At 35.8% G+C, this 274,413-nt stretch overlaps 3 protein-coding genes across 4 annotated transcripts; all 3 read left to right on the top strand.

Moving 5' to 3' along the window:
- The first annotated feature begins 33,482 nt into the window (after window positions 1-33,482).
- Window positions 33,483-77,501, top strand: LOC138696595 (uncharacterized). The gene is made up of 4 exons (XM_069821747.1): window positions 33,483-33,655; window positions 65,293-65,394; window positions 71,612-71,725; window positions 76,394-77,501. Coding segments are annotated over exons 1-4 (318 nt in total). The 5' UTR covers window positions 33,483-33,555; the 3' UTR covers window positions 76,396-77,501.
- Window positions 77,502-135,002: 57,501 nt separating this feature from the next.
- On the top strand, window positions 135,003-203,937 carry LOC138696594 (cytochrome P450 4c3-like). 2 transcript variants are annotated; one of them, XM_069821745.1, is made up of 12 exons: window positions 135,003-135,209; window positions 158,969-159,075; window positions 162,957-163,047; window positions 176,866-177,051; window positions 177,558-177,627; window positions 182,461-182,587; window positions 185,869-185,944; window positions 191,637-191,743; window positions 191,838-191,906; window positions 196,168-196,339; window positions 201,240-201,419; window positions 203,580-203,937. In XM_069821745.1, the coding sequence occupies exons 1-12, from the start codon at window positions 135,038-135,040 to the stop codon at window positions 203,738-203,740; spliced, it is 1,518 nt and encodes a 505-aa protein (XP_069677846.1). In that variant the 5' UTR covers window positions 135,003-135,037; the 3' UTR covers window positions 203,741-203,937. The 2 variants fall into 2 exon arrangements, with proteins under 2 accessions (XP_069677846.1, XP_069677847.1); XM_069821746.1 differs by lacking the exon at window positions 201,240-201,419.
- Window positions 203,938-214,821: 10,884 nt separating this feature from the next.
- LOC138697056 (cytochrome P450 4c3-like) lies at window positions 214,822-273,650 on the top strand. The gene is made up of 12 exons (XM_069822651.1): window positions 214,822-214,996; window positions 229,351-229,457; window positions 235,243-235,333; window positions 242,453-242,638; window positions 245,832-245,901; window positions 251,537-251,663; window positions 254,720-254,792; window positions 256,846-256,952; window positions 257,056-257,124; window positions 268,574-268,745; window positions 269,896-270,075; window positions 272,506-273,650. Exons 1-12 carry the CDS (start codon window positions 214,822-214,824, stop codon window positions 272,664-272,666), a joined length of 1,518 nt encoding a protein of 505 aa, XP_069678752.1. The 3' UTR covers window positions 272,667-273,650.
- Window positions 273,651-274,413: the final 763 nt, after the last annotated feature.

The raw sequence follows: 274,413 nt of genomic DNA, 5'->3' as shown, positions 1-274,413 counted from the left end.
AAAGACATTCTGCATTCAAAGAGGCAGAATCATATTGAAACATACTGAAATGTTGAATGTGATCAAATACAACACTTTCCTTATGTTGTGAAGCGATATATAAATGCTTGTGTGTGCTATGTTTATCCATGAATATGCTTAAGTATGTTTTAAATTAAAATAGCACCCTTTCGAGGAAGTAATATAGTCCTTTTCGAAGTCCTTTTTTGACTATATCAAATACAACACTTTCCTCATACTGTGAAGAGATAAATGTAAGATTGTGTGTGCTATGTGTATCCATGAATGTGCTGAAGTGTTTTTTTGGGGGGGGGAAGTAATATAGTCCTTTTTGAAGTCCTTTTTTCGGTTATAACTTTCCCTTTTTTTGTCGTTTTTTGATGAAAAATTTTCCCTTTAAAATCAGATCTCTGGTCATCACGTAACAGGCCTATCGAACTCGCGGTTGGACAGCGAGATCCGAAAGTGTGTTTCAGATACTTCATTACGTATAATTACGTCGAGTTGTGCGTAAGTGTGGAGTCTCCTGCTATTACAGGATTCTGCGATGCTGCAATCAGGTTGTATGGTCAACGTCAGACGAAGTATGATCGTATGAACTTACTGTATTATTGATATGAGTTTGGGAATTATCACTTCACGCCAGTTTTATCAGTGCGAGACGCAATATTGCATCAGCCGTCGGAACCTTCTAGTGATTTCGTGTCACCTGTTCATTTACCTCCGGAGACTGTTTTGTCAGTGTTTAACCTTGCATTCTTCCTTCTAACTCAAGTTACGTCATCCGGTTATCACACAAGTGGGTCAAGATTCAAGTGTATTTATCAAGTTGCCCCTAGCTGAAATCTTTCCCTCTGTGATACTTCTTAGATTTTCTAGTCATCTTCTTAATTTGCATTTTTGCTGTTTTGGGGCAGACCTTTGTGGATTTCACCCTTAATAGCTAGTTTTTCCACTATATCTCTATATTCTTAAATTTTTATTCCGCTCCTCTGTTATTATGTATTCATATATTTATCTTTATTAAAATTGTTAAGTGAATGGTAACTTTGTTATTTACCTGATGTTACGGGGCAACCATAAGCTCTACTACTTTAAGAACCTATATTGTTCATCCTTTCGGGAGTTCCCCAGGCACGCATCTGACAATTTGATGACGTGATCTAAGATTAATTACTGTTTATATAACTGGCCCAAAACCTACAACGAAGCGGAGATCAAAGAAGAGGTGGAAGAGTGATGTGGATTAGCCTAGATTCTGGAAATGGTTGTAGAGAAAAACTACAGAAAATTATCTATGTAAAGATTAATTTTTGGTCCCACAGAATTATCTGTTATGTTGTTAATGGGAAAAATTCCCTCGGGCACCTAGGATCGAACCCGGGATCCCCAGTTCTACGCATAGAGTAAAGCCACTAATGGAAAGAACCAAAATGAGGAACATTCGATCCGGCCCCGTGGATTGAGCCTAGGTGTAGCTCAGTGGTTAGAGCACCCAGTGCGTAGAAGTGGGAGTCCCGAGTTTGATCCTCCGGCGCGCCGGAGCGAATTTTTCTCCATTAACAACATACAGAGCATTAGCTACTACTGTAATAGGAAAAGAATAAAGATTCCTTTATAAAAGACCAGTTCAATATAGGGATTGTTAAGTCAATATACTTATAGGTGAATTTACACAAGTAAGGTCAAATTCAACAGTGTTCATAAATGAGATATTAAGCATACAAGGAAATAATTTATTACAGTTGTATGAACACTTTTCGTAAAATTAAATTGAAATTAATATAATCATTTAAAAACCAGACATGTTTCGGAGGAATGCTCCTCCATCTTCAGTGGCAATACCACGACGCTGGTACAGATGTTCGACCGCGTATCGTGGCTCGCGGTCGAACATCTGTACCAGCGTCGTGGTATTGCCACTGAAGATGGAGGAGCATTCCTCCGAAACATGTCTGGTTTTTAAATGATTATATTAATTTCAATTTAATTTTACGAAAAGTGTTCATACAACTGTAATAAATTATTTCCTTGTATGCTTAATACTTATAGGTATTGATTTAATTTTTTTGTTTTCTTGTTTCCTTTTTTTTTCTTTTTTCTTTTTCTTTCTTTTCTGCTTCGTTTTGTTTTTAATTTTTGTTGTTTTGCTGGTTATTTATTTTTTGTTCATTATGTAATATTTACTCTTTTGTATCCTGTACATTGAGGCATAAATTTCCATTGCATTTGAGTTTAGGAATAAGCTGTATGCAATCCCAAGAAAAAAAATACTTAGTGTTACTTTTAAGGCACACATTTCCGTAATTAATGTTAGCGGACATGTTTACATTGAACTTCCACTCGTTCTCATGAAGATCAACTCGCTCTATTGCCTTCTTTCGTGATATTACGTGAACTATTACAAAAAAATCCACTTTTTCTTCACCAGCTTGATGCCTTTCTGGTGCCATCCAATCCAAACTGGCGTTATTACCTAACTGTGTTCGTAATACTTCTCGATGAGAAACAACTGTATTCAGAGTTTCACACAGTAGGTCCAACTTAAGGCCTTCGTTCTGGTTCAAAACATATTAAGATAAAAACGTGAGATAAACATATTGTAGCCGTTGTAGGCCTTCTGAATAGACTGTCCTCACCACCTAATGATGGGAGCAGCTTGAATTTCTAATTCGCTCGATCAAATTTATGGACTACACCAGGGGTCGTCAGCACAGAGCACGCTGGGGCTAGTCTTTCTTACCCGCGGAAAACGCAGTGCACCAGTGTGCACTCCTTAGCTGTTAGCGGGTATGCTCTCTATCTCTCCCTGTTGCACGATAGTGCACACGGGACAGCACCGCGTACCCTTTGCACATTTCAGCGAGTGCTGACGACCACTGGACTACACGTTTCAATTTTGCATATCGTATAATAAAGAAATTGTATTCAGGTAACGTAAACGTACACAACTGTAAATAATATCATAAAAGGGTATGTACACATTTCTATAGCTTAAATTTAGTAAAAATTCAAAATTTTATTTTATATAACCTGAATTAATTTTGTTTTGGAATTTTGTATAGTAATTAGATAACACTTTAATATTAATACAAATTTTTATAATAAAAAAAAACTTTCATTATTGTTTAATCAACAAAGACAGGTTTGAACCTCACAAGTGACATCAATAAGGTCCCAGTCATTAGGCAACTAAGCCAGGCTAGGGTGGCTAGTTTCTTTTCTCCTCCATCGCATATATCGCTGATTAGTAACACTTTATTGTTAAGAGTGATTATATTTGTAATTGTTTGGTTCAATTGAGGGGTGCTCTGCAATGTGTAAGAAGTGGGTTTTTGGCAGTAAGTAAAAGTAACATTTGAAAGACATGTTGGTTCAGAAAAGTGTGAATACAATTAATAATTATATATAATAAATATTCAGTCAAATACAGTTTTCAATTTGTGAGGTCAGATAATCTGTTACATCACAATATTTAATACGAAGTCACTAATATTTTCGACTTTAAAAAGTCATCTTCAGGTGCATGGGATGCAAACAATATTTAAAAATTAGGTGATAAGTTGATCTAACAATTAATAATATAGTAAGTAATGCACGTGCTGGCATTTACAATTATATAAGTTTCGTGCCTCTTGAGGTAAACTGTACATGGTAAAGCTGAACACTGATGCTAGATTCTCGTGTGTATATAAGACAAGGAGAAGGCACAGCATGATATTAATCTTATACAATTAAAGGCTAAATATTAGATCATGTCATTAAAATTAAATTTGTACAGTTTGATATTAACTATGTTAAAATGTTAAATATAATGTATGAATTTAAAAGAGATGGAGAAAGCTGTGATGCAAATGCTGATCGTAGATTATCTGACCTCGCAAATTGAAAAGTGTATTTGACTGAAAATTTATTATATATAATTATTAAAAAGTAACATTGTTTTCATTAACAAAGAAAGGCCTTTGCAAATCTGCGTTTTTGAAATAGTATTATTGAGAGCTTACATGTTTAAGTTTCATATATTATTCGTCAAATATTATCTCATATTTAATGAATTTAAAAAAAATTATAATTAAAATGTTCTTGTAAAAGTAAAGACTTTTTTTCCGAGCGAGCTATGTCAGTGGTAAAACAATAGATTCGCATTTGGGAACCCTCGAATTCTAATCTTTGGATCGGCTATTCTGATCGTGGTTTTTGGTGGTTTATTCTATCATGAATAACTAGAAACCAATTATTCCAAAGACAAATGCCGGATTGCTTCCCATGTTCAATACAAAACAATAATAGAGACGCTGATTTGTGGAGCCTCAACCTTCAGTAAGTTGTATATGGTGGGACATATCTGCAAACTACTCAGATATGGCCGATAGATGGCAACATTACTCTAGGAAGAGATTCGTGAGTTATAAGGCCGGTTACTTGCTGCTAAATGATGTGTTGGAAATACATAGCTTACTTATTTCTGCGAACTTGCCGATAAATTACAGCCAGAATGGAAATTCAATGTATACGATGTAGACTACTATTCTAACAGACATTCGCAATATGGCTTCGTAGTTAAAACTACTGTACAAAACACCATTTCATTCTCAAAAAATATGTATTATAATATTATACAGGGTGTTTAAAAAATACGGGGCATAATTTCAGATATGTATTTCCCACATGTAGACAATCAAAATAGTTCATTACAACATGTGTCCGGAAATGCTTCATTTCCGAGTTATGGCCTTCACAACATTGAAATTCACCGGAACGTTTTTCTTTCCGCAGGTCGTTGTCATTACAGAAGATGTTCAAAATGTCCACCTCCTGCTTGAATACAGACCTCACATCGATGTCTCATTGACCTGCGAACACGATCCCAAACTCCAGGAGTATTGCGTATGTCCTCAGAACATGCCAGAATTTGATTCCGAAGGGATTCCAAATCAGGCACCGGAGACGAATAAACCAATGATTTTAAATGGCCCCACAAGTAGAAATCGAGAGGGTTCAGATCAGGTGAGCGTGGAGGCCAAGCAATTGGGCCACCTCTACCTATCCATCGATCAGGAAACCTTCGATCCAAGTACCGGCGAGCCGTACGACTGAAGTGTGCAGGAGCGCCATCATGCAAGAAGTGAATGTGTTGACGATTGATCAGTGGAGTGTCTTCTAAAACATCAGGTATGGTTCCGGTGAATTTCAATGTTGTCAAGGCCATAACTCGGAAATAAAGCATTTCCGGACACATGTTGTAATGAACTATTTTGATTGTCTACATGTGGGAAATACATACCTTAAATTATGCCCCGTATTTTTTAAACACCCTGTATAAATCTCTTAATGCAAAATTTAGGTATCATCATTTTGTTCGTCATGACAGCTCCGTACTAAAGACAAGATTACATAGTTCACACCTGAAACGATTTAGAGATCTAAATGTATGTTTCCCTTGGGAATACATTTTATTAAGAAATTTAACACAGAAGGAACCTAATATTGTCAGAGAATATGACAAATCTGTGCGTGAAGTAAAACCACAGTCTGTATATATTAGTCACGAAGCTCAATACGTAGTAAATATGCATCCATAGATAGTTCCTATCCACTAAGATCGCTAATATCGTCTTATTACAGACAATTCGAAATAGTACCGGCACAGTCTATTGTTCCTAGTACCCTCACAACTCAAGCTTCGTGACTGTATATACTAGACTGTGGTAAAATTTCATGTTATAAACAATTCTCGAACATTAATCGTATAATGATCCCCTTGCTGATTACGTTAAATAATGCTTTAAATTTAGTTGCAATTTTGTTAAAAAGTAAGTTTACAGAAATAATTACATAGTTTTGTTCATAAACGAGTGGAGTTTATATTCACAGAAAGTTCTGTTTAAATTATATATTATGCCTTTGCGAGTAACTTTTTTTTTTTACCTTTCTCAAAACCATATTTCTAACAAAGTTTCAGTGATTTCAAAAGCATTTAGACATTTCAATAATACTTCATGTCTTCTTCGTAATACTTACAATATTTCTAATGAAAATCTCAAAGTTTAGTTCCTGCGTAGTACTGGGTCAATATATAGTAGAAAAACCGCAGCCCGAAAACCCCGACTCTACGCCGAGTCGGTAGCAGATTCCGCTTACGCATACAGCATGCCAACAGGTGATACACAACCCAGCATCAGTTAATTCGACGCTACGAACTATTATGTAAAACATATCTACATATAAGCAGCTAAAACATAATTTACTCACCCAAATTAAAGAGATGCTGAAACTGTCTGCCATCTTCTTCCAAACATTTGTTGAACTGATCGGGAAGTGACGCATCCCGTTTACAAATGCAGACAATGTTTTTGCAAATGCTTTTTTTTTTTTTTTTTAGTTGTTCAAGGGAAAGTTGATTTTTTTCACTTTTATGAGTTTCGCAGAGATAAAATTACAAGGAGTTAAAACGGGCGATCAAAGAGACCACGACATTCCCGAAATCCTCTATTAAGTTTGTCCATAGAATAATTGGCTGAATGTGATGTCGCGGAATCCTGTTGGAAAAAGACAAAAGCAATAATTAATGTCTCTGAAAATGTTTGTCAGACTATACTAACCTGTCTGTGTTCCTTAAGGGGTTAGGTACAGCTTACAGCAGTAAATTTTTTAAAATATTCAATTTCCTCCATTACTGTATCTTGTACAATAATGAAAATTGGTATGTGTAAAATACTGTCATTCTGCTATATGAAAAAAATATTTTTTCGATTTAAAAAAATTATTTATATTTCTTCTAAATTCAAAATGGCGGCAGTTTACTGTGCAGTGATGAAGAGTTTTCCTCATAACTCATGAACTTGTTAATTTTTCATGTTCTCTCTCTCTTATTTTACTGCTGAAACTCATGTTTACAGTAACATGCTCTTTCAACTGCATTCCTTAATAAATAATATTTTTTTTATTTTGTGTTAGAAGAAAATACTGATTTGACCATTTTTTAAATCAATTTATTTTTTATCAGACAATCTATCAAAGGTAGAGAAGCGATCTTACGTCATATTGTAGATATGACATGCATAAATACACATAAAAAACTTCATCACAGAATGTTAAATAGTTTTTTAGTCATGTGGGAAACGCTTCACCACTTCACAGTGAACTGAATTTTGAAAAAATAAAAAAATGTAAATAATTTTTTTAATCGTAAAAATATTTTTTTCACACATACTAATTTTCATTATTGTACAAGATACAGTAATGGAGGGAAAAAATGTTGAATATTTCCACAATTTTACTGCTGTAAGCTGTACCTAACCCCTTAAAAGCCATAAGTAAGTAAATTATTTGTACACAATGTAACATTTTGACGTTAATGCCTATATTAATATAATTGAGTAGGCTAATATTTAAGATAAAGATAAACGAATGAAAACTGTATTTATTTTCTTTAATTTACCCCATTTTTCTATGTTCCCTTTTACAAGACTGCCTTTGTTGTTGTTAGGTAAGATTTTAATTATAGTTTCTTTTGCTGTCGGTCGCATCTCCCCCTCCACGGTTGGTATAAATTCCCTCCGAGGGGGGAAAAGTTGAATTCAACCATATTATTTTATCCATGCTTCATAAAATGAGAAAAAAAACTAGCAAAATAATGTAATTCAGAACCTGGGAGCAAACTACGAAAGACACGCGCCACTATACCGTATCTACGTAACCTAAGTCTAGAAGCACAAATGTCAATATCTACGACAGCAGATTATTCTGCCGATTCTTGAGAATATTTTTTACACGTCTGCAACAACCAACATTAGAATTTTAAGTGCCTCGTACACCTTAGATAAAGAGCACACAGTCATATGCATATTTCCGTTGTGACTCAGCGTCCTCGTCTTGACAACGAGCAAGTGTGTATCAAGCTTAGGTTTGCGTGCCGGAAGTTGCTATAGAAACATCCTTATTGTTGTCTGCATAATATAGTAGAGGGGAAGAATTCCACATTAAACTAGAGTGACTCAGATGCTCTATATATACTATTCTTATAAACAAGATTATACACTGTACATAAATAATTTATCCACATTAAATCGTATTCTTGTAATATATTTCACTAAAGTTCCATTATAAATATATAAAAATTGGAATAAAACCAAGTTGAGAACACCAATCTAACAAACCAGAACCTGTGTTCATCAATCCATCCATTCATTCATCCTTTCATCCCTGGTGAAGAATCAAGAGAAGGCCGGGAATGAAGATAAATGGAAAATAAGAGATAAGTCAAATAGTAAGGGAAGCACTGACAATGACAAGCAAATAGAGAATGTGAAACAAAGACGTAGTCTAATAGTGAAGAAAGACCAACCTACAATTTAACAAAATGTTGTGTAAGTGGGGGAAAAAGTGGCGAAGGATATTGAAAAGAAAAAATGAAAAAGAGTGAGAAAATCATAATGTTACAAAGGTTGTGAAATATAGTGTAAAGGTAAAAATTGAAATAATGAAGTGATGTAAGAAGTAAAGTGAGCTAGGAGTAGAAAGTAACCATGATACATACATGCCAGCAGGGCCTAAGAAGTAGGAAAGAAAGATTGAAACTGCTGGAATAATTGGTGTAGTGAAAATTGAGTCTGGAATAAATAGTAAACGTAAACGATAGGAAATTCGATTTAGATTTAAATAGGTTCTGAAAGTTGAATGGTGTTAGACGAGTAAAGTACGAAATAGACGAAGTGATAAGAGAAAAGAAAGGACGTGGAAGGACACAGTGTATAACAATGGAAGGTAAATGCGTAAGTGTTTAAATTATGTGAATTGTAAGAACATAGTGTAAAGGTAGTAAATTAATTAGTGAAATGTTGTAAGTAGCAAAGTGAGCGAGTGAATTAACTATGTTGCATCTCAGTAAGGACTAAGAATTAGGAAAGTAAGGAATGTAACATCATGTGGGATATAGAATACGAAAAAAAGATTTTTATGCCATGAGTAGGCCTACAGCAGGTAAGGGATAAAACGGTAATTAAAAGTATGTAGGTCAAATACAGTCAGAAATAAATAGTAAACGTAATGGAAGGGATAGGGAAGGAAATTAGTTTCAGATAAGTTTTAGAACGATATATAGGTTTTAGAACGATATGTAGTGTCACATGAATAAAGTACGAAATATATGAAGTGATAAGTAAAAGAATGGACACGGAAGGACACAGCATTGAATAAAGAAAGATAAGTGAATGAGTCGTCCACTAAGTTTAAAATTGGCGTAAGTACTGCAGCCGTGGCGAAAATGTGACTCGCGAGCACATTGTGGCTCGCAATGCATTTCTCTTGCTTCCCACTTCCCCCAACCCCCACCCTCTCACTCACTAGAGTCAAACTCCGTTCCATTTGTATTTGTCTCTGACCTGCGAGTGGCGTATCGTTGCAATGTCTCTCTCGAAACCATGTACCTCTACAAAAACGAAAGTTTCAAGTAGGATGGGTGGACGCATTTTTATGATGCCAATATGATGAGAATATTAAATGTATGATTTGTTCACAAGTATTACGAGGAAAACTGTTGAATAACATAAAACGGCATTATACTACATGTTACTCATGAAACATTAAAAGGTTAAGTGTTATTATTATTATTATTATTATTATTATTATTATTATTATTATTATTATTATTATATCTGTACATAGATCTTTTTCAGCAGATGTACGAATAATGCGATTAGCTCACAGATTTACAATGTGATGTTAAATGAAAGCTATATACTTGACTTGATAAATGTTGAACTTTTGCCAAAAAATACAATCCGAACCTTCGTTCTTTCGCTTGCTCTGTTGAAGCCATGTTCGCTACAACTTACGTTTGTGAAAAATTATTTTCAACAATGAAAATAGTAAAAACCAAATTTAGATCATGACTGACAGACAAATACCTTCATGATCAACTACGACTGGCAGTAAGTGACATAATTCCTGATTTTGAAACTCTGTCGCAGAGACATTCTGAAGACAGTTAATTTTAGGTTGTGATAATGTGTCCTACATTTTCTTGTTCATTTCTTTCTTCGTTACACGTACTAGACATTAGTTTGTAACCTTATACTGCATAAAATTATATTTGAGTGCTTGTCGTAAGAAAAATGAAAATCCGTTAATAAGTCAGACAGTTGCTTCACTTCCCCTTCGGGTGTCCGCCTCCCTCCATAGGTGCTATGCATATTGAAGGTTACACAGTGGCTCGGCGCACGATCATATTTTCGCTACGGCTGAAGTACCGTACTGTAAGAATAAGAGTGCTGGCTCGAATACAGAAATGTGAAGGGCCAGCAGGACCAAACGGTTAAGTGACAATAAATCATAACATATCACCCTACCATCCATCCATTCCCTTTCTTTTCCCATACCAACCATACCAACAATAGTGAAACAATTTAAACAGAACTTTCTGTGAATATAAACTCCATTCGTTTATGAATAAAACTATGTAATTATTTCTATAAACTTACTTTTTAACAAAATTGCAACTAAATTTAAAGCATTATTTAACGTAATCAGCAAGGGGATCATTATACGATTAATGTTCGAGAATTGTTTATAACATGAAGTTTTACCACAGTCTAGTATATACAGTCACGAAGTTTGAGTTGTGAGGGTACTAGGAACAATAGACTGTGCCGGTACTATTTCGCATTGTCTGTAATAAGACGATATTAGCGATCCTAGTGGATAGGAACTATCTATGGATGCATATTTACTACGTATTGAGCTTCGTGACTAGTATATACAGACTGTGGTTTTACTTCACGCACAGATTTGTCATATTCTCTGACAATATTAGGTTCCTTCTGTGTTAAATTTCTTAATAAAATGTATTCCCAAGGGAAACATACATTTCTTCCAGAAATATTAGATATTATAAAAATTATCTATAATTTTTCACATGGGTGTCACTAATATTGGTCGTTTTATATTGCTTAAGTAAAAATAATTCAGGAATTAACCATTGTACGAAGTACTGTTGCTCTTCCATCTGGAACTAACATTTGAGTTTCAAGTGCTGACCTCTATCGGAAAACTCTAGAAGTACGTCAGAGTTTCTTATAGTACATGTTATTGACAACAGATAGCGCAAAGCACCCTCACTACAATTTCGTATTCTATGCAGGATATACTTCGTGACCAAACATTCGGCCTTCTTTACTGGAAGGAAATATTAGGCATATTTTTTTATTTAAGCGTTTTCATCTCCTTCTTATAGCACTCATACACTGTACATCAAAGTAAACCGCAAGTAAAATCAACGATAAGAGAGTAATGAAATGGTATGAGGGAAGACAGTCATGTTCTGTCAACGACTATACACTGTTTTTCAATGGAATTAAGCGCGTTTCTTTATAATTAGTATTTTACGGTGATATGTTTCAACGTCTAGAGGAGCTAGGCAGCATCATTGTCAGTACAGTACACAGATCACACACAGTATTTTTACTACTAGTGACGAAAGAAGGATATAGAGAGATTTATCGCTGATTAGTAGATTCCTTATTAGGCCTATGTCCCATTTAGGTGGCATAACCAACTGAAGACTTACTTAATCGTTACACGAAATACGAAGTCCTGTGTTCTGCGAAAGGTTTTTTTTATACACGCTTTAACATCTGTGGTTATATCGCGTGTTTAGAATCTGTGGGTATACCAGTAGATTGGTTTTACTATTGTTGAGTTCCCGTTTCTATTGTGTGTTGTAGATGGCTTGTGTTCATTTAACTGATTATTAAAGCTCGGAACTTGGGGACTTGTGTGTCATGTGCGTGAGTAAGGTTACAGGTGCATCGAACAAAAAGCTCACACTTGCAAGTGCTCAGGGACAGTCGTGTGTACTAAGAAAGTGGTCACATCGAATGGCAAGAAGACGGACTAGGAAACTGTGTCATGTCGAAACCAATGACATTCAGAGACTTACAGGTAAACGACCTGTTTGAGAAATTAGAAAATATGTGTTATTCGAATTGGTATTATAGAAGTTTAAGAATACAGTACATTTTTTAAATTTTAGGTAAACAATTTCGTTAAGAAATTCGGAGGCGATACATTACTTTCTTCGAATGATGAGTTTATATTTTGTAAGTTGTGCCACACGCAAACTAGAGACTGGAAACGGTGAAAAACATTGCAGTCCCTTAAATCGGTGGAAAATTTGTCCACAGCCATGAATCAAGTCGTAGAGGGACCTGCCCTAGTAGTGACACACAAATTGAAAACTATTTTCGAGAAAAATTTACGATATACTTATCTTTCTCGCATACAAGATTAGCTAGCAACTGCTGAAAATCTAACAGAAAACAATGACAGTGAAAACATTCAGTATTTTAAAGTTTACTCCCGTCAATTCATGTGAAGTGGAAATAAGTTTTTCTCTTTTGAAATTATGTTTAACTAACAGACGAAGAAGTTATGGGTTCAAAAATCTTCGAATGTACGTAGTCAATCACTGTAATAAGATGTATAGAGCAGAACAGTAAATTTTATACAGTATATTTACTATTTTTTTCATTATGCATATGCTATAAAATTACGTGTTTCAACCTACCTTAATATTATCAATATGTTGCTCCAGTCAGAAACCACTTTTATAGCAGACTTGACAGTACCTCCGTGCTGGAAGCATGAGTTTGTTGACATTGAAGTCCGGTCGCTTAGCCGCGTGCAAAGACACAAGTCCCCAAGTTCCGAGCTTTGCTGATTATACAGAGTGTAAGGAGTATAAGTGCCGTCCTTTTCACAGTCGTCGGGGACGGTCTACAGGATCAAAAATGTCTATACAACATAGGGGCATAACTTGATACTTTTCCCAGAAAAAATATTTATTTTCTTATTTTATTTGCGTTATAGTGCTTATATCGTTAGTAAAATTACGACAATAATTCTGTAGTGCTCGGGAGAAGTGGCACAAGTCAAAAATGTTAATTTTACAGGAGAAGGAAAAAAATTGTCTTCACACTGGTTTATGTCGATTTGATTTTCTTCTGTATGAATTATTGTAATGGGAGAAATAGTAGCCCAGTTGCAAAACCAGCTAACTGTCAAAAAAAATGAAAAATGAGATAATGGTAACCATGGTTTCAGTTCGTCATTAGCTACGTAATAAGCCATACATTCGTTTGCAAATCCAACTCTAAGGCCCAATTGTATAAAACTCCCTGACTAAAGATCAACTTTGATCGAAGATCGAAAAGTGAACCGAGTTCAGACACTTCTTCTATTGTATAAAACTTTTCTGCGATCAAATTACCTTGGTTCAAATGCAATCTAAGTTCACGTGAAAAAGATTTGGCAACATCGCATAAACAGGTGAAATACGTGATGCGCGGACCATGTTACACAGGTTTGTTCAGTGTTGCCAATCTAGTGACTTTAACTCTTTTTCAACAACAATTTCTTTTAACTTTTATATTGCTTAAATAGGGATTGAGTGACCTTTTTAGCACCCCATAGTAACAAAATTTAATCTTTCTTTGTTGATAATGAGAAATCTAGCGACTTTACAACTACTTTTTGGCGACTTTCCGTATTACACTCTGTTGGAGACACTGGTTTTTTGTGCTATGTAAATAATGGCGAACAATAAGAAGAAGGTTGACTGTTATCCAAGTTGTTATCATGTTATGGTGTTTGATACTGCTAAACATAATAAAGCTTTATAAAACGACAATTTTCTTTTAGTAATACAGTTAAGTGAACATTTATGAATGTACCTATCATATCCATTAATAATTAATGGTTGTTATAAACATAATATAATTATAGGTTATGTTATTTGATGCTGCTGAACACGATAGAGCCTTATAAAATATAAGAATGTTTGTGTATTAAGGCAAGAAATTGAATGAAATATATATAAATGTACCTAACATATCTATTAAAATTAATAATAATGGATATTTTATTTGCACAATCTGTCACTCGTATATTTCAAACAGAAACGAAATAACTGAACTTGGATCATCTAACTTAATCGGAGAAATTTCTTCAGTCAAAGTTGACTTTAGTTTGAGACAAATTAATCTCAGATTAGACTTTATACAACACAAAATTCCAAGTTCAGCTGAAACAAGGATCAATTTAACCGCTGATCTAAGATTAAATGGTTTATACAATCGGGCCTAAACCCTTTAAATCTAGTAAATAAAATTGCATACGGTTGCAAAACCTGCTAAGTGTGGAGAGAGTAACGATGCAATACCTGCTAACTGCACAATGCAATGTTTATTTTTGCAATACCTGCTAAATGTCACTGAGACATCATGGCCATATTGAGAGTTACGGATGCAAAAGTTGCTATTTCGATCTCCATAAGGATTACATTGAGCATAATAAAATGACGAATAAGATATTATTAGACGCTGATAATAAAGCTACTCTTTGCTCGTATAGTTAAATTGACTATACTGCTGCATCTAAGACATCAGCTGAGAATTTGTGCCCGTGCTTTATCGGAGACTTCTAACCTTTTATGTTAAGTGTGTTGAAGTCTTGAAGTGGTTACTGTGATTATCTTGCAGTTTTTTTTTTACTTTTGCCGAAATGAGTGTGGATGGATATGGTGTATCCTATTTCAATAACTCTGTTAGTGTTGAGGGAGAAGATATAGATGATGAAGAGAATGGTACCAGTGAAAAGGTGAATCCAAAAGTTTAAACAAAAAAGGTAAACATTTCCAAAAGGACTACATTCCAATGGGTGTCATCCTTAAAGAAGCAAACATCAGGGACATCGAAAGACTTCTGGAATTGCATTTCGGAGAGGACTGATTTCGAAATGCAAACCTGACCTTCTACACCGAAATGTTCAACCAACAGCAAGACCTTGCTGTTGCAGACCTGAATGAAGATGAGCATGAACATACGGATGTAGTGGACTTCGAACTCATGGATGAGGAAGAACCAAACTTTTTGTAAAGTTGTTATATTACACTGATGTTTGTAGAAATTGCAACACCAAGAAGGATACATGTGACTGAAATGAAATTGATATCACAGATTAGGTACATGACAATACACAAAGGATTAGAATTACAGAACTGTACCTGATCTGTGACCATAAGATTTCGGTATGGAGTGAAGTCTCAATGCGCTGCAATCAGAGCCTCTAAGCGTCGTGGCATGGAATCAAAGAGGGCCTGGATATGTTCCTAGGGAATCTCCCTCCACGCAATTTGTATGCGAGTCCACAAAGCGTCAAGAATGGGTGCTGGAAGACTATGACGAACAAGTTGCCGACCAACCATATCCCAGATATGTTCGATGGGCGAAATGTCTGGCGAACGTGCACACGCATCACTGTCGTAGCAGCAAGCCCTGTACGAGCTGAAATGTCACGGTATGACAAACCTGCTTCCCGGAGACCAACCATTCTGCCCGTTCGAACTCACTCACGTGCTGATATTGAGAACTTCCACCTGCACTAGCTTTCACGTTTCCACTTCGTTTGGAAGCTCTGCACTGACTGAGCAAGGTATAACACTAAGGCCCAATTGTATAAAACTCCCTGACTAAAGATCAACTTTGATCGAAGATCGAAAAGTGAACCGAGTTCAGACACTTCTTCTATTGTATAAAACTTTTCTGCGATCAAATTACCTTGGTTCAAATGCAATCTAAGTTCACGTGAAAAGGATTTGGCAACATCGCATAAACAGGTGAAATACGTGATGCGCGGACCATGTTATACAGGTTTGTTCAGTGTTGCCAATCTAGCGACTTTAACTCTTTTTCAACAACAATTTCTTTTAACTTTTATATTGCTTAAATAGGGATTTAGTGACCTTTTTAGTACCCCATAGTGACAAAATTTAATCTTTCTTTGTTGATAATGAGAAATCTAGCGACTTTACAACTACTTTTTGGCGACTTTCCGTACACACTGTTGGAAACACTGGTTTTTTTTGTGCAATGTAAATAATGGCGGACAATGAGAAGAAGGTTGACTGTTCTCCAAGTTGTTATCATGTTATGGTGTTTGATACTGCTTAACATAATAAAGCTTTATAAAACGACAATTTTCGTTTAGTAATACAGTTAATTGAACATTTATGAATGTACCTATCATATCCATTAATAATTAATGATTGTTATAAACATAATATAATTATAGGTTATGTTATTTGATACTGCTGAACACGATAGAGCCTTATAAAATATAAGAATGTGTATTAAGGCAAGAAATCGAAAGAAATAAATGTACCTAACATATCTATTAATATTAATAATAATAATAATAATAATAATAATAATAATAATAATAATATAATAATAATAATAATAATAATAATAATAATGGTTATTTTATTTACACAATCTGTCACTCGTATATTTCAAAGAGAAAAGAAATAACTGACCTTGGATCTAACTTAATGGGAGAAATTTCTTCAGTCAAAGTTGACTTTAGTTTGAGACAAATTAATCTCAGATTAGACTTTATACAACACAAAATACCAAGTTCAGCTGAAACAAGGATCAATTTAACCTCTGATCTAAGATTAAACGGTTTATGCAATCGGGCCTAACCTTGCTGGTGACATAAGAGACGTCACTGTTGGTCCTATGTGTACGCCACCTCTTTGGAAACATAATCAATTATTGGTGGTACCCTGTTGTACACATCTCCCGAGTTTGGGGTCGTTCGGGCCATTCTTTTTGGGTGTTGCACTTTTCACAAACAGTAGTACATAAGGAGACCTTCAAACTATAACATTAGTATCCTATTCTCCTTTTATACTTTTTTAATAGTACAATATTTGTATGTGTGTTTAATAATATTTAGGTATATAACGAAAATAAGAAAGTTCTCTTCTACCATCAGTTTGTTTCCAAGTTAGTCTTGTTAGATGAACTGCTAACATTGATGAAATACCAGGTTTTGCAAACTAATGTATCATTAATATGGCTACCTATAGAGTTCCAAATCCTGCTAACTGCTCTATTCGGCTGCAAAAACCAGCTATTTGCAAATTAATATACAAAATAACTAATTACTTATTCATTATATATTTCTGAGCTGTAGGAAGACAGACTAAATATTTTTTCCCCATTATTTAAACTAGAAATCATGCCTCTAGCATCTCTGTATAAGTTTTTACACAATTTTCATTTGCCAAAATTCGTCTCACTTGCAAATAGCTGGTTTTGCAAATTGGCTACTCTATGTCTCTTTTCCCAAGCGAGCAGATGTTCCGTAATTTGTCAATAAATTATTAAAAAATATTTATGGAAACTGATTTATGCCACTTTTCTCAAGCATTGCAGAATTATATCAGTAAATATATCTAGCAAAGAGTTAATATTAATTTAAATATGTGTGTGTTCTATTACATTTTCGTGAAATTAAATAAAAATGCATGATTACATTTGTTAATATTCTGGCGTGAGAAACATGGCAACGTGTTCAGCAGGCATTACTCTGCACAGACGTAAGTACGAGTCAGCTGAGCTCAAGCTCCCTGCCCATAGCTCTGCTGCCAAGCGGATGGCAGTTCAGTACAGGGTATTCGACAATGTCATTCACAGTTTAGGAAAATCATATGTTATTAATTTATGGAGAAAGTCGTCGTAATTCAAGTGAGGTATGAAGAATGTACCATCAAAGTTTTCCTCAAAGAAGGTTATCTAATCGACGAATTTTTGTAGCAGTTTCTCAACGATTATATTAATTTCACTCTATATAGTTTTAAGTACTCAACTCCTATTGTATAAGTGAACTTCACTAACTTACACTTACAAGGCCGACTGTTATTTTGTCAGCGTACGATGTCGTACTTCCCAAGGTATGTATAATACGTACCAAGGTACTTCCTTTCATTTGAAAACTGCCATCCCATTGGATGATGCAATAACGAAAGCGATGGTGCTGCCCCTATAATGAACTTTAAGAACTACATTTTACATAATATTGGACAAAAGTATTACACATTTTCCCAGTTTTTAGGTCCAGTACACACGTTTCACATTTAAAAAATTGAATAAATCAATGACTCATTTAAATGTAGAAAAACTTATAGTGTTTTATAGTAATAATGGACCAATGGTAAAATTATAACGAATTTTATACCCATTTTTGTTTCGATAAGTTTTGTTAATTTAACAATATTTTCTTTAAGTCCGTCATAAACTTATCTTATATAATAGTGTGATATTTTTATTTCATTCTACTTGATTAACGTTTTCGATTTTGTAAACCATCTTCAGATCACTGTTACCTCTATTGAACTGTTATACTGATGTGCAATGGGTTACATTAACCATATTGTATTAAAATATGAAATGTGAGATAAAACGTTAATGAATGTACATATTTAAAAATAGTAACATATTAAATTAGTCTAAAATGAAGGTTTTGCAGCGTATAGAGTCCTTTCAGATATGAAACAATTATTTTCTTACGACCTTTTACATAATAACTATCATGAAACTGCATTTACAAATAGTTATTGCGTAATTATGAATCGTTGAAATCCGGTGGAATAGATTGCAGCATCATGCTTTGATTTACGCAGCGCCCAGGAGCGGTCTTGTGGTCTGAAACTACGCGAAAATTGCATTGTATTAACGTTATAAAAACAATTTTACAAAACAATTTTGATTGCGTTATCTAATTATGTCAAAAAATATCACATTATTATATAAGATAAGTTTATGACGGACTTAAAGAAAATATTGTTAAAATTATAACGGCTGAGAAAAACCGAAGGATACTTGCCCCAAAACCGGTTACACACGACTTGCCCAATGTCACACTTCTATCTTCTCTATTCATAAATCTAAATTCTGACAAACTTCAATGGGACTAAAAGTAAAAAAAAAAAAAAAAAAAAAGCTTATCCATATACTCGTCTATTACCTTGTTGCTTTATTTCCATTCATTTTCTTTTTCTTTTCAGAATTTTACTTAGACTATTACACTCTTACTACGTCATACTACTTTTGACCAATAAAACGGTGCGAAAGGACGTATTTCAACCAATCATGGCTGCTTATCACACAATTTTATCGCGTCCCTAGCATTTGTTTAATTTTATCGCGTCCCTAGCATTTGTTTCTTTGTTTGCCAACATTTGAAACTGCGCTGGTCTGGACGTCAAAAATATATATATAAAATTACAAATCACTACAGTTGATGCAAAGCAGTTTCAAATATGACTCGCATTGGCATTCAAGAACAAGAATTAATAAAAATCACTGATCATACCTATGCACCTTCTGAAATCCGATTTACAAATAAATGAAGAGCACCATTCGGAAATCCTGAATAAGTTGAATACACCATATAGGCCTAAATCAACGAGTTCCACTTCTATTACGCACACGTCCAATATAACATAAATTGAACCACCAACCACATTCAAATTCGAAAATTGTACATTCAATAATTATTCCTTTTAAAATTATTCATGTTTATTTTTTATGTCATCGTCGTTAATTAAAATTTTTCTAACATTTGTGTATATTAGTTAGGTTATGTTATAGCTTCTGCTATATGATATTATGGATAGTCACGTATCAGAGATTGTTTAATATTAAGATTTATTGAAAATCATCTGTCAAGTGACGTTGATTACTGGGATTCGGATAATTGAAGTGGAATGCAACTGTTTTAATAAAAATAAAACTGTATCAACAAAGCCTTCTTCACTAGTAACATTGCCATCGTGTATAGATCGAGAACTTCTCGACGAGAAGACATTGCTAGTACTCACTACTGCCATCTAGCATGCATCTAGCGTAATATTTGTAATGTTGAGATGGTACAATAATACATTTGAAGACAGTTGTATTTTCGTAAGTCAATTAATATTTTATTGTATTGGAGTACTTCGTTACCTCTAATCTTTACATACTCTCTTCTAATCGTGTAATAGTCAATTAAATCCCACTCGAGTTTTGATTTTCTCTAGATAAATCTGCTCGTGTTCCACTCGCAGATTTATCGATAAAATCAAAACGTCTAGTGAGATTACTGTTGATAATATGAGTGTTAATATTAAATTAATAAAAAACGATTCGCTACATTTGTAAATTAAAATAGGTTTTCAAATGCGTGGTTTTGAGTTTCAATGTCGTGTCTTACAGAATGTTATGCAATTCATGTTTTGGAATATACGTATTACGTACTTCCGCAGTGTGTCGAATGTTGCATACTGCCGGATGGACACGTTCGTTTAACAAGGAACGCTACAAGACCACGACATGCATGATATTGTCTGTGCGATAGGTCATGAGACCTTGCGGACCGTTATATTGCATTGTAACTTCTCATTGGGATGAGCGACCTGCAGTCCACGTACCAGAGATCGTGATTACGCAACGTGGCGCGAGACCTTCTTTGCTTAAAGAGTTGCATTTATTTCTTTCCCCTTTTGTTGTTTTCTTTCTTCATATCCTTCTCTGCTCTCTCTTCCTTAATTTATTCTTTCGCTCTTTCTTCTCTTTTTATTTATTGCTTTCTTCCATCTTCGATTTCTTTCGCTAATTTCTTACCATCTACTTTTCTTTCCGTCTTTTTTCCTATTCAATTCATACCTTCCCAACCCTTTTCATAATTTCCTTCCTACACATCTTTCTTTCATATTTCAGTTCCCGCTCTCTTTTCTTTTCCTTTTCTTTACTTTCTTATTATTTCTCTTTTTCTCTTTCACTTACTCTTTCCTCCAATAATCATTCTCTGGTTTTCCTTTCTTTCAAAACGTTTCCCATATTTCATATTTCTTCATCTTTATATTATATATTTTTATTTTTTCTTCTTTTCAGTATTTCTTTCGTCCCTGCCTTTTCCCTTTTTGTATGGGAAGTACACCTCCAACACTATAACATTGCCGGAAGTCTTCTAAAAATAAATGACGAACATCTCCATTTCTGCAGCAATCTTGAAACTGAAAAACAAGAAGCTCTTTCATAATTAAACATTCCCAACAACATAGAAGCACATTCGATGACAGGACGAAATTTAAGATCTGAGTCACGGCGGAGGTCGTTTAATAATTGGTGTCGTCTTCCACAAAAAGATAAAGGAGTGATAACTTATAGTGAAGATCCAAAAAAAAACAGCTCTTGGATTAGTAATAGAAGAGGGATATCATCCTCAGAGTGGACCAATGCCATAAAGATGTCCACAGACATCGCAGCAGTACGATCTGTGCCAGGTCGTTCCTTCCAAGATCGAAACTGTCGTCATCCAGGATGCAGCGAAGTACGAGTAGAAACCCTTGAGCATGTTTTGGGTTATTTCCGTAGAGCAGAACTACTGAGGAACAATCGCCGCCATAAAGTGAGAAGCTTCATCGCAACCACTCTTCGGAAGGCAAAGTGGGAGGTTTACGAAGAAGTGGACTGCTTGGCTGAGAATGGGTCAACGAGAAGAGCAGACATTATAGCCATCGATCGCCGGAATCAAAGAAGCCTTATTCTTAACCCCACTGTCCGTTTTGAGAAGGATGATCAACAAGCCAATAACGTTAACGATGAAAAGAAGTCTATTTACAACCCTTGCATTCCTCATTTTAGTGAGAGATACAAAATGAATATTAATACATGGGAAGTGAAAGGACTTCTTTTTGGCGCTAAGGGAACTTCATTTAAGTTAACCAAAACCATTCTCCTTTCTCTTAAATTTTCTAATGAGAACATTAACAAAATTTGTCTAATGGTATTGAGAGACTCATTATCCATTTTACACAATCATTTGTATAATACTACGTAATATTTTATTTTACTTCTTTCATTACTCTTCAATGTACTTTCATCTCATGTTTCTCCGAAATCAAATCATACTTTATTTTTAAATTTATCATTGTTCCATATTCTCTCCGCAATCATATTTTTAATTTAACCTCTGCTTTGTATTCTGGATTCTAGTGGTCAGCCGTAGATGTCCCAAAATGTGGAATTTGTGCGTAGAACTATGTCTTTCTCCTCACGAGGTATGAGGGGGAAACTATACAAATGACAGTCACATAAAATACAGGTCTGCACAATGTATACCTTTCATTCCCCTCCTGCACCTTTCATTCTCCTCCTGTTCCCTGCATTCCCCTCTTGCTCTCTGCATTCTCCTCCTGCTCTCTGCATTCTCCTCCTGCTCCTTGCATACTTTTTATACTTCTTCCATTCCCATCCTACGCTCTGCATTCCCCTCCTATTCCTTGCATTCCTCTCTGCTTTCCCGTCCTGCTCCTTGCATTCCTTAGTGAAGAACTTGGTGAGGAGGACTTAGTGAAGAACTATTTTCAGAACATGGGAGAGGTGATAGCAGGAAGAAGAAAAAGTGCGCAAGATTTGCTGATGATACGGCGTTGTTAGCAGAAGAGGAGATAATACTAAAGAAACTGAAACTAGGTGATAGCCATGAGCAATATGGGTTGAAGATACAAATAAGACGAAGACTATGGTTATCGAAAGAAAATAGAGAAAATAAACATTCAGGTTCGAAATGAAGCAGTAGATAGAGTGTAATATAATTAGTAACATAACCTGCTGCGTGAGTCAAAAGGAGAATAACAATGGCAAACGAATCTTTTAATATAAAAATAGATTTTTCTGCAAGCCTTTGCAGAAAAATATTAAGGAAGATACTAGTGAAGTGTTTTGTGTGGAGGGTGAAATTGTATGCAGCAGAAACATGGACATTATGACGAAGTGAAAAAAAAAACAAGAGAAACGACTAGAATCATTTGAAAAGTGGATATGGAGAAAAATGTAGAGTGCGAAATGGACATACAAAATAAAAAAGGCGCTATGAAGAAAGAATAGTGCTGAAAATGATCAGGAAGATAAAAATAAATTGGCTTGCTAAATTGAAGCTGTTTATTGAAGAATGCACTAAAAGAAATGGTGAACGGAAAAAAAGTTCGGGGCAGAAGAAGATAACTTGTCAAATGATAGAGAACATTAAGATATATGGATCGTATGTGGAGACGAAGAACGACCCCTGCCTTTGGGCACAAAACTATGAATGAATTAAACTCATGAAGACATGGCTTACGAGCTGGAAATTATGAAAAAAAAGACTGGATTTGTATTTAAACTTTCCTCAGTCCCAGCTCGCCTCGCAAAACTTGGCACTCGTAACTGTTTCGTACGCCAACAATGTTACCATAGAAAGGAGTGTTGCAGCTGTAGGTGCAGTACGCATATCAGAACGGCATTGGAAGCCTTGCTGGTTAGACAACTTCTCCAACTCTTGTGTATTGCTGAGAAACCCTCTGGTTGTCAATAAACACTATACTAAAGTATAAACTATAACAGAGAAGACCATAGTGTTAGTTTTGTCTATGATAATCATACTGATTAATTGCCTTTTTTTTCAAGTTGACAAAGATGTATTCAAATAATTACAATTTATTTTCAAATTAATTTCAAATATTATAAATAGTGGACATCTCCTACGAACGTAAAGATGATGAGATATAGTTATATTAAGGATTGAAATTAGGAACATCTTATATACGTATGCTCAATGTACAGAATTGCGTTTAGAGATGGAGAAAATAATTTAAATAATATATATTACAATATATTTCAAACCTAATTTCGACAAATTAGTGATGGAGGAAATAAATTAAATACCGGTATATTGATATTGCAATATATTGCAAGCCTAATTCAGATCAATATATATTGCAGAAAATATACCGATATTTCGAACGATTATGGATATATCGCTATTCCGAAAGCAAATTGCAACAGTCAAAAGCATAAATGTAAAATTGTAACAATAAACAATACATTTTCATTACCATATGGTGTAGGTCCAAACCTAAATCAAAATTATGGTGGAGGTAAGGTGAGGTGAGCTTAAATGATATAGTGCGAAAGAGTTAAGTGAACTCTACATGGTTAAGTATTTGACATTGGAACACGATTCAATTATTCTAAGTTTATATAGGATTCAATCCAGCACACAGATATCTTTCCTATCTAACAACGTAATTATTTTTAAATGTAAGTAATGTTACAAGTTTTAACAAACTTCACAATAATTGATTTGATACAATCCTTCTATAGTAAGTTCCCATCGCAAGTTATTGTTACACTCCAACATTCCCAACAACAATGGTGGTGATGATAGGGATAGAATTTTTATGCACTAAAAAGATATAATAAGGAAACAGAATGTCAGCACTAGGTTGTGCATAGAAATCATAGCCGTAAACAAAAGTTACATCGGTATTAAATCCTTTTTTCTCTTTCCATTTCAGAATACAGGAATAAAAATTTTGATACCTGTTTAAAGGTCAGACGATTCCCTTCCAGGTTGAGAGTTGCTTGGAGAACATTAATAACAATAGAGTAGATAAACCTCCCGTCTGTCTCACAATCACATAAGCTGCATTTTGAATTTACACAATTATGTAACTGTCCACCTTCATTAACGCCATCTCTCGAGAGTTATAGGAGTTGTCTATTGTGGATTTTATGGATGTTGATAATGATAATTCCACAAAAAAAAAAAAAGAACTATACATTTATGAGAAAACCGATATATTATACGACATACAGAATTAAAATTTCGATACCGATATATCGCTATATCGGAACGAATATACAGCATTTCGTAAAAACCGATAAGCCTATATCGTTCCCATTTCTATATGTTACTGATATTGCAAACATAATTTTGATAATCGACATATATTGCAAAAATGTATCGATATATCGAAACTATTATGTGTAAATTTATCGTATTTTGTAAGCAAATTTATAGATACTATTGCAATTACATTTTCAAGTTACATTATTCCAAAAACGTACTTAAACTTCAATATTCCTTATTAGCATTGAAATTAATATCAGAACAGTCAAAAGCGTGAATGTAAAATTGTAACGATAAACAATACATTTTCAATATAACTTAATATTATGTAGTTCCTAACCTAAATCAAAATTATGGCGGAGGTTAGGTGAGCTTAAATTATACACTGGGAAAGTGTTAAGTAAACTCTACATGGGTCAGTATTTGATACTGGAACAGGATTCAATTTTTCTAATTTTATATAGGATTCAATTCTGGACACAAATATGTTTTTTTCTACCTCACAACATAATCATTTTTAAATGAAAGTAAACAGTACCTGCATTCATTTTAAATTTACAATGTTACAAGTTTTAACAAACTTCACAATTAATTTGATACACTCCTTCTATAATAAGTTACAGTCCAACATTCCAAACATCAATGATCACAATGACAGAGATATAATTTTTATGCCCTGAAAAATATAATAAGAAAACAATGTAAGTACTGGGTTGTGCATAGAAATCCCAGCCGTAAACAAATCTCATACCGGTATTAAATCCTTGTTTTTCTTTCCATTTTAGAACATGGAAATAAAAGGTCTCATAGCCGTTTTGAGGTCAGACTGTTCCTTTTCAGAGTGGCAGTTGGTCCTGCCTTGGAGAACATCTATATCTATACTAACAATAAATCTGTAGCCGAAATTTTTCTGGTAATTTTCGATTTTCCAAAAATAATTGGTCCTAACATATATAATTAACCACCCTGAAACCGAAAATCGCTTTTTTGAAATTTTTGTTTGTCTGTCTGTCTGTCTGTCTGCCTGTCTGTCTGTCTGTCTGGATGTTTGTTACCTTTTCACGCGATAATGGCTGAACGGATTTCGATGAAAATTGGAAAATAAATTCAGTTTGTTGTAACTTAGATTTTAGGCTATATGTTATTGAAAATATTGTATTTAAAAGGGGGGTTATAAGGGGGCCTGAATTAAATAAACCGAAATATCTCGCTTATTATTGATTTTTGTGAAAACTGTTACATAACAAATGTTTCTTTAAAATTGATTTCCGATAAGGTTTGTTCCAGGCAAAATTTTGATAGGACTGATATTTAAGTCTGTCTGTCTGTCTGGATGTTTGTTACCTTTTCACGCGATAATGGCTGAACGGATTTCGATGAAAACTGGAATACAAATTAAGTTCGTTGTAACTTAGATTTAGGCTATATAGCATTCAAATTACTTTATTTAAAAGGGGGTTATAAGGGGGCCTGAATTAAATAAACCGAAATATCTCGCTTATTATTGATTTCTGTGAAAACTGTTACATGGCAAAAGTTTCTTTAAAAATGATTTCCGATTTATCCCAGGCACAATTTTGATAGGACTGACATTTAAGGATATACAAGACTTTTAAAATAACAATACAATACATTTCCACCGCCGCCTCAGATTATAGTGTCGTTGTTCCGTAAGTTCTATGTGCAAAATATTAATTTTTTTAGTAGGAAGAAAAACAAATTCATTAATTCTATGGCAGTAGTGAATTCTTATATTTTCGAAAGAAAGACATATAATTAAGTTATATATAGTAGATTGTATTATTTGCTGCATCACTATTTAAGTTATTTAATAGAGCAATAATCTGAAAATCGATATGTGACATAGGAGTTATTGCAGGAACGACGACGATGGCTACAATGAAATCAAAACAAATGACTTCGTCTATTTAAGGCGGCCTTGACTTTTATCAATATTAATATACAGAGAATATTTTGTGTGTTTGTATGAAGTAATCTCAGATGCTAATTAACCTTCATTATTCGAAATTTGTAGTTTCTCTAGATGGGTGTAATGCTACAAATGAGGACTGAGGTAAGATGAAAAGAAATCTGTACGCACAGAAAACTTGATATTCTGTCGAAATATTGTATAACTTGATTATTGCAACTTTATTTGGTCCACATAAAATACTCTAATTTTGTACACTCATTTTACCATAGAGATCACTGGAGCTAAGCTATTTTAAAAGGTGTCATGAAATGGCGTTCCTACGCTCATAATTTATCCATATTCGTTTCCTGTGTTTCTTAAAATAATATTTATGTAGGGTACCTAATTTTTTTATTTGCATAAACAATGATATACAACCGAGCGAGTTGGCTCAGGCGGTAGCATTTGAGACACGCATTTTTGGGGTCCCGGGTTCAAACTCCGTGGCCGACCAATCTGACTGGGGTTTTTCATGATTTCCCTTAGTCATAAAGGCAAATGCCGGATTGGAAAGATACATGGCATTATTCATCACCGCCTCAATTACCAATACCAAAAACCTTGATCAAAGTCTATAATCAGTTACATGAACACAAGCCATCTACAACACACAATAGAAACAGGAACTCAACAAGAGTAAAAACGGCAAGCTGATATACCCACACATTCTAAACACGCAACATGACCACAGATGTTAAGGCGTGAATAAAATAAACTTAACAGAAAAAAAAAAGATGCACAGTAAGGTTAACATAAAAATGATCTTCGTACACAATCAACTCTTAATTTGGAGTGATTTATTAAAGGATGCATTCAAGACTAATTTAGAAAAATGTTAAACGAATTATATTTGCACCAAATGGGTGTCTCTGGACCAAAATGATAGCATTTTAATTATTTAAATACAATTTAAATCAAGTAGCATATTAAACGATTTATTCTTCTATCAAACACGAATGTTCCCTGGACCCAATGTTCTATTTTAATTATGTAATTACTTTATATTTATTTCTAATAAGTGTAGCGGAGCGCACGGGTACAGCTAGTAATAATAATAATAATAGTAGATAAATCTCTTGTCTCAGTATCAAGTTCGCTCACGTTGCATTTTGAATTTGGTACTGCATATTAAACAGTTTGAATTCGAATTTCAGTCCAGCCAATCAGAGCAAGGTATTGATTGGATTGGTTATTTCAAGATTGCACAATTATGCAACTGTCCACCTTCATTAGAGAATTATTGAAATTACTTAGCGTGGATTTTGTTGTTCATAATGATAATAATTCCACAAAAAACGATAAATTTATTAGAAAGACCGATATATTATACGATAGGCTATATTAAATCAAAATTTCGATACAGATTTATCGATACATCGAAACGAAAATATCGGTATTTCATAAAAACCGATATATCGTTACCATCTCTAGTGTTACATGAGCGACATTATTAGACTCCACTCGCACTGCGAAAGAACAAACTGGACAAAGTACCTCTCAATGTGCAGACTTACACCTTCCAGCGTTTCTTCTTCTGTTCCTGCAGTCAGCTCGTGCTATACATCCTCCTCCCCCTTTATTTGGTAGCTGTTATATAGGTTACGATTTTCGACTTTTTCCCCTTAAAAACTTATGGAGTTCGTTCAGTGGAGCAGCGAAACCCGGAGTGAGATAAGTGGCCAACAGGCTTGGAGCTCACAAATTCAGTATATGGCAATGCTATGTAGAGGAGTTCCGAAATAGGTTCTCTAGCCAATAATGGAGCACATTTTGAACATTTCATTCAGTAAATAGAACTAAAATTAGAGGATTACTCAAAATAAAATGTTTTCATCATACAACTCACAAGAACAATAATCCAAGTTGCCAGACGATAGAAAACAAAATGTGTGAGAAAAAAATGAACGATATGTACAAACAACTGAATTCTCTATCAAATTTAAGTAAGTGGGAGTGCCATTTGAATTTTCAAAGAAGTAGGAGTGATGGGATGAAACCTAAAATGCAATTAATATTGGTATTAAACTTACCCCTCAATATATGAATTGAGTTTCTTTAATTAAACAGAAGCTTTCTATTAATTATGGATTAAGAAAATGAAGTATCAAGCAGAACAAAACGAATTTCCGAATTCAATCAAGAACTAATACAATCGGAGGCCACTACAAACAATTACGTCATTTACGGGGAGAACACCTCTGGAAAAGTATGGCATGAAAATGGTTTCCTCGTTTCAAAGGGCCCAGTTTGACATTAATGATTTTCCACATGCTGGAAGACTGTCTCAATTTGATAAATACCGTTTAAAAGTTATTATGATGTACCTAAGTACATATGATATTTCCGTGCAGAAATTCTGCGTTACCTTACGATGAAGGATGGATGCAACAGAGAAAAATTCTCTCCGGCATCGGGACTCGATCCCTAGTTTTCAGCTCTACCTGCTGACGCTTTATCCACTAAGCCACATCGGATTCCAATTCCAATGCCGGATCGAATCCCCTCAGTTTAAGCTCTATCTCTCAGTTTTCCCTTTGGTGGCGTACTCTTATGTACAGTACTGTGTCACAGGATAATTAGTGCACCTCTGTAGGCCTACATAGAGCGTTGGACATTGTTCCTTACTTCTCGGTGAACCACGTCAGTCATTCGGAAACTGGCTAATATGATGAATTGTCATCAATAAATCTTCGTATTTATAACATTCGCATTCCATGGACAAAGTTAAAAAATCGAGTGTATGAGTGCCGCACGTACTGAGTGGAAACAACAGAAATCAGATTGTTACCATTTGAGCTGCTTTGTTTGCTCGTCATAGATTATCTCGTCAACAACATTGATTGTTTTTATACGAGATTGTTACTGATGACGATAAATTTATTATGTCTTATGTCTTTACACCAACCTCATGAACAGAAAGGAATTGCTGAGCCCTAACAAAAAAAAAGAAACTCTCCGTCAAAAATTGAGTATCTATACAAGTAAGCTAATTTTCTGCATCTAGTATGACATAGAAGGCGTCAACTGCTTTGAATTGCTTCCGATAAATATAACTGTTGAGATTTACTGTCAGCAATTCGATTGCCTTGAGGTCGCAATTCAATAAAAACGACGGGGAAGAATGCTTCAAGTGATTTTTCAGCATGATAACAGTACACATACTGCTAACATTACAAAAACGGTTATCCAAGAGTTCAGCACATCCACTCTATTCTTCTGATCTTGCTCTACCTTATCAGATTTTCATTTTTTCAGTTCTCTATTCAAAAATTTCCGGGGAACCTCCTGCTCCGGGGAAACGAAACTGCTCTTCGACAATGCCTTAAAGGTACTGAACTCCAAATCACCGGATATCTACAGGTGTGAAATAGAAAAACTGCCAGAATTTTGGAGTCATAAACAATACAGGAGAACACATTATTGATTAGTTTATATATTTTGTATAAAATAAATAATTTTGAATTTAATAAAAAACGCTATGAATTTAAGCATTCAACTTAATAGCACACTAGACTCGCTAATCCGGTTCTCAATAATCCGGCTTCCTTCGAGTGTACTGCCTATCACTTTTACTATAGGTAATAATTTTCTGGGAAATTTGCACTGGTGCCATGTGTTGCACTGTATTATTTATATACATATACAGGGTGTTTCAAAAATACGGGACATAATTTCAGGTATGTATTTCCCACATGTAGACAATCAAAATAGTTCATTACAACATGTGTCCGGAAATGCTTTATTTCCGAGTTATGGTCTTCACAACATTGAAATTCACCGGAACGTTTTTCTTTCCGCAGGTCCTTGCCGTCAAAGGAGACATTAAGAGGGCACACTCTGACAGTTCATTCCGAGGCGAAGGTTACATTCAGTGTTGTGTAGGCGTTAGACTGTGCGACATGTATTCAAATCAAGAGCTGGCAGAAATACACTTCATGTACGGTAAGGCGGACGGCAATGCTGCGCTGGCTCGTTGTTTGTACCCACAGCGACAATGTCCAGATCGGAAGACATTTGTACGTCTCCATTACCGTCTGTGCGAGTATGGAAAATTTAACTCTCCTGGTTTGGGAAGGGGACGACCAAGATCTACAACTCCAGAAGTACAGGAGGAGATTCTGGAGGTTGTGAACATGACTCCTTCTATCAGCACACGAAGGGTAGCGTTGCAAGTCAGTGTTCTTCATACGACTGTCTGGAGACTGTTGAAAGAATATCAATTGTATCCTTATCATTTGCAACGTGTACAGGCCCTGTCACCAGCAGATTACCCTGCACGAGTTAGGTTCTGTTAGTGGTTCTTGCAGCAGTGTGGTGTAAATCCGAACTTTCCTGCCTTAGTATTATTTACAGATGAAGCACAGTTCACACGAGATGGCATAACAAATTTCCACAATCAGCATGTTTGGGCGTATGAAAACCCACGTGCAACTGTTCCATCTCATCACCAGGTGCGGTTCTCCCTCAACATGTGGGCCGGTATCATTGGTGATCGATTAGTTGGACCCCATGTGCTTGTAAACAGACTTACGGGGCAGGCATAAACAAACTTCCTGGAAAACACCATACCTTATGTTTTAGAAGACACTCCACTGATCAATCGTCAACACATTCACTTCTTGCATGATGGCGCTCCTGCACACTTCAGTCGTACGGCTCGCCGGTACTTGGATCGAAGGTTTCCTGATCGATGGATAGGTAGAGGTGGCCCAATTGCTTGGCCTCCACGCTCACCTGATCTGAACCCTCTCGATTTCTACTTTTGGGGCCATTTAAAATCATTGGTTTATTCGTCTCCGGTGCCTGATTTGGAATCCCTTCGGAATCGAATTCTGGCATGTTCTGAGGACATACGCAATACTCCTGGAGTTTGGGATCGTGTTCGCAGGTCAATGAGACATCGATGTGAGGTCTGTATTCAAGCAGGAGGTGGGCATTTTGAACATCTTCTGTAAGGACGACCTGCGGAAAGAAAAACGTTCCGGTGAATTTCAATGTTGTGAAGGCCATAACTCGGAACTGAAGTATTTCCGGACACATGTTGTAATGAACTATTTTGATTGTCTACATGTGGGAAATACATACCTGAAATTATGCCCCGTATTTTTTAAACATTCTGTATATAGACACATTTGTATAAGTAGGTGTACGTACAGTATACAAGCGTCGACTACGTGTGGAACGATCTAGTTTCGATTTAGAAATGCAAATGGTTTTGTTAACGCAGCTTATAACATTAAACTTAGTGACATTTTAAGCATTCTCGGTAATCCGACACCACTCTGCGCAAAGAATGCCGGATTATCAAGAGTCTACTGTATCTCTCATTCAAGATTTATATTATTTCAACTGCTTAATGACAGATGTGTTAAACTTTGATCAATCCTAATCTGATAGGCCTACTGTTTCTTCAATTCTGTGGTTCAGTGAACCCTGTAACCTTTATATAGCTTCTTATAAAATCAAAGAAAATTGTAAGCACTGTACGTAATGGTAATACAATATGTTGTCATTTTTTTCTATCTCTAATACTTAGGCCTATAAAATAATCACGATAGGAGGGGTGATAAATGAAAGGTTCAGATCAGCGGTGACCAAAGCGGGTGTTGTGATTACATCGTGTACGAGGAGTTTCCTGTACATTGCTGTGTGTTTCATTCACGTACTGAAGGCAAGCAGTGGCGGTATCATGTCGCTCTACAGACTGTCTTTACAAGCAGTAAGAGGTGGTTTCGTAAAAAATGAGAACTTTTTTGTTGTTCCGTCGGACAAAATACTATATGTTTACTTTGCTCAACAGTTCAATTAGGAGTATATAGAAACATTAATTGCCACGCTGAATAATGTATTATTATCACATTATTATTATTATTATTATTATTATTATTATTATTATTATTATTATTATTATTACTGACCACTAAGTATGTGTTTCTATAATTATTCTCTATGTACATGAATATTGATATTTTTTGATCTTCTTCCTAGAAGGATGAAATTATTAGGTTTTATCTTAATTTTAATCTTCTTAATTTTTATGCGAGGGTAACTATTTATTAGTTATTCATTTAATAATATTGTAAAAAAATGATTCAATATTATGTGCCAATGAATTGTTAAACGCCAGGAATTGACATGTCTTAAATCATAGCCAGGAAGACAAAGATGACATAAATGTAAGGAAGTCAGCTACCTAATGGGGTTTGAAATGTCTCGTGCTCTAAAGCCTTTTAATAGAACAGAATTTCTCAAAAGAGTAATGATTAAAATAGCTCCAATAACTTGTCCATAAAAAGTTTTTAATTTTGAAAAACTACGAATTTCTCGACCAAGTATCGAGATAAGAATTTAGAAAATTCCTGATTATATTCAAGAGGAAGGTTAAAAAAATAAGCAAGAAAATTCGTATATTATTCACTGGCTCTTGATGGCAGCAGCGACATTACTGATATCCTACAGCAAAGCTTGAGATTTTTATCCACGGAATTGATCAAGATGTTAGTACCACCACTGGTAGTAGTTTTCATGCCAACCAGCTTTCCTCCGTCTCCTTACTTCATAGGCTGTCTGTATGTAATCACTGCAGCTCCAGTTTTGGTCACTGCTGGTTTAGATCCATATTCATAATATTACCTATTTTTTTGGGGTTACGAGGTTCTTACACTGTACCACAGAACTGTTTCAATAGCTTTGGATGCAAGAACCCAAAAATCTAGCAGCACAGCAATTAGAATTATTCACACATATTCACTGCTTATTGTCAATTATTCATTTTTCCTGCACAAATAGATTTGAAAATGGCAAATTAATTTCCGATGTCTTGAAGTTGAGCATCGGACGACACAATGAAGCGGAACGCACACGTCACTGCACAAAACATGCAACACGAACCTGTCCTAGGGCCAAAACAGGATCCTCCGTGCAGCAGCGTAGGATGGACTCTTGTAAGACAGGGTTCAGCAGTGTTAACAGATTCGCGGTGCCTTGCGGTTCTCAGACATTCACCTCTTCCTCCACTCGCCATGGGTCGTCAACGGGATGTCATTGCTTTCTTCATCGGAGGATCTGTGTTCGTTATCTGCGTTTACCTGACGATGGCTCAAGTTCCTTTCTCTCTGTCAAGTGAGTATTTCGTCTCATACTTCATAGCATTACAGTAGAGCAAAAGTGTGACACAAGCTTAACTTTATGTTATTTAACACTCTAAACCAGTGGTCGTCAGCACTCGCTGAAATGTGCAAAGGGTACGTGGTGCCGTCCCGTGTGCACCGTCGTGCAGCAGGGAGAGATAGAGAGCATACCCGCTAGCAGCTACAGAGTGCACCATGGTGCACTGCGTTTTCTGCGGGTAAGAGACGCTAGCCCCAGCGTGATCTGTGCTGAGGACCCCTACTCTAAACAATGTAGCTGATCTGAGTATTGAGAGAGAGTTGCAGAATAGGGCTTACAACCGGTTTAGACTCGACCGGTCAGAGAACAACCGTCAAGGTCGAGCATCCGATCGAATGTTAGAATTTTAATCGGTTACCCCTAATGTTTTGTAGGCTAGACACAACACCAGGCGCCTTCATCATACATGAAACTGACATTTTCTGAGTACACAAACGGAGTAATAATTGAAATAAATTTATTTTGTCTTATTAAAAAATGTGTTTGCTTGATATAAGCCTACAATTGAACACTTTAATACACATATCTTCATAACTAATACATAAATGAACAAATGGACACCAGTAACAACACAGAAAATAAGTGTAATGCATAATATGAAATCGGGTGTGTAAAGAAATGAAAGAATAGAATAAATTACAATTATTTAATGAACAGTGGAACAAAGAAGTACATAAATTATAGTGTAACATTTATGCTTTAAATTCAAAATGGATACCTATAAAATAGTAGCTGTTAATATATAATGCCTTTTAATTACTCATTAATCATTTTAAGACCATAGAGTGTTATTAACAAAAAAAAAGTACTTTCAAGCTCCAATGCTTGTACTTTCACGATGCATGTGTTGCTCTTGACGATACCCAACTGTAATACGTGGATGAGTAAAGGTAAAGGTAAAGGTATCCCCGTAACATGCCATGAAGGCACTTGGGGGGCATGGAGGTAGAGCCCCATGCTTTCCATGACCTCGGCACTAGAATGAGGTGGTGTGGTCGGCACCACGCTCTGACCGTCTTTTACCCCCGGGAAAGACCTGGTACTCAATTTTATAGAAGGCTGAGTGAACCTCGGGGCCGTTCTGAAAGTTTGGCAACGAGAAAAAATCCTGTCCCCACCTGGGATCGAACCCCGGACCTTTCAGTCCGTAGCCATGGATGAGTGGATGAATCAATTAATTAATTAACCAATGAATTAATGAATGAATGTACTGAGAGAGGAAGAATCATCAATTAAATAGTAGACCTACACGATGATAATCGCTTCCTTGCAAGGGCTCTTGGAACTCCTGCATGGCTTAATGTGATCTACCTTTGCCATCCACCCACAGAGAGTGAGAAACAACTCGAATATTCGATAAACCGAACATTGAAATACTTCGCGAGACGGAAAACGTTTGCATACTATCTACAGCATCAGGCGCTCAATAGAAATATATAATTTTTATTTCTCGTAACCGGTTGTGCACGACTCTATTGAGAGTAGATGCCTCCGTCGTTTCGGAACTACTTATAGGTTCTGTCTTCAAGGTTGCCTAATTTGTTTCGTCCGTTATTTTTGTTTAGGCCAAAAATTAGACTGAGTAAACAATGCTGCCTGAATCTTTTCTTTTTTTATTAAAGGCAGGTACTTGACTCTTCACCCATATGAAGCCTTTTGTGTATCCCAATTTACCGACAGAGTCGTAGCCCGGGGTGCGCCATAGAAGTAGTGGCGAGGTGCGATTTGAAGACCTGTAATTTTGTCCCTAGTTCCGACTGTGACTGAAGTTCCAAAATCACAGTTCCGAGAAATCGCCATCTCGATCAATGTATCACTCATAGTAATGGCGACTGTTGTACGTATATGTGACAGCTCCAGAAACCAGACAACTGCTAGTCGGAAGGTAATTAACTTGGACAACATCTGGGATCTAATCAATTATCGTCCCATATTGTGCACGGACGGATGCATATTCGAACAGTTAAGCCAGTGATGTCAAAACAAGTGCATTTTTCTAACCTTGACGTTGTGCGCGGGCATCAAGCGCTAGGAAGGAGGAAGGATTATGTACTGTATATAGTGCTGCTTATGATTAGGTTTTTCTCCGGAGCGGTTGTTTGCACGCTTTCAATCGGAGACCTCCGGTTACCTCCGATTGATGCCGCGCAGGTTGTATATGTGCTGCGGCGCAGACATACACTTTCCGCTGAGCATTTCTTTAATCGGATCAGGTAGTGATTGGAGTCCGCTGACGTCCGCGCATCTTTTAGAATAAGTGTGTAATGTTTTGTTGTTTATTTTCTCTTTTTATTTACCTCTCTCTCTCTTTCTTCGGCTCTTCTTTTTTTCTTGGTTTGCTTGAAGTACCTATGTACTATGTTAGCTGACAGATTTTTTTTCTAGTTTTGAAATTCATAGTGTATGTGGAAAGGCATATTAGTTTTATGTCATTGATCAAATTAATAACATTAAAATTAACTGAAAACTAACGCAGAAGTAAAGCTTTTCAGTAGCTAATGTAAACATATATAATTTTCCTGGGAATACTCGTTTATTCACAAACAGTGTTTATCAATTATTATTCTAATCGGTTTAGATTAACGTAAAATATATTAACGGAGCTTCAGAATGGAACAAAAGAAACGTGTGGTATCAATGGGTTAAAGTTTACTGTCCAAAATAATTTATTAAGTTTCTTCACCAGACAGGATTGTGATCATTGTGTTAAAGAGTGTCAGTATTTGAACTGCCTCGTCTAAAACGCGTCACTCTTCCTCTGTAATAAAAATATAAGCGGATATCAACTTAAGGATAATTGTAATTATGTTATTACGACACGTTTCTTTAGTTTAAGAATGAAACTCAATATTTTAATCCAATAACTCAAGTTGCCTTTTAAATATTCCATATAAGTTATGTATGATTTTTATTGCCTCGAAAGTTACGTTTTATAGAAATTTCAAGACTTTTTTTCTAGACTGTGGACTTTTGGAACAATAACACTAAAGCAGTTTAAAAAATCGTATCAAATGTTTTGCGTAATTGCAAAACTACGAAAACGATTATATCACTAATTAACCGTCAATGTGTATCTGAATGGTAATAATTTATTTTTGACAGCAAGTACGAGTAGCACAACCGCGGCTCTTACTGTTAGCCTAAACACTTACATACCTAATTTTAAAATTTAGACCTACTCAGAGAATCTATCTAACCTGGTCCACGCCATAGAGATTTCCAAATACGGACCTGTTAGCGTCCTAGGAGCGTTTGGCATTTCTGGCAACACAATCACCAACTCATATTTCATTTCAAGTAAGCGGCTCATCACTGAAGTTTGGAGTTTCATCTCGTAACAATATGCTGTATCTATCTTAGAGGGTCCTTTTTTGCTGAAATTCTTTTGCTTTTCAATTTTTCATTCGGAATGTTACTCTGTCTGCACACAAAACCACGAAATTATATATTAGAACATATATATATAATATATATAAGCGTGTTTACTTAGATTTATATATATATATATATATATATATATATATATATATAAATCTAAGTAAACACGCTTTTTAAAAGAGTTCAAAAATGTTTTGAACAGTTAAATTTACTTACTTTCTTCAAGTTCGCGATTGTGCGATCGCTTCAAATGGTCTAACAAATTCGAAGTACCTCCATCCTTAGAGTAAATTCGCCGACAAAGTTCACAGCGTGCGACTTTATTATTATCTTCACTAAATTGCAGAGTTTCCATGCGACGGATATACGATTTGGTGCCATTTAATTCCACTCACAACTACCCTCAGTCCGTACGCGCCGGTCGTCCTTGCGCTCTACGTACTCCAACTTCGCTTCGCTCCGAACCACCGCATCCCTCCTTTGTCCCCTGTTCCACCTACGATAGTATCGGAGATCACCGGTGGAGAGCTTTATTCGTAATCTCCGATTTCTCCGCGGTAGTAGTCACTCCGATGAGCAGCACTAACTGCATATGAATAAGCAGCCTGTTGGTTTAAGAAAATAGTGGTGCACAAACTTCAAACGGAACGTGAAATTTTATGTCATTTTTATATGGCTTCTTTCTGTTTGATGTTATCTATATTGTCTGTAAAACAAAAGTACTAACACCAATTTCTTAATATTGAAGTTGTGTTTTAAACGTTAATAACATAATAAAGAGTTTTAAGAAAGAAGGAATATTCACATAAATTCCATAGTAGTACAACTACACTATGCTAAGTGAATGAAACACATCATTCATAAAGAAAGTAACATTCCAAAGGAAGAGATTGAGTATGACATAAGTTGGAATTGATATTGATGGTATCTTTAGCCTTATAAAAGAAATCAATAAACTAATCAAAATAATATTATAGTACAAAGCAAAGTTACCTATAACTTATAACTTACGTAACAAAACTCTTATCGCATTATGCGCAACTTCCTATCATCAGAATATTAAATTATTTTCTCGAAATTTTCTGAAGCTATAGAGCTGACGTTTTTACAACAGATGGGCACATATCTTTTGTTTATGATGTAACATTGGTTCATAATCTAATTACTAATAACATTAAAAATGGCTACAGCTTGTAGTCTTGTTACAATAAGCAATGTAAATCCTGTCATTGTTTGTTTCGCCAAGGACTCCAGAACGGGTGCCAATATTCGGCGCGGGCAAACACGCATACCATATAAAAAAATCCTACTGTCATCTGTTGTTCCCTAACCGAATGCTTTGCGGTTTTGGAGATTCACGTCCATATTACGTTCCAAAAAGACACTGAAAAACCGTAAGAGACTTTTAACCTTGACATGAGGTGTCGAAATAGTTTACCGAGCTCGGCCAAGGTCAGCAGTTGGTACATGCACTTGAGCGGAATGTGGGTTTAACTTTTTAAGTTATCTCCTTTGCAATGGTGCAAACCGAAAGTGTGTATAAAATAATTTCCAAGATATTCTTTTTTTACGATTACCTTTCTTTCAGAAAATTATTTATTTCTTTATTTCTTCATTTATTTATTTATTGCTTTCTTTCGTTCTTTATTTATTTATTTATTTATTTATTCATTTTCTTTCTTTCTTTCTCTCTTTATTTATTTACTTATTGATTTATTTATTTACTTATTTATTTACTTATTTACTTATTTATTTACTTATTGATTTATTTATTTACTTATTCATTTACTTATTTCTTTATTTACTTATTTCTTTACTTCTTTATTTACTTATTTTCTTATTTATTTACTTATTTATTTACTTATTTACTTATTTATTCATTATTTATTTATTTACTCGTCTATTTATTTATTTATTTATTCACTCATTATTTGTTTATTTATTTATTTACTTACTCATCTATTTATTTATTTACTCATCTCTTTATCAATTAGTTAATTAGTTTATTTATTTATTTATTTATTTATTTTCTTTCTTTCTTTCTTTCGCTCTTTATTTATTTACTTATTATTTACTTATTTATTTACTTACTGATTTATTTATTTACTTATTTATTTACTTATTGATTTATTTATTTACTTATTTATTTACTTATTGATTTATTTATTTACTTATTCATTTACTTATTTCTTTACTTACTTATTTCTTTACTTCTTTATTTACTTATTTTCTTATTTATTTATTTTCTTATTTATTTACTTATTTATTTATTCATTTTTTATTTATTTACTCGTCTATTTATTTATTTATTCACTAATTTTTTGTTTATTTATTTATGTATTTATTTACTTACTTACTCATCTATCTATTTATTTACTCATCTCTTTATCAATTAGTTAATTAGTTTATTTATTTATGAAATTCTAAAATACCACCCTCAAGGACGACGACGACCTGGACGTCCACAGAAACATCTATTGGATCCTGTATAGCTGGAACCGAAACAGGCCAACAGGCAACAATGACCTAATTTCGTGCCTGGAATATGATTATTTATTTATTTATTTATTTATTTATTTATTTATTTATTTATTTATTTACTTATTTATTTATTTATTACTAAATTTTGTATTTAATATTTATTTTAACTTTTTTTCACTTATTCATGTCACTTGTTTACTTAATTTATTAAAAATGTAAATGTTTATTCTGCATCTTTGTGTAGATACCATGAACATGTTTCACAATAATGGCTTCGACAATTTTTTACTACAAGACCGCTCTAAAGCATACTCGACTGAGCGCCGCTAGTTATAAATATTAAGCATCTGCCTTTGTCAGGTTCTACGACACTCTGCGATAAAACTTTAACTCCTCTGTGAAGACTATGAACGTGATTCACTAGCCGGATCGTAAAGGCAACTGAATTCAGCAACTTCCTATGCGCTTCCATCAAAAGAATTCCAGTCATTCATGAAGTCAGAAATAGTCTTGACATTCCATCTTACTACAAAGGTTTCAATTGAACACTTGACGTCATTTCGTAATATTTCTGGTGCAAGGCTACTCTTAACATCTCAGGTTAGTCGCAACAGTATAATCGTTCCTCCGCTGCTAACAGAGTAGGCGTAAACTCATCAGGAATTTTGAACAGTCCAACCTCGAATATTTATAGTTTCTTTAGAAACGTTATACAAATAGACTTTCTTTGTGAACTAGTGGTTGCCATGGTAGCCGGTGAATTCGACTTGCTCGAGTTGAAGGCTGATGGCCGAGTGAATCAATCTCGGCCAAAAAAACGTAATGATTAGGTTTTAACGAAGAAAACTGCGATTACGGTGCACCAACACTGAAGAAACCCGATCTTTTGACTGTTCTCTTAACGCAGGTGAACTTAGAGATTGCATGTATCAAATACCTTACTATAATAATACCTGACAGCTAGCAGTTCTGCGCGCGAACGACGCTGGTGCTGCTACTTAGGCGGCCGGTGTAGAGATACTCGCGAAACAAGCTGTAATCAACTGCAACGTATATTGTTGTTAATGTTAATGTTATGTCTTATTTAACGACGCTCGCAACTGCAGAGGTTATATCAGCGTCGCCGGATGTGCCGGAATTTTGTCCCGCAGGAGTTCTTTTACATGCCAGTAAATCTACTGACATAAGCCTGTCGCATTTAAGCACACTTAAATGCCATCGACCTGGCCCGGGATCGAACCCGCAACCAATATATATTGTTGCTGGGCTAGTTAATAGGTTTATTAATTAGTGCTGTGTTAAAATGTCAGGGTGTATATGTGCTGTTTACAATTGCTAAAATTACACCATCACAAATTGCTCCAAATCGTACTTTTCATTTCCGAGGGATCATAAAACGTGAGTCAACAACATTCTTTAGTAGGCCTAATTCCTTCGTCTTTGTGTTGATAGAACAATAAAAATTAACTTTTTTATTCAGGCCTAATAAAGGAATAGAAGTTAAATTATATTGGAAATTTTAAGATTTTAGCAAATTAAGTTTTATTGTTGTCCACATGCCTTTACTAATTATTACAAGCACCAGATTACTACCATTTTTATCTTTGCAATTGTCAGCAATGCGTATATAAAGCGTTATTGTAAATTCATTCTTAATTTCAGAATTAATTTTGTCTCACTAAAGCAAAGAAAAAATATGCAACAATTAATTACGGAAAATAATATGAAGCATGCAATATTTCTCATAATCTGCAGCTTTGTTATAAAATAATGTTACATTAAATACGGTACTATTCAACATTTCTTAAGTGTCTCGTATATTATTCCACATTAGTACCTCATGTTTTAAACAATAGTCCGATTTCCGCTATGTTAATATTTGTATTTGTGGACGTAATTCCACGCCGCTCCGCTAGATGTCAGGTCCGCGATATTTCGCACTCACGTCAATGCTGCTAGTATACAGCTGTCCGGTATTGCATGTATGTCATTTCTACAAAGGAAAGCATCCATAGAAAAGCAAAGATGAAATCAGAACGAATCCAATTGTTACGCGCTTCGATTTTGTTAGACCGTTCTGCTAGATTCGTTTGTTTATAACGCATAACGCTACAGAAAGATGAAGTGGTTAAAGAGTTTTCGCACCCTCGACGCCAACTAAATGTCTAACGCTATGTTGACGTCATTGATGAAAGAGCCAATCAGAGCCATTCACCTCACGCTATTTCAATAGCGGAACTCGCTATATCTAGAAAGATAACGTGAAGTTTATTGTAGGCCTAATTCGGTGTTAACATAATATTTCGTTTGAGATTTACCGCTGTGGATGATCTTCATCTACTTACTCGTAGAACAGCTCAAGATGGATAAATTATTCAGGGCGAAGTACAGGGACATCATTTTATTTTTACTAACATTTCTGATATTAACCTTTGGATTAACGGTTGAGAACCGGAAACACCGTTTGCTACCCCTTTCCACGACTGGAGTTTGATGACACTGGCGTAAAATACAAACAAATCACTTTACTAGGTATAGGAGTAAAGTAGGAATTAGGTTTTTCTTTAATCAAAATACAGTACAGTATTAACAATAAGTGTTTTTACTCGCGAACTAAGCTATCCATTCGGACGAATTCATAATCCAGTGTATATTATACTGCCTACAGCTGATTAGCGTACAATATAGAGATTGAAGTTAAATTGAAAAATAATCATAACATGGATATTTAAACACAATTTTGAAAATGGTGGCCGTTCATTTCGATACAGGCTTCAGTTCTTTTTTGCATATTATCGCACTATAGACTGTTGTATCTAATTCCAGTTACCAGTTTCGTCCTTCGTACTAGTAACTCATGTTGAAATAATTCTGTACCTACTCAATAAAAGAGTACCTTATGTACTGTAAATTCAATCTTCACTTCTGCCCGATCCGAAAAGATAAAATTACTCAGACATACTGTCTACCGTCCGTGCAAGTGGTTTTGTCACAGGGCCGTAGAAAGGAGGAAAGTCACATGATAGTTAATTAACGAGACCCTTTTATTTAAGTTATTTTAAACAGTTGTATAATATTACGTAGACGTCCAATTCCTAACAGAAATCAATGTTTTCAGAAAAGAGGTAAGACAGTCTAGTCACTAGCCTTTACAGAGGGGAGAGCAGAAGCGGGTGGGGGAAACCGGGATGCGACATATGGAAACGAACGACAGTACCTGTGCGAGAATATGATTCAATATTGAAAGCTCTTTCGTCACTGGACAACGCGAACATATTTCTGGAACGTACTATACTCACTAACTCAGTAGGCCTACTGTTTGTGTTTAGTATGACCATAAGGCGACTGACTGTATACGCATCGTTCTGTGTGAAGAAAGGTTCTTTATTTTATTTTTTGGGGTTATTTTACGACGCTGTATCAACATCTAAGTTATTTAGCGTCTGAATGATAAGAAGGTGATAATGTCGGTGAAATGAGTCCGGGGTCCAACACCGAAAGTTACCCAGCATTTGCTCGTATTGGGTTGAGGAAAAACCTTGGAAAAAACCTCAACCAGATAACTTGCCCCGACCGGGATTCGAACCCGGACCACTTGGTTTTGCGGCCAGGCTCGCTGACGTTACTCCACAGGTGTGGACCGGAGAAATGTTGGAAGTTTACTAGTAGAGGGGGTGGGAGTGAAGTACATTCAAGAACTCAGGTACAATAAAAATTGAAATAAAAATAAAATTATGTCCCTGTACAAGAACTGTTTCGCCAATCAGAGAAAGAACATAATCATCACCGTCTTCTCATTATATCTCAATTTGCATGAACATTGGATTCAGAACCTAATTTCGTTTTGTTTATGGTTGTAACTGAGGACATAACCTTTGTTCAAAGAAAAAAAAATTGGTAACCGAAAGCTCTGTTTTAAATTGTCGTCCAGTTCAATGAACGGATTTCCTCGCTCGTGGAACATTATACTACCACAATCGTAGCATAAAAATTAATCAAAGTCTGTCTAAATACAATGAAAATAAACTTCCCTCACCATTTTACTTAGCATATAAGAATAATCTTTTTAATTCTCTTCTTTTCTTTTCTTTTAGAAATATTATCTGTAAACTACAGTTAATTTGATGAACTCGAGAATATTCGTCAGTTACATTTAACTTAAAATTAAAGTTAAGATGAAAGTAACTGGAATTAGTATTCATGGAATCAAAAATTCGCTGTAAAATTTAACTGAAGATTAATTTAACGCCAAAATCTGAGGTTAATTATAATTAATTAAATAATTATTTATACAACTGCCCTTAAGTAGATTTAATACAAATTTATTAAAACATCCTTAATAAACTAACGTTTGCTCAAATGCATATTTTGTAAAAACTTTGCCATTACGTATCTATATTTAATTAAATAAGTGAATATTAAATAAAAAAGCCATTGAATAAACAGAATGGTTAACCCTGAAAGAGGTGCTAGGGTTTCCGATGCTGTCATAAGAAGACTCTTAGCCCCTGGAGCTTATCAGGCTACTCGTAAGCGGATGGGATCTGGCTCTGTAAGGGGATGAGGCAGAATGGGCCACCTATCAGTATCGGATTCACAAATACCATCCAGCCCACTATCGGACTTGGACAATCATCGCATGTATGATGCAGAAGTACGTAGCGTTTTTTTTTTTTCGCTGTGATAAAAATTATTTGAGATTAATAGAAGACAGAAAAAGACAAATTAATCAGTAATATATTCCCCTATAACTAACTCTCACATGTAAGGTCAATTAAAACAGTGTTCATGGGTTAGATAATAAACATACAACTGTGTTATATATATATATATATATATATATATATATATATATATATATATATAGTATGTTTATTATTCCCCTATAATATTTATGATTCTCTACCAACGCTGAAGAAATCTGCTGATTTGGAGTTTAAGAATTTGTCAAGGCAAGTTTGTAAAGCGTCTTCCATTACGAAAGAAATTCCCGTGAAGATTGTTGGATAGAGAACGGAAAAGAAAATCTAAGGGCGCAAGATCGGAAGAATATGAGGGATGTGCAATCATCTCCAACCAAGCTCCTGGGTAGCTTTTTCGTCATGTCAAAACTGGTTCACAATAAACCGGGAACGGAAACGAGAACGAAAATGTTTTTTGGCAGGTTATTTTACGACGCTTAGGTTATTTAGCGTCTGATTGAGATGAAGGTGATAATGCCGGTGAAATGAGTCCGGGGTCCATCACTGATAGTTACCCAGTATTTCCTCATATTGGGTTGAGGAAAAACCCCGGAAGAAATCTCAATCAGGTAACTTGTCCCAACCGAGAATCGAACCCGGCCACATGGTTTCGCGGCCAGACGCGTCAGCCGTTATTCCACACGTGTGGACGGTAATATTGTTAAAATTCATTTATTTTATCATTACTTCCATTCTCGTTCTCGTTTTCGTTCCCGGTTTATTCTGAACCAGGCTTTAGTGGAGTGCGGGCGTATATTATCGTAACGCAGTCTTCCCGGTCCTTATTCTTCAATTGCAGCCGCAAGGCGTCTGAGTTGTTGGCAATAAATATGAACAGTTATAATTACATTCCTGCGATGTAATTCGTAGTACACGACGCCTTCTTCATCTCATCAGACGCATATCATCATCTTATGTGGATTTAAATTTAAATTGTAGTTTATTTAAGATGTTCGCAACTCCAGAGGTTATATGAGCGTCGCCGATGTGCCGGAATTTTGTCCCGCAGGAGTTCTTTTACATGCCAGTAAATCTACTGTCGTATTTAAACACACTTAAATGCCATCGATCTGGGCCGGGATCGAACCCGCAACCTCGAGCATTGAAGGCCAGCGCTATACCAAGTACGCTACAGAGGCCGACGTCTTATGTGGATGGACAGTAACTTTTGTACGGAGTGTAGTGTGTTCAAACGAGAGAAACATGTTATTGCAGTGCTTTCTCCGATGGCATTCTCCCCGTACACGGCATAAATGTTTCGAGCCGCCTCCGCTGCCACTGCTCTATTACACTCAAACAGAAGAATAGCATGTCGGAAGTGTATATTCTTTTCCACTTGACACTATTTCTTTTAGTCCACAAATAGCACAAACTTTCGTCAAAACCGCAGAATTCAGGGCGTATTTACAAGCAAAACACTGCAAATGACAAATGACAAACGATTAACAATCTCCTAACAACGTAATGTTGTGATGAACAAAAACGCTACGAACTTAGATATCATCATTATACTGTATATAAGGCACAAAGTGGGCCAGAATGCATTAAGTTTATAAATCCGTCCCGAGTCCAGCCTTCGTAGAGCCGAGTCAAGTCAAGATACGATAATAGTAACGTAGGCTGATGTGAAGCGAGTATCGCAGTATTGTAAAACAGCAGGAGAGTAATTCGTTGGAGAGGCGGGGCAGGACGCTGAACTCTGCGCGGTCACTCTCTGCACAACCTGTTTCCTGTGTGTACCACTCACACGCAGTGCCTTCCTTTTAAAGCGAAACAGCCTCGGAGGATCTTTCTTGTTTATTCTTCCCTTTCCTTATGACTTTTGGATCTGTATTTCTATGAGGAACCGTGCTGATTGGCACATCTATTAATAGCTCAGGGATATCCAAGGGCTGTAATGATCGCAGAGTATCGTTATTTCCTGCCATTAGGAAGTCTGGCAAAACTAATGGAGGGAATGCTGCTATACAGATCGAATGCGTGTTTTTTTTTTTTTTTTTTTTTTCGTGAGCCAGCTATGCGGTGTTGCCATACTACTCAGAATTTCAGCCTATTTTTCTAATTAACCGTGTACTTAATTTCAAAACTCACAGGGGCGTACCCAAGGGGGGGGGGAGGTTACAGGGTTAGAACTCCCCTTGAACATTAAAAAAATGATATATTTAGATTTGAGCTTTTTTTATCCATAATCGTTTTCCCTCTAATTGTTCACGTCAGAGTAACAAATCTACATCGACATAAAGCATAGTCCTCCTACCCCTTCTTCATTATATTCATCATGCCACTTTCATTCTTCTTCCTTGGTGAGTTCCAGGTTCCATTATTGTGTTTAATTAAGTTATATTTCAATATACACTATCTACCAAAAAGTAATTGGTCACTGTGGTACCACCTTTTGTTGCTATAACAGCAGCCACCCTGTCAGGCGTGCTCTCCACTGGTTTGTGTAGGATATCCACTGGAATGCGTCGCCATTCCTCTTGCAACATGGCACTCAGTTGGACAATGGAAGTTGGCCGCATCTCCCGAGACCTCAATCGCGGGTGCAATTCGGCCCAAAGGTGCTCAATGGGATTGAGATCAAAACTCTGTGCAGGTCAGTCAACCGGTGAACATTATTGTCTGCATACCACTGCATAATAGCCGCCGAAACATGGGGCCAACTTTCATTGTCCAACTGAGTGCCATGTTGCAAGAGGAATAGCGACGCATTCCAGTGGATATCCTACACAAACTAGTGGAGAGCAAGCCTGACAGGGTGGCTGCTGTTATAGCAACAAGAAGTTCTAAAGGGCCAAAACAGTGCCTAATTACTTTTTGGTAGATAGTGTATTTGATTGTTTCCATGAATTTTCCTGTAAAGTAAAATGTCTTACCTATCATAATACAAATAACTGTTGACTTATATAAATAATTATTGGTAAGTGTAATGACACAAGCATTTTTATTATACAATACACAGTGTACTTAATAGTAATATAAGTTACAAGAGCGGTATGTTGACGTTTTCGTGTTCGAGGAAAAGATTGAAAAAGCGAAACGTAGTTGAGCTCTTTTAATTTCCGAGAACATGAGAACAAACATACCGCTCGTGTATCGTACATTATTTTGTGCGAAGATCGTTTATTACATACCTGAAAGACGAATTTCTAATTTGTTGCAATGAAATCTCCATCTTGGTTTCTGTTTAATGACGGAAACTTCGGAAAACCAAAATATCTTTCTTCAACATTGTTGCTATAAAATGTTTTCTGTGTTTACTATACTCCAGCAGGCCGTGATATACGTCTGTCTTTTTTTTTCCCCAGTCTATAAATGCGAACTTAAAACAAACGGTAAGGTTATGTAATGATTTTTTTTTTCATTTTAATATTTTAACAATATTATTTATATAACATATTGCAGTAATAACATCGGCATCTGGAATCTTGTTGATTTTTTCACGGCTTCCTTAATGTTACTTGTATCAGGAATGCAATAATTTTCGTAGAGTAGTAGACTTTACTTAATTCTTGCAAATATTTAAAAACAATAATTAACATTGCAATTTAGGTGAAATTGAAGTGGTACTTTCCAATTTATAATTATTACTATGTTAAACGTCTCTAAAAATAATACGTTAAAAGCCTAAAGCAGTAAAATGAATGTCGCGCTTAAGCGGTAAGAAGGGGGAAATTGTTGTGCGTTACGTTTGGAATACTGAATGTGGTATTTCACACTTACCGCGTATTGAGCGTATTCCGATTCTCACCGGTGAGCAATCCGATGGCATCACGGTGTTCCGAATTCCACCGATGATGTCATTGATGCTCCACCGGTGTCACACCGTTGCCATCAGCATGCAGAGGTGGTGGCAATCTCCATCAGCCGCCATCAGTGAATCTGATTGGTTCTTGTATAGGGCGGGAATTAGCAGACGAATGACATCGTGCACTGTTGTGTCATGCCGGTGTGTTCTGCTTTAGTTCTGCTGTATTGTTTGTAATGAGCACAACGTAAAAACAAAATATTAATGGCTTATGAGCGAACATGTCAACGGACCAGTTACTACTATCGGTTCAAGAAATAAGTTGTTTATGATCTCTTTTCTTTGAACGAGATGGCAGTACGGAAATTTCGCAAAATTTTGCTAGCGTAGCACAGACAACAACTTATACAGTCGCCATGACAGCCATCGATCCTTCCACCAGTTTTGTTCCTTATTTCGCTGCAACGTGACGTCATTGATGCCACCGGACCGGTGAGATTTGGAATACGCTGATTGGTTATGTGCGGAAAACAAGCAAATACACTCGATCTCGCACAAAAGAATATAGCAGTTTATAGTGGTTATATTATCACTCAGATAAGGCGTAGAAAGTTGTTTGTGGGCTCAAATGAAAGAGGAAGGAAGACAGTTTTAGTTGTATGCATGCGCAGATAGCTTTCCTTTGTTTTGTTTCCTTGGTAGCGATAATAACAAAAATGGTATTTTGTGTTTTGAAGTTTGAGAATTGTAAATCGGTTATAACAGTTCAACGTTCGTTTCGTTGGCAGTTTAATCGTGATCTCCCAAATGCCAGCAACATGCTGCTCTATTAGGATTCTGCGAAGTGTGTCCCCAATATCAATGTCAATGGGGAAATGGGAGGAAAATATTTAGAAGATACGCTAAAACGCGTCCTTAGCAAGGAGAATGGGGGCTGTCAGAACTTGTCTATGTGATCTCCAAGCCTGAGGAGGAAATATATGTACAGTAGGACTCCAATTTAGAGGAGGGAGCATTTAACTTGCAAGCAGGGTTGGTTCAGTTCATGCGACGCTGCTGTCGTGTACACAACGGGTACTCGATAGACGATAAAGATGTCAGGGAAGAGAGTAAGGCCCGTAATACACTTGCAGAGTTTTCGCCAGCGAGAAATGTGTTGCGAGAAAATTAAAAAATTGATAACATGGATTCAAATGGACGTCCACACACTGGAAGAGATTCTTGCTCGAGGCAAAAACCTCGCGCGAGTTTCTCGCTGGAATCGGTAGCTCAGCGAATTTTCTTGACACATTTATCAAAGATGTTTGACATTTATACTCTTTATGACGATTGAATGTAGAAAAAGGTATCACAGGTGGCGATGAATTGTATTGTTTTTATTTGAAAATGAGGAAAGATGGCTGATAATTGCAGTCAGAAACTTATCGAACTTGTACGATGTCACCCGTAGGCCTATTTATATGATACCTATACGGGATGAAAACTATAAAAACACGAAACTTAAAGAAGAAATGTGGATACATATATCAGATTATCTGAAATTAAATAGGGCCATATTTTATTTTGATGAGATTTAATTGTATTGATTAAACATTTGTAATGATGTATCTAAATGTCTTAACCCTTTGATGCACGCATTTGGGAAGGAAATAAAAAATTATGTTTGCAATGAAATTAAACTTTTATTTGTCTAAGAGAAGCGCCTCAAATTTTAAAAATCCTAAAAACTTCCATTTTTTACACAGAAAATGGGTGGTTTCATGATAAAACCACTATGCAATATTGCAGAACACAATGTCTTCAGACTTATTGCGAATGATACAAAAGGAAACAGTTTCTGATTTCATTAAGGCAAAATGCCACTTCACATGTGTTGCGTAGTAATTAGAAAGGAAAAGAATGGACCTTCTATCCTTCCACTTGAGCCAGGACACTCCAGCATATGACGTACGGCTATCACTCTCACCATGTTTCATGTCGCGGTCTCTTCTTTCGTCGTGTGGTAAACCAATACGCCCATGTCTATGTACCACATGCATATATATTTTGCTGCCTTAGAGATCATCAGATTCAAACTTATGAAAAAGTTGTCAAAAACACTGTGATTGTCACCAACCATCTCTTCCTTGTAGCCATGATGAATAAACTGACACAAAAATGGAACATTTTGTTGGATATGGTGAGCATAACTACCCTGTTTGCGTAGTGGTTACGTTTTGAAACCACCACATTATTTCTATATTGACGCCACATATGTCGAAGAAATTACAATCTTGTTACTGAAATATGTTCTAAAAGACCGAAAGACAAATAATACTAAATAGAAACTTACGTAACTGTGATATTTTAGCATACAACTGACATAAAAACACGTAGCGAGTCTTCCACACCCCAACTATACACAACAACATCGGCCATCTTAGTAGAGCAACTCAAATATAGGGAAAATAAAATTCTTCTACAGTTACTAGGGATCAGTGAACGCAGCGCAGTAGTTTTGAAATAAAAATCACATTGCAAATAGCCAGGAAACTCAAATTTAAAAGGTGGTTATGTACTGTAACCACTGCGCTTCAAAGGGTTAACAGTTTACGTAAATTTAATCAGAATAGAGCAACGAATTTTCTATCATATCATGAATGGCAAAAAAAAAAAAAAAAAAAAAAAAAAAACTGTGATCCATTCAACATGAAATAACGCCTAAAACGTATCATCATTCAAATCGAAACCAGTGTCCAAAACTCGTCCTTATTTTCGTAAGATACAATGTGATTTTCAGATATTTCTGGCTTTAATTTTAGGCCTACTTTTTCTTTTCATTAACAAAATATGTTCATATAACTCCATTTCCTCATCATCTGAATACTCAGATTCAACATAGCGTTCGTACGTAATTTGTAAAGTACGACAATAAGTTATACTTACAGGTTATATATATATAAGTACGACAATATACCTAAATACATAACCTATAATATTCCCCCCCCCAACAAGTCATTACTATAATCAGAAAAATGCTTTCTGCATGAAGGCAGTGCATACAGTAGATGATCATAGCGAGGTGTGATCTGTGATAGCGAGAACTCGCCGAGTGTGCGGAGGAAGGCTCTTCGCCTCTTTCTCGCAACACATTTCTCGCCAGCGAAAACTCTGCAAGTGTGTTACGGGCCTTAGACTGAGCCTAGAAGAAAAACTGCAGGTTATTCATGTAATAGAAAATGATGCACAAGTAAGTAAACTTGTTAAGCGGTGTAATCTAACCTTATGTGTTGTATACAGGATAAAAAGTTACAGTGAAAAAATTGCAGAAGAACTGAAAAACAAAGAGGGTAATGTAAAGCAAAAAAAAAATGTATGAAACTTCCTGATAACAAGAAATTAGGGAATGAAACATTTGAATGCTTCGAGCAAAAGAGAAGAGAGGGAATTCCTGTGTCAGGTGAAATACTGCGTGTGAAAGTCTGTGAAATTAACAATAAACAATAAAGCTAGCAACGGATGGTTAAGGAATTTTAAAGCACGTTATGGCACTCGTCAGATCTCAATACAAGGCGAACAACGAAATTAAATATTATGTCGCCAATTAAGTGACGCTGGCTTAATTGGAAAGCGCTTCCCGACAAAACTCTAGCCTCGGCTTCAGAACGTTCGGCGTCAGGATTCAAAAAAAGAGAAAGAACGAGTCACTTTACTGATGTGCTCTAATGCCAGTAGTACTCACAAGCTTCCCCAGGAAATAAAAAATCCAAGGGCATTTAAGAATGTGAATATTAATAATTTACCTGCAAGTTAAGTATGTTATTATTCACAAAAGAACACTTAGATGTGTGTAAAGATATTTACAAATTAGTTACATGATGTGTTTATTCCTGAGATGTACTCACTTTTACATCAGAATAATTTGTCAGAAGAGACAATATCATGTCATATTTTAAAGTCTGCCTGAAGAATGATAATAGTTAACATTGAATAATTTCAAGGGAAAAATTGTTCCGGGGCCGGGTATCGATCCCGGGACCTCTGGTTGAACGTACCAGCGCTCTACCACTGAGCTACCCGGGAACTCCACCCGACACAGTCTCAACTTTTCCCTTTATATCCACACAACTCGCGTGGGCTGACGAAACGCCAGAGACCCACAACGAGTGCACACAGTCTCTGTGTGACTTGGAATTGTGGTTTTCTGTTAACGTACACAGTGACGTATATATTATGCAAATCTAATCTTTCAGGTAAGGCTCCCTGTAAAGCAGATTTGAATAAAATCAAGGGAAAAATTGTTCCGGGGCCGGGTATCTATCCCGGGACCTCTGGTTGAACGTACCAGCGCTCTACCACTGAGCTACCCGGGAACTCCACCCGACACCGTCTCAACTTTTCCCTTTATAGAGGTCCCGGTATCGATACCCGGCCCCGGAACAATTTTTCCCTTGAAATTATTCAAATCTGCTTTACAGGGAGCCTTACCTGAAAGATTAGACTTGCATAATAATTAACATTGTTTGAAGATTCATATCCAACCTAACACTATTTCCTTAATACAGTCATTGGACCAGTGCATGATAAGAGAGGATTCAAATGGAAATGTCCGTGAGTTCTTAAAGAAATACTCTGTAAAAGATGCAATTGATAACATTGCAAATGATTGGAATGTAAAGAGAAGCTGGAATAAATTAACATCCAATTAATAGATAAGCTGGCTGTAAGATGTCTGATTAATTTTCAGATATTATTATGTAATTAATTTCATAATTATTTCGTCACGAAGTAAGTGAATTAACAAATGTTTATGGAAATATATTTGTTATTTATTCATTTGTTTGTTGAAATTACGAAAATAGCCTATTATGTTTATATTTTATTCCGTTTAAAGAGATGTATATTTTATTCATAGAAGGAATTTAATTTTTCTTATGACACCTATAAAGGAATAGATTGTTTTGGTATTGTATATTTAACTACATGCTAATTATTACAATGATGATGATGATGATGATAATAATAATAATAATGATAATGATAATAATAATAATAATAATAATAATAATAATAATAATAATAATAATAATAATAATAAAACAAGTTCATATTAATGAGAAACATAATTTTTATGAAAATTCACGCACTAAAAAGAATTCGAATTTTCCTTCCGTTGCTTCTTAAGAAGAATTTAGTGCAGTCGCTCTTGATGCCTCATTTTGATTACTGTGACACACTCTACAATGACCTTAACATGAGACTGACAGACAGACTACAGCGTGTTCATAATGCATGTGTTCGATTTATTTGCAACGTCCGTAGATCTGATCGTATCACACCTTCACTAAATATGCTGTCCTGGGCCCGTCTCAAAGAGCGAAGAACTATTCACTCTCTCACTTTACTCTTCAATATTCTTCAAACCTCTAACCCTAGCTACTTAGCTTCTCATTTTCAAACTTTGTCCTCATATCACGAAATAGATACTCGGTCACAACACCATATCACACTCTCCATTCCTAAACACAGAACATCCTTCTACTCTTCATCTTTCACGGTCTCTGCAGCTCATCTCTGGAACTCTCTACCACAACATGTCAGAGATAGTCGGATATTGTCCAGTTTCAAAAATAAATTAAAATTGCACTTTTTCAATTCAGATGCCTTTCAGTTATAAGCCCTTTTCTCAGAGATAGTTTTGTAAAAATATAGGCTATATATTTCTTTCCTTCCTTTCCCCTTTTTGTTCTCTTTATCAGCCGATGAATTTATTATCATAGCCTTTTTATTTTATTTAATTTTCGTACTTCTTTTCTTTTTTATTATTTTATTACATTCCATTTTGTTATAATCTTCCTTACATTTTCCATATTAACCATTTGTACTATCGCCGCGCTCTCATGGTTAACATTTGGCAGGTCTTTGAGCGGCCTCGTGCATAACATTCGGCAGGTCTTTGAAATTTAATTGTATTATTGTTTTAAATTTCTTGTGTCGCCGCTCCAATCACTCGCCTCAATTTCAATATTGCAACCAATAAATGCCACCTAATCCACGTGGACTAAAGCCGAGGTTGCAATGTCTTGTGCTGAGGACGAACATTAAGGTATGTGATTAAAAATTATTATTAAGAGTTAAGAATGTCAACGTACTCGTATAAGAAATAATAATAATAATAATAATAATAATAATAACATAGACATTTAACAATAAAACAAACTAATGCTCATTCTTATCGAGGAAGTAGACGTGACAACGTGACGCTTAGAGTGAAACCTACAGAGCAACAATCGGTCGGCAAAATTATATTTTAAAAGCACACTGCACGTTATTGTACGATGCCGACATGTTAAGCATGAGGCCGCGGTGATAATATATACTAAATGAGTTGCTTTCACTATATTCCAATGTATTTTACTTTCTTTTTTTCTATTATGGTATTATTTTCATGTTGTTTAGTGTCGATGTTATTATGCTATTATTATTATTATTATTATTATTATTATTATTATTATTATTATTATTATTATTATTATTATTATTATTTTGTAATATGTTAGTATTCTGTTCTTTAACTTTGTGTTAAATTTTAACTGCTTGTATACTTTGTGACCTGGTAGAGTGTAAGAGAAGACCCTATGGCATTAACTCTGCCGGTACAAATAAAGGATTATTATTAAACAGGTTCGTTTTAATAGTTTTCCTATGTCCCTCTTTACTGTAATTACAATAACATCTGAACGAGCGCGAGGGTCTTGCTGCGCAAAGTGCATCGTCTCAGGCGAACTGTTTGCAAGGTATTCCTCTAAATTGGAGTTCTACTGTATCCATTTCAGCAAAATCAGAGACAGTATTTCAACGGTTTCTCACGTTGGAACTAAATGAACTCTCTTGGTTCACTCAAAGTCATTGTAACTGCTTGTTACCAAGATTGCCGCAGGGACTAGCATCATAAACATAGACTGCAAACTACTCCTTACTATAATTACTGGTGAACTCTGCAAAAGAAGACTTCGAAGAAAATATTTGCTTTTATTACATCAGACGCAAATTGTATTGGTACTGTACCAACAAAGAATTGGCTTGGCATAATGCAGAAAAACTGTGCATCGAGGTGCAAACTGTAAATGCTACGAACAGCTGACTGACCGCGTCTGCACTCCAGTCACGTAGTACCTTGCGAGTCACAACTGGTAGAATCCCTATAATTGCGTACAACGTATAAGTGGTTGATGGTTGTGTAATCTAATGGGTTTGGATGTTGTAGGACATGAACTTACGATGTGTATAAAATAAATCGAAGATCATTATGCATGTCGCATTGTTAAATGCAACACTGTGAAAATCGTTCTCCCCTCCTTCTCCAAACTTTTTCACGTCCATCAGGTGAGCACAGATTGAAACGGGACAAAAAGAACCGGACACTTTAATATTTGCTGGTATTTTGCAAAACATTATCTTCTCATACAATATTATGGTAGCCATCTGTTGTTATGGAGACGTGTTTACATTGTTGGTTGTTTTTTGTTTTATAAACAAGCCATTACAACCAAATATTCCAATTTAGCTTTCGGAGTCTCAGCTATAACAATTTTATCTCAACCATTTTGTGCTTCATTATCGTTATTTCTTTATTTTTACATTTTCTGAGTTTAAGTGGGGTTGTAACATTTGTCTTAAAACAAGATGCGACCTGAAGATGTGGCTCGAGCTGTAGCCCTTTACGATGATGGACGCAGTATACGTTACATTGCAAATGTTATGAATATGGCTAGAAGCACAACCCATGATGCCATAAAACGGTATAGAGAGACCCTACAATATACCAGAAGACCAGGTTCGGGTCGTCCAAGAGCTACAAATCCAAATGAAGACAGGCATATGGTGTTGAGAGTTCTTAGGGAGCGCAACCTGCCAGCTACTAGTGTAGCCCAGCAATTTGTTAACATGCATGGACGCCCAATTTCGGCCAAAACAGTTAGGAGGTTGAAAGCAAGTGGACTGGTATCAAATAAACCTGCAACTGGTCCCAGACTTCTCCGGATGCATCGAGTTGAACGACTGCGTTTTGCAAATGATCACAGGGATTGGAGAAATGGACAGTGGAGCTGTGTTCTGTTCTCCGATGAGTCCCGTTTCAATCTGTGCTCACCTGATGGACGTGAAAGAGTTTGGAGAAGGAGGGGAGAACGATTTTCACAGTGTTGCATTTCCGAAAATGTGCCGTATGGAGGTGGTGGAGTGATGGTTTGGGCAGGAGTGTGTACGGATGCTCGTACAGAGTTGGTTTTTGTTGAAAATGGAAGACTAACAGCTGATAAGTATATAAATGAATGTTTGGCTGATCATGTTGTGCCATTTGGCCAATTTGTAGGCGATAATTTTGTTTTAATGCATGATAATGCACGGCCGCATATTGCCCATGCTGTCGGAGATTATCTCCAAGAAGTGGGAATCCATGTTCTTCCATGGCCAGCAAGGAGTCCAGACATGAACCCAATTGAACACGTGTGGGCCATGCTGGGACGGCGTGTTAAGAATAGACGACCGAGACCAGAATCGTTACAAGAGTTGAGGCGAGCACTTGGCGAATAATGGGAACTTATTCCTCAAGAAGAATTGCTAACCAAATTGAGAGCATGCCAAGGCGTATGGATGCAGTTATTCAAGCCAGAGGGGGTAACACCCGTTACTAAAAAGAGTTTTTAATGTTTAAGGCACCATAAAATGAAAAAAACAGTTAGACCAAACGATGCCATAGTTATACGCCCTTTGTAATTTTTTGTAAATTTTCTCATCAGAGATTTTTTTTTTTCAAATGTTGTCGTATAAGGTGCTAAATGAAACATTATTTTGTTTAAATGGGTTTTGTTTCATTTTGAAATAATTGGCAACAAAATACAAGCAAATATAGAAGTGTCCGGTTTTTTTGTCCCTGAGTGTATTATGTAGATCTATCTTTTATACTATGTTGCGGATTGCATCGGCTTGCTGCCGCTAAGAAGCTTCATATTATCCCAACTTATCCCCAAGAGTACTTCAGTGTCACTGTAGGCTAAACAAATTCAATAAATCACAGAGACCAACTCTAGAGGTAAAACGGTAGCCAGTCATGACAGCCTGTTTTTGTTTTTGTTCATTTAAAAATGGCCACATTTCATGGTTTCTCAGAAACGAAAATTACTGAAAAATGGCGGAAAACACATTTTACATTTTTAAAACCACATGAAATATTACAAACTCCAAATTTTAAAAAAATTGCTAACATGTATAATATCTACAAAAAAAAACTTAGTTTTCACAAACATAACACAAACTTTTATTTGTGTATCTAATTTTCACTGATTCTCGACCCTACGAAATTCGATTATTACAAAGTTCTACAATTTGAACAAACACATTTAATGGATAATACCATAGCCACGCCATGCCTTAACAAAAAAAGATCGCAGTTTTTCAATATTCAACAATGGCCCCTTTGAAAATCCCAAGAACATTCCATTGACAACAGTCGCACAAACCACGTACTTTGGGTCCTACCTCCTCCATGATCGTTAACCGTGAACAATAATATGATCCTATTTCATCGAATATCGAATGTCAACTAGCGGGAAAGCCAAGTACTATCACACATTACGAGGAAAAACATGGCCACAGTAACTTCACGATCTTAGAAGCATACGGACCTCTGGTCATTGGATAGTCATATTCTATCATAAAATTGACAAAATTAAACACAAACCAAACGTTGGTGAAAGTAGCGCTGAGTTTGTTCCAATTATTTCGGAAGGGGAATTCCGCCAGTCACAGACACGTATAATATGTAATGCATAGCGTGAGTGTGCACTAGCGTGAAACTTTCGTTATGTCACCACAGTTATGTTGGTATTACTGAGGAAGCAGCTTTAAACTTTTGAAGGTGTTTAGGAGGAACAAACTCAGCGCTAGTTTAACCCAAACTTTTTATTGCTTGACGGCCATTTCTGAGCTATCAATAAATACACTCAAATCGAAATGAACTTAGAAGTATGATTGTTATATCTTATCGGCGTTGTCATGACGAGAACATAATTATCGGAACAACTGGATAATACGCACGATAGAGCAACGACGACTACGCTGTCGCCGGACCGTACCGAGCCGTGTGAAACAAAACACAATCGAAATGGTGATAGTAAAATTCGCAACTATATTTTTAAGTAATTGACTTCACTAGTCAAGTCTAAGGTTTACGAAGTATAACAGCGGTGTTTGAATACACTGAAAGAAAATGCAAATGTACTAAGATCTTATCCTAGTAGGTTATCACAACGAAATAAAAGAAAAAAGGTGTGGTTCAGGAAATATCATTGAAATGAACGAAAGTAAATTTGGCGTTAATGTTCGCCAAAGCGTTAACTCGTTATTATGATCGCGTTGCCATTTTATTTGAAGATATTGATAAGGAAGAACATAATTCTAATGAGAATATATTTCAAAATACTTTTAAAGAACAACATAATCCTAACGAGGCTACATTTCAAATTATTAATAAGTGTTATCACTGTCCGTATGTTTAATTTAGACTAATATACCTGGTCATTAAACCGTACATAACCTTATCGCTAACAGTGGTGCTATCTTTCAGTAATGTTCATAACGAAGGAGGTAGAGAGAGGAAAAAAAAAAACAAATTTCTCCTTCTAACGACGCCACAGGCCAACGGCATTCCCCTTATGTTGGTTAAATTGTGTATTTAGTTCTATTTGGTCGTAACCGTAATGGCACGGTTGAGAGCTACCGAGCTAATTCTCCAGTTTAGCGTCCAAGTTTTGTTAAGATTGAAACAGATTATTTACAGGCAAGTTAACTGAATTTATTTTGGCTTATAGTAATGAAAAAATGACACAAACTTCCAACTTACATTTTTCTAAGTTCTGCAGTGCGGAATTCAGCGAAAGGTTAGTTAGGTTAATTTAGGATTTCCGTATGTCTTGCATATACGAATCTGTAACAGGTTAGGTTAGGTTAGGTTAGGTTAGGTTAGGTTAGGTTAGGTTAGGTTAGGTTAGGTTAGGTTAGGTTAGGTTAGGTTAGGTTAGTTTACGTTTTTAGTATGCCTAGCATATGCGAATCTGTGACAGGTTAGGTTAAGTTAGTTTAGGTTTTTATTATGCCTTGCATATATGAATCTGTGATCCGTTATGGTAATTATCTATAAGTACTGGTTTTGTTTCTTTTATAAAATTAATATTTTAAAACCTTCTGATTATTACTCCTAATCTGGAAACAGAAAAAGGAAGCGTAAAGCAATCGTAGTTCAGATTTATTACATATACGTCCTTACGAATATCGTCCGATTGGAAATGGAGGTCAGCCATCCATTTTGTGTTTGACGTTTATAACTGGGCAGGAACCGCTTGAATGTAGCGCATGCGCTTACCTTTCATGCAGTGCCGGCGTGATTCTTAAGTGAATTTATTTTCGCGTGTACATTCCAGATCAAATCAAGCAGTTCCCTTCGTGCTCTGGTTACACATCTTGCATATACGAAGGTTAGGTTTGGTTAGTTTAGGTTGCTATTAACCAAGTCCGCGCAAGATCCTATCGCGAGCCGCACGTGTAAGTCGATATTTGATGACGACACAATAATTCGACATTCTATTGTTTTCATTTTGTCTGTCACTCTGACATTAGTTCTGGTGATGGAGGGAGCGTGTAGTTCTACGTCTCGTAATGGTGGTTTGTGTGGAGGTTGCGTTTACGGATGTTGGATATTTAGCAGAGTTCATGTTCAAGAGGGCGTATACAGATCATCATGAATACATGCATTATTTTTTTCTTGGAAGTGGGAGAAATGTGCCCACGTCTTAATTAATGTGAGGTAAGTGATCGTAGTTCGCTATTTACTGAACTGTTTCGTCGTTGACATTGATTAGGTTAGGCTATATTAGCTTAGGAATATTAAGGTGATCGTTATTATAAAGTGAAATATAACTTTGAAGTTGTCTATATTTAAAGTGTTCTATTTTTGCAATTTTTTTGTTTTTTGTGTTTACTTGCGAAGTTGGGAGTTCTTAGATTTTTTTTTAACTTATTTCAAATTTTAATCTTTTCCGCTCATTTTTTTCTGAGCGTTTAATTTTTTGGGGCAAAAATCGGGGGTTTTTGGAATGTTTTTTCTCGAAAAGACAGAACCAGTATTTATAGATATTTACCAAATAAACTTATATGTTCAATAAGAATAACACAATCTGAATATGTGATGTACAATCTGTCAAGCTTTTATGTTTTTCTCAAAATGACAACGCTATGACATATCCACTTTTTTATCTAAGCGCTTCATTTTGAAGACAATATCATTGTAGTAGCAGAGGTTTAAAGATAAATTGCAGTTAGGGTGGCTGCTGAATCAAAGTTCTTAATAATAGCTAAGTAATAATATATCTGGTTCCCCGGGTCTGGACTTTTCCAAATCACCTACGTATACATTCTTCAGCATATTTTCATCGTTTCATCGCATTTGCCGTCCTTATGTGAATAAAACTTAAGAGTATATGCAAACTAAATATTAAGGCATATGAAATTGCACAATAAAATACCAGCATTTGAGTAGGTCATTTTACGACGCTTTATCAACATTTCAGGTTATTTAGCGTCTGAAAGAAATGAAGGTGATAATGCCGGTGAAATGAGTCCGGGGTCCAGCACCGAAAGTTACCCAGCATTTGCTCATATTGGGTTGAGGGAAAACCCCGGAAAAAACCTCAACCAGGTAACTTGCCCCGATCGGGGCCCACCTGGTTTCGCGGCCAGACGCGCTCACCGTTACTCCACAGGTGTGGACCCAGCATTTGAAACAAGCACCATAAAAGTTAATGTTTAAAATTTGACTTACTTGAGTTCATAAAGCAGTAACATCTCGGCAAAATGTCAATTTACCCGCAGACAAAGGTATGCATAAAAATTGTTAATCAGTTTGAACACGCGAACTAATAAGAACACACGAAATTCATAGTATAAACCTTAAACACTGTAATGGCCGGAAAATCTTGATTCACAGTACCTTCAAACACATAAAATGGCCAATCTCTCTAAACACACTAATCAAAAAGGACACAAAGTCAGTAGTACGAGTAGATTTTAACACTAAAGTCACAAAGTTCTGATTCAAAGTCTCCTCATACACATGCATTTAAGTTGTCTATGGTTTTAAACACTAAAACAACCACAAAATTCTAGTTCGAGGTTTTTCCTACTGTAGTCCCATTATAACTTAAAACTCCTGATCTACACACAGCGTCAGGGACAGACAGAGGGGGTTCAAGAACTGGCCGGTAGTACGTCCTGTTAGGTCATAAAAAATTGACAGCAGAAAAACTGGGGGTGTGTTTAAAATACTACTTCCTTCCTTGGGAAATCCAGGAGTCTTACATTCCCTCCTTGTTCAGCTATTAGTAGAGATGCCAACCATCACGGCCTAATAGAAATTTCCCACATTATTCATATTCAATATTTTCTCTGTTGCCACTGTCATCTTTGTGATCTTGAATATTTATGTCTCACGATAGGATAGAAACATTTGAAATTGCGTTCAAGTAAATTGTATCATATTATTCTGTATGAATTTGCATAGCTATTTTAATCCACGCATATTATTCTATTCTATTGAAACACAATTAATTCAAACACATTACCGTAATTAATAAAACATAAGACATTGATTAAATATTTAATTTCAAAATAAAAATAAGTACACTATGTAGGAAGAACTGAGAAATTCGTGTTCTATATAACTAAGATATATATATATATATATATATATATATATATATATATATATATATAAACTAACTGAAATAAAGACACTGGCAAGACAAGCCGTCTTCGTGGCTCACGACTAGAACGTAAGACTGTCCTGCAAAGGAGCAGGGTTCAATCTCCGGGTTTGGCAAACATGACATTTTTAATGGACGAAACTACGTTATTCGTCTCCGGTGCCTGATTTGGAATCTCTTCGGAATCGAATTGTGGCATGTTCTGAGGACATACGCAATACTCCTGGAGTTTGGGATCGTGTTCGCAGGTCAATGAGACATCGATGTGAGGTCTGTATTCAAGCAGGAGGTAGACATTTTGAACATCTTCTGTAATGACAACGACCTGCGGAAAGAAAAACGTTCCGGTGAATTTCAATGTTGTGAAGGGCATAACTCGGAAATGAAGCATTTCCGGACACATGATGTAATGAACTATTTTGATTGTCTACATGTGGGAAATACATACCTGAAATTATGCCCCGTATTTTTGAAACACCTGTATATTCCTATCATACAATTATATCCCTATAAAATAGTATTAAATGATTGGCTTCTGTTTGTTGTTGTGCAACGCCCCTTATAGCTGAAGTCATTTGTTTGCATTTCATTACAGCCTATTAGTCTGAGGTGGAGATAATAAAACGCATTGTTATTTAAAACTCTTATATCTCGTTAAATATCAGTTCTATCAAAATTTTGTATAGAATAAAATTTATCGGAAATCATCTTAAAGAAACTTTTGTTATGTAATATTTTTCATAAAAATCAATAATAAGCGAGATATTTCGATTTATTTATTTGAGGCCTCCTTATAACCCCCCTTTTAAATAAAGTATTTTGAATGACATAGGCTGTAGCCTAAAATTTAAGTTAGAACAAACTTAATTTAAATTCCATTTTTCATATAAATCGGTTCAGCCATTGCCGCGTGAAAAAGTAATAAACATCCTGACAGAAAGAAAGACATACAAACAACAATGTCAAAAAATCGAATTTTGATCTCAGGATGGTTAGTTATACATGTTGACATCAATTATTTTTGAAAAAGCGAAAATTACCAGAAAAATTTTGGTTACAGATTTATTAACTTATTAGTATAAATAGAGGACTAATTTTTGACAATGTTCATTTGTGCTTATACTCTGTCTTTTTTTAAAGGAACAAATAGATGTATAATAGTCTATTTTGCTATTCATTTGAATTCTGAAACCTCCTCTACGTGCAATGATAGGCCTGATATTGGCCCTTTCATAACAAATTTTATATAAACTTTATTTCACAGGCAGATATACTGATACACAGTAGTAGAGCACTGGTACATATTACTTTTCAGCATAGTCATCATGTTTGTCGAAACACTTATTACAACCAAGAAGAATAGAAGAATTGTGCATCAAGACCCTGAAGCTATGTCATGAGAGCTTGGTGAAAGACCGTATCGGTGTTGAATCGCTTACCACCCAGGTACTTCTTCAACGGTCCGAAGAGATGGAAAGCACTGGGTACAAGGTCGGGGCTGTAGGGATGATGGTCCAGTACCTCCCACCGAAAGCACGCCGCTTCATACCGTACACATCAACATGTTTAGGACGAATTTCTGCTGGTGAGGTGCTCTTCAGACGCAAAAACAGGATCACACTAGGCAACATGTTTCCGTGCGCGCAGCCATCTTACAACTGATATTGCGAGGGTATAACCAAGGTTCGTCGATAAGTCAGGTCTTCGAACGTTGCCTTATTTGCGCCAACTCTTAGGTTTGTTTACATTGCGCTATGGTTGGGTTGTGGAAGGAATTTGTGTTTAAGTTTATATATTTCATAAAATAAGTTTCTAAAACAGATATTTCGATAACTTTCGGAGAACGTTCTGCTTGACAACAGCAACCGATGGCGCAAAGATGGCGGACATTAGTGAAATGGGATGAGAGGAACTGACTAAGAGCTGTTCGACAGCGACATCTAAAGACCTTGGGTATAACGTAACATATGCGCCATCTAATGGGTGTGTGATAAAGCTGTGGTCTGCTGCTGCGGCCCTGTTGAAAAATTCGAACAAGAAAGGGAATATTTCACCCGTGAGAGCTCTTGTTACCTTACTTTTTTAATCACCCTTGTATTTTGCCATCCTTCTTCGCGTAAGCAAAACATAGAAACCCAGTTCATGAGTTACACTCAGCAGTCATGTCAATTGATGCCCTTAGGAGCAAGCGCGCGCTTTAGAGCTCTGGAGAGTCTGAGCGCTTTACAGCGAAAAGGAAAGAGGCAGACGAAAGAAGTAGTATATACCGCTTGGTCGAGCTATAGACCTATTCAGGGATGGCCAGCACTGATTCAGTGGATAAAGGGAAGAGAACTTATTAAAACTCTATCCATGTTAACTTTTTTAGATTTGTCTGAGAAATATAAATGCATTATAAGAATGTAAGTTTTAATTTTAATGCTCATTTTTCACAAGTTTGATTTTTTTCATTCAAAAGAAATATTTTCTCAACTTTTTTTTATAGAAAAGTGAAATTTTCAAATATAGGCCTATTTATTCAGTAGCCTTACAGAATGTTTTCGTAAATCTAATAAACCGTAAATACGTATTACTGAAGATAGTGTATTGAAATTTTTTAAAATATTCGCATGGAAATTGTTTGTAAGGAAATGAATTAACAAAGCAACTGCTGTTACATCATAAGCAAAAGATACGTGCCCATGTGTTGTAAAAATATCAGCTCTATATTTTCAGCACATTTCGAGAGAATAATTTAATATTCTGATGATAGGAAGTTGCTCACCAATATCACCTTAAAAGCATAATGGGATAAGAGTTTTATTATGGAATATTAGTTACACTTAAATCATATACAGCGCTTAGGTAACTTTGCTTTGTACTGTAATATTGTTTTGATTGGTTTATTGATTACTTTTATAAGGCTAAAGATACCATCAATATCAATATATTCCAACTTACCATGTCATACTCAATCTCTTTTTTCTGGGATATCACTTTCTTTATGAATGATGTGTTTCATCCATTTAGTACAGTATAGTTGTACTACTATGGAATTTACGTGAATATTCCTTCTTAACTCTTTATTATGTTATTAACATTTAAAACACAACTGCAATATTAAGAAATTGGTGTTAGTACTTTTGTTTTACAGACAATATAGATAATATCAAACAGAAAGAAGCCATATAAAAATAACGACATAAAATTTCACGTTCCATCTGAAGTTTGTGCACCACTGTTTTCTTAATCCAACAGGCTGCTTATTCATATACACAACCCTTCCTCTTTCCATACTTAGCGCTTGATGCCCACGCACGACGTCAAGGTCAGAAAAATGCGCTTGCTTTGACATCACTGAGTTACAGTGATATTAGTTGTGCTTCAACTATTGCGTTATGCGTTGCTGGAGTGTTCGTCCTGTGTGTTTGGCAGTTTGCTAATTGAAATGTGTTTTCTTCGCAGCCGGGTACAAGCGGTACGACTGCCCCAAGTGCGACTACTCTGTGTTCAGCTACTGCAGCGACAAGCTGCTTCATGACGCGTGCTGCTGTCTGACCTCTCACGGTAAGTTCGATGCGAGACTTCAGTGCCGATCACATTGGTAACGATGTATCTATAGCCTGAAGTTTCTGCGAACAAAAATAAAATAAGGATTTAAATTAATGGTGCACTTGTTGATAGTAAATGGAAAATTTGTTACATGATATGAAAAATATAAATAATATTCCCAAAAGAAAAACGACACATATTTTCTTATTAGGTCATTACACCTTTTATGGAGCTCTACAACAATACTGTTTTATTTGTAATCTTAAGTATATTGAATAAATTAAACAGTCTGTGCTTATCGAGTACACATTTGAAAATGGTACACACGTACTGAAAACGTTAAAAAAATACTAGATAAGCACAGACTGTTTAATTTATTCAATATACTTAAGATTATAACTTGCTTATCGGAAACTCTATACATAATGTTTTATTTATGTTTTGAATTATACAGGTTGTCCCATTTATCTCGTGCACATATAACTTTTTTGTTTGGACAGGTATAGGAATTTTTGTTTCTGAGAGTTATGTTAGAACGAGGGGCTAACATGAGTGTGGAGATTTGGTGCATGTAACTACATTATGGTACTTACAAGATGCACGTGACGTCATCAATCTTTCAAATAGCACTACATACTTTAATCATGTTACATTGACTACACACATTAAGGCGAATTCAAAAATGTATCACAATGTCACCTTCCCAATCAATAACAACAACAAAATGCAAAATGAATGCAATCAGAATCTAGCGTTTGTTTTGGTACCCATTCATCTTGTGCATCAACTTACACAAAACGAAAGACGACTGACGTCCGTACACGTCGTGTGTTATGTGTTTGCTAACACGTAAACAAACCACAACAACTGTCGACGCCACAATCCAAGTACAGTGGCCTGCACGTTCTCCGGACCTGTCGTCACTCGACTTCTTCCTGTGAGGAACTGTAAAGGACAGGGTGTACCAGAACATTCTGACAACACCAGACGTCATGCAGCAACGCATTCGACAGGCTTGTGTGTTCATTCAGCCAGCAACATGCCGGGCAGTCATACGGTATTTCGGGGAACGCCTTCGAATGTGCATTAATGTGAACGGTCACCATTTGAAACATCTTCTGTGACTCTCAAGGCATAATATTATCACATTGGAAGTACGTTTTTGTTTCGTTTTGTTGTTATTGATTAGGAAGGTGACATTGTGATACATTTTTGAACTCGTCTTAATCAATGTAACATGATTAAAGTATGTAGTGCTCTTTGAAAAATTGATGACATCACGTGTATCTTGTACCATAATGTAGTTACATGCACCCAACCTCCACACTCATGTTAGCCCCTCGTTCTAACATAACGCTCAAAAACAAAAATTCCAATACCTATCCAAACAAAAAAGTTATAATAGGTGCACAAGATAAATGGGACAGCCTGTAAATATTCCAATAAATAAACACACATTTCGTGAATTATAATTATTTAAAAAAAATCGTACATAAATTAAATTGCTAACTGTGCACCAAAATAACAAAACTTCCCTTTTCTAGGCTGCATACAAAAGGCTTATACATATGATGTACACTGGCGTTAAAAGATATCTGACCTACAATTTTCTGATCCCTACTAATCGATCATGATCGATAACTTGTTCGTGTAAGTGTGATTTCTTTACTTATTATCTCTATGAATAGACATCGAAGGTAACAGTCAGTGTCGCCAAACTAAAATAATTTACCCATACGTACAGGGACATAATTTTATTTTTACTAACATTTTTAATATTAACCTGTCTATACCTTTAGAGAACCGGAAACACCGCTTGCTCCCCCCTTCAAGACTGGAGTTCGATGATACTGGCGTAAAACACAAATCACTCTACTAGGTATAGGATGGAAGAAAAGTAGTTCATCCATTTACGTAAACTAGGAAATATCGCGATTTTGAGTTTGATAATTTTCATTAGGTTTTTCTTTAACCCATTAATGCCCGTAATTCCCTGTGTGAGATTTTGGCGTCATATTTCTGTTATGTGATCCTGGAAGAACCCTAATCACTATAATTTTATGTAATTTTAGGCTGGCAACTTTAGTTGCCACTGGGCACTTGCGTGTCTAATATTTTGTTATTGTGAAATAAATTCATCTTACTTCAATAAAAAACTTTTGCTTTATTTAGCACTTAGAAATTTACACACACTACATAACTTTAGACTATTACTTTACACTCTGTCCATAATTTTTGTGTCAGATATAAGGGAAATGTCGATTCAAAGTACAGTACTGTATTAAGAATAAGTGTTTTTACTCACGAAGTGAGTTATCCATGCGAACGTATTCATTGTGCAGTGTATATTATACTGTCTACAGCACATTAGCATACAATATAGAGAAAGAATTTAAATTGAAAAATAATCATAATATGAATATTTAAACACAATTTTGAAAATGGTGGCCGTTCATTTCGATACAGGCTTCAGTTCTTTTGTGCATATTATCGCACTATAGACTATTGCATCTAATTCCAATTGCCAGTTTCGTCCTTCGTACTAGTAACTCATGTTGAAATAATTCTGTACCTACTCTACGTACTGTGAATTCAATCTTCACTTCTGCCCGATCCGAAAATATAAAATTACTCAGACATACTATCTACTGTCCGTCCAAGTGGTTATGCCGCAGGATTGTAGAAAGGGAGGAAATCACGTGACAGTTAATTACTTAACGAGGCCCTTTTATTTAAGTTAAATTAAACAGCTGTATAATATTACGTAAACGTCCAATTCCTAAGAGAAATTAATGTTTTCAGAAAAGAGCTAAGACAGCCCAGTTTTTACAGAGGGGCGAGCAGAAGCAGGTGGGGGAAATCGGGATGTGACGTAGGCAAACGGACAGTACCTGTGCGAAAATATAATTCAATATTGAAAGCTCTTTCGTCACTGGAAAACGCGAACATATTTCTGGAACGTACTATACCCAGTAACTCAGTACTGCTTACTATCTGCGGTCTTGGTTCTGTGTGGAGTTGGAACTTCCTTAGTAGAAGGGGTGGGAGTGAAGTACATTCAAAAACTCATGTACAATAAAAATTGAAGTAAAAATAAAATGATGTCCCTGTATAAAAATAACATACAAGGTATACACTTATGATTCTAGCCTCATTATAACAAATAACAATGAACATTTTAATTCTGTCAAAAGAAATACTCCTTTTATGTTCAGAAAGAACATTCGTTCTACGTCACAAGACGTTACTAGAGAAAATCTGAAATATGATACAGTATATGAGCCGTTGAGAGCAGAAGTGGTGTAAGTCAAAAATGGGTAATGAGGGTCAAAGTAAACATTCTGCAAAATATAGCACAAAGTAGCAATTAATATTCAATTTATTTAAACTATTAGTAGTCAGTGGATAGCACGAATTAATTACTACTTTCCACTGTATTTTACAGAATTTTTTACTTTAAACCGTCCACACCTGTGGAGTAACGGTCAGCGCGTCTGGCCGCGAAACCAGGTGGCCCGGGTTCGAATCCCGGTCGGGGCAAGTTACCTGGTTGAGGTTTTTTTCGGGGTTTTCCCTCAACCCAATACGAGCAAATGCTGGGTAACTTTCGGTGCTGGACCCCGGACTCATTTCACCGGCATTATCACCTTCATATTATTCAGACGCTAAATAACCTAGATGTTGATACAGCGTCGTAAAATAACCCAATAAAATAAAATAAATACTTTAAACCTCATTACCCAATTTTGACTTACATCACTTCTGCTCTGAACGGCTCGTATCTTACTATAAACAAGTGAACAACTACTTTGTGAATCCAATAGTGTATCTCGTATGTGACACATAATATTAAATCCATTATTGTTTTCAAGAAAATGTTTCGTTTCTATTGTAATGACAGCTAGGAAGTTCGTATCGTAATTCCGGTCTTGAACTTGGACTGTAACGCAACCGAATGCACAGCAGTAACGAAGAATAAGCCGGGAAAAAATTAACGTGTTACACACTCCTGTTTGCAAAATAACAGATGAGTTTACTTTTTTGGAATCATGCATAATATTAACATTACGTAAATAATACAATAATAACAGAATAGCTCATTTTGTTCAGAACCTAAAATATTAATATAAATTGATAATATTCTTCAAACTATTCCCGACTCTGCACGGCTCCGTAGAATGCCACTATGCGTTGTTTATGTGAACATACTGGGTATCGTCTGTAGCAGGGCGAGGCGCGGGTGACATCTATACTCCTCACTGTAAACTGACTTCTACTTGTTTTGTTACGAACTTCCTACCTATGGTTATATGTTTTAGATTTTATTTAATAATAACATGTACATACAAACGTTACATTAAAATACCCCGAAAGAGCAAAGCTCGTGTTCGGGGACAGTTCCGTTACTTAGATATACATACTTTGTAGACAAAATACTTAATAAAAAAGCTCACATAAAGATGATAATAAAATTAGTAAATAATAATACTAGTAAAAACTGAGTGAAAAAAAGAGACGATGTTGAGATTGATGGATTAATATTAAATTATTATTATTAGTAGTATAATTAGTGCAGGTCATGTTGATATAGTAACCAAGATAAAATAGAAAAATACACTTAGGATAGAAATAATTTTGTTTTACAATACATGGTACATTATATATATATATATATATATATATATATATATATATATATATATATATATATACAGGAAAGTCTGTCATATAAATTTTTTTAATTCTGGATCTGAAAATTTCATTGCTTAAAGTAGTCAATTCTGGATGAAATTTTATTATCGAATTATATAGACGTGGATCATAATTTGTATTTTGTAGTAAAGCAGCAGATGTGAAATATTTAGGTTCAACTAATTTAAGAATTTCATTTCGTCTTGTATTATGTGCATGTGGCTGAGCTACAAATTTCATTCTATTTTTATGATAGAATTTCATTAAAGAGTATTTATAAATTTGGTCAATTCTAAAAACATTCAATTCGGAATGGATCAAATTTGGTGGATAATCCAGTCGCCTTTTCAAACAAATTTTGATTATACGTTTTTGCAACATAATTAGAGGAAAAAGAGCAGTTTTTGTAATGCCTCCCCATCTAGTTATACCATATTGGATAACAGATTCAACTATAGCCAAATAAACCAAACGTAATACATGAGTAGGCAAGTAATGGTGAAGGTTTACAAATTTGTAAATTGTTTTATGTATCCTGTTACATAAAAAGGTGATTTGTCTATCCCATTTCAAGTGCTGATCAACAATAATTCCCAGGTATTTCACATCTACAGATTCTTTCAGGCAAGGGCATTTACAGGTTGTAGAGAGTTTACAAAATGAGTTGTGGATTATTAATTTTAAATGAGAAAGTGATTTCAATTTGTTCAATCTAGAGACTGTTAAAGAAAATGGCACCAAAGTAGTTTTAGTTATATTTAGAGATAGCAAATTTGCATCAAGCCAGTTTTTGATCAAATTTATACCTACATTGGCATGTTTATAAGTGTCCTCCCAAGTTAAACCACTGAAAATCACCACCGTATCATCAGCGTAAGAATAACAGGAGCCATTATGTACTTTCAAATCAATGTTTAATAACTCATTAATATATATTAAAAATAGAATAGGACCTAAAATTGTTCCCTGTGGGACACCTATATCAATATTTACATTTTCACTGATATTATCATCAATTTTGGTTACCTGAGTTATTTTGTTTAAGTATGATTGAAATAACTTATGCGCAATACCCCTGACTCCTATATCAAATAATTTGTCCAGAAGTAAACGATGGTTAACCATGTTAAAAGCTTTCCTTAAATCTAAGAAAATCCCTAAACATTTAGAACCGTTATCCAACTCCTGCATAATTTTACCAGTGACTTCAATAATTGCGTCATCCGTAGATAATTTATTTCTGAAGCCATACTGATGTTTGGACAGAATTTCATTTTTCTCTAAGTAAGTTACTAATCTGTTTTTTAAACATTTTTCTAATATCATGTTGTATCAACATTTTCTTCTAATAGTCTAATTATTTTGTAAGTTTGGTATTTTTAGTTTTGTTGTGTAAGTTGTTGTTAAACGTCTTCTATGCCAAGTTAGAATTTAGAATTTACAGTCGTTAAATGTTGTAACAATATTGGAGAAGCCGGTCATTAATGTGTTGTTTCTTAATAATTAAAATGGTAATAAGTGATGTTTTCGGTTGTTGCAGACTTGCCATACCAATGTCATTACGCGGATTGCTCCTTCCTGCACGCCAATTCCTGTCACGAACACAAGCTGATCACAGCCTGCTGCTGCAGCAAGCTAGTCTTCCAGTACAAGTGTGAGTAAACACAAGACATGAAGTTCCAAGCTAGCGGCTTCTGCCATAGCAAGAGCTGTAACATAAAACACTGTCATCGCATCTATTTCACATAATCTGTTAACAACCCTAAAGTCAACACAATGTCTGTAAGATCAGTGGTCACATGGTGAGAAGCCGGTTTATAGAGAGTGTAGGTGATATAACCACAGTCTAGTATATAGTCACGAAGCTCAATATGTAGTAAATATGCATCCATAGATAGTTGCTAACCACTAGGATCGCTACTATCGCCTCATTACAGACAATGCAATACTTGAAGCAAGTAAAGAAATAGGTTTGGAGGTAAATCCCGAAAAGACAAAGTATATGATTATGTCTCGTGACGAGAATATTATACGAAATGGAAATATAAAAATTGGAAATGTATCCTTTGAAGAGGTGGAAAAATTCAAATACCTGGGAGCAACAGTCACAAATATAAATGATACTCGGGAGGAAATTCAACATAGAATAAATATGGGAAATGCCTGTTATTATTCGGTTGAGAAGCTTTTATCCTCCAGTCAGTTGTCAAAAAATCTAAAAGTTAGATTTTGTAAAACAGTTATATTACCGGTTGTTCTTTATGGTTGTGGAACTTGGACTCTCACTTTGAGAGAGGAACATACGTTAAGAGTGTTTGAGAATAAGATGCTTAGAAAAATATTTGGGGCTAAGAGGGATGAAGTTACAGGAGAATGGAGAAAGTTACATAACACAGAACTGCACGCATTGTATTCTTCACCTGACATAATTAGGAACTTATATCCAGACGTTTGAGATGGGCAGGCCATGTAGGACATATGGGCGAATCCAGAAATTAATTTAGAGTGTTAGTTGGGAGGCCGGAGGGAAAAAGACCTTTGGGAAGACCGAGACGTAGATGGGAAGATAATATTAAAATGGATATGATGATAGAGACTGGATTAATCTTGATCAGGATAGGGAGCAATGGCGGGCTTATGTGAAGGCGGCAATGAACCTCCGGGTTCCTTAAAAGCCAGTAAGTAAGTAAATACACTCTATTGTTTCTAGTACCCTCATAACTCAAGCAAGCTTCGTGACTGTATATACTAGACTGTGATATAACCACAGTCTACTATATACAATCACGAAGCTTGGGGTGATTTTTTGCAAATCTCGCGATAGTTGCTAACCGCTTGGAGCGCTGTGAGTAGGCCGTAAGGCAGACCATGTAACTCGCTTAACCCGATCACGAAGGGCGGCGTTTCAACCATATAAATTAGTTGGAATGCATAAATAGTAACATATGTTTCTCTAAAATGTAGTGTAATTCCATTTAATTTAAAACAATGATTATGAGACACTTCAGACATAATTTACTTGCGAGTTAAGATGTAATATTATTTATGGTGTGAAAATTACGTTGTTCGTATGTGTAATACCTGCCTTTATTTCGATTAAATATTGCGAAATTCTTGTACATTCATTTATGCACGATTCAATAATTTTCAGTTGCACCGCACGGATATTTAGATATGTTGAAATTATAGGTTATGTGTACTGTACCAGTTGCCCCTTTCTGTCTAAATTCAGTGATCTCCAATGCCTTGCCATTCATATGAAAATTTAAGGAAGGTAGATGTGCTAAATTGAAATCCCAATATAAATTCTTTTTTATTAAACCTCAAAATAGCTTCCATTCTGAACTTGAAATATTGACGCGTACAGATTATGTTAACCTGCAAAATTCTCTTTACATTAAAATAACACAGTTTTGTAATTATTTCTGCAACATACTATGCAACAAGAGTAAACGGAACTTGTAACATATTACACTAAATAAAGCTTAGCAATGATAAGCAATAAAGTTATAATATAATATTTCACTGAGCTCCATAGAAATAGAAAACCCGAACAAACATTACGGCTAGATCGAAAAAGCATTGACTGTGCCGTATTTCGCATTTTTGTGAAAAGTTCATTATCGGTTGTAATAACTGTAAATGGCTAAAATACAATAATTTGAAAAATAATATGGGACAAGGAGACGTTTGTAGTACTATAAATAAGATGAGTTTATAGAATATAGGCTAATATATATTTTAGGAAAATAATATATTAACCTTATGTATTTCATATTTAAATGGTGGAAGGAAGGTGTTAATTTTTTCAAAAGAACACGATATCGAAAGTACAATACATTTTATGGTCTGTTGGGAAAGTCTCTGTGATGAGGCGATAGTAGCGATCCTGGTGGTGAGCAACTATCTATGGATGCATATTTCAACTGTTTACGTTTGCATATTTAGTAAGTATTAAGCTTCGTGACTGTATATACTAGACTGTGATATAACTCTGAAGATTGAAGATGGCAATAAAATGCATTAAAATGAACAAAAAAATCTATTACACATTTTGTAATTAAGTGTATGGTTAATTAGAAAATTAGGCTGAAAATTTCCGTAGATTGGCAACAGCTCATCGCCGCAGCTCACATACAAAAACACACACTCGCTCGGCCTGAATAGTAGCACTTCAACTCTACATTTCATTAGAGTTGCTAGACTTCCTAACGGTAGGAAATAATGACACGCGTTAATATTTTTGTCTAATTCACAAGAAAACCATCCATTTTATTGAAAAACTGCAAAAGTATAAATAATTTCTTAACAATTTCTCTAATGATAAGATTAAAAATCGAAATCGTGTCTAGTGTCTTGAAATGTTCGAACATGAGAGACGCAACCAAGGCATTACAAACTTCGTCTTATTTCACATGAAAAATTCATCGCAAGATCCGTGCTAAAATCCTTAAGCAGTTAAAAAGTGAAGAGGATGGGTGTGGAGGACAGCGAATATTTTTCTCTACGGTAGTGCATAAAGTTGCATTTTACCCACTGTTATCAGTGCGTAAAGTGAGCCTTTAAAATACTAGTGCGTAAAACATGTAAGTAATCACTTCACGCACTGCTATTCATTTTACGCACTGCCAAACAAAATGCAATATTCAAAATATACACTTCATTCAGTAAGAAATTAATACATTACCTCGCTCTTGTATTACGTAAATACAGTATTACACACAACACAAATAAGTAACAAATTTAATATTTATATTTACATTTTAGCCCTTATTATTCTGAAGTTACACATGTAGTACTCATTGCAACAAGATGTAGCATTCAACTTTTCCTAACCGCTTTGTTGATCATATGTTCGGTTTAGACGGCCTTGAAATCGTGATGATGAATGAAACAGGCTTTAATTCCATGGATATTTATTTATTAATAGGTCTGAGTTTAGACGGCCGTGAAATAGTGATAACATCTCTAATTTTAAATATTTATTTAATGTAAATTTGTGCTATCGTAGAAAAAACATTGTATGATACACATTCGTAAAATTACCTTTTTGGTGCTCGTGTCTTTGCGAAACTCGGCTTCGCCTCGTTTCACAAACTTTACACTCGTCCCAAAAAAACCTTACGAACTTGTATCATAAATAACTAATTATAACAAGATGGAACAAAGATAACATGCTCCTTCTCCAGAACAAAACATCGGTGAATATCGAACTACGCCATACTCGACAAACTTGAACCGAACTTAGCGATGTAATGCTCGACGCCAGTACGTACACTGACGTTCAAAGATACCTGACCCTACTAATCGATAGTGATCGATAATCTGTTGGTGTAAGTGTGGATTCCCTAGTTATTACTCTATGAATAGATGGCGAAGATAGTAGTTAGTGTTGACAATCGTATGTAAATATACCCGCATTGTAGAATTCAATTTTTCACCCCACTCTACTGATTGTAAAACAACATTGGGTTTAGCTGGAAACCGCTGATATTGTCAATTATGAGAATAATTTATGCTTGATCTACATAACCATTTTCCCTGACACTTTTTAAACCGTCCCAATAATGGTACCACCTATTGAGAACTAGCGAAACTCTTTCAAAGTTTGTAAATTTTTTATATCTTTGGTTCTGACTTATCCCGTGGTTAGAAAGTTCGCTTACACGATCATAAAATAGTATGTCAGGTATCTTTGAATGCCAGTGTACTAACTAAAATAGTGTTAAAATTTAGGGGAGATCTTTCCTGAGAAAAATATTCCTTTGGGACTAATATGGTATTAGATAATACTGAAACAGATTTCAGACCAGAATCATCTGCTGTAGAGTAGGTTCACTTTGAAAGCACAAACATTAAGATAAGAAGAAGAATTTAGACTATCCAATAGTGCATTGGGACTTTAATAATTCTGACGTTTCGGAGCTGAAGCAATGCTAGCCAGGAATAACGATCCTAATATAGGCCTACTTGGCAACCCTTCATTTTTTGGGTGATATGACTAATAATGAAACCTGTAAGTAGTTAATAGAGATGGAAACCCTTTAGTTTATTGGGTGATATGATATCGATTATGGAACCTGTAAATAATCGTAGTTCCGAAATGCCAAGAGATTTTAAGTCTCAACTATAATCGAGGCTATCTCTTTTTTGCGATAGGCCTATGACACTGACAATGGAACCTGTAAGTAGTTTCGAAATGTCAATAGTATTTAAGTCGTAACTATACTTGAGACTACCTCTTTTGTGGGATGATATCACACTGATAATGGAACTTTTAAGTGCTTCCGAAACTAATCTATTAATATTGTTTTTTTTTCAGAGCCTCACAATTTTATCAAAGGAACTTGTTAGGAGTAAAATCCAGCAGAGAGATGCTTCGAGCGACACTGGTCAACGGACATCGTCATTGAACAGCGTATCTTATAATTTATTCCTGATTCCAGAAAAACACATAACATACTGTAATGTAATACTGAATAGTGATTCGGTACCACATGCTCATTTATAAAAAAAAATAATATTCTTTAACTTCAGATACTTCTGAAGATAATTTATTCAATACAATTATTATTTATTAAAACAAATAAAAGTAATTCTGAAAATAATTTATTCAATGCAAGTTATTATTTATTAAAATAAATAAAAGTAATTGTAGCCTGAAAACGTGTTACTACTTTAACTCGTTCTTACTTTTTATTATTCTCTGTCATTCTTACAATCATGTCTGGGACATAATCTAACACAGGAACTTCCCAAAATCATATAAGTTAAAAATTCCCTCAAAACTGGTACACGAAGTGGAGTAACGGTTAGCGTGTCTAGCCGCGAAACCAGGGTTCGATTCCCGGTCGGGGCAAGTTACCTGGTTGAGGTTTTTTCCAGGGTTTTTCCTCAACCCAATATGAGCAAGTGCTGTGTAACTTTCGATGTTGGACCCCGAACTCATTTCACCGGCATTATTACCTTCATCTCATTCAGACGCTAAATAACCTTAGATGTTGATAAAGCGTCGTAAAATAACCTACTAAAATAAATAAATATACGCGGCAGAAGTTAAACCTAGCTGTAAATGTGTAGTAATTAGTGGCGGCTCGTAGGTATTGAATTAAGGGGGGCTGCATACAAAAATAAACCAAGCAACTTACTTTACTTAAAGATTAATTCCATGCGCCTTATCTTGTAAGTTGTATTTAAATGAGACAGGCTCATGTTAGTAGATTTATTGGTATTTAAAACAATCCTGCGGACAAAATTCCGGCACACCGGCGACGCTGATATAACCCCTGCTGTTGCGAGTGTCGTTAAATAAACAATAATTTAATTTTTATATGCAGATTTTAACCTTAGAAATATCTAACTGGCGATGTTGTACTTGGTTGTATAATATATATACATGATACATCAATAAATGAAAAAAAAAAAAAAAACTGAGCCAGAAATTGAATTCAGGATCTTCAAGAGTACGCACCAGGGCGCTTGCCTCATTTATTGTGATGTCAGATGTTTCAGATTCCATTATGGTTTGAAAACATTCTAGCAATGGCTCCTTCTTCTCATGAACAACATTTACTGTTCTTATTTTAAATCCATCTTATTGCCCCAGCTGATGGAATTGTCTTTGAAACATATTAATCTAATACAGACTGTGTGGAGATCGAGAGAAGAAAGTAGGGATACTGGATAAATCGGCAAAAAATATGCGAGCCTTTGCATTTTGTTTAGTGGCTCTTTCCATTATGAGATTCAACTGATGGGCACTTAATTTCACATTTATCCTGAATTGTTAAGGTACTGAACTGAATAGACTGTAAATATTGTACAGAATTAAACATTGTTGCAATTGTTATACTCACAACATTAAAGAAAATGTATTTAAAACTGCGCGCTACTGACAAACTGCTGCAAATTTTGCAGCGCCTGGAAAAACAGGATTCACGGCAAGGGGCAGCAGGGAGGAGGGGTAAAACTAAAGCGCAAAGCATCCGAGGCGAGACTGGCAGCTCCAGGGGAGGAACTGGCTTCACCCTATAGTCCTTGTCTCTGGTTTCGCTCTGGCAGCTCCAGGGGAGGAAGTGACTTCACTAACGATTGCGTGCATGTCATGAGAGCGAAATTTTTTTAAAAAATTCGAGCCTCTAAATAGAGACTGTATAATAAATGTATTTCACAACATAAAACGAGACAAGAGCCACAAATGTCTGGGGGTGCTGCAGCTCCGTAGCCACTCTTCGAAAGTCGCCCCTGGTAGTAATCTTTTTATTTCTTGTCCTGCGTTTTCGCCTCGTTCTAGTCTATGTATAGAGGGTCGTACTGAAAGTCATAAGCAACACATTGCTATAATTTCAATTTCACCAATGTAACAAAAACGATTATATGATCGTAATCTACAGACCTTACACTATGTATTAATAATAATAATAATAATAATAATAATAATAATAATAATAATAATAAAAATAATAATAATAATAATAATAATAATAATAATAATAATAATAATAATAATAATGGATTATTTTAACTGGCAGAGTTAAGGCCATTCGGCCTTCTCTTCCACTCAACCAGTGTGATAGAAAATTACTACAATGCTATGAATATAACACAATTAATATAATACAATACAATTGTAAGCAATACAATACTACAATACGAGACAATATAATACATAATTAATATAATACAATGACAATTCTTTTCATCTTCACAACACCAATAAAATAATTATGTAATAATAATAATAATAATAATAATAATAATAATAATAATAGTAATAGTAATGATAGTCATACCTAAATTAAATTAAATTATTAAACTCGATCACAATTATAACTTCAATTTGACTGCGCCCGTAACAAATCGTTTAGCCTTTTCTTGAAAGTGGTTATTGTCTGGTAGCCCCTAATCTTCTGGGGTAGAGAATTCCATTCACGGGGGAATGAAACAGTAAAAGAGGATGAATAGTGGGATGTTCTATGGGCAGGAATTGCTAGGATTTGGCTCTCCTGTGACTTGGTGTTTAGATTGTGGTTGGAGGATAAGTAGTTAAACCGGGAACGAAGATAATTTGGAGTATAAGTGTGGAGAACTCGAAACAGAAGAGAGAGCGAATGAAGTGTTCTACGGTTACTAAGTTGCAGCCAGGATAAAGATTTGAACGAGGGTGTAATGTGGTCAAATTTGTGAGCATTGCTGATGAATCTGACACAAATATTGTGCACACGCTGCAGCTTGTTTGAAAGGTCAGTTGTCAAGTCTGTAAGTATTACGTTGCAGTAGTCAAACAGTGGTAGTACGAGGGTTTGCACTAAAGTCTGTTTTAATTCTGGCGGGAGGAAGTTTCTGAATGGGTTAAGAGAATGGATGGTATAGCACACTCTTGGATATTTCCTTTATTTGGCATTCCCAATTTAAATTTTCGTCCAAGAAAATGCCGAGGTTTCTGACGGCGGAATGGTACGGAATAGTGACATTATTTACTGTAATAATTGGGATATGTCTGTTGTTCATTGTGTTCAGTAGTCTCTTATGTCACGTCATTAACTTCTATCATGTGACCAAAGGCAATGTTTGCAAAATGGTCGACAACGATGGTGCGTTTCGACAGCGTTCTGTCATTAAATTCCTTGTTAAAGAAGAAAAACCTGCTGCTGAAATTCAGCTCAGACTTCAGCATGCATTTGGAGATGTGTGCATGGATGCCAGTAGTGTTAGATGGGTGAAACATTACGAAGATGGTAACACAAGCATCCAAGATGAACCTCGTAGCGGTCGCCCTCGAACAACCTCCATGGAACGCAACAAGGAAAGAGTTTATGAGTTCTGGGATGCATTTTGGTTGAATTTCTTGAACCTGGACAGACCATAAATGCTGTCCACTATATTCAGACAGTTTTGAAGCTCCGTCGTGAATTGCACGAGAAACGCCCTGAAAAGATCATCCTGCAACATGATAACACGTGGCTTCACACTGATCGTGTCTCCATGGAGAAAATCAGAACATTTGAGTGGGAAACTCTTCCGCAATCTCCCTACAGTCCCGACTTGGCAACTTCCGACTACCATCTTTTCGGTTCTGTAAAGGAGCAGCTGCGAGGTCAACGCTACGAGGACATCGGAAAGCAGTGCGTCAGTGTCTTCGGGAAGATGAAACGGACTTCTACAACAAGGGAGTTTTCAAACTTACAGAATGACGAGAAAAATGTGTGCAAAGAAATGGAGACTATATTCAAAAGTAACAGAAAAGTCTGTAGATTAAGATGATGTACTTCGTTTGCCTAAAAAGTAAAAATTAAGATTTATAACAATGGGTTGCTCATGACTTCCAGTATGATCCTCGTACATTTTTTTTTTTTTTTTTTTTTTTCAATTTTCGGTGGTTAATTTGCACGCTTTCTTTCACGCTACGCCCTCTTTCTTTCCGCTCCTGATTTCAGCATTGTTTTCTAACACAAGTTTCTCAACAATGTAGTTTCACTTACTGGTTTCGACTGTACAACGTAATAACACTGCACAAACAGACGTACTGCCCGACGGCAGCCCCACTCCCACTAATGTATGCAAAACCGCAAACATCAACAACTTAATTTTCGTGATAACGCAACATATCAAAATACACAATCCTGTAGCAGCAACGGGAAAGCCATCTTGAAACGTCCGTCACAGAATTTTGTTTGACAGCGTTCGACTCGTATCCTGTCTGAAGAAGTTTTCCGTAAGAAAAGTTGTGGAAACGCTATTGGAAAGTTTTCCAGCAAAACATTCCAACATATTTATTGAGTCACTGTGTAAATTTCGTTTATGCTAATGTAGTGCAAGGACTAGTAAAATGTAATGTTTACCTTTATAATTTCAGTATATGTCTGTATATACACACAAATCTTTCACGACTAACAAACTAGATTTTCAATAGTAAATATCCAATATACATTGTGTTAATTAAGTATGGAACATTGCTAATAACTCTTTATATATTCATTTTATGAAAAAATACCAAAAAACACAAGTTGTTGGGCATATCTAACTAAAACTTATGACTGTGGTCTCACAGAAGTATTGATTCATGAACAGAGTGTGGCAAAAAAAATAACACTTCTTTTAAACGGCACCCTATATTAAATTTTACATATTTGAAATCTCATTCAATTTTACTGTCTTCCTCCGACGAGTTTAGCGCTGGGACCTGAGGTATTCTTGCCATCGGTGCGGGGGGTTGCAGGTAGATTCTTTTGTTGCTACAGACAAGTCGAGCCGAGCGGAGTGGGAAGTATTAATCGTCCAAAAATATGCAGTCTTCAGTTTGTAGTAGTGTGTGAATATTTCATATACATATTGTTTACCTAGGCCTATATGGTTTTGTTATTAATATATTAAATATATTGTTGCAATTTTTGCTCAAACATCTCCCTGATGTTAGCTATGTTAATATTATATGAATTACTCACATTAAATATTTCACCGTTACAAGTCATTTTTAAGGAAACATGCTGTGGAAAAGTTTTTGGTTTTATTCTATTGGAATTTTAGAATATGTGTGATTGGTATCGTGAAAAATAGATTCCTATAATGTCATGCGAAAATCATTTGTTGGTGATATCTTAAAATACAAATCAAGTAGTTTTACTTCTCAAGTGAGTTCAGCAGTACAGTATATTTAAATTGATTATTTTACAAATTTAATTCAATTCTACTAATCACTAAATTTTATAGTATGATTCTTCTTTTCATTTATATTATTGTAGTTTTATCAGGGGCGGCTCGTCCATAAGAGCTGCGGAGCTGCAGCACTCCCTGCTTTGACAGGAAAATAAAAATAATATTTATTTTAATTTGTAGAAGAATTGTTAAAGCTTTTATTGGTAATTGTCTTTATATTTCATCTGGCCGGGAATATGTACTATTATCTTAAGCATTATCTTTTTGCGCGTCGACTGTACTGGAATTGACACTGCATTCAAAGTCGTCCTGGGATCTGCAGGGTGGGACAGATCATAGAGTGTGTATCTTGCTAGGTCAGGGGGTAAAGAGGTGAAGGGAAGCAGAGGGAAACTGCCGCTGTTTAAAACCCATATCTCGCTGCAGTGGCTTGTAGAGCCAGGCGACAAGGGAAGATCTTTCCTACCCTCCCAAACCGCTATTGTATTATTATCGAATTTCCAAGTTTATAGAACCCTATTTTACCCGAAGGTATATTAGGGCTGTAGTTAAATCATACATATCTTAGCCCTGTACAAATATTTACATAAAATATATACATATTTATGACATAAAATACACATATTACATTAAATGTGTATGACATAATAAAAATCGTAGTTATATTATATACAAATACGTAGATATGAGATAAAACAGGTATAATACATAGAAATATATTAAACACAGACATATTACATATCCTACTTTCCCAGGACACACCGCTATTGTAATGCTACGTCAAATGGATTCTCAATTCCCTTGGAACTTAATGACAAAATTTTTATTTTATCTTCACATACTTATTGTTGTAGAATCTTATCGAGTTAATGTAACGAAATTAATATTCTATTTTGTCTTATTATTGCGTATATATCCAGCCTCCAGCAGAACCTAATATTTGCCTTAACTCAAGATGATTGCACGAGTATAATCCATTTGATATACTGTAGTACGTAAAATACGAAAGAGACTTCTTTTCCAGTTTTAGAAAATTGTTGACCATCAGTATATCTGAGTGTTGCTTTGGTGTGACGTTTTAGTACCGTAACTTAACCAGTGCAAATGTGCAAGCATGATTGTGTGTGAATTACAGAATATTAATTTTATTTTTTCTCAACTTTACCTTGCGGAGAAAATTGATGTAATGAAGTGAAATTAAAGGGTCGTTCGTTACCCGACTTAAATCTTACTTAAGCTTCATCCAGCCGAAATAGTGCATATATGTAAGGAAGTATAACCGAAATAGTGCATATATGTAAGGAAGTATAACAATGAAATTTACGCTGAGCATTTGTGGTTGCCTCCTCTTCGGTGGTGATACTGCATAGTCTAGGAGTGGTGTGACAGATTTATGACATTTGCCCTAAAAATAAAAAAGGACGAATCTTCGCAATCTCGCCTGAAAAATGTTGTTTCATTGGCTATGTTAGGAAGAACTAATATTGCTGCGCAATTAAGTGAAACGAACAGAACAAACATTCTCAAACATAATCAAGAAGTGAGAAAAAATCGTGAAATTATTTTTAAAAATATTAATTTTATCAAATTTTGTGGCCAATATGAACTTCCCCTTAGGGGACATGATGAAAAAAAAACTATTCGAAGGACTCTGGTGTATTTCGTGGGTTGCTACAGTCCGTGAGTAATCTAAACGAGGCTCTCAAAAATCATTTTGAACATGCCACTGTTTAAAGGTAATTCTAAGACAATTCAGACCGAACTGGTAGATTGCAAATTGAGTGTCTGCAGATCAGAAATTCAGACTGAAAATGATGATGATAGTTTTTTTTTAGCGATTAGCAAATGATACCACAGACATCTTCCAACTAAGTCAGAAAGTTTTGGTTTTTCGATATATAGTGCATTGATTTTTGTCCTATACTTATTAGTAATGGTATCAAGAAGTGAAATTTGTATGTACCAAAATCTACTGCAGCTCTCCCAATCCACAAGTTCACGAGCCGCCACTGAGTTTTATTATGATTTTTATGTTTATTTATTTTATTGTATTTGTATTTCTGGTGGTGTGATGGCCTTAACTTCACCAGAATAAATAAATAATAGACTAAATAAATAAATAAAATGTTCTACAATACTTTCCTTCTCTGAACACGTTAAGTACGAATGGCTGTATCTCTATCTCGCCAAAAATACGTTAGAAAACTAATAGGCATACTGCTCTCGTAAATTGGGCGAATGTTTTCAGTATGATTGTACTTCCTTCCAGACTGGCGCTGTCACTGTTCCCTCCCACTCCAGTACCGCGCTAGACTAGTCGGAACCGCATTCCTCTCAGCACTAAACTCCTCAGAGGATGACAGTACATGCAAATAGAAGTTTGACTCCGCATAAATGATGAATATTCTTTTGCAAATGTTATGGTTCTTTCAATTGCTTTGATAATGTACCACAAAATAAATGTGTGTATTCATATGGGGTAGGCCATGAAATAAACAAAACAACCTGCACCTCCACATTATGGTAGAAGAGTAACGGATTTCCTCAACGAAATGTTCCCTGGTAGGTGGATTGAAGAAGAGGACACACCTGACCTCAACCCATTGGATTTCTTCCTGTGGGGTTACTTAATGTCCAGGGTGTATCGTGATAGACTGAATAGTATTGAAGACCTGAAATTAAGAATTAGTAATGAGATGGAACTGATCACTTCTGAAACTATGAGAAAGTCATTGGACTGCTTTCATGATAGACTGGGACATTGGTCGGCTGTGAATAGTTTTCATTTTGAACATTTATTATAATTTTAAACTTTCTCTGAAGCAGTTATGTTATTGTATTATTTGGAAATATGATAATAAATAATTAGTTAATTTAATTACTATAATAAAATATATCATTATTTAGCTTCTTACATTGTATCATATTTCGTTCGCATTACTCGTAGGCCTACCAAAGGAAGATTGAAAATGTTTATTTACACATATAGGCCTATGTTTAAAAACTATAAGAATCAGGCTATAATATGAGACAAAAAATGTTCTTTTTTTTTAAGAAAAATTGCTATTCCAGAAGTCGATGCATACCTTAACAGTGACTGTGGGAACGAGTGCTCTGATTTCAAGACATACCGATATCAAGATAGAGACGTTAACATCGATACCATAACTGTATTCTTGTATTAGATATACCGTCAATTGGCGTGACTTTGACACCTGGGGATTACTTTGACACTTATGTTTTTTTATTTGGCTACTAGCCGTAACCGTGCGCTCCGCTGCACCCGTTAGAAATAAATATAAAATTACATAATTAAAATAGGACATTTGATCCAGGGAACATTCGTGTTTGATAGAAGGATAAATCGTTTGTTATGTTACTTAATTTAAATTGTATTAAAAAAATTAAAATGCGATCATTTTGATCCAGAGAGCACTCATTTGGTCTTATTTTAGGAAATACAGGAAACGAATGTACAGAATAGCCTATCAAGTTTTCTGTGCATAAGACTCTATTTTAATCTTACCTGTCCTCGATTCACTCAGAAGTTACTGTAATAACATTATAGCATTATGTCCATCTAGAGCAGGAATGTCAAAACGCATGCACTGCGTGTTCCCAAGAACCCGTACAACATTTTCTTAAGAGCGATATTATACTTTATTTTGTTGAAAAGTGAACCTTGTTGAATCTGTATTGCTTGTAGTATGAGCACGTAATACAGGGGTTTTGACGTCCCTGATCTAGAGAAACTACACTTTCCAAATTAATTATACAAATCGGCTAATTTAGCTTCCGATATTATTTCATACAAACACAGAAACATTCTATGTAGGCTATGTTTCATAGCTTTCGATTGTTGTTGTCCAAATCCCTTATAGACGAAATCATTTGTTTTTTATTTCATTACACCGCCTTAGATGGCGTTGTTATTGTAATTTTGAAACTCATTTATCTCATTAAATATCAGTCCTATCAAAATTTTGCATAGAATAAAACTTATCGGAAATTATTTTTAAAGAAACTTTTGTTATGCAATATTTTTCATGAAAATTAATAATAAGGGAGATATTTCGATTTATTTAATTCAAACCGCCTTATAACTCCCCTTTTAAATAAAATATTTTGAATGCCATATAGCCTAAATTCTAAGTTACAACGAACTTAATTTATACTCCAATTTTCATATAAATCGATTCAGCCATTATCGCGTGAAAAGGTAACAAACATCCAGGTAGACATACAGACAGACAGACAGACATACATACAAACAAAAATTAAAAAAAAAAAAGATTTTCGGTTTCAGGGCGGTTAATTTTAGGACCAATTATTTTTGGTAAATCAAAAATTACCAGAAAAATTTCGGCTACAGATTTATTATTAGTATAGATATAGATTTAACGACACTGTATCAACTACTGAGTTATTTAGCGTCGATGGAATTGATGATAGCGAGATGGTATTTGGCGAGATGAGGCCGAGGATTCGCCATAGATTAGCTGACATTCGCATTACAGTTGGGGCAAACCTCGGAAAAAAAACCCAGCCAGGTACGACACTTTTCTTGTCTTTTTGTTTTTCCTTATTCATTGTTTAAATCTGTTATTTTTTTTAGTTAACTGTTCGCTTCAGGTGAATAGAAGGTGAAGATACCAAGATATCATGAACGTGAGCCTGGATAGAGGCCCTACCGAAACTACAGCGAGGAAACATTTCAAAAAACATAGAAGGCTATAAAAAATGGGATGTCTAAGAAACAGGCATATGCAATTTTCAAAATTCCACGCAGTACCCTTATGAACAAGGCGTTTGTAAAGCATGAAATTTCTACAGGTGACCAGCGAGTTCTGAACAGTGATGAGGAAATGATTCCAACACTCTGGCATCAGTCTCTAGAGGGGGGGTTTTCCGCTGATAAAAGGCGATGTTCATTTTGTGGTGAAATAGTATCTTGACAGAAAAGGTGTTAGTTTTTTCAAGGTCAAAGGTAACTATCCTGGACCACCAGATTTTGTGGAAAATTTCATCAAAAGAAACAAACTTTTAGTGCGTACAATCTCACTTAATAAATTATTATTTCGTTTTACATTTGTTTTATTTTATTCACTACTGACGCAAGTATGTCAACAACGTTCCCAGATTCTTCATCAAAACAACTCAGTCGCAAAAAATATAGTAAGAATAGTCCATTGATCTTCAACTTGTTTTATTGAAACCGGTATATATAAATGCCACAAGGGTAGCTGCCCTTCAGTAAGGGTTGCCAAAAGACACAGCATACTAAACAAAAAATATAAATAAACATTTGCGTTATCACTATTTAGGCCTATGATTTTTATTTTCAAATGGAAGCTACCCTTGGGAAAGTACTTTTATTCAATAATTACACTAGTCTGCGATGAAATTCCTGCCTCCAAAGTTTTAATGTTTTTAGGGTATTTTTAGCATGCTGAAATCAAATTCAAGGCCAAAAAGTTCCTATCACGTACCATTTTTTTTGTTATTTTAATTTTCTTATAATATATTACGACAATTTATAGCGTAATTATTTAAACTGTAATACTTTAACATATGAAAACCAAATGTATTCAACATATTTTTAAGGTGTTTATATTGAAAACCAAGGACACTGGATGTTTCTTAGCAGATAGGGGGTGCAAGCACATAAGGAAGTTAGGGCGAAATAACGTGCAGCCTTGTCATTATTTTTATTTGTGGAAGACAGAAATGTCAGCCACTCCTTGGTGAGAGACTGAACTAAACTCGTCTAGTTTCTCTCACATTTCATTAGTCTGCGTTTCATCTGGAAACGAAGCGAAATCAGTTTGAAGCTTTATTGTGGAGTAGAATGTTGAAAATTTTTAGTCCAGTAAGAAAGTATTTACCATGTTGCATCGAGGATGTCTAAATAATCCAGACCACTTTTGTTATTTAACTTATGTAGGATATACACATTGCCTAAGCAGAGGTGCAATATTACAGATTTTGTGAAAAAGTCATACCATGCCTATTTTGGAATCAAACTTGGAGACCAAAGTAAAGCTTGGGCACCACACAAAGTATGTAGAGTATTCACTGAAGAATTTCGTCATTTGATCAATTGGAGAAGACCGTTGCTATCTTTTGGAGTACCTATGGTTTGGAGAGAGCAGTCGAACCATAGTAAAGACTGCTACTTCTGTTCGTGTGATGTGAAGGGGTACGATTCTAAACATAAAAATCAAATCGTGTATTCAGTTGTTCGGTCAGCCATTTTACTTGTGCCTAATGTAGCAATCCCTGTGCGACCAGAAAATCTTAAACAAACATCATTCTATTGGTACTGACAACGTGAAATAGGCTTTAAATACTTTTTCTCCGAAGATGATAATCTTGTATATTGCAGTAATGTGAAAGAATTTATGCTAAAACTTGAACTTCCAAACTATGACCTAAGTGACTGGAGACTGTTCATTGATGCTTCCAAGCGAAGTTTAAAGGATTTCCTCCTTCATAACGGAAACATTTTTGGTTCAGTGCCCGTTGCCTATTCAGTGATCCTAAAAAAATCATACACAAATTTGCAACTAAGAACTTACTGTTGTTGCGACTAGACTATAAGAACACTAGTGGCAAGTTTGTGATGATTACAAAGTTCTTACTATGTTCCTGGGTCAACAATCTGGTTTTACCAAATTTCCATGCATTCTTTTCCTGTGGGATAGTAGGGCACGAGTTGATCACTGGACTATGAAAGACTGGTCACCTGGACAAAATTTGGAAATCGGTTGTAAGAATGTTGTGCGCCAAAGACTTGTGAGTTCTTCTAAAGTTGTGCTGCCATCTCTCCACATCAAGCTTGGCTTAATGAAACAGCTTGTAAAAGCTTTAAATAAGGAAGGAGGCTGTTTTAAGTACATGTCTGGTGCAGAATTTAAAAACAGTATGGACGAAAAGGAGAAATCGGCATGGATTTTTTTGTGTGAAGTTGTTTTAAAATTTCTTGGCAACAATGACCCTAATTACCGAAACATTGTGGCTAACATGCTTGCAGCATACAAGGAATTTGGTTGTAACATGAGTATCAAAATTTTCTGTTTTCTCAGCTAGATTATTTCGCCAAAAATCTAGGCTTTTTCAGCTAAGAGTAAGATGAACGATTTCACAAGGATCTGCAGGAGTTCGAAAGAAGGTACCAGGGACGCGGGAGCATCAGTATGCTTGGTGATTATTGTTGGATGTTAAAGCGTGAAATACCTGAAGAGAAACATAGAAGAAAGAGGAACAGGAGGACTTTCTCAACTAAGAAGCAAGTGGCGTAATTTTTTGTGTGATACATTGTGCTCATTTATACATCCAATAGTGAAGTAAACAAGACAAAACAAAGCAAAAATACTCTAGTGACATGTATGAACAACCCTACACATAATTTCAGCAAGTTGTGTCTTTTAAATATTGTTTTTGAATTTGAAATAAAAAAGTGAAATGAAAAAGTTGGTGATGAAATTCACGTAATTATAAAATACATTTAAAGTGATTTTGCAAACAAACCTGACGTGATAGAAGCAAACGGATTGAAAATTCGGATTCAGCATATCGACATTATATAAAATCACATTACTTAGTTTAGGCAACAAACACAAAGTTGAAATTCGCAGGCTAGTGTTATTAGTAATCATATAGAATATAAGGAAATTTAGGTGAACACGTGATTACGTAAAATCTGAACAGAATATTTCATTACATCTGAAAAGTAATAATAGATTTATTATTGTTGTTATTATTATTATTATTATTATTATTATTATTATTATTATCACCATCGTCATCATCAACAACAACAACAACAACAACAACAACAACAACATTTTGTTGTGATATGAATCACAACGAAATAGAATATTCTACGACATTTCCAACACGCGTATTAAAAACAACGCTTGGTCTATAAATAAGAGGCACTTAATTAACGCATGATACAAAGAAAAACTTCAAGGAAAGAAGTGCTACAACGCTGCCATCTTCCGGCCGATACCAGGAATTACGCCTATTAAACAAAATATTTTAAAAAATCTGTCTGCAAAAACGGCGTTAGAGTCACTGCAAGTCGACCTTGAGACAGATGCAGAAAACGAAATAAAAATATGTGTGTGTCTCGTAAGAAACTCCAGTCATATGAGTGCTTACCAAGCATACTCGTATGCTTCCCGTAAATGTTTAACCTAGTTTTTCTTGAGATATCATTGCTTCCCACATTTAAAAAATGACTGACAATAAGAAAATAAAATAAGAACATTTATTGTTTTATTCATAAATATCCCCACCTAACATTAATGAATGATTTTGGATTTAAAAGCAAGTGTGCAAATTATTTTTCCAAATTTTTATCTAATAGAAAAATGGACTTCTAAGAATATTTCTTGCATTTTAATCTTATTTCGCTTTGTAATATACGCCTTATTATATTTTTATGTTATCTTAATGGACTTAATATACAGTAGGCCCCATATAATTCTAGGTTTTTCAGGAAATGAATTTAATTCATATATTATTATTTATATTTCTATCTTTATAGTTTTTATTTTATTAATATAAATGTTTGCTTTTTATAATATTGTTGCTATTATTATGATTGTTGATAATAATATAATTATGATAATAGAATAGCTTGTTAATTTAATTATTTTTTAAGTTTCCAAGAATTCTCTCGAGCAAAAGCGCTGGTTTTTTCGGTATGAGCTAATTATAAATTATATAGGAGTAATTTATTATTATTATTATTATTATTATTATTATTATTTTGCTAAATGATAATCAACCTTCTGTTTTAGGCACTTTTCATCTATAAAGGCCTATAGTCCGAAATTCCTTTACCTATCAGATTATAGGAGTTTGTTATGTTATGTTATGTTATGTTATGTTATGTTATGTTATGTTATGTTATGTTATGTTATGTTATGTTATGTTATGTTATGTTATATACATACATAAGTGTTCTGTCCATGGGCAGGTCTTTCACTGCAAATCCAGCATTCTCCCATCTTTCCTCTTTTCTACTTTCTTCTTTGTCTCCTCATATGATCCATATATCTTCATGTCGTCTATCAACTGATATCTTCTTCTGCGCCGAACTCTTCTCCCGTTTACCATTCCTTCCAGTGCATCCTTCAGTAGGCAGTTTCTTCTCAGCCAGTGACCCAACCAATTCCTTCTTCTCTTCCTGATTAGTTTCAGCATAATTCTTTCTTCACCCACTCTTTCCAGCAGAGCATTTTCTATTCTATCTGTCCACTTCACACGCTCCATTCTTCTCCATATCCACATTTCAAATGCTTCTATTCCTTCTCTTCATTTCATCGTAATAACCATGTTTCTGCTTCATACAATACCACACTCCATACAAAGCACTTCACCGTCTCTTCCTTAGTTATTTCCAGAGGTCCGCAGAAGATGCTCCTTTTTCTACTAAAAGTTCCTTTGCCATTGCTATCCTCCTTTTGACTTCCTGGCTGTAGCTCATGTTACTGCTTATCCCAAGTATTTGAAGCTGTTCACTTGATCTACTGTCTAATTTAGAATTCGCAAGTTTACCTTTATTTTTTTCTTGCGACAACCATGCTCTTCGTCTTGTTTGCATTTATCTTCATCCCATATTAATATGTTATATATTATATTATATTATATTATATTATATTATATTATATTATATTATATTATATTATATTATATTATATTATATTATATATTATATTATATTATATTATATTATATTATATTATATTATATTATATTATATTATATTATATTATATTATATTATATTATATAAGACCTAGTATAAAATAACTAATATAGTTGAAATTGATATAATATTTCTAAGCAAACTGAGCAATCAAAATTAACTAAATGGCTGGCTATGGAATGTGCGAAGAACGGAATTGGTTATTCTGTGCTAAATCACATCCTTGCATTGTGCTTGCATTGTTATAATATACCAATTAAGCTTTAGAAACGTATGTTTTTTTTTAGCAATTTGTCTTGTTTATTGCACACATTTTCCAAGTTGCAGGAAATGATTTTAATATTCGAGCAAGAATTGATTTGTTGCAATATTATTGTGAATGTGGTAGAAACTTCACTACCTCAAGTGAGAGAATGCCCTTGTACCTTTCACTTGTCCGCAGGGAATCGAGCCTAGGTTCCCTGAGCTTCTAGCTTTCTGAACTTCTCCTGACGATTGCGACAAAATGGATCAAAGACCTTGATTTTGGATAATATATCAACATGACCATTACCTTACCTCTGAACATCCTTTGATTTTCGAAAGACACGTTAAATAACCATAAATTTTCAGTGGTAATAAATAAATTACCAGCCTTCGAAGCGGTAGAATATGAGAGAAGTCCTACCACTGAATTTAACAAATACGTATCTAAATGTATTCATTCTCGTGGGTGAAAGTCAACTGCCATCTACTTCGAGAGAGGTTTAAATTTCGTTCTTTTGATCACGTAGGCACACGCGCATCACGACAATCTAGTTCACCTCTATTCCAACTACACAAGATTCATGTCAACACAATGAGATCGTATAATTAATTCTAACGACCAGCTTGCCTCCTTTTCACTTATTAATCATGACAGGGTTAAGTTAATATGTCACATAAGAAATCAGATTTGGAATAAAAGGCCTACTTTACTATGCTGTATACACGTGTGATATCGTATCGCATCACATGATAATACATCATGTCATAAATCATAATCTATAATATCAAATCACATATCTCATTATAATTATGTCCTAAAATATGAAGTCTTTAGATACGTATTGTAGACCTACATTCTTCATTCTTGGGAAGTTTTGTACCACCACCAGAAATTAAGAACAGTAGAGCTCCCTGTTTATGTGATGACCATAATGTAATATACCACAACCTTAATAGTCTATACACAGAATAAACACAAGACAAAGCACACACAACATTAAATATCTGTTCTCTACCCGGAATCGAATCTGAATACGATGAATTTATAGACAAAAATTCTCTACCATTTGAGCCATCGAAGGGGAAATATCCAAATTTGACACCATAAATAGCACAAAGTATACAAAATGAAACTCTATTCAGCTGTAATTCTGGCAAAAAAAAAATCAGACCGACCCTTGTAGCTGATTTTAGAGCCGTGTTCACAGTGACAGCATGATAGACTGGTAACTAAAACTTTCCTGGTTCGAATCCTGCCTGGACAGGAAACTTTTTTTTTTGTTCCTTATTCAAATTTATTCCCAATATTTTTCGATTGCAGCGATATTTTACTACTTATTATTCCCAGAACATGAATTTCACCAGTTTATTTTCTAATGGCTTTCGAAATAGGCTACGTCAGCAGTCGAAACTACAACAATTTCAATAGATTACTCGCTATCTTGTGAATGCGGGCGTGGCATGCGCAGTGGCTCGTTTCGGGGACTTTGATTATTCCGTCGGTCCGGTTTTTTTTTTTTGCCACTCCTGTACAATATTGCATTAATTTAACACTGCCTACATTCATTGCTGATTAAGATCTTCTTTAAAACTCAAGGAGCCACCGGCGTGGCGTCGGTTAAGGCGCTTGCCTGCAGGTCTGAAGTTGCGTTCGGGCGCGGGTTCGATTTTTTTTATATTTTATTAGGTTATTTTACGACGCTTTATCAAAAGCTTAGGTTATTTAGCATCTGAATGAGATGAAGGTGATAATGCCGGTATAATGAGTCCGGGGTCCAGCACCGAAAGTTACCCAGCACTTGCTCATATTGGGTTGAGGGAAAACCCCGAAAAAACCTCAACCAGGTAACTTGCCCCGACCGGGAATCGAACCCGGGCCACTTGGTTTCGCGGCCAGACGCGCTAACTGTTACTCCACAGGTGTGAACCGCGGGTTCGATCCCCGCTTGGGCTGATTACCTGGTTGGGTTTTTTCCGAGGTTTTTCCTAAACGTAATGTGAATGCAAGGTAATCTATTGCAAATCCTTGGCCTCATCTCGCTAAATATCACCTCGCTATCACCAATCTCATCGACGCTAAATAACCTAGTAGTTGATACAGCATCGTTAAATAACCAACTAAAATAAACAAAACTAAAGATAAAACTTGATATCCTAATTTCTCGTCAGCCGTAAGACCCGTGTCACATTCTCCCGAACTTCGTATCCCTATCCCTTCTTCCAGTGGGGAAAATTCTGTCATGGCCAGAGGAACACGAGTCATTAGAATTCTCAGGCTATTCTTCAACTTCTGCTGTTATTAGGCCTACCTTTATTCCCGAGAATGATAATATACCACATCTGATACTGCAGACAGAACTTTATGACTTAAGACGGCAGCAGACTCCATCGGACATTCTGTCTCGGACAACAGTTTTGTGTCTGACCGTTCGATGCGACGGGGATTACACGCATTGTTATGTGACTGCAGCATACTGCATCGGACATTCTGTCTCGGACAGAACAGTTTTGTCTCGGACCGTTCGATGCGACGTGATTACACGCGTTCTTATGAGGTTGCAACATACTGCATTGGACGATTGTCCCGGGACGAATGTCCGATGCAGTATTCTGTCGGCCTTAGACATTTACCATTTTCTAAGCAACACGCAAAACTAGGGCTATTAGCTTGTATATAATGCAACAATAGAGCATGTTAGCGAAAAATACAAAGATTTCAGTGTTCAGAAAACAAAACGATAAGCTGACTCTTTTTTTTTGCAATGGAAAATTCCGATTTGTACCTGAAAAAAAAAAACGTGAACGGATTGATGATAAATTAGATACTGAATATAATCCAGAAGAATGGAGATTTTATCGATTCAATAAAAGTGACCAGTTTTACCGCACAATGGGCATATAAAACCTCGAATTCCAGTGGTTCATTCAGTCGCTATGAATGAAAGCTATAGGTTAACATGTCACACTATTACTGAATGCAATAAATTCTAAGGAACATTGCTGAACAATTTGTGGCGATTTGAAAGTAAAAATTTTGTTGCTTGGATTACAGGGAGGGAGATGTTGTTTTCATATTTTGTGGGATATTCGAACAACAACACAACATTATTTCATGAAGGACTAGCCCAAAAGAGAATATAATATATTCCTGGCGATCATTATGTTAAATATCAACCTCTAGTTGCTAGTGCAACCTGTAAACTCCACTGCGTATAAAACTAGACCTGATAAATAATTTTGCAGTAACTCTAGACGAGAGTCCACCGCTGTGGAGTAACCATTAGCGCGTACGACCGTGAACGAGCGGGCCCGGGTTCAAATCCTGGTTAGGATAAGTTACCTAATTGGGATTTTCCTGGGACTTTTCCTCAACCAAATGAAACAGAATTGCTGGGTGCCTTTCGTCATCATTAATTTACATGTCATCATCATCATCATCATCCATACCACAATACGGGTTAAGTTCACGGTGCGGCATACTGTACTTGTACACAAACGCAGCCGTTCGGCTACCCAATCATTCACAGAATAGAAGTGGTAAGCACAATAAGCCTCAAGGTGCAGTGTAAGCCTTCGGGTCCGTCCTCCGTACAAGAGGAAAAAAAACTCTAGATGAGAGGTGGTGAAGCACTCAAGAACTACTTGAAGAATCTGTTCCAAAAACTATTTTTGTATAACTATTGACATCTTAAAGTTACAATGCTGATGTAAGATATATGAAATATAAATTAAAATAAAACGAAAGTGAAAATAAAGTAAGTGATCCTAAATTTAAAAAAGGCATATTTTCGAAATCTATCTCCTCTTACAAAATTTAAGTTTCATGCACAACTATCTTCTTTTACGGCATCTTTGATATGCTTAAATAATAACTAAGTATACAGAATTTTAAATTTACATATAAATGGAGAAAAAATTAAATATGCAACTTCAAATTTTACATTTTAGTGTCCACTAAATGTTTTATTTTTAATTTCGAAAATATTTAATTTATAAAAAAAAACTGATAATGTGTTTCGTTAACCATACTATATAGAACATACAGTAAAAATTTCATGTTCCTGTCATCAAAATTGTAACAGTCTTTACAATTTGAACATGACGATGTGCTGAAAAAAAGTGTGAGAAAACAGATTGTAAAGTTTTAATGGAATGTAACTTCAAAGTTACAGCCATTTAAATATGGCGTAATTTTTATGCTTCCAAGCGCCGCAGAGCACTGAATCTTGCTCAACATAAAAATAAGAGATCGTATATTCATTTTTTCAACAGTAATCTCACTAGAGGTTTTGATTTATCTAGAGAAAATCAAAACTCGAGTGGGATTTAATTGACTATTACACGATTAGAAGAAAGTATATAAAGATTAGAAGTAACAAAGTACTCCAATATAATAAAATATTAATTGACTTACGAAAATACAAGTGTCTTCATTACGCTAAATGGCAATAGTGTATTATGTTTAGCCGTCTTCTTGTTATCAGTTGTGCCAACTATGGAATCTTCATTGAACTCTGTGGACGGTTATTAGTCAAGAAGGCTTTGTTGATTCAGTTTCATTTTTATTAAAACATTTGCATTCCACTTCAATCATCCGGATCCCAGTAATCAACGTCACTTGACAGATGATTTTCAATAAATCTTAGTATTAAACAATCTCTGATACGTGACTATCCATAATATCGTATAGCAGAAGCTATAACAAACATAACCTAAATAATACTGTATAAACGAGTGTAAGAAAAGTTTTAATTAGGGATGATGAAATAAACAAGAAATGTTTTAATTAACGATGATGAAATAAAAAATAAACAGGAATAACTTTAAAACAAACAATTATTGAAAGTACAATTTTCAAATTTGAATGTTTTAGTGGTTGGTGGTTCAGTTGATGTTATACTGGACGTGTGCGTAAAAGAAGTGAACTCGTTGATGTACATAGTGTATCCCTCAACTTATTCAGGATTTCCGAATGATGCTCTTCATTTATTTGTAAATAGGGTTTCGGGGAATATGCATAGGTATGATCAGTGATTTTTATTAATTCTTGTTCTTGAAAGTGCTGTGCATCGACTGGAGTGGTTTGTAATGTTCTGTTGTTTGACGTCCAGACCAGTGCAGTTTGAAATGTTGGCAAACAAAGAAACAAATGCTAGGGTAGTGATAAAAATAAACAAATGCTAGGGACGCGATAAAATTGTGAGATAAGCAGCCATGATTGGTTGAAAGACGTCCTTTCTTACCGTTTTATTGGTCAAAAGTAGTGTGACGTAGTAAACGTGTAATAGTCACAAAAAATTGCGAATTTTGACTGAAAATTACCAAAATTTCTTCCGTGTCCTCACTTAAGGATTATAAAAATGACAGCACAGTAAATGATTGCATTTGTATGCGTATTACATTACATTTCAAGATAATGAAACAAAAAAGTAACTCCAACTGAATTGAAGAGTCCACTACAAAAAGGGAGAATGTCATAAATTTGTGAAAAATGAGATGAAAGTTTAGTGCTATAGATCAAAGTGAGTAAAATATGGTACACTTCGTTGCACTGCAAGAAAGATGATAATTCCAGTTCTACATCGTGTTGGCGAATTGGTATACCACACAAAGAGTGGGAATGTCAAAGTTTAAATTCCCCCCTTTTTGCAGTGGACTCTTCATATATATATGATAAATAACTAAATTTAAATTGCTACAAAACGTGTCAAACGTTTGACTCCATTCACACTATGTGCCTGACATGGTAAAAACCGGTAGTTAATTCAATGATCTACTGTTGAGTCCATTCTAATAGCAAATAGGCGATTTTATTGCATTTGCAGATCTGTTTCGTGTTCTGCAAACGTGGCATGGAAATACGCTCTATATTTATTCTGAATAATCTGTACGCCATTAAGTTTGCTTATTCCAAATAAAACACCCTGCTGTTCTTCCTGGCAATTAAAATAAACTAACTTCGTAAATCACGTCGCCTATAGAGTAAACACAAGAAAGCAAGAAATTAAATGAATTAGACTGCGCAACAGATGTCCGTCTGTGTTCGCATGCCAATAAATTTTCTGCTTTTAATACAAATCCCGTGCTGATTTTTCAGAACTGTCAAAACAAACAATAGGGTTAGTGTCAGAGCAAACTACAGACAGGGAAAGAGAGAGAGCGCTTGATCCTATAAATGCAGCGATGCACAAGCCAATTTTTCTGACGGCTTTTCTAAGTTTAGATTGTTATAATAACACAGACACGTGCTCACGTACATGTGCACTGATCCAAAACTAAAGTGTGAACTAAATGTTGTAGAATCAAGTACATCACAGACTTTGGCATTGACATTGGAAATTACTGGCAAGATGAGATTATCCTTAAAGCACTGCACCTCAAGTAGGATTGTTATACAGAGTGTAACTAAATTCAATACTCAAACTTCTAGGGAAGATAGAAGAAACCAAAACAATAGTAGTATGCGTTACAAGAGCGATATGTTGAACCATGGAAACATTTTGTGATACTATAAAAACTATAGAAATGTTTTGCGATATCATGAAAATAAAAGCCGTGGAAATGTTTTGCGATACAGTAAAATAAAAAAAAACATGGAAATGTTTTGTAATATTATGAAAATAAAAATCATGTAAGTGTTTCATAATATTACGAAAATAAAAACCATGTAAGTGTTGTATCATAAAATTAAAAACCATGGAAATGTTTTGCACTACTATGCTTTGCGATATTATAATAATAAAAATCATGGAAATGTTATGTACTACTATAAAAATAAAAATCATGGAAACATTTTGTGATATTGTAAAAATAGAAACCATGGAAATGTTTTGCGATACTATAAAATAAAAACCTTGGAAATGTTTTGCTGGGATATACAAAATGAAAACTATGGAAATTTTTGTAATATTAAAAAAATAAAACCATGGAAATCTTTTGCAGTAGGAGAAAAGTGAAAACCAAGGAAATGTTATGCGATACTACAAAAAATAAAAATCATGAAATGTTTTGCTGCATTAGGGAAGTTAAAACCACGGAAATGTTTTGTGATACTATAAAAATAAAAATCATGGAAATGTTCTACTATTATTATTTGTGACAATACAAAAAGGAAAACTATGAACATGTTTTAGGATGCTATAAAAATAAAACCATGGAAATGTTTTGCATTAACATAAAAATGAAAACCGTGGAAATGTTTTACGATAGTACAAAAAAAAAGAAACTTGGAAATATTCCGCGACAATAGAAAAATTAAATCCATGGAAATGTTTTGTGATTCTATAAAAGTAAATCACTGAAATGTTTTGCGATAATACAAAAATGAAAACCATGCATGTAAATTATAAGCTAGAAATATAAAATACAAATATATGAATTAAATTCACTTCTTGAAAAACCTAACATCTTTAAAGTCGAATACAATTTCACTACCAAATAAATATTGCTAATATTTATAAACAGTAAATAAAATAATTTCTTAGATCCTGTAATTAATGGAAAAAATGAAAACCCTACAAATGTTTTGCTCTAAAAATAAAAATCATGAAAATGTTTGGTATAATAGAGAAATGAAAAGCTTGGAAATGTTTTGCGATACTATAAAACCAAAAAACATTGAAATGTCTTGCAGTAATAGAAAAAAAATGTTTTGCGATACTATATAAATAAAAACAATGTTTTTTTTTCAATAATATAAAATTAAAAGCTACGGAAATGTTTTGTTATAGGGATTACAAAAATTAAAGCCTGAAAACGCTTTTACAGGCACTATAAAAGTAGAAACCACGGAAACGTTTTGTGATAGTTGGAAATAGGAACCTTGGAAATGTTTTGCGATACTAGAAAAAAGACACAAAGAAAATATAAGATTAATGCAAATTGTGCAGAATGTCGCCATTATTTCAGGGTTAGTCGTATCTATAGGAATTAAACTTGAGTTACTAAATTTTTTGTGTACAGTACACAAAATGTGATAGAAATTTTGTAAAAATCGGTTATTACGCAGAGAAGTTATTGAAGACTGACAAAGAAACCAACACACAAACACATAACAAAAATCAGCTTCATAAAGTTTGCAAATGACATAAGAAAATGTAATTCGCAAGAACATCCAAGTAGCCGCAGTTGAAAACAAACAAACGGAGTCGCACATGTTGTAAAGGCCAGAATTAGATTTCACACGCAGCTAGCGTGCGAGCGAGCGAGCGAGGATATCCAGTCTGGATGAAGGTGAATGTCAAGTCTGGGTTATGGTCCACACGTGCCGCCGAGTGGAGCAGGTCAACAGCTCCTCCAGCAGCCCACCCATTATGCGACAAGTGGCGCGCAGTTGGGGTGGGTCTTCTCGAGGGTGCAGGAATGTCCGCGGCGAGAGGGTGAGGATCTCCACGTGCCAAGGCCACTCGGTCAAGGACACCCCTATTGTATACATCGCTACACTGAAGCTGTAACTCTCCACTGGAGTGGAAGGGTATTTGTATGATAGCACCGTCACAAAAACTCAGCTAGCCCTTCGTGAAAGGACTTTTTTCTTCTTATATTTTTTTTTAAGATACCTTATTCAGGATTATTTTTTCTCTTCTCACAAGTAGGTCACGATTAGCGTTTCAGTGAAGGGTTCCCAAGACACTTTTTTTTTCCAACGCTCAAATAACGGGATCGATTTATGCATTCCTACGAAACAATTTATTACGCCGCGATACCCTTGTCTGTCTTCTTAACAAGAAGCTGAATGAAAAGACTGATCCCAACCTAAGCTTTACCATTTCATCCTTTCAAAAACCGCAGATACTTACGAAGAAAGAGTAATGGAACGGAGAAAAATTCTCTCCTGCGCCGGGATTTGAACCCGGGTTTTCAGCTCTGCGTGCTGACGCTTTATCCACTAAGCCACACCGGATTCCACCCCGGCGTCGGACGAATCGTCTCAGTTTTAAGTTCCAACTCTTGGGTTCCCTCTAGTGGCCGCCCTCTGCACTACGTCATAGATATCTATGAACCTAGGACCAAAATCCACACATGTGCTGAGGTGCACTCGTAATGAGTGACTAGTTGGCCGGGATCCGACGGAATAAGCGCCGTCTTAAATCACGAAGTGATTTACGCATATTATATATATTATTTTAATGTACCGAAGTACATATGATGTTTCCATGCAGATATTCTGCGTCATCATACGATGAAAGAGTAATGGAATGGAGAAAAATTCTCTCCGTCGGATCCCGGCCAACTAGTCACTCATTATGAGTGCACCTCAGCACATGTGTGGACTTCGGTCCTAGGTTCATAGATATCTATGACGTAGTGCAGAGGGCGGCCACTAGAGGGAACCCAAGAGTTGGAACTTAAAACTGAGACGATTCTTCCGACGCCGGGGTGGAATCCGGTGTGGCTTAGTGGATAAAGCGTCAGCACGTAGAGCTGAAAACCCGGGTTCAAATCTCGGCGCCGGAGAGAATTTTTCTCCGTTCCATTACTCTTTCATCGTATGATGACCCAGAATATCTGCATGGAAATATCATATGTACTGCGGTACATTAAAATAAAATAATATATACGCAGATACTTAGTTCCAAATGGGCGAAGACAGTTTTTTCCACGCACAGTTCTTTCTTGCGCGCCAACCTTCAGAGGCCCTTCCTTCTCAGCCACTGACCCAATCAATAACTTTTTCTATTTCTAATCAGTTCCAGAATTATTTTTCTTCGCCCACTCTCTCTAGCACAGTTTTATTTCTTATTATGTCCGTCCATTTCACATGCTCCACTTTTCTCCATATCCACATTTCAAATGCTTCCAGTCGTTTCTCTTCACTTCGCCGTAAGAATACTACTACTACTACTACTACTACTACTACTACTACTACTACTACTACTACTACTACTACTAGTAATAATAATAATAATAATAATAATAATAATAATAATAATAATAATAATAATAATAATAAAGTAATAAGGCCCACCTAAGGAATAAAACTTTCTTTCTTTGAAATGGAGACGTCTAGTAATTTTTAGATAATGGAATTGTATACTTTTATAATTATCCTATAATATTTTACTTCAAATAAATATTCAAACAGACACATAAATGCTGTGAGCAATGAAAATTAACATCATGTCACTGGGCCTTGTATCCTGCTGTGACAGGTAATAAGGCCCGCAATAAAGAATATAAGTATTGAACACAATTTGGGCATACAAAGTCTTCAGTTTATTCCTCAGTGAGACCTACACATTCATCGCGCACCCAACATTCACAAGAGACACACACATGTATATCTACAACAATTCTCTTGGCAGACAGAACACATCCGCGTCCTCTGGATGTTTACAAATCCTGAAGTTGATGGTTCATCCAGCGCTTTTTCTGCATTAGGAATTGTCAGTCTTTCGTTTGTTTCATTTCTTGGAAAAAAGATTGTGCTTCAGAGTTGGAACTTTATAGTTCAGGGACTTATATGAACTTGTGGGCGTTTCCACGTATTTATTTCATGGGCCTTATGTCCTGCTCTGTTACTTCGCGCCAATTTTAATTTATGGAGTGCTCATATGCTCATTAGCGAAAGTTTCACGGTAGCCCCAAACTTCTTAATGTTTACACAATAACGTGCATTTAATATTATATTAATAACACACAGTAAAAGAATTAAATATCAACTTAAATTTTGCAAAATTTTATGAAGAAAGCAGAAATAATCATACATAACTTGTTGCCCCCAGCCAGCTACAGACAAGAACAAGAAACTAATTTATTTATATCTCACTCGAATGCAAGAAGGAATAGATCTTAAGAGCTGTTGCTCTAGGTAGTGGGCCTTATAACATGCTGGGTCTTAATACCCCAGGTACCTTAATAATAATTAATAATAAGTGTTTTTACTCAGGAACTGAGTTATTCATGTGGTGTATATTATACTGTCTACAGCATATTAGCGTACAATATAGAGAATGAAGTTAAATTGAAAAATAATCATAATATGGATATTTAATAATAATAATTCTTTATTTATACTGGCAGAGTTAAGGCCATAAGGCCTTCTCTTACACTCTACCAGGTCACAAAGTATTCAAGCAGTTAAAATTTAACAAAAAAGTTACAGAACAGAATACTAACATATTACAAAGTGAAATAATAATAGCATAATAAAATCGACACTAAACAACATGAAAATAATACCACGATAGAAAAAAAAAGAAAGTAAAATACATTGGAATATAGCAAAAGCAACTCATTTAGCACAAATGGTTAATATGGAAAACATAAGGAAGAATATAACAAAATAGAATATAATAAAATAATAAAAAAGAAATAAAAGAAAGAAAATTAAATAAAATTCACAATAAAAAGCTATGATAATAAATTCGTCAGCTGATAAAGGGAACAAAAAGGGAAAAGGAATTAAAAGAAATATATATATAGCCTATATTTTTACATAACTATCGCAGAGAAAAGGGCTTATAACTGAAAGGAATCTGAGTTGAAAAAGTGCAATTTTAATTTATTTTTAAAACTAGACAATGTCCGACAGTCTCTGAATGTTGTGGTAGAGCAGGCCTGGGCGTCGGGAGCGGAACTAGACTCTAAACGGGGACGCTTAATATTCATCTGTTACTGAATCAACGCTGCGCGGTGTTCGGCGGGGAAGAAAGGGGATGAAGAGAAATCATATGGCTCCCCGTGAGAGAGTAGAATCCGCTCTTGCTGCCCAGCTCTGTGGTAGAGAGTTCCAGAGATGAGCTGCAGAGACTTTGACAGATGAAGTGTAGAAGGATGTTCTGTGTTTAGGAATGGAGAGTGTGATATGGTATTGTGAGCGAGTATAATATTAATAATAATAATAATAATAATAATAATAATAATAATAACAATAATACTCATTTGTTTTGTATACATCAATCATAGTCTTCTATTATTTATTACAATGCAGTGTGGGGGTACGAAGGTAAAAAAAATATATATATATTTTGGGAGTACGCTAGCAAAAAAAGATTGAACACCATTGTTCTAGCTAGTCACATAGGCAGTCCGGGTTCGAGTTCCGGTCAGAAGTGATACTAGTGGCGGACAAGGTCGCAGTTGGGATTTTTCCCCCATGACAGGCATCCATATCATTCCGGCCGATCTCCTACATTATGGTATTCACAGAATTTTTCCGATCACTGATTGATGGCATGCGGTATGGGCTGACTTGACGACATTTGGGGATATCTACACCAGGACGAATAGAAGAAATAGTGTACGCACTCTGAGTTTAGAAGGATCTGCCGCAACGCGGCGCTACTACCGCTATGAGCGTGACTCGGGAGGAGTTCCCAGTACTTCTTACGCTGAATGTAGTCCTTTTTAAAAGCAAATTTCTTCCATTTAACCTGGCTACTCGTAACTTAAGAAATACCTTTATAGTCCATTATTCATAATTAATAGTCTTCTATCAGGTTATACTATTATGAACGTTCGTAACAGAAAATACAATGGGATCTAAAACGTTGTGAAAACAAAATTGTAAGTTCAGTACTTAAATAATTAATCTTTTCGTAACAAATTGCGAATTCAGGGACAGAAAACAAAACCTACAAAATGCTAGTATATAAAGAGTTGAATGATATTTTACGTGTTTCTTCTCTTCACTTCGTCGTAATGTCCATGTTTCTGCCGCATGTAATGCCACACACCACACGAAGCACTTCACTAGCATCTTCCCAAGTTATTTTTCAAGAGGCACGCAGAAGATGCTCATTTTTCTATTAAAGCTTTCTTTGTCATTGCTATTCTCGCTTTGATTTTCTGGCACCACCTCATGTTACGACTTAGAGTACTCTCCAAGTGTTTGAAGCTGTCCACTTGCTCTACTGCCTCATCAGAATTCGCAGGATATTCCCGCTTAGACATTAGAAGAAATACAGACACACAAGGACTACAAGTATTGTGTGAACAGTATAGAGCAGAAAAGGTTTCAGGGCTATGCGGCCGGCCGCCCGGCTATACGCGCGGAGGTCGGGGACTCAAGGTCGCGCGAGTTCTGCTCTATACTGTTCACCCAGTATTTAGTACTGTTGAAAACATAGAAGAATACAGGAACAATTGGCTGGAACAACTGCAACGAATGGAGAATAATCGTACATATAATCAAGCACTCTTAGTCTAAAAGTTAACCCAAAAGAACGTACAGATAACGAAAGACCAAGAAAACGTTTTAGATATACAGCATATATATATGAATCGGAACAAACCATTCGGTTTAACCCATGAATGTTGATGACGACAGATTTAAATGTAACTAAAAGCTGTCTAAACAGCTTATGAGAAATTGCTGTACATAGATTGAATGACGAAAAGAAACTTGTTCGTTTATGCTGAAATTGTGTATTCCCGTGAAATCTTGAATTCGAACCTTTTGCACAAACACTGCTATATTTCGCCAATGCTTCTTAGAGCGAGAAATCAGAAAGTTCAGTCACAGTCTAGTATATACAGTCACGAAGCTCAATACGTAGTAACTATGCATCCATAGATAGTTGCTAATCACTAGGATCGCTAATATCGCCTCATTACAGACAATGCGAAATAGTACCGGCACAGTCTAAAGTTCCTAGCACCCTCACAACTCAAGCTTCGTGACTGTATATATTATAATCTTTTGGCTGTAAGAAAAATCCTAATATAAACAATAGCACGTGACTGAAGTGAGGCTTCATTGGCCGCTGTTTGGCGCCATAGATTCTCAGTATGTGTTCCCGCTTACTGTTGTACATTCTGTTTCATATGAAACATTTCCCGCTACTCGTCAAGTAGCCCTAACCTCACTACTATGCATTCGTTCGCTTAGGAAACATTTAATTTATAATTACTATAATTAAAACTCACTTAACTTATCATATACATTTAAGACTATTTGTTTTTCTACGCTTTTGAGAGGGTTTCCACTCTTATGTTTAATAAACAAACATCGAGGATGCAAAAGCTATACTCCTGTACCACGTGCTTACGTGAACAACTACCAGCTCAAGTGACGCCAGCTTGTTACAAGAATAGACTACCTCGGTATTACTCTTGGTATTCATCCGCGTTCATAGTACATAACAAAATATGAAAGTAGCTTTTCTTTTACATAGCGTTTTACATATGAGCGAAGTTATATGTTTCAACGTATTTAACAACTAGAATTCATTTTTTTATTTTCAAATAATACAAGATTATGGTTTCCAAATACGATCCATGTTTTCCTGCGTCATGTGAGTGTTTCGGCTGGGAGTCAATCACGGGTATGACAGCAACGTGCTTATGTTTGCATTAGGATTTTTCTTAGAGCGAAAACAATATAGACTGTGGTTTAGTTTCATATTGGCATGCCATGTGAAATGGAGTATCAAAGAGAAGCGGTCGAGTTTCACGAGGAAGTAGTAGACCTACTACAACCGCCAGGACTAGCTGCGGGAAGTGTCGTAGTACATCGCCTTCAGGAAGTAATAACCTGGGGTAAGATGAATCTAGAAACATGTTCTCGACTGCGTGCGGAAGAGACACGTGTTGACCTTCATGTGACCGCCCTGCACGTGGAGTAGCCCATCCGGAGTTCAATCTCCTTGGTAAGGTGGAGTCTCCGGCCGCCTCGGACATGAACTATGATCGCTTATTGACATCGAGTATCGCTGCAAGACATTCCTCCCGACCGACCATGAGTCAACGCAACACAATCCTTCGGAACCTGCTGCACATCGGTGGTTGACCCACACTAGCTGATGTTTCCTCACCAAAGGGATTGGTGTTCGTCAACGGAAGAGACAGTGCAATTTGTGTTGACATTATCAAAGTAATTCTATTCATTGTAGTTTCCTTCCCAGTATCGTTAGACGTTTGAGATGGGCAGGGCATGTAGCACGTATGGGCGAATCCAGAAACGCATATTTTTTTTAAGTATTCTGTACTTATTTTGCTAATAATTGCAACATAAAATATAATAAAAACAGATGGAAGTATGAACAATGAAATTGTAAGATTAATAACAATGGTACTGTTCATTCATTCATTCATTCATTCATTCATTCATTCATTCATTCATTCATTCATTCATTCATTCATTCATTTTATTCCATAGATCTTACATGAGCAATGAAGCTCTAAGATGTAGAACAAGTCAAAATTTTACAATATTACAATTACAATTTTTACAAATTTTTACAGTTTTACAATTTAGTAATTTTCTATAATTTTTACAATTTTGTGCAATTTTTTTACAATATTTTGGCGAGATGTAGTGAGATGAGGTGAGGTCCGAGGATTCGCCAAAATATTACCCGGTATTTGCCTTTTCGTTGGGGAAAACCTCGGAAAAACCCAACCAGGTAATCAAATCAAAGGGGGAGGGCAATCAAATCAAAGGGGTTGATGCCGAGGACTCGCCATAGACCATCCGGCTTCAGTCTCACGGCTGTGGAAAACCTCAGAAGAAACCAAAGACCAAAGGGGGATCCAACCCAAGCCCGAACGCAGCTCCGGATCAGCAGCCCAGCGAGTCTGCCGACTGAGCTACATCGATGGCTCTACTAAAAGTATACAACAGAAAGCCAATCAGATTATTAAATTTAGAAACGCAAACGATCATTCATAAGTTGAGCTATATGTATAATACAAAACAAGTAAGTTAATTAAATTTAAGACATAAACAATTCAACCAGTTGTGATATACAGAAATTGATAATACATATCATGAAAATACTTAAAATTACAAACACAAACAATTTATCAATAGAGCTATACAGATTACTATTCAATTTAAAGCATATACAATTCATCGGCCAAAACTATACTAGTACATTATGCAACGAGCCTATAATGATAGTAATTAAGAATCGAGTATGGATATTTATGAAACGAGCGCAAGCGAGTTTCATAATTTTCATACGAGCTTCTTAATTACCTTTATAGGCGAGTTTCATACGACTTTTTACGCTCGACCATATTTCTAACTTGAAATTACCGGTATTCAGATGTATACATTTTATTTGTAACTGACAAGATCGGAAGTGACCTTGTTCTAGGTCGTGAATTGTGAGATGTGCGCAGACGCGAAAGTATTGATTTTTTCCGAGGAACAATAATGTAATTGACCTTGACGTAGTCCCGTTAAACTTGATAATATTATAATATTATAACCTTGATTATTGAATTCGACATTAAAAAACGAGATGACAAATTGAATTTATTTGAATATTATTTACAATTAACGCTAATTATTATAGTAACAGAACATAACCTTCTGCGACAGTATTGGATTTCCAGCCTCCGTGACTTTTCGCTAATTCTCTTTCGATTGCATATCCGAGAATAATCGATACTTGCGGTTTTATAACGGTACAAAGCTAACATGTCATTGGCTGAACACATGTAAGCTGAGTTATCATTGGCTGAAGACCTGTAATTTAATGAGTAGGTGCACTTTAATGACATTCATTAAAGGACTGCTACCAGATGTATAATTAGTATATTTTGGCATGGTCGAGCATAAAAATATATACAATACAAAGTAAGCAGAATAATTTAATTTACAAGCATACTTTCATTAAGCTATACAAATTTGTGCAATTAATATCAAGTAGATTAATTCAATTTATAATCATAAACAATTCATCAGTTGAGCTATATAGACTACTATACAATTTACAGCATATACAATTCATCAATTGAGCTATACAGACTACCATTCCTGTTTGCCTATTGGTTTTATTGTTCTCAGTGAATGAAAATGAATTTAATGTGTTGTCAGGCTTTTTTTCTAAAATATCCTGCTTTTTTCTTTTAAATGTCCTGCTTTTGAACATTTTGATCTGGTCAACCTATATGAGTGGGAGAGAAGCGGAAGACGATGATGGTGATGATGACAGGGAGGATAAGGAAAGAAACCACAAGGCGCTGCAAGTGGTCGTGTCACGTTATCTGGCTGTGGAACGAATTCGCACATTTCTTCGCCACGTGGCAGCTGGCTCCACACAGGCGCATAGCTCTCAAATGGCAAACAAGTATGCCGCGAAAAATTCTCGTAGGAGTCCCGCACCCGGATTTAGCACCGGGCTATTTTCTCACTGTCACATATTCTCTGCCTGACACAACTCGCAGAGTGGGCCGCCAATCTATTTTCCACCGCAGAACGTGTTCGAACTCAGGCACGTGCCCTCTGTGACAGTTTCAATAAACTGGCACACACATTTCAAATTCGTCAGCGTCCCCGTGCAATCCAGCTCCTAACATCACAGCCCGTTGTACAGCTTTATGTTCTCTGAACCTCAGTGTGGAGGAATATGTCTGCAACCCTTTACTCGTTCTATCTTGGCGGAAATACACTTTAACGGGACATGTAAGTCCAAACTGACCAAAAATCACATTTTCTAAAAACTAGTCTAAAAATATTACATAGTGTTGGAAATCTCTCCACAAAATTTTACGGCACAAATGTTAGTCTAAATGGGTTTCAATCAAGAAGAGCCACAGAGTGGTTCTAGAGAAAAGATTGGAGAGGGACTTGGATTAGAATATTATTCATTTATCAATTCTTTCGTGTGCTATAAACAGTGCCTGTTGTTCTTGTGGGTCACAAAAGGTAAAAAAAATAATCACGTGACATGCATATTTATATGATTATGTCTCGTGACCAGAATATTGTACGAAATGGAAATATAAAAATTGGAGATTTATCCTTCGAAGAGGTAGAAAAATTCAAATATCTTGGAGCAACAGTAACAAATATAAATAACACTCGGAAGGAAATTAAACGCAGAATAAAAATATGGGAAATGCCTATTATTATTCGGTCGAGAAGCTTTTGTCATCTAGTCTGCTCTCAAAAAATCTGAAAATTAGAATTTATAAAACAGTTATATTACCGGTTGTTCTGTATGATGGTGAAATTTGGACTCTCACTTTGAGAAAGGAACAGAGATTAAGGGTATTTGAAAATAAGGTTCTTAAGAAAATATTTGGGGCTAAGAGGGATGAAGTTACAGGAGAATGGAGAACGTTACACAACGCAGAACTGCATGCATTGTGTTCTTCACCTGATATAATTAGGAACATTAAATCCAGACGTTTGAGATGGGCAGGACATGTAGCAAGTATGGGCGAAACCATAAATGCATATAGAGTGTTAGTTGGGAGACCGGAGGGAAAAAACGTTTGGGCAGGCCGAGACATAGATGGGAGGATAATGTTAAAATGGATTTGAGGGAGGTGGGATATGATGATAGAGACTGGATTAATCTTGCTCAAGATAGGGACCGATGGCGGACTTACGTGAGGGCGGCAATGAACCTCCGTGTTCCTTAAAAGTCATTTGTAAGTAAGGCATGCATATTCAATCTTTACGATTTGTTATCCTCAATATCCAATTTTTAATAAAGAAGAAACTTTTCTCAGAAACTATCAATTCAAGTTTTAAAATTCTGTCTGCAAGAATTTGTTACATATAATGTACAGTAAATATGTACACAATTTTAGAACCATATCCTTAATAGATCATGAGAAAATGTCTCTTACATTTTTTGATATCACGTTAGGTTAGGTGGGTTCGTAATTAGGCTTCCTGACTTGGTAAGGTATTGTAATTGGAAACAAGGATTTTTAAGATTTACGAAGTGTTTTGGTAAAATCTTCATACTTAATCAAAATCTAACCATCCATTCCACCAATAATCCGGGTATTCCAAAGGCAATTAAAATCTCCAAATTCCACTTTTAAGTCTCTGAGCTAGTAGGCCTATCATCAACGACTTCGAGAAACCAAAACAAAATAAGTGGTTCCATTCCCACCTTTGCGCATTCTTTCGAATCCTGTGAAGGTTTTTCAGTGTTGCCATGTCTACTTTTATACGTGTAAATTAATGTTGTTAATCGGATTTCAACCATAACTATTGCAATTCACTTAGTTTTTCCTGTTTCTGCAACTTCATGGGTTTACCATTCACGTAGAATAGTATATTAAGATACAAGGTTGGAAAGTTCTTTTTACAAAATCGAGGAAAAGTCTGAAAAACGAGCGGAACGAGTTTTCAGTTTCCGAGATTTTGTAATCCAATTCACAAACGTGTATTATAAAACTTTTTTGCACGATCATATTTTTAAAATTGCAAATAAAATATTTTTTGCATTGAAAATTGAGAGCAATATGTATTATTCCAAAGCTTTCGTAAAACTGCACTGTAATGGTAACTAAGTAACAATAAGTGCACTGTAATGGGTCTATTTCAGTATAATTTTATGTTGAGAAGAATGATTACCTTAGCAATAAGTTTCTGTGTGGGAATTCTAACTTTCAAGGCCTAATAATAATATCTGTAAATACAACAAAAAAAAAACACGATTGTGCAAAAAAGTTATTTGTGTTGTATTGTAACCAGTATTAAGTCCAGTCAATGTAAGACTTTTTTCTGTTCTTTTCGGTGTAAGAAATTGAATTACTTAGTTTTTGCGTTCAGGTAAGAATTTGATGTTGTCGAAAACTGTTTAATTGTGCAGATTTATTATATTTTATTTGACAGCGTATTCTTTAATAGGTTTATTTACCTAGCGTCTGAGTGAAAAGAAGGTGATAATGCCAGCGAAATGAGTCTATAGTCCAACGTCGAAAGTTACCCAACATTTGCTCTTCACAGGTTGAGGGAAAACCCCGGAAAAATCTGCAACCAGGTAACTTGTCCCAACCAGGAGGTAGCATACTAAATACAGATAAAAATATTAATCTCTAAAGACTTGTTTTGTAAATAATGGTGTAAACCTGCTCGAAATTGTTTCGGAACGAATATATTTTAAGCATTGAAATATTTATTTCATATTTTGGCATAATTTTCTTCATAATGTGCCGGTCTCTAGACATAACAGACAATTAAAAGAATATACGTTAAATATATGAAATATATGGGATCACCCATTTCCAGCATACTAGCAGAAATATTCATACACCACATAGAATAGACATATATACTAAACAAAGACAACAACAAACACGCACACATCATCATATATTGGCACAGATACGTAGATGACATACTAATACTATACAAAGGAAACAAAAGACAGATCCAAAACCTGCATCAACACATAAACAAAATACACCCAAAGCTACACTACACATTAGAAATTGAAAACAACAAATCCATAAATTTTCTAGACATCACAATATCAAAAATCGACAACAAACACACATTGAAAGTCTACAGAAAACCCACAACAACAACAACAACAACACATACACAACACATCCAACCACCCAACACAACACAAACAAGCTGCATTCCGAACAATGGTACACAGACTACTCAACATAGACCAATGAACCAACATGATTACAAAGAAGAGCTAAACACAAATACATAACACAAGAAAACGGATACAACCCCAACATAATAGACAACATAATACGAAAGACAAAACATAATCACAAAAAACATAAGAATAGGTCCTACAATACAAACACAAGAACACAAAAAATACATCACACCAACATACGAAAACAAAAACACACATAAGATTGCAACCTCATTCAAGAAATTAAATTACAACATCGCATACAGAACAAATAATACTCTACAAAAACATCTCAACACACAAACAACACAAACAAACAAATACAACCACACAGGCGTATACAAACTCAAATGTAACACCTGCAACAACGTCTACATAGGACAGACAGGCAGACCATTTCAAACACGTTACAAAGAACACATCATAGTCATAACAAAATTACAAAACACTTCCATATATGCAGAACACATCACAAATGCTAACCACACCTACAGAGACATCAACACAGATATGGAAATTCTACACATCCAACCAAAAAGCCAGAAACTAAACACACTAGAACAATACGAAATATACAGACACACAAAAACACATCCAAATGAAATTCTCAACACACAACTCAATTTCAGAACACAAACACATTCTTTGACTCCACATTACACTACACAAACACACCCCATAGGAAACAAAACAAAAGGCGCCAAGACCAGCAACAACCAGTTCTGAAGAAGGTCCATAACAGACCGAAACATTTTAACCAGGTACGATAGAATTTAACACGAGAAAGACATATAATACATATTCCGAAGTGATACAGTGTTAAAAGTTCTGTAATCAAGATGTATAAATATAGACTATATTAACGGATGGTTTTATTTTTTTTATTTTATTGGGCTATTTTATGACGCTTTAACAGCTTTGGTTATTTAGCGTCTGAATGAGATGAAGGTGATAATGCCGGTGAAATAAGTCCGGGGTCCAACACCGTAAGTTACCCAGCATTTGCTCATATTGGGTTGAGGGAAAACCCCGGAAAAAACCTCAACCACGTAACTTGTCCCGACCGGGAATCGAACCCGGGCCACCTGGTTTCGCGGCTAGACGTGCTAACCATTACTCCACAGGCGTGGACTTAACGGATGGTAATAAATATGAAATATGTCTGATATTTTGGGCAACCCCGGGACCATTCCGGATGCGGAGTAGAAATGGACCCTGCTGCCTGGTATGAAGGACGTCTGACACATGCCACTTGGTGAGACTAGCAGGTAGTCGAATCATGGGGTGTGGTTACACAGACCCGGCGTTGTTAGGGATAACAACGTGTGAGGAGGATGTGCGAATGTTTTTATATAAATTTCTGCGAATTAGAAGGGAGGCGGCGGAAATTCCAAAATGATTCCTCCTCCCAAATGTTTATATAGAACAGAGGGAAGACTTGAGAGTATGGCCTGTCAAGATCGAGCCAGCCTTAAACGCATTCTACAAATTATTTCAAGGTCTCCTTCCAGTAACCCAATTAGTGGTGTCATATAAACAAGACAGATGGCTTTGCTCTAGACCTGACTTTAGTTCAGTCTGTCAGCTGACGGCTTCTTGATGAAAGAGACTGGAGTTCGACTTCCGAGGAATTCTTTGACATTTGTGCTGAACAATTAATTGTATATGAAGAAAGTTACAATTTGATTTGCCTTGGCATTATGACTCGATGAGTTGATGATATGGCGATTATAAAATTATACTACAAAATTAATGTCAGGAAGTTGACAGATACTTTCTCATTAGAGTGAATCGGAGGGAGATGATTATCGGGGGAAGATGCTTATTTCTTTGTAGTTTCACAGTCTTCCAAGAGAGAACGCCACGCGCATGTCTTCATCATCACTGAGACAGTTGAATGTCTGCCTGGATCATATATGTAACAGACAGGTCGGCCTTATAGGCTTTGACATTAACAACTTTTGTCGGGTTTACTACGCTGCCATCTAGTTGTTACATAAGGAGTCACGTCATAATTCCCATTTGAATTGCATTAGCGATTGCACTGCCATCTCGTGTTCGTTTACGGCGGACGGGTGGCGATCCTGGCGGTTGTTCTCTTCAAAGTGCTGCCGATTTTAACATAGGGATGAGTTATCTGTTACATATATGATCTAGGATGTCTGTAGAGTGGAAGTTAACTCATTTTGCCACGTGTTCTTCTTGTGAAAACAAAAAAAGCAAGAAAACAGCTCATGTTTCTGCTATAAAATAATTGCAAATGTATGTTAAAATTTGAATACATCCTTGAATTCGTAATAACTGTCAAACCTTTGTAATGGATATTGTAGTAAAGGTTCTAAAGTTTGTATTGTTAACAACCAACGGCCTTGTTCCGCCATCTTAGGTTGCGTCACAGCACTAGGCATCTTACCCCGATACTTGGGGAAGCTGCTCACTTTTTTTGAGGGTAAGATGGTAACTTGTTGCAAGAGTTTTATTTTTTGTTTTCTTGCAGGGAATGCGTAAACATTACGTAAGGCCTCTGATAGAGGTCTGTGGATTGAGGACAGTCTTAAACTTGCTATGGAACATGTTAGAACAAGGTGTATGAACTTTTTCTTAGAGCATTGCAAGCATAAGGATTCTTTACCGTACCTTCACTTTTAATCGCCGCCTAAAAAAATATTAATGACAAAAAAATGTACTGGATTGAATTCATTGTGTGCAAAAAGTGATTTCACGAGTCCTGCACATGGCAATAAAATATGTGCAATGACTGTGTTGCTAAGTAGTGATAAACGAGTGAAAAAGTGTCCATGAGCTTTAGATTAAGTTATTTTTGTTATATAAATGTATCATACTAAGTTCAGGTAAAAATACATATATCAGTAAATGTGTTAATTGCATTTGCCATCTTACCAGACTATCGGGTAAGATGCCTACAGTGCAGGTAAGAAGAAAACCTGTATCTATAAACTAGGCAATTAATGTTTTCTGTCTTGTACCAAAAATATGGTTTCAAAATACCTTCCAGACTTTGATATTTCAATATGAAATTCAAAACTAAATGAACAGTATCTTAAATTTTTAACCAAAGAAAAAAGTTAGACAACTTCTCCTGATCTACACTATAGGTTTTACATGTCTAGCAACACTTCCGCTCTTTTATCTCGTTGCGGCTGAAATTATAGTTCATTTTCCTCAGCTATTATTCAAAATAATCGTACATACCATACATAATTTACAAGGCATTCAAATAATACGAATTTCCGTTTCCTGGATTGCATACAAAAGACATTCTCTATTGTCTACAACAGTGGTCGTCAGCATTCGCTGAAATGGGTAACGGGTAAGCAGTGTATCGTAATATGCACCGTCGTGCAGAAGGAATAGGGAGAAAGAATACCTGCTAGCAGCCACGGATGCACGATAGTGCAGTCTCTTATCCGCGGGTAAGAGACGCTAGTCCCAGGGTGCACTGTGCTGATGACCGTTGGTCTACAAAGTAAACCACTTAATTTCGTTTATAAATTCTGCGGTTTAAACATGCAATGTGTTTCAGAAGGAATATAAAATATTTTATGAGGTGCTAGAATAGACTATTCTCAGTAAAAAAAAAGTTCTTACAAATATGTGTCCAATATTTTCAATAGGTATGGAGATACAGCTGTTTGAATGTTACGCGTAACAAGCGTTATAAGTGACAAGAAGAAAAGAGATATGACTTTATGATTACATTTATTGCTTATTTTCAACACATACCAGTACATTTCAACAGCTCAAAATACTAGTTAAAAATTGCACCACCGGCTTTGTTACAATTTTCCACTCTATTGACAAGGGTAAGTGTTGCTCTTCTGAGGTCGTTCTGTCTTTCTTTTATGAGGGCAGCACTTTCATAATGCGGGCGGCTAATTCGTCCTTTGTGTTTACTTATTTTTTATGCTTCGTTTTTCATTCACTCCCACAGACAAATATCGACAGGAGTAAGATCTGGGGACCTCAGTGGTCAATGCACGTGACTACCGCGAGCGATCAACTATTCGGGGAATGTTTGATTTAGATTATGTGTGATCTGACGGCTAAAATATAAAGGAGCTCCGTCATACTGGAAAAAACATGTCCATCCTTGCAGATATTATAAGAAAATTACTGCACTAAAGATTGTATCATATATGGGCGGGGCCACTATAACAGATTTTTGTAATATTAGTAATTTGTCCTATAATATTGTATCGTAGTCTTTGATGTAAGATTTCTTATTTTTGTTGCCTTTTTATTTTGTTGAATATGTTCGTTAAAAATTTTACGAACACCACATATAGACTACACTAGCAACGGGACTCACTTCTCCCGCTGCCAGCATAGTGTCAAGACTGCAGTTCTTGGCAACAAGAGACAAAGACTAACCACTAATTCATTCCTATGGGAAGGACGGCGTCTAAGTGGTCTTGATCATCAGCTTGTTGTGCTGGCGATCCGGATGATTCGGATCCTAGTTAGGAGTGAGATTTTTAACTGAAAAATTCATAGTGACGCTTGTGGCGGACAAGGCCGCAATTCGGTTTTTGTCAGAATGTTTCCGTTTTTCCTTCAGATCTCATTTCATTATCATTCCGTAGCATCCAATGCCAACCGGAGTCTAAAGCCGAGAAGGATTGTCTGCTCGCAATATGGATACTCAGCGAACCTTGGCGAAGTCAGCTAGTGTAGGATAGAATTCGCCAAGCCGATGTGAGAATGATATTTCACTCAGTTTGACGTAAGGCTAGAGTTCATTCTTTTCCTTCAAGAAGATAAAGATAATAATAATAATAATAATAATAATAATAATAATAATAATAATAATAATAAATTGTACGAAATAGAAACATAAAAATTGGAGATTTATCCTTCGAAGAGGTGGAAAAATTCAAATATCTTGGAGCAACAGTAACAAATACAAATGACACTCGGGAGGAAATGAAACGCAGAATAAATATGGAAAATGCCTGTTATTATTAGGTCGAGAAGCTTTTATCATCTAGTCTGCTGTTAAAAAATCTGAAAGTTAGAATTTATAAAACAGTTATATTAGCGGTTGTTCTGTATGGTTCTGAAACTTGGACTCTCACTTTGAGAGAGGAACAGAGATTAAGAGTGTTTGAGAATAAGGTTCTTAGGAAAATATTTGGGGTTAAGAGGGATGAAGTTACAGGAGAATGGAGAAAGTTACACAACGCAAAACTGAACGCATTGTATTCTTCACCTGACATAATTAGGAACATTAAATTCAGGCGTTTGAGATGGGCAGGGCATGCAGCACGTATGGGCGAATCCAGAAGTGCATATAGAGTGTTAGTTGGGAGACCGGAGGGAAAAAGACCTTTGGGGATGCCGAGACGTAGATGGAAGAATAATATTAAAATGGATTTGAGGGAGGTGGGATATGATGATAGAGATTGCACAGGATAGGGACCAATGGCGGACTTATGTGAGGGCGGCAATGAACCTAGCGGTTCCTTAAAAGCCATTTGTAAGTAAGTAAGTAATAACAATAATAATAAATAATAATAACAATAATAATAATATGTTTGTGTATCTAATGCTTACCCACTTCATTTGTGTGATTCGGGTTCGCCTTTCTGCGGATAGGTGGCAGGACTGTGACCCATTTTCAAGTTGCACACCATTCGACGAGCCACGTTATGCATGATGTGTATCTGTGAAGAGTTATGTCGTGTATTAGGGTGAGTGTATGTGTAAGTGTTCGTGTAAGTGTAGTGTAGGGAGTGGATGAGGATAATGATGAAGGTGAAGAAGGGACAAAGGGAAACCCGGTGCCGGCACGTAGCCTATTACTGTCGAATAGCACCAAGGGGGCCGTCAGGCTTAACGTCCCCATCCGACGGACGATCATTATCAACAGTGACATATGCCTTCTCTTCATATGTAATGTGGAGAGATTTGGAATGTAATCCAGGCATATTGGTGTACAATTTAGTGATTAGAAGTTGTGCACCACCATCTTTGACAATTTCTGACTCCGCCGGGAATCGAATCCGGGCTGGCTAGTCTGCAGACAGACGCGCGACCACACAGCTAACTCGGCGAACATAATAATAATAATAATAATAATAATAATAATGATGATGATGATGATGATGATGATGATGATGATGATGAAAGGCGATACATCTTTTTCTTTGTCAGGAATTCTGGTTTGATTAGGCGGAACTGCAAGGCTAACAATTTCGTCTGCATTAGCTATAGTTCGTTCTGGTCATCTGAATGAACATTTGTCTGCCAAAATTAGTCAACAGTTTGTAAACAAATGAATAAAGTTATCGTCTAAATTGAAGATTAACCCAATTAAGAGTTGGCTCATGGTTCACTGACCATGGCTTATCTTATTTCTTTGACGATTGCACAAATACACAATCAGGTCACACACAATACGTGGAGAAGGACATTCAGATTTTGGCAAGTGTGAGCCACTTCGAAAGAACAGAAACTAGTTGTGGCTCTTGGTTGGTTGTTCGCTAATACTTCCAAAAAATGTTTGTTAAAATCTTCCCTCGAACTTGATATTATCATTACTATTATTATTATTATTATTATTATTATTATTATTATCATTATCATCATCATCATTATTATTCATTCATAGTGTTCTGCCCAGCAGCTTTCGCTGCAAACCCAGCATTCTCCAAACTTTCCTATTTTCTGCTTTCCTCTTAGTCTTCGCATAAGCGATTCCATGTATCTTTCTCTATCCATTTCACAAGCTCCATTCTTCTCCATATCCACATTTTAAATGCTTCGAATGGTTTCTCTTCACTTCGTCCTAATGTTCAGGTTTCTTTCCCATACAATTCTATACTCCACACTAAGCGCTTCACTAGTCTCTTCCTTGGTTTTTTTCCAAAGTTCCGCAGAAGGTCCTCCTTTTTCCGTTACAATTCTCCTTTTGACTTCATGGTAGCAGCTCATGTTATTACTTATAGTACACCCTAAGTATCTGAAGCTGTCCACTTGTTTCACTACCTCATTTCGAATTAGCAAGTTTACCTTTCTTATTTTTCTTCCGATAACAATGATCTTCGTCTTGTTTGCACTTATCTTCACAGCTGTCATTTAGCTCCTGTAGCATGTCCCTTAGTATCATCTCTTCTCCTGCTAACAACGCCATATCAGCAAATCTTATGCACTTTATTCTTCTTCCTCCTACTACCATCTCTCCCATGTTCTGAAAACCTCTTTACTAAATCCTCCAAGTAAATGTTGAACAGGATAGGTTTTAATGGGTCCACACCTGTGGAGTAACGGCTAGCGCGTCTGGGTGCGAAACCAGGTGGCTCAGGTTCGATTCCCGGTCGGGACAAGTTACCTGATTCAGGTTTTTTTCCAGGGTTTTCCCTCAACCCAATATGAGCAAATGCTGGGTAACTTTCGGTGCTGGACCCCGAACTCATTTCACCAGCATTATCACCTTCATTTAATTCAGACGCTAAATAACCTAAGATGTTGATAAAACGTCATAAATTACCTATTAAAGAAAAAAGGTTTTAATGGGCATCCTTGTCATACTTCTCTCCCTATTCCACTTCCCTCTAACATTTCTTCTCCTATCCTGACTTTGACTCATTATCATTATTATTATCGTCATTATTATTATTATTATTATATTATCATCATTATTATTATTATTATTATTATTACATGAAGTTTAAGGTTTATTCCACAGCTCTACATACGCGAAACATTACGGTAGCCTCCATCTAGGCATATTATCTACCACATTAGTTGACTGTGCTGAGGTTCACTATATATTCAAATTCTATATAAACATCCCCCATGTTCCGGAAATCGGCCGGAACGAAGTTAATAGCTATAACTGACCAAACGGAAGAATTCTTAGATAAACCTCAATTGCAACCTTGTTCGCAACAATTGTCACTATAGGTTGTCAAAATGAAAAACCCCGTACGTAACTGACTGGAAATCGAATCACGGACTGTCTATGTGACAACCTTATAGCCTAGATAACGCAATCTCATCAGAGTTCCTGAACCCAGCTAGCCTGATGTGTGAAGTACAGATAAAGTCTTTACCTAGTTTAAACCATAAATATAGATGTATAACTTAAGAACTGTACTAGATATAAACATGCAGTTTATAGCAAGTAAATAGACACAATAACCATCTTTGGAGGTCGGGGAACTCGCATGTTGTAGAGGAAGAGGACATGCTTAAAGTGAATGTTTGGCGTGGACGAGTGCACAACTGGATTATTGATCTCTTTTCTTTTTTACTGAACAGATCACTTCGGCAAACATTTACCTGGACATGATGGAGTTTTACGTTGCACCTCAGCTAGAAGAGTTTCGACAATTAGTAGTTTTCCAACAAGACGCTAGACCGCCATACTGGGGTTTAGTTGTTCGTCACTGCTTGGCTGCAACGTTTCCAAATCGATGGACAGAAAGGGATGATCCGATAGTATGGCCACCATGTTCTCGTGAGATGGATCCATGATATGTGGTCGCATCACAAGGTGACAGTATAATGTATGGTCATCGCACAGAGATGAATGTGAATTCAGTTGTGAGTCGACCACCGTGCCTTTCATCCATAGTAAGAATATGTGGTCGCATCACTACGGGGATGGAGTGTGATATGGCTAACGCACTGGGAGCGATGTTACGCATAATGTGTAATGGAGTTATGAGTCGACCGCCGTGCAACATGGATATGACCAGACAGGTTTTTATGATGGGTATGTGTGCTGTAATGCTGTTCCAACTACCGTGTAAACATAAGTAGCATGATGCTGTGTCGTTAATGATCGCTGTTCTACCCCATCCTACCGTACTGATGTTTGAGCCCTGCTCTATCCTACCCTACTGGCACACATATCATGCCCTTTAATTTGCATATTTTAAAATTTTGAACCGTTCCAACGTCTTCACAAGAAAGAATAGTTGTCGTGGCTTATACCCCAACCTTCGTAGAATATACTAATTCATAAGTTGAGATAGAATAATTATTTGCAGCAAAAAAACCTATGATTGTACGTGTAATGAACGTTTGGAATCAGGGAAAAGCTTTTAAGCTCACTCTGTATTCGTTTGCGAGTTTAGGATAATCTGTAAGGCGAAATAAATTTGCTCTAATAAGTGAACGAAATTGTCGCCTCATGCAAACGTAAAAATTCTACGAGTATGAACGTGCTACTAAGTTCAAGAAAAAGAAGTTTTCTTCGTGTAAATCAGCGATGAATTTAACTAACGTTATCCTTCTACAAAGAGAGAGGTAATACGTAGATGTATCTACAGTAGTGGCAAAAAAAATCGGACCGACCCTTGTAGCTGATTTCAGAGCCTTGTTCACTCCAGAGCACGATAGCCTGGTAACTAAGACTTGCGTGGTTCGAATCCTGCCTGGAAAGGAAACTTTTTTTTGTTCCTTATTCAAATTTATTCCCAATACTTTTCGATTGAAGCGATATTTTACTACTTAATTGACTTATTATTCCCAGAATATGAATTTTACCAGTAATCGAAAAGTATTGAGAATAAATTTGAATAAGGAACAATACTTTTCGATTGAAGCGATATTTTACTACTTAATTGACTTATTATTCACAGAATATGAATTTTATCAGTAATCGAAAAGTATTGAGAATAAATATGAATAAGGAACAAAATAAAGTTTCCTTCCCAGGCAGGATTCGAACCACGAAAGTCTTAGTTACCAGTTTATCGTGCTCTGGAGTGAACAAGGCTCTGAAATCAGCTACAAGGGTCGGTCCGGTTTTATTTGCCACTAGTGTACAGTCTTAGAAATAATTGATGGCGCACAGATATTTTCAGTCCCTGAAAGGAGGCGCTGCACATGATCACAGGAGGATCGACCAGGTTTACAAGTGAACCACTAATTGAGATAGTAACATTCGATCTGTTTCGTTGCATGTCGTCCCTAAGAACAAGTGTCAGGGAAAAGAATTTGGTGTAAATAAGTTGTGCGATAATAGTACATTATGCAACGAGCCTATAATGGTAGTAATTAAGACGCGCGTCTTAATTACCATTATAGGCAAGTTTCATACGACTTTTTATGCTCGACCATATTTCTAACTTGAAAGTATTCAAAATTATGGTTATGTGCGAACTGGCCTGAATTGTGAGATGTGCGCAGACGTGAAAGTATTGATTTTTTCCGAGGCCGAATTTCATTGACCTTGGCACAGAATAAGATGAAAATTACTCTGGTATAACCTGAAAATTGATTTAGAATTGAAAAACGAGATGACAAATTGAATTTATTTGAATATTATTTACAATTAACTCTAATTATTATAGTAACAGAACATAACCTTCTGCGACAGTATTGGATTTCCAGCCTCCGTGACTTTTCGCTAATTATCTTTCGATTGCATATCCGAGAATAATCGATACTTGCGGTTTTATAACGGTACATAGCTGACTTGTCATTGGCTGAACACCTGTAAGCTGACTTGTCATTGGCTGAACACCTGTACTTTAATGAGGTGTACTTTAATGACATGCATTAAAGGATTGCTACCAGGTGCATAATTACTACATTTATGGTCGAGCATAAAAAACTTTTGCACCACCAAGAGTCGCGCCATCAGTTATTTGTAAGTCTGTTGATATCAGCCAGAATCTCAATGAGAGGCAATTATGATGATAAATGCAATATAAAATAAAACTATTTTAATAGTATGAAGAATAGTACTTAACATAAGTCTACGTATATCAAAAACAAGAAATTATGGTTTATTTAACGACGCTCGCAACTGCCGAGGTATGCCGGAATTTTGTCCCGCAGGAGTTCTTTTACATGCCAGTAAGTCTGCACACTTAATTGCCATCGACCTGGGCCGGGATCGAACCCGCAACCTCGAGCATAGAACGCCAGCGCTATACCGTCTACGCTACCCGGCCGACCTGCTAGTGTATGATTCCCCTTAAGTTTACATGTAAATAATTATGTTGACAAATTAAGTTTATTGTAATTATTTAAGTTTTCTTTAAATAATGCTTCCTTTCACTCATTTTATTGTTATTATTCTTCTTCTTGTATTATTCTCGTATTGTTATTATTGCAACTACGTAAATGACTTTGTATTAAATTATCTACTACCTGGCATGCGCAAATTCGCATTTGATAATAAATGCATAACAATACAAAATTAAAGAAGACCGAAATAATTAATTGGATTCAACATATTTAAATAATAACAAAGTTAATACTTAAATATTATCCGAAAGGAAAAACAGGTATAAGGAGCCAAGCGACGTGGTCTAGCGGTAGCGAACAAAGCTCGGAATCAGAGGTTTCTCTCGTTCGTGGGTTTGAATCCGGAATGGGCTGATTGCCTGGTGGTTTTTTCTGAGGTTTTTTCAAGCTGTAAGTCAAATGTCAGATAATACCACAGCGAAACATCGGACTCATCTCGCCGAAACACTATCCAGCTATCGCCAGTTTGATGCCAGACAATATTACAGTTAACATAGCATCGTTAAACAGCACATTAAGAAATACGAGATAATATAGTTAGATTCATAGAAAGATGAGCTCAATAAATTTGAAGACGTAACAAGCAGATGTACAGGGACATCACTTTATTTTTACCAACATTTTAACATTAACCTGGCTATACTCGGAAACACTGTTGCCCCCTTCCATTACAGGAGTTTGATGTTACTAGTGCAATATGTAAACAAATCATTGTACTAGGTATAGGAGGAGAGAAAAGTAGTGTATCCATTTATGTTGTAGGGAAATACGATATTACGATTTTCAGTTTGATCATCACTTTTACGGAATTTATCAAAATACAGTAGAGTAGTAACATTCTTTTTTCAAAAACTCAACTTTTCAGGCGGCTTTGTTCGTTATGTAATGTCTACTTTATTTAGCATATTAATTATTGGTGTTAACATACAAAATAGAGAGTGCATTTAAATTGAGGGGGGGGCATAAGTAAAGGCATGTAAGTGCACTTAAGTTACTTTTGAAACAATGGGGTTAAAATATTTAAGCTTTCGTAAAATCGGTGAAATTTTTATTTAAATTTTAATGTGTGATGCGATTAAAATATACCTTTGCCACTAAAATTTTAGATACGTTTGCTTACACTGGATGCACTTAACTCATGTTATTACAAACGTCACTAGCATTCCTTTGCTTCTAGCCACCTCAATTCAAAATAAGCTAATCTGAATTTTTAAACAAGTTGCTGAAAATACTTGCCGTTCATTACAATGCAGGCTTCAATTCTTTACGCATATTATTAAAAACATTTTGAAGCATATTCTCTGAAATTGAATTTATCGTTTCTTGAATATAATTTTTTAGTACGATATTATTAATATAGGTTCTTTCTTCTATAGAAAACGCAACCATATTTCTGAAACACACTATACACTGCAGTATTTACTTCACTGCTTGAAGACTTCGAATGCAACAGCGGCCGTAAGTTTGTGTGTCTGACGGGAGCAAGGACATTAGTGAAGGCGTGGGAGTGAAGTACATTCAGAAATGCAGGTACAATAAAAATGCAAGTAAAAATAAAATGATGTCCCTGTATAGACTTTGATGAAACTAGACGACAAAGACAATAAATCCATCGTGTCAGGCTGAGTTCGAAGGCGAGATGGCAAGCATGATAATACCGGGGGCACAGTCGTAATAACTTGAATGAAGAGAATAATGTAAATAGGTATTCACTAAAGTCTGCATACACAGCGATGGAAATTCCAAGATCTAAAGTCTAAGTTAGCCCTGATATGGGCGAGTGCAAATATGTATGAATGATGTGAAAGCGAACTGACCAACCAAACTTCATGAGTCAATCAACGATATCTCTGTTTCAAGGAAACGTCACGGTCCATTTCTCCAACAGCCTTTCTTATGTTTTCAGCTAATTTCTTATCTTTCTCTCAAATCCTAAACAATTTTTATTTGGCCATTCACTCTGACTTAAGCCCCAGAGCAGCGGTTCACAACCTATGATTCTTAGTGATTCATTACGTATTACTCGACAGAGACCAGTGGAGTCCTACAGCCCGCAGAGCGGCGCTACTGCTCCTGCGTTCGTAATACCGCAACGCGATAGTTCACATCACGGCCGCGGCTCCTTTCGCCTCGGTCGAGTAATATTCAGATTATAGACTAACTCGTCAATTGAAGGTTTCTCATCACAATGACAGGTATTCGAAACTCGACAGCTATGTCGTGGTTCTTGGTTTACGGAAGGATTGTGATATGTATTTTCTCAGTCCTTAGATTCGTTTCAGCTATCTGGTATCATAAATACGAAATTATCGCAATGTTTACTTTGTCTTTTCTGAATAGTTCTGTAGCTTAACGTCGCCGTAATATAAGGATACCCAATACATTGTAAGTGTCATCTTAAAAAGTTGGAGATTAAATTTCTGAAGGACGTATTGGGAATTCTGCGGGATATTACCAACGCTACGAATCTGTAGTAAACAGTTGAACATATATGTTTTACTAAATTCATGAAAGAATATGTACAAATTTGGAGAGGACATACAGAAAAAATACCAGGTAATGACACTCGAAATATGAAAATAAAACTAGTAAAACTTGCACAATATTAGGATGACATGCTTCATAAATGTTTATGTATTGGACCAATGGTATTCAATCTTTTTTTCCTAACGTACCCCCAAAATACATTTGTGCGAGATCGTGCGTATTTGCTTGGTTTCCGCACAAAACCAATCCGCGGAAAGTCTAAAATTCCACATTCAGTATTCCCAACCTAACACACATAACAATTTCCCTCTTCTTACCGCTTAAGCGACAAATTGATTTTACTGCTTTAGGCTTTTAACATATTATTTTCAGAGACGTTCAATATAGTAATAATTATAAATTGGAAACTTGCCACTGCAATTTCACCTAAATTGCACTGTTAATTATTGTTTTTAAATATTTGCAAAAATTAAGTAAACTCTACATCTCCACTAAAGTTACTGCATTCGTGGTGCATGTAAAATTAAGGAAGCCGTTTGTTTTAAGTTCGCATTTATAGACTGGGGGAAAAAAAGAGAGACGTATATCACGGCCTGCTGGAGTATAGTAAACACAGAAAACATTTTAAAGCAACAATGTTGAAGATAGGTATTTTTGTTTTGCAAATTTGCCGTCATTGAACAGAAATCAAGATGGAGATTTCATTGCAACTAATTAGAAATTCCTCTTTCAGGTATGTAATAAAGGATCTTCGCACAAAATAATGCACGATACACGAGCGGTATGTTTTCTTTCAATTCTCGGAAATTAAAAAAGCTCAACTACGTTTCGCTTTTTCAAACTTTTCCTCGAACATGAAAACTGCAACATACCTCTCTTGTAACGCATATTACTATTTTTTAACTTCGTATGCCCAAACTGCATCACAATATAACAAAAAACAAAAGGCTATTATTGATGTTATAAGCATAATAAATAACTATTATTATTATCATTAACATTATCATTATTATTATTATTATTATTATTATTATTATTATTACAGTAGTTTTATGCAATAATAATAGTAATGAATTATTAGGAAAAAAAGATTGAATACCACTGATCTAGTACATAAACTTCTATGATGCATGTCATCCTGATATTGTGGAAGTTTTACTAGTTTTATTTTCATATTTCAAGTGTCATTACCTGGTATTTTTTCCGTATGTCCTGTTCAAATTTGTACGTATTCTTTCATGAATTCAGTAAAACACATGTGTTCAACTGTTAGTACAGATTACGGGTTATACATCAGCTTCTTGTCTATGCGGATGACGTGAATATGTTAGGAGAAAATCCACAAACGATTAGGGAAAAGACGGAAATTTTACTTGAAGCAAGTAAAGAGATAGGTTTGGAAGTAAACCCCGAAAAGACAAAATATGATTATGTCTCGTGACCAGAATATTCTACGAAATAGAAATATAAAAATTGGAGATTTATCTTTCGAAGAGGTGTAAAAATTCAAATATCTTGGAGCAACAGTAACAAATACAAATGACACTCGGGAGGAAATTAAATGCAGAATAAATATGGGAAATGTCTGTCATTATTCGGTTGAGAAGCTTTTGTCATCTAGTCTAGTGTCAAAAAATCTGAAAGTTGGAATTTATAAAACAGTTATATTACCGATTGTTCTGTATGGTTGTAAAACTTGGACTCTCATTTTGAGAGACGAACAGTGATTAAGGGTATTTGAGAATAAGGTTCTTAGGAAAATATTTAGGGCTAAAAGGGATGAAGTTACAGGAGAATGGAGAAAGTTACATAACGCAGAACTGCATGTATTGTATTCTTCACCTGACATAATTAGGAACATTAAATCCAGACGTTTAGATGAGCAGAGCATGTAGCACGTATGGGCGAATCCAGAAATGCATATTGAGTGTTAGTTGGAAGGCCGGAGGTAAAAAGACCTTTGGAGGCAGTGACGTAGATTGGAAGATAATATTAAAATGGATTTGAGGGAGGTGAGATAATATGATGATAGAGAGTCGATTAATCTTGCACAGGATAGTGACCAATGGCGGGCTTTTGTGAGGGCGGCAATGAACCTCCGGGTTCCTTAAAGGCCATTTGTAAGTAATGAATTATGTAAAATGTTACTGAAGCAGGGAAAATCAAGAGTTGATATTGTAAAAGAAAATATGTAAACTGCAATAATTATCAGTCTAACAAACTAAATACTTATGTGAGCACTTTTAGATACGTAGCCAGTGAGATGCCGGGCGATGTCGAGCGAATGGAGGCCAAACCCGACCTCGAGCGATTACACACGAAGAGCATTCCGAAAAACTGATCTCAGACATCGATAAGCATCGCTCTCTTGCAGGTCTCTGGTTCGTGTGTTTACGGGAGACTGAAGTTCACGCAATATAGGAATCCTACAAGGAAAACTCAGCTCGGTCTCCTCGCGGCGCGCATGCTATACCCCTCTTACCCCCCTGCAGTAGGCGTGAGAGCATGCTGGGAACGGGAGCATACGTCATCTGCGCGAGACACTCACGCCCGCTGGTTTCTGCGCACTGAGTTTTCCTTGTCGGATGCCTATAGTTACAACCCTCTCCTCGTGCGGTCCACACTTTTGCGCGCATGCGCGCTGTATCCTATTAATAACTTCGGCACTTCGAATTTCAAAACGGGATATCACTTGTTACTATCCGCTGATTAATTGTCGAGTTCTGTTACACATTACTACTAATTTCGTAACACCCGCAACTCAAGGATGAAACCACAAATGGAACCGACTTCAAATACACATCCTACATCAAAAACCAATATGCTCTTTAGTTTAGAAAAAGAGGTTTTACAAAGACAGACAGGAGTGCCAAATGATATGTTTTCGAAAGTAGAAATACTGGAAATATGAGCTTTTTTAAACATTTTTAACTCAACTTTTCCATCATCAGAATACTTACTCTACAATTCGTGCAATAATAATATAAAAATCAATCTGCAAGATATAATTAACGCTTCTTACAGTCTAGTTAAACACATGAATGCATATTTTAACATTTTTAAGGAAACTCCAATTATTATGCGCTGAAAAGTAAACAGTTGCATGCAAAGTCATTATTTTCTTGCAGGTCCTGGTCGGTGAAGCACGCAACTGCCACGAGGCGCACGATGTCATCTGAGAAGCAAAAACAAGAACTGGAGAGTACCTTTGAAGCAGATTCAATGGAGGAGGGCCGTGGGCCGTCATTTATGACTCATAATAAGGTTCATTCGCTAGCTAATGCAAAAATAATAATGAAGCCTTTTGTTTCATGAAATCGTGAATTTCTCGAGCTGTTTTCCTATCCCTGTACTGATTAATCCAGTAAAATTTCATGTAGGTGGAATATACAGGATGATTCATAAATACCTGTAAAAACTTTGTGGGTGTAATGTAGAGGTAAAACTAAACCTAAAATGTTCTATACAACTTTTCCTGCAAATTCTTACTTTCAGAGTTATGATGCAAAATGTCCTATCCTGCTATGTATCAAAAACATGGACCAGTAAAGCCTTCGGTTGTGTAATGCTCGCCTACATAGCGATTGCGTTAGATGTTTGTTATTCGTACACCCCTATTACAGACCGATTATTTAGTCCTGATAGCTCAGCGACGCGAAATAGGGGAAGTAATAGAAGTAGTGGGGACAGCTCCGGAGTAGAGATAAGGGCGAGCTGTCGGTAAAGAAATGCAGTACAGCTTAGCTGTCCTGGAAACGTACTGGAAACACAACGCTATGCCGCATGCGTGACATCTGATCGCTCTGAATGCAGGCGACAGACTAACCTGAACATCCCTTGGCGTAACTTAATGGACTCGCCTGACCCAGCCGCACATTGTCGTCGACTGTCAGGACTAAATAATCGTACTGTGCATACAGTTCATTTAGACCTGATAGGACTTTGTTTACTGTATGTAGGTATGTAGGCCTACTGATATTGGAATTTTACAGACCCCGTTCAACTCATTCCGAGCTGTTTCACAGCTATTTTGATATCATTGCTGTAGTTATGATATTGAGTGGCATAAACGAGCGCCTTCAGACGAAGTCTGGTAATCTGGCTGGCCAAGCAACTGGTGTTGCACGATCTATCGTACCGTACACAACTGAAACCTACTGAACTAACGACAAAATCAATGTGTACCTACGGGACGTGGTGATTGTAGGAACTGCAACAGTGCCATACAACTAAACATACCTACGTACAGTAAACAAAGTCCTATCAGGCCGGAATCAACTGTAGTGGGGTGTACGAATAAGAAACATCTACCGCAGTCGCTATGTATGCGAACGTGACACAGCCGAAGGCTTTACTGGCTCATGTCTTTGATGCCTGGCAAGATATGGCACTATGCATCATAACTCTGAAATTAAGGATTTGCGGGAACAGTTATATAGAACATTTTAGTCTCATTTTACCTCTACATTACATACACAAAGTTTTTACAGGTATTTTTGAATCACCCTGTATAAAGCAAAGCACTTTTCTAAACGAATATAAAATGTTTATACATATTCCCAGAATTATAATTAGCAATTTTAAATAATAAATGCAACCCAATCCAGATGGTTTACATAAAACATAATGAGCTTGAGATTGAGCATATAAAAATTCCAAGAAGAGTACAAAGTGTTTGTCGGAGGAGTTTACAAGAATGTTGGCCGTTTTCGTGGTAATAAAGATGCTGCAGCCTCTGCTGAAATTTTTATTTTCGGAGATCATAATTGCGTAGGCCTACTAAATTCCTTCGTAAGAATATTGAAAATCCAATTCCAATCAAGAGAAACGTAATAATTATACATTTGTTCGTTATATTTCTTTGTATAATAAACTCTAAATAGAGGTCCAGTCGAAGTTCAGCAGCTATAACCTTCTCACGAAAGGGAGAGCGGTTTTCGAATTCGGTATAATGAGATTTTAGTGTATAAAGCAGCAACAAAGGAGGATAGCAACGTCCAAGGAAGCTTTTAATAGAAAAAGAAGCATCTTCTGCGGACCTCAAGAAAGAGAACTAAGGAAGAGACTAGTGAAGTGTTTTGTATGGAGTGTGGCATTGTATGGGGCAGAAACATGGACATTACGACGAAGTGAAGAGAAGCGAATAGAAACATTTGAAATGTGGATACGGAGAAGAATGGAACGTGTAAAGTGGACAGACAGAATAAAAAATGAAGCTGTGTAGGAAAAAGTGGGTGAAGAAAGAATGATGCTGAAACTGATTAGGAAGAGGAAAAGGAATTGGTTGGGTCACTGGCTGAGAAGAAACTGCCTACTGAAGGATGCACTGAAAGGAATGGTGAACGGGAGAAGAGTTAGGGGTAGAAGTAGATATCAGATGATAGACGACATTAAGAAATATGGATCATGTGAGGAAACAAAGAGGAAGACAGAAAATAGGAAGGACTGGAGAAAGCTGGGTTTGCGGTGACAGACCTGTCCTTGGGCAGAACATTAAGTGGAAATGAAATGAAAGCAGAAACAAAGTGAAGTCAATTAAATCGTATGGAGCAATAGGCAGTTGGTTCTGACAAATTTCAGCATGCTACGGGATTTAGAAATATCAAAATAATACAGATAAGCATAGTAGTTGATAAAGCGTTGTAAAATAACCAATTCAAAACAAAGATCAGTCGAAGTTCAAATACCAGCACTTGAAATAATATTGATGAAAATATTCCGTAAGAAAGGATGTAGGCCTAACTACAAAAATTACATATAAATGTGAGAAATGCGCATTTAATTGTTCATAAGAATCTGGACTATGATAAAACTTGTTCGAGGTAGATCCTGACAGATATCAAGAAAGATAAGAGGCTTAGGCCCGGTTTCTTCAACATTTGTTAAATTATAACAGTGTGTTATTCCATTTTAACTTTAAACTTAACAGTTGAAGCATTTCTTCAACTACTGTTAGTACTAACAGGCTGTTAAAACTAATGTTAATTTAACTGCTCAATTTCATGCAGTTAAATCATTTAACACTATTAGAATAGAAGTATTCAATATGGCTTGTGCTTTAAATGCTGAACTTCTATATCTTGATTATTTAGAAAGTGATATCCATGAATACATAAACAGAGCGAATGATTTCTGTGATTTGAGAGAACAAAAGTTCATACAAAGGTGTACGTAGGCTATTTTCTGCCAAGCCTCACTTTTCGCTTTCAACGTAGATCCGTTTATTTGTTTATTCTCAATAATTGGTTATACTGCGAAATTATTTCCAGCAGAAGGTTTCTCTCGAACGAAGATAAATTAGTCCAACGACTTATTTTTGTTCCAGTGTTTTCCATTTCACAACAACAATACCAATATGGCAATATGCCTCTCCACTCTACTGTGATACAGACGATGGAAAGAAGCAGAAATCAAACCTGAGAGAACAGAAAGACTTGTATCCTCTCTGAATCAAACAAAGGAAAAAAAGCGAGAATCGCAATTGTCATAGTTCAGAAAACAGAATTGAGCCTATACTTGGTTATAGGTTATGGTTAAACTCTAAAATCTCTGGTCCTAACAGAGAGTTAACAAACAGAATGTTAAAATATGAAATGTAAAGTTGAAGAAACGCAATATTTTTAACAGCAATTTATACTTTTAATTTACAGTTAATTAACGCTATGTTAGGTGCATTTCAACAAAAGTTGAAGAAACCGGGCCTTAGATAGGTAGCGGCCTCAAAAATCTTAATTACTGTAACTAAACTAAATTAGTTTCTGGAAAGGACGGTGTAGAGGCGCCTCTTAAGAAAATATTCAAATCTCAATCATATGCAGGCAATGAAATCATCACCCTGTCTTAGGATATTAAATGGTTAACTTATTATGAATTTCTGAGATATCGTCGTACTATAAATAACGAGTAACAAATATACCATCCTTCTGGTCCCGCGCCGTGGCGTCGCGGTCTAAGGCACCCTGCCTAGGACTCGCGTTACGGAATGCGCCCTGGATCGAGTCCTCATGGGGGAAGAAATTTTCTCACGATATTTCGGCCAGTGTATGGGACCGGTACCCACCCAGCATCGTGATACACTTGAGGAGCTACGATAGGTAGCGGAATCCGGTTAAGCAAACCAGCTATAACGGCTGGGGGGCTCATTGTGCTAACCACATGGTACCTCCATTCTGGTTGGATGATCGTCCATCTCTGCTTCGGCAAGTGGCCGTGAAGCCAGCAGCCGGCTGGTCGGTCTTGGCCCTTCATGGGCTGTAGCGCCACGGATTATTTATATCATCCTGCTGAGAAACAATGTGAAGCTAGAGTTACTGCATGACGTACAGCATTGCAAAGGAGAAGGGTTCTATATCTTCTTCAGCTTCTTTTCAGGCCACAGTTCAATACATTGAGCAAATGGATGGAAAATTCTACCACATTCCTCTTTTGAGCCCAGATCTCGCAATTACATTTTTGGTTACATGCGTGCCTTGAATGTAAGTGAAAATGTCAGTATAAATGGATCCATTGAGAATAGGAAAACAATTTCGTGCGCCCGCAGAGAAATATCCCTTTCTCACACCTTATTTAATATTTTGGAATATCCGCAATGACCAATTGTACGCGTTGCTAGGCCCACCTAAAAAATTATTCGTCGTATTCTTCATTAGACTACCATATCGTAAAAGCTACGTCACTGAATAACAACGATCTGCGTGGGTTCTATCTAATTCACAGATTTCCACGCACACACTGTACCTGCATACATCTCTGGTTAAAATATTTCATCAAATAAAAGCAACAACCAACTATGTAGGTCCCATCCACTTACTAGATTTCACACAGTGTTACATTTCTCGATTAAATTTTCCAGGAAGTAATAAATTTAAAAATAAAAACCGTGAAGTGACGCCTTTACCACAACTAACTAGTCGCCCGAGGGTTGGTGGTAGCTTCGTATACAATTACCACCACCACCACCACCACCACCACCACCACCACCGCCACCGCCACCTTCTTCTTTCTTCTGTTCTATCTTTACGAATCGAAATAGTCCCTATGACTCGTTATATTGTCACTTCCTTAAGGATTATGGTCTAACGTCAGACATTAACAAATAGTAGGATCCCGTAAATCAATTGGGAGACATGAGGACGGAAAAAGAGAAGAAAATGATTATGATAATAATTATTATATAATAATAATAATAATAATAATAATAATAATAATAATAATAATAATAATAATAATAATAATACCAAGACCTCATAGCTTGGGGCGTATAGTTTTAATTAAAAATTAAGAATATTAAAGATAAAAAAGTCGGTTAATAATAATAATAATAATAATAATAATAATAATAATAATAACAATAATAATAACAATAATAATAATAATAATAATAATAATAATAATAATAATAATACCAAGACCTCATAGCTTGCGGTGTATGGTTTTAATTAAAAATTAAGAATATTAAAGATGAAAAACATCGGCTAATAATAATAATAATAGTAATAATAGTAATAATAATAGTAATAATAATGATAATAATAACAATAATAATAATAATAATAATAATAATAATAATAATAATACCAAGGCTTCATAGTTTGCGGAGTATGCTTTTAATTAAAAATTAAGAAGATTTAAGTTTCAAAATATCGGCTAATATTAATTTTAATAATAATAATAATAATATTAATAATAATAGTAATAATAATAGTAATAATAATAATAATAAAATAATAATAACAGGGCCTATGTTCATAATAATAATAATAATAATAATAATAAAATAATAATAACAGGGCCTATGTTCGTAATAATGATAATAATAATAATAATAATAATAATAATAATAATAATAATAATAGTACTTGGCGTCTCCCTGCTTATGTGAATATGCTTCGGATTAAAAACTTTAGGAATGCAGAAAAAAGCATGGTGATAATTAAGACTAATAGTAATATTCAGAATGAATTTAATAATTCAGTAATTAGGTAATTTTATTTATTGTACTTAATGCAGGTTCCTTCGAAGTACAGTATGTGTATGTTAACAACTGAAGTAACAGGTCTACACTACTATGTGTACATCACGAAGGCAGTGCGACTTCGGCCTGTTTCTTCTGCCGGTCGAAGATGGTAAATGGCAGTAAGACGGCAAGTGCAAAGGAAGTAACAGAACACCTGTAATCTGAAAGTCCCCTTTGATCTTGCCGAGGTCTGAAGCCTGGTCCTCGTAGTGGAAAGCTATCACGATACCGTAATGTCAAGCCCTTGAAATGCAACACGTTCTATGGAACGGGATATCGATAGTGACATTGCATAACGTGTTTTCACGGAACTAGAGTGTGAGGTAACAGTCATTCCGATTCGGTCGCACTTTACATTTTATGCCATAAGTAAAGTCCACGTTATGAAGTTTTCTACACTTTAAAAGTCGCCCAATGAGATGAGATGACGAAGATTCTGAGGCGGAGCCTGTTCCAATATTTTTTTTCCTCTAGTCGGAGGAGGGGAAGGCACGGGGGGTGAATAGAGTATATATACAAGGCCGGGTTGCGACGCTCAATGGGGGCGATGTTGGACGTGATAGTGGACGCGGTGTGCCTGCTGGGCCTAGTGCTCGTGTTCGTGTTAGTGTGCCGACGGGCACGCTTCTGCATGGCCCTGCGTCGTGTGCCCGGACCACCGGCGCTGCCCATTGTCGGCAATGCACTGCAGCTCACAGGGGGACAGGACGGTAAGTCACTGCATGGACATAGTCATTTAAAACGTCACGTGCTGCACTATGCCGGAAAGTTCTGTCTAGTTCTAGTGCAATATTGACCTACTCACCCACCATAATATAGTTGGTTCTGAATACTGAAAATAAAATGCAGAATGATCCTTTTTGCATGCCATCGTCATCTGGACATTGCTATCTAATATAAAGTCAGAACTACTTATTTGCGTCGGAAATGCAATGAGCGTTTTGGCTACTCTTCCAGAGTCCAGCCCTTTGGACGAACTTTTTCTCCTGTAAAATGTATTACCTCTATGTAAATGTTTATATTTAGTTTTTATATATGTATAATTGTAACGGTGAAAATATTGTTAATCAAATATATTTTTTCTTTTTTTTTTTTCTTCTTCATAAGTGTATATTATTTTTGGGGCTGTTTTTTGTAAGTAATTTTATGAGGTTGTTATTGATATGCTGATAAATTATTTGTACGAATTACGAATTTTCTAGTGTCCTGAACGAATTTGGAAGTTTAATGTTATTAAAAATAAATAATAATAGAAGTATTAAAATTCCTGTAATATATTTCACAATGTTGTAAAAACTTCAAACAGCAATAATCTGTTTCCAATGAAACTGAAAACAAATCAGAAGCTATGGACGAAATATTAACAAAAGAGCATATAAAGTCAATATAATTTTTTTTTCATTTTTTCCACACATGTTATGTGATACAGCATTTGCTAAAATCATTTTAGGGCATAATATCGATAATATAAAAAGTTAATAAATGTGGAATGTTTATTTTAATAAATTCTCCACGAAAATATCGAAAATGTAAGCGACAATTTCTTCACTAATTTGCTACCATTATTTTATGAATTTCGCGTGATATTATTTCGATCACGTATTCGATATTGTCCGATATTATGTTATCTGGGAGATATTATCTAATATAAAATCAATATTTTCTCTCTTTTTTTATCCTCCCATATTATGTGGTACAGCATTTATGTATGTCATCGTCATCTGACATTGCTATCTAAAATAAAATCAACATTTTCTTCATTTTTCCTACACATGCTATGTGATACAGCATTTACTAAAAATCATTTTTGATCATAATATCGATAATATAAAAAGTTCATCTCTTTCTTGAAATCTGGAATATTTATTTTAATAAATTCTCCACGAAAATATCGAAAATACAAGCGACAATTTCTTCACTAATTTGCTACCACTATTTTATGAATTTCGCGTGATATTATTTCGATCATGTATTCGATATTGATCGATATTATATCATCTGGGCGATATTATCTAATATAAAACCAATATTTTCTCTCTTTTTTATTCTCTTATACTATGTGGTACAGCACTTATGAAACTGATTTTTATATGTCATCATCATCATCATCATCATCATCATCATCTGACATTGCTATCTAATATAAAATCAACATTTTCTTCATTTCTTCTACAAATGCTATGTGATACAGCATTTACTAAAATCATTTTTGACCATAATATCGATAATATAAAAAGTTCATCTCTTTCTTGAAATCTGGAATGTTTATTTTAATAAAGTCAATTCTCCGCGAATCGAAAATATAAGCGACAATTATTTATTTTACTAATATGCTACCACTATTTTATGAATTTCGCGTGATATTATTTCGATCATGTATTCGATATTGTTCGATATTATGTCATCTGGGGGATATTATCTAATATAAAACCAATATTTTCTCTCTTTTTTTTTATCTTACCTTACTATGTGGTACAGCATTTATGGAACTGATTTTTGTATGTCATCGTCATTTGACATTGCTATCTAATATAAAATCAATATTTTCTTCATTTTTTTTTACACATGCTATATGATACAGCCTTTACTAAAATCATTTTTGACCATATTATCGATAATATAAAAAGTTAACCATTTTCTTTAAATCTGAATACTGAAAATAAAGTGCAGAATGATCCTTTTTGCATGTCATCGTCATCTGGACATTGCTATCTAATATAAAGTCTTTTTTTTTTCATTTTTCCACACATATTATGTGATACAGCAGTTACTAAAATCATTTTAGGGCATAATATCGATAATATAAAAAGTTAAGAAATCTCGAATGTTTATTTTAATAAATTCTCCACGAAAATATCGAAAATGTAAGCAACAATTTCTTCACTAATTTGCTACCACTATTTTATTAATTTCGCGTGATATTATTTCGATCATGTATTCGATATTGTTCGATATTATGTTATCTGGGCGATATTATCTAATATAAAATCAATATTTTCTCTCTTTTTTATCCTCCCATACTATGTGGTACAGCATTTATGAAACTGATTTTTGTATGTCATCATCTGACATAGCTATCTAATATAAAATCAACATTTTCTTCACTTTTTCTACACATGCTATGTGGTACAGCATTTACTCAAATCATTTTTGGCCATATTGTCGATAATATAAAAAGTTAACCACTTTCTTGAAATTTGCAATATTTATTTTAATAAATTTTCCACGAAAATAACGAATATGTAAGCGACAATTATTTTACTAATATGCTAGCTACCACTATTTTATGAATTTCGCGTGATATTATTTCGACCATGTATTCGATATTGTTCGATATTATGTCATCTGGGCGATATTATCTAGTATAAAACCATTCTTTTCTCTCTTTTTTATCCTCCCATATTATGTGGTACAGCATTTATTAAACTTATTTTTATATGTCATCGTCATCTGACGTTGCGATCTAATATAAAATTAATATTTTCTTCATTTTTTCTACACATGCTATGTGAGACAGCATTTACTAAAATCATTTTTGACCATAATATCGATAATATAAAAAGTTCATCTCTTTCTTGAAATCTGGAATGTTTATTTTAATAAATTCTCCACGAAAATATCGAAAATGTAAGCGACAATTATTTTACAAATGAAGAGTCCACTGCAAGAATGATGGATGTCATTTGGAATACATTTTGCACAAGAAGCAATTTAAAGTTTGAAATGCTTAGCACTCAAAGCTTAACTGTTATTTTCCGATCATTACTGGACAATGACTATCAGTGTTAATGCCATCTAACTCTCTATGTACATTCTATGTCTTAAGTTATGCATTGACAGTCTTGGTTCATTTTCGACAAGAAAGTGACATCCATCATTCTTGCAGTGGACTCTTCAAATATACTACCTCTATTTTACAGTAGATATGAATTTCACGCGATATTATATCGATCATGTATTCAATATTGTTCGATATTGTCATGTCATCTGGGCGATATTATCTAATATAAAACAAATATTTTCTATCTTTTTTAATCCTCCCCTACTATGTGGTACAGTAATTAAGCTGATTTTTTTATAATAATATCGACAGGCTAATATCAAAGCTTTCTTCGTTTCTTTCTTCCTTTTTTTTTAATGTGCAACGCTTATTTCTTAAAATCTTTCACGGAGATATCGAAAATGTAGCTTTACTAATATGCTATCTTCATTTTAAGAATACTGCACAATATTAAATCGATCATGAAGTCGATACTGTTCCATATTGTCATCTAACACGAAGTCAAAATTTTCTTTTTACCACCCATACTATTTTATACAATATTTACTCAAATAGTTTTTTAATATAATATCGACAATATTACTTACTTACTTACTTACATACTTACTTACTTACTGGCTTTTAAGGAACCCGGAGGTTCATTGCCCCCTCACATAAGCCCGCCACTGGTCCCTATCCTGAGCATTGGTCCCTATCTGGATTTAATGTTCCTAATTATGTCAGGTGAAGAATACAATGCGTGCAATTCTGTGTTGTGTAACTTTCTCCATTCTCCTGTAACTTCATCCCTCTTAGCCCCAAATAGTTTCCTAAGCACCTTATTCTCAAACACCCTTAACCTATGTTCCTCTCTCAAAGTGAGAGTCCATGTTTCACAACCATAAAGAACAACCGGTAATATAACTGTTTTATAAATTCTAACTTCAGATTTTTTGACAGCAGATGATTCTCTATCATCATATCCCACCTCCCTCAAATTCATTTTAATATTATCCTCCCATCTACGTCTCGGCCTTCCCAAAGGTCTTTTTCCCTCCGGCCTCCCAACTAACACTCTATATGCATTTCTGGATTCGCCCATACGTGCTAGATGCCCTGCCCATCTCAAACGTCTGGATCTAATGTTCCTAATTATTTCAGGTCAAGAATACAATGCGTGCAGTTCTGCGTTGTGTAACTTTATCCATTCTCCTGTAACTTCATCCCTCTTAGCCCCAAATATTTTCCTAAGCACCTTATTCTCAAACACCCTTAACCTATGTTCCTCTCTCAAAGTGAGAGTCCATGTTTCACAACCATAAAGAACAACCGGTAATATAACTGTTTTATAAATTCTAACTTTCAGATTTTTTGACAGCAGACTGGATGATAAAAGCTTCTTAACCGAATAATAACAGGCATTTCCCATATTTATTCTGTGTTTAATATCCTCCCGAATATTATTTATATTTGTTACTGTTACTGTTGCTCCAATATATTTGAACTTCTCCACCTCTTCAAAAGATAAATATTACGCAAGCTTTCTTCCATTTTATAAAAATTCGCAATGTTTATTTTAAATATATGGCAGGGAATTAATAGAATCTCTATAATATTGAGTGGAACATTTTAAGTAGTCAGCAGTTGTGTGATTTCAAATAATCGTAGATAAGCGCTCGATTTAGATTTTAATTTATTGAAATTCAAATAATACAAATATAAATAAATAATGAAAGACAAAAGATAACACAATACTAATAACAAAACAAGAAAGAACAAAAATACATGTTGTTCTCCGTTAATCTTCCAAGTCACACTTCAGCTATATTCGGAATATATTACAATATACATATTACAATTGTTATATTAAACTGTGTCACTTCCGGAAAAGCAAGTATTGTGAAAATCATCTTATCATAATGGTAAAGCAAAGAACTTGAACTTTTAATGAACATCGTAACGAGTGCAAGAAAATAAAAGCAGCAAGCATTCACTGCTCAAACTACTAGTAATATCTTGAATGTAATACACGCTATGAGGGGTTCAAAGCAACAGTGGTGTAAGTCAGATTTTTCGACATTTTCAACTTATGTCAGAAAAAAAATGTGAACTTTTCTCTTGTATTTAAATTATCAAAGATTATACTTGCACAAAATAATAGCCCCTTACACTATATTTCAATAGATTTTCCAATTGTATAGAGCGTAAAAGTTAAAATATCTCATATCTTGCAATTCCTGACTTATGCCAATGTTGCTTTTAACCCCTCACATATGCGATGCTATTCGAACTTCATTTATTTTCCAAGAAGGGATGCTATAAGGAGCATGATGCGCGTAGAGTATTACAGAAATAGTAACGAAATTTTTCCTAAATAGATGTTCGCTAAAACGTTGCACATTTACGAAAATTACGAAAATGTAAGCGAAAATTATCATCATTAATGCGCTATCTTCATTTTAAGCAGTGCGCGTAATATTACATCCACCATGGAATCGATAGTGTTCGATTTTACGTCATGTGAGGGTTACCAACTAATGTAAAGTCAGAATCTTTGTTTTTCCATCCTTACTATGTGATTTAGTATTTAATAAAATCATTTTGGTCATGTCATAACATCGATGATACGTAAGGTTTTATTTTATTTTTTTTTTCCTTTCACTGAAAACGCTATGTTCTTTTTTAAAAACTCCAAACGAAGATACAGAAACTGTGACATTTATCTTCACTACATGCTCTCGTCTTTTTAAAAATTCCGAGCATTACATCGATCATCTGGTCGATATTGTTCGACATTTTGTCATCTGGACGTTATTAACTAATATAAAGACAGTACTTTCTCCCCACCAACTATAGGCCTATTTTGTGAAACAGTATTTGCTAAAAAAATTCAGATCGTAATATCAATAATATGCAAGAATTTTTTTTAACTTGCAATCTTGCCACCGGCGTACCTCTGGCGGTAGCGTATTTGCTTGCTGATTCTGAGTTGCGCTAGGGCGTGAGTTCGATTCTCACTTGGACTGATTACCTAGTTGAGTTTTTCTGAGGTTTTCTCCAACCGTAAGACGAATGTCAGGTAATTTATGGCGAATCCTCGGCCTCATCTCACCATATACCACTTCGCTATCACTAATTCCATCGACGCTAAACTGAGTGTTGCAGTCGGTAGGGTGCGGCCCTTCTGTGCCGCCCGAAGTTGCGAGTTCGATCCCGGGCCATTTAAGTGTGTTTAAATGCGCCAGGCTCATGTCAGTAGATTTATTGGCATGTAAAAGAACTCCCGCGGGACAAAATTCCAGCACACCGGCGACGCTGATATAAACTCGGCAGTTGCAAGAGTCGTTAAATAAAACATTTCAACGCTAAATAACTTAGTAGTTAATACAGCATCGCTAAATAAACAAGTAAAAAATTGCTATCTTTATTTTTTAAATACCCCACAGAGATATCGTAAATGTAAATGACACTTATCTTCACTAATATTGATGGTTAAGAAGTGATATTTCGTATCTGTATAAAAATGGTCATTTAGTTTAACTACATTATTATTTAGGTTAACATTATTATTATATTCACAAAATTGGAAAGTTAACTAAAATTTTGTTCTCGAGTAGAAGATCTTGGAAAGCTGAAGCATATATAAAAAGTTTGTCTATTTTGAGAAAAATTAATTTTTAAAACAGTAGTTTATTTATTATATCATATTTGTCAAAATAAATCTTACGATATTATAGAAGATTATCATCTTCTTTTCAAAAATATTGCTTCTCCGTTAAAAAATCTTAATAATAACGAAAAGAGATAGTTTTCTTGTGTTATATTATCATTGTTTTAAAAATTTTACCCCAACAATCAGTATAATAAACATGTCGATCATTTTTGTGCTATATCATAATTTTCAACATAAACAAAGGCTATAATATAGAAATAACATATTTTTAAATGCCATCTTTGCTTCTAGAAAGTTCTCAATACCTGTAGTACCGAAAATGGAAGTAGGCCAATATAGATTTATTAAAAAGTAAAATAGTATTTGAAAGTCCAGTAATTTTGTTAAGAAGTACCTAAGTTTACAGGAAAATAGTGATAGCTAATGTTTTGTTCACAGAAGAATGGGCTTTATTTAGGTATAGATCTAAAAGAATTTTTGAGAATATACTATAATGTAGAGTAGCTAGAGAAAGTAAAAGACATCTTTACATTTTTAGTCTGTTATTTAACTAAGATTATGTTATATCAACTACTAGATTAATCGGCGTCGATGGAATTGGTGACAGCAAGATGATCTGTAACGAAATGAGACAGTATTTGCCATGTGATTACCTAACATTCGCCTTAAAGTTGGGAAAACCTCAGAAAAAATCTCAACTAGGTAATGAGCCTAAGCGGGAATCGAACTCACGTCGGACCGCAGCTTCGAATCAGCAGGAAAACGCTACAACCCGACCTACGGTAGTTCCTCACATCTTCGTAGTCCTCTACTATATTAGCGAAATTGTAAACGACGTCTTTATTTTAAAAGCTGGCTCTTGTGATTACCCAACATAGTATACAGAGTGGAAATTATATAACTGTGTAGAATGAAGGGGACAATAGAACACATTAAAATAAGTAAAAAAAAACTACTATGCGTTTTGTAATTAATTTCATGGTTAATTACAAAATTAGTCTGAAAACCTGCGTATTTGGCGACAGAGCGTCTTCGGCTCACGTACGAAAGCACATACGCACTCGATCTGAACAGCTGAATTCCATCCCTTAGTCACTCTAGTGAGATTGCCAGACTTCCTTAATGGCTAGGCGCCTTCCTAAACCCACACTGGCTGACTGCATTAAGGTTCGCTGAGTCCCAAGTTTCAAGCAGACAACCCCCCCCCCCCTCGTCCCTAGCTTCCTTCGTGCGTCGCCAATCGGCGTTCGGGGAATGCTATGGAATTACGACGAAATAAAGAGATGTTGACTAAACGATGTAGATGTCTAATACACTGCTCCGCCGATTTAGTAGAATGCGTTTAGTCTAAAGAAAGTAGCAATACAGTACAACGTGATGAGAATCCAATCCCACGCATACCGGTAAAGGCTGGTTCACAATAAACCGGGAACGGGAGCGATAACAAGAAAATAGAACGGAAATATTGTTAAAATAAAATATGTATTTAAATGTGACCATTCACAACAGGTAATTGTGAATGCTTACATTTAAATACATTTATTTTAACAATATTTCCATTCTCGTTCTCGTTGTCGTTTCCGTTCCCGGTTTATTGTGAACTAGCCTTAAGACAAACATATTCACGTCTGAGAATTTCTGACAAGTAAATATTATTCAATGCCTTCAAAACGACGCAAATATTAAGAGTTTAAGGTAGTAATTCATCCATTCATTCATTCTATTCATGCATCTATCTATCTATCTATCTATCTATCTATCTATCTATCTATCTATCTATCTATCTATCTATCTATCTATCTATCTATCTATCTATCTATCTATCTATCTATCTATCTATCTATCTATCTATTTATTTGAAAGAGTGAGTGAAGAAAGAATTATGCTTAATCTGATCAGGACGAGATAAAGGAATTGGTTGGGTCACTGACTGAGAAGAAACTGCCTACTGAAGGATGCACTGAAAGGAATGGTGAATGGGAGAAAAGTTCGGGGCAGAAAGAGCTATCAGATGGTAGACGACATTAAGATATATGATCATATCAGGAGACAAAGAAGAAGGCAGAAAATAGGAAAGATTGGAGAAAGCTGGATTTGCAGTGAAAGACCTACCCTTAGGCAGAACACTGAATGAATTAATGAATTATTATTTACTTGTTATTTATTTATTTATTTATTTATTTATTTATTTATTTATTTATTTATTTATTTATTTATAGGAGTAAGTGAAGAAAGAATTATTCTGAGTTATCACTAGTAGTAGCACCTTTCATTCCATTACCACCATCACCATCATCACCACGACCACTTCCATCTTCTCCACTCGAATTATTTCGTCCATTGTAGACTCGCACTATTGTAGAGGCAGGTGGTAAGTTTGGAGTTACTCGCTCCCTCAACCATTTCTCGGTGGTAGTCACCAACAGCTGAGCCACCTTTATAAATGAGAAGACCATCAAGAAATCCAGTTTCGAAACCTATATCTACTATTATAATCCTTTTGGACTTGTTTTCTTCTAACATCTTTTCCTTTCTGCCACCATTTTCGGAAAGACAAATCGGTATCTATCGAAAATTCATAGGGTGCTATTCATAGATATTTCGCAGCACGCGCTACGAGCCTACTAAGCTAGCCCCGGCTATCCACTGGTTACCAGTACAGAATTCAAATCATATCCTATCGCTAACACTGGTTTATGAATACGAAAAACGCTGATTATCCACCGGAAGCCCGCGCTAAAAATGTCTATGAATTTTTTTATTATTTATTTTTTATTTATTTTGACCTGCTGTTCACATTTTATTATGCTTTTTTCTTTCTTTCTGTATGTTATATATTATGTCTGATTTCTTCTTACTTGTTGTTTACATTTTATTATTATTATCTTATTCAGTTTTGTGTGTAAAATTGTAGTGTACTTTGTAAATTTGTAGTGTTTTTGTAACACAGTCTTTACTCCTGGTTGAGTGTTAGAGAAGGCCGTATGGCCTTAACTCTGCCAGGTTAAATAAATTATTATTATTATTATTATTATTATTATTATTATTATTATTATTATTATTATTATTATTATTATGAATACGGCCCACATAGATTATTTGCCTTTGCTCTGCTCTAAACCTTTTACTTTGTGATATTCCTGCAACGCCAATCAATAATGTTCGGTCGTTTTCGAATGAGTCTTCGATCCTGTAATATCTTTGCAGAAATCTTACGCTTTTTAGTATAGTATTAAAAACATTACAACCTTTTGCTCTCTCTTCCCGCTAAACGCAAACTGTGACGTTGCAGAGACAGAGATTTAATAAAAAAATCTGTACAGACTATGAAGCGGTAATGTTTTTGAACTGGATATTATCAGATCGGCATATCGCGAGTTACCTTCACCTAGCCCCTCTTCTCCGCTCTCAGAACTAGCCACTAAACGTGGCCTATCAATCTCTTACACAATGGAAAGAGTGATCTGAGCATTAGAATGAAAATAACCAGATATATTTTGTTTTGCTTTTTAGAATTCTGACGCCCACGATCAAGATAATCTGCTTGAAACTTAACGATCAGTCACCGGTAACATTGTGAGAGTGTGAAACTTTTAATCGAATTTCAAATTCTACAAGAGGTTTAAAAACAATGTACAAAATACTACGAAATTGCGAAAATTTCCACATTTAGCAAATTCTCATGAAAAATCTTTGATGTAGAATGCAAACATGTAACCAAAACTATAAATAAGATACTTATTGAAATGGATTAGGGTTGTAGGTTTAGTATTCGGATTCAAATCCACCCCTGAATGATCTTTCCTTTTACGTTATTACTGGGTTGGTACATACATCACCACATCTGTCATTTATCTTCCCGATCGCCAACTCAAATCATCACATTCTCTCCCGTCACTGAATAATTCCCTCAGTTACACGAATCGTTATGTAAGACAAAGAATAAACACAAACAGACGAGCCCAAAGCAGACAAATGATAATATTTATTTAGATGCAAAAAATATTTTACATTATAGTGATCTGCACAAGATGGCTGGAGAAGTTAAACTTTGCCATCCACGCGAAGAGTTACACTAAGTTAACATAATAATTTTTTGTACATTATCTTTCATGTAGACATTGCATGACAAAACATGTACGTACAAGAAAGAGACGGGAAAACAAAGGCTTGAGTGAGTAAATACCTGTACTGTAGGCTAAGTAAAGAGTACGGCACGTGGCAAAGAGTGCAAAAAGAAAGATAGCAGGCTGATAAGGAATGTCTTCTTATTCATGTACAGTGCTAGTTCAAGTAAGCAGAAAGTAATGACCTTACACACTGTATGTATCTGCTTTCTTAACAATCGTTGTCTAGACGGGGAAAACAACAACGCGCCCGAGGCTGACGGGGCCTCTGGGTCGATTCTTCTCACTAGTAAAACTTGTGTCGAAACGCAAGTGAGATGAGGATAGGATTTTTGTCCAACAATCAACCTTGTCTGAATAATCTAGTTTCTCGTAGCGCAGTCCGTCGTTCGCAGACATACAGTACCACAGTATGTGATTTTCGAAATACTACTTTGACAGATTTCAAATGAAGATTACGAATGACTACTCTTGCTATTAAGAATATTCTCAACTAGTAATCTCTTTCTATAGTAGTATTTATTTCTCTTTAAGCACCATGATTAGTAAAATAATATGTTACTAGACAGTAGCGATGTATGCAATGGAGGGGGAAAGGAATTCGTTACCGTATCTAATTATCTACTGCCTTAGTTGCCTCGTGAGTGTGCCTTATTGGTGTCACTTATGAGTAGACCTCGGAACTTCATGCAATTGCAAGTTTTTATTGATATGGCATATTGAAAATGTAAAAATGGATCTTTGCCGATAATGTTTTTTACGTTCGAATGAATCCAATCTTATTTTCCATAAATGCATATTTCGAGTGTTTTTTCCTATATATATTATTTTGCATATTTAAATGCATATATATTTACATCTTTTCTTGCTTTGACCGATTTATGTTCTATATCACAATTTTCAATGCGGTAAAAATAAGAATACGTTAATTTCCCATCTATCTATCTATCTATCTATCTATCTATCTATCTATCTATCTATCTATCTATCTATCTATCTATCTATCTATCTATCTATCTATCTATCTATCTATCTATCTATCTATCTATCTATCTATCTATCTATCTATCTATCTATCTATCTATCTATCTACCTACCTACCTACCTACCTACCTACCTACCTACCTACCTACCTACCTACCTACCTACCTACCTACCTACCTACCTACCTACCTACCTACCTACCTACCTACCTACCTACCTACCTACCTATCTATCTATCTATCTATCTATCTATCTATCTATCTATCTATCTACCTACCTATCTATCTACCTATCTACCTACCTATATATATATATATATATATATATATATATATATATATATATATAATTTGAACTGGTAATGGAAATTACGGGAAAACGGCTGAACGGATTTTAATGGGTGGCCCCTCATTTTCATGCCTGGCATCCAAAGTTTTTCGGAAAAGTAGTAGTTTTCAGTGAAATGTCAATTTTCCTATATAATTTTCCTATTTTCCAAAATCCATCTGTTGTCAGTTTTGAGAACTAATTTTATTGAATCACGGCCGACTTGATTGAATTTCAGAACAAAACACACACTACAATAAACAATAGGCTATTACACGAAGGCCATGATCTGCAGGATTGGCGACATATTTAGAGCTCAATTCAATTTGTTATTAAAAACTGATTCTGCAGTGTATAATTTTCTGAGTACAGCTGTGTATTGGATATTCAAATCTACGAAACTTGAGGTGGTTTGATGACATTATTACCATTAGGAATTAAATATTATTATAGTTAACATCATGATGCTTCTATTTTTCATTAATTGTACACGGACATCATTTTATTTTTACTAACATTTTTAATATTAACCTGGCTATACCTTTGGATTAATGATGGAGACCCGGAAACACAGTTTGCTGCCTCCTTCCACGACTGGAGTTCGATGATACTGGCGTAAAATACAAACAGGTACAGGAGGGAAGAAAAGTAGTTCATCCATTTACGTAAAGTAGGAAATATCGCGATTTTGAGTGTGATAATTTTCATTAGGTTTTGTTTAATCAAAATACAGTACAGTATTAACAATAGGTGTTTTTACTCACGAACTGAGTTATCCATGCGAACGTATTCATTATGCAATGTATATTATACTGTCTACAGCACATTAGCGTACGATATAGAGAATGAAGTTAAAATGAAAAATAATCATAATATGGATATTTAAACACATTTTTGAAAATGGTGGTCGTTCATTTCGATACAGGCTTCAGTTCTTTTGTGCATATTATCGCACTATAGACTATTGCACCTAATTCCAATTACCAGTTTCGTCCTTCATACTTAGTAACTCATGTTGAAATAATTCTGTACCTACTCTATAAAAGAGTACCTTACGTACTGTAAATTCAGCCTTCACTTCTGCCCGACCCGCACAGATAAAATTACTCAAACATGCTATTTACTGTCCGTCCAAGTGGTTATGTCGCAGGATCGTAGAAGGGGGGGGGGGAATCACGTGATAGTTCATTACTTAACGAGGTCCTTTTATTTAAGTTATTTTAAACAGTTGCATAATATTACGTAGACGTCCAATTAATTCCTAACAGAAATTAATGTTTTCAGAAAAGAGCTAAGAAAGCCCAGCCACTAGTCTTTACAGTGGAGCGAGCAGAAGCAGATGGGGGAAATCGGGATGCGACCTAGGCAAACGGACGACAATACCTGTGCGAAAATATGATGCAATATTGAAAGTTTTCGTCACTGGAAAACGCGAACATATTTCTGAAACGTACTATAATCACTAACTCAGTACTGCGGCCTTGGTTCTGTGTGGAGGACAGTTAGAACTTCGTTAGTAGAAGGGGTAGGAGTGAAGTACATTCAAAAACTCAGGCACAATAAAAGTTGAAGTAAAAATAAAATGATGTCCCTGTACATAATATTGATGCTATATTGATGACATGAAAGTGATACGTTTTTGAGGTTATGTAAGTAAATGTAGAGAATATCTTAATTTAGACCTTCATTTCTATAATTTACTTCGTGACTGCTATATATAACTACAAAACTTAAGTAAGATAATAATATTGTTATTAAAAATCAAATATTTTTATACTTATTAACCCAGTGGGGTTGGGTCTTTTTCATATACTTAATGGCGGTGTAGTGTAGATATTGATATGTGTCATTGTCTTCAGTATTGGCTCGAGAGAGCGCAAAAATTGCAGTTCCTAAGGAAAGATAAAAAGGTATTACTTACTGATAAAATAAGAGGCTTAGAAAATGTTGTAGTCTCCAGATTATTTCAGCAAGATCTCTTAGTAGGATAAAATGATTTTATGCTCTACATTTCAAGTTCTACATGCAGCAGCTATACGAAAATGCTATTGTTCGAAAGCTTAGCAAACCTGACATTTTTTTTTTTAACTTTTGCCTACGATCCACAATGACCTGAAATAGCTACTGCTATCGTCCTGACATTGATACTTGCGTTTTCGCGTTGAAACTCAAAAACTGAAGTTGGATAGGTTCAAGAAAAAGTATTTGGCCTAAAAAAATCCATTCAGAGGGAGTATGTTTCATTATTATGGAAGCAAATAACTATCAAAAAGACAAGTATTCTTCATTGAAAATAAATCTGAAAAATTTTTATTTGAACGTCTAACGAACTTAGTTTGCAGCAGCATTTGCTGCACAAGCCACTAGTACGTATATAAAGCCAATGCTGAAGTCATGAAATTGCTGCGATGACAGCGGGTACTTTATGAGTTTTACCGTACAAGCAAGCGGACAACTAGTTCATGATAGATCTGCTTACAAGTTTAATCTCCATCTATCTAAGTTTAGGAATTTGGGAGAGGGGGGGGGAAATAAATATTTACACGATATCCTATTTATGGGTATATAATTGGTTTTCAAAGTACGTAAGTTTGTTGCCTAATTAAAAGCAAGCTTGTTCTACCTAAATTACTTAACATGGAACGTTGAAGTGGGCACCTATTTGGCAAAAATGTTCGTTACCATTCTTTTTTCTTGCCTTAGCTCGAGAACGCCAATGCAACCTGCAATATTATTATTATTATTATTGGAAAAATAAATTATTTTAACTCACTACGCAGAAAAGAGAAGAAACTTAAATATATATATATATATATATATATATATATATATATATATATATATATATATATAAAATGAAAACGGTATGAATTAAAATATTTATATGTGATTAAAAATTGGCACATTTAAAGAAAAAGTAAAATTAGATTTCATTAAAATTTCTGACTTGATGTAAATTAATATTTTACATTATTTTCATAGGCTATAGGTCTATATTATTATTAAACGAAGTAACATAGCCACGAGTGTAATTTTTACCGCATATGCTTCATTTTTAGTACATATTTCAATGGTTTTTCCTGCACAGTTGCATCCATATTTACTGGTTTTAATTGCATAAAGTTCCGAGATCTACTTATGAGGTTAAAACCTGTATTCAAACAGTTGACTAAACAACAAGAAACACTATACAGGCAAGTCACAAGGTCAAGATTAAAAAAAAAAAAAGCAGGAGCCTATATAATACTTGTTAAAAATTAATTTCATATTACGATATTAACATTATAGGAATTAAAATTAAAAAATTCATCAATTCAATAAAAAGAATGTTTTACCAACCATGTGTATGCCATAGTTTTAAAAGCTTTACTTTTACGTTTTTTAAATTTCCAGCCAACTTATTGTATTAGATTCAGATTCAAGATACAAGTAACTTGTAGCTTCTTAAGCCGTGTATGCACGAAATGAGGTTGCCACGCGCGGCCGTGTTTCGCAGTAGCTTCGTTTATTGTTTGCCTCGCGGCAATTGTTCGTTTGACAGCGATGCAAGAATACAAAGTAGCGTGAGCTACCAGATAGTGCACAGCAATTGAAGTAGTTAACATTGGGTTGTGTAATGGCATCTTTACCAACGAACAGTCAACACGGAGCGAGTTAATCACTGCGGGGCACCTTTTTTCGCATTCAAAAACTGACTGGAATTGGCTCACAGGTGAGGCAGCCTCGTACTCTTGCAAGGCAAGGTATCCACTGAGCGAAGCAAGCATCCTGAGGCAGCCTGCTACGTGAATACGCGGCTTTCGACACAAATTCAACGAAAGCTTGTTCAACTCTTGCTAAGTAGACGAAGATTTATAACTAAGGAGCGGATTCCTATGTAATTAAATATTATTTTTGCGTGTGATAAAACACAATTAACAAAGTTAAAAATTCCGAACATGAAGTTTCAAGTTTAAAACCCGAGTTTTATTTCACATAAAAACACACATTTTCACAAAAAATTATGTAAATACATATATTTAGGAAATCTATTATAAACACATAAATCTTGGAGGTTTTTTACTTAAATAATTTTTTACAACTAAGAGCTCGGGTATGAACATTATTTAATTTAAACAAATCTCTCGCCTCTCGCTCATGTCCATCAAGTAAGGCAATACGTCTTGTTGTGATTCCCTGTTATTGGGCTTCGTCAATCGATATCCTTCAACATATACTGAAAGATGGTTGTTTAAAAAACGATTTGGCTTTCCTATTAGCAAATCTAAGCGTTTTGTGTGAATCCATTAAAAAAACTCGTAACATCCAAAAACCTGTTGTCTGAAACAGGGAGGTGCGTGCCGTGAAAATTAAACTAGAGTCGCTATCAGGTTCAGATGTACAAGTACTAAGGAACAAATTCCAGAATGTGTTTGGGAAAAACCGTGGATATAAAAAAATGTATAAAGTTGCTCAAGTATTGGAGGGTGTGCCTGTAGGTGAAATTGATGGTGTATGTGTTTGTGACATTCCTCTCATTAAATATGCACGTCTGATGTGGAAAGATCGTTTTCACAGTATAAGTCGTTGTTCAGAGATAATCGGCATGCATTTGTGATAGAGAATTTGGAGATGACCTTTGTTGTTCACTGCAATTCTCGGCCAACTACTAGCACTCAAGAGTGGTTGATGAGTACCTAGTAACATTTTTTTTTTTCCAAGCTAAGTAAGGTATTTTTGTCATATTTAAAAAATATATATGTATTTTTTTATTTTTAGCAAATATTTTCGTACTTTTAGCACATAAAAATAAATATATTTACATTTTTAGCACATAAAAATCCGCTCCCTATTTATAACCCTCCCATAGGAATTGAAGATGAAGATGAAAATCATGGGACAAATGAATATAGAACAGCCCAAAAGATCCGAACTTCGAAAGCTGACGATGACATGACGATGGTGCTGGTGGTGGCGGTGGTGGTGTTGGTGACCTCATTTCCATATAAGTTAACTTAATTCATAATTTAGTACGAGAGTGTAACGAGTATATGAAAGAGAGAGAGACATACAGACGGGGCTGGAAATAGAGTGAGACAGGGAGAGTAACAGAACATATCATGCTTATAAAATGTTCGTACGTAAGTGTAAACGTCATTACCGGGACAATTCTGCCATAAGTGAATTCCAGCATGGATTTTTCCAGTCCGAAGATGGAAATTCTTCACTGCCTCAAGCAAGAAGAGGCCAGGAAGGTCGTTACAAACATGCCCGAAGGTTATTGAGATAAACATATTTCTCAACATAATTACCTATCACGTCCAGAAACTTGCACGAAAGTTATAAGTATAATATTCCACCACGGTAGAAATCTACCACCATGTTCTTAAATAAGAATACTGATCAGCATGTCCGAGAGGCGTGAACTTTCTGTTTTATTAAAGTGCATTGATGTACACCAAATGACGTCGTCCAGTGAAACCAGTAACCCCAATGCCAAAGCCAGATACAGTCACGACTCTCAGTGGACGTTCAATATGTCGTTTTTGGGTGTCAACTCTCGTAACAATAAATAAAATATTTGACAACATCATAATTATCACTATCATGATCTTTTATCAAGGTCTGGAACATTAATCTGTTCAGGGTCCAATTACGAAGCTGCTGACTAATTCTTCCAATGCCGCCCTTGACTTTTTCTTCACTAAAGATTCATTCATAGTTTTCTGCACAAAGGCAAACCTTTCACCGAAAATCCAGATTTCTAAAGTCTTTTTCTTATTTTCCGCCTTTCTCTCACTGTCCAGATACGATCCAAATATCTTAATGTTATCTATCGTCTCGTATCTTCTTCTGCCTTCAACTTTTCTCCCGTTCACCATTCCTTCCATTGCATCCTTCAGTAGACAGTTTTTCCTCAGCCAGTGACTCAACCAATTCCTTTTTCTATTCTTTCTTCACCCACTCTTTCCAGCATAGCTTCATTTCTTACTCTATCTGTCTGTTTCACACTCTCAATTCTTCTCCATATCCATATTTAAATTCTCGTACTCGTTTCTTTTCACACCCATGTCCATTTTTCTGCTCCATCATTGCCACACTCCACACAAAGCACTTCTTAATATCTTCCTTAGTTCTCTTTCCAGAGGTCCGTAGAAGATGTTCCTTAAAAAAAACTTATTGGCCATTGTTACCCTTCTTTTGACTTCCTGGCAGCAGCTCATGTTACTGCTTATAGTACATTCTAAGTATCTGAAGCTGTCCACTTTTCTCACTGCCTCATTTCGAATTCCTACGTTTCCTTATTTATTTTCCTTCCGATAACCATATTTTTCGTCTTGCTTGCATTTATCTTTATTCCTTACTGTTCATAGCTATTAAATTTAAATGTTATTTTACTGTCCATTCTAAAGATATGTCAATTCGGTAAAATAGAAGTTGTAAATAAAACTTTAGGACGACACACTACAGCTTTAAACACGGAACAGACTATAAAAAAGATGCTATGGAACAAAAGAGGCTTTTGGCATTATAGTAATGCTTTCAGTCCAAAAAGACTTTGTCATGAACATTTCTATACTTGGGGTGTACTATAAGCAGTAACATGAGCTGCTGCCAGTAAGTCAAAAGGAGGATAGCTATGGCAAAGGAAGCTTTTAAAAGAAAAAGGAGCATCTTCTGCGGACCTCTGGGAAAAGAACTAAGGAAGAAACTAGTCAAATGCTATGTGTCGAGTGGTGCATTGTATGAGGCAGAAACATGGACATTACGGCGAAGTGAAGAGAAGCGACTAAAAGCATTTGAGATGTGGATATGGAGAAGAATGGAGAGGTGAAGTGGACAGACAGAATAAGAAGTGAAGCTGTGTTGGAAAGAGTGTGTGAAGAAAGAATGATGCTGAAACTGATCAGGAAGAGGAAAAGAAATTGGCTGGATCACTGGCTAAGTTGGAACTGTCTATTGAAGAATGTAATGAAAGTAATGGTGAACGGAAAAAAGTTCGGGGTAGAAGAAGATATCAAATGATAGACAACATTAAGATATACAGTATTATGGATCATATGAGGAAACTAAGAGAAAGACAGAAAATAGGAAAGATTGGAGAATGCTGGGCTTGCAGTGAAAGACCTGACATTGGGCAGAAATCTATGAATGAGTGAATGAACATTTCCAGTTCCAACCACAATGTTATCTATAAGTTTGCTCATAGCAATAAATGTAGATGACTTCCTCTTCAAGTAGGAGGAAATGTTTTCAAGAAAAATGTTTGTTATGTTTATTATGTACAGTATTATTTTGAATTTTATTTTTTATGTATCTGATCCACAGGGCCGGGTATTTATGGAGATCGCGAAAATCACGACATAATAGATATACACTACATTTTTACTAATCTTCACGGATTAGGTGATTGTGATTAAAACGGATAAAAAAATCGCGACAAGTCGCGAAATGGAATTCTAATAGCGAAATATGAACACATTCGCGAATTATTACTATTGCGCCGTTTTATAGCGAATTTCATATTCTGAGTTTATGATTTTTTATTCGAATTTGTTATATATCGAAGTAGGCGATAGGCCTATTACATGGTAGGTCTATTCCAGGTGTTCTAATTACAATAGTGAACTCAAAAGACGGAGAATTCAACATTTCACTAATAATTTGAGGGCTGTAAATTTTTTTCGTTTTTAATGAATGTGTGTTAAATACAGTCTCAATCCAACAAATACTGTCTATTGGCCATACCGCACCTTTGCCAGAATCCAACGAACCTTTAACGTTAATTATTTGAAAAGTAATATTCATACTGAGTTAATACTCCAATTCCAAAATAATTGTATTTTCCAAAATGTTTATTAATCTCCGCCAAGTGTAGGCCTACAAGTCAATTTCCAACAATCCCCGCCGACACCAATATTAAAAAACAACAAATTATAAAATTAATCTCTATAAATATCTTGCCCTGCTGATCCAGTATATAGTTATGTTTTATTCATAATTTAATTTTAAAAAAACATCCCCATGTTATGATTTCTTTTTTTGCATAGTTTGAAGATAGTTTTTAAAATGTGAAATGTATAGGTATAAATTAACTGCATTCACCTATAATTAATTATACCACGTACCGCCACTGTTTTAATACTTCTACAAGGTCGTTGATATTTTCAGAAAAGAACGGAACTAGACTGACATTGTTATGATATCCGAATTTCAGGCAATGGGTACAGTGCGGCCGTGCTATAGAGACATAAGTAAGCACTGCTAACCGAACTCCCCTCCAGATCCAATCTGCAGTGGATTCAACAGAAATGTTATTGCGTTTATTTCGAATTACAATAGCTTATTATTTATAGACGACGGAATAATTCTCAATAAGGCTCTCGCAACCTTCAACTCTTACGTCATAAAATGCAGTTTGCACAAGACTGTGTCCGCCCACCCTAACGCGGCGGTGAAGGTAATGGCACAATCGTGATTGCATTATTGTAACTCTCTGTCCAAACATTTTATTTTGAACACGTGTTTCCTTACTTTTTCCTCACTCCTCTTCGAGTTCCTGTGAAGTGGAGATCATATTTCTTTTCAGTGTTTTCCATATGCAAATGATATTTTGTTTGTGTGGCGTAATTTTCGTTTAGCGGCAACGTTGATTCAGCTTTAAACTTGCATTTTGCGTAGGTATTGCTCGACCAAGGCCAGTGGAGTCCTGCAGCTCGGAGCGCCACTTGTACTTCTCCTGCGTTCGTATAGCGACATCGGGATAGTTCACATTACGTCCGCGTCTCCACTCGCCTCGGTCGAGTTATACCAGAGACATTATTATGATGTTGGAATAGAAAAAAGAATGTATAGCCTTTAAGCGTGGCAGGAGTTCAACTACTTAAGATGTAAATGTGTAGTAACCTTTTAATGCTCCTGCAATGAGAGAATATAAATTAGAGTTAACAATTTAACGCTTCCAGCCTCAATACTCTTCGAAATCTAAGTATGAAATAATTGGTTTACAATAGCTAAAATAAGGTATGAAAACTTTACTCAGCAACAGTTCCAAGTGACGTGAGAAAACTGCATCACAGTTGTCCCTAGATCTGTTGCTCCTCTTGAAGAAATAATCCTAATATTGATATACGGGAGTCAAACTTGGACATTACAAAAGACAGATTGGAATAAAATCCAATCAATAGCGATGAAATTTCAGAGAACCATCAAGGGATATTCTAAATTAGGTAAAATTAGAAATGAAGATATTCGTAAAGAGTTTGACATATTTTCCCTTCACGAAAACTCTCAGAATATAGACACAGAGCAACTCCAATGTTTTAAGAATGCCAATATCTCGCTTTCCACGACAAACTTATGATCACAAAGCAGCAGGAAGATGAAACCATGGTCGACCAAAGAAAGGAAAGAGTCCATTTCAGTTTTAATACAAGCCAGAACAGGTCCTCCTACGCCATGAAGTGATGTTAATAATAATAATAATAATAATAATAATAATAATAATAATAATAATAATAATAATAATCATGATAATAATAATAATAATAATAATAATAATAATAATAATGATAATAATGCATGTATAACAAGCATCTAAATGAGAGACTATTCAATTTCGGTATGTATAACGAAAAATAAGTCGCTATACATCATACATGGCTGTGATTGTCCATAGTTTTCCTAAGACACTAAAAAATATCAGGCCTCAGACCTACTTATTCACCCCAATCATAAATTTCGGTATTTTCCAAATTAAAGTGTTCACAAATCAGTATCTTGGCTTTACGAGTTACCTTGGGTACCTAAGGACGAACTTACTCGGACGCTACTCGATCAGCACAAGGCCTTGATACCCCTGCCTAGCGAGGATAGCGACGTACGCATCTCACCAACGCTCCGTCTCGGCTTTAACATCTTAGGTGACCCTATTTTGTTGCTATTCAGTCACGTTTCGGATCTCCCTTCCCTCCTTATGCGCTACCTATCATATTAAACCCACTTTCGGTTTTTATCCCTCAAAATTTATCTCAAAGTTTCTACAAGGGAATGTCAAAAAACGGAATGAGATAAGTGGCCAACCGGCTTGGAGCTCACGTAGATTCTTCTCTACAGCCCTAGATTCCCTTTGCAAGAACGCGCGATCGCATGCATTTGTTTCTACTCCCATTTCCTCATTCATTCAAAATTCCAGACATTCGTTCGAATTAGACGCACACTAAAGTTGCTGTATTCAACTGCCACAGAATGGTGGTGGAACGCGCTGCTACTGCTCCACTAACAAAAATATTTGATCATCAACGATATATATCTTCCTGAGTCCTGAGAGTATACTATACTATACTATACTATACTATACTATACTATACTATACTATACTATACTATATTATACTATACTATACTATACTATTCTATGTATACTATACTATACTTCATACATGATTATGTGCAGAGACCCAAAGTATAGTATAATATACCTGAATTTGTGCCCTAACTGTAACCTGCAGAAATTTTTCAGCAATTTTTCTCTTTTTATTGTGATGTACCGAAGTACATATGATATTTCCGTGCATGAATTCTGCGTTACCATATGATGAAGGATGGGTTATTATTTTTAAATGGGTTATTTTACGACGCTTTATCAACATCTAGGTTATTTAGCGTCTGAATGAAATGAAAGTGATAATGCCGGTGAAATGAGTCCGGGGTCCAGCACCGAAAGTTACCCAGCATTTGCTCGTATTGGGTTGAGGGAAAAACCCGGAAAAAACCTCAACCTCGAACCCGGGACCTTTGGTTTAACGTACCAACGCTCTACCAACTGAGCTACCCGAGAACTCTACCCGACACCGATCCAATTCTTCCCTCTATATCCACATACCTCAAAGTGGGCTGACAACCGTCAAGCAACCAACTTCGAGTGCACACTAACTCCGTGTGACTTACATTGTGGTTTTCTGTTAACGAACAGTGACGTGTATTATGTAAATCAAGATTTCAGGTATAACTCCCTGTAAAGTTGATTCAAATCAACTTTACAGGGAGTTATACCTGAAATCTTGATTTGCTCAACCAGGTAATTTGCCCCGACCGGGGTTCGAACCCGGACCACCTGGTTTCACGGCCGGACGCGCTGACCATTACTCCACACGTGTGGACTAAAGGATGAGTGGCACCGGGATTCGAACCTGGGTTTTCACACCGGTGGAACTTAAACTGAGAGAATTGAATCCGGCATCGGAACTGGAATCCGGTGTGGCTTAGTGGATTAAACGTCAGCACGTAGAGCTGAAAACCCGGGTTCGAGTCCCAGTGCCGGAGAATTTTTCTGCGCTCCAACCCCACCCTTCATCATTTTTTCTCATGTCAGTGACTTGTTTAAGTGTAGAATTACACTGAACTTTAAAAATAAAACAACAAAAGTCTCAGGACTCAGGAGGATGTGTTGGTAAACGCCAGGGAAGAAATTAGACATGAGAACGAAATCTTGGTAGTCTACATTAATGTTCCACGGAGCAAGCTACGAAAGAGATCCTGAGAACTTCTGATCCTCAAGTATGGTACAATAAGAAGAGCATTTTTCTTAATATGTTGATCAAAATGTTTCAATTTTCAGAATTCTTCCGCTTGATGTCCCAATGTGCGGAAAAATACGGTGACGTCTTCCGCTTGTGGATTGGATCAAGACCTTTCATCTTCCTATACCGCGCTGAAGAGATTCAGGTAATGCGAATAATTGAATATCATCATAATCATCAATGTCATCATCGTTACCACGACCACCACCATCATCATTATCATCGTCATCATCAGACTTAGTCCATTTGCCTCCTATTACGCTTATATAAATTTGTAGAAATTTCAGTCATATTTGAAATTATCTAATACTTTGAGACAAGCTTAAAATTAGCATAAAACATTTAATTTATTTAAAGTTCGTATAAAATATTTATTATTTTTTTAATTCCTTGAATTAAAAATTTTCAAAAATTGGCTTATGTTAATTTATTTCATATTAAAAACAAGCTTATACAGTACATTTTTATGGTAAGTAGGTAGCCACCATACTAGGCCTATTTATAAATAAATTAGTGTAATTATTTGCACATTAGGTAAATAGTACCAATTTTTTATATTAATTTAAAATAGTTTTATTTAATAACATTAATTAACTTACCCTAGGTATCATTTAGCAATTCTAATAGATAGACCTTTTAAAATCTATGTTAGTTGTTCTATTGATATAAATATTTATACATTTTGAACATTTTTTGATAGTATTTTCAAGAATTTAAGTTGAGCTGATTACTTGGCTGGGTTTTTTTCGAGGCTTTCTCCAACCGTAAGGCGAATGTCAGGTAACCTATGGCGAATCCTTGGCCTCATCTCGCCAAATACCATTTCGCTATCACCAATCCCATTAACACTAACTAACCTAGCCGTTGATACATTGTCGTTACATGACCAAGTAAAAAAGAAGACAGGAAATATGCAGGTGCTGTTACAAAAGCTTGTGGTGGCGAAGAATTTAAAGTGTCTGTAATGTTCAAGGAAGAGAAGCACTACAAATGCTGACGTATTGGTATATTCGTCACATGACATTACATATATGGTTGTAAACAACCGCGGATATTTTAAATTTAAAAGTGCATTTTAGTGTTGTTTTGTATAATAAGAACTGTAGGCATAGTGTATAAGTCTTTCACAAGAAGTGATGTATTATAGTGCATATAAAACAATTAGTAACCAACATGACAGAAATATTCGTGTGTCACAACACATTTGCAATATTTCATTTCTTAATGGTACTGTTAATTTTTTTAAAGTTTGTGATTTAGTAGTTACATGTACTACACAAGTGTCTTAATTGTTTGGAAAACAATTGAATGCATTTATATCATTTGGCAATAATAATAACATTTTCCATTTTGGTAACAAATCAAGTGGCAAGAAAATGTTCGTATGTTACACCATATAATATTTCTTATTTTTTACATTATTAATTATTCCTTTTCATTAAGAATTTGTGTATATATTTAGAAATGTTTATGTTAAAAGACAGTCATAAACTACTAAGTATTTAATTAAATATCCTGTGAAGATCATAGTTACTTCAAAAATGTTACGTATGTCATTGTGGAATCACCCTATATTACATATAGGAGTGCCTAGGTTGTGTTTTGTTCTTGTATGGATCCGGTCCTGGAAAATTTAAGCCCAGTCAAGTCAAGCTCACTATTATCTTAATTTCCTATGCAATCAAATCTGATCTTTCTAACTAATTAGGCAAAAATAAAAACATATACAAACATTAGCTGCCGCTACTAACTATATGATACGAAAATCGTTCTCTTGAGTGACCCTTTTGTGAACCTATTAAAACACACGTGCTTCCCATCACTCTTCATTTTTCCTCATCAACTAGAATATCTAGATGCACAGGCCAAATCCATATGATAAAAAAATCAGTTTCCATATAGGAAAAACAGTATTTCGAAATTACAATGTAGGAACTTGAAAAAAAACGACAAGGACCACGATAAGGACCAGGATAACGATCATGATAAAGATAACAAGAAATCACGATAAGAACCACGATAAAGACAACAAGAACCATGATAAGAACCAATACAAAGACAAGGACCACGATAAGAATTACAAAAAAAGTCAATGTCAAGGACAGGGAAAACGACAAGGACCACATGAACCATGTTGTCGTGATCCTTATCGTGGTCCTTGTCGTCATCCTTGTCGTAGTCCTAATTGTTTTTGTCGTCCTTGTTGATCTTATCGTGATCTTTATTGCCTTTGTCGTGGTCCTTATTGTGGTTACTGTTGTCTTTGTAGTGGTCCTTACCATGGTCCTTATTGTCTTCGTCATGGTTCTTATCATGGTCGTCGTGGTCATGGTCGTGGTCGTGATCGTGATCCTTTTTGTGATCGTTGTTGTAGTGCTTGTCGTGACCCTTGTCGTGCTCCTTATCGTGGTCCTTATTGTCTTTGTCGTGGTCCTTATCGTGATCTTATTTTGTAACGGTCCTTATCGTGGTCTTTATTGTCTTTGTCATGGTCCTTATCGTGATCTTGTTTTGTGACGGTCCTTATCGTGATCTTTATTATCTTTGTCGTGGTCCTTTTCGTGTTCCTTGTCGTGGTCGTCGTGATATTTGTCTCGATCCTTATTGTGATCCATGACGTGATAGTTGTAGTGATCCATGTCGTGATCCTTGTCATTGTCCTTGTCACGGTCATAGTCCTTTTTATGGTCCTTGTTGTCGTTGTAGTAGTCCTTATTATGGTCCTTGTTGTCGTTGTAGTAGTCCTTATTATGTTCCTTGTCTTTATTATGATCTTTATCGTGAACGTTGTCGTGGTCCTTGTAATCCTTATTGTGATCCATGTCGAGGTCCGTATCCTGATTCTTGTGATACATGTCGTAACTCTCATTGTGGTTCTTTTTGTCATTGTGGTCCTTGTTATCATTGTAATGATCCTTATCGTGGTTCTTGTCGTTGTCATCGACCTGCATTTGTAATTTATAAATAATATTGTTTTCACCATTTGGCAAGTGAGTTTGTATCATACTGCAGGCCTATAAATAATCTGGGTCTCGATTGGCCCTAAGCGTATGGAATTTCTCACAGATGTTCCGATGCTCCAAGATAATATTATATTACACTATTTGCAGGATACACCGATCTAGTTAAAAAGTATAAGTTTTACGAATTGTTTGTGTCAAATGAAATTAATCCGGTTTGTCTTCATTAGCATCATCATCATATTCCAGGCACGAAATTAGGCCATTGTTGGCCTGTTTCGGTTCCAGCTATACAGGATCCAATAGACGTTTCTGTGGACGTCCAGGTCGTCATCGTCCTTGAGAGTGGTATTTTAGCATTTCTTGAGGTGTCCGGCCAACTTCCATACGAGAAATGTGTTCAAGCCATCTGTTTCTGTATTCCGTAATTTTTTCTTCTAATGGTTGCATGTTGAGTTCCTGCAGTATATCCTCGTTCCTCTTGTGGTCCAGAAGTGTGTATCCTGCAGTTCGTCGCAGATATTTCATTTCAGCTGCTCTTAATCTTCTGATATCTTCATTAGCAATAAGCAGATAATATAATTCTTTAATTGGCCATTTAACGAAGCTCAATGAATCACACATTTACCTAGCGTCGATAAAATTGATGCTAGCGAGATGAGAACGAGGATTCGCCGAGGATTGCCTGACATTCGCCTTACAGTTCGCCTTCAGAGAACCCAACACGGTAACCAGCCCAAAGCGGGATTCGAATCCATGCCCAAACGTAGCCTCGGATCAGGAGAACAGCTCCTTAATTCTGAGCTACACCGATGACGGAAATGTTTGTTCAAGTAATAGTATAACGAAAAACTTTACGCTATATTTCAAAAATATAATTTCTCTTCCAACTTTTAATAGCAGCTACAATACTATTAATGTCTTGTTCTTTACAGTTTTTACCTGTGTACAAACTTTGAGAGAAGAGTTCGATCTGATATGGAAGATTCCCTGAAGAGCGTGTTTTCCAACTTTTGTCTTTGTCTTCTCTTGTGTATTGTGTTGACACTGAAATGTTTGTTTGCAGCCCATTCTGAACTCCAGCGTCCACATCGACAAGAGCTACGAATACAGTTTTCTTTTGCCGTGGGTCGGGACTGGCTTGCTTACGAGTTCTGGTAAGTAATGGTGATGTCATCAGTCCCAAGTGTATCGCTGTTTTCAAATGCTAAAGAAATATGTAATTTTTAATTTGCGTCATCTTAGAGACTAGGAATGCGTGAGAGAATATGTGCCAGACAACATATTGCAAAACCGCTTTCAAATATTTTGTTTATGTAGACTTGTGGCTCCTTGTTCTGTGACGGCATTCAGCCAACTGCTCAATATTCACACTCATTCATATTTGCACACAAGAGATTGAATGCAGCCGGCCGCGGAGTACAGCTATTTCATGTAGTCTTCATTTTGTGTTACGAAGATGACACATGATTTGTCATTATACGATTTTTGTAGTAGTTTAACATATTACCAATGACGTTCCTTTTACATTTAACTTTTTAATTATATATCGTGCTTCTAAAAATTAACACTGTACACGTCATTTGACAGCCAAACTTTCAGAATTTCAAGTTATAACTTTCAGAAACGTTTTTCATATTTTTGTTACCACTGGAGATACTGTTGAAAAATGGAAACTTCACAACATAAATCATGTTGCGTTCACAGTTTGCTACAACAAATTCAGTGACAATATAGTACAAAGATTGTTTTGTGGATATTTCCGAATAGACCACCTACCACAACGCTGAATTAGACGTACTCCAGTCGCTGATATAGTTTATCGCACTTGGCCTCCCAGGTCACCAGACTTAACATGTGACTTCTTTCTTTGGAGGAATGTGAAGGATACAGTTTATGTGTCACCTCTATCCCAAGACCTTGGAGAAGTAAGACATCGCATCATTGCTGCGATGTCATCCATGAACAGATATTTGTTGTATTACCGTGTTGATGTATGCAATGTAACAAGGGGTTCTCACAATGAGTGATAATAACGTGCCCATTCAGCACCGTGAGGGATTTGGTAGGGATATCCGGTTTCGAAAACAAGATATAACGGCTGGGGGATCAAACAACTGACTACAGAATTTTCCCTACTGACTGGATGATCGTTCTTGCAGGCAGGCAGGCAGACTAACAGGTAGTAAATAAGTGACTAGGTCGACAGATAGATAGATTGGTCGAACGGAAGGGAAGCGGACGGGCAGTCAAACGAACGGACAGGCAGACGGAGGACAGAAGGGCCGGCGGACGAACGGACAGTCGGAATGAAGAACGGATAGATAGTAAACAGATAGATGGATGGATGAAATGATAGTTGATCCATTTCAAGAATTGGACATTTGATGCATTCTGTCATTCATGTTATACCAGTAATTAATAATGAACCGTACGGTACATATCCATAAGTAGTAGGACGTTCATGCTGTCAACAGAGTAGAAGATCACCACTTAAAGTCTTGGTTTTTAAGAACCACGTATGCGAGGTACGTGGTGCAAGACTGACACTGCGTGTCACCTTTGCAATGATGCTGCGAGGCTTAAGGCCGGTTCACAATAAACCGGAAACGTAAACGAGAACGGAAATATTGTTAAAATAAATGTATTTAAATGTAATCATTCACAATTAACTATTGTGAATGCTCACATTTAAATACATTTATTTTAACAATATTTCCGTTCTCGTTCTCATTGTCGTTTCCGTTCCCGGTTTATTGTGAATCAGCCTTTAGGCCTTGGTTTTTCTGAGCCGACGCATGTGTCGATTCAGAAAAACCAAGAATTAAGGCAAACACGCATAAAGACACATCGACAAATCCATTTCGGGGAGAAATACATCTTGACTTTCCTCTCGAAAATTGGAAATATTCCTTTTTCTTCAGCTACAGCTTGCATCACAACGGAGAACATTTTAATTATTAGAAGAATAAGATTTTTTTAGAGTTTTATGTAAGCGTATTATTATGTAAGTGAACATATTGTAACATTCTACATTACAATAACATTGCACACTAACGTTCCAGTTCTAAATTAGATCAACGGTTTGTCTAATTTGTAGTCACAAATTTCCAATAGGAGTTGCGGTACAGTTTATCACATAAGCCCACTTCAGAATAAGAGACAGCTTTAGACCTGGAGATCTATGAGTTTATGATACTGAAATGAACTGTTTGAATTTCGGGAGGGGACACTACGATCCAGCACTGCGACCTTTGAGATCTATTGTGCTATCCTTCAAGCTAGGCGCATTCCCAAATCCACACCGGCTGACTACACTAAGATTCGCTGCGTAGTCAGTTTTCGAGTAGGCAATCCCCTTCGTTCCTTGGCCAGTCCCGTCCGTGTGATCGGGGAAAGCTATAGAATGATGACTGGATGAAAAGATGCTGACGGAATGACGTAGATGCCTAATATGTGGAAACGGGTGAAGCCCGAGAAAAACTCCAAATGCAACCTTGTCCGCCACAAGCGTCACTATGGACTTTTCAATGAAAAATCCCAGACCTGACCAGGACTCGATCCCGAACCGCCTGCGTAACAGACCGAAGATATGTTCACTCAGCCATCGCAGAGGTACAGATTATGATATTACTTTTTTAATTCAGTAAGTAAAATTCAAACTGACAACTAAGAAATATAACTTACATCATTGATGTACGCGAATCACAAGGTAGGAACCACTTTTATGAATTAATAGGCCTAACTGCAACACATTTAAACACATGATTATAACGCTGAAAGCAAGTGGTAAGGTCGCTTAACGCTGAAAATGTTTCGGGTCAATTTACTACACACTTAACTTAATGAAGAGAATTCCGTATACATTTTAGTGGACGCCATTTACATAAACTTGGCAAAGTTGGCCAAAGTTCAACTTCTGCCATACGTCTCAAGTCACGAGTGCATAACAAACAAAACAAAGCGTCAAAGAAAACATGCTAAACAAATTTACAGTCTATGACGAAGACGGCACTACACGTGTCGAGCGTTTCGCAACAATTCAATACCTTAATCACGTTCCGAATATTACAGCTATTCAAAAAGCATGTACAGCTGTCAAAAGAAAAGGTAACCGCTCTCTAGAAGCTAAGTTCCCTTCGGGTATCTTCGCTACAATTCGGAGACAGACCGATGTTACAAATTGTTGGGTCACGTGTTCTGGTACCTACAGTAAATTACAATTGAAGTATTGTGCATGTCACTATTGTAGAATAGTGGTAGCGTTCCGGTCTGATATTCATGAGGTCGTGTGTTCGAACTCAACCTAGTGCTTCTTTTATTTTTCTGTTTTTAAGAAAGAGACAAAATATAATTGCTCCTGTCTATTTTATGACTGTTCTAGTAATTAACATCAGGTTCCTGAATGTATTATGCCATGACTTTATTATTCTTTCTTTCCATATGGCTTCAAATGGAAAGAAAGAAAGAAAGAAAGAAAGAAAGAAAGAAAGAAAGAAAGAAAGAAAGAAAGAAAGAAAGAAAGAAAGAAAGAGAGAGAGAGAAAGAAAGAAGGAAGGAAAGAAAGAAGAAAGAAAGAAAGAAAGAAAGAAAGAAAGAAAGAAAGAAAGAAAGAAAGAAAGAAAGAAAGAAAGAAAGAAAGAAAGAAAGAAATATTTTATTCTCAACAAAAATATCTTTGGCATAAATAAAACAAACTGACTAGCGTCTGCCTTAGAAATTCAAACAATTAATAGTTCAAAAAACAAAACAAAAAGCCATGATACAATATTTAGTCCATCTTCCTCCCATCTCGATTACATCTTGCAGTCGAGTGGGCATGGACTCAACTAGTCTTTTCAAATAGGAACTGTTCTTAGCCACGACATCCCAGGCATCCTGGATGAGCTTCCACAAATCATCAGGACGTCTTGGAGTGGGATTGGACCAATTTTTCTGCATATACTTCTGCTTGTGCCCCCGTATCTCAGTCAGAAGAACGTCGAAATTTAGGTGTCAACGTCTCAGGTTCAAATCCTCGTCAATCCCTTTCATTTTATTATGTTACAGGATAGTATAAGTATATGTGAAGAGAAAACTAACACTAGTATTATGCAGCTGTATTGTTCCAAACCTAACATTAAATTTATATTATTTATATCGCTAAAGAATGATAACAGTATATAAATGATAGCTTGAATATTATTTATATCGCTAAAGAACGATAACAAATTACAAATGATAACTCGAATATTATTTATATCGCTAACGAACGATAACAAAATAAAATGATAACTTGAACACGGCTCGAACTTACAACCTTCGAATCACTAATCTAGCATTCTACAGATGCTCTACAAGATGCAAATATTGAATAACTCCTGCTTAATTCAATACTTCTGAAACTACTTTAAGTGCGATTATACAAGCGCATGCATCGTGTAACATCACCGTGACCCAAAGTGGACTTATATATTCGCTGTTCACGAGTGCGGTCACTTTTTCTTTGACAGCTGTACACAGTGCACATGGACTGATTAGTGTGAATCCTGGATGAAAATGGAGACAAAAATGTTGGTGACAAAATTTCTTCCGAAGAATTTTTAATTGCACAATTGGACGACATTGCACAACAAAAAATGTTTTATTAGTCTACTATAATGTAACATTTACTGCGTTTATCACTCTATCTAAGAAGCAAGAAACTGATAAAAACAATACTTCATTACGAAGTTATGAAGAAACATGATACAAAATAATCATTAAAATAAAGAGATTTAAAAAATGAGTGAGGTGGTTTGAACCATGAACATTTAGTTTTAAAGAAGCGTATGGATAGAGTTACGATCACAGCAGTAACATTTATTTACAAAATACAATGCTGCCACATTGTGAAATTACAAATTCTTGGGATGAAATTATGTTATTAATATTTTCTTCCCCATTTCCATCCAGGATTCCCACTATGTAGTCCGTATGAGCGAATTTTAGGACGCTCTGTATAAATTGATTTAATTACTGTATACCCAACTGATAAAGATGAACATACCGTTTCCTGGATTCTACATAAATGAAAGTCTTTAGCATTCTACAGAGTAAGAAATCTAATTTTATTCCACAGCAATAGCTATAAAAGTTCGAATCATGCCGTCATAATCATTCGTGATTCGAACGTCTGAAACTCGTGACACCAAAACTGAAAGATAGCGACAGAAGAATTTATTCCAGCAAGCAGAATATACGTTGATATGGTCCAATACCATGCGGATTGTAATCAATCTCGTATATATTACATCACATTATGATCCGTCATTGTCTCAATCCTATGCTTTTCTTGTTCTGTCCAGATTATTACGTTCTTAAGCCTAGTATCTTTAAAAGCGACATATTCAAAAACAATATAAACTAAATTAATAAATGTTTTTAAAAATTAGATATGTTACGTATTAAGGTATGATATATCGAAACCATCAGAAGCGTAAATACTCGATAAAACACTATCCAACCACAAACGCTACAAAAAGAAACGTTGGAGCCCAAAGATAATAATTAAATTTCACATAACAGACTGACTGCACATGTTTAATACAAAATTATCACACAGAGACTTCAAATTCATAACATTTACGTGATGATATCAGTGCACACCCATCCCTGATTCCGACTGCGAAATCATTAAATACCTCCCACATGTCTCGTCTGCTATTTGGCCTGCCTAAACAAAAATGAATGGCAAAAGTTACACACTTAGCAATACATAGTAAGCACATTAATTCAATTTAAAAACAAAACCAAATTCATCAGTAGGTTAGGAAGTATGAGTACGCAGGAATTTTGTTAAATAAATCCTGAACCTTTTCTCTTGGCCATTCGAAGCTTTACAAAAATCAGACAATGCTTTGAAGATCGTAATATGTGAACAGTGAACTCCTTTTTTTGTACAAGACAATGCTTTGAAGATCGTAATATGTGAATAGTGAACTACTTTTTTTGTACAATACAATGCTTTGAAGATCGTAATATGTGAATAGTGAACTACTTTTTTGTACAAGACAATGCTTTGAAGATCGTAATATGTGAATAGTGAACTACTTTTTTTGTACTAGACAATGCTTTGAAGATCGTAATATGTGAATAGTGAACTACTTTTTTGTACAACACAATGCTTTGAAGATCGTAATATGTGAATAGTGAACTACTTTTTTTGTACAATACAATGCTTTGAAGATCGTAATATGTGAATAGTGAACTACTTTTTTGTACAAGACAATGCTTTGAAGATCGTAATATGTGAATAGTGAACTACTTTTTTTTGTACAATACAATGCTTTGAAGTTCGTAATATAGAATAATGAACTACTTTTTTGTACAGTATAACAGACGAGTCTAAAAGGATTTATGTATTGTATTAAAATTATGATAAAACAATTATATTACCGGTTGTTCTGTATGGTTGTGAAACTTGGACTCTCACTTTGAGAGAGGAGCAGAGATTAAGGGTGTGTGAGAATAAGGTGCTTAGGAAAATATTTGGGGTTAAGAGGGATGAAGTTACAGGAGAATGGAGAAAGTTACACAACACAGAACTGCACGCATTGTATTCTTCACCTGACATAATTAGGAACATTAAATCCAGACGTTTGAGATAGGCAGGGCATGTAGCACGTATGGGCGAATCCAGAAATGCATATAGAGTGTTAGTTGGGAGGCCGGAGGGAAAAAGACCTTTAGGGAGGCCGAGACGTAGATGGGAAGATAATATTAAAATGGATTTGAGGGAGGTGGGATATGATGATAGAGAATGGATTAATTTTGCTCAGGATAGGGACCAATGGCGGGCTTATGTGAGGGCGGCAATGAACCTCCGGGTTCCTTAAAAGCCAGTAAGTAAGTAAGTATTAAAATTATGAAGCGTCTCAAAGCTCAAGTCCATACCACACACTAGTGACTAGTAACTAGGCAACTTGTAAACTACACAGTAGGGAGCTTTGGACATGTATGCTTGAAACATAGCCTTCACATATCTCAATTTTAGCATAAAACATAATCAGGGAAAAAATGTACTCGCAAGGCAAGTTTAATATTTTCTGAATTTTGAAAATATCTTACGTGGATTTTTTTTATGTACATCTGTCATTATATTTCTTCTGTAGGGCCGATATTAAACTATCAACGCTCTTTGAACAAATTTTTTTAAACAAAAACATTTGAGGATCTTTGATATAAGAACTCGGACAAAAACCATCTTAGACCATTCTTTGACGACTTTATAGTCTCGGATGTGCTTACTGGCATTGAAAACGGCGTCCTGTAGTGTTTGTAAATCATTGATGGGGATTGCATACATCAAGACCTTTAAGTTTGTGTTTGCTACGGACAATCACAGACAGATGTCTAGTGCAATGCAGACACAAATGACTCCACGCCTGTTTACTCATTTATTTACTGCATTGCAATAAGAAAAGGGCAAAGAGTTCGCATAAGAAGATATGTTGCTGTTACAATACGAATTTCACTGTCCTTGTTTCTTCATAGATATTAATTTTATGACCCACGTTTATTACACTTTTTCTTGTTTTTATGAATACTACCTCCTCTCAAAATATTAGATCTTTTTAACACCTTACAGTGAAAATATGCAAAGTATGTCGCTTTAAGAATATTTATATCCTCAATATAAATAAGGGTCTTAAGGAGACCCCGCCGTGATTTCTCTGCATTTTCAAGATATATACTTTTTATTTTTTCTCTCTGTACAAATCAAAGATATCTGTATGAAATTTCTCATGTAAATTTGCTGTCGTATAATCAAATATTCAAAAGCACATTGCAATTGGTTACACAGTTTGATCACACCACAAATCTTAATTCTGGTTAAAAATATAAACAAAAATTAAAACAACGTTACATTAAAGTACCAATATCTCTAAAACTCAAGCTATAAAATTTTGCATGACATTTAGAATTGATAGTATCTTCATTTTTTGCCAGTTTATGTAAGGTAGGTGGAAAAACTTGCATTCCAGAAATAAGTTTTATTGAATAAATTAATTTATTTATAATTATAAAACTTCATTAATTATTTTTTCATGCGAAATAATTTCAAAATTAGCAATTGTAAGACATAAATGCAAGGTGCGGCAAAGAAATCGGACGGTTTTAGAAGGTCGTTTACTGCGCAACATAAGGGGTTATGGATTTCGATCGACCGTCGTTTTTTAGCATTTTTGATGCTATTTTGTGTAATCATGGAAGTATGGAGCTCGGAGCATCTTTATCGAGACATTTTTCAAGAATTGTGATTCAGTTGTGAAAATCCAGCCTGTCTTTCATCTCCAATTTAATGTTGCCCGCCACGGAGCCGTTCCTGCTCGCAATACCATATTGAGATGGGTGCAAAACTTTCGATTATCAGCATTAGCTTGCAAGAAGAAACCACCAGGACACGTTCGAAGTGTACGAACGTCAGATAACATTGAGAGAGTAAGAGTGGCTGTTACGAGGAATCCACATCGAACAGCTAGACGGCAGACTATAGCACTGCGACTTTCACATGGTTCTGTGCGCTGAATATTGCATTCAGATCTTAAGTTTCATCCATATAAACTTATGATTGTTCAGCAATCGAATGAGGGAGACTATGTCCAACGCAGGACATTCGCCGAGAGAATGGTGGAAATTTTGGCTGACGAAGTTGTTATGTTCATGAGTGACAAGGCACATTTCCATTTAAATGGTTATGTTAATAAGCAGAACTTTAGATACTGGGTCCCCGAAAATCATAACGAACTACACAAGCGTCCGCTTCACTGTGCAAAGGTTACAGTTTAGTGTGCTGTGTCTAGATACTGCGTGATAGGCAGAACGGGAACACTGGGACAGTGAATAGTGAACGCTACGTCGAAATGCTGGGGATATTTCTTCAACCAGAACAGTGTAGGCGTCTACGTGGGATTGATAGACAAATTGTATGGTTTCAGCAAGATGGTGCCACGGCTCATACGCCAGAAAATTCAACGACAACTCTGCGCCGCATTTTTCTAGGGCACATCATTTCTCGGCGTGGCGACATTCCCTGTCCTCCCCGCTCGCCTGACTTTACCGTCTGCGACTACTTTCTGAAGTCCAAAGTGTACGTAAACAGACCCCCAAACAACTGATGACCTGAAGAGTGCCATTGCCCAGGAAATCCTAACATTGATGGCGAAATGTTTGAAAGAGTGACACGCAAATTCAGAGAAAGTCTTGAAGAGTGCATGAGAGAGACGGACACTATTTGAAGGACATAATTTTCAAGACAATTTAAATGCATGTCAACAAAATGGCTTATATAGCCAGTTTTTGGCAATAATAAATTTGTTCTAATAGACATAACTACTGAGTTATTTTCATTTGAAAATCGTCCGATTTCTCTGCCACACTTTGTAGGTTACTTTCCTCCCCATTCTTGATACAAGGAAATGAACAAATCTTCCATGTGACTCATATATCCAGAGATATTGGTACTTTAATGCAATATTGTTTTACTTTTTATTATTATTTTTATCCATAATTGATTTCTTTTTTAATTGGTTATTTAACGACGCTGTATCAACTACGAGGTTATTTAGCGTCGATGAGATTGGTGATAGCGAGATGATACTTGGCATTCACCTTACAGTTGGGGAAAACCTCGGAAAAAACCCAACCAGGTAATCAGCCCAAGCGGTGATTAAATCCGTCCCCGAGCGCAACCTCATACCGGCAAGCAAGCGCCTTAACCGACTGAGCCACGCCGGTGTCTTCCATAATTAAGATTTTTATTGTGATCAAACTAGTTAACCAATTTCAGTGTACTTTTGGATATTTATTAATTATGCTATGGAAAGTTTACATGCAATATTTCATGTAGATATATTTGATGTACCCAGGGAAAGAAATAAAAAGGTTGAAAATGTACAAAACTCATGTCTGGGTCCCCATAATGCATAAGAAACATAGCTAAATTTAGGAGTAATACGCGGTATGTTAGGCTATGTGTGTTTTTCTGTTCAAGTGACATATGTGTCCTCGAGTTAAGTTAAAAGTCTCTGAATTCTCTGTAGTAAGTCTGCCTAACCCAATAACTCTCCGATTCCAATGAAGTGTTGAATTACAGATGCTCATGTCAACTATGTAAATGTGGTTATAATTAGCACTAAAACAACGAGCACGTATGAATACATGATCCATAAATGATGTCGCGACATGTTTAAAAAAGTAGGCTACTACTGACACTTGTAGTTTACAAGTAATGCCTCAGGCGTCTGGCGTACGGAGTGAAGGTCTGTCTGTAAAAACACCCGCCCGCCATCCAGACGTCTCGCAAATTGTTAAGTGCTCAGTGACTTTATTTATGAGCACGGAGGAATTCAGACACGCCGATGTTTACGACTTTTATTATTTAGTCTTCCAGCTCTTGAACGCGATTACGATTTGTTTCCTGCTTCAAAATAATTCTTACGGCCCCCGCCATGCTTCAAATTGAAGTGCATCCGGCGACAAGGCCAGAGGGATATTTCTCTCCCTTTCACAAGGACTTTTATTATTTTTATCTTATGTTGTCTTTGGATCAGTGGCGATTCCTCCATGAAGGATATGAGGATGATCCTACAGTTTAATTTCGTGCCTCTGAGGATAGAAAACATTTTAATTACAGATTTTGATTTTCAATGCGTCCCGACGTAATAATTTCCTTTAATCTTTCACTTTCTGTCGCGACTTTTCGCCACTGCACAGCTCAGAAATAATTCCCGAGGAACCTTCCAAATATCTTACAGTAAACGGTTTATTCTAGCAGTGAAGTTAATGGACAGGGGAGGCTGCGGAGGAAGGAATATGGTTTGAGTTTAACAGCGTTTGAGGACATGACCGCGTATCCTAATACCACAGTCCAGTATATACAGTCGCGAAGCTTGGGGTAATTTTTTGCATTTCTCGTGATAGTTGCTAGCCGCTTGGAGCGCTGTGTGTACTAGGAACAATAGAGTGTGTCACTGGCATCGTGATCTAATACAGGCCGTAAGGCAGACCATGTGACTAGCTTAACCCGATCACGAAGGGCGGCGTTTCAACCATATAAATTAATTGGAATGCATAAAGAGTAACATATATTTCTCTAAAATGTAGTGTAATTGCATTACTAAAATTTAAAACAATGATTAGGAGACACTTCAGACATAATTCCTTGCGAGTTAAGGTGTAATATTATTTTTGGTGTGAAAATTACGTTGTTCGTATGTGTAATAGACCTACCTGCCTTTATTTCGATTAAATATTGCGAAATTATTGTACATTCATTTATGTACGATTCAATAATTTTCAGTTGCACCGCACGAATATTTAGATATGTTGAAATTATAGGTTATGTTTACTGCCCCAGTTGCCCCTTTCTGTCTAATTTTAGTGGTCTCCAATGCCCTGCCATTCATATGGAAATATTCTAGGTTATGTTTATTATATCTTATATTCCTAAATTCGCAATTATACATTACAATTAAGCATAATGTCATGTATGATACTCCGCACATTCAATTTGTCTGTATTTTAATACTACAATTGAGTATTGAATTATTGTATTTATCTATTGCCTAAGAGATGAAGTAACAATCGTACGTACACTAATTTCATAAGAGTGGTATGATAAATTTTCTGTCTTTATCAAGGAAGGTAGATGTGCTATATTAAAATCACAATATAAATTCTTTTTATTAAACCTCAAAATAGCTTCCATTCTAAACTTAAAATGTTGATGCAAAAAGATAATCTTAACATGTAAAATTCTCTTCACATTAAAATAACACAGTTTTGTAATTATTTCTGCAACATATTATGCAACGAGAAGTAAAGGGAACTTATGGACACATTACACTAAATAAAACTTAGCTATGATACGCAATGAAGTCATAATATAATAATTCACTGAGCTCCATACACTGAAATAGAAAACCCGAACAAACATTACGGCCTGGTCTAGATCGAAAAGGCATTGACTGTGCCGTATTTCGCATTCCTGTGAAAAGTTGTGTAAGCTGTGAAATGTTCGTTATCGGTTGTAATAACTGTAAATGGCTAAAATACAATAATTTGAGTAATAATATGGGACAAGGGGACGTTTGTTGCACTATAAATTCTAAGAAAAAGAGGTCAGAGTTATCCTTCCGAAAGATCCAGGAAGGTGAGTTTATAAAATATAATATATACTTTATGAAAATAACAGGCCTATATATACCATGTATTTCGTATTTCAATAGTGGAAGGAAGGTGTTAATTTTTCAAAAGAACACGATATCAAAGTACAATATATTTTATCGTCTGCTAGGGAAAGAGTCTGTGATGAGGCGATAGTAGCGATCCTGGTGGCTAGCAACTATCTATGGATGCATATTTCAACTGTCTATGTTTGCATATTTAGTAAGTATTGAGCTTCGCAACTGTATATACAGTACTAAACTGTCCTAATACTACGACCCTTCTTTCTGGGTGATGGAGACCCTGTCAGAAACTACAATAAGAATTTTCAAGTATCCTTGTAGCCTTCTTAAATGCAGTTCATTGATCATTTTAAAAGAATAGAATAAAGGAAATAATAAATAATTTAAAATGACATAATATAAAAAATAAAATGAATAAAAAACAAAATTACATGAAGATAAATAAAATAAGCTATAATGAATACAAGAATTAACAGGACTTTCAGATGACAGGACAGCCGAAAGAATATCTGAAGTTGTATTTGATCATTTAGAAGAATTTAACTATAGCAAGAAATTAACTGCGCAAACGTACGAAGGAGCATCAGTAAATATCGGGCAGTACAATGGCTTAGGAGCCATCTTCGCAACTAAAAAGGGGAGAAGAATCGAACTTCACTACAAATTACTATTACTAATACTATAGTAGTATTATTATTATTATTATTATTATTATTATTATTAATATTAGTTTCTGTCTTGGTCATCAGTCGTCAATCTCATATCCTACATACAAAAAATATCACGTGTCGCCACTGCTTAGGAGTTGTCCTTGTGCCATGCTGCTTGTGGAAGACCAGTGTATGCAAACTGAAAATTCCCTAAGGCTTTGTAAAATCTGTATTGTTACTATTCGGGCCTAGTCAATTATTCATTCATTCATCTCCCTATAACAGGGTAAAGTCCCAGTTACAATAAACAATAGAATATTGTAGTTACTTGTGCCATATAAATAAATACATGAAAAAGAAATAATGGAGACATAAATACAAGACATAAAAACAAATTAAAACAATAAATAAATACAGATTGTTAATACAGGATGTAAAATATGAAAATGAAAAATAACAAATAGATAGCAATATTAATTTAAATTGACTAATTCAATATTAAATAAGAAAAAGCCTACATTTTATATAAGAAATGCTGAACTCTAGATCCCATATTTTATATAATTCACTGAATTTGGAATACACTTTTAACAGCAGTAAATTTTTATGCGGCTGTTACACTTTTACAACGTCATACAACTTTACATAGGCTTTATGGGAAAATAAATCGATTTCAGAAAATATATATATATATATTATGCAACGAGAAGTAAAGGGAACTTATGGACACATTACACTAAATAAAACTTAGCTATGATACGCAATGAAGTCATAATATAATAATTCACTGAGCTCCATACACTGAAATAGAAAACCCGAACAAACATTACGGCCTGGTCTAGATCGAAAAGGCATTGACTGTGCCGTATTTCGCATTCCTGTGAAAAGTTGTTTAAGCTGTGAAATGTTCGTTATCGGTTGTAATAACTGTAAATGGCTAAAATACAATAATTTGAGTAATAATATGGGACAAGGGGACGTTTGTTGCACTATAAATTCTAAGAAAAAGAGGTCATATATATATATATATATATATATATATATATAGCCTAATAAGAAATTCTGTCCTGATTATTGTCATATCTACAATAACTGTGGTCTTAATATTCTGCAGGAGAGAAATGGCACAAGAGAAGAAAGCTTTTAACCAACTCGTTCCACAGCAACATTCTGGAGGACTTCCTGGAGCCTGTATATCGGGAAAGCTTGATCTTCGCTGATCGTCTGCGGATGGAACTGGACAAGCCTTCGTTCGACATCGTTCCATACGCTAAGCTTTGCGCTCTGGATGCAATATGTGGTAAGTAACCAGCATCCACTAAGCAATTTTCTAAAACCATTGGCCCTAAATCCACATTGAAAAGTTGTACACAGACAAGTACAGGCTACAGGTAAAGTAAAGGTGGAATACAAAAAGAACCGTAAGACAATACAATTTAAAAAACCTTAAAAACTGAATTTCAGTAGCAACTACTGTATTTGAGCTAAATTTCGTATTCATTTCTTGTCTTCTTATTTATGTCGGCAGCTACATTTTTATATCACTTGTCCTTTATAATATTTCCCAGTGCAGATAAGTTCAAGAAGATTCCAGACCTGATAGGTCTATTGTGGAAGATTTTTCAGATAATATCAAGTTAAACCCACGATATTAAAAACATGGTCCGCGGACTATCCACTGCTCATCATTTCATTTTCGTTCACTCTTAATACTCATTTTTGGTTCTATTATCGGCAATAAAATAAAATAATATCAATGTTTTTCATTTATCTCAATTGCTTCTAACATTGCGCTGTCGTTTCCAGATACAGCGATGGGGACAAACATGAACGCGCAAAGAGATTCTGAAAGTGAATACGTAATGGCTATTGACAGGTAAGTACTTACATTAATTGTTTTTAACATTCCCATAGTTTATTATTCTTTCATATAAATGTCAGCCGCTAGAACGCTAGACTCATATTCCTGTGGATCCGGGTTCAAGCCACGGTGTACTCCGAGAACTCCCGTTTCCCTATGGTATCCCAAAAAATCTTCATCATCATCTCATCGCAGTTGTAATGTAGACCAGTCTCCTATGGCGTACCCTGTGCAACGACTCTCTCGGTAATTGGTCTACACAACTGGCTTCATTTGAGTGAAAGACGAAAAGTCAAGTGTCCACCATTAGACAAAAAAAAAAAATTCATAAATGTATTGTGTAAATACATTATACAGGGTGTTAAAAAGTATCCAATATTTTAGGAGGTGAAAGTATGCATAAAAACAAGGAAAAAATGTCTAATAAATATGGGTCCTAGAACACATACTTTCTGAGATCTGAACACTTGTCCATAGAGGTGCTCAATGTGACGTCCATTTATGGCAATGCATTTTTCTGTCCTACAATACACGAGACTACCAGATAATCATACCGTAGTTGATGGAATACTGATACGTCGCAAGGAATACTGAAAACAGAAGTTTCGTTGCGGATATTAGCGGGGTTCAGCAGAGATGGTGTTGTGAATTATCGTAATCAGCATGTGTGGGCTGATGAAAATCTCCATGCAGTTGAAGAAATAAGGCATCAGCACCGATTCTCAATCAACGTATGGACAGGCGTTCTTGGCAATAGATTAAGGGCTATACATGCTACCACAGAGATTAACTGGTGCTCGTTATCAGGACTTTCTTACTAATGTATTGTCCATCTTGCTGGAGTATATGTCATGTCATCAAAGACTACAGATGTGGTTCAAGTATAATGACACACCAGCACAGTTTCTCCGTAATGTGCGTGAACACCTGACGCTGACATTTCAGGACCGCTGGATTGATCGGGGAGGCCCCACACCTTGGCCTGCTCGTTCCTCAAACCTAAATCCCCTAGACTTTTGGTTATCAAGAACAATCAGGTCAATTTCAAAGAGTGTGTGATTCCTTGCGCCGGAAGGCAGAGGAATGCATTGCCATGAATGGACGTCACATTGAGCACCTCCTACGAACAAGTTTTCAGATCTCAGAAGGCATGTGTTGTAGGTCTCATGTTTATTAGACATTATTTTCTTGTTTTGATCCTGAAATATTGGATACTTTTTAACACCCTGTATAAACTATAACATTGGATGTCTTTACTCGTTTAACCGTTTTTCATGTGAAGACAATTCAATAGCATACTGTGCCAATATATTTGCCTCCTTCATAAATAGTTTCAATTCTATCACTCATCTGTGTTCACGGCTGAAACATGCTCGAACTCACTATCATCGTTTTCTTGCTAATCTGATGTTTCTTTTTTCGTTAGAATTATAAGTTAGACTACTTTTGAAAGACTATTTGAATTTATTATATATACAGGCTGTTCGGAAAATGCCTTCAGAGAGAGAATCAAAATATTGTCATAAATTTGCCCGAAAGTGGATTAAAACTTCAGTTTGCCTGCAGAAATACGATGTGCCCCAATTGATTTCGTTTCGTCGGGGTTTAGGGTTGCCAATTTTTTTTAATACGGGAGACTAAAAAATCAACAAAATTTTACATAGAAAATAGACAAATTATTCGGTTTGGTTACTAAAAAACAACTTTATTCTACACTTCTGCAGGTAGGTTTAAATTAAGAGTATTTTGAGACAGATTTTGTCTCGCGTAATAGTTGAAGTTGACTGCAGTTTTCACTTATGATTTGATTAAATGTGTCGTACTCATGTTTCGAACATCTGTCCAATTATTGTTCATGAGATGAAACACCCTCTTTGTATGATCATTACTAGTTGGTATACTTAGAACAAAACTACCCAGTTTTTCCAAATTTATAACATTAACACGGCTTGATTTTAAAAGGATGAGCACTGAAACCCATTTCTGGCAAGCATTACTTTCTATAAAGACTGCACATTTTAATGCATCTCTTGAATAACAAAATTCATCATATAACACTGGACAACAAATTTAAACTTTGTTTCTGCCCTTTAGATAAAACTATGCAATCTTAACTAAACGAGAGGTGCAGAGTTCATTTCTAAAAACCAAAATTTTCTAACACATACTATTATTATGGTACACACACTTCACTTATTTACACAAATTTGTTACACTAGCACATAAATCAACCTTTGTTTGATCAAAATTCATAAATGAAAATTTCTTTATTTATAATTTACGTTTATAGACAGGTTCTGCAATCTCTCTGATGGGTGACCAGCAATATTCAGTTAGCATACTTGCATTCCACCTTCCTCTGAAGCGCTTTTCGAAGTCTTGATGAAACCTCTCCCCGTGTTCATCGTTTACAGCACCAATGTTTTTTGGAAATAAGTTCAGGTGGCTGTCAGGAAAGTGTACTTTCAGTAGCATGTTGCATCGCATAAAGTAAAAGTAGTGCAACATTTCACTAACATTAAATAACTTTTTATTTTGGAGAAACAGTATGTGCCGGACAAAAACTAACTGCAGATTCGTTTTCGCGACCACAAGATACATCGAATACACATTTTTTTTATAAAAAAAAGGTCAAATTTCATGTTGTACAGTGTAATCAATCATCATTCACGGCAAAATCAAATGTTTACAATAAAAATGTTTACATTATGCAAAATTAAGGGAGAGAAATGCTCGAAGAGAAGATTAATACGGGAGCCCGAAGACTAAAAAATTAGGGGCAAATACGGGAGGATTGGCAACCCTATCGGGGATCGAATTCCGTCCTAAAACTAAGTTGCGGAAGGAGTGTTAAAACACTGTCCTTGTATATCCGTGTGTAAAACTTTGGATAAACTGTCAATTCTCAAGTGTTTTCAGTGCGTTACGGTACGCATTTTCCAATACTTCAGCCTCTGTGAATAGAAAATCTTTGTGCCCATATCACTCGCTAGATACTACTTGCCTTTATTTAGCTAACTGATATAATAAAATTGTTTGACGTTGGTGAGGTCATTATGTCTGGAGGTTTAAACACTGAATCCTGGAAGTGCTTTTGTTCTCACGATTCTCTGCCGTGTTTCATGGTTTTATCAGATCTTGTGGCCGGCTCATCCCACTTGACCTCTCTGCCACGGCCCCAAGGCGAAAATTCTCAAGTTACAGTTGCATTTCCCATGTTGCACACTTCCTCCTCGGCAAGAGCCACAGAGGCTATGAGGCTGCCGATGCAGTACGTTTAAAAAATAGCCTCTTCGACAGTGACAAGAGAGTGATGTTCACTGCCAAATGCAGAGCAGTGGCAGCAGAAAAAGATGTTATTTTTAATGTAAGGAAAATGAGTTCAAAGGCAGTTGTACATACTTCTTGTTGTACGTGTTAAAAGTAACAAACTAAGACTACGACAACGATATAAAGTCCACAATGAACCACTGGTGTGCCACTTGTTATTTTCCAAAAGAGAGGATAACATATATATACATGTACATATATACAGGGTGTTTAAAAATACGGGGCATAATTTCAGGTACGTATTTCCCACATGTAGACAATCAAAATAGTTCATTACAACATGTGTCCGGAAATGCTTCATTTCCGAGTTATGGCCTTCACAACATTGAAATTCACCGGAACGTTTTTCTTTCCGCAGGTCGTTGTCATTACAGAAGATGTTCAAAATGTCCACTTCCTCCTTGAATACAGACCTCACATCGATGTCTCATTGACCTGCGAACACGATCCCAAACTCCAGGAGTATTGCGCATGTCCTCAGATATGATAAGGATACAATTGATACTCTTTCAACAGTCTCCAGACAGTCGTATGAGGAACATTGACTTGCAACGCTACCCTTCGTGTGCTGATAGAAGGAGTCATGTTCACAACCTCCAGAATCTCCTCCTGTACTTCTGGAGTTGTAGATCTTGGTCGTCCCCTTCCCAAACCAGGAGAGTTAAATTTTCCATACTCGCACAGACGGTAATGGAGACGTACAAATGTCTTCCGATCTGGACATTGTCGCTGTGGGTACCTCTACTGGTACAAACGACGAGCCAGCGCAGCATTGCCGTCCGCCTTACCGTACATGAAGTGTATCTCTGCCAGCTCTTGATTTGAATACATGTCGCACAGTCTAACGCCTACACAACACTGAATGTAACCTTCGCCTCGGAATGAACTGTCAGAGTGCCCTCTTAATGTCTCCTTTGACGGCAACGACCTGCGGAAAGAAAAACGTTCCGGTGAATTTCAATGTTGTGAAGCATTTTCGGACACATGTTGTAATGAACTATTTTGATTGCCTACATGTGGGAAATACATACCTGAAATTATGCCCCGTATTTTTGAAACACCCTGTATATATATATCACTATTTGACACTTACGTTCAAAGCCACCGGTATAGCTCAGACGGAAGGAGTGTTGCCTACCGTTACGGAGCTGCGCTCGAGCGTGGATTCTATTCCCGCTTGGGCTGAATACCCATACATCTATTACCAGGCAGTATGTCTCGCTTGACGGTATGTGTCAGAGAAAGAAAAATTTGTTTGTATACATCTGAAGTCTGATTAGTGTAATACGTCACTGATCAATGCAGTGGAGGGGAAAAGATCTGGCCATCCTACCCCATTATCTCCGGGCTTAGTTGTCTCATGAGTGATGCCTTATTGGTGTCACTTATGAGGTTCAACCTATCTTAGGACCAAACAACAACTACTGATTGAGTTGTAGAAATTTTCAGTTAAAGTTCTCTGATAACTGGTTAAACTAAGAACATCACCCGTAATTCAATTATGTATTTTATTTTCAGACTGACAGAAATTCTACAGAGAAGATTTATCACTCCTTGGTTAAAACCCGATGTGATATTTAACAGAACATATTACGGGAAGAAGCAAGCGGAATGTCTTAAAATAGTCCACAACTTCTCAGAAAAAGTAAGTATAAATGTAACGTAGAACTATTACTTTTATTTTCATTATTGTTGTTATCATTATTATTATTATTATTATTATTATTATTATTATTAGCAACATTATTTCTTAGGATGAAATATGAATGGAACAGAGAAAAATTCTCTTCGGCACCGGGATTTTAACCCGGGTTTTCAACTCTACGTGCTGACGCTCAATCCATTTAGATTTATTTATTTAGATTTATTTATTTAACCTGGTAGAGATAAGGCCGTCAGGCCTTCTCTGCCCCTCTACCAGGGGATTACAACTATAACATGAACAATAAGATTACAATTAATATTAAATTTACAATTACAATTACAATTACAATAAAAATTAAAGTACGACAAGAATACCTGATTAATGAAAGCTAGACATTTTATCATAGAAGTTAAGAACAAAGAATATTTTTGTATTTACTAAATTACAAATTAAACCTACAATAACAAAATTCTATAGTGATGAAATTACCGGATATTGAGATATTTTGTGGTAGATTAAAAGAACTATTTACAAGAAACCATGTCTGAACGAGTCTCAATTACTGACCAAGTGCCTAGTAAGTTTGCGTTTGAATTGAATTTTATTTCGACAGTCCCTGATGCTAGCAGGTAACGAATTCCAGAGTCTTGGCAGGGCTATTGTGAAAGAGGATGAGTATGAGGAGGTGCGATGGGATGGTATTGTTAGTATTGTTTCATGGCGAGAGCGTGTGTTCAGATTGTGGTGGGAAGAAAGGTAAGTGAAGCGAGACGACAGGTACGAAGGAATAGAAGAGTTCAAGATTTCGAAGAGAAAGAGAAAGAGAAATCCACTAACCCACACCGGATTCCCACCCGGATGTCGGATCGAATCCTCTCAGTTTAAGTTCCACCTCTTGAATTCCCTCTAGTGGCCTATTTTCATGCATTGCGTCATGGATGTATGAACGTAGGACATTGTCCACACACATGTGCAGAGGTGCACTCGTTATGAGTGACTAAGTAGCCGGAATCCGACGAAATAAGCGCCGTCTCAAATCACAAAGTGATTATTTTTCGCATATCATATATTATTATATGAGTGACTAAGTGGCCGGGATCCGACGGAATAACGAGTGCACCTCTGCACATGTGTGGACATTGTGCCACTGTCATACGTCTATGACGCAGTGCATGAGAGTAGGCCACTAGAGGGAACCTAAGAGTTGGAACTTAAACTGAGAGGATTCGATCCAACACCGGGATGGGAATCCAGTGTGGCTTAGTGGATAGAGCGTCAGCACGTAGAGCTGAAAACCCAGGATCAAATCCCGGTGCCGGAGAGAATTTTTCCCCGTTCCACTCATATTTCATCATATGATGATGCAGAAATATCGTATGTACTTCGGTACATCATAATAATATTTCTTAGCTACAATATTCAATATTCGTTTTCAAGAATATTCTTGAATATTTTCTTTCGTAAAATTTTCTATTAAAACGTGAGCAAATCGTTAAATTGGAAGATTGAGAAAAAAGGATCATTTAATGGTCTCGTGAAGGTGACACATAATTTACTCTGTCATGATAATTTTTTTTTTTTTTTGCGTTTTGTAAATATTAATCTTTTAACGTGTTATTTACGATATTTCTACTTTCGCTTTATTTTTTTCGAATTACAGCGCTCTCATTTCACTATAAATTAAACTAGATTACAGCGGACAGTTTCCTGCGTGTCGTGCTTGCACCGGCGTGGAGCGTGTTCCGTTACTACCGGTAAATCAAGAAATTTAGCAACTACATAGTAAAATCCACGGATCTGTATGTCACAAACTCAGCCTGTTGTACGCCACTTTTTCATCAACTTCGAAACGCAAGATTTTGTAGGAACGCTAGAGTCAGAATATTTACGAGCAAATCTCCGAACGCATCTTCTATAAGTCCAAGAGAAAAATTGTTCCGGGGCCGGGTATCGATCCTGGGACCTCTGGTTGAACGTACCAGCGCTCTGCCAACTGAGCTACCCGGGAACTCCACCCGACACCGTCCCAACCCTTCCCTTTATATCCACACAACTCGCGTGGGCTGACGAAACGCCAGAGACCCACATCGAGTGCACACAATCTCTGTGTGACTTGGAATTGTGGTTTTCTGTTAACGAACACAGTGACGTAGCGTATATATATATTATGCAAATCTAATCTTTCAGGTAAAGCTCCCTGTAAAGCAGATTTGAATAATTTTAAGGGAAAAATTGTTCCGGGGCAGGGTATCGATTCCGGGACCTCTGGTTGAACGTACCAGCGTCGGGTGGAGTTCCCGGGTAGCTCAGTTGGCAGAGCGCTGGTACGTTCAAACAGAGGTCCCGGGATCGATACCCGGCCCCGGAATAATTTTTCCCTTGAAATTATTCAAATCTGCTTTACAGGGAGCTTTACCTGAAAGACTAGATTTGCGCATCTTCTATAGTTATCTTTTTTCACGTAACATTCCACCAAATAAATTCACTGTTCAACCGTACACTTCATTTTCCAATCGATTATTTAATACACAAGCAACATACACACACACACACACGTTCCGGTACAATTCACAGCAGCAACTAACTGTTGGGATGTTTTATGGAACTAGCTTCCCACGTTGCTGTCGGGAAAGCAGGAAGTCGACCGGCGGCGGAATGATGCGAAATTTCCTCGTAAAATGAGAGCCCTGTATAAGAAGGTTATACATATATTAAATATTTACTATGAGCACCAATAAAATAAAATGGTTATTTTATGAATTGCGTAGAAAAACTTTTTATAATCCTAAAACTTAAAGTAATGTACACAGATTGCGAATGCATTAACAAATTTACGGTTTAAACACACACACACACACACACACACACACACATATATATATATATATATATATATATATATATATATATATATATGGGCTATACTTAATGTTACAAATTCCCAAATATTCAATTTGTTAATGCTTCTTATTTTAAAAAATCGATTTAAAAATTAGTTACAGAGCAAGTATAAAGTTTCAAGTAATATATATATATAAGTGTTTTTCTTTTTCCCTTTTTATTTTTTATTCCGTTTAATGAAATGCATATCTTAAAAGTTTGTGGAATGTCCCCAGAGCACGAGTATGTACTCTTTGTGGAGATGCTAGATAAAAACAATATGTATCTTTGCTCTAGCAATAACTTTTTATTATTTTATTATTTAAGTTAATGTATATTTCATGCATTTATTAATTCTGCAATAGAGACGCTTTTTCAATTTTTGTAATTTCACTCCACAGGTAATTAACGAACGAAAGCAAGAGAGGTTGAGACAAGTATCTGGTGCAGAAATTCCGCAGTCAAATGGAGTAAAAAGTAAGAATCTTTATCATTATAAGTTTAATCTCTAGATTATAAAAGTTTTCGATCGAATACGTTTAGAATTATGTGTATGGAACTTGAATAAAAGCACTTTTATAATATTAGATGAAACGAAACGACCTGAAACGTATCAGGGAATTAGAATTTTATAATTACTTTAAATTAAATTATAATTATGATTCACAACTTATAAATAAAGACCGGAATCTTAGTCACCACTCTCTGAAGGTGAGTACGGAATTTGTGCATTGAGCCAAATGACTTGACGAAGAATTGTGGCACGTGACTCTATACGATGAAGAGAGACTAGCTCCGCATCAAGGACAACACACACACACACAAAAGAACGATTTCAAGAATAGGGCTGTGTTGTGTATTGGAATTGAAATGGAATTGGAATTTACGGGAGGGGGCACTAAAGCCCAGCTGCAACCTGTTACGATCTATTGCGCTAACCCTCAAGCTAGGTTCATTCCCACACTCACAGACTAAGATTCGCTGCGTAATCAAGATTTCGAGCAGGCAATCGGCCGGCCATCGGGAAATGTAATCGAATGATGACGAAATTGAAAAATGTTGACGGAATTATGTAGATGTATAATTTGGGGAAAACGGGAGAACCCCGAGAAAAACCCCAAATGCGACCTTGTTCGCCACAAGTGTCACTATGAATATCCCAGACCTGACCGGGACTCGAACTCGGGCCGCATGCGTAACAGGCTAGGGGTCTGACCACTCAGCCACCGTAGAGGTTGTGTTGTGTATTACGAAAGAATAAACATAATCTTTGCTGTAAGCTTTTAAGTTAAACATTACTGTTTTACAGGCACTACTTTTAATGAAATGTTTAAGCATTTATTACAGCAATCTTGGATGTAAAATTTTAACTTAAAATGTTACTGTACCAGAGGCACTAGTCTTAACATGTTTAACCCTATATTACGATAAACTTTGTTGTAAAATGTTAACTTAAAACGTTACTGTTTCTCAAGTACTACTCTTAATTAAATGTTTAAGCCTATATTACAACAATCTCTGTTGTAAAATATTAACTTAAAATGTTACTGTTTCTCAAGTACTACACTTAATTAAATGTTTAAGCCTATATTACAACAATCTCTGTTGTAAAATTTTAACTTAAAACGTTACTGTTTCTCAAGTACTATTCTTAATTAAATGTTTAAGCCTATATTATAACAATCTCTGTTGTAAAATTTTAACTTAAAATGTTACTGTTTCTCAAGTACTACTCTTAATTAAATGTTTAAGCCTATATTACAACAATCTCTGTTGTAAAATTTTAACTTAAAACGTTACTGTTTCTCAAGTACTACTCTTAATTAAATGTTTAAGCCTATATTACAACAATCTTGGATGTAAAATTTTAACTTAAAATGTTACTGTACCAGAGGCACTAGTCTTAACATGTTTAAGCCTATATTACGATAAACTTTCTTGTAAAATTTTAACTTAAAATGTTACTGTTTCTCAAGTACTACTCTTAATTAAATGTTTAAGCCTATATTACAACAATCTCTGTTGTAAAATTTTAACTTAAAACGTTACTGTTTCTCAAGTACTACTCTTAATTAAATGTTTAAGCCTATATTACAACAATCCCTGTTGTGAAATATTAGCATAAAACGTTACTGTTTCTCAAGTACTACTCTTAATTAAATCTTTAAGCCTATATTACAACAATCTTGGATGTAAAATTTTAACTTAAAATGTTACTGTACCAGAGGCACTAGTCTTAACATGTTTAAGCCTATATTACGATAAACTTTGTTGTAAAATTTTAACTTAAAATGTTACTGTTTCTCAAGTACTACTCTTAATTAAATGTTTAAGCCTATATTACAACAATCTCTGTTGTAAAATATTAACTTAAAATGTTACTGTTTCTCAAGTACTACTCTTAATTAAATGTTTAAGCCTATATTACAACAATCCCTGTTGTGAAATATTAGCATAAAACGTTACTGTTTCTCAAGTACTACTCTTAATTAAATGTTTAAGCCTATATTACAACAATCTCTGTTGAAAAATTTTAACTTAAAACGTTACTGTTTCTCAAGTACTACTCTTAATTAAATGTTTAAGCCTATATTACAACAATCTTGGATGTAAAATTTTAACTTAAAATGTTACTGTACCAGAGGCACTAGTCTTAACATGTTTAAGCCTATATTACGATAAACTTTGTTGTAAAATTTTAACTTAAAATGTTACTGTTTCTCAAGTACTACTCTTAATTAAATGTTTAAGCCTATATTACAACAATCTCTGTTGTAAAATATTAACTTAAAATGTTAGTGTTTCTCAAGTACTACTCTTAATTAAATGTTTAAGCATATATTACAACAATTCCTGTTGTGAAATATTACCATAAAACGTTACTGTTTCTCAAGTACTACTCTTAATTAAATGTTTAAGCCTATATTACAACAATCTCTGTTGTAAAATTTTAACTTAAAACGTTACTGTTTCTCAAGTACTACTCTTAATTAAATGTTTAAGCCTATATTACAACAATCCCTGTTGTGAAATATTAGCATAAAACGTTACTGTTTCTCAAGTACTACTCTTAATTAAATGTTTAAGCCTATATTACAACAATCTTGGATGTAAAATTTTAACTTAAAATGTTACTGTACCAGAGGCACTAGTCTTAACATGTTTAAGCCTATATTACGATAAACTTTGTTGTAAAATTTTAACTTAAAATGTTACTGTTTCTCAAGTACTTACTCTTAATTAAATGTTTAAGCCTATATTACAACAATCTCTGTTGTAAAATATTAACTTAAAACGTTACTGTTTCTCAAGTACTACTCTTAATTAAATGTTTAAGCCTATATTACAACAATCCCTGTTGTGAAATATTAGCATAAAACGTTACTGTTTCTCAAGTACTACTCTTAATTAAATGTTTAAGCCTATATTACAACAATCTCTGTTGAAAAATTTTAACTTAAAACGTTACTGTTTCTCAAGTACTACTCTTAATTAAATGTTTAAGCCTATATTACAACAATCTTGGATGTAAAATTTTAACTTAAAATGTTACTGTACCAGAGACACTAGTCTTAACATGTTTAAGCCTATATTACGATAAACTTTGTTGTAAAATTTTAACTTAAAATGTTACTGTTTCTCAAGTACTACTCTTAATTAAATGTTTAAGCCTATATTACAACAATCTCTGTTGTAAAATATTAACTTAAAATGTTACTGTTTCTCAAGTACTACTCTTAATTAAATGTTTAAGCCTATATTACAACAATCCCTGTTGTGAAATATTAGCATAAAACGTTACTGTTTCTCAAGTACTACTCTTAATTAAATGTTTAAGCCTATATTACAACAATCTCTGTTGTAAAATTTTAACTTGAAACGTTACTGTTTCTCAAGTACTACTCTTAATTAAATGTTTAAGCCTATATTACAACAATCTTGGATGTAAAATTTTAACTTAAAATGTTACTGTACCAGAGGCACTAGTCTTAACATGTTTAAGCCTATATTACGATAAACTTTGTTGTAAAATTTTAACTTAAAATGTTACTGTTTCTCAAGTACTACTCTTAATTAAATGTTTAAGCCTATATTAGAACAATCTTTGTTGTAAAATATTAGCATAAAACGTTACTGTTTCTCAAGTACTACTCTTAATTAAATGTTTAAACCTACATTACAACAATCTTTGTTGTAAAATTTTAATTAAAATGTTACTGTTTCTCAGGTAGGCCTACTACTCTTAATTAAATGTTTAAGCCTATATTATAATAATCTTTGATGTAAAAGTTTAACTTAAAATGTTACTATTTCTCAGATACTACTCCTAATTAAATTTTAAGCCTATATTACAACAATCTTTAATGTAAAATTTTAACTTAAAATGTTACTGTACCAGAGGCACTATTCTTAACAGTCCACACCTGTGGAGTAACGGTTAGCACAGCTGGCCGAGAAACTAGGTGGCCCGGGTTCGATTCCCGGTCGGGGCAAGTTACCTGGTTGAGGTTTTTTCCGGTGTTTTCCCTCAAACCGATATGAGCAAATGCTGGGTAACTTTCGGTGTTGGACCCCGGACTCATTTCACCGGCATTATCACCTTCATCTCGTTCAGACGCTAAATAACCTAAGATGTTGATAAAGCGTCGTAAAATAACCTACTGAAAAAAAAAACTATTCTTAACATGTTTAAGCCTTTATTACAATAATTTTCGATGTAAAATTTTAGCCTAAAATGTCACTGTTTCATAGGTATCTCTCTTAATACAATGTTTAAGCCTATATTAAGATAATATTTGTTGTAACATTTTAACTTAAAACACCGGTACAACAGTAACACAGGTACTGCTCTGAATGAAATGTTTAAGCCTATATTACAATAACCTTTGCTGTAAAATTTAACTTAAAATACCGGTACTACTATAACACAGGTACAATCCTTGTGTACAAATGTACTTTCCAACAAAAATTTTGAAGTGGTTTTCCTCAACTTTGTTGAAAGGAATGTTGGTATGTACCAGCATTTCATACAGATCTCTGCTAAATTCGTCCGCTGGTACTTAATTACTAGTTGAAGGTAGATCACCAGACTCACTTCTATCAATTTTAAATGGTTTATTTATATGTTTTTTTTTAATTACAGTGCTGCTGTAAATTCAATCTTTTAGAACAGATTATGTTAGTTTTACATAAATTACACAAATTATGTCGCAACTTGCACAGACATACTGTCTTCCTAATTCTTCTACCCATTTCTGTACTTTCGTACTTGTTTTAGGCACCTTTATTTCAGCTAGTAGTGCATAATATCATAACTTTGCTAAACTGAAGTGCTGTACTTGTTTAGGAGTAAGAAACCTGTTGTAGGGTGACCCTGTAGTGCACGTTACTTGTGTTTGTGAGCAGGGTGTCTTCTGAAGGACACGTGCCGCAATATATACCCCGTGCACACTTTACTTATTTCAATGTTGTGGGACTAAGAAAACGGTCTTTACTTATAAATTAAAAGCATTAACGAACTTCACATATTGTCATTTCGATTAATTGGGGGACTTCTTTCTGTAGAAGCACATTAGTTACACTGTACAAATCGTCCCATCTCAAATAGTGAAAAGCGTACAAGGCGACTGTCACTCCTCTTTGTTTACATCAGGAACAAGGTTGGCTGGGATATAGAATAGTGGTCTGCTATATACATCTAGAGAGAGTCAGATTCCCTCCAGAAGAAGGGAAGCAGGAGGAGTGAACTTCTTGACTCTTTTTTCAAATGTATGAATGGTCTAGAATTCATCACAACTGCCAAATACCAATCTTCCGAAACAGCGAGGAATACCTGGCATGGTGGACGATCGATTCGGCGTCGTACAAACATAAGTGTTACCTTATTATTCGAAACGAAACTAATGAAATGAGAATTATAGAACGTGTTGATGAAATGACAAGGGAAGGCAGGAGAACCCCGAGAAAACACAACTTCGACTTTGTCCACAACAAATTGTAACACTATCAACGCAAGAATTTGAACTCGAATCCGCCGTCATCTTAAGCCAGCGATCTCAAATGAGCTATCAAAGTGGCTTAACTTCTAAGTAAATATTTAACTTACATTTTAAACCTTAAAAATGTCAAAGGCTTTTAGCGTACTAATTTTAACATTTTTTTAAACTAGAAAGGCGTCGATTGGCTTTGTTGGATCGCTTGCTGGAAGACACCAAAGATGGGAATGTACTGACACATGATGATATCCGAGAGGAAGTCGACACCTTCACATTTGCAGTAAGATTATAAAGTTTTAACATATAAAATACCTTATTTATCTTCATATGTATCTCTGTTGCATATTTCATTCAATGTTTTGTTTGTTATTCAGGGTCATGACACTACAGCAACTGCAGTTTCCTGGTGTCTCTACGTACTGGGGCAGCATCCCGAAGCACAAGTAAGTAATCATATTACTCGGTGCACGAATGATTGCCGGCGGCCAGTAAGCGAACTAAAGCATAAACATTGCGTTGAAGATAGATTGTATAGCATGACGCAGCGCCAACGCCCCCCTCAAAATCGGCAGTCATTCGTGCAACGAATAATACACAAGATGCAACTGACAGATAAGAACACGAATCATAATGCCTTCATAAATTATTCTACAGTACGACTCCAATTCTGTATAAAATCATTTCCAGAAAGAGCCCACGACTTTTGGTTCACCAAGGTTGCAGCCACACAGGCGCATTAGGAAAAGACCCATAATCACGATAGTATCACAAATAAGGACGCAGTGTTTTATAATGTAACATTGCGATGGTGTTGAACAGCAACTTCGTAGTCTATATAAAACAAAATGAACACAATAAGATTTCACTTAATTCCCAATAAAGAAATTTTCCCGAAACTTCTACAAACACATCTTAAGCTAAGGGATTAGGTACAGCTTACGGCAGTAAAATTTTGGAAATATTAAACATTTTTTTCTCCATTACTGTATCTTGTACAAAAATGAGAATTAGTATGTGTACAAGACTGTCCTTCTGCTATATGACAAAATTATTTTTACAATTTAAAAAAATTATTTACATTTTTTTTTTTTTTTTCAAAATTCAGTTTACAGTTTTTCCCATATAACTAAAAAACTATCCAACATTCTGTGATTGAATTTTGTGTGTGTATTTATGCATGTCATGTCTACAATATGATGCAAGATCACTTCTCTACCTTTGATAGATTGTCTGATAAAAAATAAACTTATTTGAAAAAATGGTCAAATATCAGTATTTTATTCTAACACAAAATAAAAAAAAAATATATTATTTATTAAGGAATGTAGTAATTGAAAAGCATTATATTGTAAACATGAGTTTAAGTAATAAAATAAAAGAGAGAGAACATGAAAAAGTTAAGAAGTTTATGAGTTATGAGGGAAATACTTCACACTGCACAGTGAACTGCCAACATTTTTAATTTTGAAAAAAACATATATAAATACTTTTTTTTAATCGTAAAAATATTTCTTTCATATAGTAGAAGGACAGTATTTCATTACTGTACAAGATACAGTAATGGAGGAAACAAATGTTGAATATTTCCAAAAATTGTACTGCTGTAAGCTGTACCTAACCCCTTAAGGCACGGATACAAATTTCACAAAAAGGTATTTAAATAACGCCTTACGTCAGTCATTTGTTCGTTATCAAGATATTAAAACGTTTCTTCACTCTCCTGTAAATTTGATCTGTTTTATACGAAGACACAAGATTGCTGTTCAACACCATCGATTTGCTTTAATACTAAACACAAATTACATCTCCATAAATCAAATATGCGTGTATCTAATGCCTAACCGCTTCACTTGCGTGATTCGAATTCTGCATATTGCGGATAGATGGCAGGACTGTGACCCATTTTCATGTTGCACACCACTTCGCCTGACCACGCTGTGCATGATGTATATCTGAAGAGTTATGTCGTGTACTAGGGTGAGTGTATGTGTAAGTGTAGTGTAGGGAATGGATGAGGATGATGAAGAAGAAGAAGAGAAAGGGAGAAGGGGAAACCCGGTGCCGGCAGGTAGCCTGTTCCTGTCGAATAGCACCAAGGGGGCCGCCAGGCTTAACGTCCTCATTCGACAGACGAATCACTATCAACAGTGACATATGCTCACCTCAGCTCTTTACACGATCCCACCCAAGAAGTCGCGACCCCCACTTTGGGAACCACTGCTGTAGAGTACATACAGTAGCGTGCAAATTAATCCGAACAATGTAATTACTTATGCAAAAACACTCAAACGGGATAAAAAAGGATCTAAGACATACCTCAGTAATCTATGTGGCCTCCCTTGTTCCTAATAACAGCTCTGAGACGATTTGGCATGGATTCCACTAATTTCCCACAAATATTCTTCATTTCTTCATCGCGAAACCATACACCAATGAGGACAGAAATCATCTTCTCCTTTGTAGAACAATCCATTTTTTGCATTCTTCTTTTGCAAATTGACCACAAGTTCTCAATGGGGTTGATGTCTGGTGAGTTGCCTGGCCAGGGGAGTACCTGAATATTCTTCTTGTTGAAGAATTCTGTAGTTTTTCGAGACGTATGGCATGGTGCCAGGTCTTGTTGGAACACACCTCTGCCATCCGGAAATGATTTTGCAGCTGGGGTACGATTGTGGTTTCCAATAAGTGAATATACAGTATTTGTCAGAATTCATCATTCCCTTGATAGGTATCAATGCTCCAGTCCCTTCATGTGTAAAACAACCCCAAAACATTACTTTAGGGGGGTATTTGGGTGCTTGTTGGAGATGAGGTGCTGTTACTTTTTCGGATCCTTTCCGTACGTAAGAAACACGATGGCCGTGGACCTCGAAATGAGACTCATCGGAAAAAAGTACATTCTTCCAGTCATTCACTGTCCAGTGTTGATGTAATTTTGCCCACATTAAGCGTTTTTTGCACATAATAGGGGTTAGCAGTTGCTTCTTAATAGGCTTACGAGCCCTTCGTCCAGCTTCCAAAAGCCGACGCCGCACTGTTGTGACGTGAATATTCGCCCCAGTGGTAGCCATTAACTCGCGGGTTAAGTCGACAGCAGTTAGTCTAGGATTTAATTTACTTTTCCTGACAATTAAACGATCATCTGCAGGTGAAGTCTTCCTTTTCTGGCCACAGTTTCCTTTTTTCTGGGGTGTGATGGATCCAGTCTCCCTGTATCGTTTTATGATCGAATTAACAGTAGCCAAACCGATGTGACATTCTGCAGCAATTTGTCTCTGTGTCATAGAAGAATGCTCTGCTAATGTTATAATTTTAGACCCTTTTTCGTGGAGTTGAAGACGACAGAATGTACACAGGATTGCAGTATTAAGTCTTCAACACAACTGAAATGCTTATAAGTACAAAACGACAGGCAAAATGTCACATGTTATAAAAAAATAAAGACAGACCTTCAACAATGGAATTACACGTACTACAGATGTCAATTAAAGCGGTATGAGCAGCTGTGAGGCCAACAATGACAGAAAATGTAAAAATATGTCGTGTTCGGATTAATTTGCACGCTACTATAAATGTTTACTGCTCACTCGAAATATAACCTCCAGCAGGGCAACTACCCATTCAAAGTTAACTCTTGTGCCCTCCTCTCCACACAACTATGTAAAGTGGAGCTAAAGTTCTTATAGAACACTTTAAGCTCGAGTTCCTCAGTAATATCACTGTATAAAGCGACGACGTGTCTTTAATTCTGTATCAAATCTATTTCGATAACATATTTCCAGCATCCCTGATATCGGAAAAGTGTTTGTATATAACAGGCATGGGCAATATTATTCCGCGCAGACGGGCACTGTTTACACCACTCTTTCATTGCTCTCGCCACAAATTCTACTTGTCTCCGTCTACGTACAGTAAGCAAAGTTTGAACCCGGCATCATAGTGTTATAAACAGGGATGTGAAAAGTGTGGAATATGGCGAATAAATTTGTAAGTTTCATTTTAATTTCCAAGAAGCATGGTGACAAGACTGTTTTATTAATATGAATAAAGGTAAAGCTCAATGCCTCAACTGTTCAACTGAAATGCTTATAAAACATTATAATATCAAATGGCGATATCCGATCTTGAATATAAGAATGATTTTGGCAAACAAAGTTATAGGTAATGGGATCGTTAAAAATGGTTTACATTTATAAAATAATTCTTACGTGCAATAAATGTACAGTATATATTTATTTTATTTGTTATGCACAGACCTGCAGAACTGTAGCTCTTGAAAGCGACTTCTTTCCTCCCCTTTCTTAACCCACCCACCTTTTCTACCTGTGCGGTCACGGAGCTCTAGTTACGCTCGGCTGCATCAACATTCATTCTCGCGGCGGAAGTCGATCATCCCCAATAGAAGTGAAGTGAGGCTGACGTCATAGTTCCCCTACTTGCGAGTTCTGCAGGCCTGGTTATACAGTTTGAAATGGAAAGTTTTCAAGTAGCCTATCTACGAGAAGAATTTATTAATGATAGGTCGGATTGATTGATTGATTGATTGGATTGATTGATTGATTGATTGATTGATTGATTGATTGATTGATTGATTGATTGATTGATTGATTGATTGATTGATTGATTGATTGATTGATTGATTGATTGATTATCAGCTGAGAGAGTAATCTTCCATTAATAATGTTGTTTAAATTAATGTTACAGGATAAAATTGTTCACGAAATACAAAGTGTGATGGCAGAAGATGAGAAAGAATGGCCAACAATGAAGCAACTACAAAAGCTTGCATACCTTGAAAGATGTATCAAGGAATCACTCAGACTATATCCTGTGGTACCGCTCATCGCCAGGGACATAAAGCATCCTGTACAAATAAGTAAGACTTAGAGTCAACTGAATAGTTGTATTAAGTATTAACATTATTACCTCAAAAAAAATTAAACGAAAGCAGTTATGTTAGTGTGTGTATAACAGATGAACTCCTGCATATTTTAAAAGCATCCAGCCACCTGTTAAACATAGTTGACGGAAGAGAAATCAGTTTCCTATGAGAGATCCTTATTCAGATCACAACATATTAAAGTTGAATCTGTGGTGACGAATACAGATTGTCGTAGGTTCCCTCCGAGTTTCAAATTGCAATCATATTGGTTAATTGATCCAAGGTACGGGGATCCTTCCAGGTCAGTAGGTCTAAAAGATAAAAACCCAAAAACCACGTAGTCCAACGAAAAAGAGGTCCAAAGCAAGAATGTCTAACGTGTCAGCATGTCTAAATGTAAGTTACGTATGATTTAAGGAGTTTTTATTTATTTATTTGGTTTTTGTCCAAGGGTAGGTCTTTCACTGAAAACCCAGCTTTCTCCAGTCTTCCCTATTTTCTGCTTTCTTCTTTGTCTTCTCATGTAGTCCATATATCTTAATGTCGTCTATCATCTGATATCTTCTTCTACCCCGAACTCTTCTCCGTTCACCATTCCTTCCACTGCATATTTCACTAGGCAGTTTATTCTCAGTCAGTGACCCAACCAATTCATTTTTCTCTTCCTGATCAGTTTCAGCATCATTCTTTCTTCATCCAGTCTTTCCAACCAGCTACATTTCTTATTCTGTCTGTCCACTTCACACGTTTCATTCTTCTCCAAATCCACATTTCAAATAATTCTATTCGCTTCTCTTCATTTCATCATAATAGCCATGTTTCTGCTCCATACAAAGCACTTCACTAGTCTCTTCCCTCGTTCTTTTTCCAGAGGTCCGCAAAAGATAATCCTTTCTCTATTAAAAGCTTCCTTTGACATTACTATCCTCCATTTGACTTCCTGGCAGCAGCTCATGTTACTGCTTATAGTATATCCCAAGTATTTGAAGCTGTCCACGCTCTATTGCCTCATTTAGAATTCGCAAGTTTACCTTCTTTACTTTTCTTCCTATGACCATGGTCTTCGTCTTATTTGCATTTATCTTCATCCATACTGCTCTAACAGTTTTTTTTTCATAATGTAATATTTGGGCGGCTTATGGATACTCTTAATCCCGTACGGGACTATCCATAAACCGCCCACAAAGATTCAGAACTTACTGAAACCAGTTAAGGACGACCTTGGTCTTAGGACACTAGATGTCTACAAAATACCTTGAGAGTGTGGGAAATCCTACATTGGCCAGACGGGACGCTGCAAGAAACATCAACGCAGCTTAAAATATATTACCCCGATACGTTGGCAGTAGCGCAACACAGCCTGGAAACGGGCCAGAAGATAGATTTCGACGCCACCACTGTCTTGGACAAGACATCAGGTTATTGGGACTTGGTCATCAAGGGAGTCATCGAAATCCAGCTAGATGGCAATAATTTCAACAGAGGCGGGGACCTACAACTGAATACAGCATGGAAATCTGCCATCAACACGCTTCGACCAACCAGTGCAGTGCACGGCATGCAGTCGGGACTAGAAACTAGCTCCTGATTCGCCCGCAGCGGGGAAGCCCTACTGACAGCTTACATGGTCCCACGGCACTTCAATCCCTGAAGAAGATGGCAGAGATAGTCATCGAAAGCTTGGAAGCAACGATCTATCCAACTCACCTGGCTGAGAACCCGGGAAGAATTCTTTAAAATATGCAACAATTTTGAAACACAGGACGACAGACTGAGTGGAAGAATGGCACTATAAGTTTCGAAGAATGGTAGTAATAAATCATGACTCTATTTGGAATTGTTTAGATAAAATAAGGGAAGATCAAAAAGAGAAATAAATTCTGATACAGCAGTTACTGACAGACCATGTACGAATAAGGCATCCTATAAGGCATTCTGGAGTCTCAAGTTCATCGTACTGGAGGGAACACTCAGCAAGAAACTCAGAGTAGAAATATTGGAGACCTGCGTAACCCCTGTACTGTTATATGGGTGCCAGACGTGGTCTTTTACTGCCAAACTTCGTAACAGTCTCCAAATATGCCAAAGAAAGATGCTGAGAAAGATACTAGGCTTATCTCTGAGGGACAGAGTTCCAAACGAAGTGCTACAAAAGATGGCAGCAATTAAAGATCCAGCACTGCAAGCCACCAACACCAAATGGAAATGGGGAGGCCATGTTGCACGACTTAGAGACGGAAGATGAACGCAGAAAGTCTCACTATGTGATCCCCGCATTGGCAAGAGATCACCCGGAAGACCAAGACGAAGATGGGCCGACCTCTTCAGTGAACGAGTAGGAAGCCATTGGTCAAGCAGAGCAAGACATAGGGAAGACTGGAAAAACATAAGAAGACAAGTGAACAGCGACTAAAACCAGTGCGACAGAAACAAGCGAACAATACCAAACTGTGCAGAATGTGAACCAAGTGAACAATTCCACTCTTACGCGGAGTAGCTCACCGCGTGAGACAAATAGAGCTCTCCCTCTTTGCCCTTAACGGGACATTTTTAGGCTAATCATTTTCATTTTCATTTTCATTTTCATTAGGAAAAGTGTCAGATAAATTTATGTCAGGTGGAGTAGATAGTTGATAACTAACGACAGTATAAAGAGCGAGTTAACATTCAGAGCCTTAAGCTACTGACTAAAACTAAAAAAGTAAAACCGAACTGGATGACATTGAGGAACAACAATTTGGGAAACCTTCGAAGTTACAATCGAACAGTTGTTATAACTTAGAATCAAATCTTAATATATTAAAATATAATATAATGCATTCATTACACAGGACGTATTTTTGTCTTTCGTCTTAGACATACATAATAATTGAGGGGTTTGCCGGAAGAAAGGCGGATAGACCTCTACGCCCTTCTTCGGGAAAACGGTTTAAAATGTAGTGAATAATTCGCTAATTATAGTAGCGAAATTTTGTTTTGATTGTACTGTACATACCTGCAGGACAGGGCTGCGTGCGTGCGTGCGCGATTTAGTCAGTCAGTCTACAAGTAGAGCTAGTGCCGAGCATTACCGCATACTGTACTGTGTGTGCTTTCTCTTGGTAGAGACTAAGCAAATATATATAGTTCAATTTAGTCAGTCCAGTTGTTTCCTTTGACTGCTTTTTATGTTCATTATTGTCCTTGCTTTAAGAGTAAACAAACTTATGAAACTCATAGATTCAGACGGAAATATTTTATGTTTCTATAAAGAGATTTGTTACAATATTCAGATTTTTGGGCTTATTGTTATCAGGATTATACAAAGAATAAATTTTATTTATTTATGTTCACACAAAATGGAGATTTTCTTTTTCTGTTATATTCAGAGATTTTGCTTTGCGTACTTAATGTCTACTCAGTATATATGAAATAATGTAAATTACTTTAGAAGTAGATAATAAATGTCATAAAATTGATCTTTGTTTCAATTCCGTGTGAAATTTAAATCTGAAATCTACATTAAATCCTCTAAGCAAATCATTATATGGATAAAGGGCGTTTAGACCGAAGTTTTATATGGTATAAATATAAGGAAATTTAATAATATAAATTGCCTAAATGCTACAAAACATTTATACTCGCTAAGATTTTTAATTTGATGTATAATTTTGTTCACTATTTGTATAACATTTTATTCAGGTGCGTTTTAAAATCTTAGATTGCCTGTATCTCAATTCACCATTTTGACGCATACGTCCTTTTTCCGGCAAACCCCTCAATTGTATAACACAACATTTGACGTAGATTCCTGTCAGACGTATGTAAGCCCATCAATTACACCATAACGTGTTGAATCTCCTTTATTAGGCCTTCTGTTATTGGATTCATTTTACTGGACCTCTGTCATTATACAAAACAATTTCTTTAGATCTACTGACTGTGGATCCCTTGTCGTAGATTCCTTTATTCTTCTTCTCAATTTAATCTTCGTTATAAGTCTGGGCTGTTCGTTCAATTTAAATCGTTCAGAACTCCAGACAATGAGGTCAAGTAATCTCGCAAGCATCTCCTCTCTACCCGACGATTTTTCGTAACAATATTCACAGACCGATTATTTAGTCCTAACAGCTCAGCGACGCGAAAGAGGGGAAGTAATAAGAGTAGTGGGGAGAGTTCCGGAGTAGTAGAGATAGGAGCGAGCTTTCAGTAAAGAAATGCAGTACAGCTGAACTGTGCTGGAAACACAACGCTCTACCGCATGAGAGACATCCGATCGCTCTGAAAGCAAGCGACTGACTAACCTGAACACTCCTTGGCGTAACTTAATGGACTCGCCTGACCCAGGCGCACATTGTCGGCCACTGTTAGGACTAAATAATCGTACTGTACTAAACTATTATAGTATACAACATTCTATTCACACTTTCGTACTTCTACCTACTTGACAATATTATGTAGGTCTATATTACTTTCTTTTTCCATTTCGCCGTTTTTTAATTTATCACTTCACATTGAAACAAAAGAAGAGGAAAATAAAGGATTTAGAATACTCATCTGAATGGAAGGACCCCAAGCAAAATGTATCGATTCTTGCTCGACCACTTTACACTTCCTGTATTATTCGAAACTATGATTAACAGTTTGTGCAGCCACAGGTCTTTTTTACTGAAAATACAGGCGTCTGCGCACAAATAAGGAGTTTTTCTCTGTATCATAATTTCCTGAATTTCTCTGAGATTCACTAAATGCGAGAACTCATTCTTTTTCTCGTTACGAAAGAGGCAACCAGAGAATGTTGATGAGTTCATATCTTTATAATACCCTAAGATTATAATAGTAGGCCTACAGCATGCATGATGTGTTTTATTTTTACATATCTGTAATTTTATTGTAATTTATCTCAATTTTTCAGCGGATTACACTCTGCCAGCAGGTGTAACAATACTGTTCAACACGTACCTTCTACACCGGGACCCACGATTTTTCCCAAACCCCAATATATTTGATCCTGATCGTTTTCTTCTTGAAAACTGCGAGTCGAGACATCCATTTGCTTACATTCCATTCAGTGCTGGATCTAGAAATTGTATCGGTGAGTATTAAAAGAAAAAGCATATATACATGTCTGTTCGTGCATGTATGTACAGTTTCCCTAGAAAAGAATGAGACGATTGAATATTCCTAAGTCTCAGATGTAAGACACTGCGCATGAGCACTGATACAGAAGGTAACGAATATTGAGGTACTTAAATTCAGGCTATTTGGTTTGTTACTGGCATCGTTCCGAAATTCACTTCAAAAACTGCAAAAAAAATATGGTAATATGACATAAATAATAGATAAATATAGACATAAATCGTGTAGTTAAATCCACATTGGACCTTCATGACTAGATCGACTTTTCGTGTCGTTTCAATAGCTCAGACACTAAGGCTTCTGCGTGTTGTGTAGAAGAGTGCGAGTTCGATTCTTAGTCTACACAACGATTTTTTGTCTAAATAACGTTGAAATAGAGTTTTAAAAAGTCCTGAGATTAAGTGTTAATGATCGCAAACAATACAAAATTACAAATTATATTATTATAGACTTTAATATCTAATGTAGTATGTACGTATGTATGTATGTATGTATGTATGTATGTATGTATGTATGTATGTATGTATGTATGTATGTATGTATGTATGTGTATGTTTCGATTTAAAACATAGTTAGCCTATCATTAGTCAGTCTATCACATGTCCCCCTTTCCACTAGGAGTATAATAATTTTATATATATTTCGCATTTCTTCTGTTACTTTTTAAGTTGGAAAAGAATATATGTAGTTTTTTCTAATTTTTAGAAGATTTTTCTGGATTTAACAGAAAAGGCAAAGTTAATGTCCTTATTTGGGTGCGTTATGAATTACATACATGCATTTAGTGTTATGCCCATGGGCAAACCCAGCATTCTCCAGTCTTTCCTATGTTCTGCCTTCCTCTTAGTCTCCGCGTATGATCCACCATATCTTAATGTCGTCTATCATTTGATATCTTCTTTGCCCCAACTCTTCTCCCGTTCACCATTCCTTCCAGTGTATCCTTTAGTAGGCAGTTTCTTCTCAGCCAGTGACCCAGCCATATTCCTTTTTCTCTTTCTGATCAGTTTCAGCATCATTCTTTCTTCATCCACTCTTTCCAACACAGCTTCATTTCTTATTCTGTCTGTCCACTTCACACGCTCCATCTTCTCCATATCCACATTTCAAATGCTTCTATCCCTTTCTCTTCATTTCGTCGTAATGTCCATGTTTCTGCTCCATACAATGCCACACTTCAACAAAGCACTTCACTAGTATCTTCCTTAGTTCTTTTTCCAGAGGTCCGCAGAAGATGCTCCTTTTTATATTAAAAGCTTCCTTTGCTATCTTCCTTTTGACTTCCTGGCCGCAGCTCATGTTACTGGTAATAGTACACTCCAAGTATTTGAAGCTGTTCACGTGCTCTACTCTCTCATTTAGAATTCGAAAGTTTATCTTTTTTTTTTTCTTCAGACAACCATGGTCTTCGTCTTATTTGCATTTATCTTCATCCCATACTGCTCACAGCTGTAATTTACCTCTAATAGTATATCCCTTAGTATCGTCTCCTCTTCTGCTAACGACGCCGTATCATCAGCAAATCTTATGCACTTTATTCTTCTTCCTCCTACTTTTACCCCTCCCATGTTCTGAAAGCAGTTCTTCACCAAATCCCCCAAGTAGATGTTGAACAGGGTAGATGATAAATGGCATTATGAATTATGTATACAAAATAAACCTGTTGTGCTACAGCTCATGGAGGGCTAATGCCTCAGCGTAAGTGAATGATCACCCAACCAATATGGGGTAGACTTGTGGTTACCATGACAGTACCTCAACTGTTAGGGTATATCTGCTTTCAAAATCGAATTTCAGTTCTTTCTGTAGCTCCCGAAATTTATCACTATGCTGCATGGACACTGATCCCACATACATTCATGAGAAAACGTCTTCCCTCACGAGGATCGAACCAGTGCTCACTGTATAACGCTAATCCAAGGCATTACTCCTTAGACAGCGCAGCTACGGCGCGAGGCAAATTATGTGTACTGGTCCAAAAAATAAACTGTGACCAGTAATATATGTAGGTTAATTCTCAACATAGTAAAAACTTTGCATTGCCACGAAACGCATGAAATGTATAATGAAGAAATGTAATTCCTATGTGTGACATTAATTTTTTTAACTGTTTCAGGTCAGAGGTTTGCAATGATGGAAATCAAGGTGATAATAGCAACAGTTCTGTGCCGGTATATAGTAAAGTCTATTGATACAGAAGAGCAGTTAAATTTACTGGGTGAGCTGGTACTTCTGAACAAAGGAGGAATCCGATTGGCCATCACATCCAGGACATGACCAATGACACAACGCTTTCTGTCGACTTTTCCTCAATTGGGCTGTGTATAAATGTGAGAGACATGAAGAAGCTTAATTCAGATAACATATCGAGTAATTGAAAAGCAATAAGGAATGTAACATTATTAGATAGAATGGACTATTGAAGTTTGTAAACTTGTATGACAAACAATATGAATTGTTGCGTTCAATTACTTCACTTGCATTTTATATTAGACATAGTAATACAATGTGTCCAAATAGTTCTGCACCATAGGACTAATCACAGTGTGCGGTCTATCTGTGCTCCATAAAGCTGCACACATGTTGCTTAAAATATGTGTCACAAAGCCAGGTAATGCTGAGGGCATACAGAACGCTACGCTATGTACAGCTCATGCATTTTGTCAAGACACTCGCGATGCGCAGTAGGGGAACAACGTTTCTATGGAAGGGTTAGGAGTAGAAGGGAAGGTCGGGCGTGTGTCTACCGAGTTGAAGGCAAAAACTAAACCATTCCCCTATAATTCGTAAGTAGACTCATCCGATCTCGTGCGCAGCTCTGTAGGAAGAGTGGGGGAGTGTCTGGACATAATGCATGAGCTGTAGGCGATGTTTTCTTTGTACGCTTTGTTCCCTGTGTTCGCTACATCCGGTGGCCACACTGTCTACCGGTTGCAGCTAATAGACAAGGAACAATATTTTTGCACGATTGTGTGTGTTTTTTTTTTTTTTTTTTTTTTTTTTTTTTTTTTTTTTTTTTTTTTTTACAGCTGTTGTTGTTAGGCCTTGAAAGTTAGAATTTCCACACAGAAACTTGTTGCTAAGGAAACCATTCTTCATAACATAAAGCTATACCGAAATAGACTCATTACAGTGCACTCACTCTGCTCGTTTTCCATATTTTTTCTCGATTTTGTAAAAAGCACTTCCCAACCTTTCATCATAATCTATGGGAGACTGTTGTACCTTGAATCACTTTTCACATTTTATTTTTGTTTTTAATTTTGGGAAATTAAATTTTTTAAATGAAAAAATGGTTGAAATAATTATTGAAAATCCCCTTACAACTTCCTACACGTATTTTCCTGTTTCACAGATCTATTAAGGATTAAAAAATGAAGTGATCCATGGTAGAACAGGTTCGTGTACCTTGGATCATACCCTCTTGTACCTTGGAACACAGAGAATATAGGTGAAAATATAGGTGTAAAAATTCTAAATAATTAAAGCAATGTATTTGCCCATCATTTGCAGGTTTCTCTGATTGAGATTTTAATTCCAGGAGGAGCCATAACTGTTTCAACAGTTTTCTTCAAGTCATCCGGATCAATTGGGGTTCTCTTAACTTCAGACTTACTTCGTGGCATGATCTTAAAATAAAACAAAAACCGATAGCATCTCCACCTTAGAACATGTTCCGATCCTTCGTAGAAGATGTCTGTTTTAAGGTACAAGACGGTGCACGTTTAAATAAATATGGGAGCCTAAACTAGAGATGAGAATAACTTAAATTATGGAAATTAACATAATATGTATTTACTCACCAGATGATAGGGAACACGCTGAACTTGATTGATAGCTACAAATACAAATTGGTTTCGTGTTAGAAAACATATAACTAAATAATAATGAGCAAAATATTTACTTTTGACACCAAAAAAAAAAATGGTTCGTCCACAGAACTCACACTTTGTAATAAATCAAACCGGAACTATGACCAGAGCTACCTAGCGGCTTTCTCTACGATCTTCTTCAGTTTGAGTCGGCTAGGTAGCAGCAAAAATCATAAACAAAAAAATGATCCAAGATACACTATGCTCAAGGTACAACAGTCTCCCCTACTCTTCCCGCTCCAATAAAACATTTCATGTCAAGCTCCTATGATAGTCAGTCAATCAAGCTGTAATTTTTTATGTTTGATAGATTAGTGTCTAAGAAAAGCAGATAAAAGAATTCAAATTCAATTTTTTTTTTAAGTCAGGAAAAATATACTAAGTTCGAAGTGATCTGTTCAAAATAGATCTTTACACCTTCAAAAGTTAACCAGCGGAAATTTTTTTTATTTTTCACTTTAGATGGGGGATCAAAGCGAGGGAAATATTGAGGGTAAATGAAAATTACTTTTAAAAGTTGTCGCAACTAAAAATCTTTATTGGTTTCCGATTTACAGCGAGTTAAACAAACGAGTGTTTTTATTTGGAGGACAATGTTCTGCATGCAGAATGACAAACTTTCGTCTGTTAAAGGCGGATTTTCATGTGAACTAATTCCAAACCTGTTTACAAAATATTTCCATCGCTTAAGGTTTTTGAGTTAATCGTGTATTTAGAAATTTGATTAAAATATCTGTATTACATAAATAACATCCATGCTGATTGAACACTACCATAACTAACTTTGAAATTCATAAGAATGAAAATAATATCATAGTGATATTTAAATTCATTATTATTATTATTATTATTATTATTATTATTATTATTATTATTATTATTATATAGAATGAAGATGTCCTGTTTCATTTTATTGTTTTACCAGAAGAGTCATTCCACTCCAAGAGGTCGAGATCTGACATTGCTAACACCGAATTTTTTTAAACATTTTTGAACATGTTTAACACTAAAATAAATTTCTCTATAAAAATCAATATTTTCGCAGATGATAAATTACGAAATTTTCGAAAAATCGCGTGCACCACTTTCTTCGATCAAACTACTGTATTTCCGATATAATCATTCATATTATTTAGTCTTAGGCTCAGATGAAAGGTAAAAATATATTTACGCATTGTTATTGGAATTTACATGCAATAAAAGTATAGAAATATGATCTAGGGCTTTGTTCCACAAGCATAGACACTTTCTAACTTTTTTCAATTAACTGCTCATATTAAAGTGAAAAATCTGTAGATGATTGTTGCGGCCTGAATACGAATTCTGCACTTGGCATGAAACCTGTTCAATGTATACTGCGCATGTCCGTACACAGCAACGCAATGAAAATATAGCCGAGAATCAAACGCTCCGTGACGCAGCTAAGATAGCGAACATCGCGTGCGCAGCTCTGTGTGGCCAGTACAACTGTGAATAAAGAGAGCTATATTTTGCATGCATAACGAACATCGCGCGCTGTGTGGTCTCTGCATAATACGGCGTAGCATTCATCCTCGATCAGTGACTTAACATACTCTTAGCAAACAAAATCCAGAAGATTCAAGTCCGGAAAGCATGGAGTCCAGTCATCAGGACCTTTGCGAATAATCCAATAGGAAAAGTATTGTGTAACCAATCGCGTACTGCTGTGGCATAACGTGACGGGGCGTCGTCATGCATGATCAACGTAGGTTGGTCGCCAAGAGCGTCCAGTTCCAAAGCTGTTCACGAACTTATCGCTATGGCAATGTAAATGGATGTGGAGAAGATAAAACAATGGGCATTAAAATAAGACAGAGTCTGTGGAGCCTGAAGAAGCATACAGGGTGGAAGGTAACCTTTTACAATTCTTCACACACACATAACAGATCATGTCATTTGGTAACGTTTTGTCAAATAACATTTTTCATAAGACCAATAGTTTTTGTAATATTTCGAGAAAACAAATGTTGCAATGTTGCAACGTTGTAGACAGTAACAGTGTTCACTTCGCGAGTTCATTGCATCCCAGCATACTGAATACCGCTCCAATCATCTACTTGGCAGCAGTTTTGAGAAGATGTACAAACATACCGTTTTGTAAACAAAAACATTTGTTGAGAATGCAGTCAAATCAAAATTTATGTAATCGTAACATGTCAATTACATGAACTATGTTATTCGTTATCTATGATGAAACGTTCGTTATTTTATCGTTTCAGCACTAAATTTAGTACGAACAAACACGTAGCTTCCGTTACATTCTAAGGCAGTTTCATCAATAATACAGTAGAATGAAAAATTATGCATAAAATAAAATTAATCCTCTAAATGCAGTATTATTTTACATTGAGGATCACACAGTTGATGTCACTCCAACTCAATTGCAATACAATGTTTGGAAGAAATAAAAAACTTTTAAACTAAATGAAAATGATAACATTAATGTGAGGTAGACTGTTAATTTTTGTACACCATTCTCTACAATGTCTTTTAAAGGTATTGTTCGAAGTATCCACCAGTTGCGTGTCTACAACTTTCACACTCCTGATCCAGTTAACTGTCACAGTATACCCATAAGCGAGCAGCTGCAGCGACATTGTACCAGTTTCGCCATAAATTAATAACATGTCCAGATACTTGATTAGAAAACTGTGGTATCTCGTGTTCCAACTGCTACGAACTGCACGTAGCCTGCAACTAATGACGAAGTGAATGTAAGCGTATCGTCCGCTCCGCACACCTAGCTCGGCCACATGGTTTGGGTACGTAAGAAAGAGTGTTGCCAGCGTGTCACAGCCCTGTTCCCATGCAATGTGTGCACGATTAGTCACGCGATTTATTCGAAATCTGCGTTATTTTCCATGCAATACTACTGCAACATGGTCATACATAGCTTACTCTATCATCCTACACGAGATAAAAATCCAATTTGAGCAGTTTCATGAAAAACTTAATCATAATTTCAAGCTACAAAAGACCATTTTTTTTTTTTTCGAAAACCGCCCTTCTGGGAACAAAATATTATTAGACTTTCTTGTTTGTCATAATTCGAGATATATCGCAGAAGGATTGTAAAAGCTTACCTTCCACCCTATATATAAAACACATACTATGAAGAAGAAAATGACCAAATTTACACAAATTCTAGGAATAATAAACAATACATTAAAAGCTAAATTAGTACAAAAATCTACAAGAATAGAAATATATAATACATTAGCATTACCCTCCCTTTTATACGGAAGCGAGATTTGGACATTAAAGAAAAAAGACATGAACATAATCAAAGCAACGGAAATGAAATTTTTCAGGAGGGCAGCAGGATATACTCTTTTAGACCGAAAAAGGAATGAAGATATTTTAGAACAATTAGAAGTAGAGTCAGTAGAAGAAAAAATCAGCAGATACAAATTCAATTGGCTAGATCATGAAAGAAGAATGGAAAATTCAAGAATCCCAAAAATTATGATACAATATAAACCTAGAGGACATCGTCGACCAGGAAGACCTTTAAGAAGACTGCTAGATGGGGCCGAAACAGGTCTACAGAGGCCTAATTCGTGAAGGAGGATGATGATGATGATGATGATGATGATTATGATTTATCCTATGGTGTGGGACTTTTCGGACACCCTGTAGAGTCTTGGGACATCGTGCATTATGATTATTCAAGAAGTTGGCCTTTATTACAATCACTACATTATTTGAAAACCAAAGTTATTTTCATGACACGTCTTTCAAACCAAATAAATGTAAGCAATAAGTAAACTACCTGTACTTGGAATGAATATTAACATGCTACGCTGAAACTTTTTTATATGTAGCCTATGGAAGAAGTCTGCACGGGCCAAAATGTTAAAGCCTGGCTCGATTCATTCACCTATGAACCCGAATCTGATCAGAGCCCGATATTGTTTTTATATGTAGTACCCGAGCCTGCCAAAAACTGCGAAGCATCCAAAACAGACCGGCGAATGCAAAAATTAAAATATTAAGTTAATAATGTTTACCCAACATATTTGTGAATCTGATTTTTTTATTTTTTATAATAAAAAATTCTAGTAATTTACTGATTAATTTTACAGCAAAACTCTATATTGAGTTTTGATCCCATGTACATAAGGATCCACATAAATCGATATCAGTTAAGAATAATGTAAATTATGGCGCAAGAAACTTTTGTATAAAGCGATTCAATATTTTAGTAAAATATTATAAAATGCAAACCACTTATCTTAGGCAAATAAAATTTTGTACATATTTTGTCATTATTAACCAGATATACCAGTGATCAAAATTTGGTGAATCTAGCTTCATAAGTATGGTACTTGATTATTTCATTATTGTGAGCCCTTAAAAATATGGAACTTGGAAATTTCAATTTCATGTTGAAGTTTGCCGATAAGCTATTAATGTTTGACTATAATTATATGTGTACAAAACCGCCTTTGGTTATCATAAAATAAATAAATTTTCATTAACGTTTTCGATACATGTGTATCATCTTCAGATGTAAAATGTTAGATTAATATGATGAAAACCTTGCCTATTAGATGGAACTTAATGTGGTAATTTTCGGGTCATATTAGTGTGGTTGCTTGGACTTAACTTAGGTTGATCTATGATATACATGCTATGTTAGGTTAAATCACTGCGAGTCATATGATATGATCTAAAATATAAAATAAAACTGTTTAAGAATTGTAACCACTATTGGAAATTTCAGTATAGTGTCCCTTAAAGTGCTATAGTGCCACGAATTTAATAAATAATTAATATAAGTATGAGATTCAATAAAGATTTGTAAAATAATGCAGGATCACATTTTTACAGATCCTCCTCTTCTGCAAAAGCCACAACAATCTCACTGTCAAAAGCATTTTCTCCTTTAATTGTTAACAGATAATAATTAATGAGGAGAAAAATTCGCCCCGCCGCCGGGGATCGAACCCAGGTCCTTGGTTCTACCAAGCGCTCTGACTACTGAGCCACGCCGAATTCAATCCACAGCGCCGGATCGAAACTTCCTCCTTCAATGTTTCCCTTTGTGGCCTGACTCCAAGTTAGGCATATATGTTGACGTATATGTCCAATGTCAACTGCCGTTATACAGAGTTGGGCAGATTAAACCGGCCCGTATTATGACATTGATAGGTACTAATGATTTGAAACAAACTTCAAATGGAATGAAAATAAAATGCATTTACCTTCATAATAAATGTTGGAAGTGCCCTCCATCTGCATCTAGACACTTCTGTGCACGTTTTAACAGGTTCATGAAAACACGTGTCAATTCCTCACGGGTGATACTGCGGATGCAGTCCGCAAGTTCTCCTACTCACATGATCCTGTTGAGCCAATCTCGTGGTAGACTTTCGAGGACTCCTAGTCATAAATTCATTAATTCGCGCCGTAAGTTGAGGAGTCCGGACAGAAGGAGTTCTGTTCCTTGTTACATTTTTGATGGATCCAGTCGTACGCCATTTTCGCACCAAATCTTGAATGCTACTTTTCGCTGGTACTGAGCGAAGCGGATATTTGTCTCTGAATAATTGTTGTGTTTCCTTAATAGAGCTGGTCTGTACGTACGCCTCCACAATGAATATTCGCTCTGGTATTGAATAAGTCATGCTTATTTAAAGAACAACTCTTTACATGTGTTTAGAACGTCTGACTTTTAAACAGCAACCAGAAGAGGTTATAAGCAACAATGGCGCAACAACAATGACACAAAACACGCGGAAGATACAGTATAGCCAACATAATTACATTTTCAAGAAAAAAGAAAGAAAAGAAATCAATACCCTACATAATTTATTTTCCAAATCATATGACATGAGATGGGGCCGGTTTTAACTGCCCAACCCTGTATTAGGAGCGCACTCAGCTGAGTGACTTGTTTGGCCGGGATTCCGCAGTTAAGTGCACAGCGATTTTTTCTCCTCATTAATTGTTAATATTACAGATATTATTCTGTAGGACAAATTAATAAATCTATAATGTTAAAAGATAGCTTCATGAGTTTGGCTTGGTTTTTCGAGGTCAGAACTAGGGACCGATCCATACATCTAGGCACCCATAGCCTCAAAGTGCGCCCTATTACGATTTTCCAAGTCCAACGGCTGGCCTGGATGGCAATCGTAAATCCGATGCTGACGCATGGGCTATCCTACCTCAGCCCCGACAGAGTCAATTAATACAATATGTCTCAGTTCTTATTGCCGGACGAAGATAGTAAATAGAATGGCAGCAGGTGAAACGGTATAACAGAGAACTCCTGTAATCTGAAAGTTATTTTGATTTTGCCAAGGTCTGAACTTTGGTCCCTGGAATGGAAAGCTAATCAGGCTTCGAGACTTCGGACTCAATAGAGCAGTGGGAAATCCGCATAACGACGTACTGAGTATAGTGGTAAAGCGTACAGCGGGTGGGGGTACTGTAGAATGAATGCCAACAAATACGCAAAGAAAAACGCTCTGGATTTGAAGATTCTGACGAATAATTTGGTTTTCATACAAGTCTATTGTCAAACTGTGTCTGAAACTATTACACGGTTAGAAAAGTCAGAGCAAGAGATGCCGGAAGCCCTCAAATTAATTGAGGAAATGACACAGAGAATTAATCAGACACCAAGTACACCGGTTACTTCTTCTTCTTTCCCTTAGTTTAACCTTTCCCTTTTAGGTTCTTATTACACGACCCACGCCATCCGGACCTTGCAGGGCCGCGACCTGTTGGTAGAGGAATTAATCTATGGATCACATACATACTTTTTTAACCACACTAGGACATGGAGGGCCTCCCCGAATGAGGGATCAGCTCAATGCCAGGGCCACCTCCGATACAACACAAACATTTAAGACTTTACACAGCATTCACTCACACATATGAAAGGATTAAGGGAAGGATTGCCGTCCATGGCCGGACTTCAAGAGGTACAATCCCGGCACTTGCCTGGAAATAATTCAGGAAACCATGAAAAACCTCAGTTAGGATTGCCGGCCCCTGGTATCGAACCCCGGACCTCCCGAATGCAAGGCCAGCCCTCTACCACGCCGCTAGCTTGCTCGGTATACCGGTTACTGAACGTGTAAAACAAAAGTGTAAATAAATTTTATGTAAAAATAACGAATATGGAACTCTGTGTAATATAAACAGCAATTTAGTCGACATAGAGCCACCCGAGAATAAAGGACTGTCTCTTAGAGACTGCAATGATTTAGGTCTTTTCGTTTTGCTACTATCACGGCATGCGACGTAGAGCGTAGCTTTTCACAGTAGAAACTGTGTTTGGCAGATAACAGAAAAAGATTTACGTTTGAGACACTGAAAATGTATCTTGTAGTACATTGCAATTCGGTACTGTCACTGCAATTCCTAAAGACGATCAATAGGATAAATGAAGAAATTAAAATTGCTACATGTTTATTTCCACCATTAACACTGTGTATAATTAAACACAAATGCTTATAAAATAAAGGAGAATAAATCCTTTTCACACTCTTTTGACATTGTCATTGTGTAATGTATATTTACTTTCAGAATGTACATAGGCCTATGTGTGTGTTTCCCCATGCTACCGTACTCTACTCTAAACAGCAACGTTGTTACCTCAACACATCTCTACCTTTCACTACCTGCAGCGAGTCAACAACCTATAGAGACTTAGGACCCGATGCACAGTAAACATGTCTGAACACACGTTCTCGTCATGAAACAATACTAACAATACCATCCCATCGCACCTCCTCATACTCATCCTCTTTCACAATAGCCCTGCCAAGACTCTGGAATTCGCTACCTGCTAGCATCAGGGACTGTCGAAATAAAATTGAATTCAAACGCAAACTTACTAGGCACTTGGTCAGTAATTGATTTCTTGTAAATAGTTTCCTTAATCTATCACAAAATATTTCAATATCCAGTAATTTAATCGCTATACAATTTTGTTATTCTAGGTTTGATTTGTAATTCAGTAAATACAAAATATTCTTTGTTTTTCTATGATAAATTATCTAGCTTTAATTGGTCAGGTAATCTTTTCCTGCTTTGATTTTTATTGTAATTGTAATTGTAAATTTAATACTAATTGTAATTTTATTGTTCATATTATAGTTGGAATCTCCTGGTAGAGGGGCAGAGAAGGCCTGACGGCCTTATCTCTACCAGGTTAAATAAATGATTACTACATGTATCGGGTCCTAAGTCTCGAAGCCTAGCTGTCTCGATACCGTAATGTCAAGCCCTTGAAATTCAACACGTTCTGCGGAACGAGCTATCTGTAGTGACATTGCATAACGTGTTTCCACGGAATTATAGTCGCGACGCTGTTATTCCCGGCGTGACTCCTCCTCTTTGCTTACGTCTTAGGAAGTCAAGGCTCTATAAAGTCTAGGTAGGCAGTATCGTTCGCCATTTTTGTTCTTTGGTTGCCGAGCTACCAGACGAGGGATCTATTTGTCACACAGTTAAACATTATCATATCGTAGCTCCTATGATAATAAATCAAACGCACTGTAATACAGCAAATAATTGAGAGGCAAATAACGTCCTCGTGTGCTTTCTGCGAACGCCAACGAAAGAGCCAAAATGGCGGGAAATCGAAAAATCGAAAGATAATTGGGAGGACAAATTTAAAAGGTACGCAAAACGCGTCCTTGCAAGGGGTTGGGGACTGTACAAAACTAAATATGTGAGCTCCAAGCCTGTTGGCCACTAGTCTCACTCCGGGTTACGCTGCTCCACTGAAGGAGCTCTAGAAAATTTTGAAGGGGAAGCCGAAATTGGACGTAACCTCTTAGGTATCACATACGCGAGGGGGACTGAGATTTGATCAAGTGATCACGGAACGGGGCGAGGAGGAGATGGCTGGTGTTTGCCGTTAGGATGGCAAGACGCTGTCATCTGTTGTTCGATGACAAGGCATGTGAAGGCCGTCGGAAGAAGCGCCGTGAAATCTAAATCTGCAATTTGAGAGGTCCCTGTCCTTTCAAATTGCGACTAATTGAGTGACCTCGTATATTTAATAGACAATTTATAGGTTCTGAACAAGGGCATACGTCGTTTACAAGAAAGGGGATTGTATTAAGTATTTATCCAGCCTTAGGAAATGCGTAACATCTCCATCGGCGAATCACAAGACGCACGCGTTTAAATGTAGCCGACCTACAACGTGATTGGTTGCCGGAAATTAGAGCGACGGGACTATAGAGTGTGAGGTAACAGTCCTTCCGAGTCGGTTGCACGTCACATTTTTTACGCCATAAGTAAAGTCCACATTATGAAGTTTTCTACACTTCAGAAATGGTCCAATGAGATGAGATAACAACATTTAATCACTGCTCTGGATTTAACAAGGTTCAGAGGCGGAGCCTGTTTCTCTTGTGCGCGGGGAGGAGAGAATGAGGGAGAGGGGCGAATACAATATATATACAAGGCTGGATTGTTGCGACGCTCAATGGAATGATGTTGGACGTGATAGTGAATGCGGTGTGCCTGCTGGGCCTAAGTCTCGTGTTCGTGTTCGTGTTCGTGTTCGTGTGCCGACGGGCACGCTTCTGGATAGCCCTGAGCCGTGTGCCTGGTCCTCCGTCCCTGCCCCTTCTCGGAAATGCATTGCAGCTCACCGGGGAACAGGACGGTAAGTCACATGTCAGAAATTTCCCTCTAGTCGCAGTGGTAATCATTACGCGGCCCGCGGGCCGCATGCAGCTCTCGAAGACATGTATTGCAACTCTTGAACTAGTATTACTATTATTGGGTTCTTTTTCTGAGAATTATTTTTTTAATTTCCTGTAGTTTAATAGTTGGAAAAGCATCAGATAGAAACTGGACTATACGGACTTTGCTGTAAGTTTCACTGAGACACAAGGAGATGCACAATATCACCTTTACTTTTTAATTTCCCTTTAGAATATGCCATTAGGGAAGTTCAGGATAACATAGAGGGTTTGGAATTTAACGGGTTACATCAGCTTCTTGTCTATGCGGATGACGTGAATATGTTAGGAGAAAATCCACGAACGATTAGGGAAAACACAGAAATTTTACTTCAAGCAAGTAAAGCGATAGCTTTGGAAGTGAACCCTGAAAAGACAAAGTATATATATATTTTTTTTTTTAATTTTAGTAGGTTATTTTACGACGCTTTATCAACATCTTAGGTTATTTAGCGTCTGAATGAGATGAAGGTGATAATGCCGGTGAAATGAGTCCGGGCCCAACACCGAAAGTTACCCAGCATTTGCTCATATTAGGTTGAGGAAAAACCCCGGAAAAAACCTCAATCAGGTAACTTGCCCCGACCGGGAATCGAACCCGGGCCACCTGGTTTCGCGGCTAGACGCGCTGACCGTTACTCCACAGGTGTGGACGACAAAGTATATGATTACGTCTCGTGACCAGAATATTGTACGAAATGGAAATATAAAAATTGGAGATTTATCCTTCGGAGAAGTGGAAAAATTCAAATATCTTGTAGCAACAGTAAAAAATATAAATAACACTCGGGAGGAAATTAAACGCAGAATAAATATGGGAAATGTCCTAGATGTTTACGTACTCACCACATAGCTGAGCCGAATATTGAAATTAAAATATAAACTTATTCTTTTTGGATGCCTTGTAATCTGGGCGTCGCTATCTATGTATTAGAAAAGCAATATTTTCTTCTTTTTTCCATCCATAATGTGATACAGTTTTCACTAAAATCGTCTTTGGCCTGAATGTTGATAATTCGGCGAAGGTTTGCATATATTTTTTTAATGTGTAAACTTTACTTACTTATGGCTTTTAAGGAACCCGGAGGTTCATTGCCGCCCTCACATAAACCCGTCATCGGTCCCTATCCTAAGCAAGATTAATCCAGTCTCTACCATCATATCCCACCTCCCTCAAATCCATTTTAATATTATCTTCCCACCTACGTCTCGGCCTCCTCAAAGGTCTTTCTCCCTCCGGCCTCCCAACTAACACTCTATATGCATTTCTGTATTCGCCCATACGTGCTACATGCCCTGCCCATCTCAAACATCTGGATTTAATGTTCCTAATTATGTCGGATGAAGAATACAATGCGTGCAGTTCTGCGTTGTGTAACTTTCTCCATTCTCCTGTAACTTCACCCCTCTTAGCCCCAAATATTTTCCTACGAACCTTATTCTCATACACGTTAATTTCTGTTCTTCTCTCAAAACGAGAGTCCAAGTTTCACAGCCATACAGAACAACCGGTAATATAACTGTCTTATAAATTCTTACTTTCAGATTTTTTGACAACAGACTGGTTGACAAAAGCTTCTCAACCGAATAATAACAGGCATTTCCCATATTTATTCTGCGTTTAATATGCTCCCGAGTGTCATTTATATTTGTTACTGTTGCTCCAAGATATTTGAATTTTTGCACCTCTTCGAAGGATAAATCTCCAATTTGTATAGTTCCATTTCGTACAATATTCTCGTCACGAGACATAATCATATACTTTGTCTTTTCGGGATTTACTTCCAAACCTATCGCTTTACTTGCTTCAAGTAGAATTTCTGTCTTTTCTCTAATCGCTTGTGAATTTTCTCCTAACATATTCACGTCATCCTCATAAACAAGAAGCTGATGTAACCCGTTCAATTCCAAACCCTCTGTGTTATCCTGAACTTTCCTAATGGCATATTCAGAAATAAGTTAAAAAGCAAAGACGATAGTGCATCTCCCTGCTTTAGCCCGCAGTGAATTGGAAAAGCATCAGATAGAAACTGGCCTATACGGACTCTGGTGTAAGTTTCACTAAGACACATTTTAATTAATCGAACTAGTTTCTTGGGGATACTAAATTCAATAAATATTATATAAAACTTCTCTCTTAACCGAGTCATTTGCCTTTTTTAAATCTATGAATAACTGATGTACTGTATCCTTAATATTTGTCGAATACAAAAATTCTTATCAATAGTATATCTATTACGCTTAAAACCACACAGATGATCCCCAATTATTTCATCTACATATGGAATTAATAATCTCAAAAGGATATAGGACGTCAACAAATGTGATATTTCTCGAAAGTCACCACAGTTAAACTTATCCCCCTTTCTTTTTTTATTTTATTAGGTTATTTTACGACGCTTTATCAACAGCTTAGGTTATTTAGCATCTGAATGAGATGAAGGTGATAATGCCGGTGAAATGAGTCCGGGGTCCAACACCGAAAGTTACCCAGCATTTGCTCATATTGGGTTGAGGGAAAACCCCGGAAAAAACCTCAACCAGGCAACTTGCCCCGACCGGGAATCGAACCCGGGCCACCTGGTTTCACGGCTATACGCTCTAACCGTTACTCCACAGGTGTGGACTCCCCCTTTCTTAAAAATAGGTACAATTATGGACTCCTTCCATTGTTCTGGTACAATTTCCTTTTCCCAAATAGCAAGTACAAGTTTATAAATTTCGCTATATAATGCGCTTCCATCCTCTTGTATTAATTCTGCTGGAATTTGATCGATACCTGGAGACTTGTACTTTTTCTGATTTTCTATCGCAATTTCGACTTAAGTAAGTGTGGGTTCGGGTATAAGTGGCTCAGCAGTTTGTATTTGAATTTCGTCCTGATCCTTTCTATTTGGCCTATGTATGTTTAGTAGTTGTCAAAAATAGTTTTTCCATCTGTTCAGGATTGATTGAGAATCTGCAAGCAAGTCACCATTCTCATCCTTCATCACATTTACTCTTGCCTGATAAACTTCAATTTAAAAAAATCGTACATATCATCTCGTACCACTTAATATTTCCAGCAGTTGAAGGAATCGTTATGCAAGACAAAGAAAAAAAAACAGATGCACAAAAATGACAATAATTATCTACACGCGAAGAATTTTTTGCATCCTACGGATGGTTGGAGAAATTACACTTTGCCGCTTACGCAAAGATGTTATGCAAGAATAACATGATAATTCTGTACGTTGGGCTGACTAGACTTGGCTGTATCAGGGACACGTCCGTTGATTTAGGCATTCTTTGACACATTATGCACCCTATATATGCGACGATTGTTCAAGTCCGATAGGTAAGTGGCATTCGTGAATCCAATTCTGATAGGTGGGTCATCCTGCCTCAGACTCTAATACAGCCAGGTACCGCTTCGCGGGCGACTAGCCTGATAACCCACATGAGCCCAGAGTCCCAAACCCTTCCTGTCATCGTCGGCTGGCAGATGGGCCATCCTGCCTCGGACCATGATAGAACCACAGTGCGGCCACGTTAACATTCAATCGCAGGAGGGAAGGTAAGAGCGACCGAGCAGAGTGGTCGAGGACAAAATGGTTGGCAAGGAATGTAGGAGAGCAGACCGTTACTTCACAAGGTCGTCTGTGATGATGGTTTGCCTCTCACTGCGCTCCTCGTCATGCACTTTTTGGCGTCCTGCTGAAAATTGTCTACAGCAGCAACGCACCATCTGCTTGCTCATGACGTTAGGCCCATAGACCTGGCACAGCTGACGATAAATTTCAATCGTCGCTGTGCCCTTTGCATTCAAAAACTTTATCACTGATCGCACTTCACACGCGGCGGGAGCTGGAATAGGAGCGTCCATTTTCAACCAATGAAACGAAGTTACTGAGAGCACTCGGGAAGTTCCGCTAGCGCATGCGCCATGCCAGGACATTAAGGCTGGTTCACAATAAACGAAAACGAAAACGGTAAAATTGTTAAAATGTGTACATTTAAATGTGAGCATTCACAATTAACGAAAAGTTTGCCGGAGCCCGGGATCGGGAACGGAGAGTTGGCCAAGTTTCAACTTTGGCGTTCACGTTTCCGATCACAGCCCACTAGATTCATTCTATTGCCATCTAAAAGCTATTTTGTCGTCGTATATTTTGTAGCAAGAAGACCGTGACATAACCTATGCATTATTTTGTTCTGTGCTGTGCATCATGGAGCAAGTTTTATTTGATGAGATTCTAATATTGAGTGTTGAGGAAAATCCTCACGTTTACGATAAGCGGCGCGCCTCGTATAAAGATGAGAAAATGAAGTTGAATACGTGGCTTTCAATAGCTGCATCTTTGAACACCGATCGGAAGCGAATCATATTTTATTACTGTATTGGTTGTATTACACACTACACATTCATGCTTCAATTCAATAACTACTGTTGTGTTCATTTTTGTTCTATTACAAATGTTTCTTTAATTATTTTACGTTATGGTAGACTTAAAATAGGTTGTGATAATAAAGATGCATGGGCATATTTATAGTACCGTACCTAATGAAATGTTTCAGTTGAAATTTCGAAGGTGGTTAACCTGTGTTTATGTTGGCTGATGTACTCATGAGAGAACGCCATTGGTCAATTATACACAAATAACATCAGAATGCGTAATATGGACTTTACATATCGTTATTGACATATATATATATATATATATATATATATATATGCATAGTCGTCTACGTTCTCGGTTTATTGTGAATCAAAAATTTTCATATTCACGTCCTCTGCTTCTTGTTTTCATTCTGGTTCTCGTTCCCGGTTTAGCCTTTACTCTATCACGTACACGCAGTCGCTTCGCGCAACATATGGTTTGCTAGCTGTGGGACGAGTGGGAAAGTTACTTTATGGATGCGCCTCGTACTACTACGTCTGCTGCTGATGACTTGATGAACGATTAATAATAATAATTATTATTATTATTATTATTATTATTATTATTATTATTATTATTATTATTATTATTATTATTATTACTATTAGACTTCGTGGAATTGCCACGAGAATCGTAAGGTTTACTACGCACGCGGTATAGACTGTATGCAAAGGATGGAGTAAGCCTCTGATGTAAACACTGAGCAGTATACTGCGGTTATAATGAAACTTGTATCCTGCATTCAAGAAATATAATGAATGATCATTGAAGTAGGAAATGTCTAAACTTGTAAGTACACAATTATTTTGTAGTGAGATATATTAACTCTTAAAATTTAATGTAATATACTCACATCATCCTTGAATATGTGCATTGCCGTGAAAAGTTACATACATTTTGAGCGACTGCAAAGTGAACCTCCTCCGATGGTCACTCAAACAGTTTTTATATTGGGAAAATGTACGTTCAACATCACATGATGTAATAGGTGCACATTTGAAGAACGGAAAGTCACTACTTTTTAGTACACAAACTTCAGACATCTTGTCGTGACCTGATAGTACATAATTTATAATACGAAGTTGTGAGTAGGCAGAATTTTTAGCAATAATGTTTCTCAACTTACATTTCACTTTTCATGAAATTAGTGAATTGTTATTTTGGATAACGGTTTGTGGTACTTTATACACTATATTAAGGGCTTCTGAGAGTTGTAGTTTAGACGATTCTAACAGGGTGATGCTTTTGTACACGATTTTTAAATTAGAATCAATGAACAGAATATCTTCCAATTGCTGTCCTGAAGACAATGATTTTACATCTGCAACAGCGGAACTGTCTGTGCTATCCAATGCATCAAGTACCTCCATTATTTTGCCGTAATGTTTTGCATAATGATTAACAGCATCTAACCACGTTTTCCAACGGGTCAAGACTGGCTGCGGGGGTAAGGGTATTCCAGGGCCAATTGTTTGGAAAAGCAACACTCTCATTGTAGTATGTTTGATTGAATTCTTGTCTGCGCTGAACAAATGATAAGCTTTGACTATTCCAACCACAGTAATGCAAAAACGAGTGCTTACATAGGTATACATTAGCTGTAGCTGCTCTATCTATTTGGACCGGTCACATATCTTAACATGAACTGCTTATACTACGAGACCGCGAGGTCGCTCACCTCTTCTATACTACCGTACATCGGCAACCTGATTGCATGCTGCGTGTGGCAATTCAACGAAGTCTAACTATTATTATTATGTCATACCTTATTAAGCCTAATGTACATTTAAGTTAGAAGCAGATGATTCGCTATCAGAATCGAAGTCGCTCTCGGAATCCAGCCCACCAAGATTAATGGCAAGTTACTTAATTTCGTCATCCATAAAGTGATCGCGTTCCCAAGAACCACTTTCGAGTCGTTTTACATGAGTCACAGCGTTTTTCCACTCGTCTACTGTTATACTTGACACGGCTTGTATTGTGCGATTTCTTATTTCAGCTGCACGCTGATCCACGTTACGATTCGCAGTTCTCCGTTTTATAAAACTCCAGATGTACTCGATGGCGTTTAGGTTGCAATGATACGGAGGTAGTCTTATAGTTTCATGTCCATACATTTCGAAAATAGAGTCTACGCGGTACTTCGGTAATGGGCGTCGAACCCGCACAAGATCCACTAATTCTACCTTCTTCATGTCGGCTTCGTAAGCAATATGATATTGTGGCGCCATGCTGGAATATTCTGGTCGCGTCAGGGAGTTGCGCGCGCATCTAGCGAGAAGGAAGGCGCGGGGAAACGGAAACTCGAGCTTCGGTAGGGGCTGTAGCGCTGTACGGAGCGAGGGAAGGAGAAGGCTGCGGTGACGTCGCGGAATGGAGAGAACAAGGGAAACATCTAGAAGCGTATTCCTCTCGAAGATTCCAGAAGTTATGGTGTAATAAATAAAAGTGCTAGTTGTCTTCAGAAGAGTTAGTCTTCGGAAGCCAGTCAGTTTTCAAGTCTTGTCTTGGACAGCGGCGAGCAAGGAGGACCTGAGTTCGACGTCCAGTGAACTTGAACAGTGAGCTAGAAGAACTAGGCAAGGCAAGCGAACTGTGAACTGAGAACTGACAGTTTTGTTCTGCACATAGTGCATTGTGAACATTAATTGAAATTAGGAGTACATTGTTGTCCTTCTCAATAATACACGTCGTGTATTGCCATTGTCGTCGTGTGGAGTGCAATAACGACTATTGTGTTGCTGTGTTGAGTAGAATACCCATTGTTGTAGGGTGGATTATTAAGAATAAAAGTCACATTGTTGTCGGGTGTGTAGTATTTTAAAGGAGAAAAAAAAGTTACAATATCCAGGCAAGCTTGAATTTTTGCTTTTCTCGACGCCATTATTGGAGGTTTATCATACGGCACGGAATGATATGGAGCATTATCCAAAACAATGAGACACTTCGGAATTTATATGATGGTAACTTTCTTGTGTGTACAATGAGACAGTTTGGCGGGAGATTTGGAATAAGCATTTCTCGGATCCACTTTGAAAAATTCTCAAAATTCATTTCGTCGTGGTAATCGCCACTCTTAGTCTTCGATTTGAAGATTAGAAATGGTTCACGAACAAACCCTCCTTCACTGTCAGCAAAAACAGTTATCCAGTTTTGTCTGACACGCGTTCTTTAACGCACCATCCGCTGTATTGTCTTGCCAACATTTGCTCACAGTGTAAGGAGGGTGAATCCACGTCTCATCCAGAAATATCACTGTTTTCTTGTTCTCACTCGCATTGTCATTTTTCTTTATTCTTCTAAGATATTTTGTCCTCCATCCCTTTCCATTAAAAATAATCTATTCTTGCATTTCTAAAATTTAAATCCAATATGCCGAAGCAATTTGCGCAAGAATTCTCGTTCTTCAAGAAAGTTACTTTCACTTTTTAGAGAGACTAACACATTTTTTTTTAAGTTGGCACCTTTTTCTTCACCGCACAATAATTGTGAACTGTTTCCAGTACTCCACATAAATCGAAGTCATCGATATCTATTTTCTTGTAACTGCATTTTCGTTTCTTAGCCGGGGATTCTAGTTTGTGACCAGCAATATCCGCTAATTTCGATTATTTTCTGATTTTACATATTGTGGATTCGGATTTCCCAGTAAGAGCAGCAGCGCGTTTAGTCGAATTTTCGATAGGACCTTTAACTGTTCCGCAAGAATTTTCTGCATCACAATACTTTATCACTTTTGTAATGATCTCACGGACCTCGCTGTGAATAGTTGCTTTCACTTTCGAAGACATTGCACAATAGTTATCGCTTACAAAATCACGTAAATAGCGCACTACACTCACTGCGCAGCCTGTACGTCTACCGGTCTACCCACTAGCTCAGGGATGCGATGCTTACTAGTAATTCGGAGCGTGAGCTTTTTTAAGCTCTCTCCATGTCAAACGTCGTTACGAAACACAACTAAAACACGGATATAGACATTATCCTGGAGAAGAAAGAAATTGATTTCAGACAAGACATCACAGGTGCAACTGTTTAAAGGGACACTGTGGTGAAATAATGCTGAAAAGTTATGAAAATTCACAATTTTTGTTTTGTATGATCCTTATTATATTTGAGACTGTTTAAAATAATCTAACCATATAATCAAGAGTGGCCAAATATACGGTGCGTGGGTTGTGAGAAATGTTTTTTTTTTTTTTTTTTTTTTTTGTCATTTTAATGCTGTTTTCTCGACTTAAAATTTTAAGTAGTTTATTGCATAAAAAGTTCCTTGCACAACAGTTATTGTCATATTGGTCTGAAACTTCTCACAGAGGTCAACTAAATGTTGGTAAATAAAATTTAATTAGGATTTGTATGAGATATTAATATTAAGTTCCTTCGGGAAATATTCATATTGCACTTAGATTAAATATGCTATAATGGTAAATTCATAAACTAAAATTTATTGTGTCTCCCTATTTAGACTGAGATCAAAAAGCTAATTCATTTTTATTCCCATAACTATTTTCAAAATTTTAGCAAATATGAACTAAAAATTTCTAAAACTTTGACGCAAGGAGCCTTTTTAATGAAGTCAACATAAAATGTATTTTTAAAGGTATAATTTAAAAACTATTAGACCTAATAGCACCAAATTCTGTCCAAATGATAATATTTTAAATCTGTTTATGCAGTTTAAATGTCACAAATTTTGGAGGGAAATTGTGGACGTTTTAAAATTCATACGTGTCCCCGTAAATGATTGACTCCAAAAATTACGATGGCTCTTCAATAGCATAATTTAATGAATTTGCTTTTCCGCGTTATGTGCATCTTACAAATCACTCTAAGAAAACTCATTACATAATCACGACTGGAGAGTGTGGACTATATTTTCACAATCACACAATCAATATACATCATTTCAATCATATTGTCATTATTTTTAAACACATGCTCAAAAGTACCTACAGATCACATACATCAAGTAGGCAGATCCTATTAGATCCTCCTAACTAATGAAGTGAAGTATTTACAGAATAAACAACTGTTTTTAACAAGAAAAGGGTTTACAAACAATTAACTTTTTCTCTCCTCTTTTTGTTCTTAAAACCCCTTTCCTTTGTTTATAGACTATATGTGCATGTATATTAAATAATTATTAGATAGCCGCCAGAAATTTAGTAACGCAAGTTATTGTAATAATTACTCTCTTCATTCGATGCGTATGCATGTGCATCCCTGTTGTCTACGTTACGACGCTATGTAGTGCATGCGCTATGCGCTCGTGATCAAGGTCGAGCTCTTCTAACGTGATTAGGAGCTAATATCGTCTGATCACTGCACCTACTGTCGATGACACAGCTCATCTACCCTGAACCTTGGGGGAAGTTAGGGGTGTTGTTTAGAGGGGTGTGAGGCTAACTTTGGAGCAAGCGGCTGGCTAACGGTACTTTTGGTGTGGATACCCTCTGCTTAATCCACTTTCTATTTTCTAAAAAAAAAAAAAAAAAAAAAAACATTTCTCACTCTTCATTTGTACTTGGAAGACGAAGGTGAACGTTTGCTTAATAGAATTGCTGGTGTAAATATATATTGAAAGTTAAGACGTAGCAATATAACTTTCATGTGTAGTGTACTCCATAGTAACGTGGCGCGGAATTGGTAAATCAATATTATTATAATGCATGCTACATTGTATTTCTAACTTTCTCTCCATCCACTACTAGTGCGAAACTACTACCCCAACTCCGCATTCCTTCCAGGACAGATGAACTACGTCACTGACAGTAGCTTATCTGGGATCAACAGAGCATCCATTGAACTTAAGTGGAGTGTCCTCTTATCTTCTCTCTCGTCGTCTGTGTCAGTTCGCATACTTTCCGCAATTTTCGTTAATGTGGTCGCATAGTAGGTCCCGTCCGTATACGAGTAGGTGATGAGCCCCAAGCACTTCCTGTCATCGTCGGCTACCAGGTGGGCCATCCTGCCCAAGCCTTTGATAGAGCTAGGTCCTGTCCACATACAACTAGCATGGTAAGCCCCAAGCACTTCCTGTCATCGTCGGCTAGCAGGTGGGCCATCCTGCCTCAGCCTTTGATAGAGCTAGGTCCCGTCCAAATACAAGTAGCATGGCGAGCCCCAAGCACTTCCTGTCATCGTCGGCTAGCGGGTGGGCCATCCTGCCTCAGCCTTTGATACAGCTAGGTCCCGTCCACTTACAAGTAGCATGATGAGCCCCAAGCACTTCCTGTCATCGTTGGCTAGCAGGTTCGCCATTCTGCCTCAGCCTTTGATAGAGCTAGGTCCCGTCCACATACAAGTAGCATGATGAGCCCCAAGCACTTCCTGTCATCGTTGGCTAGCAGGTTCGCCATTCTGCCTCAGCCTTTGATAGAGCTAGGTCCAGTCCACATACAAGTAGCATGATGAGTCCCAAGCACTTCCTGTCATCGTCGGCTGACAGATGGGCCATCCTGCCTCAGCCTTTGATAGAGCTAGGTCCAGTCCACATACAAGTAGCATGATGAGCCCCAAGCACTTCCTGTAATCGTCGACTGGCAGGTGGGCCATCCTGCCTCAGCCTTTGATAGAGCTAGGTCCCGTCCACATACAAGTAGCATGATGAGCCCCAAGCTCCGCTGCACCTGTTAGAAATAAATATAAAGTAATTACGTAATTAAAATAGGACGTTTGATCCAGGGAACATTCGTGTTTGTTAGAAGGATAAATCGTTTAATATGTTACTTAATTGAAATTGTATTTAAATAATTAAATTGCGATCATTTTGGTCCAGAGACCACTCATTTGGTGCAATGACAATTCCTTTAACATGTTTCTTATTTGTTATTACACGCAACTATAGTTTAATGAAGATTGACATATCATTTAGTTTTATTGTGTATACTTTATATTACTTGCTATATGGTTCCATTGAATTATGATAATAACTTAATTTTAACCCTTTTTTTTTCTACGTCTTCAGTAAATGGCGCTTGGCCCACTATGGTTCTGAAACTTTCAAATAACTTAAACAGTGATACAGCATAAACAGTGATATGTAATTATATTTCTTTCTTTCGAAAATGTAAGAATTCACGATCTCCTATGTACCATTGCTATGGAATGAATAAATGTGTTTTTTCTTCCTACTCAAAAATTTTATATTTTGCACATGGGAATTACTGCAGGAACAACAACGCTACAATCTGAGGCGGCGGTGAAAACGTATTGTATTATTATTTTAAAAGTCTATCAGACCTACCAAATTTTGCATAGAATAAAACTTATCGGAAATCATTTTTAAAGAAACTTTTGTTATGTAACATTTTTCACAAAAAAACAATAATAAGCGAGATATTTCGATTTAACTCAGGCCCCGTTAAATGAAGTATTTTGAATGTCATATAGCCTAAAATCTAAATTACAACGAACTTAACTTATATTTCAATTTTCATCGAAATCCGTTCAGCCATTATCGCGTGAAAAGGTAACAAACAGACAGACAGACATACAAACAAAAATTTCAAAAAAGCGATTTTCGGTCTCAGGATGAATAATTTATACATGTTAACACCAATTCTTTTTTGAAAAGGGAAAATTACCAGAAAATTTTTGGCTACATATTTATTATTATATTATATTATATTATATTATATTATATTATATTATATTATATTATATTATATTATATTATATTATATTATATTATATTATATTATATATTATATTATATTATATAAAAAGTGCGTTGATAACGGATGTACTCCGATAAGAAAGTTTTTAATTTGTTGTGGGGGCTCTTGAATCTCAGAAGCAACAACCTTTACAACAGCGCAACATAATCTGCTTGGCTCATTACCCAATTTTTTTTTGCATTGCATTTATTGCATATAGTCTATTTTATGTATTTTAACACGATTCAATTGAGCATAGTTAAAATTTGAATTATAAAATAATGGATTGCTAAGCTAACGTACTATTACTGCATACTAAATCAATACACTCTCGTTGTTCATTAATTCTCTGAGATTAAAATGTGTGTACATAAATATTATTTTAAGAAATACAGAAAACGAATGTACAAAAAAGCCTATCAAATTTTCTGTGCATAGGAATAGTTTAATAGCTTTCGATTGTTGCTGTCCAAGGCCCCTTTTTCGATTGTTGTTGCCCAAGGCCCCCTATAGACGAAGTCATTTGTTATTTCATTGCACCGTCTTAGATGGCGTTATTTTAATTTTAAAACTCATTTATCTCATTAAATATCAGTCCTATCAAAATTTTGTAAAGAATAACACTTATCGGAAATTATTTTTAAAGAAACATTTGTTATGTAACATTTTTCACAAAAATCAATAATAAGCGAGATATTTCGATTTATTTAATTCAGGCCCCCCTTATAACCCCCCTTTTAAATAAAGTATTTTGAATGCCATATAGACTAAAATCTAAGTTACAACGAACTTAATTTATATTCCAATTTTCATATAAATCGGTTCAGCCATTATCGCGTGAAAAGGTAACAAACATACAGACAGACATACAAACAAAAATTTCAAAAATGCGATTTTCGGTTTCAGGGTGGTTAATTATATATGTTAGGACCAATTATTTTTGGAAAATCGAAAATTACCAGAAAATTTTCGGCTACAGATTTATTATTAGTATAGATGTAATATGTTTACCATTTACTGTAATAGTATTAAAATATTTACGCAGTACTGTGAAATGTCAAGAATTCATCTACAGAATAGAAAGTGTGAGATATTAAGTATTTTCTTAGTTTTGCCTTAAATAATGCAGGGTTTTGGCTATGATTCTCTATTGAACATTTTATCGCCATGTAACGTGCTCCCCTTTGATAGCATGATAAATTTGACGATGGCGTATGAAAATCATTTTTTCTGCGGGTATTTATAACATGTACGGCTGAATTAGTCGGAAAATTTTCTTTATTACATAAGAGGAAATTTATTATAGAGTATATGTACTGACTTGATAAGATCAGAATCTCTAATTTTTTTAAATAATCTACATGATTCTCTATTATTCTAATGGCTCTTTTTTGTAATGAGAATATATTTTTATTATCTGCAGAATTTCCCCAAAATATTATTCCGTAGGACATAATGGAATGAAAATAGGCGAAATATATTGTCTTTAAGATACTGCTGTACAGAAATTGTTGTAACGACCTAATTGCGAAGCATGCTGAGCTAAGTTTGGGGTTATTTCTTTAATATGATTTTTTCAATGTAATGTATTATTAATATGTAAACCAAGAAATTCGGTTGTTGATGTTTCTAGTAGATGTTTCACGATCAGACGTGCTAACTGCTACTCCACTACATGTCACATCTGAAAATTAGTAATAGTTATTCTGAAACACCTTGTATATATAATCCATATACCCAATATTTACAATACTGATGTGTGGAAAATATCGAGGCACATTAAATAGAAAATGAAGTGAGACGGACCACGTCGGAAACAATGATGCACAAATTTCTGCTTCCACGGTACCACGAATGACGTCAGAGTAAACTTATCACTTCAAAAGTAACCATTTTTGTCTTATAGCTCAAGCATAGACGTTTCAAGTAAAAAGAAACTCCTTTTAACAGGGCAGATTACCCATATTTCCCTTTTCCATGTTGCCACTGTATTTGACTCCAAAGTACAGCATAAGACAACAGCAAACCAATGCACCATACGATTTCTCCAAGAGACCAAATCCTTTGAACTGCACATATGTCACACTGTGACAAAAAAGATTCTGCCTGGTATGTAACACCCGAGTCCTCAAATATGGAGCAATAAGAAGAGTATTTTCGTTAATAAGTTGATTAAATTTTTTCAATTTCCAGAATTCTTCCGATTCATGTGCAGATGTGCGGAAAAATACGGTGACATTTTCCGTTTGTGGATTGGAACAAGAGTTTTCATCTTCCTGTACCGAGCTGAAGCTATTCAGGTACCAAAATACTTTGCTATCTATCATCATTATCGCTAATGTCACCATCATCGTTAACATTACATCATCATCATTAGAGCCCGGATGTTTAGGCATTTATTTTGGTTAAAATAGGCAGGCATACAGGCACTAAAATAGTACAAATAGGCAGTGAAACAGGCATTTAATATTCATGAAAACAGGCAAAAAATAGACAAGTAATAAACTATCCCATACGGTACTCACTTTCCTTGGTTACATGTCACAACAAGATGCTTTTTTTTTAAGTTGTCAACTGCCATAGTGAGCCGCCTGTCAGAGAGAAGGTTTCTCATGGTGGAAAAAGATCTTTCTACTTCTACTGAAGTGATTGAAGCAAACGTAAAACAACTTATTTCAGAAGGACTGTCTCTACTTTCTTTCAGAGATCAGGAAAAATCGACTGTGTATTGTCTCAAAAAGAGAGGTGTGAGAAGGGATTAGAGATTTCAAAGTACGCGTGACTTGTGCGTGCAAGCGACAACAGTAACGGGACCTGGAGACTTGCTTTTAATACTTCCCTCATCCCCTTTCTTTCGCTGGTAAACCCCGAAGTGACCTGAACACTGAGGGTTATACTGTTCAAACATCTTTGTTAAGTGACATAAAAGATGGAATCGGTAGGGGAGAAAAGTTTACGACTTCTTGGAAACATATGTATTGTTGGAGAATAAGATTCTCAGCAAATATTTGTGTGAGGTGAATATATATTTTTAATTTGTACAACCGTTCTTTTTTGTTTTTTTGGTATAAATTATGTGCGGTTTAATTTAAATGCTTTAAAAATATATAAAATGTACAATAACGACGTAAAAAGACTAAAAAAAGGCATTTAACCTTAAAATAGGCAACGAGAGCTAAAATAGGCAAAAAAGGCAAAATAAAAATTAGGCCTATCGTCCCCAAAATGTGTGGAAATCTGTTTATCTCTAATAGGTCTTTCTTACATACACTCGGTTTAAAAAAGGCATTTTGCCTAACATTCGGGCTCTAATCATCATCACTGAATCCATTTGACGCCAGTTACACTGAGAAAATGTTATATAAATTTTCAAATCATATTTGGAATTAGTTAGTAATTAGAGATGAGAAGTTCTGGAGAAAAATAAAGTTTTGGTGCAGAAGTAATGCTAGCTGTCCGGATGAAAGGTATCATTCAGAACTGCTGCTTTGAGCGTAGTGCTGTTATCGAGCGTTGGTGAAATTGGTGATAGCGAGACAGTATTTTCGGCGAAATTACAAGATTTCGCCATTGATTGCCTGACATTTGCTTTACAGTTGGAGAAATTCTCGACAAAAAATCAACCAGATACTCAGACGTAAGTGATATTCGAAACTATACTCGAAACGCACACTCTTAATCCGGATATTAATTATTTATCCCCGAGATACGCCACTGACCGAAATGATACTCAAGTATTAGAATAACGAAACATTTTATGCTAGATATCAAACCTATTTTTTGTCGTACGGGTTTTATTCGCTGGTAGATTATTTTTCCATGTATGGTGGGTCCCTATCACCACGGCATGGCGCGTCCTCAGGTTGCGGATAGAGGAGACGGCCTCCAGATATGGAGGGTAGCTGCGAATATATTGAATAAGCAGTCGTGGACAGCCGATAAGGGGTGGTCCTCCAGCTTGGGGGTTGGGCGAAGGGCTAACAACCCATCACCGTAAAAAACAGCTTGTTACGAATTCCTACAGTAAGCCTCGGAATAGGACTGATTCTCTGGCACGACCACAGCAAAGGAATAAGGTTTTGAGATTTGGCACTTGGAACGTAACTAGTCTTTATAGAACAGGAGGGGTAACATTAGTAGCAAAAGAACTAGCTAGATATAGAATAGACTTCGTAGGAGTACAAGAGGTTAGGTTAGATGGGAATGGCATATCACAAATAGGAGATTACTTGTTGTATTATGGGGAAGGAAACAATAATCACCAATTAGGAACAGGATTCTTTGTACATAAAAGAATAAAATCAGCAGTAAAAAAGGTCGAATTTATCAGTGACAGGTTATCATATTTAGTACTTAAGGGTAGATGGTGCGACATCATAGTTATAAATGCTCACGCCCCTACAGAAGAGAAAGACGACTATATAAAGGATAGCTTCTATGAGGAATTGGAACATACTTTTGATCAGTTCCCTAGATATCATTTGAAAATTTTATTGGGGGATTTCAACGCTAAAGTAGGACGGGAGGATATTTTTAGACCAACTATTGGAAAAGAGAGCCTACACGCAATTAGTAGTGACAATGGAGTTAGATTAGTCAACTTTGCCACATCGAAAAATTTAATTGTCAAAAGTACAACATTCCCCCATAAGGATATACATAAATATACTTGGACTTCTCCAGATGGATTGACACACAACCAAATAGATCACATCTTGATAGATAAACGGAGACATACTAGTATAGTAGATATTCGAACTTTCAGGGGTGCAGACTGTAATTCTGACCATTATTTGGTGATTGGAGAATTAAGAGAAAGATTATCAGTAGCCAAGCGAGTAGAGCAACAAGTTAATATTACTAAATTCAATATTTTGAAATTAAAGGACGAGGAAGCTAAGCAAAATTATCAGGTCGAAATTTCGAATAGGTTTGCCACTTTAGAAAGTTCCGACGAAGTTGAGAAAGAATTAGATGTTAATAGCGTGTGGGAAAATATCAGAGATAGTATCAAAATTGCAGCTGAGCAGAGCATAGGTTATTATGAAACTAAGAAAAAGAAACCGTGGTTTGATGAAGATTGTTGCATGGTAGTAGAAAGAAGGAAACAGGCAAAATTGAAATTCTACAGGATCCAGTTGAGGAGAAGAGAGATAATTATTTCAATGAAAGATGGGAAGCAAGTCGTACACTTAGGAATAAAAAGAGAGGTTACTTGAAGGAAAAACTGAATGAGGTAGAAACAAATAGTAAGAATAAAAACATTCGAGATTTATATAAGGGTATAAAGGAATTTAAGAACGGATATCAGCCAAGGGTAAACGTGATCAAGGATGAGAATGGTGACTTGCTTGCAGACTCTCCATCAATCCTAAACAGATGGAAAAACTATTTTGCGCAACTACTAAATATACATAGGCCAAATAGAAATGATCGGGACGAAATTGAAATACAAACTGCTGAGCCATTTATACCCGAACCCACGCTTTCAGAAGTCGAAATTGCGATAGAAAATCTGAAAAAGTACAAGTCTTCAGGTATCGATCAAATTCCAGCAGAATTAATACAAGAGGGTGGAAGTGCATTATATAGCGAAATTTATAAACTTGTACTTGCTATTTGGGAAAAGGAAATTGTACCAGAACAATGGAAGGAGTCCATAATTGTACCTATTTTTAAAAAGGGGGACAAAACCAACTGTGGTAACTTTCGAGGAATATCACTTTTGTTGACGTCGTACAAAATTTTGTCCAATATTCTTTTGAGGAGATTAACTCCGTACGTAGATGAAATTATTGGGGATCATCAGTGCGGTTTTCGGCGTAATAGATCGACTATTGATCAGATTTTTTGTATTCGGCAGATAATGGAGAAAAAATGGGAGTATAAGGGTACAGTACATCAGTTATTCATAGATTTCAAAAAGGCTTATGACTCGGTTAAGAGGAAAGTATTATATGATATTCTTATTGAATTTGGTATTCCCAAGAAACTAGTTCGATTAATTAAAATGTGTCTCAGTGAAACATACAGCAGAGTCCGTATAATCAGTTTCTATCTGATGCTTTTCCAATTCACTGCGGACTAAAGCAGGGAGATGCACTATCACCTTTACTTTTTAACTTCGCTTTAGAATATGCCATTAGGAAAGTTCAGGATAACAGGCAGGGTTTGGAATTGAACGGGCTACATCAGCTTCTTGTCTATGCAGATGACGTGAATATGTTAGGAGAAAATACACAAACGGTTAGGGAAAACACGGAAATTTTACTTGAAGCAAGTAAAGCGATCGGTTTGGAAGTAAATCCCGAAAAGACAAAGTATATGATTATGTCTCGTGACGGGAATATTGTACGAAATGGAAATATAAATATTGGAGATTTATCCTTCGAAGAGGTGGAAAAATTCAAATATCTTGGAGCAACAGTAACAAATATAAATGACACTCGGGAGGAAATTAAACGCAGAATAAATATGGGAAATGCGTGTTATTATTCGGTTGAGAAGCTCTTATCATCCAGTCTGCTGTCCAAAAATCTGAAAGTTAGAATTTATAAAACAGTTATATTACCGGTTCTTCTATATGGCTGTGAAACTTGGACTCTCACTCTGAGAGAGGAACATAGGTTAAGGGTGTTTGAGAATAAGGTGCTTAGGAAAATATTTGGGGCTAAGCGGGATGAAGTTACAGGAGAATGGAGAAAGTTACACAACACAGAACTGCACGCATTGTATTCTTCACCTGACATAATTAGGAACTTGAAATCGAGACGTTTGAGATGGGCAGGGCATGTAGCACGTATGGGCGAATCCAGAAATGCATATAGAGTGTTAGTTGGGAGACCGGAGGGAAAAAGACCTTTAGGGAGGCCGAGACGTAGATGGGAGGATAATATTAAAATGGATTTGAGGGAGGTGGGGTATGATGATAGAGACTGGCTTAATCTTGCACAGGATAGGGACCGATGGCGGGCTTATGTGAGGGCGGCAATGAACCTTCGGGTTCCTTAAAAGCCATTTGTAAGTAAGTAAGTAAGGTAGATTATTTTTAAGTCTTGATAGCATATTGTTCCCTTTATACGAAATACGAAATACGAAAAGCCTGAAATCCCATAAGGGCAACGGCCTCCTACAGGAGTGTAGGGTGAGCTGAAGGTCTACTACACTTGGGGAGCCAGTCCAAGAGAGCTTACACTATACACCTACAAACTAAACACATAAACAAATTATACTAACTAAACATGAAAAACAATACAGACTAAACACATAAATTATGCGAACTAAATATCCACACAAAAATATGCAAACTGAACACATAAATTATAATCTGAACACAACTGTCCACACTAAACACACGATAAAAGAAAAAGAAAAAAATTGCACGAACTGAACACATACATAATCTTAACTCACACACAAACTAAATACACAAAAACCTATACCAATTGCACACATAAATTGTACAGCCTAAACACCCATACTATCTAAACTAAACGCACAAAAACGATACAATTGAACACAAAAATTATACTAACGAAATACATGAACTATACCAACTACACATGGAGTCAAACTATCCAAACTAAAACACACAAAACCATACAATTGAACACAAAAATTATATTAAATACCTGAACTATACCAACTACATACGGAGTCAAACTATCCAAACTAAAACACACAAAACCATACAAATGAACACAAAAATTATACTAACTAAATACCTGAACTATACCAACTACACACGGAGTCAAACTATCCAAACTAAAACACACAAAACCATACAAATGAACACAAAAATTATACTAACTAAATACATGAACTATACCAACTACACACGGAGTCAAACTATCCAAACTAAAACACACAAAACCATACAATTGAACACAAAAATTATACTATATACCTGAACTATACCAACTACATACGGAGTCAAACTATCCAAACTAAAACACACAAAACCATACAACTGAACACAAAAATTATACTAACTAAATACATGAACTATACCAACTATACACGGAATCAAACTAACCAAACTGACACACACAAAATCTCTGCCTTTTCTTGTGAATTTGTTTACAGCCCATACTGAACTCCAGCGTGCACATCGACAAGAGCTATGAATACAGTTTTCTACTGCCATGGATCAGGACTGGATTGCTTACGAGTTCTGGTAAGTAGAGATGATGTCATCAGAAGGGCTGGAAGTTTGCACACCTACCCTATGAAGTTAACTACGTCGCGTGTTATGTAAGTTGTGTTGTTTACATCAACTCAGGGTAGTGCAGGGACTTCTACAGAGCACTGCCATACTTGAATCAAAATATTGCTCGGTATAATAGTGTGACTAAAACAAGTAGTGTACAACACAAATATACGAAAGCGACTTACTTCATTCTATTCTTTGTAGAAAATGGTGATACATTCTAAATAATTGTGTACTTTAAGTGTCACTAATTTTGTTGCAATGTACAACTATGGATGTTTTTGAATGTACTTCACTCCCACTCCTTCTACTAATGAATTTCCAACTGTCCTCCACACAGAACGAAGGTCGCATATAATAAACAGTACTGAGTTAGTGAGTATAGTATGTTCCAGAAATATGTTCGCGTTTTCCAGTGACGAAAGAGCTTTCAATATTGAATCATATTTTCGCACAGGTACTGTCGTCTGTTTGCCTACGTCGCATCCTGATTTCCCCCACCTGCTTTTGCTCGCCTCTCTGTAAATTCGTGTTGTTATTTTTTTCCCAAGTTGTTATTTTTTTCTCCTCTCTCTTCTTCTTCTTCTTTTTTTTTCTCTTTTCTTTTTTTTATTGTCTTGATATATTACTTAACCGTTTGTGTTTGTATGCCATTTAGTACGACTTTGGTAAGCAACATTTTATGCCTTGTAAACCATATGTATTCTCCTATTAGTATATTAACTGTATAATATATCTCAAGTGAATTAATCGTCGAATTTATCTCGGGCATTTTAGGTCTTATAAATTTTGTGTGTGTGTGTGTGTGTGCGCGCGTGCGTGCGTGTGTGTGTGCGTGCGTGCGTGCGTGCGTGTGTATATATATATTCCCCTTATGTTATGTTACTGATTTTGATTATGTGTAATTTTCTACTTTATTTTATATATTACATAACCGATCTTAACTATTTGTAATTTTATATTATGTAACTGATCTCGACTATTGTAATTTTCTACTATATTTTATGTAATTTCTAAGGTATTTTCTTTTGTGTTGTTTTGTAATTAAAAATTTTGTATTTCATGTATATTATTGAAACCTGGTTGAGTGGCCTCATGGCCTTAACTCTGCCAGGCAAACTACTACTACTACTACTACTACTACTTACTACCCACTACTTACTACTTACTACCCACTACCCACCACTACTACCACTACCTAACACTACTACCACTACCACTACCACCACTACCACTACCACTACCACTACCACCACCACCACCACCACCACCACTACCACTACCACTACTACTACTACTACTACTACTACTGCTACTACTATTCTAGTGGCTGGGCTGCCTTAGCTCTTTTCTGAAAACATTAATTTCTGTTAGGAATTGGACGTCTATGTAATATTATACAACTGTTTAAAATAACTGAAATAAAAGGGCCTCGTTAAGTAATTAACTATCACGTGATTTCCCCCCTTTCTACGATCCTGCAACATAACCACTTGAGCGGACAGTAGATAGCATGTCTGAGTAATTTTATCTGCGCGGGTCGGGCAGAAGTGAAGATTGAATTTACAGTACGTAAGATACGTACTCTTTTATAGAATAGGTACAGAATTATTTCAACATGAGTTACTACTAAGAAGGGCAAATTGGTAATTGGAATTAGATGCAATAATCTATAGTGCGATAATATACACAAAAAAACTGAAGCCTGTATCGAAATGGACGACCACCATTTTCAAAAATGTGTTTAAATATCCGTATTATGATTATTTTTCAATTTAACTTCATTCTGTATATTGTACGCTAATGTACTGTAGAAAGTATAATATACACTGCATAATTAATACATTCGCATGGATAACTCATTTCTTGAGTACAAACACTTATTGTTAATACTGTACTGTATTTTGATTAAAAACACCTAATGAAAATTATCAAACTCAAAATCGTGATGTTTCCTAGTTTACGTAAATGGATGAACTACTTTTCTTCCCTCCTATACCTAGTAAAGTGATTTGTTTGTATTTTACGCCAGTATCATCGAACTCCAGTCGTGGAAGGGGGTAGCAAACAGTTCTCAAGTGTTAATCCAAAGGTATAGCCAGGTTAATATAAAAAATGTTAGTAAAAATAAAATTATATCCCTGTACATTCGTAAATTGTCAAATATAAACCTGTTTCGATTGTCACTCAAACAAGAAAATGTTCTTTCAACAACACACGATGTTATCGGTGCGAATTTGAAATAGTTTTATTTATTATAACCTTGTACCTGTTCCTTACTTAGTTCATATTGCACTTCATAGGGTTCCGAATATGTATGATTTTTTAAGGACACTCTTCAGTTTTAATTCAACCCTTTTATTGTTACCAACAACTGAGCGTATAGAATTTATGCTCGACCATGCCAAAATGTACTAATTATACACCTGGTAGCAGTCCTTTAATGCATGTCATTAAAGTACACCTACTCATTAAAGTACAGGTCTTCACCAATTATAACTCAGATTACATGTGTTCAGCCAATGACAAGTCAGCTTTGTACCGTTATAAAACCGCAAGTATCGATTATTCTCGGATATGCAATGGAAAGAGAATTAGCGAAAAGTCACGGAGGCTGGAAATCCAATACTGTCGCAGAAGGTTATGTTCTGTTACTATAATAATTAGCGTTAATTGTAAATAATATTCAAATAAATTGGTCATCTCGTTTTTCAATGTCGAATTCAATAATCAAGGTTATAATATTATCAAGTTTAACGGGACTACGTCAAGGTCAATGACATTATTGTTCCTTTGAAAAAATCAATACTTTCGAGTCTGCGCACATCTCACAATTCACGGCCTAGAACAAGGTCACTTCCGATCTTGTCAGATACAAATAAAATGTATACATCTGAATACCGGTAATTTCAAGTTAGAAATATGGTCGAGCATAAAAAGTCGTATGAAACTCGCCTATAATGGTAATTAAGAAGCTCGTATGAAAATTATGAAACTCGCTTGCGCTCGTTTCATAAATATCCATACTCGATTCTTAATTACTATCATTATAGGCTCATTGCATAATGTACTATTAAAGTTGTTTCATAACACGAGAGTAAGTATTGTGTACGCATGGTTGTTGGAGTCGGCAATTTTCTAATCATATAGGGGAGAGTTTGGTAGTATCGGACATCGGGTAATATCGGACAGTATGTTTCTTTCATCTACCACCACATGGTAGTATCTAAATAACATGGTTACGTTTCTGTATGCGACATCACAGAAACGTAACCATGTCTTTCATGTACTATCATCTGTTTGTAGATGAAATAAACTCACTGTCCGATATTACCCGATGTCCGATACTACCCAACTCTCCCCTACTTTTCAATGAGGTATTTAAAATGTGGATTCCGAAGTATACAGAACGGAATATTCGCACAAATCAGCATCAGACACAAGTCATAATAAAAAGTGACCTGATCCGAAAACGATTCACTAAACAGTTTCTGATGCTCGATGTGTCTTTTAGAGTCACAATGCTTTTTGTAAATAACGACCCTTTTTAACTTTTATGCTTAACTTACACACTTTATATCATGATATGTTTTCGTCCTTGACTGAAAAATAGCCATCTCCGAACTCTGTTCCTTGAGATACGCGCAGCACAACCAGGCACCCCTGTTCTGAACCAATTAATAAATGCATCCCTTGGTGCAGAAATTCCTCATGTCCAATTATTGTCATTCTTCAGGAGAAGAAAAAAATGAATTAGTCTGAATGCAGAGTCAGAAATTGGAATTCATTTTAATCTATGTATAGTATATGGAAAGCACATGTTTTCTGTAAAGTGAGAGGCTTCCTGTTATTTTCAGCTCCAAGATTTAATGTATTAAACATGTTGGACATGAGGGGTTTCTGCTTCAAACACACACACAATTCAGTAAGAAAGTACATTGTATGCAAAAACCTTTACAAAATTATACAGTTCTGTATAATACAGGGACATCATTTTATTTTTACCAACATTTTTACTGTACCTGAGTTTTTTAATGTACTTCACTCCCACCCCTTCTACTAATGAAGTTCGAACTGTCCTCCACACAGAATCAAGGCTGCATATAGTAAACAGCACTGAGTTAGAGAGTACAGTACTTTCCAGAAATATGTTCGCGTTTTCCAGTGACGAAAGAGCTTTCAATATTGAATCATATTTTCGCACAGGTACTGTGCCTACGTCGCATTCCAATATCCTCCAACTGCTTCTGCTCGCCCCTCTGTAAAAGCTAGGCTGTCTTAGTTCTTTTCTGAAAACATTAATTTCTGTTAGGAATTGGACGTTTACGTAATATTATACAGCTGTTTGAAATAACTTAAATAAAAGGGTCTCGTAAAGTAATTAACTGTCACGTGATTTCCCCCCTTTCTACGATCCTGCGGCATAACCACTTGGACGGACAGTAGATAGCATGTCTGAGTAATTTTATCTGTGCGAATCGGGCAGAAGTGAAGATTGAATTTACAGTACGTAATGTACTCTTTTATAGAGTAGGTACAGAATTATTTCAACATGAGTTACTAGTACGAAAGACGAAACTGGCAATAGGGATTAGATGCAATAGTCTATAGTGCGATAATATGCACAAAAGAACTGAAGCCTGTATCGAAATGAACGGCCACCACTTTCAAAAATGTGTTTAAATATCCATATTATGATTATTTTTCAATTTAACTTCATTCTCTATATTGTACGCTAATGTGCTGTAGACAGTATAATATACACTGCATAATGAATTCGTTCGCATGGATAACTCAGTTCGTGAGTAAAAACACTTATTCTTAATACAGTACTGCATTTTGATTAAACAAAAACCTAATGGAAATTATCGAACTCAAAATCGCGATATTTCCTAGTTTACGTAAATGGATGAACTACTTTTCTTCCCCCCTATACCTAGTAAAGTGATTTGTTTATGTTTTACGTCAGTATCATCGAACTCCAGTCGTGGAAGGGGATAGGAAACGGTGTTTCCGGTTCTCTAACGGGTATAGACAGGTTAATATTAAAAATGTTAGTAAAAATAAAATGATGTCCCTGTATAACTTACATTATGTTTCTTGAGAGACACAAGTGGGTTTGGAATACAAATGTCCATAAAAGAATTGAATTTCTGGACAGTGAGGAAGGTAAGGCTCGAATCTTTTCAAATCGGCCATCTTTTTTGTCACTAATCCTTGCCACTTCAGAAGGGAAAGTTGGTTTTGATGGAAAATTTGGAATTAGGTTTTTTTCTGCAAGTCTGAAAGTATGTTCATGCAGCCCATCAATGAAATTTCGAGCTTTGCCCACACTAGTTTGTTTTCAATAGGAAAACTCCATAAACTATGAAATTGAAACATTCCGCTTCATCTCTCTAGGGACTTTTCTTCCTTGTAACTCCACAGATAGTACATTTTTCTTATAATGTGCTGGCCATCAAGATTTAAAATTGAGATTGCGAACAGATACCATGGATCCGAGAAGAGGGTAGATCATCACAGGGAGGAGCGCTCCTGTTCACGAGAACAGGATGCTGTAGCTGAATCGATAAAATGGCATGAAGAAGTGAATCATGTACAAACAGGAATGCAGTCCTAAGGAACTGAATTTTTGCAGAACACTTAAAGTACTCGTATATGTAGGTCTATTCTTGCCAGGACACAATGCGGTTTTCGGTAATGAACAAGCCGATATACTGGCCAAGCAGAGCATCTTATGCTGTGGCCCGGAGAGCCCGAAGGCTAGCACCTCAGTCTGAGGGTTATTGTGCAACCTTCTCGTTTTGTGGGATTATTGTAGGAGTATTTAATCATGTTCCCCAATCATAATACAGTTTATAGTTTAAATGATCATCATTCAAAGACATTCTATACTGTTGTGTTACAAAAATAATAAGATAAACTTCTCATTTAATGGATTCTAAAGAAAAGACAATGCTTATCGTCACGAAAAGGAAAATGTCCGATTTTATTTATAAAATCGTATGATTTAAGTTGAGGTATCTAACTAATCTTTCATAAACAAACATCAAATACATATTCACAGAGAACATACTAATTTCTAATTTATTTTTTTCTGTTTAGAAAAATCGCTATTTAAAAGTGGCACACATGTTAAAATATAGCAATGGTTTATAATGGCTTACTAAATATATTCCTTTCTTGTCAAATGACCAGCAATACTGTGAAATCTGATTGCTGAGTGTAAAGTTGCTAAATGAAATTGCTTCTCTGCAAATTAGCCCACTTACAACGGTAGTTTGGAACTAATTGCCCCTAATAGTTTTACCAATTGCATCAGAAGTTTGTAATATGAAATAAAAATTAAAAGCAATAGTACTAGTAATAGTGACCATCTACAAGATTATCTCAATGGGAAAATATTATAAATGACATTTGTTTATAGATACAATGAATGTTTCAAATTAAATTATTCACTTTATCCAAGAAAAATAACGGAATGGATACCACTTGAACGAAAGAAAAGAGGAAGACCACTTCCCATGTGGATAAAGAGAATTCGTACATAAATCAGGGAGAGGGTTATTTAAGGAAATTTGTGCGCAGCATACAAGAATGGAGGTGAATAAAATCGTACCATTTGTAACCGTAGCCTCCGGAAAAATGTGTATCATTATACTATTTTCTAAAATTACAATATTATTATTATTATTATTATTATTATTATTATTATTATTATTATTATTATTATTATTACATCTCACTTGACGATGTGGGTCAGAGAAAGGACAATTTTGTGTATGCATCTGAAGTCTGATTAGTGTAATATGTAGCTTGTAGGCGATGTATGCAAAGGGGAAAAGGAACTGGTCACCCTACCCCATTATGTCCTGCCCTAGTTGCCTCATAAGTGGTGCCTTCTTGGTATCACTTGTGAGGTTCAGACCTGTCTTCGGACAGTTGACTAAATAACAACATACTATATGAAATCTGTACTCCTATGAAAATAAAATTTAGGCCTACTGTCAACAATACACAGAGATCTTTTGACATCCGTTACGATGGTTCTATTGTAACTGTTCAAATGGTCTTAATGATCTGCAGGAGAGAAATGGCACAAGAGAAGAAAGCTTTTAAGCAACTCGTTCCACAGCAACATTCTGGAGGACTTCCTGGAGCCTGTATATAGGGAAAGCTTGATCTTCGCTGATCGTCTCCGGATGGAACTGAACAAGCCTTCGTTCGACATCGTTCCATACGCTAAGCTTTGCGCTCTGGATACCATATGTGGTAAGTAACCAGCATCCACTAAGAAATCTTCTAAAACCATCAAATCGAGATCCCCATTGAAAAGCCACGGGTAGGCACGCTAAAGTAAAGGTGGGATATAAAAAAGTTGTGAATAAGAATCGCAAGACACAAAAAGTGTCTAAAAATAGCTTAAACTCTGAATTTTAATAGCCCATTTATCAGCATGTTAGGGCCAGCGTGATCACCCGACTTCACGTCTTTAATCCATAGAATTTTACGTAGTCATTTACTTTTCACTAAATAGAACTGTAGATCAAATATTTTATGAGAACTGTCTTCGACTTCTTTAACATACAGGATTTCTATTGCCACAGAGAGTTGTGAATTCTCCATAAACAGAATGCGAATTAACGGGGGGTTGGGGGGGGGGGATTTTCCTTGTTGGAAAGTTATCCCCCTCTCATAAATTCACATTAACATCTCTGCCAGGGATAACTTCTTCCCCTTTACAAAATATAATTGTTTTAATACGAGAGCCTATACTTTATAAAGTATAAACTAAGCAAAGAAAATAATATTGATGTATTATCATCACCAGCAAGCTAACAACAATCAATAACTTAGGAATTACACTTATCTTAAGTCTGCTCATGGATATAATTATTTTTATGATTAAGCTTAGTATTCCTGCTACCAAAAGACTCAAGTTGCGGGTAAATAGTCCATATAGTAGTTGGAACTCAGGTGATGCAGCAGAGAAAGCGACAGGCAAACATGTTCTTACTGCATGTTCGTAGAGTACATCCAACCTGAAATAAAAGTAGAGCAACTACTGACTTTATAATCTAATGACGCAACAGCTCGAAGTTGGGCAGGGTCTACCTGCATGACAAACATGTTTTCTTCATAAAGTATGGGTACAAAGTGCTGACGGAGTTGGGGCTCACTTGGAATATGTTCCTTCGTGTACTTTTCTAGAAATTCTCTGAAGTGCTTATTGTTCAATTTATTAAGCGGTATATTGGCATTGACATCATGACACATAGATCCCTGCAAAACATGAATTTCTTATCGTGCTCGCTCTCTCTCTCTCTCTCTCTCAGAGTTTGATGGTACTGCTTGTTTTGAGTTACGTTCAAGCATATTTCTATGCCATTTTGTATTGCAGTGTCTTTCAAAGCACTGTTTTCTTGTAGCTTTTATATCTACTTTGCACAACTTACATGTAATGTTGCCCACATTCACACAGAAATTATTGACTCCGAACTCCTAATTTAAGTCCTCCAGCCTTTCATACTTCGAACTTTTTGTCTTCGGCATTTTACCTCGTCACAAATACAAATGTTACGTTAAGTAAATAATACGACTTTTACACTTCAGTGGTTTAAAGCACTCACTATGACCGTGTTCCGGCTTCAACACAAACTAGAGTGAGCGTGAGTAAAGGCTGGTTCACAACAAATCGGGAACGGAAACGATAACGCGAACGAGAACGGAAATGATGTTAAAATAAATGCATTTAAAAATAAGCATTTGCAATAGTTAATTGTGAATGCTCACATTTAAATACATTTATTTTAACAATATTTCCGTTCTCGTTCACGTTGTCGTTTCCGTTCCCGGTTTATTCTGAACCAGTCATAAGATGCAGTTCTATGTTGTATCAGACGGGATGTATCGTTGGTCTGTGACGTTAGGTACAGTAAGAGAGTAGGCAACTGTATTCCAGCTTAGACGTAGCTGCAATATTAAGCTTATTTATGATCAAGATGCAAGACAAGCAACTCAGTGCGGCCAAGCGTTGAGTCGTATCGAATGAGGATAATAATAATTTTATGTATGTTATTCTCTATCTAGGATTCTATCCCTCGCCCCCATCAGAAATCTTAATTCGCACCCTGCCCATAAATGTTCAGCGACAACTAATTTAAACAGTTATTATATGCATACGAGTAATAAGAGGATTATTATCACAAAGATTTTGATTCTCATCTATTCTATTTCTCATCTTCCTAAGGGGAATACTAGTACTACACAGTAGTTTATACAGGGACATCATTTTATTTTTACTTCAATTTTTATTGTACCTGAGTTTTTTAATGTACTTCACTTCCACCCCATCTACTAGTAAACTTCCAACCGTTTACGACACAGAGCCGAGGGCGCATAAGCAGTACTGAATTAGTGAGTATAGTACGTTCTAGAAATATGTTCGCGTTTTCCGGTGACGAAAGAGCTTTCAATATTGAATCATACATTCGCACAGCTACTGTCGTCCGTATGCCTACGTCGCATCCCGGTTTCCCCCACCTGCTTCTGTTCGCCCCTCTGTTAAGTCTAGTAGCTGGGCTATCTTAGCTCTTTTCTGAAGACATTAATTGGACAGCTACGTAATATTATACACGTGTTTAAAATAACTTAAATAAAAGGGCCTCGTTAAGTAATCAACTGTCACGTGATTCCCCACCCTTTCTACGACCCTCCGACAAAACCACTTGAACGGACAGTAGATAGCATTTCTGAGTAATTTTATCTTTTCGGATCGGGCAGAAGTGAAGATTGAATTCATAGTACGTAAGGTACTCTTTTATAGAGTAGGTACAGAATTATTTCAACATGAGTTACTCGTACGAAGGACGAAACTGGTAATTGGAATTAGGTACAATAGTCTATAGTGCGATAATATGCACAAAAGAACTGAAGCCTGTATCGAAATGAACGGCCACCATTTTAAAAAATGTGTTTAAATATCCATATTACGATTATTTTTCAATTTAACTTCATTCTCTATATTGTACGCTAATGTGCTGTAACAGACAATATACACTGCATAATTAATACGTCCGAATGGATAGCTCAATTCGTGAGTAAAAACACTAAGTGTTAATACAGTACTGTATTTTGATTAAAAAAACCTAATGAAAATTATCAAACTCAAAATTTCGATATTTCCTAGTTTACATAAATGGATGAACTACTTTTCTTCCCTCCTATACCTAGTAAAGTGATTTGTATTTTACGCCGGTATCATCGAACTCCAGTTGTGGAAGGGGTAGCAAACGGTGTTTCCTGTTTCAATCGTTAATAGAAAGGTATAGCCAGGTTAATATTAAAAATGTTAGTAAAAATAAAATGATGTCCCTGTAGTAAAGCCTTGCTTAGTTAAAGAAGAAAGTGAACATAATCGTTTGTCTTATCTCAATTGCATCTAACATTGCACTATCGTTTTCAGATACAGCGATGGGAGCAAACATGAACGCGCAAAGAGATTCTGATAGTGCATACGTAACGGCTATTGACAGGTAAGCATTAACGTTTGCCCCGTTTGAATGAAGCGCTCTTCGGAACATGCTTCCGCTGCTCATGGAGGATGTACCCTTCACGATGTGATGGGACATGTGATTCAACATAACGTTCTAACGCACTTCAACCTGGTTGTACGACAGGGTTGTAGCTCCCAATCATGTTAGAAGAGCTCGACTTGATCACGAGCACATAGCGCATCCACTACATAGCGTCGTAACGTAGACATCAGGGATGTACATGCACATGCAGCGAATAAAGGCAGCAACTATTACAATAACTTGCGTTACTAAATTTCTGGCTATGTAATAGGGCTAATTACTCAGTTATTTTTAGGGCATTTTTAGGACAAGACCCAGTCAGAAGTAAGATAATACACAATAACCAATGCCTCGAACAAGTGCAAAATTTCAATTATCTGGGTTGTGAAATATCTTATCAAAATGAAAAAGATGTGAACAAGAAAATTACCAAATTTACACAAATTCTAGGAATAATAAACAATGCATTAAAAGCTAAATCAGTACAAAAATCTACAAGAATAAAAATATATAATACACTAGCATTACCCACCCTTTTATACGGAAGCGAGATTTGGTCATTAAAGAAAAAAGACGTGAACAGAATCAAAGCAACGGAAATGAAATTTTTGAGGAGAACAGCAGGATATACTCTTTTAGACCGAAAAAGGAATGAAGAAATTTTAGAACAATTAGAAGTAGAGTCAGTAGAAGAAAAAATCAGCAGATACAAATTCAATTGGCTAGATCATGAAAGAAGAATGGAAAATTCAAGAATCCCAACAATTATGATGCAGTATAAATCTAGAGGACATCGTCGACCAGGAAGACCTTTAAGAAGACTGCTAGATGGGGCCGAAACAGGTCTACAGAGGCCTAATTCGTGAAGGATGATGATGATGATGACTCAGTTATTTAATACACATGTACATATATAAACAAATCACAAAGGGAAGGGTTTTTTTAGGAACAAAAAGAGAAATAGGAAAAGTTAATTGTATGTAAACTATTTTATTGTTAAAAGCAATTATTTATTATGTAAATACTTCACTTCATTCGTTAGGAGAAACTAATAGGGTCTACCTGCTCGACGTGTGTGATCTCTAAGTACTTTTGAGTATTTGTTGAAAAAATAATAATGATAATATTGATTGAAATAGAGTATATTGATTGTGTGATTGTGAAAATGTAGTCTTTATTCTCCAGTCGTGATTATGTAATGAGTTTTCTTAGAGTGATTTGTGAGATGCACGTAACACGAAAAAACAAATTGATTAAATTAAGATATTGAGAGCCATCGTAATTTTTGGGGTGAATCATTTAAGGGGATATGTATGAGTTTTAAAACTTCCACAATTTTCGGCCAATTTTTTTGAAATTTAAACTATATAAACATATCTATAATAATATAATCTGTACAAAATTTGGTGCAATTAGGTCTAATAGTTTTGAAATTATATTTTTAAGTATATTTTATATTGACGTTACTAAAAAAGCTCCTTTCATCAAAGTTTTCAAAATATTTAGTTCATATTTGCTCAAAATCTTGAAAATAGTTATTGGAATAAAAGTGAATTAGCTTTTTGAGCTTAGTAATAGTATAAGTTAAAGTGCAATAAAAGATAAAGTATTATTTCTAAATTAAAGAAACACGTAGTCTAATAAAAGTAAATATCCAGAAACAAGCAACAAATAAAACATCAACAATACATTTAAAATAAAGAAATAAAAGGAATCTAGATATAATCTACTGACCCAAATGTAAATTAATTTACCTTCGATGTCAATTCCGAAATTAATTTATTTCTCTTTTCTCCTGAATAATGCTTATATTTTGTTTCTTGTTGCGTCTCATAATGGCGTTTTATGTTGCTTTTTTTTTTTTGCAAATGATATTTTTTTACACAACGAACACCGGACTTCATCACCATGTTCGAAGCATAAATATTGTATCTTCCACTCTTCCTTGAAAGCTTTAAGCGCTTCCGTTCCGTCATGACGCGCTGTGTTCTAAGATCTGTACATCCTTTAGCAATGTTTACAGGTAAAGAGCTCCGCGCGCGCGCAGCGGGCATAAAATAACTCTTGCTCGAAATTACTAGTCACCATCGCAAGACTGTTGTACGAACACAACTAAACAACATCTACAGAGATCAATGGATAGGGAGAACCAGACCTGTTGCATGGCCAACGTGATCACCCGACTTCACGTCCTTAATCTTTTTTTATTTTTTTTTGGACATGTACAGCTGTCAAAAAGAAAGTGGCCGCACTCGTGAACAGCGAATATTTTCAAAGTCCACTTCGGGTCGCGGCGATGTTACACGATGCATGTGCTTGTACAAGCAGTTCCGGAACTTTGGAAGTGTTCCATATCTGCTCCTCGCAGACCAGCGGTAGAGTGCTTGTTTAATGATTCAAACGTTGTGGGTTCGCGCCTTCTTCAAGTTTCCATTTTATTTTTTAATCGTTCTTTAGTGATGTAAATGATATTCAAATTAGCATTTATATCCAGTTATCGTTCTTGATGGATATCACGTTATTTATATTTTGTTATCGTTCTTTAGGGATATGAATTAAATTCAAGTCATCATTTGTATTCTGTTATCGTTTTATAACGACATGAATAATAATAATAATAATTATTATTATTATTATTATTATTATTATTATTATTATTATTATTATTATTATTTCCAGTGGGGGTTAGCCCTATTTTACATATGTATGTTAGGGCTATAGTTTTATACACAAAACAGATAAGCATAAAGAGAAATGGAAAAGAAAATTAAATTAGCTTACGCGATGTAAACAAAACATAAACAATCCGTAAATTAGGCATTGCGATTGCAAAACAAATATCAGTTATCAATTTGAAACATACAAAAACATTAACAACACACATACGTAACACTTCTATAACACAAATATGCAGCTTTCCATACCATACATCATAAATTAATACACAATAGTCACACAAACACAATCAAACTATAATTACGACATTGCGACGACATCAAGCATCCCATAACTGACTCACATACATAACAAATCAAGCATCCGTTGCAACACATACACTTCAACATAGTAACCACACTTTTAAAAGTTACAAATTTGGCTCCAAGAAGAATAAGTAGGACACTGTTACTAATTACTATTCTTCTACAATTTCTTAAATACATCTGTAATAAATCTGTGAAATTCCGATATGAATAATATTCACGTTTTTTATATTGTTATCGTTCTTTAGCGATATAAATAATATTCAAGTTATCATTTACCCTATATTCTGTTTTCCTTCATTAGCATTATAAAATAATATTCAAGTTATTTATATTGTTATTGTTCTTTCGCAATATAAATAATCTGTATTTTATGTAGGTAATTATTATAACACAAATAAACATCTTTCTTTGTAAAATAGGTTACTTTATTTAGATAATTAAACACGTATTATATAATATCTTATATTAATTAAACAAACCGATATTTATCATTTATATTGTGTTATCGTTCTTTAGTGATACTGTATAAATAATATTCAAGTTATTTATACTGTAATCGTTCTTTAGCGATATAAATAACAAATTTAATATTAGGTTTGGAAAAATCCAGTTGCATAATACTGCTATTAGTTTTTCTTTTTGTATTATTACATTATACTATCTTGAACCACAATAAAATGAAAAGGAGTAACGAGGAATTGAACCTGAGACGTTGACATCTAAATTCCGACGTTCGTCCGCTGAGCTACGAGGGCAAAAGTGTGGAAACATTTTCGGAAAAATTGGCCCAATCACACTCTAAGATTTTCTGATGATTCGTAGAAGCTAGTCCAGGATGCAGGGGGCAAAGGCTAATTGAGATTTCCCGATCTCTGATAGGGTCAAACATCCTGATAGAATTAATATTTAACCCTTGCCGTGACTTTCGGTGAAGTCCGGAGGGCCCAATTAGTCAAATCCACTCTCCTCATCTCCACGCTTGGGTCCCCTGGAATTTAATAAGATGCGAAAGAGATAGTGGTGTGCGGAAAGCAACGGGATGTTACCGCATTTAGGCCTATCCTTCCCAAGAAAAACTGCAAACATGAACAAAGGAAGCTTTAAATAGAAGAAGAAGGATCTTCTGCGGACCTCTGGAAAAAGAACTAAGGAAGAGACTAGTGAAGTGCTTTGTGTGGAGTGTGGCATTGTATGGGGAAGGAACATGGACATTACGACGAAATGAAGAGAAACGAATTGAAGCATTTGAAATGTGGATGTGGAGAAGAACGGTGCGTGTGAAGTGGACAGATAGAATAAGAAATAAAATTGTGTTTGAAAAAGTGAGTGAAGAAAGAATGATGCTGAAACTGATTAGAAAGATAAAAAGTAACTGGTTGGGTCTCTGGTTGAAAAGAATAATAGACGACATTAGGATATGTGGATCATATGCGGAGACTAAGAGGAAGGCAGAAAATAGGAAAGATTGGAGATTGCTGGGTTTGCAATGAAAGACCTGCCCATGGACAGAACACTTATGTATGTATGTTCAGAATGCCTGGAATATCGTGTCTAAAAACAGTCGCTATTTGCATAGACTAGTCAATTCCATGCCCACTCGACTGCAAGATGATCGAGATAAGAGGAAGATAGACTAAATATTGAATTATGGCTTTTTGTTTTGTTTTTTGAACGCTTAATTGTTTGAATGTTTTAAGGCCGACGCCAGTAAATTTGTTTTGTTTATGCCACGAAAGATATTTTTATTGAGAATAAAATCTTTTTTCTTTCCATTTGCAGTCACAATATCATAATGATAAAGTCATGGCATAATATATTAATGAACCTGATGCTAATTACTAAAATAATCGTAAAAGAAAAAGGAGCCATTATGTATAGTTTGTCTCTCTCAAAAACAGAACAAAAAAGAACATAAAAAGCACGTGGTTGTAGTCGAACGCAGGTCCTCATGAATAAAAGGCCTGAACGCTACCATTATGCTATCGATAACACACAGAATACTTCAATTATAACTGTAGATATCAGGCAACGTGGTCCAACAACATGTAACATCGCCTGTCTCCGAATTGTAGCGAAGATACCCGAAGGGAACTTTGTTCCAGGAGAGCGGCCACTTTTTCTTTTGACAGCTGTACACTACTCGAATTTTCATCAGAGAAGAACCGACTATGCAAGTATTAGCTGCTTTGATCAAATTCGACACTGCTACGACAGTGTAATGAATGTAATCAGGTTCAGGGTAGACACTTAGAACACCTGTAACTTGTCAGCAAACATACTTAAAAAATAATTCATTTCATAGTTGTTAATGTCACTAAAACATGTATTTTTTTCGATGTTGCTTAGCTCTTAAATGAGGCAACAGAGAACATGGGTTGTTTTACGAAAAATGATCTTCATTGCGAGATCCATCGATCCCCAGAGTTTATTGCAGAGGTCCTGAATCACTCTGTATAACAGTCAATTTCTAAGTTACCCCCAACCCTAGTGAGAAGAAAGACGTGGTTTTAAGTCACAGAAGGACGTAGGCCTATGTATATATTAATTTTTTTAAATGTGTACATTTTTTTTTTTTTGTTTTTTTTTTTTTTTTTTTTTTTTTTTTTCAGAATGAGAGAAATTCTACAGAGACGATTTATCACGCCTTGGTTAAAACCTGATGCAATATTTTATAGAACACACTACGGAAAGGAGCAAACAGAATGTCTTAAAATAGTCCACAGCTTCTCAGAGAAAGTAAGTATAAGGCTCGTGTATATTATGTAGTACTGATGTTATGTCCAGCTTAATTCTGAAATAAGTAGGTTAATAGTTTACTAACTTACTACTACAGAAATCAAATAAAATATAAATCTAATCGACATGAATATCGTACTCGAAAACAAAAGTCTACTTTCCCATTAATTGAGCCTAAATATCATACAAGTGTAGCTCTTAAATATGGTGCTAGTTTCGACCCAAGACTTTATAATAAAATTACAAACCATTTTCCAAATTTGAAATATTTTAAAACTGAAGCTTTTGAAAAAGACATTTATAAAATTATTCATTAATGTGTGTACTTTTTTTACCTTTATTTCTGTCGACTATATTAATGTTTTATTGAATATCACTGGCTTCTGTCTAATTGTCAATTTATATTAAATATGTTTTTTCTCTCTTGTGTGTTATTTATTGGTTTGAATTAAGTTACTTACTGCATTTAGTAAACTGTCCTTGTAAATTTTATGTTATATTACTGGCTAAGACCATACCGTACGCGAGCCTTGCTCTTACGGTAGTGGCTAGAAACATTTTTGCTTTATAATTTTAATTTGTACTCACTAGCTAGCTAGTTAAATAATAATACTTATTTCAAGACATTAGAAACGACGTTCTGGAACATTCTTTTCAAAAATGTTCTACTAAAGCGAGAGTAAATCTTTTAATTAATGAATGGAGAAACAAATTATTCTCATAAGGATGACACATAAGCTGCTCCGTAATTGTACATTTTCTTTAGTTTCCCAAATATTGTTCTTTTATTGTGTTACTAGCCGTATCCGTGCGCTCCGCTGCACCCGTTAGAAATAAATATAAAATAATTACATAATTAAAATAGGACATTTGATCCAGGGAACGTTATGATAGAAGGATAAATCGTTTATTATGTTACTTAATTTAAATTCTATTTAGAAAATTAAAATGCGATCATTTTGATCCAGCTACCACTCATTTGGACATAAAAATTATTTTAGGAAATATAGGAAACGAATGTACAGAATAGCCTATCAAGTTTTCTGTGCATAAGAAGCTATTTTAATCTTACCTGTCCTCAATTCACTCAGAAGTTACTGTAATAACATTATAGCATTATGTCCATCTAGAGCAACTACACTTTCCAATGGTGAATTAATAATTAATTATACAAATCGATTAATTTTGCTTCCGATATTACTTCATACAAACACAGAAACATTCTCTGTAGGCTATGTTTCATAGCTTTCGATTGTTGTTGTCCAAGGCCCCTTATAGACGAAGTCATTTGTTTTTTTATTTCATTACACCGCCTTAGATGGCGTTGTTATTGTAATTTTGAAACTCATTTATCTCATTAAATATCAGTCCTATCAAAATTTTGCATAGAATAAAACTTATCGGAAATCATTTTAAAGAAACTTTTGTTATGTAACATATTTCACAAAAATCAATAATAAGCGAGATATTTCGATTAATTTAATTCAGCCCCCTTATAACCCCCCTTTAAATAAAGTATTTTGAATGTCATATAGCCTATAATCTAAGTTACAACGAACTTAATTTATATTCCAATTTTCATCGAAATCTGTTCAGCCATTATTGCGTGAAAAGGTAACAAACATCCAGACAGACAGACAGATAGACAGACATACAAACAAAAATTTCAAAAAAGCGATTTTCGGTTTCAGGATGGTTAATTATACATGTTAACACCAATTATTTTTGGAAACTCGAAAATTACCAGAAAAATTTTGGCTACAGATTTATTATTAGTATAGATTAACGATATTCTCACGTTCACTTTTTTTCTTGAAATGTAAAAGAATATACATATTAAATATTATTATTATTATTATTATTATTATTATTATTATTATTATTATTATTATATTTAAAAATCGTTTAAGTCCAGTTCTTTAAGACGTGTACAGGTTTGTATGAAAATGCAAAATAGTAATTTTGAGTGTATCTTATGAAGATAAACTAGACTGCAGCTCGAAAACAAAATGAAGCAGAACTCATATATTGCTTATGTGAACCGATGTTCTATTTGCAGAATTCAACTCTGAAGTTGCACAGTATAGATGTTGTAGCTCCCGCAGAAGAAGAGGTTATTCCGTATATTCATTTTTCATTCATAATTTTCTGCCCAAGGGCAGCCCTGTCACTGTAAACCCAGCACTTTCTCCAATCTTTCTTATTTTTCGCCTTCTTCTTAGTCCCCACATATGAACCAAATATCTTAATGTCGTCTATCATCTGATGTCTTCTTCTGCCCCGAACGTTTCTTTCTTTCACCATCCCTTCCAGTGCATCCTTCAGTAGGCAGTTTCTTCTTAGCCAGTGGCCCAGACAATTTCTTTTTCTATATCTGATCAGTTTTAGCACTATTCTTTCTTTACCCACTCTTTCCAGCACAGCTTCATTTCTTATTCTGTCTGTCCATTTCACGCGCTGCATTAAGGTTGGTTCACAATAAAACGGAAACGGAAACGACAACGAGAACAGAAATATTGTTAAAATAAATGCATTTAAATGTGAGCATTTGTGAATGCCCACATTTAAATATATTTATTTTAACAATATTTCCGCTCCCGGTTTATTGTGAACCAGCCATTCTTCTCCATATCCATATTTCAAATGCATCTAAGCATTTCTCTATTCTGTATAATTAAATCAGGAATTTGCAAAGGGACCAAGTCCATATTTTTTGCAAATTGAGTTTATACCCGTTTCTGGCTCTCCATACACTCTTCTTGGATTTCACATTTAAAGGGCATCAAGTCCTATAGAATGTACACATTTAAATTGTGTCAACATGTTTGGACTGTTACACATCCAGATCTATACAAAAAGGTTTTTTGTTGTTTTCTTAAAATTTACTTTTTCGGACTTAGTCTCTTTTGCAAATTCCTGATTCAATTATAGTCTATTATGAGTAAAATAAAGGTACTCACTTTTAATGCATGCCTTTTAAATTAATTTATATTTTGTGTTTTTTATTAATTTTGCAAGAAGGAGACATTGTTATGTTTTTTACTTTCGCTCCACAGGTAATCAACGAACGAAAGCAAGAGAGATTAAGACAAGTTTCTGGTGCAACTTCTCGGTCAAATGTGACAGAAAGTAAGAACCGTTGTAATTGTAATTTTAATTCTGAAGATTATTATGAGAATTTTCCATGAAATATTTCCATAACTAGAGAGCGAGTCAAACCTAAGTTACCGGCATTCTTGCTGAACCACGAGATCGTGTTCTGACGGTCGCATTTAACACATTTTGCTACTCGACTTCTAAAAATTCGACAACCACATTGCACTTCAGAAACAAAGATGGTAATGGAGAAAATGAAATCAGAGATGTGTATGAACTAATTTGAATTTAAATTAAATGTTAATGGCATGGGCAATGTTCGAAAAGGTATTGAACAATAGATGTTCAGAAATTGATTTCAAAGAGTTTGTGCAAATCATGTAAGTTAAGTGAACAACTTCTTCTAATTGATTTATACAGGGACATCATTTTATTTTTACTTCAATTTTTATTGTACCTGAGTTTTTGAATGCACTTCACTCCTACCCTTTCTACTAATGAAGTTCAACCGTCCTCCACACAGATCCAAGACAGCATATACAGTCATAGTAGCCTTACCATCACAGTACGTTCCAAAAATATCTTCGCGTTTTCCAATGACAAAAGAGCTTTCAATATTGCATCATTTTCGCACAGGTACTGTCGTCCATTTGCCTACGTCGCATTCCGATTTTCCCCACCAGCTTCTATTCGCCTCTCTGTAAAAGCTAGTGGCTGGGCTGTCTTAGCTCTTTTCTGAGAACATTAATTTCTGTTAGGAATTGGGCATCTATGTAATATTATACCCATACAACTGTTTAAAATAACTTAAATAAAAGGGCCTCGTTAAGTAATTAACTGCCACGTGATCCCCCCCCTTTCTACGATCCTGCGACATAACCACTTGGACTGGCAGTAGATAGCATGTCTGAGTAATTTTATCTTTTCGGATCGAGCAGAAGTGAAGATTGAATTTACAGTATGTAAGGTACTCTTTTATAGAGTAGGTACAGAATTATTTCAACATGAGTTACTAGTACGAAGGACGAAACTGGTAATTGGAATTACACACATTAGAACTGAGGCCTGTATCGAAATGAACCGCCACCATTTAGAAAAATGTGTTTAAATATACATATGATTATTTTTCAATTTAACTTCATTCTCTATAATGTACGCTAATGTGCTATAGACAGTATAATATACACTGCATAATGAATACGTCAGTTCGTGAATAAAAACACTCATTGTTAATACTGTACTGTATTCTGATTAAACAAAAACCTAATGAAAATTATCAAACTCAAAAGCGTGATATTTCCTAGTTTACGAAAATGGATAAACTACTTTTCTTCCCTCCTTTACCTAGTAAAGTGATTTGTTTGTATATTACGCCATCGAACTCCAGTCCTGGAAGGGGGTAGCAACCGTTGCTCGAAAGGTATAGCCAGATTTTATCGTTGCTTATGTTTTTATCGTTGTGGGAATATTCCCACCACTGTTTTTATCAGAAATGTTAGTAAAAATAAAATGATGCCCCTGTATAATTCCATCGCATACTGTGAATTGTGAGCGAAGATTTAGTTGCATGAATCTTGTAAAAATTGGATTTAGAACTCTTTTCAGTAAAAAGAGTTAGCACTCAGCTAACAATAAAGGACCTACCAGTAAAGAATTTCAATGTTTAGAGTGACCATAAAATAACGTATTTTAATGTGACGTAAATTCAGCAGTAATTGGTTGTATACCTTATTTTATTTCAAGGAGTGCAGTTCGATGGCTTATTTGAACACCGAACTGCACTCCTTGAAATAAAATAAGGTATAAACATACTTACGTCTAATGATTTACTTACGTAAGTCTATCTAGAGTGTGATAAGATGGATTGAAAGTAAAACTCCAAGAAACAAATTAGGTCTATGTAACTTTTTGTTTCTGCATAGGCCTACTTTAATTTTATTTTTTTAAACAATAATTAATAATATTAAACAAGCATTTCGCAATTTGCACAAATATAATTTTTCATTTGTGCATTTTTGCGACAATTATTTATTTTCTAACTTAAACCCTGCTTTTTTCATATTAATTTCAATTTTCTTTTAATTAGAAAGGCGTCGATTGGCTTTGTTGGATCGCATGCTGGAAGACAATGAAGACGGGATTGTACTAACATATGATGACATCCGAGAGGAAGTTGACACATTCATATTTGCAGTAAGATTGAAAGTTTTGACATACAAAATAGCCTTATGTTCATGCGTACATGTATTTACGAGTATCTCTTGTATATTTCATTCAATGTGTTGTTTGCTATTAGGGGCATGACACTGCATCAACTGCAGTCGCCTGGTGTCTGTACGTACTGGGGCATCACTCCGATGTACAAGTAAGTACACAAGATGCAGCTGATGGATAAGGGCTAGATTCTCAGTACTGTACTACGCATTGAACCGCGCAGCAAACTTTCATAAATAACTAAAACTTGTCACGGAACAGCAGCATAACTTACAGCAAGTACAGGACTTAAAATGACATGCTTTCAATGTTGACTGTAATGGGACACATCTATTCATCTATTATAGTAACAAACAAAAATCCAGAACAAATTGACACAGATCAAAGAGCTAGTGAAAGATAGGCCTAACGGCATATACGCGCGAACATACATACAGACGTGGACAAATTATTAGCAAAATTGAAGATTTTTATTACATATTTTTACAAAATATGATTCTTCAATTTAGACTACAGTTAACATTTTTGTGTATTTCCAAATTATTAGCAAAATTGAAGATTTGTATTGTATATTTTTTCAAAATTTAACTCCTCAATGTGGACTACATTTCATATTTTTGCATATTTACAAATTATTAGCAAAATTGGAGGTTTTTATTGTATATTTTTGCAAAATTCGATTCTTCAATTTGGACTACAGTTGACATTTTGGATATTTCCAAATTATTAGCAAAACTGAAGATTTTTGTTTTATATTTTTACAAAATTTGACTCTTCAATGCAGTTGACATTTTTGCTAATTTACAAATTATTATCAAAATTGAAGATTTTGATTATATATCTTTACAAAACTCGACTCTTCAATTTAAACTACAGTTGACATTTTTGCATATTTCTGTCTTCTGTAATGATGGAAATATGCAAAATTGTCAGCTGTAGTCTAAATTGAAAAGTCAAATTTTGTAAACAGAATTATCATAAAAATCGTCAATTTTTGTTAATAATTTGTCCACGTCTGTACATACATCGCCCCGGTTGGCTTAGTTGGTATAGCGGTGGCCTTCTATGCCCGAGATTGCGGGTTCGATCCCGGACCAGGCCGATGGTATTTAAGTATGCTTAAATACGACAGGCTCATGTCTGTAAATTTACTGGCATGTAAAAGAACTCCTACGGGACAAAAATTCCGGCATACCGGCGACGCTGATATAACCTCGGCAGTTGCGAGCGTCGTTAAATAAAACATAACATTTTTACACACACACACACACACACACACACACTGTACATATACGGTGTAAGGGATATAAGTGCCATTATTTTAACTGATTACACTGAACAACAATAATTTTTCTCCAACTTAAAACAATGTGTTCCTTATGGTTTGATGTGCGCTGAATCCGAAAATGCATTTCTTTTCTTCGTATCACGTAAGATTTTTAAGATATACTATGATTTCACTTTTCGATAAGCGCTCCCCCAGGAAACATCTGGCGCGGGTTGGGGGTATAAACCAAAACAAAAGCTAATGTATTTTATGAGTTTATGACTTATTTACGGTTTATTATGGTTTTTGGCATGTTATTTTGTACTTCTAGGGCCATATTCATAGACATTTTTAGCGCGCGCTTTCGGTGGATTATATCAGCGTTTTTCGTATTCATAAACCAGTGTTAGTGATAGGATATGATTTGAATTCTGTACAAGTAACCAGTGGATAGCCGGGGTAGCTTAGTACGCTCGTAGCGCGTGCTGCGAAATGTCTATGAATAGCACCCCTAATAAATAAACAGATATTGGTCCTTTCTATTAAGTAAATTTCATAACAGTTCAAAGTGAGGTCTATGCAATGAACAAACAAGGAAAAGTTTACCAGTTTGAGTGAAGGAAAATTAAAAGAGGGCATTTTCATCGGTCCACAAATTCACAAAGTTATGGCTGACCCTTTGTTTGAGGAAAAACTTTCCGTTACAGAAAGAATGGCATGGCGCGCTTTCAAAGACGTTTGCTCAAATTTCCTTGGAAATTCTAGGGCAGAGGACTATAGAATTTGTGGAAATCATGTTAAGTGCATATGATAAAATGGAGTGTAATATGTCTCTCATAATACACTTTTTACATTCTCATTTGGAATTCTTTCCTCCTAATTTTGGAGCTGTAAACGACGAGCATGGGGAAAGATTTCATCAAGAAATATCTGAAATGGAAAGGCGATATAAAGATCATCATCCAGCATGCTTTCAGACTATTGTTGGCTCCTTGTAAGATACAGTCCAGGGTCTAGTTATAAACAGAAGTCATCCAGAAAATTATTTTAAATGTAAGTTCAAATTCCGAGATTTTTCTCATTATATGCATGAAATATTTTATTGTTGTTGTGTTTTAAACTATGCTACATCATTCTTGTATCCACTACACATTTTGCGAGTATTATGAGGCATTTTGAATCCCTAATGTGTTGTAATTTTATCAGTAGCAGCGAAAAATTAAAAACAAATCAATTTTGTCATAACAAATTCAATTCATTTTCTCCGAAAAATGGTACGTAATGGGGCAATATGGAATTTTAAATTCAGATTTAGGGCACACATATTAGTAATATTCACCTATTTATATTTCGGAGCAAGACAAAAAGTAAAAATTTGTTGTTCACTGTTATTATTCATGTCATAAGGAAGAGAAAATATCCTCATAATTTTTTTCTAATAGCAATATTTAGCTAATTATTAAAGTTTACAATAACAGACATTTGGCTACGTTGCTGTATGTGGAGGAGGGGGTTTACACGTACACAGTACAGCTCAAGCGGATACAGACATACCGGTACAAAACAAATGCTCTGTTCTAATGCAGGGGCAGCAAGTACAGGGACATCATTTTATTTTTACTAACATTTTTAATATTAACTTGCCTATACTTCTGGATCAACGCCGTTTGCTGCCCCCTTCCACGACTGGAGTTCGATGATGCAGGCGTAATATACAAACAAATCACTTTACTAGGCATAGGAGGGAAGAAAAGTAGTTCATCCATTTACGTAAACTAGGAAATATTGCGCTTTTGAGTTTAATTATTTTCATTAAGTTTTTGTTTAATCAAAATACAGTACAGTATTAACAATGAGTGTTTCTACTCACGAACTGAGCTGGTCATGTGGACGTATTCATTATGCAGTGTATATTATACTGTCTACAGCACATTTGCGTACAATATAGAGAATGAAGTTAAATTGAAAAATAATCATAATATGGATATTTAAACACATTTTTTTTTAAATGGTGGCCGTTCATTTCGATACGGGCTTCAGTTCTAATGTGCATATTATCGCACTATAGACTATTGTACTTAATTCCAATTACCAGTTTCGTTCTTCGTACTAGTAACTCATGTTGAAATAATTCTGTACCTACTCTATAAAAGAGTACTTACGTATTGTAAATTCAATCTTCACTTCTGTCCGATCCGAAAAGATAAAATTACTCAGACATGCTATCTACTGTCCGTCCAAGTGGTTATGTCGTAGGGTCGTAGAAAGGAGGGAAATCACGTGACAGTTAATTACTTAACGAAGGCTTTTGTATTTAAGTTATTTTAAACAGTTGTATAATATTACGTAGATGTCCAATTCCTAACATAAATTAATGTTCTCAGAAAAGAGTTAAGACAACCCAGCCAATAGCTGGCGAATAAAAGCTGGTGGGGGAAACCGAGATACGACGTAGGCAAATGGACGACAGTACCTGTGCGAAAATGATTCAATATTGATAGCTCTTTCGTCACTGTAAAACGCGAACATATTTTTGGAACGTACTGTTTACTATGAGCGTAAGGCTACTTGAACTTCGTTAGTAGAAGGGGTGGGAGTGAAGTACATTCAAAAACTCAGGTACAATAAAAATTGAAGTAAAAATAAAATGATGTAAACTTTCAATCTCATTAATAGAACATTAAGGTGGATTTCCATTTTATTCAACAATATTGCTCCATTTTTATTGTACGTCTAAAAAATAAACAATAATAGTTTACTGCATAAAATCACACTAACTTTTTTTTTAAAATGCAACATTTTAATCTCTCCCGCTTCCATAAAGCAGTAGGCCTACCATTTTTTAAGAATTTTCTGTTTGTGATTTTCGAAACGAGGTAAGAGATTCCTAGTTTCTAATAATCGTTGAGAAACCGCTACAAAAGTTCGCCGATTAGGTAACCTTCATTGCGGAAAACATTGACGATACATCTTCTTGCCTCACTTGAATTACGACGACTTTCTCCATTAATTAATAACACATGATATTCCTAAACTGTGAATGATATTGTAAGTTGTTTATCGAATACCTGGTACCGAACTGTCATTCGATCGGCAGTATACCCATGGACAGGGAGCTTAAACTCAGCTGACTCGTACTTACGTCTGTGCAGAGTACTGCCTGCTGAACGTTGCCACGTCTCTCACGCCAGAATATTAACAAATTTAAGCATGCAATTTGATTTAATTTCACGAAAACATAATAGAACACACAAATATGTATTTAAAGTAATATTAAAGCTATACCTACTGATGTAATTGTTTCCATAATTTTACTAACAATATAGCCTATTGGGGCTAAGAGGGATGAAGTTACAGGAGAATGGAGAAAGTTACACAACGCAGAGCTGCACGCATTGTATTCTTCACCTGATATAATTAGGAACATTAAATCCAGACGTTTGAGATGGGCAGGGCATGTAGCACGTATGGGCGAATCCAGAAATGCATATAGAGTGTTAGTTGGGAGGCCGGCGGGTAAAAGACCTTTGAGGAGGGCGAGACGTAGATGGGAAGATAATATTAAAATGGATTTGAGGGAGGTGGGATATGATGGTAGAGACTGGATTAATCTTGCTCAGGATAGGGATCAATAGCGGGCTTATGTGAGGGCGGCAATGAACCTCCGGGTTCCTTAAAAGCCAGTAAGTAAGTATAAGCAGTATAACGGGAATAAAATAAGAGAAGAAATTTTTTTTCTGGGAAAACTATCAAGTTTTGACTTTATGTTGTATGGACATTTTTTGATCCTGTAGACCGTCCCCGACCACTGTGAAAAAGACGGCTCTTATACCCCTTATATCCTGTATATCCGAAAACAGATGACTGCAGTCACAGACAAGACTCACATGAAAGTGCAGTCGAAAATTTTATGTTCGTATAAAAGAATTGCAAATGTGAGATACTTACATACATCCAACCAATACAAATTAGTATTTAGCCTAGATATGGTTAATATTATAGATTAGCTGTAATGTTGTCAATATGGTAAAATAAATGTACAAATTACATACCCTTGCACTTCATATTAATGTCGATTATCTTCCTTACACCTATTTTCTTTCATTGTATTATCTTTATATGAATGATGTGTTTTGTCATACAGACAGCAATATGACTGGAGGATTGATCTTTCGTCAAATGATACCATTCTATTTTGTTTCTTCCAGCATTCTCCGACAGCGCTTTAAAGAGCCCTTCTTTATGAGCAGTTCAGTGTTTTTTTGCTTCATTGCTGACGTCACCGCAAATAAAACGCCTGATGTTTGTAGACTTCGGTGTTCACATTGCCGTTCACTTCTAAAACGGTTACGAAAATCATTGTGAATGCTTACATTAAATAACCCGACCATAAGCTTTAGCATTCACTTTACTTTTCATTGTGAATGTCCCCTTTTTATTATGGCCGGTTTGGCTGTGATTCCATGGATACTTAATTCTTAATGGGTCTGAATTTAGACTGTCATAAAGTCGTGATCTTACAACCTTTCCAATGTGATATATTTATTTAATGTATTTAATGTGCTATCATAGAAAAAAACATTGTATGATACACATTTGTAAAGTTATCTTTTTGGCCCTCGTGTGTTTGTGAAACTCTGTGAATCGCGCCAAAAAGAGAACCTTTACGAACTTATCTCGTAAATAACTATTTTGTACGACTTACTTACTTACTCACTGGCTTTTAAGGAACCCAGAGGTTCATTGCCGCCCTCACATAAGCCCGCCATTGGTCCCTATCCTGAGCAAGATTAATCCAGTCTCTATCATCATATCCTACCTCCCTCAAATCCGTTTTAATATTATCTTCCTATCTACGTCTCGGCCTCCCCGAAGGTCTTTTTCCCTCCGGTCTCTCAACTAACACTCTATATGCATTTCTGGATTCGCCCATACGTGCTACATGCCCTGCCCATCTCACACGTCTGGATTTAATGCTCCTAATTACAGTATGTCAGGTGAATAATATAATGCGTGCAGTTCTGTTTTGTGTAACTTTCTCCATTCACCTGTAACTTCATCCCTCTTAGCCCCAAATATTTTCCTAAGAACCTTATTCTCAAACACCCTTAACCTATGTTCCTCTCTCAAAGTTAGAATCCCAGTTTCACAACCATAAAGAACAACCGGTAATATAACTGTTTTATAAATTCTAACTTTCAGATTTTTTGGCAGCAGACTGAATGATAAAACCTTCTCAACCGAATAATAACAGGCATTTCCTATATTTATTCTGTATTTAATTTCCTCCCGAGTATCATTTATAATTGTTACTGTTCCTCCAAGATATTTGAACTTCTCCACCTCTTCAAAAGATAAATTTCCAATTTTTATATTTCCATTTCGTACAATATTCCCGTCACGAGTCATAATCATATACTTAGTATTTTCGGGATTTACTTCCAACCCTATCTCTTTACTTGCTTCCAGTAAAATTCCCGTCTTTTCCCTAATCGTTTGTGGATTTTCTCCTAATATATTCACGTCATCCGCATAGACAAGTAGCTGATGAAACCCGTTCAATTCCAAACCCTCTCTTTACCCTGGACTTTCCTAATGGCACACTCTAGAGCAAAGTTAAAAAGTAAATGTGATAGTGCATCTCCTTGCTTTAGCCCACAGTGAATTGGAAATGCATCTGACAGAAACTGATCTATACGAACTCTGCTGTACGTTTCACTGAGACACATTTTAATTAATCGAATTAGTTTCTTGGGCAATACCAAATTCAACAAGAATATCATATAAAACTTCTCTCTTAATCCAGTCATATGCCTTCTTAAAATCTATGAATAACTGATGCACTGTACCCTTGTACTCTCATGTTTTCTCCATTATCACTATTTTGTACGACAGCATTATAAAACAATTATTAATAAATACATAGCACAATCAAATTTGTAATGTTGGGTAGTTTGGTATCATGGTCTATGAAGAGGTTGCTATGGCAACAATGACGTATTAAATGTAATATTAATGCCCGACATATCTCATTATATTTCTGCACTGCAGCATTACTGTATAAACAGTTTTTATCGTTAGTGAAAATAGTGCATAATAACTTATGCCACATTATTATACCAGTGTTGTAAAATATTACCATGACCATTAAAAGTCATGACTTCTATTATGTGATGGCATAACTTGTGCAATAAACTTATAGGGCCTTATTCACAGACATTTTGAGCGCGGGCTGCCGGTGGATGATCAGCGAACTAACGTTTTTCGTATTCATAAACCAGTGTTAGCGATATGATATGATATGATATGATATGATATGATATGATATGATATGATATGATATGATATGATATGATATGATATGATATGATATGATATATTATATGATATATGATATATGATATGATATATGATATGATATGATATGATATGAGATATGATATGATATGATATGATATATGATATATGATATATGATATATGATATATGATATATGATATATGATATGATATGATATGATATGATATATGATATGATATGATATGATATGATATGATATGATATGATATGATATATGATATATGATATGATATGATATATGATATATGATATATGATATGATATATGATATGATATATGATATATATGATATATGTTATGATATGATATGATATGATATGATATGATATGATATGATATGATATGATATATGATATGATATGATATGATATGATATGATATGATATGATATGATATGATATGATATATGATATATGATATATGATATGATATATGATATGATATATGATATGATATATGATATGAATCCTGTACAAGTAACCAGTCGATAGCCGGGGCTAGTTTAGCACGCTCGTAGCACGGGCTAGCGAAATGTCTATGAATAGCGCCCGTAATATTTTACGGCACTGATACAATAAAGATAAACAATTTTCACTAACGATAACAAATTTTTATAATGCTGTAGTAGGAAAAAAATTAACGGTTTTCATTTAGAGACACAAAAATCAGATCACATTAATCTTTACGTAGATCATCACATGACATTTTATATATATATATATATATATATATATATATATATATATATATATATACAATTTCTTAAATGGCATTAGTGCAAGTTAACAACGTTCTATTTAACCGCAGGCGCTCGTATAATTTTCAGAGGACGGCATGAAACCTTTTTGGTTGGTGTGAATGAAAATGTTCGGTTCTACTAGTAACTAAATATTACAGTGACACAGAATAATACTTACTATAACAGTGAACAGTAAACGAAGTTCATAAGGCATTAACATCAACTGGAAATCACCTACGTTTGCTATAAAATGTAGGTAAATACAAATAAACGAACACTAAAAGTACTGGATCTAACAAGTACAGAAATAAAAACAACTTCAGAACTCTTCTCCCGAAGCAAATACTCAGAAATTTCATAGAACTTCGAACTGGAAATATATTTTTAAAAAACCAAATACTTACTAATGAGGATGAGACGGAGAATGAATCCACCTCCACTGACGCGAACAACCAAACTGCCTGCGACAGTGAACTGCACAGACTGACATGCTGCACAGTACAGCACAGACACGGACAGAAGTATAAGCATGTTGAAATTACTGGTTACTGTTCTTACTATAAAGCTGCTTCTGTTCACAACTTTGCCTATTTCACTGTAAGATTTTTGTAGTTTATGTAGGTTCATTATAATTTTCCTTTCCTTAATTGTCAATTCTTTCCCCTTCTTTCCCATTGTGCTCAGTGTTTGCTTATGAAGTAATAGCTCGCTGGGTGTATATTCCACAACAGCTAAGACAGTACTGATGCCTGTTTCCTGGATTCAGTTTGCTATGCCTATATTTGTGTCCCATCATAAAGCAGATATCTTAATGTAGGCCTACTATTTTCTTTCGTGTTTTAAGTTTGTTTTCTCTTATGAAGTGTCCTAACTGCAAAATTTTCGATACTTGTATATAGAGTGTAAGGGGTATAAGTGCCGTCCTTTTCACAGTCTTCGGGGACTGTCTACAGTATCAAAAAATGTCCATACAACATAGGGTCAAAACTTGATAATTTTCCCAGAAAAAAATTTCTTTTCTTATTTGATTTGCGTTATAATGCTTATATCGTGAGTAAAATTACGAAAACAATTGCATCAGTAGGTATATCCAGCAAAGCGTTAATATTAGTTTAAATAAATATTTGTGTTCTATTACGTTTTCGTGAAATTAAATAAAAATGCATGCTTAAATTTGTTAATATTCTGGCGTGAGAGACGTGGCAACGTTCAGCAGGCAGTACTCTGCACAGACGTAAGTACGAGTCAGCTGAGTTCAAGCGCCCTGTCCATAGCTCTACTGACGAGCGGATTCCAGTTCAGTACAGGGTATTTGATAAACAACTTACAATGTCATTTACAGTTCAGGAATATCATACGTTATTAATTTATGGAGAAAGTCGTCGTAATTCAAGTGAGGCAAGAAGGATGTACCTCAACGTTTTCCTCAAAGAAGGTTATCTAATCGGCGAAGATTTGTAGCAGTTTCTCAAAGATTTTTAGAAACTAGGAGTCTCTTATCCCGTTTAGAAAATCACACAAACAGAAATTTATTTAAAAACTAGCCGTACCCGTGCGCAAGTCCAGCTGAAGCTCGTGTAGACCACTTTCAACCCAATTTCCCCATTATTTTAATTATCTTTATATTTAATAAAGTGCATAAGATTTGATGATGATATGAAGTTGTTAGCAGAAAAGGATATGATACTAAAGGATATGCTTCTGGAGCTAAATGATAGCGCTGAGCAGTATGGGATGAAGATAAAACCAAATAAGACGAAGAGCATGGTCATAGGAAGAAAAATACAGAAGATAAACTTGCGAATTCTAAATGAGACCGTAGAGCAAGTAGACAGCTTCAGATACTTTGGGTGTACTAAAAGCAGTAACCTGAGCTGCTGCCAGGAAGTCAAAGGGAGGATAGCAATGTCCAAGAAAGGTTTTAATAGGAAAAGGACCATCTTCTGCGGACCTCTGGAAAAAAGAACTAAGGAAGAGACTAATGAAGTGCTTTGTATGGAGTATGGCATTTTATGGGGCAGAAACATGGACATTACGACGAAGTGTTGAGAAGCGAATAGAAGCATTTGAAATTTGGATATGTAGAAGAATGGAACGTGTGAATTGGACAGACAGAATAAGAAACGAAGCTGTGTTGGAAAGAGTGGGTGAAGAAAGAATGATGCTGAAACTGATTAGGAAGAGGAAAAGGAATTGGTTGGGTCACTAGCTGAGAAGAAACTGCCTAATGAAGGATATCCTGGAAGGAATGGTGAACAGGAGAAGAGTTCGGGATAGAAGAATATATCAGATGATAGACGACATTAAGATATGTGGATCGTATGAGGAAACAAAAAGAGGAAAGCAGAAAATACGGAAAAACTGGAGAAAGTTGGGTTTCCAGTGAAAGACCTGCCTTTGGGCAGAACACTAAATGATGATGAATGATGATTAAGATAGTAACTTTTTTCTACCAGAGAGTCCAGAGAGCACTCAGAAGTTACTGTAATAACAGTATAGCATTATGTCCATCTAGAGAAACTACACGTTCCAATGGTGAAATAATAATTAATTATACAAATCGGTTAATTTAGCTTCCGATATTACTTCATACAAACACAGAAACATTCTCTGTAGGCTATCTTTCATAGTTTTCGATTGTTGCTGTCCAAGGCCCCTTATAGACGAAGTCATTTGTTTTTTAATTCATTACACGGCCTTAGATGGCAGTTATTTTAATTTTAAAACTCATTTATCTCATTAAATATCAGTCCTATCAAAATTTTTCCAGGAATAAAACTTATCGGAAATTATTTTTAAAGAAACTTTTGTTATGTAATATTTTTCATGAAAATTAATAATAAGGGAGATATTTCGATTTATTTAATTCAGGCCCCCTTATAATCCCCCTTTTAAATAATGTATTTTGAATGCCATATAGCCTAAAATCTAACTTACAACGAACTTAATTTATATTCCAATTTTCATCGAAATCCGTTCAGCCATTATCGCGTGAAAAGGTAACAAACATACATACAGACATACAGACAGACACATACAAACAAAAATTTCAAAAAAGCGATTTTCTGTTTCAGGGTGGTTGATTATATATGTTAGGACCAATTATTTTTGGAAAATCGAAAATTACCAGAAAAATTTCGGCTACAGATTTATTATTAGTATAGATTACATGCTAATTATAAGCTGAGAAGGTAACCTTACATTAATACCAATATGTTTCAATTAATGTTACAGGATAAAGTTGCTCACGAAATACAAAGTGTGATGGCAGAGGATGAGAAAGAATGGCCGACAATGAAGCAACTACAAAAGCTTGTATACCTTGAAAGATGTATCAAGGAAACATTCAGATTATATCCTGTGGTACCGCTCATCGCCAGGGATATAAAGCATCCTGTACAGATAAGTAAGATTTCTATTCATCTTACTTGAATGTTTTATTTACTTAGTTCCTTACTTACTCTGATTGCATTTGTGGGCAATGTGTGCTGGCTTCTCAAAATTTTGGAATTTTGTTTATCCCCGATAAAAATATTTTTATTGCATATAAGTACTTTTAAATAAATACTTTGTTATTATTGTCATTAAATCCAAATGGTATTTTGTACATGAGTACAATTCCAGGAATAAAGAGACGTAAACACACAGTACCTAACTGTGAGGGAAAAGACTGTTGAATTACTTTGACCAAGCGAAGATAGTTACGACCTTGCATTCAAAGTGACCAAACGCAGGACTCTACTACCACTTCACACCGAACTAAAAGGAAGAGAAAGCGCCCCAAGCAAAATATATCGATCCTTGCTCCACCACTTCACATATTATTTCAAACTATGATTAACAGTTGATACAGTGACTGGTTTCTGACTGAAAATGCAGGGGTTTGATCTGTGCACAAACGAGGAGTTTTTCTCTGCACCTGAATTCCTCTCAGACCCGCTAAATGTCCTAGCATGTGAGAACTCTCTCTCTCTCTCTCTCTCTCTCTCTCTCGAGCTCTCTCCCTATCCCATCTCTCTCCTCCCACTCTCCTCCATCCCTCCCCTCTCTACCTCTGCTCCTTTCCTCTCTCTCTTCCCCTTCTCTTTCCCTCTCCCCCTCTCACTGTCCCTCAGCCTTCCCCTCCCTCTCTCTCTCTGTCACTGGATTAGGTACCCAGAGCATGTTGAAGAGTTCACCAGTTTCTATTACTAGACCAGGGATACAGAATCTTGCGATAGAGGAGTGGAAAGCATGAGGAAAGCGTTGGCTCCCCGTCCACAGTCCACCGGCGTTGAATGACGTATCTGTGGCCCTTACGCAATCACATAAGACAGATACTGAATACAAATCCCCTCCCCTATCAAGTCAATGACGCGAGGATGGAAGGAAGGGATGAGTGACGTATTCCGATTACTGTCGTAACGCTACAATTATTGGTGCCCAGTTCTGCAAGCCTGTACAAGACTATGAAAGCATAGAAACTCTAATCTACCAATCTACGCTTAACAATCTTTTCTAGTATGCACGAAAATTCCATTTTTGCAAATATGCAATTTTAATTCTTAATTTTTCAGTGGATTACAAGCTGCCAGCAGGTGTAACAATATTGTTCCACACATATCTTCTACACCGGGACCCACGATTTTTCCCAAACCCCAATATATTTGATCCTGATCGTTTTCTTCCTGAAAACTGCGAATCGAGACATCCATTTGCTTACATTCCATTCAGTGCTGGATCTAGAAACTGTATCGGTGAGTATTAAAGGAAAAGTATGTGTGTATGTATGTATGTATGTATGTATGTATGTATGTATGTATGTATGTATGTATGTATGTATGTACTGTATGTATGTGAGACAAACTTTGAAATCTTAATTTTTGCGGGCAATATAAAAGAAACATTTTTTTTTTTTTTTTTTATAAATAAAACTTTGGATCGACCTAACTCCATCCGAAATTGACCTCGAGTAAAACTTATTTCGCCAAAATGATCCCCTACATACTGGGAATGTTACATACTAAAATTATTTATTTATCTTGAATCATTCAAAACTTTATATTATATAAGCACTTTATATATTTTCGGGTGAATATATGTAATTATAATCGAATGAAATTAATAATTTCAGTTTACAACATAGCCACATGTTTAAGTTTTAATTTGGTACCTCAATGAAATATTCTGCCCAATTGGAAGTGTACTTTTTGTCCGTCGGAAGGATAATAGCTAAATGTCGGAAAATGTAAAATAGAAAACAGACACAGAAGATGGCTTAAGGTATAGAAAGTATAGTGGGCTTATATTACAAATGTCCGAATAATTATTAAATTATTGAGATAATGGGTATATTTTTAAACTAGGAGAAATGAGCTTCCAGATGAGGCAAACACATTATTTACCAAACTTTTGAAGAAATCTGATATTTCTAGAGTTAATGTATACCTTAATCATGGCAGGCATTTGGCTAAGAAGTTCATTAATTCATGTAAATGACGCTATGTAAAGATTCATCTTTATGGACGAGGAAAGTCTAGTAAGGACAATTCGTTTTGGTTGTCTATAGTTAAGTTTCAGATATTTCCAAAAAGTCTAACAACCAGTTTAATTAAAAATAGAAGCAGAAAGGAAAACCCGGGCTACGCCGGATGATTTCAGTTAGTGAGCTATAAACAGTGGGTATAACATAACTCTCAACGTAATAAAGACTTTGAGTTATTGCGAAGAGTGTAAAATCTACTAACAAGAAAGAATACAGGGTATCTCTTTATTGGTGTCAAATATTTCGAGGACGTGTTCCTTGCATCAAAACTGTAAAATAAGTTCCTATGTACATGGGTCTGAAAATAATTTATTTCAGAGTTACAACACTAAATGAAATGTTACAAAAATTGCTCGAAGTGTATTCCCTATTAATTACATCAATCTTTTGTTTGTTTGTTGTAGAGCAAAGAACATGTATTCTCCGAGTGAACAGACCGATATGCACTACATGTATGGCCGTGCAGATGGAAATTCAGCACGAGCACGTGAACTGTATGCAGCAAGGTATCCTGACAGGCAGTTACCTTGTGCAAGAACATTCACAAGAATTCAGGGAGACTGGCGCATTTGAGAGGAGTACTACGGATGTTGGGAGACCAAGAGCGGTACGAAGCATTGCGCTTGAAGAACGAGTTCTTCATGCTGTGGGTGTAAAACCATCAGAAAGCACAAGACGTATTGCAGGAAGGGAACCCGTTGGTCATATGACTGTCTGGAGAATTCTGCATGAAACTCTTCTGTACCCGTATCACTTTCAACGTGTGCAAGGATTAACTGTGGCGGACTTTGAGCCAAGAACAATGTTCTGCCAACGCATATTACAGCAGTGCGCTGTGTTCATCAATTTCCTATCATGCATCTTATTCACGGATGAGGCTGGTTTTACTCGCGACGGCATCTTCAATTTTCACAACAGTCATACCTGGGCATTTGAAAACCCTCATGAAATACGACCGGACAAACATCAACAGAGGTTCTGTCTCAACGTTTGGGGTGGAATCATTCATGATCACCTTATTGGTCCCTACTTCTTCCCTCTGCGTCTGAATGAAGAAACTTATCTATATTTTCTCAGAAATGAGTTACATCACTTAACTGATGCTGTGCCTCTGGACGTCATCCAACGAATGTGGTTTTTACATGATGGTGCTCCAGCTCATTTCAGTCTGATTGTTCGTAATTTTTTGAATGATCGATTTCCGCAAAGGTGGATTGGTCGAGGAGGACCCATGGAATGGCCTGCTCGATCGCCTGATTTGAATCCAATGGATTTCTTCGTCTGGGGACATTTGAAGTCCTTGGTTTATGCGACTCCTGTACCTGATGTTTACATTCTGAGAGCGTATCCAAACTGGATTCGACCAAATACGAAACACACCAGGAATTTTCAACAGAGTACGCCAGAGCATGGAACGCAGGCTGAGGGGATGCATCGAAGCAAGAGGAAGCCACTTCGAGCAATTTTTGTAACATTTCATTTAGTGTTGTAACTCTGAAATAAATGATTTTTAGACCCATGTACATAGGAACTTTTTTTACTGTTTTGATGTAAGGAACACGTCCCCGAAATATTTGACACCAATAAAGATATACCCTGTATTATTTTCGTCTATATAACACTCATTTTTCAACTGTTTCAGGTCAGAAGTTTGCAATGATGGAAATCAAGCTGATACTAGCAACAGTTCTGTGTCGGTATATAGTAAAGTCTATTGACACAGAAGAGAAATTAAATTTAATAGCTGAGCTGGCACTTATCAATAAAGAAGGGATCCGACTGGCCATCACATCCAGAACATGATCAATGACACAACACCTTCTGTCCACTTTTCCACAACTAGGCTGTGTTTAAATGTCAGGGATATGATGAAAGTTAATTCAGAAAACATACTGAGTTAGCTCAAAAGCAGTAAAGAATGTAACATAATTAAGTAGAACAAACTATTGACGTTCGTAATTTTGTAAGACAGACAATATGCATCGTTGCATTCAATTGTTTCGATATATTTTATACTAGACATAATAATAGTGCTAAGGTATTACTCGACCAAGGCCAGTGGAGTCCTGCAGCCCGGAGCGCCACTTGTACTTCTCCTGCGTTCGTATAGCGTCATCGCGATAGTTCACATTACTCCCACGTCTCCACTCGCCTCAGTCGAGTTATACAATACCAAGACAAAAACGCATGATGGTAATGTATTCAAAACCACAAATTTCTCGAAGTTTCTTGGTATGACTGGTACTCAAGAAGATGGCATTCTTTGCAATCACTACACTACTCGTTTTTTAAAACCAAAGTTGTTTTCCATGACATGTCTCTCAAACCAAACAAATATAAGCAATAAATAAACTCCCTGCAGGAAGAATGAACGTAAAATGCATTTACTCGCCTAACTTCCTCCTCAAGACTTTTAGGACATGTTTTCCATAATTTTATTTTCCTCGCATAATTCCCTCTCCCCCTTTACATTAAGGGGGGATATACAGGTTTGAACACTAAAAAAATTTGGGAAATTCAACGTTTTTTCCTCAGCAACTAATGATTCTTTTACCTTGCAATTTGACATCTCAGTACTATTTTGAGATTTACTAAAAGTTTCACCATTATGAGTAATTATCATAAAAAATGTGGCTGTTTTGTGCACTGATGTGCCGTTTTTATGATAATATCCAGAAACATGAATATTTCTGAGCCAGTCTTTTTTTTATTTATTCTCGAATGTCAATGAAAAATATGAATTAAAATCTTTGAAACGTCTACAATAGAACTATTTTTTTTTTAATTTCTTATGAGAAGTAAAATTTTTAATGTTTTAGGTAATTTTTTTAATCAACTATAAATGTTACAGCAATAATTATAGTTCATCTTGTTCATAAGCATGAAAGACAGTTGTATGCAAAATTTTACTGTCGTATCTTAAGAACTTACCGAGTTATCACAAAAACGGTTTTGAAAAATACGAGTACAAATTACGGGAAATGAGCGTTAAATATATCTTATGTGTGTAGAGCTAAAGAAGCGCATGATCGCACGTTTATGATCATATCTACCAAAATATTGTACATATCGTAAAAATTCCTTCACTGACATAAAGATAAATGTCCAATCTTTATATTATTATTTATCACTTAATGTTTGGTGAAGAAACACCATTAAACTCTTCCTTAAAATTCACTATATCCTGAATACTTAATGTCGGATACTTTTCACAGAATTTACTGAACACATTTAGAACAATTTGCTTTTCGCCACTTCTTTGCCTTTCCAATGCTTAACATATTCTATGCTTGCAAAACTGAAATTTAAATTTCCGCTCTTCTCCTTCCATAGTATAAGAAGATATAACTAAACAATGTTTCAAATTGGTTTAGAAAATGATGTTATGATTGTATTGAAGTGATAGGTTGATTTTGCGATATACATAGAGAACTAATTTTCACCTACGCCAAGTAGTACAGAAGTTGTAAGGTTCCATCAGCCAATGGCATCTTACTCATACACGTGCTTTCGTGTACTTAATATAGATGTCTCTTGGCAAGGCTCTGAA

The sequence above is a fragment of the Periplaneta americana genome, chromosome 3 (assembly GCF_040183065.1).
Source record: "Periplaneta americana isolate PAMFEO1 chromosome 3, P.americana_PAMFEO1_priV1, whole genome shotgun sequence".
In the NCBI taxonomy this organism is placed as follows: Eukaryota; Metazoa; Arthropoda; class Insecta; order Blattodea; family Blattidae; genus Periplaneta; species Periplaneta americana.
This window is presented reverse-complemented; position numbering and strand designations above follow the sequence as displayed.

Bases quoted from the DNA above. Each gene is read 5' to 3' on its own strand.
- LOC138696595 (XM_069821747.1), top strand. From the start codon at position 33,556: ATGGGTCGTCAACGGGATGTCATTGCTTTCTTCATCGGAGGATCTGTG. The intron at 33,656-65,292 runs GTGAGTATTTCG...TTTTCTTCGCAG, and splicing joins AGTTCCTTTCTCTCTGTCAA to CCGGGTACAAGCGGTACGAC. The intron at 65,395-71,611 runs GTAAGTTCGATG...CGGTTGTTGCAG, and splicing joins CTGCTGTCTGACCTCTCACG to ACTTGCCATACCAATGTCAT.
- LOC138696594 (XM_069821745.1), top strand. From the start codon at position 135,038: ATGGGGGCGATGTTGGACGTGATAGTGGACGCGGTGTGCCTGCTGGGC. The intron at 159,076-162,956 runs GTAATGCGAATA...GTTTGTTTGCAG, and splicing joins ACCGCGCTGAAGAGATTCAG to CCCATTCTGAACTCCAGCGT. The intron at 191,907-196,167 runs GTAAGTAATCAT...TTAATGTTACAG, and splicing joins GGCAGCATCCCGAAGCACAA to GATAAAATTGTTCACGAAAT.
- LOC138697056 (XM_069822651.1), top strand. From the start codon at position 214,822: ATGTTGGACGTGATAGTGAATGCGGTGTGCCTGCTGGGCCTAAGTCTC. The intron at 235,334-242,452 runs GTAAGTAGAGAT...AATGATCTGCAG, and splicing joins TGGATTGCTTACGAGTTCTG to GAGAGAAATGGCACAAGAGA. The intron at 268,746-269,895 runs GTAAGATTTCTA...TTAATTTTTCAG, and splicing joins AAAGCATCCTGTACAGATAA to TGGATTACAAGCTGCCAGCA.